Source organism: Ciconia boyciana, chromosome 2 (genome assembly GCF_034638445.1).
Source record: "Ciconia boyciana chromosome 2, ASM3463844v1, whole genome shotgun sequence".
In the NCBI taxonomy this organism is placed as follows: Eukaryota; Metazoa; Chordata; class Aves; order Ciconiiformes; family Ciconiidae; genus Ciconia; species Ciconia boyciana.
In genome coordinates, this window is record NC_132935.1 from 122,992,908 (window position 1) to 123,281,265 (window position 288,358).

Genomic DNA, 288,358 nt, shown 5'->3' on the forward strand with positions numbered 1-288,358 from the left:
TAAGGCCATTAGTACCTCTGAATACATAAATATGGTTCCTATACTCTGTGAAGAAAATTACTTGAGTGCAAGGAATGTGTCAAAAGTGTTATGCATAACATTTGTGTAGATAGAAGGGTATTTTCCCTCAAAAGTACTAAACTAAAGAAAAATAATCTTAAAACCTATGGCATCAGGGCATCAGTTTACTTTCATGCAGAGAAAGCTTTTTTTTTTTCCTTAAACCCTTCTTTTTTCTTGTGCGATGGCTTGGGTTGGCTTGCTTAGATCTGTTTCCCTTTGTAATATTTTCCTAAGATTCAAATTACCCTGAAACGCTTGGTTATCTCTGTCTGTGGTTGATGACCTCTGGCTTATTTCTGGTGCACTGCATCATCAAACAACATCAGTTTTCCTTCTGAAGCTCTATGAGAGTGAGAAAATCCTGTGGTTATGTCAGGAGACTTGTCTTCTATTTCTCCCTGGGTTATAAACTTCCTGGCAGTTAACCGCCAGGATTTTGACACGTGTGGTTTATGTGCAGTCTCTGAAGACTGCATCTAACCTAGCCTTTTTTGGCAAACTCCCCATTACACTCGTAGGCTGACACTGGAGCAGCTCCACCTCCACTGGGAATTCTAAAGTAGACCAGCAGCTTGTGTTGCTATCAAAGTGTTGTCTAAACTTGGTTAGAACAGATCTTGCTGGCAAAATAAGGCGATAGCAACTGCCAAAGACCTTGCTGGTGTTCTGAATGTGGTGTGACAGTCCTCATTGTTCTTAGCAAAGAAAAAATCTAAAACTCTTTCAAAGTGACTGATTCTTGTCTTTGTTTCTGCCTATAAGCCCCATTTTCCCCTGTCAGCAATAGAATTCTATGCTCTTCTCTACTAAAAGCAACATTAATTTGATTTCTGACATGAAGGAATCTGGGATCAGATTAAATTAGTATATGGGCTGTGTTTTCCAATAATAAGACCTTATTCCAGTTTATGAAGCACTTGCTGTGTATGAGTTTATTTATAGCTTTTAGATGATGATTTTCTTCAAGCAGTCTTCTAAAAAAAAAAGGAGGTTCATGATCTTTTGAAGACCTTTCCTATTCCATTTGATATTTATACTAAAACCTCAGATCCTTTCTATTTGTTTTTCATGAATTGTTTTGAAAATTATGTGGAGAACTTACAGAATTTTTAAATCTGACATCAGATTAAATGAAACCTAATTTGGATGGGGAAAGTTCTTATTGAGACCCTTCAAAGCTTTGTTATACTGTTTGTTTAAATTTTTATTTCTGATGACAGTTTCAAATATTTGTGAGAAGATTTTTTTTTTTGAGATCCAATGCCTGTCTTGTCAGTTAGGAGTTGACCTCTCCTGATCAGGATTTCAAGGTCCCCCAGAATTGGTGCCTATTTTTCCCCAATAGGATAGTAAGATTAGACATTCCTTCTTCATTTCACACAAACAGAATGTCAGAAAAATTAGAACAAATTTCTGCAGTCTCCTGTGTATCTTACAAAGAAGGAAGAAAATCATCTGGGTGTGCAAACCACTAGATTATTCCTCTTATTGTCATTTCAGGTTGTTAGGGTCTGGAATCTGTTTCATCAACTTTCATAACTTTAATACTATCTCATTTTCTGAAAGCGTAGCCCTATTTTTAGGCTGTAACACAGTATCACCATAGTAGGGGGAAGTTTATGATTGATTGAAGCTGGCAGAACTCAGAGTTTAGAATGTCTGGATTTGTGAAACTGCAGCTAAGGAGTGCCTGTTCCAGGCATCCTCTATGGAAAAGACCAAGGTCAGGAAAGGTTAAACTGAAAAATGGCAGCTTCCTGAACTTGTAGTTTGCTTATTCTAAAAAATTAACATTTGTTTCTACCTTTGAAATTACGGCAAATACTCTCATATCAAGCCATGTATGAATGCACATTCAGTTTTGCAGAATAGGCTCTCAAAAGTCAAAGATCAAAGCTGACAGCTGAGTTTTAGAAACCAGAGAGTCAGAATCATAATTCAGCTTTTTGCATATTTGAGGTTATCTCCGCTGGATACTCCTGTCAAGGCTGAGTGTGATATGAGAGAGCAAGCATTACAAGCAAATTCACTGGAGAAGAGGGAGAAAAAAAGATGGCTGTCTTTTTCTGTCCAGCAACCAGAAGACGATTAGATAAATGACCTTGTCAGGCTTTTATAAACCTCAGTTTCTACTGTCCTTCAGAATCAGTGAAGATAATAGTCAATTCTGTGCTGCAGGGTCCTGCTGAACATAATGTTGCCTATCTGTTATATCAGCATGAAACCTGCAGACCACAAAAGAATTAGTCCAGCATTTGCATGAATTAGGCAATATGCAGCACACTCCTTTTATGTTTTTTGTTAAACTAATCTTATTTATTGTAATATGTAAGAAATTTTTGGTTCATGTGTTTTTCACAAGCTATTATAATTTGTCTCTTATCAGCCAAATTAAAATCACTCAGTGGTGAACCCTGGCAAACAAAATGTCATCCTTAGCATGGGATAATTGCACACATCACACATTCTAGAGTTAATCAAAGTATAACCCCCGAGACTATAAACTCCCAAACTGTAAAAAACCACCAAGTTTTACTGCCTTTTACATGCTTATTGACTGGTTTTATTGGTGAGAGCTAAAATTTAGAACTGAATGGCAAAATATATTTCAGTAGTTTATTGAATTTATAAGAGATTTATTTTGATAGTAAAAAGCAGTTAAAATATAGGTGTCATGATTTGCTCTAAGGTTCTTGCATTTTGTGTTAACATTATTCATAAAAACCTAGGAAATCTCTATAATCTGCCCAGCTTCTAAAACATTGTCATGAAAAAGGGAGTGAACATTATGCTTGTTTTAATACGAGGTTGTGCAGTTTCAGAAAATGTTTCAAACATACTCTGTCTTTTGTCATGTCTATATATTTCAACCACACATATTGAAGTACCTAGCAGTATTTTTAATGCAGATTTGTAGGTAAAAAAGGAGTCAGTCATGTTGCATTAGAAACTTGTATTTGTATCAATTAAGTTTCTGTAGATGAAACTGCTTGCAGAATGGAGTCTGAAATTAGTAATCTAAAGTACTTTCTCCATAAGTAGTTATTAGAAAGTTTTATTAACTGATTTTTTCTCCCTTTCTCAGTGCCAAAAAATCTAAAATGTTTGTGTTTTGTAATTTCTAGTGCATAGTTCTTTCCTTTGTTTTTTAAACAGTCATCCCATTGTGTGGTGGATTCTAACACTACCTAAAGAGTATTTTTAAAGGTGATGTGAGTAAAACACAGCTCTGCTGTGGGTGAATAAGGGGATTAGAGACTGGTCCAATTTGAATGAGACTGGTTGTTAAGCTGTAAGATACTGCATGCTATTATCAAACAACTATACAAATTGCTGTTGGTGGAGTATGAGATCAGAGCCCAAGTGGCATAAGCTAGCATTATATGATCAATACATATACACTCGGCAGTATAAGTGCTCTATAGCAATACTTTTAGGATGTAAAAATGGTTTTGCAAATTAGGCATAAGATTACAAGGGCATAGATATTTCATTTAGAAAGTGGATGGACACTAAGCTGGGTGTTTTTACAGTGATATACAGCCTCATGCCTTATAAATAATAAATGTTGAAATCTGACAGATTCCACTAGAACCACTCAGCTCTCCAAAAAAGGGGGATAAAAGAGAGCTTGAGCACTGGTTTGAGATACGATATAAGAGAGTGGCACTGAGTAAACTCAGCCTGGTCTTGAGTCTGAATTTGACCCTTAGTGGGCTAGTGTACTTTTCAAATCTCTAAATGTTTAACTATAGAGCTAGAAAAACAGCAGGTAAAAATGCCTGCATGCTGTTAAGATTTGGTATATTGACATTTATCTGTAATTCCACATCAAACCAAAAAGGGTTTTTGTTATCCAGCAGGTTATGCTAGATAATCTCAGCGTTTTCTTCTGGCCTCAGTGTATGAATGAATCTGTTTTAAAGAACTGTATTTGCGACTACCTGTAACAAGTGTTCAAACATTAGCTGGCACAGAATAAGGCTGTTCCCACTAGCTAGAATACACAATATATTGTGTCAGTGATATTTATGCTCACTTAGTTTCTTATGCTCACTTAGTTTCTTTATGCACTGGTTTCCTATTTGTTTCCAGTTGCAGTTCAAAGGGTTGATTCTAGCTATGCGGAAAAAATACTTTTTGTCATGGTTGTCATAAACATCACTTCCTCATGCACATTTAATGACATCCAATGCAAATATATATAATGTGCATAATATAAACTAGAATTCTCTCCAGCTAACCATCCCAAAGTTTGTATTCCAGAGGCTCAGACATTTTGATCAAGTTTTGTTTCAACTGGTCTGACCTGCAAATTACAGAGCAGTGCACAGCAGATGAGTAAACAAGCTATGAGAGTCTAGCTGTGGCAGCACAAACCTCAGTCCAAATGAATTACTCTACTCGTGGTAAATTACCCTGCATGCAAGTCTCTGTTTCCTGGACTCGATTGTTTCTGGCAGCAAAGGTAGTTTGGGTACTTTTGCCGTATGCTGTGTCTCTCTTGACTGTTTCCCTGTCACCAGCTTTAAGTTAAGTGAGGTTTAAGAGGATGGTTATGCTGGTGGATGAGGAACCTGGATGAGAAGCTGCTGACAACAGGATGAAGTGTGGCAAAGAAGCATGTTTAGCATACGTTGCAGGCTTACAGGCACCAGGGAGGGAGGATAAGATGCATACTGATTCAGCAAAGCTAATGCTAAAGTTGGCAGACTACAAAGTTAATGGTAGCTCCTCTATGTTCTTGAAATCCTCAGGTTAGAAGTGTTTTACTCATGGATGAACATGCTGGTTAAATCTAAGTGAAATCATTATATGAGAAAACATAGTAAATGTATTACAATTCTTGTACTGTGTTATAAAAAAGGCCAGTTAAGAGGGGTCACTGTGTCTTTTAGACATTCAAGTCCAGGAATCTATGGAACTGGATCTGAGGAAGGACCGGAGGACATGCTGCTGCTGTGCACTGTTCCACCTGCTGCATTCACTCGCTGGCAGTTGCTGCAGACAACTGGGGAAGCATTAGTGCGAGCAGGCTTGGTGCAGATGTGTCTGTGGCATGAACTGAACTTTAGGGATCATGTCTGACTCATTCCAGTGCTGATGTCTATAGACAGTGGTGATAGAGGTGCACAATGTTTTTGGCCTAAGTATTGCTTGCAATTTAGTGACAGGTGGCTTTAGTCTCCAAAGCTTATGCGAAATGAAGCAGTGTCTCAGGAGAACTCTGTAGGGCAAGAAGGAGGAGATGGTAAAACTGAGCAAGCTTTGGGGCATTTCCATGGAATAGGTTCAATGCTTGAATGTAGACCAGGCAGAAGTAGCTTTTGTAGACCGTATAGTTAAATTCCTCCATGTGATTATGATGGTAAGAAGTTGTATGGAAATCTGGTGGCGGGAGGAGGTGGAAAAAGAAATTGGAAAGTAATTCTAGAAAACTGTTTGCTAGGGGAGCGTTAAAAAGGTATAGAAACCCAAACCAAGATGACCAGGAAACAGAAATTGGCAAATGGACTATGAGCTGACCTTGTTCTAGAAGCTAAAACTGTATAGCTTAACAAAGGATAGAGAAACGTCTCTGCTTCCTGACAAGGGCAAACAGTATTGAATTTGTTATCTTACCAGATGTTTTGCTTTCTAAAAGGTGGGATAAATAATGAGTTATTTTGATTCTTTTGAGTACTTAATGATAGAGGCAAAATTTTGGTTTGGTCAGAGAGTGAAAGTAACATTCTAGAGGAGAACTGTAAAATAGCAGCTGTGTTACCTTGGAAACAGTGAGAACCTTCATTAGGCAGGTTGCTGTTAATAAACAGCTAATTAAGGATACTTGTAACAAAGCATACATCATACAGTATTGCATCAGACTAAGTCAGTGTGTATTACCCTGAAGTCTAGCTCTACTGGGACAGACCATTAGCTAGTAAAAAAAATGAACACAGGTTCACTCATTTTGAAGAACATTAATAACTTAAAATAAATGAGGATAGGGGCTCACTATTAATCAAGATTGCCATGAAAGTTTGTCCAGCTCTGTTAGACTGCAACAGTATGTATGTACTGGGAATGGAAAAGGGATGGGAAGAATTACATATTATTTTGCTTAAATACAATCTAAAAGCTGCATAGAGTGCCAATGTTTGACTCAAAAGGACCTTTGGTTAACCACGGGGAAGGAATCCTTAGTATATGAAAATCTGCACTATGGGTTAAACCAAAGGTCCATCTAGTCCAGCACTTTATTCCTTCCACTAGTAGGTGCTTAGAGAAAGACTCAAGAACCGTGCAGGGATTATTTCATCAATAAAGTAAACAGTATTCAAGAAGGCAGAAGTTTAGGGCCTTTCTGAACTTTGAGTACGTCCAAAGCACTTTGGTCAACCTTGTTTAAAGGTTCTTCAAAAACAATTGCTTTTTTAATCTTTCTAGATGTTTGGCATCCAAAATCATCTCATAACAATGAGTTTTACAAGTACAAAGGATTTTCTTGTGCTTGTTTTAAATCAGCTGCCCCACAGATCTTGTTTCATGAGAATCAGTGAAGAATCATTCCTATTAACCTGAATACCATTTTGTACGCTGGTGGTCTCTTTTCCAACTGAAAACCCTGTTCAGTTAGCTCTCTCCTCATAGAAAAGCTGGGGTTTATACCTTTTCTCTTTTTGAAGGAATATTATAAATGCAGAGTATACAGACACTGGCTGTACTATAGATTTATATAGCAGCATGCTGTTACTTCTGTTTTCCTAATGAGCTCATCACAGCTGTTTGCTTGATTACCCTTGAACACTGAGATGGGGTTTTCAAAGGACTATTTAAAATGACTCCAAGATCTCTTTCCTGAGAGGCTATAGCTAATTTATAGATCATCATTATGCATGCATAGTAAAAGCTATTTTCTCCCCATGTGCTTTACTTCGTTTTTTAGCAACATTAGATTTCGGTTGCCATTTTATCAGTGATTTAGTCACTACTGTGAGATCCTTCTCCTATTTTTTGCACTTGATTCTAGTTTTAACTATGAGCAAATGAAGGGATTCTGATTTAAGAAGATACTGAGTAACATAGATCTCAACCCAGAGTAGTGGTTTCCCTCTATTTAAAAAGTGGCTATTTATTCCTGTGCTTTGTTTCCCATCTACTAACTAGTTTATAACCTGTAAGAGGACTTCTTATGTTATCACATCACAGTAATCCTTCTAGCAGCAGTGAAGAATGTTTTGGGATTTTGTGAAATTCTCCTGGGGACATAATATACTTACAGCCTGTTGTCCCTTTCATTTCAGAAACTCCCTGATGTGCGCACAATTGTTACTTGAGTTTTATTGTATAGAAAGGTATGGAGAGCCTTCTCTATACCTGTGTAAGGCAGCTTCTTTTCCTGACATAATTCTCTTCCAGTAAATTCTGTGGAAGGCAGAAAAAATTACATTAATTACCTATAATGTAGAACATATTTAGGTAATGTGTTGCAGTGCCTGGTGTGAGGACATTGTTCTTTCATTAATGCATTTTGTTCCACCGTTCTGGGCTGTCAATGTAGCTGATTAGGAGGAGAAATGAAGGGGTCACATCCTTATCTCCAGCGAGCAGGTCTGAGCTTCCTGAAGGAGCATGCCTTGTGCATTCCAGTGTCTTCTGAAAACTGTGGTCATCAGAAGTAGTGGAGTTGAGCTTAACAATGAGGACTTTCAGATGGTGGTCGGTCATGGAGTTTCTTTCCATAGTAAACAACGATTGGGGAATTTTACATGAACATCTTAAGTAATAGCTCTGACTTGGAAAAGTAGTTACTCTAAAATATTTTGTTTTAAAAAATAACTGAGTTCATAATCTTTGTACTGCAAGAGACTTGCTTTAAATGTTCCACCAATGAAATACTAAATTAAAATTCAAGTTTCCAGACTGCAGCGCCTCAGTATTTATCCACAATATGAGAAGTTTAACCACCCAAAATTCAGGATCAGGTTGCCCAACATTTCAGCTACCCAACCACAACACATATGGTAGGATTTTCCAGAGAGAAAACTGGGATAATCTAAGTTAGGAGCTCTGCTGATTTATATGGGGAATATAGACCTCTAACTGTATGTGGATTTGGATGGTTTGAGTATCTTCTGAGGCACAGAACACAGGGGCCACATGATACTCAGTACACTCAGAAAATCTCTAGTACACAGGACTGTAAAACTTTCCACAGGGTTAAAGCACAGGAGCTAAGCTCAGTTCATATTTTGTCATAGACTCTCTGAGCTTCTGTATATTTCAGGTCTCCAATTATAAAATGACAACAAGAATAACTACGTCATCTCTGGTATGCTGCGAAGTTATGTATCGTAACAGAACTGGGGCACTTGGCTAAATGCAGCAAGGATGGCCACAGAAGTGATTTGAGTGTATGTAACCACATAGCTTTGTACCAAGCTGACTGTACAAGGATCTGCTTAGCTTTTTACAGTGATCTTGAGGTTACATCCTCTCTTTTCAGGAGATGTGACTTAACCCACAATAATATTTTTTGCAAACTCTGAATGAATGATATGACTGATCTGGTACATTGATACACATTATGTGTAGCAGTATATGCTGAGTGTTGGGCAAGACTGTTGTGTTCCTGACTGCTGGGCACACCACCTACCTCTCGATTTTTCACTGTGTGCGGGCACTGCTCTGTGCTGCTGGTGTACATAGTATGGACAGTCATCTCCGTGGTGTCACGCTCTGTGGTAATGGGCAGTGATGTGCATCAGGCGGTACCAAGAAATCACCTCTCCGGTGCTGGGCTTTGTGCTCTGGTGGGCACAGCTTTTGTGAGTGTCAGTCATATGGTTTATAGCCTGGGCATCCTCCTCTGTGGCGGTGTTTCTGTGTGTACACCCTGCGTGGAGCCACTGCTTTCCTTGCTCCTCACGTGCGTGTGTCGCGGTATGCGTGTGAGCCCTGTCAGGGATGGAGACGGTGTTTGCCCGGCCCTGCATGCTGGGCTCTCCTCTCTCCCTGCCGCACACGCGAGGCACCCTCTCCCAGTGCCATCAGCCTGCGTGCCTATGGGTCTGCTCGTCCGCCCCACAGCCTGCATGCTGGGCACCCTTTCCTTTGGGGTCACCTCTCTGTGTCACACGGCATGTGCGTGCGCGTCACTGCTCGGGGCGCGTGGGCACTCCCGTGTGCCATTTCGCTGCACCATGCAGTCTGTGTGTATGGCATGCCTTTCCCCCTTCGCTGTGTGTCTCCGTGTCCGTGTGCGTGGCACCCGCCCACGCGCAGGGCCCTGCGCGGCTCCCGCGGCCCGCGGCGGCCGGCCGGCTCCCGCCGCCAGGGCAGCGCCCTGCCCCTGGCTCGGGCAGGCGGGGCGGCCGAGGGGGCGGCCGGCGGGAGCCCGCCGAGCCGCGGGGCACCAACCGCCGCCCAACTCCCCTCAGCAACTCGGGAGGAGGCGGCGCGGCGGTTCCCTCGCCCGGCGCGGCCCGGCCCCTTCTCCCTCGGGCGCCGCCCCTCTCCGCGCCGCCTGTGAGTCAGGGCTTTGCCGGGCACGGGCGGCAGCCGCGTCCGGAGCGGACTCGCAGTCTCCGCCGCGGGGCTCCATGGAGAAGGCGGCAGCGGTGAGCGAGGGCGGCGGCAGCAACAGCAGCAGCCGCAGCAGCAGCCGCCCCACGTCGGCAGGCTCGTCTCCCTCGTCCTCCTCCGCCAGCCGCGGGCTGCCGGGCCGGGCGGCGGCCGCGGGGAGGCTGGATGGAAGCGGGGGGGCCGGCGGCGGCAGCAGCCCCGGCTCGGCGGCTGCCAGCCCCGGGGGCGCGCAGGCGCCCGGTGGCGGCGGCGGAGGCAGGCGGCGGGAGCCGGTACTGGAAGGGACGCTCAGCAAATACACCAACCTCCTGCAGGGCTGGCAGAGCAGGTAAACCGCCGGGCCGGCCCCCGGCGGCGCTGTGGGGCCGCGTCCTCCCCCAGTGGGCGCCGCTCCTCACCCCCAGCCGCCCCCAAGATGGTGTCCGGGCAGCTGGTGCCGCCGCCCCGCCTCGACCCCTCCCTGGCCGCCGCGGGCAGGTAGGCCGGGCTGTGCCGCCAGCCCTGCCTGTGGCTAGGCTCCCTTCCCCTCCGCGCCCGCTTACCTTCATTTTGTTTGACTTGTTCGTTTTCCCAACCCAAGGAGCAGTTGGGCATAAGGACGGGGCGGGGGGGGGCGGCCCGGTGGTTGGGTCGGCGGGCGCAGGGCAGCGCGGCCGGAGCGGTGGCCCCCAGAGCTGCTGCCGCAGGTGCGGGCGGGGGCAGGCGAGGAATAACGCTGCACATGCTGTTCTCCCGGCAGTGTTCCGTTTTTAAGCTCCTTTTCTATCACGTTAGTTTCCTTCTTCTGTGAAGTTATCTTGGATAACTAAAGAATGAAAAGCTGGGTGAGAGCCTCCCAAAATAAATGGGAAAAATGCCACGCTTGTGATTATTGCTGTTATTTTTTTGCTACGGGGTGGGAAAGTGGAAACAGTTACCTGTGTGTTTATGAAGATCTTTTCTGTTGCTATGTCCTTCCTGTTTGACGAGTCCTAGTTTATGTTGATAGGGTGAAAGGCCCTGGTCCTGCAATTTGTTGGGTGTGGACAGGCTGATGTGCATCTGTGGAAGTCCCGGGGAAGGTCTTGTTTTGAATCTGGTGTCTCCGTGCAAAATTTTTTACAGAGTTGAAGCCAGACTGTGGAATTAATAATGCTGTGTTGGGATCTGTTGAAACCAAGAGAGGAGATTTCTTATTAGTGTTTTACTTCTCATTGTTAAACTTTGTCCTCTTAGTGGATGGATGAGGATGGGTATCTAAAACTTGACTTTTTAATGCAAGGCATCACAGTGATGGTTTTGAAGAGAAGCGAATGCTATGGAGAGAACATTTATAGGACTTACAAACCTTTAAAAAACAAAACAACCCCAAACCTACCAAAACTTGCTGTTGCATATATTAAGTGATCCCAAGCAGTAAGAACATGGAAGTGGTTGGGTCCTTGGTGTTCTGACAGTAATTTTAAAGTATTTATAAGTGACAGAGTTAAATTGAAGAAATTCTGATGATGCTGACTCCTGTGGGGCTAAATCAGTGGTAGAAGTATTGTGGCAGTACTTTCTGAAAAGTTTCAGGAGCTGGTCTAATTCCATACACTGGAGGACATGCATAGGTACGCCAGCTATGAGTGGTAATGAATATGTCTGGTATGATTTGGATACACACTCATCTCCATAAACTAGACTGCTTCAGTGTAGACGTAGAGAAGGCCCTTTACTGTCATTTGGTTACTGCACTTCTGTGCTAGATTTACATTAGACTTGTATCTGTTTGTTGATTTGTGCAGTCCTCCTGTAGTTTTGCTTAAAAACCAATTAAACACATTTGATACCTAAAATGTAGGACTAAAATTCATGACTAAAAATAAAAAGCCCACCCCTCCCCTTTTTTTCCCCCCCGACACCTCCATCTCTTTTTGTAGAAATGGCAACTCTTTTTACTGTGAGTGATTTTAAGGGTCACTTTCATGTAGTCTGATGAAATTACAAAACAGAGGTTTTTGCTTATAAATCTTTGGGTCTAGAACTGCCTGTTTGTTGTATTTCAGAACAGATTAAATAAGGCCGACAGCTTGAAATAGCATGTATAATCTTTGCCTGTCCAAGAAACTTTTATCTGAAAACATCAGGGGAAAAAAGATAAACTCACTTAAACAATTCTACCATAGCATTTGGAAATTATTGTCCGTTTATTTTTAGCAGTCTTTTTTAATGCTGCTTTATCATGCTTTGTCAATTGCCAATTTTATTTTCTGTAAATCTGGCTATTTGAGCAAATGGTTTATGGTGACACAGAGCTCTTTTGCTAAGTAACTTTAGTTTGTTCGGTTATTCTGTTCTGTCAATGTATGTATTGGTTGTTTGGGATGGGGAATCTGATACAACTTCTAAACAGAACAGTTGAAGCTTGAGGCTTACAGAAGTAGGTCGTCTTGTAACGTCCAATAAATGAGTAGTGATCTGTGGATTCGAGTGTGGTTGTCTGTTTGGCCTTCTGAATATTTGCCATGGAGTATGTTTTCTGTGAATTGGAGCTCAGTCTGTAAGTTTTGGCAAGTGACTTCATAGCTGGCACCTGCAAATCAATCAAGAGTGTATGTGCTACTGAATGATCATACAAATTAGTTTTGAATTTACTTCATCTGAAAAAACACAAGATTGTTTAACCTCATGATCAATACAGACAGATGGCGTGAATATAAATAAAATGGAATAAAGCGAGAAGTAACAGTTCAGTGATCATAGATTTGGAATGTTCTTCTTTAAAGCTCTTTATCCATTAGCCTAAATAATTTAAATGTATTTAATGTTAGCTTATGCCATGTGGTATTGAAGTTGAAAGGCTTTCCTAGGTTATCCAACACTTACTGTGCAGAGTAGCCTCTACAAGTCTAAAGAAATTACTGTCATTTGAATTATTATAAATTAGTGACACTTTTTTATCAATTGTCCTTTAACAGGTGTATGCAAGACAGTCTTACTTTGGATGAGGCAACTGAATATGAATACTGAAGCATAACACTGCATTTATAAGCATTAACCAAAGGCCTCAAATTCAGTCAGTCAGGAGAGCTGCATTGCTTCTTATTTGAAGAATTTCTGAGGGTTTGTTGTTTATTACTAAAGAAATCTATTCTGCTGTAGCAGGTTCAGGAACAACTGATTTGGAATGTGTGAGGTTCTTGTTCACCTTTATAACAAGCAGAAGGAAACACTGCTTTTTTTAATTGTTTTGAGACAGTTTGTTGTGTGATGAAGATGTTAAGGGGTCTGGGCATCTAGAGGTCTCCACTAAAGTCTGTAACTTTCTCTGGATTTATACAGGTATGAGAGCAGAGAGCGGAACTTAATCTAAAATGCAGACACTTTGACATAAGAACACTTGTGTCTGGCCTGAGACATCCGGGCATCTGACTGTTTTTACTATGAAATTACAAATAATTATGTTCTCAGAATTGAAGGATTGTTACAAAGCATTTCTATTGGGATTTACTTGTTCTACATGTATGGGAGAGTAGTAGCTTGTATTTTAAATGGGAGTTGTGTGGGTTTGATGGACAAATATGTCTCTCATGTTATGCAAAACCTATTTTGCATGAGTTAATTTGATATTAATGAAATACTTATTGTCTGTGGCATTATTATCCTGTTTTTGAATAGATCAGTAAAATGTTGTAAAAGGTCTTAAAACTCCATTTGCCCAAGGTGGTGTGAAATTCACATGTGGTCTGCGTCCCCCTCCCCACTTTTTCCTTGAAAATGTTTTTAGTACTTGTGCTTGTAGGGTTTTGTCTTGCAGGCATGTATAAGCCCCTGGATCATCTGCATTTGGGCTGGGGCTTAAATTTGGATTTGTAACAACAACAAGTGGAGCCCCAGCTGATGGATGTTGTTGTTACTTTTCTGAGCTGAACTGCTCTGTGTAAATTATTCTATAGCCCAGGTGTTTTCTAAAGCATTACTTTGGCCTATTCCTGTTTCCTCTCTCAGTTGAGAAATATATCGTGTTAACAAGTCTGCATGAATTGTGCCCGATGAACTTATTGTGCTTGGGCACCACCAGACTTCTTTTGGGGGTTGGCTGCATTCCTTGGATGTCAACAAAAAGTGTACTTTGGGGCAATTTGGGGATTTTTTGTGCTCAGTCTCTTACTGGGCTTCACAATGCTGTGGTGTGGTCTCTTTGCTTGTGTAGTTGCAGAGAGCAGTTGCAATCTGACTGCTGCCACCACAGAAAGGCCCTTCCTTTTTTCCAGTGTCCCCAGCAGCAGCTAGGGGATACTGCCAGAAGAACCAGCAGACTTTAGTGCTGCTTTAGGGGCTGCTGCCTTTGGCTCCCAGAGGTTATGCTGCTCTGACCGCAGCTGTTATGGGAGGGTTGTTTTTTAAGTTTGTCAACAAAATGTGTCAACACTTTTTTGTGCTATAGCACCTACAAAAATCTACATGGAATGTTTTTTTATTATTGTTTTTAAAAATTTTATATATATTCTGGTGAAAGAGGTTGTGACCTCTTAGCAGGGGAATCGATGAAGATACTTCAAACATGGTAATAATCCCCCTCTGCCTCCTTCTGAATTAGCTAGTCCATCTTTTGCAGAATTTTGGGATTGACACATCTGCTTGTGGAGCTTTGGGGTAGTTAACACCTCTAGTAGTTGCTAATTCTTCAATGGTACCAGTCAAGCTGTTCTAGCAATGAATTGTGGCCTTTTTCCAGTGTAAAAAATGAGTAGATGGTTACTGAACAAACTATGACTATAGTTATATAGGTATACCAATGTAGCTGCTGGGAGGGAAGTGTGTCCTAGAGAAAGAAACTGTTTTTTTTAATATAGAAAAAACCATACTGTCAGGATTCTAACAGTAGACAGTATCTGAGAAGGAGAAAATAACCATGTGCTTATTTAATGTTTGTGAATTTTGCTGAAATGGGAATTTTTTGTGTTCTCACTAGAATCAGAATAACACCAACCCCTCCACTGCATATCTTTTTGCCTTCGTGTGTTTCTGGCGTATCTATATGGGGCTTTGTGTAGTGTTGTAATACCTTGCAGGATTTATTTGTAGAGTTTGGGAAGAGGGAGACTATTTTAAGGAGCTGGAGATGCAGCCTTCTCTCTTTCTTCTGTTGTTGGAAATTGCTCCTTAAATTTTGGAGCCTTGATTATAATTTATTAGGAATTGTGGCAACTTTAAATTTTCAAGGCGTTTTGATAATATTGGGCTAACATTCTATTAAGGATTTTACTTGCAAAATAGATTTTACTAGAAACTGTGTTGTCCATTCACATGTAGATTCTGTTTGTAGTAGGAGGCAATGTGGAAAATAAAAAAACTACTTAAAACCAACATGTTTCAGTTCTTTCAAACAAACGAACAGGATATTCTCTGTGCTGAACACTCAGGAGTCGCGTATCTTGCGTTATTGAAATTAAGATATATGTCATTAGTTTCAGATAAACTTGGAATTTAAAATGTCAAAAATCAGTTATTAATAAGTTCTGTTTTGGATTAAGACACTAATCTTTTTTTCTTAATCCTAAAATCTGTGTAGCAAAAATAATCACATTCTAATGTAAGCTTTCTTTTTTTTTCCCTCCTCTCCTTCCTTCACTTTTTGCTGTTGAAACTTTTTCCCTGTAAGTATCATTAATGCACACTTAAAGAAAAGAAACAAACAAAAGTAAAAAAAAAAAAGTAATCTCTATAAATGTATATCCTTAATTTCTTTGTAGGAAAATTAGAACTTTCAGTTAAGATGCACTTTGTCTTTGTTTAGTTAGTGGTTGATTAAACCTAACTGGTTTAGTCACAAACTGGTTGATTTAGTTTGAATAGCTTTTGCTGTTGCCTCTAAACCAGCTCTGTTGGGAGAATGGAGAAGGCTGTTCAAACAGTGAAGTCAGAGAAAGAATTTTAACAAGGTAAGAAGGAGGCATCATTCTCTGCCCTTCAGTGATGCTTACAAGAAACACTTGGAAGAAGACAACTTTGAACCTCAGGTTGAAATTGAAAAGGATGGTCTTGTGATTAAGGAATTGGTTTGCACTGTGGAGACAGGATTCTGCTTGGAGAACTGCTATGGACATTTCTCTTGTACCCAGGCAGGTAACCCAAGTTCTTTGTTCTTCAGCTGCTTGTGTCACATGGTATCAGGGCTGTTTATGCCTATGCAGAGGATAAATTCATATAATGCATAATAATCTAATGCATAAGATGCTTGATGATAATGTAGGAAAAATCTGTTTAAAACAAATGAGACTTGGGCATTTTTACTCAGGCAGTATATTTGAGATTTACAAGTGCACTTCAGAGCTGAGCAGCAGTCTTGTACCAGAGGGAATGAAGTGACAGGCAAAATAGAGCGTGGTCTTCCTTTCACCCAGATGTCACACTTAGTTTTCAGACGGTGAAAATAAGTGGCAGTTGGCACTAACACTGAAGCATGCACTTACCCTTATCTGGGTTTTGTTATTACTAGCTCATTTTGCTGCTGGCTTTTTGAATGGTGATTTCTGTGCTTAGCAACGCAGTGATAAATGTGGTTAGAGGGAGCACACATGCACTTGCTGGCTCGTTTAAAAAAACCCACCAGTTTATGAATATGGATTTTATTCATGTAGGAGAAGTGACAGTAAGCTGTTAAACTAAGTAATGTCCCTGGAGCCTTTTCATGAGTATATAGGAAAAGTGTTCAAAAGATTTCCCCAGTCATTTTATATTTAAAAACAATTGTTTAATAAGAAGAATGTATTTGGGCTTTAGCTTCTCCTAATAGTCTTACTTTGTTCTTTATGATGTATTTAAAAGGCTGAACCTTCTAAGTGAAAAGGATGATAAAAATTGCCATAACTGTTGGTTTTTAATGTAAAATTGTATTTGTTAAATATGTATTATAATGAATGATGAAACAAAATGTATTGAATTTGGTTCAACTAAAAATGCTGAGTTTGTTTCTTTGGTCCTAATACACTTCCACAACTTTATTTTCAAGTATCTTGGCATTGTGCTTTAGATCTTGTAGGCTTTTGTGGATATCTTACTGAGATGTCTGATTACTTTTTGGAACCTAATCCAGGGAGGCAAAGTTTGCTTAGTATTTAACTGTTGCATATGAAAATATTTCAGTCAGTGCTGTCTGAATGCTACTGCACTTCTTTTTCCAAGATGGCATTTAATTAGTAGGTAATATAAAATTGAAGAATGTAGGTCCTTAACTACCCAGTTCTGTAGCACAAGCCATAGAATTTGTTGTGGTTTCTGTTCCACTTAGACTTGTGTTTCTCTTTGTATATATATGTGAGATTTTTTTTCCAGTGATAGAGGATTCTCCACCATAGCTATGGGAACAATTTGCCGAGCTTTAATCACCACTTAAAAAACTGCCTGTTGTCTTAATACATGTCAGCCTTTGACTTTTCACTGAATCTCATTATGCTAGTTGTGTATGAGACTGAAGATACCTCTTATCAGATTTAATTTCTATGTGCAGTCTTTTTGGGCAGGCTAGGTTATCCTTTGTCTGTATTTGAAGTATCCAGATCAATGGAGTTTTCTTGCTGCAAGTCAGATCTCCCAGTGATTTTACTAATTTATGATAGTTCTCATTATTGTTTGGTATTTCAATGTTTTTCTTCAGATGTGGACATCAGAACTGTGTACAGTTTCAGTTGTGGTTGCACTGGGGATCAAATACAGGGGTGATGCATCCCATTTCCTCCAACTCGATATTCCCTGCTTAAAAAGTTCAAAGACCATTAGTTTTTTAGGTCTCCCATCATTATTTTTTTAAAACTAGGTTGTTAATTTTGCCTCGTAAGTTTAACTGTTAGTCTAATTGCACACAACACTCAGACCTCATGTTCCCTGGTGCTGCCTGGGTTCTCCAGACAGGTATCTTCATACCCATGCTCTTGTTATTTCCTACTTGCTTTGTTTAAGCTGTCAGTGGCACAACACCCTGGTGCTTGTTACGCTGTTTTCTCCTGATATCCGGTATACTTCTTGATCCAGTAACATATGGTGTAGTACTACCAAAATGAGTGCCAGAAGCGTCAAAATGAAGGAGTAGCACTTAACTATCCTTTTTTGGATGGGAAGGCGATGAAAAGGAGTGCTGTGGGAGCTGTCTCCCTGCAGTATGCTCTCTCCACGGTTAGCATGTTTTTGCGTATCCCCAGTAATACTTCTTGGGCTTTCTTATGGTGTGTGCATGCCCTGTTTTTGAGGGGGTAAAAATAGTAGTTAATGATTTGTTTACAGAAGACAATTTTAAAATATAGTTGAGGAAACTGATTATTAGTTGGAAGAATTACTTGGACAAAATAATCAGTAGATTTTCCTTACCCTGAATTTCTGTGAGTCAGTGCTTTTCCAGGTAAATCCTCTATCTTGTAGTTATGACTTTTTTGTCATTAGATGTATGATTTTATTTTGACAGTGTTGGAATGCACGTTGTTTGCTGATGATGGCTTGTTTTCATGTCATCAGCAATCTTTATGGAAATTTTTTTTTTCCATCTAGGTCATTGCTAAGCAATCCAAAGCCAAGAACTGATTGCCAAGGAACCCTATTAGAAATACATTCACTCAAAGATCCTAATTGAGTTATATTTTGAGGCTGGCTCCATCTTTTAACTGTTTTTCAGTGCATTTAATGTGTCTTGTTCATTTTTTTATTGTACTTAAAAGTCAGTGCTGCCTGTATTAGAACATTGCTTCAATGCTGTTAATATTATGAAGCAAACTTGTGATATCAGAAACCTAGCAGGTTTTCTGGAGGAAATTTGTTTTTAGTAAATGCATACTGATTGGTGTTAATTATCTTGCTTTAAATATCTTTTGTTTGTTTAAAAATGTACTGTATCAGCTGTTGCGTTATTTTATTGAGCATTGGATAGTCTGAGAGGCCTAAGCAATTAACTAGGCTGTTGCATTTATACCTTTTAAAATGTTCGCACAGTGTAGTATCCTTCAGTTTGGGAACTTTCCCATTGGTTTTGGTGGAAAGGAGCTGGCTGCACCAAGTATTGATGAACCTTAGCATTTTGAATCATTCACTATATGCTTGGTGAAACCTAATAATTTTGTTGGTAGTGTCTTTCTGATAAAATTACGGTTTAAAATTTGGAGTACTATTCTTCAAAATGAAAGACTGGACTACACTGATATGTAGTATTAAGTGCTGTATGCTTGGTGCTTGTTTCAGGACCCTTCCACAGGCTAAATGTGGTTGCTATTGTGTATCTCTTAGTCCAGTGCACCCACTCAAGAGTGTTGTACAGCATTTGCAGGTGCCTTAAGGTAGTTGACTGGAAGGACCTTAGGCTATCAGTTGGATGGTTGTAAGTTGAAATCTAAATTAATGTTTTTCTGTGGTTTTGATTAAGTTACTGCTACAAGTTAATATATCAAGTACATATTTCTCAGTGACCTGGGAAATGGCTTTGCTTCAACTACACAGCCTTTTAGAGATTACCTGTTACAATATTAAGAGTCGCGCCTTATATAGTGTGCCTTTCATGAGGTTCCCAAGATGTTCTTATAAAATAAGTCAGTAATGATTATTTGATTTGCTTGGGAATGGACTTGGAGCACAGTTAAGAATTGTCAATGGACAACTTGTCTAGGGCATTCAACAGTATATTTAAAAGTTAGAGGAAGTGCATAAATATGAGTTGGGACTCTGTCGATAAAGCTTCTGTGTTTACCTTATGTACAGAATTGTTAACCACACTGCCACTTACAGCTGTATTGGTTGCTATGTCTTTAATTGACATAGGATGAGGCTTTTACGTAAGGGACACAGACACACTGTGGGAAGATATACGCACTGGAGTCAGAGTAATATGTTTAACCTCACCAGGAGAGGTGTGTGTGTTTTTCTGGCTTTGGAATATGGAGAAAACCTTCCTAGTAAAAGGAGAATAGTTTAAGCTAGTTCAGGCAAGACCAGGCATTCTGCTATTATTCTCCTTAAATTTATAAAATTAAAAAAAAAAAAAAAAAAGGGAGGGAGGGGAAGAGGGGAAATGGCCAATTTGTTGTCTGTTGCTGTTGTTTGGAGCTGGCAGGGAATTGAAGAAGAGTTGTATCAGGTTTTTCCATACTGCTTTTATCATGGTGATAGGAGGAAGATAATGAAATTGATCATGAAAAAGATACCGAAGTGGAGGCAAGATGGAGAAGCAAAAAATGTGTTATTCATTGCTGCAAGCATTTGGGCATTTTGCACTGGCACAAAAACCTCTCCTGAAGGTGGTTGGTGTTTTTTTTTTTTTTTTTTTTTTTTTGTGCCTTATCACAGTAAACTTTTCATAGAAACTCTTGAAAACTCTTTATTCTGCTCTTGAAAACAGAATAAAGAGATTTCTCTCTCTCTCTCTCTCTTTTTTTTCTTTTCTTTTTTTTTTTTTTGAGCTGGAATGTTTGCCTTCCACACCAGAAGGTGTAGTGTGGGTTTTGTGTTCTTTTTTCTTTTCCCCCTCCCTTCCCCCTCCCTTCCCCCTCCCTTCCCCCTCCCTTCCCCCTCCCTTCCCCCTCCCTTCCCCCTCCCTTCCCCCTCCCTTCCCCTCCCTTCCCCCTCCCTTCCCCTCCCTTCCCCTCCCTTCCCCCTCCCTTCCCCTCCCTTCCCCCTCCCTTCCCCCTCCCTTCCTCCCTTCCCCCTCCCTTCCCCCTCCTTCCCCCTCCTTCCCCTCCCTTCCCCCTCCCTTCCCCCTCCCTTCCCCCTCTTTTCTTTTTTCACCTGTCTTTTATCTTACCTGGTTAATACGCTTTGATTTTGTGACTGTTGGGTTCATGTGTCAAACTTGATCTTATTTTTATTATGCAAGTGCAAGGAAAGGGTAGTTTGGCAATAGAACAAGGGAGGAAAGAAGAGGTGTAGAATGGTGGGAGAGGTTTAGAGAAGGAGTTAAAGCCTCTGGAGGAGGACTGATGGAGGGAAAGGGAGCCATGGAAAGGAAAAAACAGAGGAGAGAAATAAGTATATATTGAGCTGAAGACAGCACAAGGATAGACCTTTACCACTTTAAAAAAAATATCTAGAAATCATGTAACATGAATTCAGAATGAAGTCTTGGAAACCCAAGTGAGATAATTTGCTCTTATTTATTAATTTTAATACTGCCATTAAGAATGGCACACAAGAAGTAGAGAGGAAATTATAATTTTCTAAATTGCAGAATGCGTAGTGCAATGAGGATTTTTCTGGTTTTGCTTTCTTTCCTCTGCCACCTTCTGTAGCAGAGCTCATTTCAGGCTAGTAGATGACTGATGTGAATAGCAGCCAGAGGAAGCTACTGACAGTGTCCACCTGGATATATATTAATGTGCCAGACTTACCTTTGGCCTTTTAAACACGATATTGTTTATGTGGGAATTCAAGAATATGTGATGATGAAACTGTTTTCCTGTTAAAGGTTATACGTATTGTTTCTTCATTTCTGATTAAAACAATAAGGATCTGGATTTTTGTAGAGCGACGCTTTTAGAAATATAAATATAAAGCAGCAACCTAATGCATAAAGGTCTTTGGAAGTAATTGTTGCTCGCAAATCTACATACGCTTTCCTCAGAAGGATCATGGCTAATGCACTGCATATCTCACAACATATTGATGAAACCACCCTCTCATGGACTCTTTGGACTCTATACATATGTTTCTAAGAAACAGTGTTGACAAGATACTCTGTTGTGAAGATGGCTGCATATCAACTGTCAGGATAAAGACCAAACATAGAAACTGAAACTTCTCATTTTAGTCAATGAATTGATAGTCCTAAGAGTAAAGGCAAGGCAAACACTATTGGACTGCAAAGTATTGGCACAGAAAGCCGAAAAGTTCCAACTGTCCTAAGGTGATGCAACATGTAAGAGAGGTCTGGTTTCTGCAAAGCTTTGTTTGAGCTAGCTGTGGTGGAGAAGAAATGGACATGAAGCCCACATGCTGATCGTGCAAGCAAGATCCTTACTTTGTGTATTGTATTTTCTTCCATATGATATGTAAAGAAATACTGCATGGTCTTGGATATGTTCATTCTTTCCAACCAGGAACATTTAGACTATAGATTAAAAAAAAAAAATAATTCAAAAGCTAGGAAGAACAAGCAGAAAGGAAGACATACATTTGAGAACTTTAAAAATTCCCAAAGCAAGACCTTAACTTGCCTTTTGCATTTTTTTCTTCTATGTAAATATATATTAAAAATATATGCAGCTCACAAAAAATGGCATTAGTGTAACATAGCTGAGTTCTCAGCCCCTAGTATATGAGAGTGTGAGTTCTCAGGTTCTTGTATATGAGAATGGAATGAATATTACTTGTTGAACAGGTTCTGTCAGTGAAATAATATTTTAAATGAAACTTGCAGTTGGGAGAAATGCCAACATTCATGTGGTTCAATTTTGAGAACCTAGATGATAAATTATCTGCATCTTGAAAGTGAAAAATAACAGCTGCTATAAACACTACAGTAAAAACACAGAATAAATTTAAAAACATATGTTTTTTTTCCATCAACTTGCACAAAAATTACTGTCCAAACAGATGTGTTCAGAAAGCATTTGTCTGCTAGAAAGTACCTGGTAGTCCATTTATTCACTTAGAATATATCATAATAATTTGTGTCTAGAACAGCTATAGAGAATATACCCTCAGTGAATTATATAAGAAGTACAGTGTAGAGTGAGGGAGGAATGAAGAATTGGTTTGAGGACTGCTGTCTCCTGGCATCATGCATATGTGTTTCTCTACCTGGAAATTACCTTTAAAATTTTTGTGTTGCTTTCACAGGTGGTAATCAGTTCTTGTTATTATGTGTTTCTTTCACATAAATTATATGAGTAATGTACATATGTCCACAAGCCAAAAATAGCTAGATGAACGTGAGGCAGTTATAAGAAAAAAATCAGGAAGCCAGATTCTTGAATACAGAAGCTTTGTATTGGCATTGTAACTCTGATGACCTAGATTGATGAAGATGAACACACTTTAGATGAAAAGGTGTTTCAAACTGTTTGACTTGTCTGTTTTGTTAGAAATATTGTTAATACTTCGAACACACCATAATATATTAAAGAAAAAAAACCCATCGGCTTGTGTCCTTGTCACTATTGCAATACATTACTCAGTAAAAATAAAATACTTACAAAAACTAAGTTGTAGCACAACTGTTCTCTTTTTTAAACTTCTAACACCATATTTTATGGTGATAGTGTTTTATTTAAAAAAAAAAGTTTTATTTTTCATCTGAGGATACCATAGGTACTTCACCAAATTTGAACAAGCCTCAGATGTGATGCTTACACTACTGAGGTTAGAGGAAGAGGTGCTTCCTCACTAAATCATTGCCAGGTGTAATACATATGTTTTTCTTTTCTTGGTGTAAAACTGAGATCCGCAAGTGGCTTTCATTGATTACAAGGTAGTTTTCAAGTCTAAACATTAATCTTTCAGTTTACAGGAAGGTTATTATATCTTGAGGTCTCTTATTCCTTGATGTTTTTACCTGCGGACTAGGAAGTATCACTGAAGAGTTGCTGGCTCCTGGCAATGATTCTTGCTGAGGACAGGGCATTGCAAAACAAGGATGAGCTATGAAGGTCTGGCAAAGAAGTCAGTGAACTGTGGTACAACCTCTATAAAACTTTGCTGACTCAAGGCAGCTAATTGAAAATTTATGCTATAATATCCATTGATGGGATGTGGTTATGCTTTGAACCTCATTGGATTGCATTATAGTAATACAGCACAGTCAGTGTCTTTCTCTTGATATGTTCTTGTTCTTAAAAAGCTGGCTTCAACAAAATAGCTTCTGAATATTGAAAAGATGTCAACTTGAAATCTAGTTGATCTAAAAATAAACTAGGAGTAATTTTGAATGTACTTGAAACTTTTTCTGCCATTTTTTAAACATATAATGATAATATGAACTACTTATACTTGCCAGTCCTTAATATAATGTGTACTGAGAAAAAAAAATTCATATGTAGTACGGTAATCTTTAATACAGTTACTTCCTATTGCAGAACATGTCTCTGTAAAAATTCCATGGATTTATTTTAAATTGACTGTGCAATCATGCTGTACTTCCCTTCCATCTCCACCCCTCCGTTGCCAGTGCCTCTATTCGCTTTGTTTATTCAACCTTTTTTGGTCATCCTAAGGCATTTCTGTAATTCCGTATTCTGTTTGTAAAAACTACAGGTATAATTGATGCAAGTCCTGTCCAGTTAAGTCTATGTGCACATTTTGTCAGTGCTTGCCAGGCTTCTTACAATATGTCTGCAATTGTTCCACACAGTAAGGAACGCAGTTTAGTGTGGCAAGTAAATTCATCATCAGGGAGATAGTGAAATGCAATCTGGAGGTTGCTGATAAAATGTGTGGTTCATATTTTTCTTTTCCTTTTCTTATTTTCTCTCTCCCTTTCTCTCTGGGAGGGCACTTTAATCTAAACATGCTTTTGAGGCTTATTTCAGAATATCCTCTTCTCCCAAGTCCCAAATTGCACTGCTTAGGGGAAGGCTGGTAATTTTCCCCAGAAGTGAAAGCTGGGGCACCTGACCTGGGGGTGGTTCTGTCTAGCTGGGTCTCTTTGCTCCTGGATGAGAAAAACACAACCAGAGACTGGAATACCACAGACTTCTAATTCCTTGGTTTTCTTCTGTCATTAAATAACTTGCTAACAGGACTGCTAGTTTTCCCCCCACTTGTTATATTTTGATAGTAAAAACCCTAGTGAAAATGTAATTATGCTGGGAAAATAATGACTTCACTGGTACTCTTATCCTTCTTTTTTAATTAAGATACTAATTTAGACTTGATAGTCATAAGGAGCTATGAGAACAGCCAGTATCTTGAAAGAAAGCTCTCAGATATGAGTACAAACATGAGAATCGGTTGCACACAGTAAGCAGTTGATAACCTGTCGGTTGTGACAGCGTTGTTCAGCTGCTCTGTCCTTCCCAGGGGGTCAGAGGTTCAAATTGCAAGTTTCATTCTGCAGCTTGCTGGTAATCCAGTGCTTTTCCAGCCTTTATGTCCTCGCGTGCCCTGTGCTGCTTACAGGGTGTAGGCAGGTGATACCCAGGTTTTGGGATGGTCTAGAGTGTTTTGTTGTGGTTTCTGACAGCTGGCATCGATGGCTGCCTGCAGCCTTGCTTTGGTGTGCTCAGTGCTACATGGCCTGGAGTTGCTCTGAGCCTGTGAGCTCAGACTGGTGTTAGTTGTTGTGCTATACTGAATTAATTCACAACCCCTAGGCCCAAAGGCAAAGGGTAGGTTGCAGGTATGGCATAGCTTACTTCATTCAGTGTGGTGATTTAAATGTTGTTGGCCAAAAGAAATCCTGTAATATATACTGTATTTTTGCTATGCTGCGGAGTAAAGGCTGGCAGATCATTCAAACCTAGACAGAGCTCAGGGCTCCTCGTTACTCCTCTCAGTGTGGGAAAAGTATTGGAAATATCTCCCTGTGCGTGACCTCTAGAGGGGTCAGATGACTGTGAAAGCTGGTAGGAGGCTTAGGTGGATGCTCCTTGGGCACAGGGGTTCTGGTGGGAGTCCCTGAGTTGAGGGATGAGCCGCGGGAAATACCTGGACCTTCTAAGCAGACTGTAGCAGCTTACATGAGTTAGCCTCATAACGTAGGTTCTTATCTTTTCTCTATGCTAGTTTTTAAATGGAAGAATTAAAGCCTTGAGGAAAAGGGCTGAACAGATCCAGATATAGTCTTGCTCCTTCTTGTGCTGAACAAACAGGTTGGCAGCTGAATATAAAGCTTTTCTGTAGGACCAGATAAATGGTTTGAATCCACCTGTCCTCCTTCCCATGTTCTAAAGATCTCTCTCCTTTCCCATTTATCTGATCTTGCTTTTGATACTGTGACAGCAAGTATAGGGGGAGTAGTGCTGCAGGAGATGGACTGAAGAGAAGGAAATATTTGAAAGTAAGGAGATCAGATATGAAAATGTTACATGTGCTAGAAATTAGAGATGGATGAGCTGTGACCTCAGGTTCTGGGGGGGAGGCTAATGACATGAAGCCTTTTTGGGTTTTGTTCCCCTTGAGCTTAAAAATTAATTTTTCAGAAGTGACATTTGAACAGATTGAACACAAGAGGCGTGGAATAGGTGTCTCAGCTGAGCGAGCTGGAAAGCTTAATGGAACTGTCAGCAGTAATAGAGAAAGCAGCTGGTATAGGAAAAAATATAGTGCAGTTTCTCACAGATTGGTTATTTGAGATGGTGTCGGGACATCAGGAACCAGATGTCTGAGAGACTGAAAATACCTACTCTATTCATGCTAAGTTTTAACTGTCATTAAATAATTCCCTCAACTGGATTTAATTATTGGAGTGCTGCATGCTTTTTTAAAGGAAAATATCAGAACTATGAAACTGTAACTTAGTTCTGGAAATGTGAAAACTACTGGATCTCTGCTCTGGCAATTTATTTATCTCCACTTGTTCTGTGTGTATGTTTTTTTAATTTTCCTAATAGCATTGTTACCTATTAGATACTTAGACTAATTGTGATGGGTCTCTTCTGTTTTAAAGACTATTTTACACTTATGGGTTGGTTTATCCCACCCCCTTTTCTGTATGCATTTGCCAGCACTGGGTTCAGAGGTTCAGTTAGGTTGTGGCATGTTTATACTGCTGAAGGAAAAAATGCCCACCTTATGTCTTTCCCTTCAGGGGAAAGAAGTTCTACTTCTTGAAATCCCTGCTACTGAATTTCTTCCTGAAATTATTTTTCTGCATTGTTTCCTGCTCTGTTGTTGTTTGTGTGGTTTTTTTTTCTTTTTTTTAACGGTCCTTTTATCTTTTTTTTTTTACGGTCCTTTCATCATACTGTCTGCTTGTCACTGCTCAGGATGAAATGAAAAGCAGAGAGTGTGCCTTGTCAAAATGCTGCAGTGCAGGACCAGTGTGAGTACTGAGGAGTGTGGTGAAGGCAGGTAGTAGGGTACCAAAAAGCACTGCAGAGCAAGTGTGACCTTCCAATGTCAAATCTCTGTTAGAAAACAGGACTTAGAGTTTGTGCTTGCTAAAGTGAGGGAGTAATACTTCTTTACAATGTTTTCTTTTGAGCAATAGTGAGTTTTTAGAAATGGCTGTTTAAAAAAATGCATCTCTCCATAGTTCCAGTTTTCAGTTGGGACTAACATTTCTTTTGGGATTTCCCCCCCGCCCCGTTTTTTTGCTTGAGCATTTCTGATTATAATTTGGGTGCCTCAGGTACAATGAGTGAGAGGAGTTATTTTATTGGGGAAGGGGGGGAATAATGATATACATTCTGAAGCCCTCAAATTGTATCTTGTCTGTTTGAGGTGCCAGATAACAGAAACTAACGGCTAAGGAGCAGCGTCTATTAAGACTGTTTGCAAACAGTTGATAACATTTGGGAATAAAGTAAAATAAAACTACAAACAAGTGGTTAAATAGAGAAGTTCTCAACACAGCATTGATTTTTATAATGATTAGGGACAAGGGAAAAAGCTAGAAGGAAGAGCTTTTTGAACTGCACTTGAAGGAAAGACATGAAAATAAATTCTAAGTCTTTACTGAAGAGAACTTAGTGCAGTAGAGTAATTTTGCTTGCTTCTGATTTTTAAAGCTGAAGACTTCTGGTAACTGAAGGAAGACACATTGCTTATAACTAGTGGTTGAGGAAATGGTTACGCTATAACAACTTGATCTTTCCTTCTTCCAAATCTCCCTGTAGCATTTCATTATCATGACTATGGAGGTTCATGAGGATGTTCATAATGTAGCCTAAATGTTCAGGCACTAAAAATAAGATTTGGGGTTCTAGCTGGTGCTAGGACCATTAAAATTCAAGTTTAATAGAAATCTCACAACTTGATGTTATTTCTCATCACATGGAAGAAAGCCTGCTGTTTTGCTATAATATATTTTATGCTGGTTTTACCAAAAAGAGGAGAGTACAAAACTGACCTGAGAGAATCAATAAAAATCTGAAGTTGAACTAGAGACAGACTCTAAAAAATGTTTGTCTCATTAAGTTAATTCATTGTTCCATGGTTTGATCTTCTATAGGCAGGTGATTCTGCTTTATACCATTGATAAGCAGTGACGTTGTCAGCATGTTTAAAAGAAATTGGTTTTGCTATCATATTTTCATTATTGGCATTATTTCTTTAACACTGATGTACTAGTTTATTGCAAAAGTGAAGAATTTAAACTTCTCTTTTGAAGCCGTTGGTTCATACTTGTTCACAGCTCAGAAGTTCATAATTTCAGTTATGGCAAAGGAGCTCTTTTTATTTGTGTGGGAGGGTTGATTAGATCAACAATTTCTGAATTGCTTTTATAACTAGCATGATTATAACTATAGGAATGACAACAGAAATTATGTTAAGCTCTTAAAAAGTTACTAGTGATTTTGTGTGTTTTTGTAGAGCAGACTGATTGCTTTTGTATTACGAATTATGTCAAATTTTATTTAAAAGTACCTACTTGCTAGCTGATCAGCCAATATGACTCTTCTCACTAATTCAGTAAGATATAACATGGGATTTGATGGAAACGTATGTAATGTAATGTAGGAGGCTCCTGAAAAATACCGTTTTTTGTAATTTTAAAATGGAAATCGATGTAGTACTGAGTACAGTGGAAAATAATTTCGCAGGACTGCTCGTGCTGAGTGGTGCGAATTGTTCTTACTATCTGTTTTCTTGGACTGTCTGTCTAAGATTCATATTAGTAAAGTAGTTGTTAGTGTGGGAGAGGCTGTGTTTTCAGCCTGGGAGAAAGCTGTTGCATGTAATTGCATAAAAGCTTACTTTCCAGGAGCTTGGAGTAGTTGAAAGTTGATAATGGGGCAGCAAGTGAGGTTCTCTGTGTGCTGGACAAGCTGTCAAGTCAGGACTGCTGTGTACAATGACTAATGCGTGTGACTGTGTTGTGGATGAGTGGAATGCACCTCACTCAAGAGGAGCAGCAATATGTTTTATTGAGGTAAAATAATAATTTGACAGAGTTCAATAAATTAAATGGAATTTAACAAAGTTTAACAGTGGTTTAACAAAGTTCAATAAGTTTGGTGGCAAGGTTCAACTTATCAATTACTGCATGGAAGAAACATACAAAGGAAAATTGGGTTAGAATGATTCACACAGAGACTGGAGACGCAAAGAGTAAGGAAGACCCTCCTGTTGGGTGACGAGGTTCAGAGTGGACCCCTTTGCTTTCTGATCTCCTTATGGAGCCTAGGTGCAGCTAGGTCCAGTCTTAGTCTTGGACTTGGACAATGGTTTATGTCTGATGGAATTCTCTATACAATGTTTATAATAATATTGAGTAGCTACATGGATTAGTAATGTTTCATTAGTATTAATTCTGCATGCTATCAGTCACTTACCGAGGATCTGTCATGGGTAAGGGATCTCTCCGCCTTGGGTAAGGAAGGATCTCTTAGTCACAGGTAAGGAATCTCAAACCTTGAGAGGTATCCCTGCTCAAGAGGAGAGTCACCTGGTGTGCAGTCCAGTTCAGGGAGAGCTCCAGTTGGGCCCATCCTGATGGTAATATTTATAGAGTGAAGTAGTTGGCTTCTAGTCAGTAGTAGAGACAAACAGATGTCTTTGTTTTAGCTCTGGTATCTTGTTCTGTACTTTGATTATCTTGCATTTTTGGGTTTTGAAACCACCTTTTGAAATATTTTCCCGAGGCACCTTCACTCCCTTGTATGTGAGCCAGGATCTTCCAGCTTGCAGGTTCACCACTGGGTGTGAGGCCTGTTGCTCCTTAGTCAGCCTGAACCAAAGTACGGCTGGGGGTCGAGTGTATCCGTCACAGACCTACATCTGAAAATACTGGCCACTGGTTTCCATGTAATGCTCGTAGCTGTGGAGGAAATGCGTCTCTTTCCCACTGGATGGATGACTCTGCAAAGTTCCTCTTCTACCCAAAGACTGATCTGGCTGTGTTATTCTTTAGCTAACTACAACTCTTATTGTATAGGCTATACTGGGATGCGGTGCTGAGTACCGCTACTGGCCAGTGATGGGAACAAAGAAATGAAGATGACAGAGCAGTAGTTCTGATGTGACACCAAATAAGGCAAGGCTAGTTCAGCTGAACTAAGTTTTTAAAGTGCAAATCAGAGTTCTTCCTTGAGGAGGGAGAGTGAGAAATTACAACTGATTTTCACTTGTGCTTTCTAAGGGCAGCTTTTTTCACTTTGCCCAATTATGTTGATGTAACAATTTACTAAGATTTTGGGGGAACAGTTGCTGTTTATTTTGCACCATTGCTGTGCACAGTGGTGTAAACATGCAAGACATTGCATTTCTATCTAAAAGTAAGTGATTTAGAGATTAAAGGACTCGTATCTAATGTTTAACTTTTTTTTCCCCCATTTTAATTTAGTGATCATAAAGGAACTGTATGTATTGAGAAATACTAGAGCTACTTTATGTATTTTCTTCAACAAAGTAGTTCTGGAATTGAATTGTTCACATAGAATGTAAACAATTATAAGAGGATGTCTGTGCTGATTTCCTAAGTCTTCATCCATGGAAATGCATCAAATGTAAATCAGGTTAAATATAATTTTTGGAAGGGTTTTAGCTTCCAGGGGAATGTCGTGTTCTTTAGAGTCTCATATCAGTAACTTGCACAGAATTAAATATCTCTGGCTTTCTTCCAAGTAACAATGTTGGAAAAGGAGATTAAGGAGAAGAAAATTTAAAAGTTACTGCATAGTTAAGAGGAAAAAATGAACATGGTTTATGTCTCTTTGCAGGCTTTTATAATGATTTATTAGTTACAAATTATTTTGCATATGCCAGTTGTTGTCTGCTGTTGTCTTCCAAACATTGGAACAGGCTTCCCAGAGAGGTGGTGGAGTCACCATCCCTGGAGGAGTTCAAAAAACGTGTAGACGTGGCACTTCAGGACACGGTTTAGTAGGCATGGAGGTGGTGGGTTGATGGTTGGACTAGATGATCTTAGAGGTCTTTTCCAACCTTAATGATTCTATGATATAATTAGCATGAATGTATTTTGTGGTTTGGGTTGACCTGGTAGATGATGTCTGAAACAACCTCCTTTGCTTTCGTGGTAGCTTGTACCAACTGCTTTCATGAGACCAGAAGATGAGACACTGTTTCACCTTCTTACTGCTGAATGGGGGAGACCCTCTCCCACCTGTCTGTTCCTTCTATATTTTTTCCCCTGGTTTAGCAAATTGAATTAGTTCCCACTGAGTTTGATGAGCACTAGAGAGGACCCAAGGGATGGGTTGTGACCATGCAGCAGGGGAGGAAGGAGGGAAGAGGAGTGGTGGTGAGCCCTAAGTTTGGATGAGGTTTTACAACCAGCTGCGCTGTAGACATGAGGTGAGGTTAACTGAGCAGTGTTTTGTGAAGAAAATCTAAGATATGTAAATGTAACCCACACTTGGCAGTAAGCCTAGCACACCAGTTTCTGAGGGAGAGGGAAGTGATCATTTGTCTCAGTTAAGTATTAACTGAGGCCTGTTTCTGATCACTTGTTTACCACTCATGCTTCTTCCTCACTCATTTAACCATTGTAGTAGAGGTTGTGAGTCAGTTCCATCAGCTGCTGTTGTTCGTAGTGGGGCATAGTGATACACTATCACCTGCCATCAGTCCATCAGTTTTAGTTGCACTGAGCACAGGACTTTGTTAGGGTTGGTTGGTTGCTGCTCTGCAGGGTTGATGATCGCTGGCAATGAAGTGGAGGGGAGCGGACAATGGGAAGACATAACATTTTCTCCTGCCACAGCATGCATTAGTGGCACTTGTGATTTGGAGCCTGCAGGTACTCAGTAATAAATGTTTTAATATTTTTAAATGGTACCTGTCGGAAGTTTTTCAAGATTTGGAATGCAAAAATATGTTCTGAGAAAGCACACACAGAAGATGGAATGCCTTTACAGACTCATTTAGATTCCTTTGTACTTTTGAATATTTCCCTGCTTGCTCTTCATGAATGGATTTTTGTTTATTTTTATTTATTATCTTGTGGTAGTGTTTCTGGCACATTACTCTTCCAGGAAGACTAGGGAAAGCTGGAACTAATATCTCAAGGCTGATATGACCAGAGGAGAGCATCCTAGGTGTGTCTCATACATCGCAAAGGACAAAGGTGGTGCTTTTTCTGCCTGCTGGTCACCTTTAAGCATAGCAGGAGTGATATAACTAAATCTGTACACAGCATGCCTGAGAGTGTTGAATGTACAGCATATAGTAGATTTGCATTTTCACTTGCAGGTTTACTTTTTCCATATACATAGGTTTTTATATTAGCAAGTGTAAGACAGGAGTCAAGAATATGGTATAAGAGAAATGAATAGGAAAAAATAGTACTATGGTTATTCCTCTGTAATTGAAAAATAAAACCCCAAACCTCAGACCATACACCGTCACTTACGATACTTAGTAGTGTTGGAAATAGAAAAGACCAAATGAGAATAGCAGAAGCATCAGAATTATTCTCTACAGTTTTATCCCTGCTGATAAATACAATAAAGCGCTATGTCATTTAAATAGCCCTCAGAGGGTATGGTTTAATGAGGTTTCTTGAACTGAATTAAGAGCATATTGTCAACAAAAGGGGGGCAAACTCCTTGCATGTTCCTCACTGCTCCTCACTCCCTCTTACTTTGCCATGACACTGATGTCCTGTTGATCACATAGTAATGGAATTCAGCTCACTAAAATGGCAGAAAATTAACTTGTCCAAAAGAGATGAAAAAAATCTTAAACTAAGTATATATTGGGTGTTGATATTTTTCTTGTTAAGTACTCTAGCTTCGAAGTACTCCAGTTACATCTTTGCTGCTTCCAGTATGTGCTTGCTTAGTCTATCGAAATGCTCTGTGTAGTGTAAGAGAATGATATGAATGTGGTGTCAAAGTGTGGTCTGATGTTGGCTTTTCTGTTGGTCACCTAATAAGCCTTGGAAGAAGTAACCAACTAATTATTTTCTTTAAGGATATATTCAAGATGTTGATGAATTAGTTTTGGTGAGAAGTAGGAAAAAACCACAATCTTCACTAACCTAATAATTAGCCTATAGTACATATAGTCCAGTGCAGGAGGGTGTTTTGCTCTGGTGGTTGGAAGTCTAGCTAGTAGAGTGCTTTATTCTTGACTGTAGTGTCATGATTCTTCAGATTTCTATTTACTTAGTTTTAGGTAAATTTACTGAAAACCTTTTGGCACGTCCTGCTGCCAAACTGTTCTGCTTGTCTACTCCTTCATCCCTCCACTTCATTTCCTCTGTAAATTGTCCCTCACTTGTTGGCAGCAAAGCGTTCATAATAAAACTGAGGTTCTGTCTCCATAAACCATGACATGTGTGACTGCTCTAATTAATTTTCAGCAACATCTTTCTATGGAAAACTTTTAGGTTGGTAACATCTTTTTATTGAGAGTTTATGAATCCTATCTAACCTTTTATATTTCATGTTTAAGAATTAAAAATGAGGGAAGAGCTAAGTAACAGTGAAGACAGTTCAGTGATTTAGCTATTTTGTTCAGTAATTACTATATACAAAATAGTGCAGATTTTATAGCATAGAATTTACAATTCAGTTGTATGACTTAAGATACCTTTCCTGTGACTTTGGGTCTGTCTTTACGGTCTGTCTTAAAGCAACCTTGGTTTCTGGTAAGCAGTAAAAATGAATTGGAAAGAACTCCAGCAGCCTATTTGCTTGCATTGACATTTACTCCTTTTTATTTGTATGCAGGTCAACTCCCTGAAGTTCCCTGACTTACCACTACAGACTGTTACTGTTGTGCATGGGACCATATTCACCTGTGAGGAACAGACTCCTTAGGGTTCACCTACATAGATAATTTCCCTGGCTTTTAACTTGGAGACATGCAGCCCAAATACTTCGGGCTGAGATAACAGACTCCTTTTGTCTGTGTAATTGGCTCAAGATATGACTTGAATGATATTTCTAATTTCCGTTCTCTCATTGTTAAATTGAGCAAAAAGCAGCACTTAAAGTAGCTGAACTACTCTACAGCTACTCTAATTGAAGCTAGAGTAGTCTTGTAATTTGAGCTACTTCTATTTGCAGTCTGTTTTGTGGTCTGATTTCCTGAATAGTTTGCCTAATATTCCCACCTGAAGGTGTTTGGGCCATCCCTTGGTTTATCATCCAGCAGTTGTCTCTTCCTCAGCTTCAGTGTTTGTGCTGTTGTTCAGGGTCACTCTCTGTGCCTTTGTTATTTGTTTCATTAATATTTCAGTCCCTGAAAATATTTTATGTCCAGGTGAAATCCTAACTAACATCAGTTCTGGCATAAAAACGCAGGCTCATATTGGTTGTCTCATAGCTGAATGTTTTTCTGTATACAGTCTGTAATTCTTGGCAGCAAGAGAGAGCTCTAAAAATCTGCACGTTTGATGTATGAAGGTGCCTCCCCTAGATGGGACATAATATCCAATGACAGTAGTGCTGGATTGAGTTAGGGTTAATTCTTACCAGTGAGGAATACAAGTTGTTAGAGAGGAGAGAGGAAGGATTGGGAGGCACAAGTCAGAGAAACGTAAACCAACTTTACCTCTGCAAGTAAGGTTTGATTCATCATTGGTACACCATAAGAGGGAAGTGATAGGAAAGTTTAGCATGGGGACAGTGGAAGATACTGTGTAGTAGACATAGGGCGTGTGTGTGTGAGGGTTTGCTGCTTCCTTCCTGTATTTTCTGTCCTTCTAGTAATAGTATCTGTCTCTTAATGTAGTTCAGAGGGCAGGCTCTAGTTGCCGAAGGTGAAGGAGAGGGGTGTGGGGGTATTTCAATTGAATAGATCTTTTTTGTTCAGCATCTTCTTTTGGGGTGTGTGTGTATGTTTGGGATTGCCAAAATTTAGTAGCTGCAAATTTTAGAGAATTTGGATTATGGATGATAGTATTTTGAGATAAAATTGTGATTTAGACGTGACTCACACAAATTCAATGGGATGTGGCTTCTTTAAACTCTCTTGCATGGTAGTGCTGATACAAAACCAGCAATTCCAGGCTCCCTGTGAGTGTGTGTTGTGGGGGCATTGTACTAGGTGACTGAATTTGCTGCGCTCTCATTATGTTGCATGAGAACCAGGCTGTCAAATGGATATATTTGATTCATTTATGGATGTTGTAACAGCAAGTACCAGGAAGACCAAGCTAAGGTCACATCTTCTCTTTTCAGTCTGTGAAGTCTCCTGCAGAATGTGGCAAGTAGCAGACAGAAATCTCTGTAAAATACTGCCCTTGGTCAAATCTCACTTCATTATTCATCTGTCTTCATATATGACCTTCCTGGAAATGTGTTCTGTGTGTGTATGTGCATGTCCCTATGTAAAGTAGAGACTGTTGAAAGAATAATATATAATAGTGTCAGTCACTCTTGGACTCATTAGTGCTATGAGCAGCTGTGTTCACAGTGGCTGCATGCAGTGCTGTCTTCTTTTTGATTACTTTCCTTCAGATAGGTCTGTGAGATGCTTACATTTTATTAGTGTGTTTAATGTATGTGGTAGAACCTTTGGTTCAGCATTTCAGGCTTCCTGAATTTGTTATTCGGCTTGTTGGAGAGTTGTATTTTTGGTATGTTGCGCCATCTTCTAAACTGTTTATTTCGTACGGTATTTTGTAAGTACTTTGTGAAAATGAGTTGATGCGAGGCACTAGGCAATTTTTGATGTGAAGTGTGCTTGCCAAACCTGTCAAATCTTGCAGAACTCGTTGCAGAAAGCGTCAAGCAAAAAAGTGACATGTTTTTATGGAAGGTCAAATATTTCTGTACCACTTACAATTTTGGTGTGTTTTTTTGTTACAGAAAAGAATAGGCAATAATATTCCTGGCATGGCTGGCATAGTTTTGGGAGATGTTTAAAACTTTGCGGTGATGCAGCTGTTTGCTCAGCAGCAGTTTTGACAACTGCTAATGTGAGTAGAGAGAATTACAAATATTAATATGGAAAAGCTGCTGTCACAAGCTAGATGTAATTGAATGTCTCATTTTATATGTGTATTTTCTTTGTTTTGGGGAAGAAACTTAGATTTTTTTTTCCAATTTTTAGTTATCCCCCCCCCCATGTTTAGTTATTTTTTTTGTAGGTGATTTGTTACGGTAATGAAAGCAAATGAGTCAGTTTTTTCTTATTTATTTACTACTTCTCACCTAGTTTGCTTATAGGTCCTCCTAACAGTTGTTTCTTTGGATAGACTTAAGGTACTTTCCAACTAGAATATTCCTTGACTAAGCAAAGTACTTGCATTCTACTCCTTTGCATCTTCTTGGGATGACTAGGTGAAATCTAAACATCTTAACGTAAAACCTACTTCAGCTAGATTTTGGGAAGACAGAAGAAAATTAAGAGCTTGATTTCCGAGAGCTGCCTTGTTTATTGGTGGGGGTTTTTTTGCTAGTTGGGACAGACCAATACTGCATAAAGACTTGGAGCAGAGAATCAGGCTCCAAAGTAGGTCTTTGTAATTTTACTTTCTCGAAGGAGCAAAGTCTTGCTCCTGGATAAGGTGGAAAGGTGGGATTGAGAGAGGATAAGCCAGTCGGCTTCCTTCATTTTGGTGCCCAAGTGACTGCAAATTGATTATCCTGCGGGCCTGGCTTCGGTGAGAACCAATTTAGCAGCAGAATCTTGTGTCATACAGAGCACTGCCTTTCCCTCAGATGGGGAATGGAGTTGGTGTGTTTAACTAGTTGTCTCTTGTACGTTTCCTGTATCTTGTTTTAGAATCACGTGGCAGTGTGTCTTTCTAAAGCTTAAGGTTTTTCATTACATGCAGATTATTAGAAGTTACATAGAAGTACTCTGTTCTTGTTTTGTTTTAGATCTTTGTTGTTTTTCTTGCGAAGGAAAATGTATTTTCCTATCTGGAAGCTCTGTTTTTAATCTGTGACCTGAATTGAGCTGGATAATAACGTTGTGAGAATTAAGATTGCACCAGCCCATTTATTCCCCCGATTATGTCACTGCTAGCCTTTTCTCTCTGATCCGCAATACAAAAATCAGAGTCTGCTTAATTATTAAGTAGTAGTGAATTTAGAGCAAATAAAAAGGAAGGTGGCAAGGACTACTAAATGACACAAAGTAGCTTTGGGCAGCCAGCCAGTTTGGTGGACTGTGAGTGATAAGTGCTGTTTATGGTTATCAACCTCAACTGTGTACCTTTTTTTTTATGTGTTTGCCCCTAAATTGCAATTGTTACCCCTCAATGTGGCCATGTTGTGCTAAAGCATAGATTAGTATGATGAGTGTACTTTTCCACAAATGTGTATGAATTCTAAGCCTGATGGGTAAAAATGGATGCATTATTTTTAAGCCTATTTTTCCTCCCTCAGTCCTAAAAAGCAACCTCTAAGCAACTCCATTTGAAATTAGAAAACTAATATTAATATTGATCCTTACCGTAGTCTCTTTTTACTTAAATAAAATTTGGGCAGCCTGTCTTTTGCTAACTAGATAGAATTTCAGACGGCAGGCAGAAGTTGATGAACTGATGAGCTGGTCAGTAGCAATTGTAACTTCTGCAGATGCTGAGAAAGAAGTGATGTTTTGGTTCAAAAAGCGGGCTTGCTTGTAAACTTAAAGATTGACTGGGACTTGACAAAACAGGAAAGGAGATTTCTCTTAAGATTTTATTTGTGTGAGAGTTCTGTGGATGTTAAAATCATGAAGGGCATGATGATCAGAAACAAGCAGTCCATCTATTAGCTGTGGATAATACTTCCTCTGTTTCTTATCTCCATTTTAGATGTGGAACACTTCTAAAAGTATTCAGCAAATTGTAGTTCAGCTTGACTGATATGCAATTATAATAATGCAGAGAAATTACTGTTTCAAAAATCCAGTTTTCATTCAGAGATGCTCAAAGTCAGTAAAGCTTTTAATGAGTACTGCGGTTCTTACGTTTTCTTATGTTAGAAAATGACAAACTGAGGAACCTCAATGCATAAAGGATGTTAAACAGTTACTGAAATGTAAGCATGTTCTCCCAACCACCTGTCTTTAAATGACAACTTTAGAGATTATTTTTAATAATAAAGTCCTTGACTGTCAAATGTGTATGCCATACTTTGTCTTTATTGGCATGAATAATTCCATTAATGTTATGGCTCAAGGTAAAAGGGGAAAAAAGAATTAAGCAGTTGCATAAATGTTGTCTCCAAGATTGCCTAATAAGATACAGTTTCCTAAAAATGAAATATTTTTATGTGACATCTTGTTCAGTTACTGGAACCATAAACTTTGCTTTTCTTTGACACACTCATTTACTTTCTATCCTATAATTCTTATCTAGTTTTTTTAACTACATTTAAAAAAAAAAAAAAGAGAATTATAGAATAGTTTGGTTCCTTGTTCTTGAAAATGTCCTCTTTTTGAGGATTATAGAATCACTGAAGAACATGCTCTGGCAGTGACTGGACGAAAATTGGAATGGAGTGAAAGGAAAACACGTGTTTGGAAACTCAGAAATGTTGAGAGCAAAGTGGTAGAAGGAGAAGGTACTGACATTCTTCTGTTGATGAGCTTCTGTTCTTGAGCTAATATGATGCTGAAACGTGGTGGAGTGTCATATTTGTTACATTGTCTGGAATAATAAATTCAGCAGTCTGAGGAGGGGAAATATATGAATTGTTACTTTTCTAATATGATAGGGAAGGTGACCTTGCCTATCAGGGTTTTAAATCAGAGTGAAGACTGTGCTGTTTCAAATCAATGTATTTTATCTGGACAATTTGCATTTTTATGGTTAAAGCAAAATAAAAAATAGATCATAAAGTATGTATTGTGAGACCAGTTTAGGAGAAAAGGTGTCTGTGGAAGAGCTAAAGTGTTTAGAGAGAAAAGCTCCTCTGTCCATCAATGACAAAATAACTGGGAAAAAAATCTCCAAAAAGCTGAAACCAAGGCTAGCCTGCTGTAGAAACCCAGCATGCCTCTCCATCCAGAAGTAGTTGCTGTGTTAGGTCATCCTATAATGAAAACCATTTTATTGTTTGGAGATTATGGAAGATTTTGTCCTTAGTCAAAGGATTTGTCTGTGCTGCTGTGCAGTATTCGGGCATCCATACCAATTTTAAACAGATGAGCTCTGGGATTAGACACAGTCCAACTATGAAGCATGGATTCCAATGTAGGCTAGTTTATGAACCCAAGGAAGTAATTAATACAATTCTGCTTTCCAAAAGAGGTGGCTTTTTTTTTAGCAGATTGAGTCTGTAATTGAAGATTTGACTGGGATAGCAGTTGTCCAGTTGCAAAAATCTTCATATAAAAAAACCTCTATCACATTATGAATTCAAACTGGAAGTTGTACAAAATCTGGTCCAGAAAACTGACTTAACTGGGGAAGAAGAAGGGTGTGGGGAGAATTCAAATAACTAGGAATACATTCAACAATGGAAAGATTTGGCAGTCCTACCTTGAAAACTTATTGGGATTACAGAGTAGTGAAAACTTATTTTCAGATGGTTGGTATCTGAGATGTGTTCAGAATAAGGGGAGAAAAGAAAAGTCATTTTAAGAGGTGTTTTTTCTGCTGGGAACATACCTTTGGGTGCATTGCAGACTTTCATCCAAGTGACAGCCTCAATGAGTGGTGCACCATGTTATGGATATGCAACTGAATGTTGAAATGCCTAGAAATATTTTGATTTGTTTTTTTTTTTTTTGAAAGTATGCATTTCCACTGGAGAATATGGAAATGCTTAATTTGACTGGAAATGGGAAAATGAAAATTCTTAAATTCAGTGAGGTGAGCAAATTACATGGGAAATGTTCCTATCATGTGCTTCTGATATTTTTGGGTGTCTTTTTAAAATTTTTTACATTATTTTTTTTTATTGCCTCAAACTGGGATAGTGTTGGAAATGTCAAGTTTTCTCATGGAAGACCTGTATAGCTGCTATTCCCTGTTGACAGGCTCTGATTGTAGACCATTTTCATCTCCTACTATACCACCAGCCTTTTATCACTTTTTAAACCATAGTCATTGCTTTTTCTTAAATTCTTCTTGAGTGGGGAACTAATAATAAATTACTATAATATTATATAATTATAATATTAATATATTATAATTATTACTATAATGAATGCTCATATCAGTGAATGCAAAATCCAGTTGAAATAGGTTATTGCTACAGTGTTTGAGTCTCTCTCTTCCCCTCGAAAAATTCGCAAGGCAATATAGTTATGCTTTCTAAAATGTCATACTTGTTCTGTTTTACTTTTTTTTTTTTTTTTTAAATGGCTGTCAAGGTGAGTGGATAAAGGGGATAGGAATGAAACATGATGAGTGTTTAATTAAGATAGAGAGTTACAGAATTTATGAGACTTTGGATTTATTCTGAGAGCACGCTGATTTTGAAAAATAGCAAGTAAAATAGAAATAAAGTGTCATCAGGCCATATTGACAAACTCATTAATAACTTTAAAAAAATTCTGATAGTGTTAGACTGTTTTGTGGTTTGTTTTTTTTTGTTTTGTTTAAAACTTGATAGAACAGCAATAAAATTTTAGTTTGCTGATTGTGGCTGAATGTTTTGTCTTGTAATTGATATCAGTTGGTAATGTATCTGCATTTGGTTGCAATGGCAGAGGGGAGTATCCTGGTAAATTCCAGGAGCTTGAGGAGGCTGGGCCAGAGGTGCAGGAAGCCTGTATTCTCTGGACCGATTTGACTTTAAAGTGAGAAATCTATTGGCCAAGTCTTTTCTTTTGTGAAATGGCCTGCTTTTTCTTGCCTGTAATTTTATGTGTCTACTTTGGACAGTGCTTAAGCAGTTAATACTGCTTAAAATGTGTTCAAGCGGTAGTTTTCTAGCTTACCATTAGATGGACTCTTTTAATGAATATTAATTAAAAAATCCCCCAAAATGATGATTTTTGTCCAATCTTGGAATAACAGAAGAATTTAGCTGTCTTTTGGAAATGTCTGTCAGTAACAGTTATTTCATTGTTTCTGTATAGCATTAATTGTTTGTATGTCTAGTACGACATAACTTGACTCTGCTACCTCCTACCTGACCGTTCTCTAAAGAGTATGTTAGTTTTCATCAATGCTAATCTGTAAATTACGGAAATACAACATCATGGGTAAATGCGTGCTCTGTGAGCAAGGCCAGTGGAGAAATACAGGATAAGGTGGCAAGATTAATCAGTTCTAGAGAGGTTAGAGCTGTTATTTCCCTGGTGTGCGGAACAAATGACTTCTTTTAAAAGTTAACATTTAAAAGATATCCCTGTCCTTTTGATACAGTTACATGGGGCTTCTAAAATGGGACACGTACTATTCTCTTACTTCTGTTCTGCTTTATATATATAATGCTTTTCCATTCTCAGTTAATGAAAGAATCTGGTCTCCATTTCTTCTGCGTTTTTGTGGTGGTCTGAACTGGGTCATCACTTGATCTGTGATGCAAGAAAATGTTTTTGAAAGCTGCTTCTGTTTCTTCTATCTCTTTCTATTCCTCCCTCGCCCCCTGCCTCCTTTGTATGAAGTCTTGCTCTGCTTGATTTGGCACTGAATTCCTTATTCCTTCTCCTGGCTTTTCCTATCCTTTTAGCAGTTTTCAAAGTGCATTATCCCCCTGCTTCTCTTGTGAGATTATAGTTGCCTGTGCAGTTTACTCCTGTCTATCTTTTTCTGTGATACCACTGTGTGAAAGGTGAAGAGGGGAGTTGCTCATCAAACCATAACTCTTGAAAAGCAAATACTTGGTTCTGTGTGAGATGAACAGTGTCATGGTCAGGATGACTGTGAAAAGTTCTTGAGCTCTCCAAAGTCACAGGAAAGCTATTTTGTTGACCCGACCAGTTTTTATTGGCCACTTGGGACTTAGGTTTCTGTAGATAATTATCTTTTCTCTTATGACTTTCAAAGTTGGCAGAGATAAAAACTGATTGATCTGGGACAACAAAGAAGGCAGCATACTTGAACCGGGTGATGTGGAGGCTTGTGAGAACTGGTTACTTTTTTCTTTCTTAAAGATTACTGCTTGAGTTGTACTGGAAACATGCTGCATGCTTTTACAGGCAGCTAAGACGTCATCACAAGTACTGAAAACTGAAGGTACAAGGCCAATGATAACGTTCTGTTTTTCTGAGACTGTACATAAAATAGATCATGGTTGGCTAGAAGGTCAAGTTAACACCACTGCTGTAGCTGTGATGACAAGGATGTGGAAGGATGCTTTCTCTGCATATGTGGATTTGCAGAAGTTGCTGCTCTCGGATGTTATTATGCTGATAAAGGTGTATTCTGTACTCGAATGGCTGGTTTCCGTCCCTGGGGTAGCTTTATGGCAATGCAAAGCACATCTTTATGGAGCTTACAGTCATTCTGGGAGTGCTTTGCTGGTCTAGCATGCAAAAGTTTCTGAGTTGAAGTGCTCATAGTGTTTATGTAACTTAATAGATTCTGTTTTAGTAGACTCAGAAGAACTTTTTTTCCCCAAATCCTTTGGTCTTGATAGAAGGAAAGATAATTTTTCTTGCCTTTTTTTTTTTCCTGTTGTTCCTCCTTTTCTTAATTGTAGAGCTGTACTGCAGTAACCACAATGATGACTTCCAAGGTAGTAATCGATAAAAGATGGCCTGATAACAAAAGCTGAAATAAGTGATTTGTACCTGAACAATAAAAGGACCATGAAATTATAATAAGTATGGCACAGGCTCAGAATGGACATTGCTACATATAAAGCCTAGACTTGTTTGCTAAACCCAAAGAGATTGCTGAAAACTTGTCAGTTGGATGGAGAGAAACACCTGCTCTAGGGTCAAACTACTCTATAATTTTCTCAGGGGCACGGCATGACTTCTGTCTAGTGCTCTGCTTTTTCTCCGGAATATGTTACAGATATTCCTAAAATGGACAAGGAAGACTGAGCAAAATGAAAATTTACTATGGAATGTGCAGGTCTCACTTTTTTTTTAATGTTTTCCAATTTTGCTCTTTTCACTTGCAGTTAAGTGCATCATCTCTCCTCACTAAGCAACCTGAAGAGAAAAAATGTTTTGTAGATGGGAGAGCAGTATTGTAAAATCATTTAAAAGTCAAACAAATAGGAAGGTTATGGACTGGTGTAATACAAGTCAGTAAGGTAATCTTCTGAAATTTTGGCACTTTCCATTTAGGGCCTTCTTATTTTTAACACTGCTATTGAAAACATTGTGGTGGTTGGCATTCAGCTTGCCATCTCTAGTCTTTTTTTTGTGGTGAAGGTAAACTCTGTAGAGAGGTGATGAAGAGATGCATTCCATGATTACAAAAGGGAGGCTTTCCATTTGTTTAGTGAGGGAAGGAATGCAGAGGCACTTAATGGGAGATGAGAGATGGAGTCAGGGCAGAAGTAAGGGTTAGTGATGCACTAGCTTAAAATTATTTGGGACAGGGGATGTTAATCTGTGAATAATTTAAAAAGAATTTGATCTTTGTTCTGGTGTGGAGGCGGTGGCAGTAGAGTTATGCATAAATGTGGCAAAGGAAGGTTGCCCAAGCAAAATGTCTGGAGTTCTGTAAATCTTAGGCAGTGATTCCTTGCATCATGTCCAGGCATATGTAGCTTGAATAAAGAGATCAGTGCAAGAACACCAAGAACCTCAACAAGCTGTGAAGACAATCCTGGAAGTGTTCTGTGATGGGAAAAGTTAAAGGTGTTCTGCATATGGAGGTACTGAAAAAGGGCTAAGACAAAATGTCACTTTCAAAACAGACTAGTAACTTGAGCAAATTTGGGCTATACAAAGCTACAGAAGTCTGAATAATCACAGTTTCTGAAATATTGTACACAAATTCATATGACCTATGCTAATCATATCTAGAGGAACAATAGGAAATAATATGCATTCCAAATGCCCATGTTAGTGATATTAGCCAGTTTGTTAGGGCTGTTTTTTTAGTAGAAACTGAGCAGGTAACCTGCATTTGTGTCATCTTCACTCTAGTCTGTTGCGAGTCATAGCAAACTGTCCTTCATGTGAGCCAAGAAGTTGATATCTTCTCTTGGCAAAGAGTTAAAGTGTTAAATAGTTGTTTTGTGTAATAGCGTACATTATTTCCACAGGGAAATGGAATTTAAGATCTGTGCTGTTGTGAAAGAGGTTGGGGGGGGGGGAAGTTTGTTTCCTACTCTTGAGACTGACACACTAAGTTCGAAACATCTTCACTTTCATTTAGTGCACTTGAACAATGCAGTTAGTTTATTTTTGTTTGTATGATCTTGCAGTCCTAGCAGTTGGTTTATTGTGGAATGGCTTGTGTTCATCCAAACTGAGTGAATGAAGGCTGAAGTAGGGAAGGGAAGGTTGTTTTGTCTTTAGTGAGAGGAGCCCATTGCCCCTTTCTGGCCCCACAGAGCTATACTGGAGCAAAATTTTAGTGTCCTGCAAACAAGAAATGTTACTTGGCTTAGTAAGTTTAAATATCAGTAAGAACTCTGCTTTATTTTGAATCCATTTATTTCTAAATGTATTCTGGTTTTATTATATAAAGCATTTTCTTTCTCTGTTTCAACTTCCTGAGGCTTTCCTCAGAATCCTGCAAAACCAATCCAAGAATAACCAATTTAGGAATTAGATCATCATCAAACTCAGTACCTTCCATTTATGATTTATTTCTTTAGTCCATCTGTTCTGTCACTTACATGTGAAAATAAAGTCCTGGAAAAGTTTTCAGGCAGACTTACTACTCTCGCTCTTCCTTTCCTCTCCACCCATCTATGTTTCCCTTCCTCTTTTTCCTCAATGTACTATGCTTCTGAATAACTTTTTTTTTTTTTTTTAAATCTTTGTGTTTACTGGATTTTCACTGACTGAGTATTTCCTGATCCTAAATATATGATCAGCAGTAAAAATGTTTTTTTCCTTGTTAGAATTTGTTAGCAGAATGACCAAATAGAATTTCAATTTTACTTCTTTCTCCTCCTAATTTTTTTCTCATGCGTGGGTGTGCATACTTCCTACCTAGTACTTACCGGGAACTGAATGTTCAATTCCCTTGGCCAGTTTTCAAAATTACACCTAACATCTGTATGTGAAATATTATCACAAAGATGAAAATACCATGGTATCTTTAATTGTGCTCATCCCTCTGCAAAAACAGTGTCACCTTTTCAAAAGACTAGTTGTGGGGAATTAGCATGTCTTTCAAGGTTATAAATGGAAAAAAAGGGGAGGGGCCAAAAAAACCCAAAAGAAGCAGTCTCATACTTCTTCAGTGGAACCTCTTCAATTAAAAACTCCTTTCCTTGCTTTTATGTCTTGTATGTGAACCTCACCATTAATCTGAAGGAACCATGAATAAAATAATAGCTCACACATGCCCTTGGAAAACCAAACCTAATGATCAAAATAACAGTACCTGACAAAACGGAGTTATTACAAAAATGACTTTAACCGTATTTGTTTGTTTATGATCTTGATTTAAGATCAATCTGTGCTCTTTTTGAGTAAATGTGTGAAAAACTCTTTAACAGAAATACTATACGATTGCAATTTCTTTGAACAGGTACTTTGTGCTGGACTTTGAGACGGGGATTCTGCAGTATTTTGTGAATGAACAAAGTAAAAACCAGAAGCCACGAGGAACCTTGTCTTTAGCTGGAGCTATAATATCGCCCAGTGATGAAGCGCCACACATGTTGGTGGTCTACTCTGCTAATGGAGAGATGTATAAGTTGAGAGGTACAGTGCTGCTTGAAGTGCCAGCCGAGTTGTTCTTTCCCGTTCCTGCTTCTGTGCCTCTTCTCTCATATCTCATTTCTCTTTTACTTTCCTATACTGTCAGAAAGTAGTGGTTATACAGCTATATTGTTACATACTATATTATAAAATACAGTGGAACGGTAATCTGGAGTTAAATATGTGTGAATTTACAACATATAGACTTTCAGGGCTGGAAGATACCTTAAGATGCCTTCTATAAGCTGTTATTGTGGCATTTTGGTTGTGTAGTATATCTTGTTTGCTTCCGAAGGAAGAAAAAGCTGCTTTCATTGCTGTCCACAGCATAGCATTTCGTTTCTAATATTGTTCTCCCCTGCCACCATCCTGCAGACAATGTGCAGTAATGAATTTGCTGATGGGTCGGAGAAGGGAAAAATGCTAGTGAAAGGCTGTTAAGATACTCTGTTCTTGTCAGCCTTGGAATAATTAAATGTACCTTTAACATAAAATTTTGCCTTCACTGCTCCAAAATGTAAGAAAGACAGTATAGGGTATGTAAGAGTTAATTTTGAATATTTTTTTTTTCTTTTTAAAATAAAAGCAATATTCTGATTCTAAGGTACTTTCAGTATAGTTGATTAATCTGGATACTTTACTATCAAACTAGTTTATAAGAAAATAAACGGATATAAAAAAAAAGTGACATTTAATACAGTGTGTCAAAAGTTTAAAATTATGTTGGTTTTATTCTGACCACGGTTTATCAGTTGGCTAGCAGGACAGAGCATGCGGGACTGCCCCGTGGTAGAGTGTGTTGCTGTTTTATATGTAGAACTGAAACCCAAGAACAACCAGGGAGAGTTTCTGTTAAAATATTTTGGAATATGCACAGCTAGAAATCATGAACACTTGTGGTTTCATTATCATGCTTTGCCAATCACTTGAGATTATCAAATACTTACAATATGCTGCTTTTAATGAAATCTATGAATTTGATTCAAATCAGTAAATTATTTTTAAACTGAGTCAATAACCATTGAGATACTTAATAGCAGAGGAAGCAAGAGAAAATATTTACTGAAATTATCCACTCTGTATCGGTATTCTTAATTAGGATTACTGTAGTAGTGGTTTGTTTAAAAAAACCCCAAACAAAACAAAAAACCAAACCAAAACCAAACCTCTCTCCTAAATATACTTATTAATATTACACAGGAGCCACCTGATGTAGACTGCAGACAATCTTTTCAATAATTTTTAAAGCTGTTTTTTAAAGATGTATGGGGGAAATTGTGGTTTTCATTCTTGTGTCTTTAAGTTGCATGCGAATGCAGGTTTAAAGAGAGATTTAGTTGAACTACATTAAAACAGAAGTACTTAAGTATCTGGGGAACTGATAGCTTGTCTGGTAGCTGATTGACAGCCTGAGTGTAGAGGTTTTACTGTTTTAAATGCTACAGTGTGGCCCTTGTCCTTCACAAAGAGAGACAAGTAAAACAAAAGTGGATTAAAAATTAAAAAAAAAAAAAGTAATCTTGAGGTAATTCTGCTTTTAATAACACTTGTAGGAGATAACCATGAAAAAGACTCATAAGCTTATCTCTTGCAACTGGCCACAGCATCTTAAGGTTTAGATGTGTTGTACTGAAGAAGTTACACATACTTAAAGTAGCATAAATTAGAATTTATAGTACACCCTAACGAATAAGTAATCCTCCCCCCCTCCTACCCTGTCACCTTCTCTTATACAAAAAAAGAATATAAGTTTATGTGTGATTCCCTGCATTTTCTTGTTTCTTTTCTAGCTGCTGATGCGAAGGAGAAACAATACTGGATAACTCAGCTTCGATCCTGCGCCAAACATCACAAGGAAGGTAATTCAAAGGTAAATAATTAAGAGGGAGAAGTAACTGTTATGTTTTAAGTGGCATAGGTGAAGAACAGCATGATCTGGATGATAGACTGGCTGCTTTAGTTAGTGGGTTGATGTTTAGAGGTTTATGAATAAAAGCAGCAAGTTGTCATTCTTCACTAACTGGAGCAGACTTAAGTCAATTGGTCAATCTTAATAAATAAACATTGTCCTATTTGTGAGAAATTCATGAATTGCATTTTGGATGCTGTCAATACATGGTTAATTGAGTGGCTGGATCAACAGTTTATTAATAAATACCTGTGTGATGTCCTGATTAGTATTTAAAAGTGTTAACTGGTATTAGTTTTATTTCATTTTGTAAGATTTAATGGCTCTTACTATAGAAGCTTCAGGTAGGTGTTAGCAGTGGTCAGTCTTCAACTTTACCAAATCTGAAAGAAGTAATCATATGAAGATTTATATTATTTATTTATCTTTGGAAGTGATGTCAGAATTTTTGTCCTCAAACAGATAAATATTTTGGACAGGTCCAAAAACATTTAGACTTCAAAAATAGTAGAATGATGGGTTGAGGGTGTCCCCAGCCTCCAAATAGAAATTACATGAATCTGTTTAAATTAGAATGTACTTTGAAAGTGGGAGGTATGAAAAACAAACAAACAACCCTATTAGAAATAAATGATTATTGTGTTTATTTTATGTATGCTTTTGGTGTACTAAGTCACTAAAAAAAAAAAAAAGTCCTGCTCTTATTTTCAGTCTTTTAAGCACTTCTGTTGATATCTTTACAAGAATGAAACAGATTGCTTTCCTCATGACTAATTGTTTGCTATATTAAAAAAAAAAAGCATATAGCTGCAAGCAGAAAGAATTCCTCCGTGTCTCAAGATGTTGAAAATATCAGTCTTACGTTAACTGCAGTCAAAGTCATGATCCTGAGTATCTTTGAAAATTGGACTTTGAAAAGATGGATGGTATTTTGAGGAGACTGGCATTCACTGAAATGTGTGAAGTAAAATAAAACCAAATTTTTTTTCTTCTTTTTTGAGTGATGTGGACTTGTCAGGAAGCAATTATGGTGTAATTAAAACCCTTTTTGAAGGAGAATAAGTAACTTCAGTGTTTTGGTACTCTTTCAATTCTTATGCATGACAGTTAAATATGGTTTTTATATAGCTGTGGCCCAGTACTATTCAGAAGGGTGCAACTCTGCTTGGTCAGAATACTCTTACAGTTGCTGTTGATTTGCAGCTCAGGGACTTCCTGTGCTAGATAGAGATGGTAACTTTTTATACTCAATTGCCATCAATGAATTACTCCTCAATAGCTTTTCTGGTCACTTCTTGAAGTCATTTAAATGTTTAGCATCTACAATGTATTGTGACGAGGTAATAGAACTGTTGTTCAGTATATATGATATCAGAGACTTGTGCAATGGAAAATTGATTCTTATACTTCTCTCTATTTGTTTGCTAATATTTCTTAATACTGGATTTGTTTTTCTCCTTTTGCCTGCTCCTGATAAATAATTCTCTAGAGGTGTCTATTTTAATATCCAAACCTAATTCCAGAGTGGCAGTAATTGAATTGAAGCTGATCTTTGTGTAAGTGAAGTTTGGATCATTTTTCCTCGTTAGACAAAAACTGTTGCACTTAGTAATAAATTATGTTCAGAATTTTTCATACTGCCTCTCCATGTTGAGCTCCTGCAGTAGTAGTATCTACATATTTTGATAGGCTCTGAATTAATTAGTATGCCAAGAGAAAAATCGTGGCGTTATAACAGTGAAAATGTCCAGCAACTAGTAGTGGTCAAAAAAAAAAAGGCAAATAGAATTTTAGGAATTATCAGGAAAGGAGCAGAGAACAAAAGGGAAAATATTTAGACTGCTCTAACTCTGTCAAATACTTATCTTGAATACTTTTATCAGTCCCCTTCCATTTCTGAAGCAGAAACATTGGAGTGGGGGAAAGTACTTTTCATCACTTTTGTTATTCTTCTGTACAGAATGAACTCTGTGTGATGAAACTTGACTACACTGGAGTCTTTTTTCTGATGATGGGAAGGGAAAGGGCAAATCAGGGAAGTATAGTGTTAATTAGTGTCCTGGAGTGGCTGAGTAGGAAGTATTTGCTAGCTGTTAATATTGGTATGGGGGAGCCTCAAAGAAAATGAGCTGAAAACAGGTTGAAGATAAAAGGTGGTGAATGAAGACTGGGATGCTTTGGATGCCAAAAGTGTATACAGATTTGAAAAGTATTTGAAAGGCAAAACATTATTAGAAAGTCTTGACTAAGTGAGTGGGAGGCTATTAAATACAAAGACAGTGTCTGTCCCAGAAGATCTAACGTGCAACTTTTAGAAATAGAAGGACTTAGAATGGGGAGCATCTCTATAGACTTGCTCTTGTACTCTTGCATAGTGACTTACCACTGCTGTGGCTTTCTTCTGGTTCCTAGGCTCATCATGCAAGAAAATAAAAGGATTTCCTTGACTGAGGGGTTGTGGGCATACGTAACTGAGGAACCAAATGAAAGATTATTTCAAATAGCAGGAGGAGGGTTCTTGCATTTTTCTTGGAAGACTGATCAGTTACAGAAACTTGGCATAGGATGCTGGAGTATAGATGCATTCTGGTTGGTACAGCCAGTCATACATTTTAATTAGCTTGGATCCATTTAGTATAAAATAGAAATGCTGAAGAAAACTAGAATACATTTCTTAGTTCTGTGTTACAAGTCTACATCTAAAATCAGATTAGGTCACTTTTCTCTTGACATGTTTGTTGGTGAAGCACTCTTAATTCTCCACTTTTGTGAGCCACAGAGCAAGCAGAGAATTTATATCTTCTGTATTTTTAAGCTTAACAGTCCAGAAAATAAAATTTTGGGAATTTATGTGCTTCAGATGAGACCACTGATGACTCTGCTTCTCACTCCAGAAGTGTACTGTACTTGAAGCAATGTTATGCTTACCTGTTCCTAGGAACCTTTCTTTTGACAAAATTTGTCTCTTGTTTTTCAATATACCTTTTTCCTTTTTCCCCTCCTGTCTTCTCAGGGTTAGAGTATTATCTGAGAGGCAGATTTTCCCTGACTGTAGCATTGCATATAGTGCTAACTTGGATTTCACCTACAAGTAGGTTTTAAAGCTTCTCACTGCTTTTCTCTATACAAGCAAGTGATCAAAAGCTTTAATGCTACAATGATTGGACTTTGGAGATCAGATATGGGTTACAAGGGAGTGATGCTTCACAGAGATTCCAGAAACTAGAAAAAAAATGCATTTCTAAACTTTTTTTTCTTTTCCTCAAAGTTTCTTACTTCAAAACCACTGCCTGGTAGGAGGTAAGGGAAGCAAGAACTGCTGCATTTCTTTGTGATTTTTTTTCTTTCTCTTGTAGATGAAGGTACTTTAATATAGTAATTATTAACATGGGAATGGAAACATGCTGTTTAAAATAATTTAAATTTACATAAAATAGCATACTGCTATTTTAGCCAACTTACGGTTTGTTTTGTTTTGGGGTTAGGGGCTGGAATTACATAGGAAGATCTGTAATGACACAGAGAAGGGTACATGTTTGACTTCCTTTTGCATAATTGAGGACTTGACGAAAATCTGTGTTTTTGGATTTTGTTAAAATAGTCCTACCATTGATAGGACTGTCATGATGTGATTTGTTATTCTGCTGGCAGCAGGGCTGGATGTCTCTCTTCCCCCCCCTCTCCCCATACTTCGAGGGTTGTAGTAAGTGATACCCGCAAATTGTCTGTCACTCATAGTGCTGTCATGAACAGGCACATAGATACTCATGTGTGTTAAGCTTCTGGAGTTTGAACAGAATCCAGTCTCTGTCTGTGCTGGGAACAGGCACATTTCTGCATCTGGGAAGCTGGAGCCTGAGTGTTTGCTCCCAGCTTCTTCTACAGCTTAAACTCACCTTTTTCACAGGAAGAATGAGAGGCAGAAATTTCTAGCTATTTTTTAGGAGTCGTACACTTGAGAAGGAGGTGGAACGGGAAGTGTGAAATATGCAGTGAGGGGTAGGTTTTATCTTATGCAAGTGGGATATAGGTTAACTGGGGGAAAATAATGGGATAACCAGGCAAGCAGTGGGAAGGTTCCCAAGAATACAGGTCTTTCATATTGGAGAGAGAACATCTTTTTGAAATCTTGAATAGATATTATTGGAAGGAGATTCATAGGAAAACATGAGAATTTGGAGAATGTTTTTCAAAGCTGAAGCTGTGTCACTGTTCCTGTGAAATGTTCATAGGAGAGCATTCCTTCTTCCTGCACTGAATCCAGATCAGCACTGGTTTCCTTTCTTTTTCAGAGCTACTGCCTGCTTCAAAATGCTACTGTATGACTTGCTGTCTTTAGAGCTTCAGTTGGGGACTGGAGTGGTGGAGGAAATTAAGCAGAGCAGTGATTTAAAAAAAAAAAAAAAAAAAGGTATATACTGATGACTAAATTTATTTGCGTCCTAATGAATGGTCCAAAGGTGAGCTATACAGCTAACAAGTGGATGTAATGCAAGCTAAGTCTGTCACTTCGTTTTAATTAAATTTTACATCTTAATGACAAAAAAGCAGTAAAAGGATAATGTTCTCTGGCAAATAATTCCCATGCTGTAAGATAGTCTTAATGTTCTTGGTATTCCCATACAAGTCTCATTTTGCTTAATTACAGATTGCTCAACCTCCACAGAGTGCCAAATCACACTGTATTGGAAGAAGTCTTCTATGTCTGGATTGGATTGCTGGTTTTTTAGACTAAGTGAATATTATTGTACAAATTTTAGTTTAAAGCATTGGAAAATTGGAATTCAGTGATATAAAATGCTTCCAAGAAGTAGGCTGATGCATAATTTTTGTGGTAACTTCCAAGAATAATTTTATATCCATAAATTGTCACAAGCTTGTTAGTTCTTCTGTTTCATACTCCTTTTTTCTTGACTGTTTAATGATGGTGGCTGTAAAAGCACTACTGAAAACAAACACATGGGTTTTTATACCAGCTCTTAATTCCAACGTGTGGATCAGTTGCTGGATTGGCATATAACCCTTGCATTTCTCAGTGCATATCAGGAACGTGGCAGGGAACAAAAACCTTTATCTTGTGAAGTAGCTTCTGTCTTAAATTGTACTCAGGTGATAACTTTCAGCTTAGGTTTGTGCTAGAATAAGGGGGTAGACTCCCCCTTGTTGCAGCTTCTGGTTTGGAGCTGCACAAGTGAGCTGCTAAAAACTGGATGATGTGGTTTCATGTTTTAGCTGAACTCATATGCTGATTCCCTGCAGCTGTAAATGGCAGTCCAGTTCCTTCCTTCTGCTGCCACCCTTTGTGCAGACTCTGTTGTACTTCTGCTCCTGTGGTAGCTTGGGCGTCAGAAACAGAAAAAACAGCATCCTACTAAAAAGGACTTAGTTATCTGACCAGCTCACTGAAGAATCAGATGAGCACTGATGTAGGGGAAGCTGGACTCTGCTTCCAGCAGCCCCTGGTGGTAAAGCCTTGGTCTCTTCTTTTTCCTGGATGGAGGATGGCTGAAATGAATCTGGCCAAAACCTAACCTTTCTCTGGTTTAGTCTGAGGCTTTGTATTTAAAACTGAGCCAACCTGATGACTGCATGCCTCTGTGAGGGACTGTCCTGCTCTCCCTTCAAGCAGTGCTGCTGGGTGCCTGTTACAACCATCATCCAGCCCTTTGGAAAGGCAGTTTGGGGAGCTAAATCAGCAGAAAATTCTGTATGTGTGTCTATGTCTCTGTTTCTCTTCTGGTTTAACTCCCTGGAGTGGGTCTCCATGAGGTCAAATGGGCCTCAGAACCAGCATGGAGAGATGGTGGAGAAAGAAGTCCAAACCTGCCCCTTTGTGGCAACTGCAGTAGCAGTTTAGCTGTAATGTGAAACAGCACCTGTAGTAATGCCTGAAAGTTTGAGATTAATACTTTTATCACATAATTATGAGGCAGATGTGTAATTTTTCTCCACAGCTGGAAGAATGGCTATCATAGACCTTTGGTGGCCCTTCTTCAGTTTTATCAGGTTTCTTCTTCCCTTATTAATGAATGACCACAGAGATACCTTTAAATTTCTAAATGGATTATTCACTGGGTATTTTTAACATCTGCATGATAACTGTTTCCATAAAGCCAGATTAGTGAAAGTTCAAGTCTTTGTGAGTGTTCTTTTGGTTCTTTTATGCACATCGTACCTCTTTTCCTTTTGAGCAAGCTCACTCTTCTCTCCTCTGGTATGCTTGTCTGCTTCCTGCTCTCGTCCCTGACCTATAGAAGTTAACTAAACAATGGTGCTTCTAATTAAAACATGCTTTCGAAATCCTTACAGTGGTGAGGCTGAGAAGGAAGCAGTGCTTGGCTGTAGATAAGTGTGTGTTTGACACCTTTTTTCCTCCCTTTGGAAGCTGCGTGAAGTTGCAGCTCACAGCTGTCTGCTTTCAAAATCCTTCTACAGAAAATGGAAAAAAATTCCATTTAGGACTGAACATGAGCTTGCTCAAATGATTCTTGCCAAAGATAAGATTTTTATGATGGAATGATTATCATAGTCTTTTGCTTAAAAAGCAGACACATGTATTGTCTTACTGAAGATGATGAAGCACTATAATACTCTGTCAGAAAAGTTAGTACCATAGATGGTGCTTTACACTAATGTGCAAAGCATATCATAAGCTGGTCCCTTTGCAATGCTGAAGTTTGGATGTTATGTAGATTCAGTCATTTGCATTTTAATATTTGTGAATGATAATAATGTAAATTAAACAGATCTCTGTCTGTATTTTTCTTTTTTCAGTGTTTTTTTTACTTAGGATGCATTGGAAAAGAAGTAGATGGGAATTAAAATACTGAATGGTGGTGTCTCAATTGTAATTACTTTCTGATAGCATATGATTTCTCATTGCTCTAAAGCTCCACACAGGGATTGGTTCTGTGCTACATATATACAGAGGAGTAAAGAAATGTCATTTCAGTATTTATTATTCTGTAGAAAACATCTGTGGCACAGTGCCTATGAAAATGATGATTATCAGCCATAAACAGATATGACAATTCACTTCAGAAATTAGTTTATTGATCTCTGGAACATGGCATTTACTTTCCAAAATAAACAAAACTGTTTGCTTCTGGTAAATGGTGAAAAACACTTCAGTTTCTTTGTGAACAGGAAGGGTAATCTCCAGGGAGAATGAGTCATGAAAACATTAGTATAGTTGGAACTTGCTGTTCTACAATTACATTATTTTAATTGTTAGGATTTTTGATATCCAAATGGAAGCATTCATTATACTGCTTTTTTATCTTGGAGATGGACAGTCTACTAAAATAAAAATCTTAACCCAAATCTATGTTAGCTAAGTGTACTTTAGCTAGCTTTAGGTCATAAAACCAAGATGAACACAAGTTACAAATTAATCTTTTATTAGCTTCTTTATTATTCTTTTATTAGTTTCATTTTATTAGCAGGCAAACTGTTGGAGCAATGGTAAAGTGTAGCCTCAGGAAAGAATATTTTTAATCCTTTTGGGATGCTTCAGCCTGTGGATTTCTTGACTCATTATTGGCACCATGCATTACTAATTGTTGAAGAGCTTATGTCTTTCTTTCATCAGGTTTTTCACCATCTTTCTATTTATTTATTTGCAAACCAGAAAGCAGTAGGACCAAAGAAAACAAGATATGATAATAGTCAGAGGGGCAGATCAGTCATACCATCAGTACTAGGGGGAAGAGCAGGGGATTAGGAGTAAACATCCATCAGTTACTGTCATTGCTTTGATTTCCTAGGAGAGTGACTTTAATGACTGTTGTAGTATGATGTGTAATTAGAGTGCTTTTAGCTGTGGAAAACATCACATAGGTTTTAACATTTCAACAAAATTGGAAAATTTTTATTTTTGCATAGCTGTGTATCAGTGCAAAAGAGATGCTTGTCATTCCCAGTGTTTAATCTGAAGAAGTTCTGCAAAAGAGGAGTCAAGTATTTGGCTGGCACATAGGTGTTGACAATGTGTTGTAAAATTCAAAAGTGTGTAAGGGGCTGAGTGTGTAGTTCCTGGAGAGGCCTCTTCTGGCAGTGGCAGGAAGAAGCTGTCAGAAGAAATTAGCTGCCGCCTCTGTCTCCTTGGATGGAGCAGGCACAGTGCTCTGCTGCTGTTCTCTGTGGCATTGAGGGGTGGAGCCCTGCTTCAAAAGGTTTTGAGTGGTTGTAGAAACTGCCTCCTGCAGACATTCCCCTGCATTTTGTGTGTGACTGCTTTTGCAAGTTGTAAGTTGGAATTTTTTACGTTTAGCATGGGGCCTTGCCTAGGGATGGCTTCATGGGTAGCCAGAGGTCCTGGTGCTGAGCTCATTTAGGGTTTGTGTGTTACAGACGTCCTCTAAAGAATAAGATAAGAATAAAGAAATCTCAAATTAGATGCTAGAGGGTTTTTGTGTGTGCTGCTGGAGTTTTCCAGCACATTGGTCAGAAACGTTGGGTCACTGGATGGATGAAGGGTATACAGGGACAGAAAATGAAGAGAAGAGGAAAACTTGCTTATAGACCTGTAGGAACTGTTGAAACCAATGTATTTGGCACAGACTGTGACCGTATGTGCTAATTCAAGACTGCCAATCTTCCTGACTCGGTGAGCTGCATAGGATTGATAACTATCTTGTGCTGAGAGGGGGAGGAGAAGACTCTAGGAGAGGCTCACTGGCAGAGGTGATCTCGCCCTGGAGATCACATAGCACTATTGCAGGGCAAGGCACGCAGCTGAATGTCAGGCACGCCAGGCAGTGTGGTATGGTCAGCCCTTGCCAGGCTGTGAACTTCTGTACGTAGAGATTTGGGGTTACCTAGTGTCCCTGTAGCAGGACAGCCACCCACTGCTGAAACTATATAGATGGGCCGTTCTTCCTGATTTTCTCTCCTGCTCCACTGATTCCCAAACTCCATGCCCTAAATGACTGTCCACCAACAACAGTTGCTGTGAGCTGCCACGTGCCTTTGCAAAATTTAATGAAAAGCCATCTTAAGTGCACTGTGGTCCCACAGAGTGTTTATTCTACCTCAAGTCACAGTTCAGGGGTCTAGTTGATGTAGCCCAGTGAGTTGTGATATGAACTAGAGCAAATCTTGCAGGAAAAAAATCTAATCTGGATTAAGAGGCTCCTGAAATGGTGGGCATATCTGTTTCTTGGAAATGTGTTCCAATTATTTGTGATACAAAGACAATTAAAAATAATGCAGCTAGCTAGCAGCTTTTCTACTAATAGTTCACTATCAAATTTATGACTCCCAAGCGTAAGTGGGGTTTGGTGAAAGGTGTATTGTGTTGGGTGACATGATGAGAGAAAATGTGAGGTGTGAGTTGCAGTCAGGGTGTCTGTTGTGATCCATGGGTCAGCTGCAGATAGTTGACTGCAGTTTGAAACACTGTCTTGAGGAAAAATAGCATTGAATTGCCAAATAATATTAGTGATATAGAAATGAACTTAGAATATACATGCATTTCAATTTATGAACATATCTCTCAAAGTGTGCAGGTTAAATGAGATTATTTTGGCAGCCTGTTTTTCTGAAAGCTAACTTTCTCCTAGAATTCCTTCCTGATTCTGTTTTTAAACAGAAACAGTGCATGGATTTTTCCATATTTGTCGTATGTTACTTTTGTTATTTGCAGATCTATAATTCCCCCCACTGCCCAAGAAAATCAAAACATAATAAAACTTCACTTCTCCCAGAATGTTGTTTTCTTTCAAGCAAAACTAATAGCTAAATTAACTGGTTGTTTTACATTGCTGCTGTTTATCTGAGTTTTAGGATCAGTTTAGCTAATATGTAGGTAGCAGTCGTGTATTTTTAATATTGTGGTTGCATGATACTGGAATGTCAGTGATTCTCAGAAGATTTCATTCTAAAAACAAAATAACTTTTATTAAACTGGAAGATAAGTTGATCTTATACTGAAAAAAATGAACTTTTTCTTCCTCTGCACCCTAAATTTAGTTTAGAAGTATTCTGATGCTAGTCAATTTAGAAAAGAAACATCAGTAAGTATATTCTGCTATTATATACTAGGGATAGCCTTTTTCTGTAAAACTTCTATTTAAAAAAGGAGACTCAATTGCACCCAGTTTTCCTCATCCCCTTCCTTCTCCCAAATACCTTTTCCTCTGGCTCTTATTTTAATTGTAGTTATGTCTAAGCCATGCTTTTGAAATGGAACATGAATTAAAAACCTGGCAACCTTCTGTGCCCTTCTGACAAATTCCACCCCCTGTGCTTTTTTTTTTTTGCCTTAGAGTCAAATCCAGTTTTAATGCAGTTGTGAATTATCAGCCAGGATGGATAGTTTTTGAATGTCTGATTCTACAGACGCTTATTATTATAATCTTAGTAGTCATGGTGGTAAAGAATATATTCGTTGCAAAAACAGAGTCAGACCATCATTCTTGGAAGTGTTTGTAAATGTAAGTCAAGACCAATGGAATAATACTTATTTCTATGAGTATAGCAGCTCTTTGCACTCTGGGAATGTAATAACCCATTTTTTTAAACCTTCAAATGCCTCAGAAGATCTGAAGACTAGTTTTATGTGGGGGTGGAAGAGGGATCATGTAATTTATTTCACTCTTCCTTCTTGGCAGTGCCAGATAATCTTAATTGTCATTTACAGTCAATGTAGTGGTAACATGATGCCTGATTTTAATTCCGGTCCTAGTTGGAACCTGTCCACCTTGGATTTAAAGTCTTTTAATGAAATTACCACAGAATTGCAAAGTTTGACCTGTAAGGGATAAGGAGAGAGATTGTACCCAAGTAATATTTTTGTGCACTTGCCAGCGGACTCAAGAGTAGTACCCCACATTGACAGTAACTGTCTTAGCAATGTTGAAGGCTGCCGTAATCACTTGTGCAGGGTTTGTAGGAGAGGTGAAATGGGATTTCACCCATAGGGCTGTATATTTACCTCACTTTAAGAAAGTGCAACTAAATGTCACTGTCTGAAGTGGTTTGTGTTTCATGAGGTAAGAGTTACTCTGTTTCAGTTTTAACCTTACAGATGCAATCAACAGTTCAAATAGAAGGGAAAAGCTTTTTCATGTTTTTATATATGATGTCCCACGGTGCTCTAGTGCGTACCTGAGCTTGATTCAGAATTGTTGTCCTAAAGGCCTCCAGGAAAGCTTGGGTTTGAGGGCTGTAGAAGGCAAGCCGAGATGGCAACACTGACAAACAGTTAGATAAGAACAGAGAAAGTTCTTGAATGTTCAGACTGATTTTATAGGTTGTATGTTAAGAGTATTCACACTGCAGATACTGTTGGAGATTTATTTCTGGCCTTTTTTATATTTAGGCTTTATCTCGAGCTTCCTCCAAAACATGTTGACTGTTCAAAGCCATGTTTTGTTTTAAATTTTAATGTTTAATTGGTGTGTGGATTGGTCTTGCCAAAATTGCAGCTCCTCTAATATTGAAAACAGCACTGCACTGTTTCAGAAGTTCATCAGGTGAAAGCATTAAGATTTTTTTTTTTTATTTCCTTGCTGTTCACACCAATTTGGTGAATTATAGGTCAGTGGCTTAATAAAAAATATTTGTGTTGGCATTGTTATTACTCTGCAAAATAATTCCTAATCTTTCCTACAAAGTATGGTTGTAAGAATTTAGCAGCATGTTAATATGTAAGAGTTTGTGAAGACTTTTGTGAAGGCCAATTTCAGACAATCCAAGAAACAAAGGCGATAGCCACAATGTTTCCAAGATCCCTGCTGAGCAATGCAGATGGTTCAGAAGGAATAAATCAGTCCTGAGCACAGTTACACCTCCAGCTTTAGGTTTGTGAGAAAAGTAGAACAGCACAAATTTATAGCCTGAATTGTAAATTATTTACTTGTGTAAAGGTACTAATATCAACATCCCATTGCTTGTTCTAGAGCATTTCATCCTCGCGAAGCAGAAGCTCATCTCTGCTGCCACCTGGGACAGTTAATTCTGCATCTCCTAGTGGCCAGAAACACGTGAATCAAAGTGGGCCAACTGTTGTAACCATCACACATCACAAATCACCTGCAGCTGCTCGAAGAGCAAAGAGCCAGCGTTCTGGTCAACTCCATGAAGTCAGAGAGGTAAGAGATAAAAATCTGCTGTTTTGCTATAACTTCTAAATGCTTATTTTTCTTTAGAATAAGCAATCAAGTCTGACAAATTAACAGTTCTCTTTGTTTCCTACTTTGTGTTTGACTGCTTTGTTTTGATCCCCTCACTGAGCAAAAGGTGGTCTTCAGTTCTAGCTCAGCTTAAAGTCTGGTGTATACAGGGTTTTTTATGCTGATGTTAAAATTAGTGTGTGCACATGCTTAAAACAGGAAGTAGGTTAGCCACAGCTCCCAGGCTTTGCAGTGGTGCTGCAGTCCTGGACGAACATCTCTTTAAAGCTGCATGCAGCAGAACCTTTCAGATTGGAAAGAGGGTCCTGAAGCATTTGAATACAACTAGAAAAAAAACAACTTGAATAAGTCTGGTGAATGAATATGGAAGAAGGCACAGCTCCCCACACTCAGCAGTTTGTTTCTATATGGCTATAGTCTTAACCTTGTTGTCAAGTTTCTGTTGCTGGCTTTGTGATGGAAGAATGCTTTGTCCGTATTAAACACACGAAAAGCAAACAAGAAAGCATGTTTCTTTCAAAGCGTGTTTACCAGGTATACCCATTTAAGTCTGTCTTCCAGACAGCAAAAACAGTACAGAGTTTTAAGCTTAAATAGTATGGCAGACTTTCACAGAACTCACTTTCATCTTTCTTTCATCCCTTACTATTTTTTCTTTGTCTGAATTTCTTGCTATTCTTTAATAGTGCCTTTGTAGGTCCTCCTCCCACCCCTCTACCAAAGAAACTGTTGGCAGCCTAGCTGCTTTCAAGCATTCTTTTATCACATGGGTTTAAAATATCTACCCCAATCCTCCAAGTTGCAATCTCAAGAGTCTGCTTTTAAGTTTGCACTCCCTAAATGTTTTATAAATGGAGACCTTTCATATTAAGAATTTGAATAAGTTCTTACTGTGTGCTCACAATGAAGACTCAAATTACACATCCTGATGAAGAATGCTTGTTTTTATTCTAGTAACATTAAAAGTGAAAACTTCCCTTGTGTCCTCTATTGTATTAACAATAGTCATTCCTTGCTCTGAAGAGCACTGTCTGAATGTCACCTACATTTTTCTTTACATTATAGAAAACACACATCTGTGTGTTTTTCATGCGAATATCTTGTCTTTGCCTACCAATCATCTCCCACAAGTTGTTTCTACCTTACTAAATGTATTTGCTCTCATAGGTTGAATTCAGAGTGCACCTTAAACCTATTAATAAAATAAACAGTAGGAGCTGTTGTAGCTTTGTCAAATGAAGCTGGGTAGGGCTGAAAGGAATTTAAAAGAGAGAATTAGTATATGTGCTGCTCATAATAAGTTGGGAAGGGAAAAAGTGAACAGATGCAAAGAACTACACTTGGGAAGGAAGAAATAAATACTAGCCTACAGTGAAACAGAATAAGTGGCTAGATATCATCCCTGCAGAAAAGGCCTGGGGGTTGCTGACTCATTTTTTTGCAGAGTATTGCAACGTGATGTCAGTCGATAAAGGTAAATATTACAGGACTTTAATCCGTAATCATGGAAGAACATTATTTTGCTGTGTTTCATGTGAGTGATACATCAGCTGCAGCACCAAATCCCGTGAGAACAACTTAGAGAGCTGCAGTAAAAAAATCTTAGACATTGAACATATGATAATGATTGAAGGTTAAAAGAAAAGAAATGAGTGTTTTTCAGGGAGGGAAAATGGTACTAAGATAAACTATGCATAAGAAAATTTTATAAGGAGGTATGTGAACTTTACCTTTTTGTGTATTGGATTTTCTTTTTTTTGTGTGCTTCTTAAAGCAAAGCGTATCAGTGGAAAAAATCAGTCCTTCTGCCCTCTTTCCCAGTCTCATGTAAAAAGTGGCTGCTTGACTGATCTTGTTTCCATCTTGTGAAAGGATAAGTCTGTTCTTCCAGATTAAGGAAGCAGGCAGATTTCATTTCTATGTCATGCTCTGTACATGTCCTTCTCCCCCCTTTTCCAGAGTGAATGCAATAGACTTGGGTATATGCTGCCTGTTTTTTCACGGAATATTCTTGTTCCCTATATGAGACAATGGTGACTGTTAGATCTACCCTCCCTTGTTAAATTTATGAATAAAGAGATGAGTCCAGAGACCTTCCAAAAAGTGCACTTAAATCTGTTCTAGTCCTTTTTCTTCATCTTGAAGCAAGGAGAAATAGGAACTAAAATACAGTAAGAGAGAGTTAATCCCCTCCTCAACACCCAAACCTTTGCTTTTTATTTGGAAGTTGGTTGCTATGATTTGGGTGAAGAGAAGAGACTGCAAAAGGATTATAGATCTGTGTTAGTGTTCCCATAATAGAATGAAGTAATTGAAGCTTTGACATGCAAATAAGCTTTTAAAAATTGTATTATAAATAAGACTACATTAACTAATTTTACATCTTGTAAAATACAGTAGTTGAATCAATGGAAAGAATTGATATGCTTCTGTAAAATTAGAAGCAGCATGTATTTTTTAAATTTTAAAACAATGCTATGGTAATACTACAATGTTATGTATGAGATCTGTGAAAAACAGGAATGCTGCACTTGGGACATACGGTCTTCACCAGCTTGGACAATATCCCTGGGAAGTGCTGAACTTGAAATTGCTACTCAATTCCGGACCACTTTTTCCTGATTTGGCCATGTTATTTGCAGACAGTGAAGTGTATCTCCGTGTTGCAAGTAGGACAAAATGTACTCTTGTATTTGACATAATGCAATGATATTTGGTAATTCTTTGTTGTTCTTTTCCCCCTTTTTTTCCTTTCGTAGTAAGAATAAACAATAAATTGTTTCCTTCTGTTGTTTGTTCTGATTTAATTTTTTTTTTCTAGACAGCATAGAGAATTTTAGTGTAAAACAAATTATAGCAGAGAGGTCTATTTAGAACCAAACTGATGTGCAAAATTCTGTAAAGGTAGTAAAAGCAACTGCGCAGGTCTCCAAAATGACACATGTAGTAAGTGTTTCTGTTGTGAAATTAGAACTTTACCTTTTTTCAAAAGTTTGGTAAGTTGAAATTGAGCATGAATATGGAGCTTTTGACTGCTGTAAAAACTTCACTTTTAATACTCAAGCTACTTTTGTATAGCATTGAATTGAAAAGAAGCTCAGGAGCGTTAGTTTTCATCATAATGTAGTTTTTTTGATTAAAATAATATTGTTCTCTTAAATCAGATTTTTGCTTATATTAACTTGATGTTAATAGTCCAGTCTGTACTGATTTATGGACCGTTATACCAAAACTAAAATTCACTATATATTAATTTGAGAGAGCTGATCTACTATGTTTTGCATTTTATGCAGAATCATTCAAGATCCTGCCTCTTTATGTGGGCCATAATTTATCATTAAAGGGGTGCTTTCAACTGATTTTTTCAGTAAGTGATTTTATGGTGACCTAAGTGTGTGTGGTCTTGAAAGTGAATTGTTTTTTAAACTATGCCTATTATTATCCTCTTAGCAGTTTGTGGTAAGAGTTATACTTGCAGAATTCTTTACTGTGGGAGGTTAAAATTAACTGGAACATAAAGCCAAGTGGCCAAATCACATTTCATATTAAATTTTAGCTGCCACTGAACTAAGTAATAGCAGCACACTTCGTCTTGGAATGGTGTTTATTTTGGCTGAGAATGTCTGACTATTGTACAACCTCTGCTGGTGTTACCATTGGTGTTAAAAGAACCAAGAATTGCAGTAGGTGAACATTTTGTAGTAACTTATTTACAGAAGTTTAGAGAAATTAAATGGGGTTAGCCAAAAGAAGTCTAGAGAAATATTTTTTCCCCCTAATTTTAAAAAGTCGATAGAAGAATTTCTGTTCCCTTTGAAATGTGGTGTTTGTTACAACTTGTGATACTCTACAGTGGACTAGTCATCAGCGTGTGTTTCTGAACAGCTGGTACAGTGAGATCCAGATTTCACGGGGCCTCCACCAGTGTGACATCCATTTTATGTGCCAGTGGGCAGTTCCAGAATTTGGAAAGGACTGCTTTTTGGTAAGATGGCAGTCCTGCTGCTTCTTGCATGTCCTTTGCCATGTATAAATATGGTTACCTTTTGATTCCAGCAGAAATTATGCAACTAGCTGGTAGTTCTTTGCTTCTTCCCTTACAGTATAGGAAAATCTAGGACTTGCAGCTAGGGCTTCACAGAGTGAGGTTTTACCTGCAATTTTCTGGGGCCACAATTGTGCAGGTTTATGTGAGTATTTGGAGAAAGAGATACTTCTAAAACACTTCGGGAATTTTCAATATTTGCATAGCAAAATTAGGAACTGTGACTAGCTATTGATAGAGAAGGATGTTGTCCATGGAGAACTGTTTTTTCTGTTACAGAATTATAGCACTGCACAGGCAGCATTGTAGGTGAGCAAAACAGATGCAGTATTTAAACCACACGGGGAGACATTCAGACTGGCAGGACTTTCGTGTATGTAAACACACGAAGGACATAAACTAAGCTGTATGTTGGTGGTAAAAATTTCTAAATAGGTAGTAGTTTAGCTGGTACTACTACTAAGCTGGTAGTAGGGGAAAAAATAATGATTTTTTATTTCATGTCAAATTTTACTTTTCAACTTCAAAATAGTAATGTTTTGCTTTTTATTTCTTTTTTTTTTTTTATCCTCCTTTTGTTTCTCTGGAAGTATGTACATAAAAAGGTCAATGGATAAGAAGAGAAGCAATCTAATGGCAGTTCTAGCAAAAAGAATGCTGTAGCTCTTGATGTTTGGCATAGCATTGAGGTTACGCGATAAGTAAGGGTGCATGTAAAAAAATAATTGATTCAGATCTTTGAGCAGGACATCATGCATAAACAGTGTGAAGTATGCACAAGGAACATTTAAAAAAAATCCTGCTAATAATTGAAGTATTTTTGAAAGTAGGTGTATAATTGTGATTAATTTGATAAACTTCTGTGTAAGTAGAGAGAAGTGCTATGTATTAGATCTAGTGCTTTCACTGACAGTTTTCATCTTGATTTTAGAGTGTGGGAAGATGAGAGCTAGCTTTGTGACAAAGATGGCTTTCAGGACTGCATCGCTAATAAATCAAATATTTCCTTTTAGAAGATGAAAATGCTGTCATCATACTCGCCTAACTAAAAGGTGTGGAAGTAGGTAGACTGGTAGACTATGCTAACTTCAGTCTTTCTGGCCTAGGAATGTACGTGCTCTCTCAGAGAGGGGCTCAATAACTGTGGGCTGTGGCTGCTATAGCACTGCTGAAGTCTGTGCTGCTGTGGTTTTGCTAGGCAAATTTAAAGCTAATTACCTAAAATCATATCCATTTTTCCTTCTAGACATGTTTTAGTATAAAAAGTAGCTTTGTGCTGCTGTAACAGTAACAGTATAAACCTGTAACAGTATAAATTAGTTTCAAACCTAACATGAGGGCTAAAATGGGCAGATGCAGATGTTATCATTGCACTTTCTTCTGAATTGATATTGGCCCCAGTTCTAGAAATGTGTGTTCCTTGTATAGTATGAAAATACCAGGGCAAGCATGCAGAAATCTTCTTCTGGCTGTTCAGCAATGTTAGTGTGATTGGCTGCTATCCATATCCTTATAGACAAAAAGCAAATTTAGAGCATATAGGAATAGATGAAGTTATTTGGTATCTTCTGTGCAAGTTTCTGTGGAGGCTATTTGACTTGTCTGTAGAAGTCTCCTACGTCTGTTTATTCTACCTTAAGTTAGTACTGCAAAGATCAATAAAAATATGTCTCCTCAGGGGATAAATGGGATGCTTAAATCTCTGGGAGCGTCAGCCTAGTACCTTCCTAAGTAGTGAATGTGCATGTGCTTATAAAAATTATTCAGTAACTAGCATTAACTGTCTCACTTTGGGGATGAGGAGATGTAAATTATTCTGATACTATAAACCAATACTTATTAAATCACATAAACATGAGCTGAATACTCTTGTGCTCTCTGAGTCTTTACCTTGCCTTTGCAGTATCTTTGAGGTTGCTAAGAGTGCATGTAAGTTACACCTTCCTAAACTACACCTTGTTCTGTGCATTTGATTTTGTATTCATGCAAAGGTTGAGTCATCCTGGATTCCATACACCCAGGCAAGGAGAATTAAGGTTGCTATGGGAATTGTAGAGCAAATGTTCTACTAAAATTACACTGTTTGTCCATGCGGGTTAAGTCAAGAGTGAACCTCGTTCATTATTTCTGGTTTTTTTTTTTTTTTCCCCCCCTCCAAATCTGAAAAATATAAATGATGCAAACATGGCTTCTTTTCATTAAATTTTTTTCAGCCTATAGTTTAGTAGTAATTGAGCATGTGCAAAGACTATCATTTTCAACCATTTAATAAATGGCAATTTATAAATTAGGGATAATACAGCGTGTATGGTAGCTACTATTCAGAGACTGCTGCAGCATTCATTTTCTTAAGCAATTGCAGACAAGCTAAGATTACTCTTTACAGTTATTAAAATATTTCATTAAATTTTAAGTAAATGGTAGGTTCCTAAAGGAGCTTGAGAGGAGTCAGATTTGAAGGGAATTCAGTCTCCAGCTTTTGTATGCCTTCAAAACTGTCACTTAATTTTGTAAGTAAACAAAATTCAACTGTTCTGTTTTATATACATATATAAAACTGCATAGCATATCATACTCTTACCTGCATTTTTGGAAAGCTACAAGGCTGTTTTCTTTCACAATTAAAGCACAAATACTGCAGTAGTTTCAATTTAGAGTTGACAGTTTGAAAATGAAAATGAACCTTTAAAGAAAACATACTTCAGTAAATCTCTTCTCAGATTAGGGTATCACATTTCATGGCTGCTTGTTTAGTGGCCTTGCTTTCAGTGCGGATTTCTGGGTGGCTGGCTGGTGCAGCAGTGATCATCTTAGCAAACCCTGAACGCAACCAGGTGCATTTACCTTCTGCAACTGTGTTTACAATGCAAATTACTGCTTCCAAGATACACGGGCTATTTTGTTAAGACACACTTAAATGCTGTTTTTATTAAATTAAGTAGAAGATATTTTTGAGTGTTCTCAGTGGTAATAGATGACAATGTAGTATTAGGTGCCTAGCCAAGTTTCAGATATTAAGTACAGAAAGTACTTATGTAAATGCCCTCCAGGAGAAAGTAACCATAGAAATGGCTCATATATTTTAAGCATACCATTCAGTTTACATTATTATACATGTTTATCGAGGGACTTACTATAATCTTCAACTCCCTGTGTAACACCCAAAGTGCTGCATGCTGCACTAAGAAATACGGGAAACATTTTAATTTCACAACAAATGGGAACAGTAAACACTATAGCTCTCATTTGTTACTTAACAAAGACCTGATCTCTAGCAGCTTTTGCTACATGTTCTTATTGTGATCTCATCTCTAATGCTTGGCTTGCAGGTTTTGAATGCTTTACAAACTTTGTGTGTGTTACACAGATGCTTAAAAAAGCAGCTGCTTACCTGCATCTTGGTTGCAATTCTGATTTCTGACAATATGCTTTTAAAGTATGGCTAATAACATGATGGCTAGCAACATTTCCTCCAACAAGCTAAACTGAACTATAGCTGCCTGAATTTGCCATATAATTTTAAGTAGCTTTGTGTAGGTACTAGATGTATACCTGTAATTGATTAATTATTTTAAATTTTTATTATGGTTCCTGTATTTGTCTCAGGAAACATAGTCTTATGTTCTTGCACATACTGCTTAGCATGTTCTTCTGATGATACCTACTGTGTTCTGGGATGACTGCTTGCAGTTTTTCTCACAGAGATCCCCAGTTACCCAGTTACAGTTTTATTGGTAGGTCTAGGCTGGCAGACACAAACCACAAGAATTTGTGGAAAAGTTGCTGTAGAAATGCCATTTAGCCATATTACAGTATGTCATAAATTGGTTACTCAAAATCATGATAGTGTATGTTGAATCACTTCAGTGCTGTGAAGTTAACGATGTCAGCTTAAACCAGTTAACAGTCAGCTTTGGGACATGGGGAGAAGTCAAAGGGGTGGATTTGGAATGCTTTGTCACAAGTCATAGAGGAATGCTTTATTCAAGGCTCAGGAATAGCAAGGTTAGACAGTCTTGATAGTGACAGTTCACTTTTCAGAAAACATGAGGTGAATAGACTGTAAGATGGGGAAGTAATATCTACTTTGATTAAAATTGAAGGTCATTCCAGTGTATACTGCACACCTGAGAGTTGTATAAATCATAGAATCATAGAATGCTTTGGATTGAAAGGGACCTTTACAGGTCATCTAGTCCAACCCCCCTGCAAGAGCAGGGACATCTTTAATTTGACCAGGTTGTTCAGAGCCCCATCCAACCTGACATTGAATGTTTCCAGGGATGGGGCCTCCACTACCTCTCTGGGCAACCTGTTCCAGTTTACCACCCTCATTGTAAAAAACTTATTTCTTAAATCAGAAATAAAATGACAGAAATAAAATTTTATTTTACCCTTGGATGCTACAAGTTAGGTGGCTAACTGGGAGGGGGGTGAAAGGAAATATAAGCATTGTTGGGAAAGGGAGGAAGCACTGGAAGTGTCCATCAGAAATTTGGATAAGTACTATATGGGATATTGGACTACTCTGAATGGCTGTATGTGTGTTGATATATTCCCAGGTGGGATGGAATAATTAAAAAAAAAAAAATTTATTATGGCAGCCAGCTCTTACTGAAAAGCTTTAACTTCTCATCTAAGGACTTGTGGAGTCGCTCCATGAAACACTCTTAAGATAGTTGACACTATCAGAGGAATTTTATTTTCTTCCAGTGTTTTACTACTTTGGTTTGTTTGTAAATCTTCCTCTTCCATAGGGAAAAGAACCTGAAGTTTATGTTGGTTTGGAAGGGAGAAATGTTCTCCTCTTCAGATCTTAAGCAGCAAGAAGGGATTCTCAGAATAACCAGCAAATTTTGGGAGGAAGACAGGAAAAGCTTTTTGTTTGTCGGGTTTTTTTGGTTGTTTTTTTTTTTTTTTTTCAGCCATAAAATATGAAGCAATTCAAGGGAAGCTGAATATCTCAGGGTATTGATTAAGATTAAAAGCATTCTCTAGTTTAGAAAATCCAAGATTGTCTGTCTGCTAAAACATTCTCTGGCAAGATTTGAACTTTTCGTCCGAGTCCATCTCCAAGGACACAAGGTCTTTTCTGTCATTTCTTCCCCTCCCCTGCCCCAGTTTCCTTTCTGTCCTTCACTAACTCATTTCTCAGGTGAGGAGAAGGACAGATTGAATACAGAAAGCATGCATTTAACTTTAAGTCTGGAATTGTGGTCATAAAGAAGTGTGGTAGGGAGTCTGCCTGAGGTAGCAAAGGGAAGCATCTGATTTGTTTTGGCCTGAAGTAGGTGAGCTGTTTTGCTGAGATTTCTGGAGGTGTTCTCAGGGATCCTGCCAGAACTGCTAGATCCTCTCTACTAACTAGCATATGTGTTGCAAGGGCTATGAACCTCTCTCTGGTGTCTCTCTAGTTGCCCAATATGAGAAGCAGAATTCCATAGAAACTCACAGTAGACAGCCAGGTTGTCCTTGGTAGTGTTTTGCATCCAAATGAAGTGTCTGCATAAAGTCCCAGAGAATGTTGACAATTACAGATGTCATACGCTTTTTGGTATTTGAAGATAGATCTGTTAAGTATATCCTGTCTTTTGTTCTTCTGAAACAGATGCTTTTGTGAAACAGGTAGTTAGGTCAGCTCCTTTTCTTGCTGACCTTCTGCCTGTTTTAAAGCATTGAAGGAAAGGAGGAGCTTCCTCCCGTATACCTGATTTGCAACAGACTGAGGATTTATTGGGAAGGTAGATTACTTTTCCTCCTCTGGTACTGGAAAGAATGTTTAAGGCTTCCAGACCCATCAACAAGAAAGACCCTTCTCCCCTTTTTCCTCCCTCACCCAAATCCAACAACCTTATGGGCTAAAGCAATAGTATGCAGATCTACAAAATACAAGGTCTGATTATTGTAGCTGTGCAACTAACAGCAAGGGAGCTTGGAGGTGTGACTAATAAGCTACTGGATAGTAGACCAATGAGTAAGAAGTCTGTAGTCCATCAAATGATTAGTGAATGTTGTCTTCACAAAATAGTGTGATACTATGTTGTAAGGATATGCAGCAAGTGTCCAAGTTACAGAATTTAAAGCTGTAAGATAGGAATTGAATGTGTGAAGAATGAAGCATAGGATCATGTCTAGTATATGAATAAATTAACTAGCTAATTTAAAAAGTACATGACAGGAGTTGGTAAATAACAGCTGCTCCCTGGAGTGTAAATCCTGTGCTGAGGTCCCTGGAGAGCTCATAGCCCATGGAGGTGCTGATGGCATCAATGGAAGCAGCAGATTGGAAAAAGTAGCTGAGAACAGGAAACAATTGAGCCAGACTGCCTCCTCCACACCTTGTTTTCTCCTGGTTGTCTTAGGCTTGGCTTTTAGAATCAGTCCTAATGACATTTGCTCTCTGTTCTATAAGGTTTTCCTCACAAGGAGCCACCCTGCGGAGCGCACGATGAGAAGGCTGAGCAAAAAAAGCCAAAACAAAACCCCAAAAGAAATAATGTTTTGTGAGCTGAGGCAATGAAGATATGTAGCAACTGGCTTTTCAGTTGTTCCCTTAACAGAGATTACATGGGTTCCTGGTTAGGGAAAAGAGAACAAAATAGCGGATGGGGGTGGGGGGAGCTTGTTTTCATTCTCCTCTGAGGGAAGAAATAGAATTGTGAAAGCAGAGGCAAGAACTGAAAAGAAAATGAAATGTGCCCTGGTGATTAGCTGCCATCCTGATTGTCAGAGGTATAGTTCTGTTTGTTCCGTTACTTTTTGTGTCTCTGTCTGCAAATTACATGCCAAGTGAAAATTAACTTGCTCCTTTGAAGCTTCATTGGTAGGATGTATGCGTCTAAGCCTTAATAACTATTATATAGCAAGTCACTCCAATTTTACTGTTCATTGTTTGCTTCTTTATAATAATTGAGGTCAAGCCAGCTGCTACCCTGAGGTGACAATAATGGAGAATTACGTGCCTATTCTCTGTAATGTGAGGGAAGCAGTAATCAAGAAAGGACAATTGGTATGGATGTCATTATCTCGTTCCCTCTTTCCAAGATGCTTTCAGAATATCTCACTTGGTGTTCTAGGATCCTTTCTTCAAGTATTTTTTCTCATTAGCATAGTAATGTTTACAGAGGCTACTGTGGGTCTTCATTCAGATTGAAGCTTTGTGGATAGAATTCCCTTCTGTTTGCAGCTCAAGGAGGTTCTTTTTGGTCAAAAGCTCAGGTTTTATTGTAAGCAAAGTGTACAGATATGTTACTTGTGGAACTTAAGCATGTTTACGGTCTGGTCTTGTACATGTTTCTATACTAGACACTTTTAAAGCTGAAATGCAAAATTCTCTTTATAAGAGATTTGCATTATATATTGCAGTACTTCTAGTAGCAACCTCTGTGTCTAGCTCTTTCACTTTAGTTATATATTAAGTTGTAATTTTGCCTTCCTAGCTTGCATGCTATTGATGGAATCCCATTAAAAGATCTATGGACATGACTTACTGAAGAATAGAGAGAAGTCTATAAATCCTTACCAGAAAATTTCCTTTGCCAAGTAGTAAGATGCACATAGCAAGTGACATTGAGTAGTTTGAGAACGCTTTTCAGAAGTTAAGCCAAGGCAAGAGTTCTCTTGCTCTGCAGCGGTTAGGTATAAATGCTTAACTCAAAACAAAAATGCATTAAATTGGAAAAAAAAAATCACTTTTACTGCGGTTGTAGAAGTTACCTTAAATGGTCAGACTTCTCAGTTGGAGAGGTATACCTTTTGAGCTGGTGATTAACAGTATTTACAATAGTCTTTTGAATGTGTGTTTATGCTCTTTCCTTTTTCAGAATAAATAGTTGAAAGTGGGAAAGCTTCATGGAAATACTAAGTGGGAATTGTGAGCTTGATTTGAATTGGTAGCTAGTGTGTCAAATTCATGACTGGTATGATTGCTTTAGTGATATTGGAGTTCCATGTATCTGTATCTTACATTTTGATATATATGTGGTACGTGTATATATATATTATACTTTTACATATATTGGTTGTCTGTTTTAACTTTTAATTTTTACAATTTGATGGTTTGTATTGTTGTTGATGAAATACAGGTCAAGATTGCAAGAGGAGTCCTTGCTCAAGGTCAGAATTGATGACTATATTAGGTTTACATGGCAACCCAATGTATTGGGTTTACAATGACTAGAAGGTTTTTATTTTTTGTGTGTGGACTTTTTTCTCTTCTGTCACTCATCTGCTTTTGCATTTAAGAAAAGCAGTGTTTTATATTAAAGGAAAGAAAAAACCAAACCCCTGTGGTATATGCTTGTTTAACAATGAGAACCAAGGTCCTGGCTCATCACTTAGGACTTATTCTAGGGTGATTTGAAAAGCTGGTCTGTCCTCGTGTCCTTTCCCGATGTCTTCTGAAATGTTTTTCTTTTGGTACTATTGTCTAAAAGCAAGAAACTAATATTTCCAGAAAGTGTATATGTGAGTGTGATAGAGAGAGAAATCATGTTTTCGTATGACACTTCATTTATTTAAAAAAAAAACCCAAACAAACCGACCAACCAACCAAAAAAACCCCCAAAAAGTGAAGAAGCAAACTGGCTATTTCCCAGCCTTTGAAGGCAGTAAACTTCTCACAAGGGCAACTTGACTTAGAGTTGGTAAGAAAGTGATCCGTGTGGCATTTCTGTTACTATTTAAATGTCTAAAGCTTTTCCCACACAACTGTTTATTTTTGCAGATACTCTGTTTTTCATATAAGCAGTGTTGTTTATTTTCCCATGTTTTTAATAATTGTTTTCAACTTGCATGCAGTCAGTAATGGAAAGGATTTAAAAAATAAAAATCACTGCATTAAATCTTTCAGAGGAATTGCCTAGAGAAGTAGGCAGACAATGTGCTGTGCAGAGAATACTACAGTAGAGGAAGAGTTATTAACTGATGGAGCCAAATGTCTCCTTGATGAATGATTTCTAGCACGTCACAGGGGAGCTTGACGATATAGAATTTCTGTGGGTTCAGCACTAAAAGAATATTTTCATTTTTTCTCTGGAGTGTTTTGGATTTTTTCATACACATGGGTATATGTATCTTAATACCTACTATAAAAGAATTCAATATGTGTGAAGATCAATACCAAAAAAGGAAAATGCCATACGTTAAAATTTAAATTGCTCATGTGTGTATCAGATTGTAGCTGCGGAGGTCTGAAGAATCTTCCTCAGGTTTTATATTCCAAAAGAAGGGTAGGAAGATCTGAAGTATTTAAATAGTTACATAGAAAGACAGGATTGGTGACACTACTTATTTTCTTAGCCAGCTCCACATGGCCTGTATGACAAAGGGAGAGTGTCTGCTTGCCCTTTGAGGTAATATGGCTGATGTCATTCATCCTTTGCTTCAGGGAGCTTGAAATCACGGTGTCTTGGGAGATGCCCCCGAGACAGCTGTGGATTGGGTAGTTTTGTAGATGGCTTAAAGCTGGTGTTTGCTTTAGGTTGTTGTGATGTGCTGTGTTAGTTAACTGAAATCCTGTAGGACCAGTAATTCTAGAAAGAAGGATGTTCTGATTATCATAATACCCACCTGGGCTGGACAAACAGACTTAGGCCTGTTAGTCCTGGAGTCTGGATAACAAGAGCATTTCCACTGTAAATAAAATCATGTCAAAAGCAGTCATATGCTCTTCCCTTTAGGTGTAGCTATTTATTTTTCTTCCTTTGAAGTTTCTATTTATCTTTATTTTAGGATGGGAGGAAAAATCTTTAACAGAGTTTATTATTATAGTTAATAATTGGAAATCTCTCTCTCTTTCTAGTTCCGGAAACAAATTGAAGCCTTAAATAAAAAATGACATTCAGGTTTTGTAAGGTGATTTCTCTGCATGGGAAAGATTAATATATCATCTAGTATTTTTAACAAAATATTGAATTACTGTAACTTTATCTTTTAGCACAGAAAATAGCACCTCAATTTTTCATTATCATTTCTTGAATTAATTTTTAGCAGCTAATTTTAGCTTATTTACTGTGTGAAAGAATGTTCTTTCTTATTATGCCTGAAATACATTTCTTTGCAATCCCAGGGTATCTCATAGCTTTTCCTGCCTATCTTTCACATACTGTGGGAGTGACCCCGAGAACAGAGTCATTTCTACTTACCCATTTGTTTGGGATCTTGTCACATAACCCATACATCATGGTTGGCAGTGCATTCACAACAGGAAGATCCAGGAGGTGCAATTCCAGCTGCGAAGGAGTAGTTAGCAGTTGCTGTGGCTGGGGTAGGTAGGGAAAACAATCACAGGATTTTAAGATCAGCCAGGAAGAGGAGGAAGCAGGCAGCAATAGAAGCTGTGAATTGGCTGTTTTGGAGCAAGCGGTAGAGAGCAGATGACCTACTGAGGAAAACATCAGGGATGATTTTCATTGCATTCAGTCTTCTGTGGGGGTGTCATTGGGTAGCAGGTTTCTTTGAGGGTAGTGTTATTCAGAAGAATTGTATTGGGTTTGCTTGGCAAGGTTTTGGTAGCAGGGGGGGCCACAGGGGAGGCTTCTGTGAGAAGCTGCTAGAAGCTTCCCCCATGTCTGATAGAGCCAATGCCAGCTGGCTCCAAGATGGACCTGCAGCTGGCCAAGGCTGAGCCCATCAGTGATGGTGGTAGTGCCTCTGTGATAATGTATTTAAGAATGGGGAAAAAAAAAACCCCACACTACAGCAACAGCAGCCAGAGGAGAGGAGTGAGAATATGTGAGAGAAACAACTCTGCAGACACCGAGGTCAGTGAAGAAGGAGGGGGAGGAGGTGCTCCAGGCACTGGAGCAGAGATTCCCCTGCAGCCTGTGGTGAAGACCATGGTGAGGCAGGCTGTCCCCCTGCAGCCCATGGACGTCCACAGTAGAGCAGATACACACCTGCAGCCTGTGGAGGACCCCATGCCTGGAGCAGGTGGATGCACGCAAAGGAGGCTGGGACTCCATGGGAAGCCTGCACTGGAGCAGGCTCCTGGCAGGACCTGTGGAGGGAGAGGAGCCCACGCTGGAGCAGGTTTGCTGGCAGGGCTTGTTGACCCCATAGGGGACCCATGCTAGAGCAGTCTTTTCCTGAAGGACTGCGCCCTGTGGAAAGGACCTACTCCAGAGCAGTTCATGAAGAACTGTAGCCCATGGGAAGGACTCACGTTGGAGAAGTTCGTGGAGGACTGTCTCCTGTGGGAGGGACCCTACACTGGATCAGGGGAAGAGTGTGAGGAGTCCTCCCCGTGAGGAGGAAGGAGCGGCAGAGACAATGTGTGATGAACTGACCCCAACCCCCATTCCCCGTGCCCCTGCGCCACTTGGGGGGAGGGGGTAGAGAAATCGGGAGTGAAGTTGATCCCGGGAAGAAGGGAGGGGTGAGGGGAAGGTGTTTTTAAGATTTGGTTTTATTTCTCATTATCCTAATCTGATTTGACTGGTAATAAATTAAACTGGTTTCCCCAGGTCGAGTCTGTTTTGCCCATGATGGTGATTGGTGAGTGATCTCTCCCTGTCTTTATCTCGACCCACGAGCCTGTTGTCTCCCCTGTCCAGTTGAGGAGGGGAGTGATAGAGCGGCTTTGGTGGGCACCTGGCATCCAGCCAGGGTCACCCCACTACAAGAATACAGACAATACCTGAGAATTTCTGGCAGGCTAAAAGGTCTGAATCTCCTTCAAGCTTCAGGAGCAGCTGTGAATAGAGAACACATAATGTGGTTTGCTTGTTCTCCTGCTGCAGGCCGCAGATGGAGAAAGGAACAAACTATGCATATGAGCTGGTCTCTTCCTAGCCCAAGGCTTCCTCTTACTGAACGTTTTGCAGTTAGGTAAATGCAGGCCTATTAATGTTAGATATATGCATGCATATAATTCCTTTTAATACATGTAATCCTGATAGTTCTTTCAGTTTTTCTATTTTATATCTAGCACAGAGTTTTATTTCTGAAGTTTGAGTGCATTTGTGGGAATATGCGGTTTCTTTTCCATGTTATGAGAAGCTATTTATAGGTGAAGAGGGGGTGCCAAAGCTGAAAAAAGAGTGGAAAGAGAAGTGGGTTGAGACTAGGTGAGGAGACAGGGGCAAATAGTCTTTGCTGTTGTGAAAAGTAGAGAACTACTTACTTTGAGCTGTCTGTATTTCCAAATGGGGAGGATGGACAGCTGTAAGGTACTGAAATAACCCTGTGTAAGAGCAAAGTCATTCAAAATTAAGCAAGTTATTTCACTTTGGAAAATGAAAGTAACAATTTAACTTTCTCAAAATCAAAGCTTTTCATTCTGGTTTTGAAACCAGCTTAGAGTGATGATAAATCAAGCACTCTGCCTCCCCTTCCCCTGAGACAGCAAAAAGCAGACCCACAAGTAAGAGGATAATGCTATAGCTGCATGGCCTAGTGCCTATCCTGATAGGGGTTAATGTGTTTAATGAGTTTTGTCTAGCATGGTTTGGTGTTTTTGTATTAGCTCCTCTTTGATTTACTCTTTTTAGAACAACCACACTTCAACTCTTTTAAAATCTGTTGTCAGTGACTTTTTTAAAAAAAAAATTGGCAAGCATGTAAAAAAAGTTCACTTATTTCAATAATATATGTTATTTCCTTCCCCTTTTGCTACAGAGTTCTATGACTCTCTAGAATAGGGGAGGTTCTTCCTTTTTGTTCTGTTCATTCAGCACCTTAAACAGAGTGGTTTTGATCAGTGCTTGAGCAGTAAATGTCCAGCAAGTTCTAATACTTTGAATCCTACACAGAAGTTGCTGTTCCTGGTCTCTTCTGCTGTGTCAGGTCTGTAGAACAGCTGCTGGTATCAATACTATAACATGAAGCTAGATAGCACAGAAAGGATGAATCAAAGAGGCTTCTTTAAAACTATCTTAGGTCAGCTAGAGAATAGAAAGACTCAGAGCAATACCTTGTTTTGGATAAAGGGAGAATAAACCATTGATGTTATTTAAATTTCTCCTAATCTAGGAAGAATATAGTTGATAAAAGCCTGTTGATAAAAAATAATATAGTTGATAAAATATAGTTGATAAAAGCTTTGGGCTAGGTGATAACTGCAAATAATCAGTTAATTTTCCAAATGTTTCCTAAGCTCTCTGGTCAGTTTATCTTATGCTCCTGTCTTAGCTGCAGAAGAATATAGTTGTCCTTTATTAAGGGAGAGGGGAAAATGGAAATGTTTGAAGTTTTCAAAGTTTTATTTTGGATTTTATTTCCTATGGAAGCAAATCTTTGGAAATGTAAGCTGTTCCTCACCCAAAAAAAAAAAAAAAGGTAGAAAAAGTAATCACTTAGAAATGAAAATAGAACATTTCTGTCGCTGCGAAGCATGAGAATGTCAGGTTTTCAACTTCATGCTCTTATTCAGGATGGGAAAAGGAGGGAAGCAGTTTTCCACACAGTCATATTGTGCAGTGTTCCAGGGAGAAGACGATCTTTTTTCTCCTAGTCATTCCTTCATTTGCTTCCTTGAGCTCTTTTCCTGAGGGAGGAGTGTTTGCATGGGTGCGTGTCTCGTGGTGCTCTTGTTTTTGTTTTAGCTTTGAAGCAACCCTCTGTCTGTGCTGTGGAGCTCAGTTACATGGTGTGTGAATTCTCAAAGCAGAGCACTGCCTGGGGTTCTAGCAGTTCCCTAAAGCTGTGTATTGTGGGGGTCTGTGTCACCTTTTGACTGATCTTGTTTTCTGTCAGAGGGAATTAAAATTGACTGTGGCTTCTACTGAAGCTTTGGCCTCTGTTTTAAATGTTGACTATTAAAATGTCATTATTGTAACCTTCAGCAAGGCATTTAGCTAAATTTCCTTACAAACCTTGCAACAACAGCTTTTTGCTTAATTCTACTCTAACTTGTTTGCAAGGATGGTTATTTGCGTCTTTTGAGTTCAGTTTCCTTTCTTGCTTTTCAGTGCATTCAACGTATACTTTTTTGATCAGTTTATTTACCACAGTGTAGGGAGGCTACAGGAAGCACACCATACTTTGAAAATAATAATAATGAGAATAAAAAAGTCATGAAGTTCATAATAATACCTTTTTACAGTATAGTAGCTTGGACAAATGGAGCTTGAATCTTTGTTGCTTATGAAGTCTTCAGATATTTTTTCTGAAAGCTTTGGATACCTCTGCTTATGGATACTTATAAGTTTTTGCAATAAGTTTTTTGCAAGGTAAGTGTAAGAAAAGAGGCTTGTCACGTGCATGTATAATTTCCTACAGGCTGTAAAAACAGAGAGAGAAGTTTTAAACATCTCCATTTTCTTTTGGCTTTAGGAAGGATTTTGGAAGCTTGCCAATTTGTTTAAAGAACAGCCTGCTCAAATAACGTTGTTTTTATCTGCTGTACAAGCATGCATTTCATCTTCATCTGGATGGTCCAAATCTAGAAACAGATTAACTTTCTCTCTGACAGCTGGTGTTCATATCTGATAGTAAATAAGTACTCTAAGTTGCATCCTATGCTAATGTCTGTAAACTTGCAAGTTACCTTATTTTGTAAAAATAATTCCTTACTGATGCTTGAGAAATAAAAAATGTCCGTTCTTAAACTGTCATTAGATATTTTATGTAGGAAAGAAGGAGGAGGGACAGTGTAGCTTCCTTGAGTGTCTCAGATCACATATAAAGGAAAGAAAATCTAAGCCTAAATTAATAATGGAGAAGGAAGTAGATAGAATTTTCATACTTTTCCTTATGAAGACTTTCAGAAAGTATGAGTCACTATTAAACCTACTATGAACCTACTATTTTAAGAGACGATTTTCTCTAACATAGTCTTGACATTTTTACAGGCCTTTGGTAGTCTCAAGCCCTTCGTTTTTGTAGGTAAGTATATGGTATGTTTGGATCAGAACATTAACATCCATTTGTGGTAGTTCTTCACATTTAGTCACTATTTCAACCCATAAGAATTTAACAGCTACATAGTGATATTTCCTATGACAGCAGATGTTTTTGGACCTTTACAGATGATGAGCCAAGTTGAGGGACAACAAAAGAATCTTGTACAAGCCATTGAAGCTCTCCCAAGTTCTGGGCCCCTTTCTGCCTTGGATCAGGACTTGCTGCTTTTAAAAGCTACCTCTGCTGCCACCCTGAGCTGCCTTGGAGAATGCCTGACTCTGTTACAGCAAAGCATGCATCAAGTGGGTCAGCATCATAACAGGACACTGTCATCAGGTGAGCACAAGCTCTCTTGGGTATTATTTTCTGTGCCTTGGGGTTTTTTATTATGATACTAAGCAGGCGAAATTAACCGTTCCTCAGAGAGGCAAGTTGGGGTGAGCAGCTTGTAAGCTTCTACAGCCTCAAGTATCATAATTTTTTTCTTTGCCTAAAAAAAGATGCAAAATCTATTGACATCAGAATAGAGGAGGAAAAGAGGTTGTCCTAAGTCTTCTCAGGGAAGTCAGGTTCTGAAGACAAGATTACAAAAAAAAAAAGGGGGAGTGGAGAACAGGTAGATAAGCCTGTATTCTTAATTATAGTGCAGAACCTGCTTGGTTGTTTTGTTTTGCCTTTTTTTTTTTTTCTTTTTCTTTAAGAGTGAAATCACAATACAGATTTGTTTGATAAAAGTACATGTAATATGACACAATGCTACCATGAAAATCATATTTCTAATTTTCTACATGGAAGGATGCTGCTAAGGCAGATTTATTCCAGTCTCTGGTTTTCTTTAAATCTGGAAAGAGTTCTCCATGCTGCTACTTAAAAAAAAAAACCTGTGGCAAATTTTTATGAGCCTAAAATGTCAAACAGTGTGATTCTGCATTGAACTCTGCAGGCATGAACCCCTCAGTCCCCATGTAGCTCAATTTTTTTTCAGTTCACCCAGTTCTATGTCTCTGTCCATAGTGTCGGAAGTGGGACCTTTAGCTTTCTGAAGGGGTGGTCAGTGTTTTTCCGTACACAAACTGCACTGCCTACTCTAAGAGCAGGAGCAGCAGAACTCTGGGTGGATTTTTATGTTTTCTTCAGGTGCTTCAACAACATCTCCCCCAACCTGTCCTTACTTAGAGTAGGTTTACTACAGGGCAGGATATGCCCTCAGGGCTGCTGAGACAGCTAAGTAGGAAGCCCTCTGAAGAATTCCCATTGTGGGGAGCATAGAAATGCGAGAGAGTCAGCTGAGAAGTAGACAAATGATGTAAAAAGGGTTCTTGGAAAAAACAGCGTAAAAACTTTGACATCTATACTATGGTATATCATGACTTTCCTGCATCCAGATTCTGATATATTTCATAAAGGAACATAAATAAACAAAAAATTTTCTTATTTTCTGTATTCTGGTTTTCTTGTAAAAAATGTAAAAAAACCTTGCACATATTTAAATAGTAATGATAAAGTGCATTTAATTGAATTCTTTGATATAATTTTATTTCAAAAGAGAATGGTTTGGAACAAAGATGAAAAGCATCCTTGAAAGAAAAGTCACCTTCTAGTTTCAAAGTCCCTGAAGGTTGTTTTTCATGTCCATATGATCTAAGTGAACTGTCAGAGAGAGACGACTTGAGTTGTACATGTCCTTGAATCTGTGTCCAAATAATTTTCTGTTAAATCAGTGTCTGTGTTTTGACTTGATAATGATTTTTGAGGATCTGTGCACAAGAACAGAGAAAAGGCAGCATAACATTAGTAATTGCTGAAAGGGAATCCCATATTTTTTTGAAAAAAGTGGAAAGCCACAACTATAAAGTACTTAATAAAATTTAATAAGTGTTTTTGTTTGTTCCTCCTCAGACTTTAAACTTGTACAAGAATCCTTTCAGGAATTAAAGTTCTGTAGCACTGGCTCACACCAGCATCTTTGGTGTAACTGTGAGAACCTGAATGCAAACAGTTAATTCTTCCGTGTGTACATGTGCTTAGTCTTTGGTATGTAATTTAAAAAAAAAAAAAAAGAAAAGAAAACAAAAGAAAAAAGAACTAAAAGCTGCTGAAATATTTAGTCTCCTCTCCCTGACTGAAAGAGCCTGTGAAATGTTTTTGGTTTTGTTTTCTTTTTTTTTCCATTTTCTTTTCCCCAGGCCTTGTTACGCGATACAGTTGCCTGAAAGAACCTGGCCTACAAGTCTTGATTACTGTTTTTCCTACACACTTAATCTTGTCCAGGCTTACTTTGATAGACTTAACATTTCTGCTGAGTTGGTAGAGTTTCAGAGTCATCAAAGCTGCATAAACTCATACCTAATCAGACTAATGCCTTTAAGTAATCCTCTAGCAAACTCTAATTCTGAGAGATGATACATTTTATTTCGATTCTGTGTCCTCCAGGTGCATTTTTTAAATTTTATACCTAGAAGGTGCAACCAAAGGGTGACCTTTACTGCCACCTGTTGATACTGTTGGGTGAAAATGACTCTTGCTAGTTTAAAAGCCGTATGTTCCTGTAATAGGAAGTCTCAAATGCCTTTCCCATGAGATGTGATGGCCCTGTGCAATTTATTGCCAAGTGTTTCCATCCCAGTGCTGTCTCCTTATCTGCTGCATAGTGTCCAGGATACTAGTGGGCATTGTGGGGCAGGATCCACAGAATTTTGTAGAGAGAGACAAGATAGGAATTTGATAATTTATTTTCTTGCTTCTAGCCCACGGTTCATTAAAGCAGTCCAGTCCAGCAAAGCAGCACAGTCCTGCTCATGTGGAGTGTGAGAAATGATCAATGGCTTAGCTTTGGTGGTTTGAACTTACCCTTGAGTTTACCTTCCTTCAGCATCAAAAGCTCTCACTATTATGCCATAAACAGAGAACTGCCTGAAAAGTAGATGATATATCTGCTTTCTCTGCTTTCTCTGTACCTTTGCTCTGCTTGTGTCCTTGAAGTCTTTATGGCCAATTACGCAAGGATTGCTGACTTCTCTGTCCACCATAGGCCTTGCAATCTTACTGCTTCTAAAGCAAGGACTTAAAGTAGCTGAGAGTTTCTGACCTAGTACTTACAGAATGCACTCATGAAGATTATAATTAAATAGTAGCTATTTTAAAAAGATTTACAGACCTTTATTGTTTTAAACAGAAAAAAAATCCCCTTTCTTTTGATGTAAATATTTTTATTGCTTTGTTTTCCAGTAATACCAGTAGAAAGAAAGCAGCTTGGCAGTCACTTTACTGGAAACTTACCCAGAATCTAGGATTGTGTATATCTTGACTTTAAATATTTTTATGGCATCCTTTGTCATGGAATAGTTTAAGGATGATATGATTTTTCCTCTTCATTTTCATGCTTCTCATGAGTTGTCAGTCTTAGACCTCAAGCCTACAAGCAGACATGAAGATTAAACTGAAATCTTCAATCTTGTCTTGAAGGGTAGTCAATACATGTTTTATTTCCACTCTAAAGCTTCAAGGAAGGGTTTTTGTGATTGTCTTTTTTTGTTAGTGCTTGATTTTGGAAGTGCATCAACAATAACAGTGAAGGAAAACCCTGTCTGTGTTTGTACTTTTGAGTCAAAATAATGTCAAATTAATTTCTAGCTGTTGTTATTAAAGGTATGTGCATTGATCACTGGATAAATTCTTTGGGTTTTTTTTTTCTTTCTTTGAAAAATATGCTGGAGAAGGATATTATTAGCTGAAAGTGTTGGTTACATATAGCGTGAGTTGAGAATCAGGGATTGCATCTATGCAAGCTTCTTTGGGTTTGGGAATTTTGCTCTTTTTTGTAGGAGGGAGAAAAATGTCAAAGATTTTCTTATTGGCCAATGTCACCACTTAGGTACATCTAAAGTGTTTGCTAAGCTGCATTAAGTGCCTTGTGACAAGCTTGAGTTCATTTAGCATGCAGACAGGAAACAGGTGCCTTTTTAAAATAAAAATGTAGAGAAGAAACTTTTGTCTTCACTTCAAACTTTAAAACTTTTAGTGTTATTTTTCTGCCTGTGTAGCCTTTGGTGGAAGAGTATCTCTAGAGCCTATTGACTGCTATGGTTAACATCCTTCCCTCCCAAACGGCGAACAGAGCAAACTTGAATGTTTGTTTTAAAGTAGCTTTACCAGCTTATGTTGTGTTTTAAGTCTGTTTTTTTATTTTAGTGTTTTGGCAGACAGAATCCTGTCTTGTAGTAGCAGCCTGCAGAGATAAATCCCTTCTTTTAGTCTGCATTTCACATTAGCCATTAATTTACTGAATAAAGCAGCTCCCTGATAGGAATTCCCTCCTATATTTTTCTGTTTCTCACTTGCCCAGTTTTCCAGTGTAAAATAGAATGTTTCTTTTTTCTGAGAATTTTTTAAAAAACAAAACCCAAACCCTTCCTCACTATGGATTTTCTGAAGTTTATCTGAACATGCAAATGCTGCTTATTTTGGCTCCCATGGCAGCAAATGGATTGAAGATGATTCTGGAGTTGGGGGGAGGGGGGGTGTCTTTGAACTTTATTTTAGCAGATTCCCTGTTGCCTCCTTTTTGGAGAAAATAAATGGACAGAAAAGACAAAATGTAGATGCTTTCAATTTGGTAACAAATGACAAATTATTCTCCTGCAGCTGAGATGGTAGGAGGAGAGAAAAATGAGCAGAGCAGTCCTCTTTCTTGCTTAAACTCCCCCCTGTCCCACCCCTAATGCTTGTGGGCCGGGAAGGGTGAGGAAAGAAGACAGAGGAGAACGTATTCTTTGTTACTGTTGTAATTTACTAAATTTGGCATGGTCAGTCAGGTCTCTCTTAAATGCATCATCGCTAGACTTGCTTCTGTCAAGAATAACCAAAACAATTTGCTGTTCTATCTAAATGCTAATACATTATTCCTTACATGTTCTTCTTTCTTTGGAAGATAACGTTATTTTTTAGTCCCCGCACAGCATTAGCAAATACAACATTGTCTTTCTAATCTGAAAAGCAGATGTGCAGCTGCTATTTGCTGTTGCTGGGTCAACCTGCTGTGGGATTCAGCACAGAGACAAAGCTGTCGTATCCATCCCTGGCAGGAGAAGGAGTCCAGATCTAATCTTGGTCTCTCCTTGAGGCCTACTGTTGCATTGTTAAGGGGATATTTGTTAGAGTATAGTTACAGTATATTGTAAGAGTTTTATCAATAGATGTTAGCTTACAATTGTGCTAGGAAAAAATGTAAGTTTGTTGTGGGTTTTTTTTTTTTAATTTAGTCTATAAACCAAGACCAGAGGACTTAAGACCAGAGGACTTAAAAATAGAAAGATTTTTGTTATAGAATTGAGGCAGGTGTTAAGCGTATTTCATCCATCAATTATCATGCAAAAATGTAGTTTGAAGATACATAAGGTAGCTAGGAAATCAGGACCAACAAAAGAAAATTATCAAAATTGCCTAACTGAAAAATCTCCCGTAAACCTTCTCTTTTGGGGGGGAATTTCCCTCCCTTCTGCTGTGTGCACTTGTGAAAGGGAGACACGTTTCTCCTGAGGGCATTTGTGTGGGATACAGCCTATTGTGCCATCTGAAATAGATGGGTTTTTGTGAACTATAGCATTGCTATAGGGAAAGGAGAGTAGATTGTGTCTGGATGCTGTACTTCTCTTATGTTAGAAACATTCTCCTGTGCCTTGGTGGATTTGTCTGCTGTGCGTTCATCACAGTGGAAATTGGTGTTGAAGGGAAGCGGGGAAGAAGCTCACTTTTGGGTATTTTCTATAAGAACTCTCATTGTGTACATATGCACTGAACTTCCAGAGGAATCAAGCATGGGTTTTCTCTTCTGGAACCGCAGAACCAACACCGTGCAGGTAGAAGAGATCTGGCTGATTTTACTAGTTGTGTATCTGGTACATCCTTTCTAATTTTTGCATAGTTTACTGCAGAAACAGATATTTTGTTTTAATTAGGGTAGTGCTTTGCATAGTCTTAAAGCAAATAGTAAAGTAGCTGTGTAGCTCTGAATGCTTTTATATAATTTGTGACTGCTTTTCTGGAGAATTTCTTTAGAATTATGAAATGTATCAAAATAAGAAATGAACTTACCTTTCTGTCAGCTGTCTTTGGCTATGACTGAGAGCAGAGCAAAAATCTGGCTTAAAAACAAAACAGTGACAGCGGTTTCTTCCTATTCTTATCCAACTCTGAAGATAAACTTTATTTCTCATAATATGTTTAGTTTTTATATCTTTTTTTTTCTTCTCGAAGTCTTTCAAAGAACAGGAATTGAACTAGTGATACAAAATTTTGAGTGCCGTAAAGTGGCAAAGATGGCAACTCCATTAGAGTGGATCGGGTTATTTACAGATGGCAGCTTAGTCTGTGGAGAGTAAATTCCAATAAAATAATTTTAATTTGATATGGACAGAACAACTACCTGTAGTATTTTGTGGTAAGATTAATTTCTACTAGTGCAGATGAGAATGTTTTGGATGTACAACTGGTAATGTGAGTGAGGTAGGAGCCATGTTGTGTCCTTTCACTTTCTATATAGAGATTGTATTCTGATCTTAGTTGATTTTAAGATCATTTCTGATGAGTTCTCTCTTACTTTGCTTTTGCCTGAAAAGTAGGCTACTGTATTAGGTATATGGCAACTCCCTTGGGATGATACAAGAATGCTGATATCTCAGAGTAAGATTTGTAGATTAAAGATCATCAGAGGTTCCCTGATGGCACTTTGAAACTGGGCATGGAATTTTTTCAACTTGTTCAGAGAGCTGACTTCTTATTTTTTTAGATTTCTGTGGCGTATGACTAATATCTTTTACTGTATATGTCTCTTCTGCAAAGTAGTCAAGTTCCAGGCAGACAGAATTTAACAAAACAATTTTTCTCATATGCAGAGGTGTTGAGGAAACAGATGTTCTTTATCCTTTGAACATTAACTCTTGGCATCCTACTGGTGTTGGCGAGGTTATAATGTGTTGTTAAGATCTGTTTAAAAATTGATTAAGCTGACAAGATTTGTTGTTTTGTGAGGGTAGCATTGCTCTTGGGACAGGTGGAAAAACATGCTTGCATAGTTGTAACAGTTTCTGTTTCTGTAAGAGAGTCTCTAAAATGTGTGGAGAAAGACGAAGTAGATAGTCTTCTTACAGTGTGTTTGTACTGAAGAGGAAAACTAGTATAGTGTTTTTAAAAATATGTAAGTGATGGTGAAGTAAATGTTCACACTTATTTCCCCCAAAGCGAGGTATTTATTCAAGTGGGAGCTTTTTATTGTACTTATTTACAGAAATCAGATTTTTAAAAAAATATATTAAAAAAATAATTGTTTACAGTCAAGGCCAAATAGATTGTGTGTCAGAGAGAAAATGGATAGCCCAAGGAAATGATTGGATGACTTATTTTCAAAGATAGGCATAAAGAGAAATCAGTTGAATTTTTTTTTTTTAGTCTCTCTGTAATAAGAAAATAGCAGCAATAATCCAATATTCAGCTGTTTGACAGGGAGAAACTGAAAAAAATTGAAAAAATTGTGGTGGGAGTCTGTTAGAGACCACCCAACCAGGATGATGAGGCAGATGAACTATTCTATAAGCAGCTGGGAGAAGTCTCACAATCGCGAGCCCTTGTTCTTGTGGGGAACTTCAACCTACCATATGTCTGCTGGAAATACAATTCAGCAGAGAGGAAACAGTCTAGGAGGTTCCTGGAGTGTGTGGAAGATAACTTCCTGACACAGCTGGTGAGTGAGCCAACTAGGGAAGGTGCCCCGCTGGACCTCTTGTTCACGAACAGAGAAGGACTTGGGAGTGATGTGATGGTTGGAGGCAGTCTTGGGCATAGTGATCATGAAATGATAGAGTTTTTGATTGTTGGAGAAGTAAGAAGGGCGGTCAGCAGAACTGCCACCTTAGACTTCCGGAGGGCAGACTTTGGCCTGTTCAGGAGACTGGTCGACAGAGTCCCCTGGGAGGCAGCCCTAAAGGGCAAAGGAGTCCAGGAAGGCTGGACATTCTTCAAGGAGGAAGTCCTAAAGGCACAAGAGCAGACTGTCCCCAGGTGCCGAAAGATGAGCTGGTGGGGAAGACGACCGGCCTGTCTGAATAGAGAGCTTTGGCTAGAACTCTGGAAAAAGAGGAGACTACGACCTCTGGAAGAAGGGGCAGGCAAGTCAGGAGGACTACAAAGGTGTAGCGAGGTTGTACAGGTAGAAAATTAGAAGGACCAAAGCTGAGCTAGGGCTCAATCTGGCTACTGCCATAAAAGACAATAAAAAATACTTCTTCAAATACATTAGCAGCAAAAGGAGAGCTAAGGAGAATCTCCAGCCTCTATTAGATGGGGGAGGGAATGTAGTGACCAAGGATGAGGAAAAGGCTGAGGTACTTAATGCCTTATTTGCCTCAGTCTTTAATAGTAAGACCAATTGTTCTCTGGTTATCCAGCCCCTGGAGTCAGAAGATAGGGATGGGGACCAGAATGGAGCCCCATAATCCAGGGGGAAATAGTTAGTGACCTGCTACGCTATTTAGACATTCACAAATCTATGAGGCCTGATGAGATCCACCCAAGAGTACTGAAGGAACTGGCAGAAGTGCTCACCAAGCTGCTTTCTTAGCATTTACCAGCATAACTGGGGAGGTCCCAGTTAACTGGAGATTAGCGAATGTGACACCCATCTTCAAGAAGGGCCAGAAGGAGGATCTGGGGAACTGCAGGCCTGTCAGCCTGACCTCAATACCAGGAAAGCTGATGGAGTAGATCATCTTGAGTGCCATCATATGGCATGTAGAGGATAACCAAGGGATCAAGCCCAGCCGGCACGGGTTCAGGAAGGGCAGGTCCTGCTTGACCAACCTGATCTCCTTCTATGACCAGGTGACCTGCCTAGTGCATGAGGGAAAGGCTGTGGATGTTGTCTATCTAGACTTCAGTAAAGCCTTTGACACTGCTTCCCACAGCATTCTCCTGGAGAAACTGGCTGCTCATGGCTTGGACGGGTGTACTCTTCGCTGGGTAAAGAAGTGGCTGGATGGCTGGGCCCAAAGAGTGGTGGTGAATGGAGTTTACTCCAGTTGGCAGCCAGTCAGAAGTGGTGTCCCCGAGGGCTCAGTTTTGGGGCCAGTTCTTTTTAATATCTTTATCAATGGTCTGGACAAAGGGATCGAGTACACCCTCAGTAAGTTTGCAGACGACACCAAGTTGGGTGGGAGTGTTGATCTGCTTGAGGGTAGGAAGGCTCTGCAGAGGGATCTGGACAGGCTGGATCAATGGGCCGAGGTCAATTGTATGAGATTTAAGGCTAAGTGCCAGGTCCTGCACTTGGGCCACAGCAACCCCATGCAACGCTGCAGGCTTGGGGAAGAGTGGCTGGAAAGCTGCCTGGTAGAAAAGGACCTGGGGGTGTTGGTCAACAGCCAGCTGAATATGAGCCAGCAGTGTGCCCAGGTGGCCAAGAAGGCCAACAGCATCCTGGCTTGTATCAGGAATAGTGTGGCCAGCAGGACTAGGGAAGTGATTGTCCCCCTGCACTCGGCACTGGTGAGGCCGCACCTCGAATACTGTGTTCAGTTTTGGGTCCCTCACTACAAGAGAGACATTGAGGTGCTGGGGCGTGCCCAGAGCAGGGCAACGAAGCTGGTGAAGGGTCTGGAGCACAAGTCCTGTGAGGAGTGTCTGAGGGAACTGGGGTTGTTTAGCCTGGAGAAAAGGAGGCTGAGGGGAGACCTTATCGCTCTCTGCAACTACCTGAAAGGAGGTTGTAGCGAGGTGGGTTGTTGGTCTCTTCTCCCAGGTAACAAGTGATAGGACAAGAGGAAATGGCCTCAAGTTGCTCCAGGGGAGATTTAGACTGGATATTAGGAAATTTTACCTCACTGAAAGAGTTATCAAGCATTGGAACAGGCTGCCCAGGGAAGTGGTTGAGTCGCCATCCCTGGAGGTATTTAAAAGATGTTTGGATGAGGTGCTTAGGGACATGGTGTAGTGGTGGTCTTGGTAGTGTTAGGTTTACGGTTGGACTTGATGATCTTAAAGGTCTTTTCCAACCTATACGATTCTGTGATTCTGTGAAATTTGTTACTGCAAAGTAATGAAAAGCGAGAAGCATAGGCATGCTTCATAAAACTCTTTGTGGCTATTCAAAAGTGAAACAAGTTTATTTTAACTTCTTGCTTTTCTTTCTCTTCAAAATCTGTACTAATTAACATCAAAAAGAGTAGAAATTTTTTAATGGTTTACAGACATATGAATTCCCTCCAAGGAACCAACATTTTTATTTGAAATTTTCCAATTTAGTTTTATTTTTCATGCTGATGGTATGCTTCCTACCTCCCATGCAGCAAGAGTCCATTGTGGATCTGCCAAAACAATCTTCAGATTATCTTCTGAATCAGAGCTTGTTTTGAGGGATCTGGGGTTATCCTTTGTTCCTAGCAGCAAATTGCTCAAGACCTGAGGAGCAAGCAAAAAGATACTATGACTGCAATCACTGTGCTGTTCACTCCTTGCCATGTATAACAACATCATGTGTTGATTTAACTCCATCTTTGGGATGGGGGCAGATGTTAGCTTCCTGATGTGTAAAACCAATGTGTAGAGCCAATCCAAGAAAATGACCATTTGTTTGATACTTGCATTTTCTCTCACATGATTCACATAACTTGACTGGGACTTATAACATCTACTGGCATAGTTCTCAGTCATTGAAATGCAAAAAGCTTTGCAGGATGTGGCCTGATAGCAGAGCCACAGAGCTGTTCTTCCTTTGGCAATGGGAAATTTGAGTCATTGTGTGAAATATTCATAAAAAAAAAAAAACTGGATTTTTTTTTTTTTTTCCTGTTGGTTACTCAGATCTTTGAAAATCATTCTATACTTATTTGCTTCTGCTTTCTTCAGCAAAAGATGGTGCCACAAAATCACACTAAGGAAGGGGACCTGAAGTTTTGTCATGTCGTCATAACTTCGTGCCATTTTAGATGAGAGGAATGTTCTATAATTATTTTATATTTAGAATTTGGTAAGAGGTCAGCTATAGGATTTGTGGCCCATTTTTTAATAATATGTGTTAATATAATAGTACACAGCATTACCTCACCAGATCAAACCATTTACTTTAATTAGGAGGCAACCTCTGGTGACCCCTGGTGATACTGAGAGGAGAAATTGCATGTTTTTTAATGTACTTTGTGTTGATTTGGGTCATCTTAAAAAGTTGTCAGTGATGAGAGGAGGAGATCCTTCCTGTGGCACTAATTGTATTTTCATATACAAATTATGGTAATGACCGAAGAGCTGCGTTTTTCTTATCTCTGTCTCTGCATTTTATAGCAGTGTGGAATTAATAGCTGAAATTTAAGCCTTATGCTGAGGGCTACTGATCTGAATTTTGATACTATGTTTTAGAGCAGTAAGGGAGGAACAGCTGTGCCGTCGCCTTAGCTGATGGTTCTTTCTGTCTTGACATCCTTAAATATTGGCCCATCCTGGAAATCAGGTGCCCCCAGAAATAAGGGTTTTTCTGATGTCTACTTCTGTTTAATTCATATTTAATGTGTATCATTCTAATGAGACCTCTTCTAAACTGTGGTCTTGGGACCAGTAAAATGTATTAGCACTTAGTCTAGAAAGAGTTTTTAATAGTACAGACAGAAATAAAATACAGCTGCTAAGCTTAAAACTCTGATTTCAGGCAGAAGAAATGCAGAGTTTACTTGGATAACTTAATAACTATGAAAATAGTGGATAGAGAATACTTGCTTAATTACCAAGGTGTGCCAGATTGTACGATCTTTATGTATAATCCTATCTGGTGGTAGGAGTAACATTTTAAAATCTTCCTTTGTTGACTTTTAAAAAAAAATATTTATCACAGATGAATTGGCATAGAAGATGCTAGAGTATTTTTGTTACTAAAGTAAAACTGTGCATGGAAGCAGAGAAGACATAGCAGTTCGTTTATATTAATAGAATGATGAGATGAATGGAAGAAATCTGTAGTCTGTCTCTTGTAAGTTGAAGCCTATTTTCTGCTTCAGAAGGTATCCTGGGATGGCCTGGGCCCAAGTCGCACTCCACAGAGCAACTGAAAAATGGTGCCCTCAGCTCCTTATCATCTGCTAGTGCTAACATTACATGGGCAATAGTACCATCTGCAGCCCAGGATGGACAGGCACTACAACCAAATACAGAGGTAAGCACGCTAGGTCTCTACAAACCATTTCTGTTGTATTTGAGACTTGACATTGGTTAGATGCAAACCATGTGTGATGGTGGATGCTTTTATTAATTACTTATTGTACTTTTTTCTTTATAGTATCCTCTTGGTTGAAATTAGTTGTGAAAATGCTAAGTTTCATGCAAAAGTGCACTCTTAAAAACTAGAAAAATACGTTGACAATATTGCTGTGTGCTTTTGCTTCTCTGAGGTACTTTGGACAGCGGACTATGACGAGTGTACAGTCTTTTCTAGTCGTAAAAGCAATTAACAGACTGTCAGTACACATTTCTATCTTCTGGTGACAGAAAAAGCTGTTTATTTTTTATGTTGGTTTGATATAGACAGGAGACACTAGGACCACAACATTTGCTTGCTACTTGTTCCTCCATGCTGCTGTTTGCTCTTGGGTGTCTCTTGAGTATAGCTGACTATTCTTTTGAGTTGAAAAACTATATTGTTTTCTGACCCCTTTTCCTGTTAAGTGGTTATGGGCAGAACTTGTCCACATCATCCTGCACCCGCCTGTTGATTTGTGCTTTTGTGGCATTTACTTGGTAAAGGGCAGTTCTGAAGCATCGACTCTTTGAGGAGGCTCACAGCTGCGTATCAGGCATCTCATGCACTGAAAGTCTCCCACCATGCCAAACTTCTCCAGCTTCTACTGGCTGCTTCGGTTACAAGTGCTGCCCACCAGGAAAACACTTCACTCTGAGACCCCAGAGATTGTAGGGCACCTGGAGCACGTGAGACCTGGAGAACTGGGAAGAAGTTTTTGAGGAGCTGAAGAAACCCTTTTCTACTAGTGAATGCTCTTTGGCAATTGGAATGGCTTAAATTAAATTATATCACCTTTAACAAAATGTGTAATGGCTGGGGACATCAATAAAGCTGTTTGTTTTTTCCAGTTCTTTCGTAGTATCTTGAATTGAATATAGTTCAAAAAATCCAAGGATAAGCCAGATTTTTTTTTTTTTTAATATTACATGTTACTTTGGTCCTCTTCCAGATCTGTTCTTAGAAAGTAATTTCAATTTCTGTTACTCCTAGTGTCCATTAATCACAATGTTTAAATTACCTGTAATTGCTTTTTATTAGGAAGTTGTGTAATTTCCTTTTCAGATAAAACAACTGCAGTTCTTATAGTGTGTTTTTAAGACAAGAGGCTATTTAAGAGTATTGTTTTGGGAGTTACTACTTTACTCACTGATACACTGCAATTTGTTTCATTAGTTCTTTTTGGATATTTTTATTCTTCACCACCTGGTAAAGCCAAATGGGATGTGGAAGCATGGGCTTTGCAGCAAGAACATAAAGAGCAGCAGCTGATTTAACTCATCTCGGGGTATCATTTTGCAGTTGAGTTGAGCCATTTATGACTTGTTTTAAATGACAGGTTTTTTTAAAGTCCAACCTCCTCCCCTTCACTTGCTGATGAGAGATATTGAGTTGCGCATGTGGCTTGAGGTACTGCTTTGCTTGTGGAACTCATGATTTATTGAGAAGGGAGTACCCTTGAAGAGATGGATATAAACAAGGGAGCAGAGCACTGTTTGTAGTACAGAATCCTGTGTGCTTTGTGGGCAATCTTCTTGAAATCAGGAGCCTGCATTTGGACACCCAGGGGCGCCAGCCCTTAAAAAAGAAGAAAAAATGGGGGGGGGGGGGAAGGGAAGGGAATAAGTAAGATTTTTAAGTTATAAAAAGCTCAGCTGAAGATTATGTTTTTGGCAGAAGCAGTAAGTGGAAGTTCATGGATTGGTGGAGCAACAAGAAGCAGCTGGACTCATGCGTGTAATTTTTGTTATGGTAGTACAGTTTATTAAGCAGAAATTTGATTTTTTCCCCGAGAAAGTGGCCTGAATCAGGATTAATTCCTGGAAGCTCTTTCCAAACCTGCATCTTCCCTTCCAGTGAGTCCTTGTGTGCTTCATGTTGTCTGAGATTGATACTGTTGGCTTGCAATTTGAAGTGCTCTTTTAGATGTAGCTGATATATTTTTCAGTTTTGATCATTTTGATCAAGATCTCAGTGACCTATTGGAAGGCTGAAGCACAAAACCTGAATTGTGGAAGAGGTGAACAGTTGCATCTAACATAAGTTGGAGCTTTTGTGTTTTCATATTCATCTTCAGATCAAGCAAGTTGTCATGCCCTGTTACAGAGGCTACACCTCTTGGCTGCTATGGTCAGATCCTTTTCTGGGAGAGGAGGTGAAGTTTTCCTAGAGTGCTGCAGGTTCTGCCCAGCTGTCCAAGCTGAGCGAAGTGTCGAACAGGAAGCTGGAGCTTCTTCTTGTTGTGACTAGAGAAAGGAGCGTGAGAGAACAGGCTTTGAAGAAGAGACGAATCTTTTGAGCAACGTAACTGTTTACCCTGCTAAGGATGCTGTCTGAGCCAGATAGTCACCAAGGAGATGATGTCTGACACCCCCCAAAGTTATCAAACGTGTTTGACTTAACACACTTTAACAATTCTGTGCGCAGGATTTAAGCATATTTTTAAATATATTCTGGCCTGTTGTGTGTCCAAGGCAGGAGCCTAGGTTGGGCACTGAGTAGCCAGTTCATTTTCAAAGGTATAAAAGCACTGACTGTGCTAATTACTTAGTATGTGTAATTATATATAAAAGCAACTGCAAATCATCACACTCCACTTGTCATAGTCCAGATACATTGTTGTTAATAACTGTGGTGGCATCAGCAGAGAATGAGAAAATGCGTCTAGGTCTCATTAACAAATTTTTGATATTGAAGACCCTGATTTCTTTTTTTATTTATCTGGTAACTTCTTTTAGATGTAGAAGAAAAGAGGAATCCACAAGTGTCATTCAAATGAAGCTTATTTCTCTTAATGATTTTCTTTTAAAAAAACCCAAACTAGGCACTGGATGATTCTCATTTCTGTAGAGGTTGGTAGTATATTAATGGGGCTCAACTTTCAAAATATACCTGCCAAAAGAAGTGAACCTTCCTTTTACAGAAGTTAAGAGAAGAGAGTGGTGGTTCCTCTATCAGTGCTATCAAAATTAATTCCAATTTCTTCTTTGAGTGGGCCTAGATTTTTATTTTTAAAAATCTCTACTTTTTATGATATAACCTCTGTCTCTTAGAAGCTATACCCCAAAGGAATGGGAGAGAGTTTTTTGGCTAATGCTCAGCATAATACAGTAGATGTACCAACCAAACAAATTGTGAATTGACCTGTAGTCTAAAATAGAAAAAGCCATTAAATTACTACCCTTGAGGAACAACCGACTCAGCTGCTTATATTGTAGAATGTTATTTGTAAGGAAAAGATAATTTTAGATATGTGGATCAGCAGTGATTTTAAAAAGAAAACAGAGATGTTTGTTATGTTGGGGCGGGGACGGCCACTGCTGAGGAATCTTTCCCATACAGCAGGCTGCCAGTGGCAGCAGTTTCCGGGCAACATGACCAAGTGGCTGAATGTGTTTAGTGATAGCAGTGTTAATTCTCAGCACAGCGTGTAGACACTTTGCAGCAGTGCATTAAGCAACATCATTAATGAACCAATGACTTGTTCTCTGCTGTGGTTTTTTTATATGTTTATGAAGAAGCATGGATCTTTATAATTCTCCTCTGGAATAACAAGGCTCATCTGATGCAATTTGCTTTGAATACTTAAGTATTCTTGAGGGACATAGTAAGTTCTGGAGCTGAGTTTTGATGTCATAGTTAACTAAAGTGAAACCTTTCTTTTTGGTCTGTCACACTGTCAGGATTTCAGGAATGTAGAGTTTCTCCCTGGTGAAATAATGTAGCAGCTAAAGATTCTTCTCTTTAGATAATGTGTTGGTGTTTACTTGCTTTTGCTATTTAGGGTGTTTCTTGCTTCCAAATGCAGGGGTATCATTGGAGATATTACTTAAACTAGTTCAGAAAATACAAGATTTTGTGGCAGAGATTCTTTTCTTGCGTATTCCTTGCCTATTTTAGCATGTCATTTCTTGATGTTGCTGTTTCATCTTCCCAGATGAGTTTTCTTGTAGGGTTGTGATATAGGAACAGCGTGAAGTTAAAGCCTGTTATTGTCACTGAAAGAAGTAACCCCTGACAGTGAAATGCCGGATCAAGCACCTTTGTCTTTTATTTTTCATACTTTTTTTTTTTTGTAAGCCTCCAAGTTTTAGTTAGTTTCCTTTTTTGGATTTTTTTGGTCTGTCCACCTGAAATATCAGGTGGAAGCAGGGATGAGGGCTGAGCTGAACAGAACTATTCTCTGTCTGATGTGAGTTGATGTAAAATACTTTTGTGCATCCTCTAGTGAACCAATTTGGACTTTTTGGCGTAAGCTATGTTATAATTTCAAGGTATTATTTAGGGTTTTTCCCTTAAAGGAGAACAGGACAAATCTGATACGGAATAGGCCAGAGTACGCTTTTCAGAGCTGTGACATGAACTTGGTCTGTGTCCAGTCTGCAGTAAAGGGGACCCTTGCTTCCTTCATTTAAGGGTTTATAATTTTGAAATTCCTTTCAAGAAATACTGAAATTTATTAGCTTTAAAATATTGAGTCTCATAGTAAATTCAGTTGTAATAGACTTGGTGCCTAAGTAGAATAAAGGTGTGAATCACTTCCATGTGTGAGCTACTGTTCCAGTTCAACCAATTGTCATTTTGGGTGTCAGAATTCCCCTTCTGAGCAGACAAAATGTAACTGCAGGCCAAATGCTTCCCCTTGCAGCCAAATACAAATGGGAAACAGCCTGTTCTTACATGGGACCCAAGAGGGAAGGAATAATTTTATTTTCATCTAACAGTTTAGTTAAGAATTATTACAAAAATCATGCTGTAGCAACATCTGCGATTTAGCTCTCTTCATGTGATTTTTATGCCATAAAATGCCATGCCAGCTGATTTTTTCCATCCTGTGGATCTGGTATCTATGCAGTCTCTCTGCTTTCCTGTCCCTAACTTTCCCCTGCTTGTGCGCATGAGAAACAGTACACATGCTCCATATTGAAGTGTCTTTTTAATAGGATTGAAGTTTTAGCTCTGTAGGATTGAGGCTTTAGCTCTGATTATCTAACTGCTAAACCAGGTTTTAATTGTGATAGTGATTGCAAGGGCAGTCAAGTCCAGGTTATTAAAGATATTTTGTTCCCTGAGATGATCTGAACCTTGATGTTTTCAACTGTAAGAAGGAACTGTGCTATTTAGAGGAGGTACTGAATTGTTTAGTTCTTAATTTTAAAAGATGTGGTTTTGTCCAATCTCTTCAGTTGATTGTTGCTTTCAAGCTGAAGTTGTTTTCTATCTGTAGGTTAGTATACACCCTAATATGATGATACTTAATCCTTTACAGAGGGTGTAATAGTCTTTAGAGCTATTACAGAATGCATTAGAGATGCTAAGAAATAATTTTACAAGTGCTCCTGCAATTTAGAAACTAAGCTAGATACAAGAAATTATTTCTAATTCAATATTACCTTTTCTTTATGTATCTGTGTCTCAGCAGACTTGCCCAGACTGTGGATTGTTTCCTAGTGTAAATTGTTCCTAGTGTTTCCTAGTTCCTTTTTGTACTTGACATAAATCTGTGTAATTGATGTTGGGAGATCAGCTTAGCCATGAACATGCAGTGCTAGCCACAAGTGCAGTAATGGAAAGAGAACAGATCAGGGTGGGAAGGTAACAGTTGCAGTATTACAGAGAGTTCTTTTTCACTGTTTAGTACAGACATTACAGAATTTCTGAATGTGCTCTGCTTTTTGCCTTCTGCATGATTAAGTACTTTTTGGGCCAAAGAGCACAGTAAATGGCCTGTAATGACCTGGATAGATAAATTAATCTCTAGGCAAAGATGGTACCAGTTAATCCATTCACTAGCAGACCATCTAAAAAATGAAATCTGAGATAATCAATTGAAGGTATATTTAAGGATAATCAAGGGAAGGTATACTTAAGGATTAAATGTACCATTACACTAAAAGTAGAATTAAATGACCCTAAACCTGCTACAAGAACACTGACAATTACTAAGATCATCTAGCTAATTTTGATTTTATTTTTTTGCTAGCTTTCTGGAATAGTTACTGTGTCAGCAAACAATCTCTAGTAAAACTGTTTATGCAAATAATTAATAAAAATTTAACTCCAGCCAAAGCCATTGCATTTTGTTGAGTCACTTCTACCTCCAAAATGCATGTATTCCAGCTGCTATCTATATAATATATTTGAGAGTAATAGTCTACTTAAAAATATGAAGTTTTAATACAAAATTTGCATCTAATTTGAATAAACATGAGGCTCTGATTCATGTGACATTCTGCAATTACTAGTGAAATTCAGTGAAAACTAATCATTGGAATATAAAGAACTCAGGTTCCCTTGCAGTAAGGCTTAAAAATTGAGTTAAAATGGATCAATTGCTTACTCTGTTCATTATAAAACCTGTGCCCTCTGCAAAATGAACTCTGAAGCCAATGTTAATTTTATTCCAGGATTGTGCGCTAATTGATTTGTTGTGTGCCAATTGATTTGCTTTGTGCTGTCAGAAAAAAATAGGGTTTTCTGCTTGTGGTGATGAATTCTAGTAATTCTTTATTTGAAAAGCCCTGAATATGGAAACAGCTGGGATGAAAGTATTTAATGATAAAACTTTGTCTCAGAGGAGGAGTTGGAAGGAGAACATGAAAGAGGTGGGACTCTTCTACATTATACTGTAGAGAGACTGCACAGTTGTCTGCACAGTCTGAGATGGACCAAGTGATTCATGAGGCTGAGAACAAATCTTAAAGCTTTTCAAGTAGAGAGTTCCACCGGCCTCAAGAAGTTAGCTGTATAAAATATGACAATCTTCTAGGCTCAATTTGTTTCACATATATATTGAAAGGTCTCCTGGTATGATTTATAATGATTTATTTTTCTTTTGAAAGATGTGAGTCTGTCTTTTTTTTTAATTTAATTTTATTTTATTTTGTGTGTGTGTGTCAGCAATGAGAATGTGTATAGTGGATGGGACAAGAAATTCCAGGAAGAGTCAGGATGGTTTAATAAGTGTGTTGCCTTGAGGAAAGATTGTTGATACTGCTTGTATTAACATGTCTTTACCATTTCTCTCCTCTTATAAATATGCTGGGATATGATATTGCATATAAGAAATAGCACTGCAAGAACCGGATTTACATATAGATTAGTATTGCAAGACCAGATGATTGTAAAGGTTAAATTTGTAGTTGTCCATCATTTTGTGCCCTCTTTGTGTATGTGAATGGTATATTATTGACTAGCGTGGTAGCATTTTTCTGCCATAAATTTGCTTAGCTAGCATACAAAGCAACCTAAAAGAGAAGAAAGTTACAGCTGGCTGAACGACTTCAGTTCTGTTACTTCCTAACTTTTCAGTTACTGGGTTTTGCAAGCAGAATCATTATGGAATCACAGAGTACTCCAGGTTGGAAGGGACCTGCGGAGGTCCTGCAACTCAACACTCTGCTCAAAGCAGAGGTAATCAGGTCAGCTTGCTCAGGGTCATGTCCAGTCAAGTCTTGAACACCTCCAACAGTGGAAGTCCCACAACCTCTGCACAAACTGCTGTGGTTTCTCTAGGGATTTTATCAATGGGAGCAAAGGTTCGTTTGAGTATGATGCTTTTCCTTATCAGTGTGCCGTACTGCCTGGTGGGTGACTAAAGTTGCCTGCTGGGTCCCTTACCAAAAAGTGTTTGTCTTTCCTTTTTTTGGGGAAGTATAAGGCAAGGTGCTCCTAGTTCTTCAGCTTTCTCCCGAAGGATGTCATTCTAGAGAGGATCCCTTTTAATACAGGGGGATGTCTAGATAGTATAGCTTTCTGCCATACTTACCTCTATGTTAGTCTCCCTCACCAACCGGTGGTTCAGTGCAGTCTTTTGTCTTTAGCTCCCCAAAAGTTATGAGCATGTGACTTTCAGACCCCTCATGATCTCTGAAGTCCTGCCTGGCCAGTGCTGGGAATCTGTCCTGCTGCACTGTGTAGTTTGTAAGCTTGTAAGTTCTGAGTAACTTCTTTCGGATAGTGTCAGATGCTGTATTTATAGCCCTCTTGCTTCTGAAAAATTTGATTCTCAAAACAAAACTGAGTATCTTTCAGGAAATTGTTCTTCTCTAGTATCTGTATTGCATTAGGAATAGGTTTTGTTAAAATTGTTTATGATGTGATACTGTATTTCTTGTGGTTTTAGTTTAGCATAAAATTTACTGTTATGATTTATGCTAGCCTTCAAGGTTTTTGCTTCGATTTAGGACAAGTCCGTGGGGCTTTTCTCTTTGCGCATTTTTTTGTAGTCTCATGTTGCTGTTCCTTTCTGATGATACCAGTGATGAAAAATATTTATTCCCATTTCTTACTGAATTTATGCAATACTGCAAAGTCGTCTTGTGTTTTAGGATTCAGATTAAACAGTGCTGTACTTCAGTAGCCCTCATTTCATGAAAGATGCTCACAAGATGTGTGGACTGGTGCTGATACTTAATCTTTTCCTGTGGAGTCTGTGCTTGGGAATTAGCTGCTTTTCAGCTGCTTTTCAGTACTGACTACCTTAGGTTTATGAAAATCACAATTTGCAAAAGGAATTGTCTTATGAAGAAGATACGAACATGTAGGGAAAAAGTTGTCCAACAAACATTATTTAGTGCATAACAGGATTACAATGCTGTAGGTAACCCAAATGAGGATCTCTGTTTAAAAGGATGTTAAGTCACTGATTGATTCTTTATCCTTAAACATAATTACTTTCATGGTTAGTTTCTAATACTTTTTCTGAAGGCTTACACAGACTATACTGCAATGTAAACATAGATGCCCTTTGTTTCATGTTACATGCATTTTTTCCTATTCTTTAAACAACAAACCAACCCTTTGTCTTCTTAAATCTCTTATGTTATCTGCTCCTCATCACTACTATATTGTTATGTTTACCCCTAAATATGGTCACAGGTCAGAGTTAAACACATCTGCAGTGCAGGAAAAGGAAGTTTTCTGAGCTTGTTCTTTAAGGATGAAAAGACTTCTGTTCCCAGAGATACTACTGCAAAACTTTAACAAAAAAGCATTAGTAAAGCTCTCAAAATAGTGACTATCTGGATAAAGTGCTTGCCTTCAGATGCCTGGCAGATTGGTTATGTTGGGAAGGAAAAAGATTGCAGGCCTATTTGTCACCTAAGATACAGGTTTCGTGATTATTTTCTTTGCTTGCATCATGTATGTGTCAGCCTGTCTATATTTACGAAGTATTAGTATCACGATGCATTTCTACTTTGCTTGCTTGCTTCACCGTGAAGGAAGGAGCTAGGTATTACTTGGTTCAGTAGATGACTCTGCTATTATGTGTTGTATCCAATTAATCTTGTGCAATAGACAGATTGCTCACATTGCCATATTTTGATCCTTGCACTTGTCCCTAGCTGGAGAGATTTTTCTGAACATCCAGTGTGTTTAGCATATTCAATTAAAAAAACCCAAACAACAAACCACAAAATGTATATAAATGATCCCTACACCAAAAAAAAGAGATGTTTTAATTGTTGATATTCCTAGTTTGAAGAATTTTATTTTCTCTGGAGACATGAATTACCAAACACAAATAACAAATTTGGTAAGAAATTAATTTCTGGACACTTTGTAGACATTCTTTCCTGATGCAAGCTTTTTCCACCAAATATTCTATGGTTTGACCTATCAGTGATGAATGATGTATCCAGGATTACATATAAGCTTTGACCCCACTCTCTCACACCCCAAACTCAGATGCAGCAGTTACTTATTTATCCAGATAGATATGCCTGGATTATTTTTCTTGTTATACATAGTTTAAGGTAAGTCGAAAATCTGCCTATTATGTCGTTTTTCCTTCATCCAGTTGTGTGAAGGAGAAACTAACTGTCTTGCCAGTTGGATCTGTATGTAGATGACAGTAGCAAAGCAAAAAGAAAGTGATATTTTTGCTTGCCATAGCGTTGTTGTGTATAAGTTATAGTGTGCTCACTTTTTAATTGTAAAATCCTTCTCATTTCATTGTCATCCTCTGTTGCTTGCTTTGATATTTTAAAAGTTATCTTAACTTTAATTTTGGTTCATGATTGCTATATCTAAGCTATAATGATTGAAATCTAGGAAAACTGTGACTGGGTTTGTGTGTTTTGGGGTTTGGGGGTGTGTGGGTTCCCCCTTGAGGTGGTAGACTTTTCGCATATTAATACTATGGCAAAAATTTTCCCAGCAGTTAAAGCAAAAGCTATTGACAAAGGCAGTAAAGGAGACAGCTCCTATGGAATATTCAGAGTAAATGAAGAAAATCAGCTGAGCTGAGCTGAGCCACCTATTTTGCTACCTTTAAGAGACCTTTTTCAGGACGAAATTGAGATGTACGGGCTGTAGTAAGTTTTGCTTTTCCAATTCTCCAATTAAGCTCTGCTTTGGTTCTGAGCTTGTTAAGTCTCTTTTAAAAAAAAGAATCAAACCTTGAACACTGGGGAGCCTTAAATCTCTTTGAAAGTCACTGGAACTTTGTTATCCAGGTGCCCACATTACAATGGGTGTATGGGATGTCTGTGTGTTTGAGGTTTTATCTTTGATTTATTCTTTCTTTGCAATAATCAGTCACAGGGCTACCGGGAGCAAAGCATAAATAAGACTACAGTAAGATGGAGGCCAGGGCTCAAGCAATGACCTGAGTTCACTCTATCACTGCTTTTCCAACCCTCTTTTTTTCCTTCCTCTGCTTACATTGTGTAATGGTGTGGTGGTAAATGTTGAGAAGAGTATTTTCTATTTTGTTTTATTGGAACTGTTCTTGAAGAGTAGAAAAGCTTGTATAAAGAGATACAGGAGCTTGTTGGATATATTAAAAAAAAAAAGTGTTGCTACCTTATAGTTAAGCTTAAAGTTGCTAATCTGTAAATGATAATGCATTTGGAACTTAGAGAAGTGCATGGATGGTGATGATGATTTCAGTCTTTACAGTGGGTTTGAAGTAAATGTGTTTGAGTTTTTGTTTGTTTTGTTTCAAGATTTAGGTTGAAGTAAATTGAAATTTTCTATTTCATTTCTGTTCATTTCAGTTTTCTACATGGGAATTACTCCTCCTTTCACAGCTGTATTGGGTTTGCTTGGCAAGGTTTTGGTGGGGGGGGGCTACATGGGAGGCTTCTGTGAGAAGCTGCTAGAAGCTTCCCCCATGTCTGATAGAGCCAATGCCAGCTGGCTCCAGGATGGACGTGCTGCTGGCCAAGGCTGAGCCCATCAGTGATGGTGGTAGCGCCTCTGTGATAAAATATTTAAGAAGGGGAAAAAGTTGCTGCGCAACTGGGCAACTGCAGCTGGAGAGACAAGTGAGAATATGTGAGAGAAACAACTCTGCAGACACCGAGGTCAGTGAAGAAGGAGAGGGAGGAGGTGCTCCAGGCACCGGAGCAGGGATTCCCCTGCAGCCTGTGGTGAAGACCATGGTGAGGCAGGCTGTCCCCCTGCAGCCCGTGGAGGTCCACGGTGGAGCGGATACTCACCTGCAGCCCGTGGAGGACCCCATGCCGGAGCAGGTGGATGCACCCAAAGGAGGCTGGGACTCCATGGGAAGCCTGCACTGGAGCAGGCTCCTGGCAGGACCCATGGGAGGGATCCCACGCTGGATCAGGGGAAGAGTGTGAGGAGTCCTCCCTGTGAGAAGGAAGGAGCGGCAGAGACAATGTGTGATGAACTGACCCCAACCCCCATTCCCCGTGCCCCTGCGCCACTTGGGGGGAGGGGGTAGAGAAATCGGGAGTGAAGTTGATCCCGGAAAGAAGGGAGGGGTGAGGGGAAGGTGTTTTGAAGATTTGGTTTTATTTCTCATTATCCTAATCTGATTTGATTGGTAATAAATTAAACTAAATTTCCCTAGGTCGAGTCTGTTTTGCCCATGACAGTAATTGGTGAGTGATCTCTCCCTGTCTTTATCTCGACCCATGAGCCTTTCATTATGTTTTTCTCTCCCCTGTCCAGTTGAGGAGGGGAGTGATAGAGCGGCTTTGGTGGGCACCTGGCATCCAGCCAGGGTCAACCCTCAGAACAGCATGCTAATATGCTAGTCTGTATATAAAATAGTTTAATAAGTAGAACTTACTGGACAGGCTACATTTGAGATTCAAATCACTGCTAATGAGGGATGGGTGCAGTAAGCTTGTGTGTTTTTTCTATCAGGTGCATGCCGCAGCTGGCAGTAAATGCAATTAAATATTTTGAAGGTGTCCATACTGGAAGAAGACAAGTGATGCATGCAAGCTAGTGCAGTTTTGTCAATTCTGATACAGTGACGAGCTCTGCAAGAACCTAACGGCTCATTATATATTACTACTTTTGCCGTATTTTTACTGTATCTGCTTTTACAAAGAGAGTTCTAACTTTGGTATTGAGACTGGTGAGAATCTTACGGGACCAATTTGTCACATTAGTGTAAATGTGCTAAAGCTCTCTGACCTTACAGAGTTATATTTAATCTTACACCCACAGAAAACCTGTTTGCAAGCTCTCAAGTTACACAAGTGCAAGTGTAAATGATGCTTGCAAACCTGTATCATTAATGAAGGGAATCTGAAAACCAAAATGAGGCCTTTGACTTTTATGTGCACTGTTAGAACTAATTGTAATTAGATGACTCTACAGAAAATATGGTAATCCTTACCTAATCTGAAAATGCTAATTCTGTTTCATGTTGCTTCTGAACAAGCCCTGCAAGTAATTTATTCCATCTTTCTCTCAATGCAGAAATGTTTCATACAGTGTTATTTTTTTAGTATCTTTTGCAATTTTTTTGAATGTAGAAAGACTTAAGGACTACTTCCCTTGGAATATTATTAAATTATGTCTTTTTATCTGATGTTTTAAGTTCCTAAGATTCATCCTCTTGCTCCTGACTACAGTCCTTTTTGTACTACATAAAAACTTTTTCATGCCTTAATGAAAATTCTTAGAATATTTTGGTGTAATTATATGAAGAATTGCCTTATGAGTCCTATACAAGTCCTGAGTGTGTCCCTGTCAGGATACATATGGTCTCTGCTTATTACTGTGATGGAGAAAAGGCTGAGTTATGCAATGCCTTCTCTGCCTCAGTCTTTACTGGTGACATCAGCCTTCAGGAATCCCGGGCCTCTGAGCTCAGAGGGAAAGTCTGGACAAAGAGTTACGCTTGGTGGAAGAGGAACAGGTTAGGCAGCACTTAAGCTGCACATACTTAACTCCATGGGGCCTGATGGGATGCACCTATGAGCATGGAGGGTGTTGGCCAATGTCATTGCAAGGCCACCATCTATTGTCTTTAAAGGGTTATGGTGTTTGTGAGAGTTTAATGAAGACTGGAAGAAAGCAAATGTCACTCCTATCTTCAAGAAGGCCAAGAAAGAACATCTGGGGATGTTCTAGTAACATCTGGGGAGCTGCAGGTTGGTCAGCCTCTCCTCAATCCCTGGGAAAGTAGTGGAGCAATTAACCCTGGAAAGCATTTCCAAACACAGGAAGAACAAGATGATGATCAGGAGTAGTCAGCATGGATTTACAAAGGGGAAATTGTGCTTAACCAACATGATAGCCCTCTACGATGAAGTGACTAGCTTGGTGCATGTGGGGAGAGCAGTGGATGTTGTTTGCTTTGACCTTGGTAAGGTTTTTGACCCTGTCTTCTGTAACGTCCTCATAGACAAGCTGACAGAGTATGGATTAGATAAGTGGACAGTGATGTGGATTAAAAACTGTCTGAATGGCCAAGCCCAGTGGAACGTGATCAGTGGTACAAGGTCTGGTTGGAGGCCGTTTGCTAGTGGCGTACCCCAGGGGTCAATACTGGGGCCGGTACTGTTCAACATCTTCATTAGTGACCTGGACAATGGGGCAGAGTGCACCCTCAACAAGTTTGTTGATGATAAAAACCTGGGAGGAGTGGCTGATGAACCAGAGGGTTGTGCTGTCATTGAGAGGGACCTTGATGGGCTGGACAGAGAGGGATCTCATCAAGTTCAGCACAGGGAAATGCAAAGTGCTGCGTCTGGGGATATCTGAGGGTAAGCCCCTGCACCAGTACAGGCTGGAGGCCAACTGGCTGGAAAGTAGTTCTGCAGAGAAGACCTTGGGATCTTGGTGGACAGCAAGCTGAGCATGAGCCGGCAATGCACTCTTGTAGCAAAGAAGGCCAACAGCATCCTGGGCTGCATGAGGAAGAGTGTTGCCAGCAGGTGGAGGGAGGTGATCCTTCCCCTCTACTTGACACAGGTGAGACCACATCTGTAGTGGTGTGTGCAGTTCTTGGCTCCCCAGTGCAAGAGAGACATGGACTTACTGGAGTGAGTCCAGCACAGGTCCACAAAGATGATGAAGGTTCTGGAGCATCCTTGACGTGAGGAGAAGCTGAGTGAGCTGGGACTGTTCAGCCTGGAGAAGAGAAGGCTCGAGGGGATCTTATCGATGTATATAAATACCTGATGGGAGGGAGTGAAGAACAGGGAGATGGAGTCTTCTCAATAGTGCCCAGTGACAGGACAAGAGGCAATGGGCACATGAAACTCAATCTGAACATCAGAAAATGCTTTTTTGCTGTGAAGATAGTCGCACACTGCACAGGTTGCCCAGAGAGGTGGTGGAGCCTGCATCCTTGGAGACACTCAAAGCCGAGCTGGCCATCATCCTTGGCAACTCGTTTTAGGTGTCCCTGCTTGAGCCGGATGTGGGACAAGATGACCTCAAGAGGTCCATTCCAGCCTAAATGATACTGTGATTCTGTATATTCCTTTCTCCCCCCCCCCCCCCCCCAAATAAACAAGATGAGATCCATGTCATGCTTGACAGTACTCTTGCATGATACAGTTTGAAATATGTTGGAAAACCAAGCTCTGAGCCTTATAACTGAACTAATTATCTAAAAATTAATTTCCAGCACAGCAGTTAATTTGAAAAATTAACTTGTGGAAGAGGCTTTGGAAGGACAGAGGCAGGTTTGCCCTTTGACAGAAACGTGGCTTTTAACTCTGATTTTATCCCAGGCTTGTCAAAGTGCCCTTTTCCTGAAGACATTTTTTTAAAATGCAGAATGTTTCCTTCAGAAACAATTTTTTTCCCTTACAGGTTTCATCTGTTAAAAAAGAATCAGCATGTTTTCTGATGAAGACTGCTGACTAGAATATCTGGTTTGTATCCTAGCAGATGATCTCTCTAAATTAATCGATCCCAGTTCTAATGAAGTGACCTGTTTAAAATAGATCTCTGCCAGCGTGTGTTTTCATGTCTTCGGCCTTTAAACTTTGAAGTGAATCCCTTCATGGGATTTCTAGAAATGATCTGTTGTTTTCCATTCAGATTTTTCTGAAAAAATCCTGGTGCTTCAGCCCAGTGTTGGAAACTCATTTTTATTAAAATGATTTTAAATATAAGCCCCTTTTTGGTGCTTGTTTGTAACTGGTTCTCAGGGTTAGCACCCAAGCCTAGCTGTGCTGTTCGTTGCCAGGCTGAGCTGCGCACAACTCAACAGCTTTTACATTATGCTCTGACCAGACAGGAATGGAGCAAATCACTGCTTTCCTAGATCAGCTTTGCAATTTTATTTTATGGGGGAGGGGGGGGGAAAATGTGTCTGATAATTCAGAAAAGCTGCCATTAAAGGATAATCACTCAACATAATCTTTTGCATGCTACTGCATGCTTACGCATCGGTTACTGCTAAACTGCATACTATTTCTGTGGAAAGAAAAAGAATTAAAAACCTGATCGGACTTTTATGACCCTTTAAAGATACAGTAGCTTTGTATTTTGTGGCTCTGTGTCCACACTCCCTATGTTGTGCTTAGGTGGTTGTTTTTTTAAAGAAAATATACATGACTTAAAAAAGGAATGTCTTATTTTCTGTGCTCTTAAAAAGTAATTCAGTAATTACCTGTAACAGCTAATGAGAAGAGGGGAAAGTAAGGAAAGGATATTGCTTACTGAAGATGACCGCTGTTCAGTTTCTGTGACATAAAATGTAAACTGCTACTTAAGTTCTTATTTTCTTGGAAAGTGAGAAGAGATGCAGACAGCTGATGTCATTCTACATGCACTGAAGGTCACTAGTATGTTGATAAATAATAGTGGAGTTGTGGGATTTTTGGTGCCCTTGCACATGTTCTTAAAATAGGGGATAGTTAAGATAATTAAAATTATAGTCCTTATTGCAGAATGGTCATTAAACATGCTTGATCCGAATGTTACATTGTAGTTATCCTCCCTGAGGAGCAGAAAGTCTTTCATTTAAATAAATGCAAATACTACTTTCCTGAGCACCTAAACTGTTTATGGGGTTGCTTGCCCTCACCGTGCATGTTTTATAGAGTAGCAATGAGAGGCAGTTGCTGTGTGGTTAGTAACACTTTGAAAGGCATGGAAGACCTAATACCTATTTTAGCACAAAAGAAATAAGGATTTCTGTCCCTGGCTGAATGTGCAATCTTCAGGAGAAAAAAGAAAATTCTTTATATATGGTTTAGTCTGTGAACTTGTCGATGTGTAATTTGTTTATTTTCTGATGCTGTTAACAACTAAAGGTTATGCAGCTGTTACATGTTCACTTGAAAGCTTGTTACCTGCTAGCATGTTCTCTTTCTCTCTCTCACACTTGTGCACACTCATGCCCCCCCACCTGGAGAACAGCCCACCAGGATATCCTTTGGGAAACAGCAGCACCCTTTCCTAGTTGGGGCTGTGTGTAGTTAAACTTGCTGATGTCAATGCCATGTGACTAGAAACGCAAGGAGCAGATTGACATCCGGCACACGCTCTCCAACTTGTCGGATAGCCAAAAAGAAAAAAAAAAAAAAGAGGGGGTGGGAGTGAGGAGGGGAGGTTCCCTTGCTTTTTTTCTAGCGCTATTAATTCCTGCTGGAGCTTGTTTGCTGCGAGCTTGGTTCATGGCAGTAACAGAAGCAGCAGTGCTTATTCGGTAGCTCAGTGCTCTCAATGAGGTCAAGCTGGATCAAAGGGAAACCTCCTGTGGAAGCATCTACTGTAAGTTCTAATACTGCTTTTTCCATGCTACCTCCAAATGCATCGTAGCCTGTACAACTGAGCCAGGCTTCGGTGTTTTATGTCTCCCCAAATGATAATTTTGTATGAGGTTGTCAGGTTTTATGTTAATTGAACTTGTCAGTAAGGTGTCAGTTGGATAATAATGCTGTGCATTTTGGAAGGAAAGGGCTTATTGTTCTATCCTTTTATTTTCTGAGGGAGTGGGAAGAAGAAAGTGTGATTTTGTCCTTTTGAAAAGCTCCGAGCTGTTGAGGTTACAGCTCACGAGATTCTGTTTTATGTAATCTACATATTCTACTTTCTAAATAAAGTAATTGTAAAGTGTCTTTCAAATGTCCTTGGATTTCACCAAATAGCTATTATTTTGGGAATAGTTACCTAAACATTTATTTAATTTTTTTTAAAAAAAAGAAAAAAGGAAAAAGAGAAAGAGAAAACACTTTGTTCAAATCTTGGAAACATCTGTAGTAACTAAATTTCAGAGACACTCTCCTTACACAAGCTGCTGTTCACCTGAGCGGTCTCTAATGTGATCATTCAGAAATATTTCTTTGAAACCTAATTCTGAATATCAGCTGGTTTTAATTAAACTTTTCAGTTGCAAAGACTTTCACAGTGAGATGAAAAATTTCTCATTTTATGTAATGAAGTAGCTGTTTCTGCAAAAATGTTATTTAGCATGAAGGAATGCTAACTTTTGCGGGTAGTGTTGTCTTATTTACAGCATGGAAACCTTGGGGAGTAATGAAATGCTGTGCTGTAAATTTTTTTTTTTCAGCTATATAACCCAACTTTTTTTTTAAAGGACAAAAAACTTACCTGAATATATATCCAGAAGGCTTGCAGAGTGGTTTCAATGGACTGAACAAAAGAACTACCACCTGTTTGGATTATTGTTAGTAATATATTGTAAACCTTGAGAGGAAATACAGTATCACAAATCATTATCCCTTCCTGCTGTAAAGTTCCTCTTGAAAGGAGCTGGCATGATGTCTGTCTCTTGATCTTCAGCTAGTATGTCTGGAAAATGGGCAGTGTTGGCATTACTGTGCTGTGAAGCAGCTTAATGTTGCAAATGTCATAAAGACTTATGGCATTGTCTTACCCCCCAAAATCTAATGTTTTTGGCTTTTTTTGAAAGGTGTGTACTTTAATTATAGTTGTCTTTTTGTCTCCTTTCAGTTAATAGTCTTGACTTTCTTAGATATATAAGTTGGATAGAGGAAAGGAGAAAAAAATAGTGTGAAATCAGGTCATGCAGCATCTAGGTATGAAGTATGAATATTTGCTGGAGAGATTTATGAAACAAACTCTTGAAAACTCATTTTCAACTGTGTACTATTTAATAAATAGAAGATCTGTTACTTTAATATGCTGTGATTTTCGTCTGGCATCACTGCAATATAAATGTGAGAAGATAATGTGTAAATTAGCATCTGATACTTAACGCTCTTGTTCTGAGGGTAGGATCAAAATGTTCTATGAACCCATCACTGGGTTTTTTTATTTTAAATTTGTATCTTTCCTTGGTTTTAACAGAGGCTGTCTTTGGTTCAGTTGAGACAGCTCCATTTTTAAACATATAGTGGAAAAAACTGTACTGTATCTTTTTGTCCAGATGGTGATGTTTCTTTTCATTTCAGCATTCAGCTTCTGAATTGATCCTAGTTGAAGATGAAATGACAGATACTGAAGATAACGAAGAGGAGGATTTAGGAGTCATGGATGATCAGCGTAGTGTAATTCTCCATCTCATCTCTCAGCTCAAACTTGGCATGGACCTTACCAGGGTACGGACACTGTATCTCTTTTATAATTGTTCATTCTTTTTTCTTCTTCTCATCCTTCTGTGTGTGTGCACACGCGTGTGATTCCTGTGAGCATGTTTTGCCCCCATGGACAATGAAGTTTGCCTCTTCATAAAGGTGTGGTTCCAGAGAGCTATGCAGTGCTGTCTTCTGCTAGGCAGGCTTTCACATGAAGTGACCACATCAGATATTTTAGGGATGGGGGAACAGGGTCGGGGGAAGGGAAAGAAAAGAAGAAGAAAAAAATCTCCAAAACTCTTCCTTATTTTTTTTATAAGTCTTTCAAAGCAACCATATGTTGTCTATGTATCCCACGTGTATGTTAAGTCAGGGTGCACTGAGTGTTTGAGGAACCATAATATCAGTTTTATGGATGAAGGAGATATGTGCTCAAGTTACTGCTTTGTGGATTGGATTCCATATAATTACTTGGCAGCTTCAAAAAACCCATGGTGGTAAAGAAATCAGAGTCTTCAGTGTATACTGTTCTTGTCTGTGCTAAGCAGCTCACCAGTTTAACCTTCTGTGCTTCCTTCTGGTCCTGGAACCAGTATTGTTATGAGCTTATACATACTGATAGGATCAGAGAAGTTATGGTGTCTGAGAAATTTCCCATAAGTCCTTAGAGTTTTGGAAATGAGGCAGATGTTCTGGAAGCAGGGAATGCGTCTTTTCAAATAGTCCTACATTCCAGTGAAACCTTCTCATGGGACTTAATAATCAAGTGGATTTTTGTAAAGATATGGAATACCCTTTCCTTCCACAAAGGTTTTCTACTTAAAAAAAAGGCAAATAAAACCCCTATAACCCACTTCCACAAATAAGATGAGCTCATTCTGACTTACTCCCTCCACAAATAAAAACAAGTTTGGAATGATCAGAGAATTACCCTTGTGCATGAAGTAGCTATGCAGGAGATCCTTCTCATGGGCATTTTGATATTCTGAAGAGTTCATCTGCTTTCCTTTTGATCTTACATACTAATAAAAGTCTATTTTTACTCTCACTTTCTTACAAAATAAGGCTTTCTCAATATAGTCTTTTCTGCTTCCTCTGGAATAATTGACAGTATTTAAAGATACTTACATTTTTTTAAGACTGAGCAATCCCGTGATCTGTTGCTAAGTATAGATATTGAATAGCTGCATGGAAATTAATGTTTTGTTCTAAATAGAACAAAAGTTTCGTAATTTCATTTGTGAATAATTTATACCTGTCACTTCTTAGTATGGGGTTATGTACAGTTCATTTTTGGTTTTGTTTTTCTTACATTCTTCAATTTTTCATAGCTCTTCCTCTTTCCTATGTTGGTTTGCTAAGGCTGTCTCAGTCCATAATGTTTAAACTAGACTAAGATTCCTTATCTGTTGTTCTCGTGTCTTCAAAACATTTTGTCTTTGGTAATGAACAAGATTTTTCTTCCCTGATTTCCAGTATCATCTTTTTGCCACGGCAGAGGAGGCAAAAACCCCAAAGACACACAGTTAATTTAAATAAGAGAAATTCCTGTAAATAAGACAAATGTAGACACTTGGAGGGTAAATATATATGATAACCCATTTCTTACGTAGTGTTCTTAGAGAACAGTTTTTGAGGATAGTGATGAATATTATCAGATATATAGTATGGCAAAATATTGGCATGCACAAATGTGTATATATAATACCTGCAGCCTGAAAAGAGGAACAGGCATATGGCAGAGTTAGATCTGTCTCTAGTCTGTGTGATGCATGAATACACGTATGATGAGTATTAATGAGACATGCCACATGTGCACATCACTTCTCTGACCATTTTGAGGATTAAAAAAAAAATAAATCACAAGACAGCTGGCTGCTTTTTTTATTAACTTTGCTTCCTGTCATGAGGCCCTTAGGGCCACAGACGTGTGATGATAAAGCTTGGTTTGTTGGCTGCACCTCTTCTCATTTTTTATTATTCCTCTGAAAGTCGGATTCAGATAGCCTTGATGGTAGTCAGCTTCTGCTGGAAGTGGTTGTGGCACAGTAGTTGCTAACAGCAGAGGATGTTTTATATGTTTCCATTTTCCTGTGCCTTCTTCCCTAGGGTTGTTTATTTGGTTCATTTTGTGAGCTATGGATTGTAACATGATACACACATGAACAAACTGCTCTTCTGAGCCCTTGGTGGCTTTTGGTTCTGGATGCATAATCAATTACCTTCATGTACCCTATCAGAGGAAACGGCATCTTTTCCTTTTCGTTTTCCTACAGAGTGCTTTCTTATGTTACTGTTGGCCTTGCCTGTGCTGACATGAATTTCCCACAGTGATGATAGCCACATTTAATGTTGCAGAGGTGCTTCACTTTTGAAATGTGTCATGCTGCCGTGCCTTTTAATGAGGAGTTAAACAGTAAAAATCTACTGTGAAGGAAAACACCTGCAATGAACTGTTAAATCTGCATGGGGATTTGCTAGAACAGGCTAGGCTCTGTGGTGGCCAAATAGACTTGAATAGCTGCTAGAGAGACTTGGGTGGGGTAGCAGTTTGCAGCAGCAGAACATAGTACAAAACTGATGCCTTGGACTGGGCTAGGACTTGAAACCTCATTTACAATTGGAATTGCTGGGAAAAAATAAGTTTCTAAATTGTTTGTTCTTCGGACTTTTAAAAAATGAAAAATAGTGCCAAAAATCACTGGCAGCCTGATGAATGTGTTGGCAAATGGCATCTAATGGATTGAAATTAATGCTAACAGTTTGTACAGATGGGTGATGACTCCCCCGCGTTCCCTTACCTTCCCTACGCAGTTAATATGTGCTAAAAATAAAGGGCTGCCATTCTATGTAAAAGGACTGCCAGTAATTCTGCAGAATATCAGCCTGTTGTAAATTAACATTGTGGTATATTCATGATGTCGTAAGCTTTTATTTTGCTTGTCAATATAGTTTTACCTTGTAATTTTAAAATATAAGTAGGATGAAAATAGCCTGTTTTATTCCCACAGTGACACAGATGACAGTGGAAAGCTATTGTACCTCTAAGAGAAGGACATCTCAGCACGGGGTTCCTTGGTCAGATTTATGAAAAAAGTAGGGAGTGCTGCTGACAACCATGTTTTGCCTCACAGTAAAATAGTAGGGGGGATAAATATCTGTGTTCTTAAGAAGTCATGCTCTTACATCTCTCAGTTGCATTCAGATCTAGTTAAGTATAGGTGAATTCAAACCTAGGAGGTTATGATCAAGCTTTGAACCAATATCCTCTTTTGAACTGCAATGAAGAGGGAAGAATGCCTGTTAAACTGTTTCCTTTTGCATGAAGCCTGAGAGAGAATAAGAACAGAGATTATTCTAACATTTTAGAATGCAATCAGGAGATTTTTAGCTTCAGACTTCGGCAACTTGGTATTTATTCTAGAGAGATTCTTTTGTCCATTTGGTTGTCATGCTGGCTTTTTCCCAGAGGAAAAAATTAGTCCGTTTTCACTTTTTATGCAAATAGGAAAAAAAAATTGTTGTAGTCTAAAACCAATATAAAGAACACAGGTCCTAAGTGTATTTTTCTGGACAGTGCATTCTGCTTGGCTGCAGAAGAGTTGAAAACCTTATTCCTTTGGAAGCTAGAGTACTAGCACAAGTGCATGACAGTCCAATGCTGGCAAGAAGAATGCTGTATGCTTCCAGATTTGTTTCTTTCTATTTTGCTTATTTCTGCAGAAATCAAGATAGGGCCAATTAAAAAAAAAAAAAAAGTGTGGTTTTTTTGGGGGGGGACGGGACGGGGACACAACTATGTTAGTGTGTGGTGATGTTGCATATTGAAACTTTCAGGCAATGAGATTATTTAGTAAAAGACAATGTTTTCTAGACATATTTTGTAATACTGGAGTTGTGTAAGATTAAAAACTCAAATATTTTTTATATGTAGTTCTGCCTCCTTTTGAGGAAACAGTTCAATTATTCTATGTTTTGCCGTGGATCCTCTCCTGATACAATTGAGGTTGTAGTTTCCATTTTAGTTGGACTTTTAAAGCAAGAACATTTGAGCTGGAGTTCAAGCTTTATTCAGATTTTAAATTGATTCTTGAAACTGAGTGAGTGTCCAGTGGTTCATAACATCTCATTTAGTGGCTATGTTGGCATAGCTGTGTTAAGTATGTAGCTGCGAAGCACAGAACTAGTACTTGAGAGAGTAAATATGACAGCTAGGTGATCAAGTCAACAGGATGAAACCACAGCAGTCTCAATGTTGTACCATAAAATTTGCATCATCTTAAGTATGGTCCATAGTGGTTTTTTTTCCCCTTCTCCTCCATTTGTGCTAATAAATGTCACTGTCTTTACAGGTAGCCACTTGGACATAACGAGGTGCAGAGTGCTGTTTATTCAAATGAGTTTCCCTGCTCTTTCAAGTCTGTGCAGTGAACTCATGATAGTCACTACTAGTATTTTGAGACACAAGTGATGCGTTTTTTCTGTTTTGCTGTCAGCAAACATCACCCTTGCTGACCTGGTCTTTGAGTGTACAATTTATATTAAGATGAGATCCTGTATTGAGGTTCAGTAATGCTGAATTGCATTTATTTTTTTAAGATTATATCAGATAATGAATATTTGGTCAGAATGAGAATGCTGCAAGTAAGACAGAACTGTTTAAAGAGCTAAAAATACCGTAAGAAAATCTACTGCCTTTCCACTTTGCCTTCCAAAATTTTAGATTTCACTTTTAAAAACCAATCTCCTCAGCCCCTCGCTATCACACCACCATGGGGACTATAGGCTGTCTTTAACACTCAGTAGTTTGCCACTCATAGTGTAAAAGTAAGGTCCTACATCTTTTGGGGCCTCATTAGGTTGGTAACAGAGACCACGTAGAGTGCTCAAGGCTTACAGAGTAGCGTCAGAGGAATATTACAGATGGAACTTTGCTTGATTTATATCTAAACTTGTAAAAATTATTAGCCTATAAAAGACTATATGTGTGTAAATAATATACAGAAGAGAGAGTGAATAAGCATGTATGTTACCAGAGTGGTGATCTGGTTTTTTTTGCAGTTGACTGTGTAGGTGTTAAGACTGCGTTTGAGCCGTTGTGACTGGAATTTTTTTCATGTTTACAAGTTTTCTTTGAAAAGAACTAAACGATGAATAAAAGTTTGACAGCTTCTATTTCATTATCCATGGGATCCAAAAGGACTGGACTGTGCTTTGGTCCCACTTAGAATAGCAAGCTGGGGCGGCAGAGGGGAAAGCAAATGTGTGTGTTTGAAGGGTGGCTCCCTGCCTGCTGTAAATAACCCTTGCTTTTGGGAAAGGGCAAAAGTAAATGCAATGAAGAATTAAAGAGAAAAGCAGAACAACTGCGTTAATAGGGGACAGCTGTTGGTCTGCATCTGGCATTATTGAGCCACTTTGGCTCCAGACAGATTTGTGTGTGCCAGAAGTTCCTTGTTGGTCCTGCAGGAGCAACCTCTGAGCTCCCCTGGGATGGTTCCGCACAAGGTGTGGAGGATGAGGGAGAAGGAATGGAGAGAAATAAATTATTTTAGGTCCTGTAGCCCTTGTCTGTCTTGTAGTGCACTCCAGGATGTTTCACTGAAAACTTTTAACAAAGTGTTATTCCTAAGTGGGTGACTTTAGCAACATCTGTGTTGCTAGATGAGCCACTTGAGACTGCATCCAAATCACTCGGGGCTGGCTTCCTCCAGTGCAGACTGCCTAGTGCTCAGTCTCAGATTTTTTCTGGGCCCCTGGAGCATCTGTAGTCCCAGGATATTAAAGTAACAGTTTGTGCAGTTTTTGTTTGTTTCAGCTTGTCTGAAATAAGGTGAAGGCATGTAAGGGCCCACCACAGTAGTATGGTACGATCTCAAACTGAAGGGATGTGCTGTGTGTCTGGAGGCGACATGAGAGCCTAGAGGTGGCAAGGGATTTGGCCTGGGAGATGGGAGGGGATATGACACGTACAGTGACAGTGTAGGGCAGAGGGAGTCAAACCTGGAGTGGTGTCCTGCCTCTTGGGAGGAGATCATGGCATGGTTTTATCCTTGGAAACACACCTGAGGTTTGGTTTTGGTTGGATCTAGTTGGCTTGGTTTGTTAAGAGGCTGGAAGGGACCCCCACGTGGCTTGACAACCACGTATGCAGTGGGTGGTCAAGGGCCCAGGAGTGAAACTGGGAGCCCAGATGCCTGACAGAATGGGTAGATGCACACCTTACACTCTCCACCACTTACATGTTGGTGATGTATATGTTTATATAAAATAGTAATCTTCTAGTGGTTTGGGAGGGTGTGTCCCTCCCTTTTTGGAGGGTTATGATCAGTTGGGTTTGTTGATATTTGATGTAAATTAATTTACATCAAAGTATGTTTTTATGTCCTGTAAACAAGGAGAACAATGGTTGGTTTGTTAACTCAGGGGAGAGGAAAAGGTAGATTTCCACGTGAGTGGAACAGCCCATCCCTGTTGTGTGAGCTGCTGTTGAGAATCATAAGGAAATAGGAAGCAGCCTGCATGGCTATCAAGGCCGCTGCTTTTTCCTTTGCTCATTATTTACATTGCAAAGAAAATGAAATTGCTGTGTCAGGGAAGGAAAATACGCTGTCCCAAAACTTGGCAGGGTCAGAATTGCAGCTGTCTTAACTGTTCTCCCCCCTCTTCCACCGTGGTAGTATGATCATGGGGAAATCATATCTGCCTTTGTCTGCTTTGCATACAGGTAGTGCTTCCAACATTTATTTTGGAGAAAAGATCCCTGCTGGAGATGTATGCAAATTTCATGGCCCATCCAGACCTGTTTTTGTCAATTGCAGCTGGAGCCACTCCTGAGGAAAGAATTATCTGCTTTGTGGAGTATTATCTAACAGCTTTTCATGAAGGCCGAAAGGGAGCGGTTGCCAAGAAGCCCTATAACCCTATAATTGGTGAAACGTTTCATTGCTCGTGGGATGTGCCTAAAGATAAAGTGAAAGCATTCAGAACTAACGGTGCCTCCATGGTTTCTAAGGACCCAACCAAGGAATTTGGCCAGGACCAGTCCACCTGCTACAAGCTGAGGTTTGTAGCTGAACAAGTATCCCATCATCCACCAGTATCTTGCTTTTACTGTGAATGCAAAGAGAAGAAAATGTGTGTGAACGCTCACGTATGGACCAAAAGCAAGTTTATGGGCATGTCAATAGGTGTTTCTATGGTAGGTGAAGGTAAGAAATGTGCTTTTATCTTGGTTTTTTGGGGTAATGTTGTGGGTGTCAACACAACAGAAATCCTGATATTTTCCTGCTTGCTCTCCCTCTGACCTTTCATTTGAACCTTGTGTCTATTTGCTTTTATGAAGTTTGGAATTAAAACTGTAGGGTTCATATAACTTTTTTCCTGTCCAGACAGAACGCGAGAGACACATTATGTATATAAATGTGTGCTTATATTTATGTGAGGCTATTAATTATAGCTGAAGTACAATCAAATGTTAAATTGTAGAAGCAAATGGCTATTGACAGTATATTCTGTAAGAACATTTTTGTCTTGCTCACTTTTAAAGTAATAGGTGATTCAGTATGGGACAGTTTCACAACTGGAGCAAAGCAATAGGAAAAAAAACATGTTTTTACTTAAGCCTAACATTCTTTTTTCATAGTTTCTGCAAAGAATCATGGTTTCTGTAGTGTTTACAAAGTTAGTGTATTATCTCAAGCTTTATAGCGAGTCATGTAGTCAACGTGTAAATCCTGATTTGCTATATCATACATATACAGTCTGCTTTGTGGTAAGTCATTGCTCAACATTAATTCAGAAATACAGGGAATCATAACAAATTCTTAATGGATGAGCTGAACAGATAAACACACCTGTACCAGTATCGTTACTGACTGCTAATGTATCGATTTAATGTTTCTAAGCAATTTAGTCAGTCCCATTTGCCATTTGAGGGTAATTTCCTGTGTATGGTTTTTAGTGTTTTGTCTTAACTGATTTTTAGACTGTGGTCTCAGAAGCACCAGGACAACTTACAGTAAATGCTGCTTTTTGTCATCATTATGTTAAATACTATGATATTAAAGTAGTAAAAAAGTAGAGTGGGAAATGTAGTGATTTGGTTTTGTTTATTAATAACAACAAAACAATTATGGTGAAAACATACAGATATGTTCTGCTATTTCTACTAACTAGATCTAAAGAAAAAACTCAAACAGACGAAAGGGCTACAGTAGCTTCTTTCCTGATAGCAATATATTCTCTTTTTTGTAGGAGAGCCATGAAACTTCCTTACTACTGGATTTGATATTGTTGTGATAGTTAAAGTCTGTAACAGCACGGCTGTTTCCTTCTTCCTATGATTTAGGTATTTTGCTTTTAATACGGAGTTAAGGAAGTTGGGAAGGGAGTGTCAGAAGGGAAGTCGGTCCTTCTGTCTGTCTCCTGACTGTACTACTGCCAGCCTGAGTCATTGGTTTCACTTGCTGCATTTTTCCAGTACATATTTGTTTCTAGTACTGTTTTTCTCAGTGAAGGGAGCTATTTAATGGAAACAAAATTAAACACAAAGTCACTTATGATTATGTAGGAGTAGGGAAATTTCTTTTTGTTGCTGTTAGCGCACACAGTTCCCTGGGATTGGGGCTGTCTACTGTGAGGATTGTTTAAGACTTCAAAATCCTGATGTGTTCCAGTTTTGAGAGAGAAAGGGTCTAGGAATTAACCACTTCCCTACCCTAAGGATTGTTTAATGTTTGTGAGAATAAGTTCTCCCCTAACCTCCCCCCCCCCCCCCCCCCCCTTTTTTTTTTTTTTCCCCCTTCATGATCCTGGACATATCCCAGGAGTGGAGGCAGGCTTTGGGGAACATCTGCAGTGGTGAACCCTTTTATTGCAAGGTTTGCTGTTGTCTTTGTGATGGGCATTTTGGGAGGAAGTTTGGGTTTACCAGTTTATAGTTATCATTTGTCTTTTTTGTTCATGTAAGCAGTGCAGAAGTATGCAGCTTCATGGTGACAACATTTCTGGGAAGTGACAGAGAAACTCCAGTGCAGCCCAAGCATTTCTGTGCGTGTTGAGGACTGGTAATAGGCAGCAAGAAGTTGTACCACTGAAGCTTTTCTACCATCTGAAAACAGCCAGCCTAAACCTGACAGCCTCAGTTTAAAATGTTTGCTTTGCAGTGCGGTTTCTTCACTTGAAACTACACTTTCTTCATTTTTCTTAAATTTATTTTAGTCACAGGAAAGTCTTCCTAATGAAGTTGGTGTGTAGATTTGTCAAGCTGTGCAAAAATTAGAATCTACTGCAGACGTTTCTTTCTCATGTGCTGCATAAGTATAAATTCCGTATTAGATTGAGGTCAGTGTGAGTAGTGGGGAATAGATTGCTGAACCAAGAAAAACTAGCCGCTGGACTTACAATGTGGAAAAACTATGCCTGTATTTGTATGTCTGGTAATGCAGAGCCTAATAATCTTTTAGTGTGAAATATAATTTGGAGAATTTTCGTGGTATTCAAGGACATTTTATGCATTGCAGCATTTCAGATCGGGTGAGTTAGTCTAGCAAAGAGTAGACTGAGGTAAGACACGCTGTTAGTCAGAAGGTATATGAAGGTAGTTAAGATAGCTAACTTTAGTTTCTACGTACTTAGGAGAAGCTTTCTGACAACAAGGTTGGCTGGTAAAGTTGTAGAATCTTATTTTAAACTGTTAAAACCAGATTAAGCGGGCTTCTCAGAAATGACTGAAGCATGACTGATCCTGCTTTTGATAAGAGACAAAGTGACGTCTCGTGAATCATAGAAATCCCTGGATTTTGTTTGTTTCTTTTTTTTGCTACCATGCACTGGATGACCAAAGTAATCATGTATTATTGTTGATTTTTTTTTGTCTTGTCCCTTCCTCATTTTTTTTTTTCCTATTATGAGCAGTCGTACCTTTTTTTTTGGCTGTTGCTGGAGTTTGCTTACGTACATGTGGGTGCCTTTTGACTTTTTGTTAGATCAGATTTTAGATTCTGCATGATGCCACTTGAAAGGCAGTTTCCTTGATATTTCTAATATACCTTTGTCCATTCTGAGACTTCATTTAAATCATCCCGATATTGGTACAGAGTTTTCATTATACTGTGCATTCATTCAGTACTATTTGATGTATGTGGGAAAAAAAAATTTCTTCCAAACAGAGCATGAGAGCTGCAATTAATGTTTTGGATAATTCAGTGGTAGGAAGTGACCATCTTGTTGTAGTTCAGATATTTATTGGAACAGTTTTGTTTGCCCTGTAACTTAGTTGTGACCTTAGTGTTGAATACAAAAACCTATGATTTGTTTTGAAATTTGCTCTCTACTGAATAGTTTTGTGGGTGGCCTTCAAACAATTCAATGAAGCTTTTTCTACTGCAGTTGGCTATTTACAGAAATACAGTAGTACTGAATTTTTGGACCTACATTGTGTAAGGAATATGCCAATAATGTTTCTGTGGTGCTTTTGAAGCATATTTTTTTCACTTGTCACAATGTCTTTAGATGTATAGAGCATGTTGCTTTTTATGCTTTGTTGTTAGAAGCAGCGGTGGATATGCTGAAATAGGATGTCATGGAAGTACAAAGACTTCTATAAGAATTAGGGGATTTGAGGACAGTATGGTCCTGTCATACAAAGGCTACAGCTCAGTGTCTTAATTGTACAATTTTTAGTGTATGTTGCATCTCAGAGTTGCATCTCAAGGACTAAGGTAGGTTTTTTTTTTCTGTCTGTGAATTTTGTTTGTTGATTCAAAGTAAGTATCAGTTGCAGAGATGCAGAACGAGTAGGAAAGCACTGCTGGAAATCTGTGTGAGAAGCTGTTTTACGTGCTAGCCCTTCATCTGTGATTATGAGGGGTCTAAATCTGGTTTAGCTAATGAAATGTCTCAACTTCACTATATAACAAAACCCCCATTCTTCAGAACAGTCAGCATTGAGTTTCCTCATGAGAAAGCTACCCTGAATAGAAGAGAGGGTATTTTGCATAAAAGAATTCATGTTGCGTGCATAGTCCCCAATTCTGGTTAATGTTAATTATTTACTAATGAGAGAGTGAGGGAGGAGTGTAAAGAATAGGATCACATTAAGATTTAAATTAGCAAGGGATGGGAGAGTCAATATAAATATTTAATGTTTTTTATGTGGTCCAAAAAATCTTCAAAAAGATACTGGTTGTAGGATAAGGATGCTTTAGTGGAAAAGGCTGTGGTGAGCACACCTCAGTGTGGGCTGTGCGTGTTCCTTTTCTGCTCTTGGGTTTTGTTCTAAAGCAGCAAAATCCAACAAAAAGCATCACCTTTGATTCACGGGATAATTTTGCAGAGAGCATAAAGTAAGTTTAAGTGGATTGCTCTGTATTGTCAAGTGGCTAGTTATGTCTTGTGTTTTCACTCCTGCTGTTTTAAATGTTTTAAAAACTAGTGAGGTATAGGCTTCCAAAAATTATTTTTTAAATTGAAATCAACCTTGAAAAGATTTGATAGGTCGGGAAATGGTTCAGTGCTCTTTCCAGGGTAAATCTAAATGAAAGCAATGAATATTTTTTCTCTTTTTTTTTTTTTTTTGTTCAAATATATGTATGTGTATGTGTTTATAGATGTACAGGTCTATAATTTCTATTCCTGAGGCATTAGCGACTTTTTAATTTACCAGTCCCAAAGATTGACTACTCCATGCAACTAGAGCTACCTAAATGGTTCCCTACTACTAATTTTTGTATTAATATTTTTTAGCCCAGTGGTTTCAGAACAGTTTCCATATGGCATGGCACTCATTACTTAATTTAGCAAATGGCTCCAGTCTTTGGAGAATGAGCAGTGCAGCACAGCTTGCTGGAACGTTTATGAGACGATAAGAGCCTGGTTCTGGCATCTCACGTTTTCCCGTGTGAATCTGTGTGGCTGGTGATGCACTACACCCGTGTGGGGTTCATCCCATATGTAACTTACTCCTGTTTGTGCCGTGTTAAGAATAATGCAGACAGGATGAAGAGCCTGTTAAATTAGGAAACTGCCCTAGGCCGTTTGTGTCCCAAGTCCCATTTGTTCAGATTGATCTCCATACAATCGGTGGGAAACATTAAATTTCATATGCCTCTTCTGCAGCTTATTGATCCAGAGTCTCCTCTGGGTATTTCATCAATATGTGTTACTGGAAAATCAATTCACAAAGCTGCAGCATCAGTGAGGGACATGTCATAGTCAAACAGGGAAAATTATATGCCGCGAACATCGCTTCCTTTAATGCAGGCTGAGGAGTTGTGGAAAGGAGCATGACTGTGAATACGTTGCCTTAGTCAAAAGCAGGAGTGAATGGTGTTGAGGACATTTCAAGGGGGAATTTCAAAATTCCGCACTTGTTTATAAAAAATTCAGCCTTCTCCTCTGTGGGATTTTTTTCTAATAAACTAGATTACTAAATCCACTGTTCCTCCCAGAGTACTTATCTGGTGCATTCTTCCATGCATAATAGCTGCCTATAAATAGTTAAGATTTTTTTTAAAGGAATTTGCAGTTTCCAAAAGAATTCTTTGATGCGAGAGGAAGAAACGTTACTGAAAATAGGAGAATCTTCTGCAACTTTTCCTGTATATTTATTTATAGCCATTTTTAAACTAAAAATTAATAAACCCTTACAGTGGGGAAGCAAGGGAAGAAAAATAGCCTGTGTATTTTCCAGCAGATATTTTTAAAGATCAGTCAAAATGTAATGATACTTATAAAGCAGATGTTAAGAGTACACAATGCTTTTAAAAATAACTGTTAGATTTTAGTTTTTCTGCCTTTAATTTCTCAAGATTTATACTCGGCAGGGTAGGGCATGAATTCAAATTGTGGTAGAGGTTACAAACATTGACTTTTAGTGTCATTTTGGCTTCCTTTTCCCTAAGAGAGCATGGGTCTCAGTTCAGACATGGTGGTGCAGCTACAGTCTTCATGGTGCTTCAGTTAAACGATGTTTTGCATGTGGACTCTGCAAACAATGGAATGCAAAACTAACAGTCACCTTAATACTGAAAGTAGTATCAAGTTGTGGATATTTCAAATCTTCCCTTTATTCTTTTTTAGATTATAATTATTGAGCTGGAGTAATATTTCAAGTGAGATAGCACTTCATTAAAAATGTATTTATTCAGGTGTTTAAGGAATTAAAAAATATGCTACCAGGTGCTAAAAGTACTGCCAAGAGAGCTGGGTTCAGTTTTTAATATCGAATGTGCTATGGTGGTTAAATATTTACACTGAAGGTCACTGCCGTTATTTGCTGTTCACTTTTCAGTGTGCTTGGCAGTGTTCATTAGAGCTCTGCATCCCTTCCACTCGAGTATAGAGGAAAAAAGCTATCGATCCCACCAGAGAGACAAAAGCAAACCTATACTAACCCAGAAGGAAATTGTGTTTATCATGGTAGTTTCCTCTCACGTGGGGACATGAAGTGACTGTCAGAGGAGGGTGGCTGGGCCCAGGGAAGTAGGAGGCTCTGGAGAAGAAGCTCATGTGAAGGCATGGTTCATAAATACAGTGAGAGTGAGGTTCTCCCTCAGTAGTGAGCACCACACCTGCCCACTGTACTGCTATTAGACCTTTTGTCTTTTAAGAAAAAAAAACAAAAAAAAACAACACAAAAACCTCACAACAACAAAACCCCAAAACTGTCATGTTGGAGGCTGATGCTTTCAGGTGGACTGTGCTTTTTGACTGCGTGAGGATTGTGTCTGTGCTTAGACCATTAAGACTGGGGAAACGTGATCTCGTGGTAGCACCACAGGCCATTTCCTGCAGCTGGTTGCTGCTACATGTCTGTTGCCCGTGCCTATAATGAAGAAGGTGGAGAATAAATGGGAAGAGAAGGAGAAAGGAAAGCTGACTGACTTGAGTCTAAAACCTGTTGTAGTTCTCTGTGTGGAAAATGCCCAACTGCAGACTGTCAGGTTTTCTTTCTGTGTTTGATCAGTACCCATTAGCTTTCTTGGATCCTTTTTGAATATCATCATCTAGTTAAAAAGCTTCTTGATTGCTCTTTATTAATTTAATGTTATTATAGCATCCATTTCATGATTTTGATAAGCAGAGTCATCTTTTTGAGTAAAAGTTCTTCCTGGCTGTGTGTCCCGGGTGAGTTGGGTAGTTCAGCCTTCCTGCAGTGTGTCCAGCTTGGTTTTACCTGCAGGTATGGAGCCGAGAAAGCTTGAGGCAAAATGTGTGTGTGTTCCAGCTATGTCCTGGCTGTTCCAGGCTGGTGAGGGTTCAGCACGTGACACGAAGAACTTGTGACTGGCCAAGGCGCTGGCTGTGTCGTTGTTGGCAGGCTGAGGTTGCAGAAGTCTTGAGAACAACTGCATAAAACTATTCTGGTTTGCAAAAGATGTTTTCCTGTGGAACAGTTTCAGATGGCAGAAGTGACAAGCTGCAGAGCTTCCTGTACCTGCATTTAGTTCTATTAATCGGAGCCAATATTTAAGATGATGATTTTGTTAGAGCTCTGTGCTTTTACATTTTGAATGTTTTTTAGGTTTGTGTTTTCATACAATGTTAAGGGCATATTTTTATGTTGGCGGTAGTAGTGCCTTGTTCCTGTTTAGTGCTTTTTCATCATTACATGTCAGATCACTTTGCAAAATTAGTGTCGTTATTCCCTTAAACAGATAGACAAACTAATCAATACCCCTGCCAATGTGTTCTTCCCCTATCTGCCCCAGGGTGAAGGCAAATGGGCTCAGGCTCATCTTGTTTCTAAACAGATACTATTACTATGTCAAGATCATTTTCCTGATCCCCCCCCCAATATTTCTGGGTTCTAAGGGCTTCCTGTGATGAGTTATTTTCAATCCCTGTTGTGAAAAATTATTTTCAAAGCTGTAATTTTTGCCTTTAGGCAGTTATTAAATGGGACACAAAAGAGTGTAAAACTCTAATCAAAAATATACTACCGATACTTGGCATGATCTAATTCTGTGTGCAAGGTTTAAGGTGATTTTTACCTGGTCTTATGTTCTGTTCTTTATCATTCTGAAGACCAAACTACAGCTGTGGTAGGGATAGAGCTGTATCCTTAACCCCAGAGGAAGTGAAGATCTGATGAGACATGCAACTTTCTTTGTAGTTCCAAGTAATCTTGAAAAATTACTGCTGCTGCATGTTGGTGTTTTTAGTTACAACCCCATAATGCTGAGGGTGGAGGAACCTTTACAGAATGAAGTAGAATTGCCAGTAATTTTCTCCGCATGGTGGAGACATTGGTCTTGGTGGTTATAGAGCAGTGGCCCCCTGTTGATTATGCAAGACTTTGTAAAGGCTGTGTGGGAAACCAGGCATTTGGAAATGAAGGAGCAAACTTAGAGGAAATTTCTAGATGGCTTCCTTAAGCATGTTTCCTAGTTGCACCCAGGCAGACCTAGAGAGCCTTTCACTCCCACCAGCAAAAATAAATTAGCAGAGAGGACCTGATTGTGTCTGATTGAATGGAGAACTGAAGAGTCCTTTGGCCATGCCCATATTTTTTCTGGAGAGAGATTATGTTATGACACTGAGTGAACATCTGAATATTCAGTATGGCTTGGCTTTTTGCAAGCAAATGTTTGTTTGGTTGGGTTTTTTTCCAGCTTTAACAGTTTATTGCTTGTCAGTAACAGAAAATAAGTAATCCAGTCAGATTTTCTGATAAGCCGTTTGGTACCATGGAGGACCCCAGGGTACATATTCAAGTTGTGTGCTTTTGAAAATGTTTGTTTGAAGAAATTTGTTCCAGAGTGCAGACTTTTTTTCTTAGCAGACGGTACCCTCCTTCAAGGCGAGCTGCACGTTGTGCTCTCTGTGGAAGTACATTTTGATGACAGTAATTGGTCAGTGACTGTCAGGTCTTATCAATGAACTTTTATCATTTCACTTCCAACCTTCTTCCTACATAGGTGTTCTTTACTTGATGGAACATGAAGAAGAGTATGTTTTCACCCTGCCTAGTGCCTATGCTCGCTCGATACTTACTGTCCCATGGGTGGAGCTTGGAGGGAAAGTCAACATCAATTGTGCCAGAACGGGCTATTCTGCTACGGTCACGTTCCACACCAAGCCGTTCTACGGAGGGAAGGTCCATAGGTACGGGAATGACTGTCTTATTCTTGTTTACCTGCTACTGGATTTCAGTGGAAAGACTCTTGGGCATCTGTTCGGTTCTTCTGTTGGAATATTTTATAGACAGCTATCTGAATTTCTTTTCCTATTAGTGTCTGAGATGACTTACAGCTTTAGAGCACAGTTTATTGTAGTTATACATTTTTTTATTGTTTAACTGAATTGGATGTATTTCTCTCATTAAACTAAAGTGAATGTATTCTTCCAGGCTTTGTTGCTTGTAAAAATTGCTGTAAGTGCATGATCAGAAAAATGTTATGCAGAAAAGGCAGTATTTCTGCTACACCAGCTCCTGGTGCTGTGCGAGTCTTGTAGATGAACTGGTATTCCTGGTGAAGCTCCTGTAAGGAGGAGAGAAGTGAAAGTGTCGCTGCCCATAGCAGTAGCTCCCTATTGGGGACTTGCACTTCTGCACTGGAATTCCAGATGATGAAAATATTATTTATGTGTCTTTGGTTCGCCTTTATTAAGGGTGTGAAGAGACACTGTGCAAGACAGCTTCCTGTCTTACTTCCATGCTCAAGTTGATGACCCAATCGTTAACATACATAGACCTCTTTCTTGTTCTGCTGCGGACTGTAGCAGTGTCCATGAGAAGGCTGTGCTTTTGCATGGTTACCTCTGGTTTATTTCAGTTGGTCCAATTATTCTTCCATATGTGTGTCAACCATTATCAATATTGTGTTCAGGCAAATGTCAAGACGGGCTGTTTTGACAGGGGTTTTTCGAAAAGGTGTAGATTAATAATCGATGCCATCAGGGTGGGTGAAAATTGGGGAAGATTGTGCTGTATTAGTTTAATAATGTAAAAACTTAATTGGGTTTACAGATTACTTGACATGGCTTGCTGAAGCACATGTGTGCATGTTCAGACACACACACACGAAACTTCTCCCTGCATTTCAGTTTTCCAGTCCTACCTATCTACTTTGCTCACTCTCAGACCAGTTCTTGGACCACTGAGGTAGCTTTAATCGTTGCCTCTCAGCAGCTGAGAAGTAAACTTGCAGAGCTAAAGAAGAAAATAAAGGTACCTGAAGTCTTTGACATAGGTATCTGACAGCATTATGTTCAGGTGTGAAAATAACATGTACTGAAAATGTCACATGAATGTCAGGAGTTGTTTTTCAGGTTGATGAGGTAAACAGTTCTGTGTTAGAGCTGAGTATCAGAGTTTTAAATTGGGTTACTGCTGTACTTTGGGAGAATGTCGTCCAAAAGCTATTGCTGTGTTAGCAGAGCTTTCTTGAGTTGAGGCTTTCTTTTTGGAGAGAGCGTCACTACTTTGCTTGAAAAATTACTTTGTATCTGTAGAAAGCTGCTTGTAGCCTTAGCTGTGGTAGTGCTCCCATATGCTGATAATAAATGGTATCAGTTATTTTTGTGGTCTTTTTTTCTTCCCTCTTGAATTAGGGTTACAGCTGAAGTGAAACACAATCCCACTAACACCATTGTATGCAAGGCACAGGGAGAATGGAATGGTACACTGGAATTTACTTACAGCAACGGAGAAACCAAAGTGATTGACACTAACAAACTGCCTGTTATCAGGAAAAAGATTAGGCCGATAGCAAAGCAAGGCCCACTGGAATCAAGGTAAGGGCAGAGGCATTAGTGTTCTGCTTCTGAACCTCGGATGGGAACAGAACAGGGAAGAAAACTGCAGTTATAAATGGTGTGGTTCAAAAATGCCTCGCTTCCTACAGCATGTTAATCTAGGCACAAATAGTTGAAGCTGTGTATTGGTTCTTTGGAACATAAATTACATTATAGCGATGTATACATCAGTTTTTTAGAGGGGGAAAATGCTTGTATGCGTTTTAATGAGCATTTGGAAAATGGTAATGCAGTGCTTTCACCTGCTTTTTTGAGTGATTGTAACATGGTAGTCACATTAGTCAGTTTGTTGCAAGTAATGTTGCATCTTATAATTTACACTGGAATTTCATGTTTTATATAGTTTAGAAAAAATATATATATATGTATAAAAATATGTAAAATGTGATGCAATGTGAGATATAAATACACACACACACATGGTTTTAAGGCTCTCAGCACCCACATCACATGCCTAACTCTGACTAGGTACATTAGAAAAAAAACTTGTTCTGTTATTTCCTGTCAATAACTGTTGACGCTTATCTTCAGAAAAATCAATATTTTTATTGAATTTAGGAACATTTTATTGGAGGATGAGTTAAGCTTCATTTTATTATCTGTAAATATGTTCTCTTTATTGTACAAAGGTGTGTCTTGAGTCATTGTGCAGGGTCAGATATAATTTTCCTACTTTCTAGACATGCTTGCTTGTCACAAACTCATTTTTCCCCTGTAGTTTAGGAACTGAAAACTTGGAGTAAATAAGGAAACCAGTAGCTCTGCAGCGTATTTATTGTATTTTTTGGATACTAGTAAGCAAATTACAAATATCCAGTGTTTCTGCAGGATATGCAGTTTATCAGATTGCAAACAGAAACTCATTTAAACACCCCTGGAAATATGTGAAAGCTGCAGTCTATTTCTTCTCAGTATTTTTCTGGGCAAAGTTTCTGCTAGGCTCATATAGTGTGAGAAGGCATTGCATCTGAATGTGGTCAGTTGTGTGAAAAACAAGTTTGGTTATATACTGATAATTATTGTTAACTGGAAATATAGAGCACAGACACAGAAGGGCTCCCTAGAATCGGTGCATCAATTCCTCTGTTAGTAACCTGGTGGGAACAGTCAGAGTCCCAGTTTAATGTACTCTTGGCTTTTGGCTAACATTCCCTTATAATTCAAAAATTTACCTGCAAATGAATGCGGAATAAACGCATCTCATTTGGGGGTGGATCATCAGTAAAGAATGTGAAGAGCAAATGATAAAAAGAAATCCATCTGCTTTGAGAAAAAAGCTCAGGTTGTGAAGAGTCAGGAGCATGAACAAAAGCTATTGAGAAAGTTAACTTGCATGGCAAAATACTGGGAGTTAGACAAATCCGAAAGTCTGGTCCACAAATGCAATTAATATCCTAGGAGAGTGATGGTTGACAAGCTATGTGGCTTGCAAAAATGGCACGGAGAACATGGCATCAGTCTGCCTCTCACCGTACTGTTGTCTAGCCAGGCACTCAGCTGCGGCAGAAGTGTTCTCACTCTGTCGCTTGTGCTCCTTCTCCATCATGCAGGCACCTTTGGCAACATGTCACCAATTCTCTGAAAGAAGGTAATATTGATGCAGCAACAGAACACAAGCACCGCCTTGAAGAGAGACAGCGAGCAGAGGAGAGGCAACGCGTGGCTCTTACAACGCTGTGGAAACCAAAATATTTTGCCAAAGAGGTGCTTTCATTGTCTTGTTTTAAAGACCCTATAGCGTGTTTCTGCATACAAGAGGATGCTAGTACAAATGAATTGGTCTGTGGTTTTTACCATGGGCTAGTGGTGTTGTATACCACTGATTGTTTTAAATTCTATTTTTGCCAGAGTCTGGCGCTTAAAGAAGAGCAATGGATTTTTCCATGTCCATATTGTGAACTTGTTCACTTTCCTTCGGTTAGATTTATTTTAACCTGAATTTTTGGTACCTAATGTTAGGCACTTAAAGCTATGGTTTTTTTACCTTAAAATCCACACCTTAATTTGCAAATGCAAATTTGCAAATATACTCGCATCCCCTACTAATCTTGATCTCAGCACACTAAAGTGAACACGATCTAGGGATATTTGTCCGATGTAAGTAAGCATGGACATCTTAAACGCAGTCTTGGGTTTCATCTGCTTGAAATTAAACAGATTTTACTAAGTTCATCTTTGCCCTTTCTTAGAGGAAAGGGGGAAGGGAAATAAGACTGACTGAGGGACTTACTGTGTGACTGTGTTGTTACGTTAGCTGGTATATGCAGCTATTTAAACCAGCAGTTCATCTGTTGCATCTTCCCATTGCTTCTCTTCCCCCTTGTAATTTTTTCCCTTCCGCCCAGATTACCTGTAAATTCATTAAGCACAGAATTTTCAGATGACAGCGATGGTTTCTTGTGTTGATTAGTATTATTTTAGCTTTTATGCAGACATACACAGATCCAGTGTGTATAAATCTAGTTTGTAAACTCTCCCTAATTTTCTTGCAGGGCGACGGTTGGCTATACTTGAATCCTCTCTGGAAGACCCATTGATAGGATAGAGCAGTTGCCTCATAACTTTACCTTAAAGGAATTAAAATGATACAGTATGTAACTTCAAGATGTCATTGAATAGGTCCTGTCATCAGAAGATACAAACGAGAAGCTATATACTGTGAATGATGCATCTCAAAATAACCACAAGCTCAAGTTTATTCTGGAGCCATTTTGTGTGTATGGATACACAAACACACCCGCACACATCCATATATACACACATATATACACGCAGTGTGTATGTGTTTGTGTGTGTATTATTTACACTACATGTAAACAAGTATAAACACTAACAGTGATTTAAAGACCTTTTCCTTTAAGTGTTAGGGCATAGAACTCTGGCTGGACTCAGCTGGGGTTCCCCGAGTTGTGTGCTTGCAGGATCAGGCCCTATGATAGTATTTAAGAAAATACTTTTTTATTAGTACTGGTTAAGGTTTTTCTATTTTTCACTTTTGCCAAAAATGTTTTGCACTTAAAATGTGACGTGTCACTTAATGGCAGTCATTCTGTCTAAACAGTCATTGAGTAACTCACTTTGACATAAGAATGATACACTGACAGCGCGCTCGCTCTTTGGGATGCTGATTTAAGAGCATGTTTCCTGTCACTTACGAGTGTGAATTTTCTGCCATCTTATAAGAAGTAGCAATACCTTCTCAAGAACATTTGTTCGCACTAACCCGTTGTGTCCTCACTTTTTTGTTTGTTCATACTTCCAGCTGTTTAATAGATTTCTGGTCACCAGTGAGCCAGCTGCTCTGGTAATTTTGATCTTGCTGTGTAATGTTCTCTGGCTACTGTCATGCCAATGCTTTTGGGTTACATGTTCTGCTAAATCCCTCTGGCAGAGGTAGCTGTGGTGTTCCAGCTCACTCTTGCCTCAGCGTTCCACCCCCACGTAAGAGAGGCATAGCACGTCATTGGGCTGTGCCTGAGACACCCCAGTTCACAGCCTTGCCTTTTAAGTTAAACCACTGCTGATGTGTTCACACTAAAATGTCGGGATGTGCATTGAGGCGGGTGAGGCTGGGTAGGAGTCCTGTCCTGCTGTGTTGCTGTGACGGGCGTCAGCCTTCCCCACCAGCCGAGAGGTGGGTTCTGTACGCTGCTCTAGGAAATTAGACAGAGTTCATCTGGTCAGAGCCCTTATTTCTGTATTAAGGCTCCAAGCAGACCTGTATTTTGATTTCTTTTGCTTTTGCCCTGGTCAATCCTGTAGCTTGGTCCTGCTTTGTAAGGTAACCACTGTGACACTAAGAAAGTGGATCCTAGAAGTGTGTTAAAGCTTCGTTGCTTTTTAGTTCGTACTTGTTGAAAGTGAAGGGGTTTGAGAGAAGCGACAACAAAAGGCACATGTAAAATGTGCTGACTTCTGCTCAGTGCTGCTTTCAGTGCCCCATAAAGAAACCACTATATTTCTAACATACAGTAGCATGGATGCCTACCTTTCTGTAGTACTGATTAATTTTGTGCCTTTTGTCTGCTTTCTTAATAAAATAGCTTATGCTTTATAGATATTACACAAATATATTTAGGTCAAAGCACTGCTTATATCTGTTCTTGTGCGTCCTGCGTTTTGTAATTATTTTTTCGGTAGATTTTAGAATCTCTTGAGCAATTCAAAAGGCTAAACAGAGGTGTGTACACAAGGAAACGTGCCATTAGTTGTTCATTTGGACATAATATTTAATAGATCTTTACATTTGAACTTCAGATCCCTATTTAATTAAGGTGTGGCTCCTTTTCCTCCTAAATGCTATTTTGTCTGCTTGTATGTACTTTTTTTGCACATCAGAAAGATTCATGTTATAAATGATTTAAATCCTATTTTTTAAAAAAATGTGGACTGTATGAGCTTGGTTTTGTAACTGACACTTTTTTTTTTAAAGGAAAACAATCTTATTTTTAGGAATAGTTGATGTTTTTCTGTAAAAAAGCCAAAATGATGCTGTCATAGTAATCACTGAACTACTACCAAGTATCATCAGGAAAATGTGTACTTTATCACCTGCAAGAATTAACTTTAATGGATCCACTCTTGTTCTAGAGGTTAGTCTGATAAGTAACTAGAACTAGAAGTATTCATACAGTTTGTAGTATCGTCACAGAGAACAATCGAAAATGGAGAACTAAACACGTGGAACATTCTCCCAGAACTTTGACTTTCACACACCAAAGAACAAGCCACATACTCACTAAAAATAGCCATTGAAAACCTCTCTGTCAGGCATGCAGGCCTGTGCTCCTGAAAGAGTAGACCTCTTTCAGCTTTGATGGTGTGACCGTCGAGGCTACAAAGATGCTGTAGCTGTTCTTTTAAGGAGAAATTAGAATAATTTTACGCTTGTAATTTATTGAAGATTTTTTTCTGTCTGCATGTTTGGTTGTTTCTGCATGCCGAGAACATTCCACTTGTGCTCTGATAAATGGTTTTGTTCTGATGCTGTGAAGAATCCCCTGATGCCATTACTGCTGTTTATTTTCCAAAGTAACTTGGGAGAGGCAAACATACAAAGTCCTTTCTGAAAAGATCCCATCAGCGAGAGATTCCAGAACAAGATTCACAAATGTCATTTCATTTTTCTGATAGTTATGTGTTCAGTATATTTTACAGGACTGAAAAGTAAATATTCATAAGCCTTATTCTGTAGGTTGTTCCAATAGCTGTCTTGGACTTGCAAGTAAATATTTTCCTTTTCGAGTAGCCAATGTACACTCTGAATTGTAATGTAAAAACCTCCATGTACTTCGATTTTTTTTTTTTTGTGCACACCTGTAGAAAGCCTATGCAACCTTTTCCTTTCTTAAATTATAAATGTTCAGAAAGAAAATTTATACCTTTATCATTTAAAAGATGCTCTGGCAGTCTCTTCTGATTTGCCTTCCTTTCATAATTTGTGAATTTAAAAATGACAATGCTCATGAATAAAAGATTTGTTTCATTTAGTAGTGGGATGCCCTTTCTCTTTCCATTGAAGCATTAGTTAACTGGTACCAGTTACTCAGATGTCCAGGAGCGGTGTACAACACTCAGGGTACCTGTGAGCTGTTTGCACGGTCCTGATAGAAGCGACTTACCAGCTGAATCCTGGTTTGTTGGGGGGGTTTTCCGCCCTGTTCATATTGCCAGATGCTGTATAGGTAAGTTTTTGTTGAAATTGGACAGCACTACACAGGGAAAACAGGGCTGGGCAGCATCACAGCTTTAGGAAAGGCTGGGGAACGTATGCCTTATTTTGACAAATAAAAAGGACATAGGTTAAGGTGTTCCTTTGTTTCTGAAATCATATTTCATTTAATCTTTGTCATTAACAGAAATCCTTGATTAGATACCTCTTAAAATACAACTCTAAATTATTGCAGCATTGGACACTTGCAGGGGGGGGAAAATGTGCTTAGAGGCTTTGTGAATGCTGGTCAACATTTTTCAAGTGTTAGATAATGCAGTTCTGGTTTATTTTAAACATTAATCCACAGTGTTGGAAACTACCCTGCCAGAACGCTTTGGTTTTTATGCAAAACAGAAAGCAACACTGGCTGTAAATAGGAGAAGAAACACTACCCAGTCGTGTTCCTTGACTTTCGTTGCATTTCTTCAAGGCGATGTCTTGGACCAGTTTATACATTCGGTTTAAAGACATTAAAGACGTTTATAGTCATAGCCAAACATGATTTATTCTCAGTTTTTACTCCTAGTGGGATCAGTATGTACAGAGGGTTGAGTCAAAGCATTTAACTGGTTTTTCGAGAGTAAATCTGTCAAGATATTTAACTAATGACTTTTCTCCCCCTCTGTTATGGAATTACTTCCACAAGTCAAAATATTTCTTCTGGGATTACCAATAGTACTGTCTGCCCTCGCTGCTTTCAACAGTAATGATTAAGTGATACAGAACTTGGGCAATACTGGCTTCTAGACACTTGCAGTTTGAGTTCCTTAGCAACTGAAGACCAGAGCCTGGCTTAAACATTTTTTTTACTTCAGATTTTACTGTTTTGTGGCAGTTATGCTTCAACATCTTCCACATTTGACCTAGTAGAACAACAAAAGGATGGCTGTAGCTAAGGAAATAAACCAGTATGGAAGATATGTTTGATAATTATGCAAGATGCTAGTATTCTTTGCTGGTACAAGTATGGTTCAGTTTTCAGGGAGAAGAGGTAGAAGTTGGTTTAGCTGAGTAATTCCAGGATGCAGGTGGAGAACCAGGTAACCTACGAGGTGTGCAGATTCCTGAGGAACCAAGGAAGGTGATACAGTGCCTGCCAGTTCTTCTTTGTAACTTTGGTTTTTCTAAGTGGCTGCCTTAATGACTGCAACTTTTCATTCCATTTAAATGCAGAACATTGGCAGAAGCCTTGAAGTCAAGTTAGATTTAAGAAAGCTCAGGTAAGTGGTAGGCAACTTTAGGCCCAGGCTGGCTAAGATCCCTGGAGTTAGCTTATTTTTCTTTCACGTAGCTTTAAAAATGCTATAAAAGTTGACAGGATTCACTTATTTCTGCGCTGTTAAAGAGAACACTGTCAGCCAAGATGGAAAACAAACTGACAGAACTGTAAAGATACCTAAAGAGGGGAGGGGAACCTTTTATTTCCTGTCTTAAACCAAGGCTGAGTTACTGCCAAACCACAGACTGACCAGCAGCATCTGCTCTGCTCCCTTTCAGATGTTCTTCCAAATGTTAGATGGCTTATTTCTTACCAGTGGTGAGTGGGCAGGACGCAGATTTGCTTGGAAGAAGCAAGATATTACAAATCGTGCATCACAATCACCCCTTCCGCTTGTGGTAAGCAACTGTAACAGCTTGAGCCTCTCCAGCTGCTGGAAGGATTCACTGCAACGTGTTTGGGAAAGATGGCTGCTGTTCTCTGAACATATTACAGCCACCTGAATTTCATCACAGCCAAGGCCCTACATGTGGCTTAATAAATTTAACCTGGAAGGATGTTAAGTAGCTGCTAAGTAGCTGCTGTGGCTTCATTACAGCAACTTCATGAGGTCGGCAGATTTGCATTATGGTGTTTGCATGATTTAATTTATCACTAGGACTATAAGCAACACATTATCAAGTTAATCACAACAAAACTGACACAACACCCTTAACACAAAACTTGATTTAACTTTATTTTCCCCTACAGTCAACAACTGGTCTGCATTGAGCTTTAAAGCAACAAAATAAAATGAAATCTCCAAACGACAGGGGCCAGAAATCCAGATTTAATTACCTTTGTGAAAATGTTGCAGCTGTAGTATTGGTCTGTGTAAACCATTGGAGTCAAAAATGAGTTCATAAATCAAAAAAATATTCTACACCTTGGGAAAGAAGTCAGCAGTAACATTCTCACAGAACACTGTAAATTTACATTTTCTTCATGAAAGGTACATACTATTCTGCATTTTACATCAAAGTATTGATGCAAGTTTTGTTTCTATAAAAAGTTACAACCTGTGGCAGGAAAACAAACTGCAAAACCCTTTCATTTTAATTAAAGAAAATTTTCAAGTCTGTATAAAGTTTTCCTATAGCTGGAAAGTGAACATGTTCAGTCTCCATTTATATTTTAGTGCATTTAATCTGACGGTTTTCACCACTTTAAAAAAAAAAAAACAGTATAAAAGACAGACAAAGCAAATAGCACTATAGCAGTAATTTCTTCAATTCATTTAAGCACTCTAAATAAAAATGCAGAGAAACAGATTTCCAGAAAAACTTTTACCCTCACAAGAAAGGCAGTGAGGGGGGGGAAGAGGTTTGCAAATCCTCTGCCTCCAACAGCCACAGAAAAGGGGTTTTGTATACCTGTCAACCTTTTTTTCCCCCCCCATTAAACAGGCTATACTTGTTTTACCAATGTAAACATTTATCTAAAATAGTTTAATTTCTGTTCCGAAGCACCAGCTGCAACATGGTGCTCAGTTGTATGTTACTATAGCATTCATCACTGTCGTTTCAGATTTTTCAGGAGGATACAAATTTAGCCCTTGTGTCTACAGTGTGCAAGATTTGCCTTGTCTACCTTATGAAATGACAGTGTAAGGCAGCAATACTGCAACCCCATGTTAAACAAAAGCAGCTGGTCCAAGCTAAACTAGCATCCAATTGATCTGTCCTCCTGTCATCTCCTGTGAAAACTGCAGCTTTGCTTCTTGCACTCCAGATCAAAACCAGCCTGCAGCAAGAGGTAAAGGACACCGAAAGAAACCATTGAAAAATAATCACGGGAGTAACTTATTTTGAAAGTTTAATTTCAGAGAGCTCTGCTTCCTCCTAGTTGTTGAAAACAAGTCATTTTTAGATTTCACCATTCCAGTTTACATACTGCTGCTATTCAGCTGAACAGTGTTTTCCAAAAAAGATTGACAAGTATGCATGTGCCAAGGACCAAATTACAGGGTTCTTTGGTGCAGTCAGTCCAAATTCTCAACAGATTTGAAGGATAATATGTACCAATAAAAAAAATGCTGCTAGACTTGGATAGCAGCTCTGTCTTGCTTCACATTACAAATCTAAAACAGCTGTTCTCAATAAGCCAATATTTTTAATCAGACATTGCCTGAAAATTTTGTACAATAATCTGGACCAATGATGGTTCTGTACCCTCATGTTGCTGTGAAACATGACTTGAGCTAAAGGCAAAGACTGGTTATCTCAAGGACAACTGCTTCGTATTAGCAATCGGAACAGTGTATTTAAACTGTCTTCCTGTTGGGTCTCTTGCCTTTCTTTAAAATTAGTTTATTCTTAATGTAGCCACGCTTCCTTTTGGAGGTCTAAAAAGAAAAACAGAATAAAATGTATTAGTTAATGATTTAGTCTTGACCGCGGTTTAATGATGTGCATTTCAATGCCTGATCTTTAGATTGATTTTAAAGAGCTTAAATGGTAAACCCTCAACTAGGTATTATCCAGTTATTATTTTTAAAGTTGGGATTGTTAATTCACACCCAACATTTGCTTTTGCACAAGATGTACTTTTGCAAGCCCCGTCTACCAGCTCTGTAGAATTGTTTTCAAAGCTTGTGCTGAGGCAGAATTAATAATTAACCAACATGATAAAGCGATAAAGCTCTACTAATATGCCTGAAGAGCAGAAGTGGTGTAGAGTGTTAGTTTTGTTTGGAAATACCTTCTTGCATCTTTGGCACTATTTGATTCTCTTAGAAGTTAGCAAGATGATAGATAGAAATATTTGCTCAAAGCAGCATTTTTCAAAAGTAAGAGAAAAACCAAATAATCACATTTTAGTCTTTAGTCCTCTGCTATTGGTCTGTAGCCTAGTTAGCGCTTTCTGCTCATGTGTCTTTATCAGCATATTTTAGATTTTTTTTTTAAGGCAGTAATGGGGGGAAGCATTAATGTTAGTCTTAGGAAATATTAATTTCAAAGTTGCATAAATACAGTTAGCCTGTGGCAGGTAGAATTGTACATTCAACATGCCTGCCACAACAAATCAGACAGTAGGCAGCTCCCACATGTGCTGCACTTTGCCATGGTTACCAGCAGGCTCTACTATGTCCATTAAATATAACTTTTCTCTTTTTAATAACAACAACAATATTATTATAAAATGAGATAGATACAAACTAATATGTAATACTCAGACATGTTGCATCTCTGAGCTTGAGCAATGTCATTCCTAACATGGAAGAGTGATAGGAGATGGACTCAATTTCCAGTGAGGAAGCAACTGCTAAAAACCTGGGGCTAGGAAGGAATCCTCAGAATGCATCCAAGACATCCTAGTTTAGACATTCACCCCATGCTCTTTTGCTGGTTCTGTGATTTCTTAATGGGAAGTAGAGCCTGTTTGTACTGCAAGAGTTGGGGATGGATCAGAATTTGCATCAACTTTTATCCTGTCTTTAGACAGAGAACCGACACATCCACAGCTTAAGTGGGGTCAATACACATCATTAATAAATATGGCCTTGTTTGTCACTTAAGATCAAAAGTTACACTAAGTGTATGACAGGCATGGTAAAGCTTATAATTTCCTTTTAAGGTAAGTCTAGCTTCAGTGACAACTCCCAAATGCCTTATTTTATGAACTTACATCAATTCAGAAAGATAAGCATCTTTACCTTCTGACATTCTTTACTTGTATTTCCATGACGCAGTGTACGTTTACTGCCTATACCAATTTAGTTTGTTACACATTTGTTTCTGGCAGGATTCTGGAATTTCTTTTGCAACACATATTTGCATATATAGGAAACAGATGTTGTGAAGGAGAGGGCTGCCAAGAGTCTCCCCAACTCCCCTGGTAACACATCTTTCATAATAGGCTGAAGTAGCACACCACAGCTAACACTTTTAAAACCGTGAAGATGACTTCAAACAGTAAGCAGCCAGACACTAAAGTTCCGTCAACAAAAGTTTCATATTTAATTTATTTATACAAAATTGCCATTTTTAAACTTCTAGGCATCACTACTTTCAAACAAAGTCAGAAAGCAACTTCCACATGATTTACTTAGTGAGCCATAGTTACTGAAACATGAATTGATGTACTTTAGAGATTACACTTCCAGTTACATGAATACTTAAGAGCTGCAACAGCCAGTGACACACTCTATTTCCAGTTAGCATTCTGCCTAAAAAAAAAAATCTAGCCTTGTGTCTTCACATGCTTTTAAGTTAAGCAGACAGTAAATGAACAATTATTACCAGCAGGCAGGCCTGATATTGGACACTAACATGAACAGTATCCATAACATTCTGGCTAGTGGAAATACATAATTCACCAGCTATGTGATTCACTGTTAAAAATAAACTGCCATCTCCTGACCCCTTTCAGTTACTTCACTGGGAACCCACCTTCTTTGACAAATACTTCTGTTTCGGTACAATGTTGGTTACTCTAGGTTTATGATCCAATGTCTCTCTGTTGTCTAGTTGTTTCACCTTGTATATTCTAACAAGCCAGTGCTCTGAGGTAAAGGCTTCCTCCAGATGTTTAAATTTAATGTCTTTGTTGCCTATCTCAGCATTGCGCGTACGATCGAATCCTGGGGGTGTCCGAAAATCCAGCTATAAAAATTGAAGTTGCGTATTAGTTCGAGACAAAACCCAAAACACCCATCACTGCAAACTGTGCAATTAGTTCATACCACAAGGCAACGCTTTCAACTGGTCTAGTCAAAGGACACCGCTGCTCTTGCACTGGTTACTACTACACAGAAACAACTCTCAGTTCCTTTTTACAACTGAGACACAAATTCATTCTTACTCCTACAGATGTCCCAGGAGACGGCACTTCATGTCTCAAAAGAAATATCATGTCTGCATTCATAGATGAAACTACTCAAGTGAAAGTCTGAGGTGCGGTAGCCTGTGGTAGCTTTTTAGCATAGCTCCTCCCTTGTACTCTCTCTTCTATAGTGCAGTAACTTGCGCTTTCATGGTTTTCCATACAAGTCTGAAATAGTTCACGTTTATGTTTATCAGTTAAATTTGACCCCCCCACATTACAAATGAGATCCACTGGCATCAATTTTGGCTGAATAAAGGATTCTTATGCTAACACATCAGAATGAAGGGCCCTTGGCAGCATGGGGAAGAACAGGAAAGAGAAAAGCAAACAAGGCAGATTTAGCTACATACATATGCTTGATGATCCCAAAGGGGAGTGACAACTCTCTCCGAGAATTATGCCCTTATGATATAAGTGCCATGTTGTTTAATACACTGATGTGACTTGGATAGAAATCAGGTAGTTTCTGACAGATATTAAATAGTCAATTAACAGTTCCACTTCTGTGTTGCTATTAAAAAACCACATCTAAAGCTCTCCACAACATAACAGTTAATGCTTCAGCAAGCGCACTACATAATGGAATTAAGATGCTCGTCTGGGGCAATGTGAAGGACAGCAAAAAGCTAAGTACAAGTGCAGGTTAGCAGCAGAAATGCTTTTTTCTAAAGGTTATATACAGTAGACCATGCCTGGATGTGTTTTAATTTGTAAAGCTGACTCTTACCTCCGATTCTGCTACTACAAGCAACACTCAATCTAAAAGATGGAAAATACATCAAAACAACATTTGTTTTCTCACATTTCAATTAAGATTCAGTAGAAGTTGTAGCACTAACCTGCATCTCTCCAAATCTGTAATAGGACATTTTATACATGAGGCAGTTCAGCAAAGTTGGAGAACCTGCCTTGTCTACCCGGAATTCTCCCTGAGGGGTAAAGTAATCACTTTCCTTTAAAAACAAAAGAAGATACAAAGAGTCAATATAAACTAAACCCCTATTTAAGGTCACTTCTCATTCCCTTCTCCACAAAGAAAAAGCTTCATAAAGAATCTAAACTGACTTTTACAGTTTAAAAGCTGATTTAAGCTAGTCTTTAAACAGAAAATGACGGTGCTCATTAAAGGTAAAATAGATACAAACTACCTGCTTGTAACCCAGACCCCAATGGACCAATCTTCTTAAATCCATATTATTGTACTGGTACAAGTTTTGTCACTTCACAGTAAGCAGTTACTGGAAAACTGATCTCAAAATGTAAAAGTTAGTTGGGCATCTATCAAAATTATTCTTCAGAAAGGTGAAAAGCACTGTATTGTTAATATACAAGGTCTGCAATGTTACCATAAACTTCATATGCACCCAGTGTTTAAACAAATAATTTCTGCCATTTTCATCTCCAGTACAAGATGAAACTATGCACGCAGGCTACTCCCTTAAGCCTGTGCTCAATATCTAGAAGTTTTTGTTAGGCTTAAGCAAATATTACTCCAGACTCCTGCAATCTCTGAGATGTTTGAATAACTTAAACTCTACATAAATCAATATTAACACTTTAACTTGTCTTCTACTATTACAGAGTTTGAAGAAATTTGTAATGCCAACTGTTTAAACAGTCTGAACATTCCTTTTTAAAAGTACAATGGTGCATAGTGAGACACACACAAGAATTACAAAAGATAGCCTGTACTTTTAGTATCATGCAAAAAAAAGTGAAAAGCTTTTGAGGTTACTGACCTTTCAAACCCATAAATATTGAAAGAAACTGGGCTACAGGCCTCTGCACTCCTACTGTTCTAGGAAAACAACCCATAACACATTTTTCAAATAAAAATGCAATGAGGAGTAGAAATTTCCCTCCACTGTAATGAGCACTACCAGAAAAGCAACAACATAAATAAAAGTTTAAAAAAACCAAACCAGTAGAGATAAACATACAGAAATACAGTGTTCGGCCAAGAACACTTCAGTTTTCCTGTGTACGTTTCCACTTACCCGAATATCTTTGGGATGTTCCCCCTCTGCTATTCTCACCATCCACAAGAACTTATTAATATCATCACCAGAGTAACCAATCACACCACCAAAAATAATCAAAACATAATCCACATCCAGGCTTCTCATGATCTCGTATGCTGCCGACTCATTTGATGACATTGCTTTTCCCACCTGTATCATAGCAAAAAAATCTTGAGTATCTTCATGGCTGCCTATCGAACAGATCCGCAGATCAATAACCTGCCAGACCAAAGCCCAAGAATACATACTTGCCAACCACAGCCCACATTTTCATTCTAGATAAAAGAAAACTCGTTGTGTCTAGTTAGAAACTCAAAAGCCCAACCTAAATTGAAATATTTCCTCCTCTCCGAGAGAAGTGCTGCCTGTTGAAATGAGTGTTTTGAGTATAAAATGTAGCAATAAGCAATGTTTTCCTTTTGTGGCACCTACAGGTTTTTCAAGTCATGGCTGTATTGCCAAAAACTTAGTGTTGCAAGAAAATACCTAATTACAAATTATTTACAAAGCTTTAGACACAGCCCAAAGTGAATAAATTATTTGAAATGTTGGTAATTTCTTTGTTGTGGTTTTTTTTTTTTCTTTTTCTTTTTTTTTTTTCCTTGAGCTCTGTCCTTCACTAATGAAGCAGCCATGCTGCACTGCACTCAGTAGCATACAGGCACCCTCAGCGTTGAATTTCAGGTAAGTTTACACAGAGAAAATGTCAGAATAGAGACATCCTTGAGTTAAAAGCATAACATAGTTTTGGTCTTGAAAAACTTTTTAAAGCTGTATCCAGAACCTCTTCCATACTGGTCACTTCCCACACTCGAAGAATTCACTTAGGTCAGTAACTGGCATTCAGTTCAGTAGTTCTGTTTGCTATGGAAGCTCTTGCACTTAAGGCATAATAATGTATTGCTGTAGTAAAAGGGAGTAACTACAATATAAATAATATTGCATCCAAATGGGTGACATTCAGTTAAGAACGTAATTAGAAAACACTAAGCTTAGGCTGCAATCTGTCGAAAAGACTGAGAACCTCAGCTTCTTGGCCGTGGTCCTAATCAACGTGAAGTTATTTGGCAGGTTTCCATTTTTGTGCAGAAGGAAGTCACCTGGCACCTGTCTCAGGGGCATTTAGAGGCCTCATTTAGAGCACACGTATTCAGGTATTCGCCACAACACACATTTATTGCTTGGGTCCCCCTTTATGGAGTATTCATTCTGAAATGGAACCTGACAGCGCCAGCACTCATACTGGAGAGAATTCTTTATTAAAACCCATCATTGCTAATTGCTGTCATGTATGGTTACTGTGCTTATGCAATACAGAGGACTTCCACAGTCTCTCTGTTCACCTGATGTGCCTTGTCCTGCAGGGATCTGTTGGTTTAGATATGGTATCTGCACTTCTACCTCTTGTAGAAGAGGGAGGCACATAGAGCTATCGGGGTTGAATGTCCATCTAAAACACACTAATGCTGTCAGGTCAACAACCAAAATAAGAGAAAAGTGTCTTAGTACATGGGAAGGCTTGTTGACTGAGATTAGCACCAGCAGTACAATTTCCCAAGCTTGCTTTCAGCTGACATGAGTTCCCCGCTCCTGTCAAAAGCACATACATATAATCCCCCCCCCCTGCTTCCCCAATCCATGTTTTTTCAGGACTTTGTATGCTCAAAGCACAGCTTGATTAATTTGTTGATTTTGAACACTGCTTGTCTGCAGATCTGGTCCAACTGCTGTAGTAGGTACTGACACAAGACAAGAAACTATCCTAATACATTCCTCGAGCCCTTCCCCCATTCTGCCCACGTAGCATGTCATAGGTCTTCTGGGAAGAAACGGCCGCTGAGTGATGACTGGTGTCATCACTGAGTGACGATGACTCATTACACAGCACCTAGTAAGACTGCAACCCAGCTACAATATAGAGCATTCCTTTGTTTCTGAAAAAAGTTGAAGTTGCCCAAAGTGGTGCCCCTGTAACCACAGGCAATGCCAACACCCTGCTTTTAAGCACATGCACAAAGCTTAAACTTACTCTTTAGAAGTTAAAGAAATTAAATGTACAGATGTTTTGTCTAACTTCAAATTTGAGAAGTCAGAATCACATCAAATCTGTAACACTTCCATCGCTATTCATAAACTTTCTCTAATTTCCAAGAAAATTTGTTAGAAATTTTGTTGGAAATTTGACTGAAAATTTGTTGTTTCATGTGGGCAGTTTTCATAGTGCTATCCAAAATCCAGTCAGCAAAAACACTGCTGAACTGAAACGATCCCTATTTGGATAGTTACATTACATTTTGTCTATCCTCCCACAAAGAAGAGAAAAGAAACTGAAGTAGAGGTGAAGTTTTTGAAACTCCAAGTAAACAAACCAGAAACTCCAAAAGCAAAATGGATCCCTTCTAGCCCCAAAACTCTTTATACCTGAGTTCTAGTATATGCAAACAATATGTTCCTTCCACCTCTGTGTTGCCCGCTCTATGGAATTTTTCCTTAATATCATACTACCTATCAACAGACATTTACAATTTCATACTTGACTGCAATGTAAACACTTTGGTGTTTCTACTCCATCGAAAATTGCCACCCTTACCAGGGCTATGTGGCTGTTGTTCCAAGTATTGTTATCAACCAAGGTTGTCCGGTTAGCCATTCCTGCTATCTGATAACCATAGTCCCACCATGACATCACTCTGGCATGCTCATCTGTGTTTTGTCTCAGCCAGTAGTAGGCTTCTCTGAAGTCATCTAGGATATTCCGAGTGCTGGAAAACAGAGTTCATTTTATTCACATTGGTACAAATACTAGCAACAAATTAACTGCACCATGATAAATCTGAGCTCACAAATAAGGGTGTTCTTAATGCGTTCAACTCTCTTTGAGGGATTCGGTCACGAGCAGTTGCAAATTTGAACCTGCTGACAGCTGAACTGCTTTTGAAGATGTGACTAAATGCATTTCCAGTTGAATATATATTCATAAACTTGTTTTCCCAATTGACTCAAAAACCTTCTTTGTTTTTAACCATCATCTTGAATGGCTTTGGATAGGATTATTTTTATGTATTTACATTAAATATTTCATAAAATGTTGTATTTTTTTTAAAATTAGAGTATTAAGAATTTTTTATTCAGGTGACAATTCTGCCTTAATATAATTAGAAGTGATTAAAAGAAGGTAAAGCCAATTGCTAATGCAAAAGAAGCAGAAAGGTTTTTTTGCCCTTTAATTATTTTCAGACCTGTAGACCTTACTTACCCATCATGGTTATAGGAAGCGAGAACAACGCTGGGGCTGGAGTATGCATTGCTGGTTACCCAGGTACAGTGGACAGCAAACATCATCAACAACATCAGCATCAGCATAGTAACAATGTTTTTGATATTGGGACCTAGTCCTTCTTCTGTCTTTTCCTGTTCAGATACATGTTTTCTCACTTTGCCTGCCTAAACAAACGCAAATACATCTGTTATGGCAACTTTTATTGCCCTTGACAATGGAACCCATGCCTTTTTCTTCACCACATGCTCCCAATAAATGCTATGGGATACTATAAAGCTAGACCAAGTTGTAGCATAAATTAACTAAATATGCACAAGAATATTTTGACAATCCAGCAACTTGTAAAAATGGATGATTCCTTGAAAGCCTCTTTCAGAAGAAAAAATCTATTATGTGAGAGTCACTGCATGACTTCCTTGGTTTGGCTTAGTATGATGATGCCCTTTTATAAGGCAGGGTAGAAAAAGAGAAAGCCGGAATTTACTGTGATGTAAAGGGGAAAAACCCAAGGCTCAGGCATTGTCAGGGTCAGTATAATAAAGCCTAAGAGATAAAAAAATATTAGTACCTAACAGCATCTTCTTCATGATTAAGAGAGTATGCAAGTTTATGTATAGAAATACTTTTCTATAAAATGTATTATTCTTTAATTTCACCATGTCTTAGAGGACATACAAGAGGGAAACATGGAGACATTCAGTGACACAGAACTGGTATAAGTAGTTAAGGAGAGTGAGCAACTGTGCCATCACTCCTGTAGAAAGCTGGGTCAACGCTGTACACTTCCTTTAGGTTAAAGACTCATCACCGATCAAGCTACAAGGAACCACTTCTACACTGACACTGATATTCTTTCAGGACATCAGTTACACCTTATTGGAGAACATCAATACTTGTTCTAAATTTCAATGTTAGTGATTCAGACATCTAGTGGCATTTAAAATATTCTGACCAAAAGAAAAAACAAAACAAAACAAAAAAAAACCCAAACAGTAAAAATAAGCTGTTTTCTGACTTCTAACTTTTGCTCCGTCCCCTTACTTTATCATACAGATTGCCAGGGTTCCTTTTGTCATCCTCATCACTGCTGTCCTCTATTGGTGGATTTTCCCTCTTCATATCATCGCCCAAATAACGCTCAAAGACATTGGAGAAAGCAATTGCAGACAGCATACAGACCACTGGAGTCAAAGTGAGCATCAGACGAACCATCACACCAGCAAAGTAAACAGCGCTGATTGCATACAGAGCAACTGCAAAGAAACAAATCTACTGATGACATTTAGAAAATAACATTCGCTCTGACTGCACACGTACATGCACTCCATAAAACTGCTTCTGGAAGTGGGTTGAGCATCTGTGTGTATAAAGACTTGAGTATGCATCTTGCATTTAATTGCTTTTTAATTTACAGAGATGCAGGTCAATTAATGTTTATCCCTTTTAAGCCTTAAACCCTTCCTGAAGTTCATCCTGACAACTGTTAACAACAACACAACCCCATTTTCATATTCATTAATAATGTGTCAGAAGATACATTAGTGACATTTAATATCACACACCAAAAATACTGCTGGAATAATAGGTAGTTTCATTTGATTAAAAAGGCCAAACAGCCCTAGACCAAACAAGTTATTGAAAATGAAAAAGCAAAAGGAAGTGTTAGAATTTCATGTAAATATCACATTTTAAGTTAGAGACATCTGTGGACAAATTGGGGGCTTGTCTACATTATAATTCCATACAGACAAATAATATGATATTGCGAACCCTATTCTGAAGCAAGTTTTCCTGAACAGCATTATCTCCACCCCCCTCCACCCCCCCCCCCCAACCAACAAAATTTTCAGAATAGTAAGGAATATTCAGAACACTTTTCTTAGAAGGAAAAGAAAACAAACCAACCTGTATACACTGGTTAGGCACATCTATTGTTCAAGTAATAGTGGTTATTCCTTGTCTGCTACAGTTTAGCAATACACTTTTGTGAAAGATTTGCCACAGAAATCATGAGGGGACACTGATTTATCAGATTACATTACAGAAACATTTTCTACTTTGTAGCGAAGTAGTATGGCTCTCCATTCTCGCTCATAGGTCTCTTTAATGCTGACTTAAATGGATGATGCAGCAGTAGGAGGCTGAAAGCCAGTTGCCCAGCACTGGTCTTGATAAGGACTTATTGTAAGCCACAGAGCACAGAATACCCCCGAGTCACTGGATTTAACACAGTGAATGTTCCCACTGCCCACACACCTGTTAGGTAATCCTAAGAGGCAGCTATATTGGCCTGGAGCCTCCTGTCCCGGTAAAAGCCCAAGACCTGAGTGATCTTCACTCCTCCATATGGGCCACAACTTCAAATTACATCCTTACAAGCCTCATTCATAATCTTAAAAGTCTGCTTTCACAGTACAGCTTCATACAAATAAATAATTTGTTGTCACTGACACAGGGAGACCTCACACCTCCGCTTAGGCTTGTGTCTTATCTAGCACTTGTTCCACAGCAAGTGATTCCGTTCACTAAAATAGCAGAAAATCTGGAAAGAAAAGGCATTTGAATCATCATCTGTGATGGGATGAGTGCCAGACACCCAGGGAAGGGTCGGTTGCCTCGCAGCCTGTGTGGGGCCTTCCCTTTGCACTGAGTGGTTCATCTGCCTGAACTGTGCTGTGGAACTGCACCCCAACGCATGGTTTGCAAGATCAGCATGTGGAAGAGCATGCCACTCCAGCCACAGAACAGAACCATAGCAACAAATATTTCGATCCCACCTCTTGGGATGACACTCCATCACCATTTCACTAATCTCTGCATTTTTATAAATGGTTTTAAATACTGCTGAGTGCAGGCAACTTTTAATAATACTCTTTAAACACATCACTTAAACCTTTTTTAGAACAAGCCATATACCAGCTTTGAGCAAACAAAACCAAAACAGAATCAAGTTGAAGACAAGATTTTTCAAAACAATTTTAAAATATTTTCTCTTACCAAAGACTCTTTCATCATTGATGTTTTTGATACAGAACCACAGCCCTGCTGGGAAAGTACACACGAGAATATGCAGATCAAAAAAGAAGGAAACCCATGTTGTAGGCTGATGCTCAGACACAGAGGCAATGATCGGGATGTGAATTTTCGCATACCTTTTTTAAAAAAAATTCAGTTCAAATTATTTTGGAAAAGATAAAATTATTAAAACTTGTAAACATTAGGAATTCTGAAATTCATTTCAAAGGAAGCATTTCAATTTAAAATGGCAACTGCTCTATTCAGCAGATATCTGATGAAACTTTTATACCAAAAAAGTCCAAGTCTTACTGTATTTAGGAAGTATTTGGTGTATAGAGTTATTTAAAACACCAATATAAAGGATTATTTCCATACTAATTAAAAGAATGAAAATTATGGATTTTTTTAAAATTATGGCTAAATATGAAGCCAAATTCACCAAAATGAAAAACACGCAGCTATGGAAGCCCCCATCATTACATTTTGAAGAGATAATCATCCATGCCAGTAAGTCTCCTGGATTTTCAACATTGTATTTCAAAAACTCTCCTCTACACAGAATACCTTCATTTTCTTAGTACAGAAAGTTACAGTATTAAATACCAGACCAGTTACTGATGCCCCCATATTCTTTTAGATGCTGAAAAAAATCAGGCCTTGTCTACACTTGGAAATACATGTCAACCAAACAACATGTCAAACACTCAGTGCAGGCAAGGACAAAACTATGTTCTATATTAAAGACAGCTATACATACGGACCTAATCTGGGGTGCTACATGACCAAATGGTGAGGTATCAAACATATGTCCTTTTCTTCACTGAGATCTAGTTCTCACTCAAAACTGCATTGTGTGTTTTAACACAATATGATTTTCTAATGTAGACAAGCCCTCAAAAGTTTAATGCTTTGTATATATATAGACCTTTTCATTTACAGGCAAAGAACAACATCTATACGTTCTTCAAATAAACATGAGGTTTCTTTACTGACATCTATTCTACTACATTTATTACAGAGTTGGTACAGAATCCTGTATGAGCTGGACTTTGGAGCCGGAAAAAATCCAAACTGCAAAAGTCTGAAGTTCTCCTATCCCTGCTTTTAATCTCAAAAAAATCTACCACTGGAATTTTGCCTTAAAAACATTTACCTGAGAAAAATGTCTTCAGTTTTATTCCTATTCTCCTGGCTGGCTAAATAATCCAACACTGGATTTTTAAAGGTTAACTAAAACAAAAGATTAACTAACATGGGTTTTTACCTGTGAAAACACACATGAGTAAACCAGAATTGTTCAGAGTAGACATCTGTATACACAAAACAGATGTATGAACATAATAAACAGGCAACATGCAAGATCATATGTGCAACATCTTCATGATTTCGTGCAATGTTGCGCAATGAAGATAATGTAAGTTTAAGGCTCTTAGTAATTTTTAAATATGTCCTCAAGTGTTGGTACAGCTTTTGGTTATTTTATGCTGAGAAGCACTACAATTTCATATAGAAAAACATACCATTACATATTCAGAGACTTCCAAAGAAGCCAGAAATTTAACAGACAAATAAGTGAAATGGTTGCAAAGATCATTAAACAGTTACTACAAATGCTCTCTTTAGATAACTGATTAAAGCCCACTATATTCTCCTTGACAGAAATACTAAATGGCTTTGAGGATGAGGAGAACAAAAGATTATTAGTTTTCAGTAGAATGCTATTGATATCTAAATCCTTATATCCTTTATCCTTACTTACCCAGTGTCCCACAATGAATAAAATCTGCCACTCCAAGGAGCAATATAACCTGAAAAAGAGAAGGGGAGAAAAAACCCTTTTGCTGCTTAGGTATTTAAATGCAATAATTTTTCTACTCCCTCAAATTACAGCACAAAACCGAAGACATTTCACTGAACTTGTAATATATGTGAACCAGACCTACTGCATTAGGCAGGCTATAAAATCTACCAACCATGAAGCTACTTTTGGAAGAACACACTCTTACAGGATCACACTCTCACAGGATCATATTGTACTCGTTGAGTATCAAAACACACACGCCTCCAAAAGTCAAAGCAATGCAATAATAAATAAAATACTTCTCAAAGAATATGACAGATTGCAACCTATACTCCATAAAGAAGTATAAGAAAATTAAAACATAATTGATAAGAAAGTATTTAATTTTTCTGAAATGCCTGAGCAGGAAACCGGGAACAATCTACAGCCAAAACACTAATACTCAATGAAACACTGGTTTCCTATTGTTTCTCTACTGATGGATCTACACGTGGCATGGAATATAAAAGCTGCTACTAGTCACGCTGATAAGCTTTACATATAATTTTTTTTAAACAAAGCCTTTAGATACTTGATATCATCAGATGAAAAGAAACAGTATCATTATCAGATGAAAGATAAAAATTATTAAAAGTTACTAGTAAGATTCTTCTTAAATTTTATTTCCACTTTCCTTGCAACCGTTTCAGCTCCCTCTGAAGACAGATACAGACAAGTTGAAATAAGAGAAAGTTAAATCTTTTCATTTATTACCCAAGTCTTTGTGCATGACACAGTAAGTCTTCCCCCTATTTGATATTTAAAATGAGTATAATCTGACTGAAGGTTTTAGTTTAATATCTATTTTAGACACTTAAATATTGTGGTTAAAGTTCTATGACAAAACATTTTTTTCCCTTCAGTCTTCGGATGCAAAGCTTGCTCCCAAACCACTGCAAGCACGAGAAGGAGCTGCCAGCAGATGGGGAACTGGGGTTATGGTCTTCTCTGGATGTATCCAAAACACGAGATTAGATGCATTCACCTGAGGGTGCTGAAAGAGTTGGCCAGTATGATAACTACCCACCGTCTTCATCAGGGTAATAAGGGAGGCCCCTGCTGCCTGGAAAATGGCTAATGCTACACCTCTAGGAAAGGCAAGAAGGAATACGCAGGAAACTACAGGCCAGTAACCTCAGTCCCTGAAAAGATCATGGAGCACAGCCTCCTGAAATACATTATTGAATGCTTTTTGAACCATTTTCCACATTTCTCATTTATAAGCTGAAGAAGAATGGGCTGGACAAACAGACCTTTGATGGGTTGAAAACTGGCTGTCCTGACAAGCTCAAAGTAGTATTCAGTGGATCAGGGTCCAGCTGGTGGCTAGGTAAAAGTAAATACATCCCAGAGGCCAAAACAGTGAACAGTGCTAAATTGAAGAGTGGCCAACACGCCTTATGGCCGGCAGGACTTCAATCCAGAACCTCAAACCCCTTCTTCCAGGTGCTGCACCTGGGATACAGGGTCCAGATGTGGGCACCCTTCTGCAAGAGGATTATTAAAAAAATACAGAGGGATCAGAGTGCTGCGAGATGGTCAGGAGCCCAGATCGCACAGCATACCAGGAAAAGCTGAGGCAATGAGGTTTGTTCCATCTGGTGAACCAGTGATACTGATCAGTGAATTTCAGAAGTTGAAACCAACACTTCCTAAGGACTGCAACAGAAGACATATTTTGCTGCACGCCGAGATTAGAGCCAAATTTTGTTTTGATGTGCCAGTCTGAAAATTTTTACTAAGTATTAGTAGGACCTGCTCATACATACTGAAAAGCAAATCATAAACCATCAAGTTTTAGAAGACTTTCAAATAAAGAGATGCTAAGTATTCTTTTGGAATAATGGTATCATAATTAACAAAAATAAAACTGCTATTAAACACTCCAAAATGTTAACCAACTGATACAAAAAAAATTTACGCCAGAAACATTGCTAAAAAGAAGTACAAGACAGAAGTCAGTCAAAATAAAAAAAAAAGTTAAGTCTCAGGAAAGTGGGTTTTTTTCCAAAATAAAACCGAAAACAAAATTGTATTTGAGGTATCATATTAAGATCATGCAATTTAAACCAAGCAGAAGTCAATTTTTGTATGGGTGACACATATTTTAGCTAGGAAAGTAAGATTGCTTTTTCTTCATTGGGGGAAGCAAGTATGGTGTTAGATCACCAAGGAAGTATATCATGGAATCAGAAGATGGCAGTGAGGCATCTGGGGATGGCAACCAAGCAAAGATAAGCTTGTTTTTGTGAGATTGGGTAGAACTGCCTTGAACACTGGAGGCTGAACCACAGAAGTAAAGTAGAACTTACAGATTAATTACAGTCATATAGAAATCAGATTCAAGTATTTCAGAAAGTAAGCAATCTGACCTTGACCTATCAATACTATTCAGAATAGATTAGCTATATGTATCTTCATAATATGCTTTGGCTGTAATTATGTTCCTCATCCAGCCTGATTTCTTGTATCATCACGTGGATTGTAGATAAACCTGAAATACTGGAATGATGCTACAAAGTTTTTTTTTCTGCAGCCCAGAAAGCACAGTGAATTCCAACGCACAGAAATAGAGAGTAACACAGGCACTGGTTTGCTGTGGCATTGGCAACAACTACTTTAGACTAAACCAAATGTTGATCATCTGGTTTAGCTGTTCCAAAGGTAAACTAGTTTCACATTTATTTACCTGTGTATGTCAAATAGATGACACTCAGGAATACAATACCAGCAGCTAGTGAGACACCCAAGAAGAACAATGTCTGAAATTCTTGCTTTGTTAACCTGTCTCTCAGATACTGCAAAAATGCATACGCCTGCAGCAGTGCAAAAACACCTAAGGAAAGAGGAAAATTTTTGTTTAAATGCTCAAAAGCAGTAACAGCTGTTAAAGCAATTGGCATACTTTGGTTACACCTGAAGTAGAAAAAGAAATGTAAGGTACATCCTTACATCTAAAAACTAGTATAAAATCACTTTCGGACAAGTAGCCTTTAACATTTAACAGGGATGATACTTTCTTGCAATGACAGAAATTTGCAATGAGAGGAAATACTCTCCAAAACGTTATTTGCTTATTACATCAAGAGGTCCGATACCCACCAACTCTTTGCTCGCAAATTAAATTGGCTAAGGTAGAGAACCACCTGAAAACTAGATTGCATTGATTATGACAAAAACACAGGCTAACATACCTAGACCTGGTGAAAAATTAAGACACAGACCTCAGGCAACACAAAAACAAGGCTATAGAAATATATGGAAATATATGGATATATAGAAATATATGGAAATTAAGCTACTGAACAAAACAGAAGGATTTAATGAAAGAAAAAAACCCCAAGCATTAAGCGATACAGACAACTGAATTATATAAAGCTAGTGTTGAAACACCAGAATTCACTGGATAAGCAGCCCACACCCTCAAAAAGGCTGTTCAGAGTTTAACATTAAACCAGAACTTGGACACGCTTTTCATTTCAATGTATATAATCAGATCAATCCAATGATTAGTCCATTCAAAAGTGAAAATTCACTGGTAGCTGGCAGAAGAAAAAAAATAGAACTCAAGTGTATGGTCTTTCTTCAATTTAACAATAAATTTGAGGTGCATGATGTTGAAATTCACTGGTTCTGAACTCCTAGAGAAAGACACAAACTCTATTCACTAAATTAATGCAAAATTCTTCAGATGCAAAATGTGGTTTGATAATCTTTAGTCTTCCCATTATATTCAGATTGTTGAAAAAAAATCTTAATTTTTAAAAGTATTTTTCTGATAAATTTTAATGATATTCCAATTGCTGTCCCAAATACATTTTGATAAGTGATTACACATCATAAAAAACCTGAGGAATCGAACAAACTACACTATATCACACAAACAGTGTATGCAGTTAAACATAAACCTACCAGTCTTAGCAGAGGTTATTGCTGTCAAGAAATCAAGATGTCTGACTGTTAACTATTGAAAAATCAACTTAAAGAAATAAAAAGAATCAAACAAGACTGAAATCAGTTATTTAAAAATCAGCCTCCTGGTAAGTAATTTAAGTCATTTGTATTTAACCCACTTTGAACAATTACAGAAGACCATCAACTCTAAAACCAAAATGCTCAGTAAAAACTGTGTTTACCAATAAGGAATGTTCCAATTGTACAACGCTTGAAGGCAACATTATATTGCAAAACAGTAGAGATTATCAATGTGTAAAATAAGTGTTTGTCAGAATAGTACCTGATCCAGTGTTATGGAGGCATTTTACCTCCACTAGCTCACACAAAGAAGGATAATGTGTCAATTGCAAAGAAAACTTCCCTACAGACACTAAATTGTACCTCTCTTTCTTTAACAATTTGGTTTGTTAGTATGTGTTCTTTCTAATACAAGGAAACAAAGCCGCAAGGCTTTGAGGTTTTCTTGTGCTAAGCAGGCTGTTTGGAAGCAGACATCTAATTTTCTTACCTGCAGCTGCCATGTGTTCACTTGTTCTAATTGGCTGAAATCCCACAAAAGGTATCTGCATCGATAATATTAACCCCACAATGTAGAAAGTGCTATATGCTAGGAAAAAAAAGAGTGAGGAGAGAGAAGGAAGAGAAATGAATACACACATTTCAAAAAGCATTGGTTCCATAGTAGAGTCCACCGTCCCCCCAGCTTCAGTGACACTGAAACAGAATCATATCATTCTAAATATTTCAGCCGTCCTAATTACTTTTTCCTCCTTTGACTAGAATAAACCTGCCTATTGCATCCAATTTTAGAGGAAGTAGCAAAGTATTGTTGTTCCTAATTGCACTGTTTTTTCTCCTCCTAGGGAAATAAACCATCTACCTAAGATGCTCTAGCTGGGAAATAGTCTTGTCTTCCCATCTTGTTTTCACGAGGCATGGGTGGGGGAAGAGCTCTCAGATAACAAGTGACAAAAGCAGCTTTCTATATGAGGAGAAATTGAAGTGACCAGACCTCAAAGAAGCAAAACATTTAAGAGTCCACTACCTTTGCAGAAAATGCAAAGAGGTATGCTTGTTCTTTTTTTAACACAAGAGCAGAGTCATGCCAAGAAAATGAAAAGCAATAGAATTAAAAATTAATATGAAGCACATGTATTAATAGATCTGTATCAACCATGGGGATATAGATAATAATAACTCCCTAGAAAGCAGATGCCAAGAACGTCATTAATATTAATATTAGTATTAAAAATATGAATTGTTATTACGTATGCACTAAGATTCATATATTTTATTTTGACAGGGTTTTGGTCCTCAGCATTCCAGGCTGAAGAAGAGAGGGGAGGGAAAGACAAAAATACCAACTCTGAACAGCCATGAGTCTGATTACATTTGAAGTAACCAGCCAACAAGTCCAAATGAAGTTTTTGTTCCTTCAGTGGCAAACAGCAATAATCCACTTCCCAGATTTTTAAACACTCCTACAAATCATAAACCACTGTCTTTGTTACGGCCTCAATCTTACAAAGAGATCCCTGTTCTCATACAATCCTTTACTAACCTCCATGAGAACAGGCTTGGGGAGCACATCATTTACTAGTGGTATTGTTTCCACAGCACCTATGTGGTTTCCCTGGGGGATTATGCTCCCAGGGTACTGTATGCTTTCCAAAAGTCACAGAGGTGACTGTGATGATACTTCCAATCACTTGTTGTCTTTTCTGGTGTATTCTTTCAAGCATCTGTATTGCACTACTTGGCCTAGCTACTGATCTATTCCCTCTTAAGTCACTGAAATACATTTTTGCTGTAGGAAGCTCAACTTTTTTAAGAATTCACTACAACGTAAATCATTTACTGTATCATGAAAGTGCTACAACACTGCCATCCTGTGGAAGTTCAATGATTGGCATAAATCACTACATTTCACATTTGTTAGACAATTGTAAATCATCATTTTTAAGCCTAGTCCTGCAACTGTTATACTTTCTTTGTATAGTCCCGCTTAGTCCCACCTCTTTCAAACAGCTATCACATATTTCTACCTGGTATTGAAAAAAAACTGGCAATTTACACAGCAACACAATTTTTCTAGGAACTTAGATACATCAAGGTGATATATCATCACAAACTTTCCATGCTCCTTTACATTCTACTGTTTGCACAGTCTTTGCAAAAACAAGAAGTTAATTTTGATTCCTGCAAGCTACTCTCATGGTTATAACTTTGACTAGGTCATGAACAAAAACATTCTGACCTACTGTGGATAAACTCATTTTACAAACAATTTTAGTTGCTGTACACTGCACAAACACAGGAAGAACCTATTGAAAAACTCCTCCAGAGAGTATGATTAAATACTTGACCACATACTTTCAATTAATGGATTATAATCACCAGAAATAAAACACTCATCATCTGAAGTTTTAGAATGCTGATGTAGTTGATATAAATATATGCCTGCTCACTACTTAAATGATAAAATCCAATACATAGGGCAAGGAATTATGGAAATTAAGTTTTAAATTCTGGAAGATCCTTAAGTATTTTGTTATTAAATATTCTGAAAAGTATACAGAACTTAAAAAAAATTGTACAGAAAAAAAATCAGATTGAAGTGAAAATTACCAAGTCTCTTAAGTGTGCAAGCATAACTTAAATCTATACTGGTACCTTTCTGAATATAAAACCATTTATTTTTTAAACATATGATAAACTACAGGAGAAACTACAAATACAATAATAGAAAATAATATAAATGGTTCCTGTAACTGAATAAAGATGTTATTTACCTATATAAGTGCTGCTATACACTGGAATTGTAAGCACTTGTTTTTAATTATTAAACTAGTAAGATCTGAATGGAAGAGGGTACTGACTACTGTCAAGACAAAAAAAAAGAAAAAAAGCACAGCTTAAGCTTTCAAATGTAGGTAGCATGATCACCACTGATGCCAAGGGGGTCAGAAATTATCTGGCTGATAAATTCACTTGCCTGCAAGTCATAAAATATTTTAAAATTGGCAAAAAGTTCACATTCTGGGAAATTTTTACTCATTAAATGATTCTGAATACACTGCCAGGCATATCAGATCATGTCTCATTAACCTTTTCTTTGGTGTATGAACATCCGTATGAAAAATATATACCAGGACACGATCACAAATTTTTAAAAAATGGTGCTACCAAATAGTGTTCTCTACATTTATGCTATTATATTGGATTAAACATTCATCAGTTACAAAAGTTAGGCTCGTGCTAGTTTAAAATAAAATTAAGCAACTGATCTAGAGATTAAAACCCCCCAAATTCTCAGTAATAGTAAAATGGATGCAGATTTTACTAGCTACTGTCAGCTGACAATAGTTTACAAAAATTTTAGCTGCACATTGGCAGTTTTTTGAGAATTATAGCTGGCAATTGCATAGCACGGAAACTCCAAAAGTTTCTTTATTCTCCCTACTTCAATGAGCTTTTGTAAACTCTTCTCCCGATCTGAATAGTTTGGAAGTGAAGCACACTTTAATTTTCTCCTAGAAGTGCTTGAACATTCTTACCTGTTTCACAAAAACATCCTGTTAAACAAACGTAGAAATCACATACTAATGCGAAACGTACAGACTTCTCTGTGTGTAAGGCTTCACATGAAAGCTTAAATTAAGCCAGCAGTTGCAATGAAACAGCAGAGTAGCAATTACATTTTCATTCTGACAACTCTGCTGAAGTACATCTCCCTCACAGCTGAAGGGCAATAACATCTCAAAACACTGTAGCTATTTGCAAAACAAACATCTGCCAAAACCTTTAATTCATATGAACCTGCAGTAGTATTTTCCCCAGACGAATTCAAAGCCTAGTTCATTGAAAGCTGAAAAAGCACAAGTACTTATTCTGTATTGTTTCTGGTTACCACATCGCTTCAGGATTTTGTAATTAGTAGATTTAATTTTCTCTTGCCTAACTCATAGAAATGGGAAAACAAAAATATTCAATAAAACAATTTTAAAAGCAAAATAAGATAAATTACTTTCCCCTTAAGTTATGAAGTAGTAGTTAATGAAGAAGTTAAGTAATACTAACATGAAAAATTAAAGGTGAGTTAGAGCTTTTTTTCTTTCTTTCTTTTTTAAAAAGAATTTTCATTTCTGAATTACATAAACAGATTAACAAAGAAGCATGAAACCAATATTTATAGTTTTGGTAACAAAAATACAAAACTGAGCTTGAGTAACTATTATAGTATATAATGGTTCCAATACATATGTAAACATAGTAATTTATCTAGCAGGCACTAAAAAAAGCATTTAAATAATTAAAAATACAAAGATAAAACAGTATTAAAATGGGTAACAAAAAATATATTTACAAATATGAAACATCCTGTGATATTACACTTCAACTCATACTATGTTCTCAACCATCCATTGTAGTTTTCACATTATGGAGTCAAAAATGTTCTAGCTAACTTATAAACCTTTGAATACCTGAATTGCTTATTATTTATTTCATTCACACACCTACACCATGGCCAACTGATTTAACTTGTAAATCCTCTATAAAAAAAGTTTACAGAGTATTTAAATGTCAGGCAAATCAATTAAAAAGTTAGTCTCCTAAGATCACTATACACACATTCCTGAAACTGGAAGGAAGGCCGACCCATTAACCCAATAGAATCTTAAGGATTCACGTGGAGTGCACAGACTTTTACACTACTTTTTAGTCCAGGTTATATAAAACATACATGGCTGCTTAAAATTCCCTATGTCTTTTCTGACATATGTCACAATATACCATATGTTTGCACAATTTCTGCTGCACAACTTTTTAAAAATAGCAATTGTTTAACATACTAGGAAAAGACAAAAATATGAAACATTATTACAGACACACACAATATATATACATAAAATATATTAAAATGATTCTACAAATATCAAACCATCCAATTAATTTTTTTTCAGTGCACTAGAAAGAAGAAAATTAATTAGCAGCCACATATATGAAATTTTGGAAGTACGAGTATGTTTTAACTCCTTATTTCCATGTTGTAGAAAATAACTAGCTATAATGAGTAATCAAATTTAAAAAATGCAGCCATATGCAATTACTCAATTCCCACTTGATACAAAACACATCAGTATAATTAATTTCATATCTCATGATTCAGCATTTGGGAATGACTGTTCAATGAACAAAACTTACCAATGTAGACCCTCCTGCTGTACCTTTGCATCAGCAACAGAACAAACACATGCAGTGGGATAAGGTTGATGATGAAAACATAACCACCCCATGCAGAGACCTATGAGAAATGGAATTTGGAAATTAGATTTGAAAATATCTGCAAATTCTTAGGATAGCCAATGCTGGATTTGTACATCCTGATGGTCTAACGAGAAAACAGAAACCCCACCTAGACAAGCAGTCAGAACTACTAGTAATACCATGAGAATCTTCCTCAATATTTATTATCAAAAAAGAAAAAAAACCCCAAAAATCAACAAAACCCCCACATATCAAAGTATTAAAGACTTTTGAAATGGGCTGGTGGATTTTCAAGGCTATCCTTCCTGTATCTCCTCCTCCTCCCAAGCTAATCTGGTCATGCTGGCAACCAAGAATGTGATGCTGGGGGCTTTTCCCCATGGTGAAGGCTGCAGCACAAGGCAGTGGCAGAAGTCCCATGTAGGATCCAAAATTTTCCTTTGACATACAAATTTAGCACCATGCTCTGCTCTTTTTGGTGGGGACAGGGAACAGTATCTCCAGCCAGAGAGGAGAAACGGAACAAGGTACACCTTTGGGAGCAGAACTCCTGGAGCAGAGCAGCCAATGCAGGTTGCAGTGTAAGGAAACAAAAGAAAGGGGGTGGATGAACAGGGAAGCAGGGCGGAAGCAGGAGCACTGTGGAATGGCGTACAACAACATCATGGATATTGCGAACCTGCAGTAACAGCAGCACTTGAGAAGCACTGGTATGATGTACTTAGAACTGAAACATGACAATGGTATCAATATATCACTGATTGCTGGTTTAGATAAAGATTTAATGAGCTATCATTACAATGTTTTATCTAAATTTCTAACATATTTAGAAGAGCTAACGTTGACTAGACAATCTGTATTTTAACACATGTCCTCTTGTCAAATTACAGTCTAGACTTCTCCCATATGTACCATGCCTACCCTAGATCTTCATTTTTAGAGTGCACTAGCTAATGTGGTTTTCACTTCTATTGTACTTTAGGGCTTAAGATTCATGTAGATATTTTTAAAGCCCTAGAATCCAAAAAGAAACCCAAATGACTATGCTCTATAGAACAGATTCCAAAATAAGGACGAGGTCAAGTACTGGTTTTTGATACTAATACTACAAAACCCAGCGTTTCAAGATTTGGATTAACCAATTCAGACAATGTGAAACAAACAGAATAGAAATCTTCTAAATTTTCTACAAACTCATTTCAGATTATCATGATCCTATTGCCAAATTACTAGCATGAAGTATCATGGTTTACACAGGCAACTTTATTTATTGAGAGAAAATATTATATGAAGATAGGTAAGACAGAACAGAATGAGAACAAATGTGCAATTAGGACACTGTCATACTTAGGGAAAGGTTTGAATGAAGCAGGTAGCAGACAGTTTGTATGGACCAAAGACCTGCATCTTTAATTATCAAAATATTAAATCAAATCTAAGCTCTGAAGATTGTACTGAACTGAAGATGCACTTTGAAACTTTTCAAACAAAACTGAGGCATCCTCATAGATTGACAAAAAGAGTGGAAACATGCTATTACTCCTACAAAGATTGCTTCAATGTAAAGCTTTGTTTTATTTTACCTCCTCATCATAAAAAGCTATCCGAAGCAGAAGTTGCTGAAGTCAAATAAACTCTAAAAATATAAATGCAAGAAAAAACCCTTCTCCTTATGGAATGCAATGCAGTAAGTCAAATCACCGCAGTGAGTTAGGTATATATTTCAGACAGATTCACGTACCAAAAAAGATTTCTGTCAGTCCATGCAATATCCATTTCTCTTTCAAGGAGCTGTTCCCCAAGCTCCCCATACAAGAACCGACTCTTACTACCTCAAAATTGTGATTTGATTTAATTTTCAACTTACACTGAAAACATAACTAATACCATCAGAGAAAGACAAATGAATACTATATAATGAATAGTACAATTATGCTTTGTCCTAAAAATTTACCTAAGCAAAACATCTAGAAGGGCATCTTAACAAAACTCTTTCCCAAAGGGAAACACAATATATGGAAAACCACCACCGGGGATGAAGTAGGAACACTCTGTAAGCAATAAAATTCTATCATCTAATCACTGAGGCTAAGCTATGGACAAATCATAACCTTGAGAGGAAAACAAAAGAAAAACCCATTAATTTACATTCAAGGATTGAATGTCATGATGACGACATTGATTCTGTATGTTCTATCACCATGCACGCTCTAGATCACATCCCCTCCCTCTCGTACAATCCCACAGACCAAGACACTAGTGAGACTAAGATGGGAAGAACTTGGTATTGTGTGATTTTTTTTCAGCACTAAAATTGTAGAAGTATCATATTTGTCATCTGCATATTTATGAACAGCACTTTTAGAGGATCTTGCCAATAAACTGGCACAATATAAAAAAAGACTATGGTATATAAATATAACAATTCAAAAACTTACTTGCCTGATTTTGTACTGCACAGAAGTCTGTACCAAGTCTGTACCTCTTCACTGTAATGCTATATAAACAGCAATGCTATGTGCAAAGAAGTGGCTGTTTATTTAATGACTTGGCAAAAAGGAGGAGAAATGGGGGAGGAAATAAATGTACTCTTAACAGGAGATAGCTATTCTCTTTGGCGACATATACAGACCTATTATTTGCTGTATTAACAGCAAAAAATCTCCCAGAAAACCCAATGAACATTAAAGCTAGAGGAAAACTAGGCAGCGTCCAGATAACCTCCGAATTAACCTTGTACTTTAAATTAAGACATGCAAAACAGTTCATAAGTTCCTTTTTCTTGCAAGCCTAGTTACCTGACTGTAGAAAAGCAGTATTTGAGACCTCAATCTTAACCGACACCAGGTAATTAGCCTGACTGTCCCACCACTGGCTATTTTGAGGCTAATTTATTTTTCATATAGCCACAAAAAAAAGTTCATCAGTTAGGGGAAAAAAGGACCTTTGGCTGATTCATACAGGAAAATTCCTCAAGTCTAAGGTTTCAGAAGATGGAGGAGGGGGGAAACCAATTCCCTCCATTTTGCTATTAGTTTTATCTCCTCAATTTTACTGCTGTTTTTCCCCTCTGTCAGCCCTTAGGAACATCTGTACAACAGCGTCCATTTTCATAGATCAAGAATGAAAATTGACTTTATGATCGTTTAATCTGACATTGAATTCATTCAGCAGTTCTGGTGGTAAGCTTTACTTTATGGCATAATTATACCCCAAAAAATAGCTTTCAAAGTTATATAAGTGTAACTTTGTCCATACATTTTAAAAATTATTATTGCATTTTACTAATAATGACACACGGACACATGAATATCAAAATTCCACCTTAATTCACCTGCATCAAAATAAAAATCCCACCGAATCAGAGTACCTATTCACAGCATAGGATAAATTTGTAAGTAAAGTTATTATACTTAAAAGAGTTTTTCCAAAAGTTGTTTTGTGTTTATTTAAATACTTTAAATTTCAAAATATTTGTTCTGTCTTTTTACTAGTTTAAGGTTTTAATAGTAATATGAAGCAACAATTTTATATTATGGCTCCAACAAAGATTAAAATCTCCTTCTTCTTCATATGTTCTTCTTCATATGTTCTTCATCAACATATGGATTATGTAAGCCCTACTCAAATAGTTTAGCTATTATGTATATAAAAGTCTTACCATGTAAAAGTAGGATAGACAGCAGCAGATTGTCCAAAAGACCGACCCAGTTTTCACAGACTTCACCTTTAAAAATAACCAAGTATTTCTGAATGACAAACAAATACTGGACAATATTCCAAAATTTCATTGCAAAACAACTGTCAAGAGAACTTCTTTAGCACATATCAAGTTATATTTGTATGCTTCTGAACTGATGGCCATAAAACTAAACCACAAGTGCAATTCATTCACACACAAAACAGCTTATATCTATTTCTCTAGTTAAAGCAGAGGCAGGATGCCATGCAACTCTCTGCTTCATGATCCGAGGTAGAAAAGTAGTTGCTAAACCTCTATGCTCTTTCTCCGAGACATTAGACCACTTTATAATTCTAAGTGTAGACTCTCCTTGGCTTACTTCGGCTGGCATCAGACCCAACTCTGCAATTATAGATAAAAGAGCTATTCTGTAATTTTGAAAAACTCACTTAAGGTTAATGAGAGCATCCAGATACTACTAAAGGTTTAGCAGGATCCATAAACTGGCCCAGGAGTATGATTTTGTCCAAAAATGATGGTGGCGATTGTGGTGTGGGAAAATAGGAATGAAAAACCATCATTAAATAAAGCTAGAAAGTTATCTATAAAATATATTTGATTCACAAGTAATTCCACAAGAGTTCAGGCAAACATTATTGCACTATGCAGTTTAGTTAAATATGAGTTCCATAAGAACAGATAACTGCTATCATGTCTCAGTTATTATAAAAACAACGTAGGTTGATTATATTATTGTTATCAAACACAGTACACCTTTACAGCTACAGTTTATTCTAAGTCCAGATTTAAAAAACCTACATTTAAGTAACACCAGTCACTCAGTCATGAAAAACTTGAATTCCCTTCCATTATACTCCTACCAACAATATTCCAAGCTTGAAATATTCTAAAGCTAAAAAACTTGTGAGTATGCAACTGCTTATGAAAAGTAGAACTCTTGACAAAATCATGGGAAAACCTGTAATGACCTTGTACATACATGGAGACACTCAAAATGAAAAGTATATGCATTCAAGGAAAGCACAAGAGACAGTACCATACTGTGTCTATGCTGAATTAACAATATAGTTATGCTATTTGTGATATTTCCAAAATAGATGCAACAGTCCAGAAAAACTCCATCTAAATTCCTTCATACAAAACCACATTACAGATGCAATTCCACATACAGATTAAGGAGTGACACACAAGCTGCACTAGCAAGTAGGCTAAGTAAAAGACAGACTATTTTTTTAAGCATGCAAGAAATATTAATATCTTGCTTTGGACAGCTTTGGGTATTTAATTTGGATGCTTAAGTCAAAGACTAGACCCTTCATACAGTCAACAGCTTCTCCAGAAGACAACTCAAAGCACTTTATATTCAGAGTCTACTGCTTTTCACCAGCTAAATAAGGAGGCTAAAGTTTAATGCGCACATAACACTAATACCTCCAAACTGAAAAACAGAAGCAACCTCTCTGTTTGCTTTAAATTTATAGACTTATTATTATTATTATTACTACTACTACTACTACAGGACACACATACTTCAGTTGAACGGTACTTTTACATAGCAAACTAAAGAGCATGATTATGGAGTGGTTCAGATCATGTGACTTCTCAGTACTCGCCTGTTCAAGAGCCAAGGGGAAGAGGAATGAGAGGGAGGAAAAGAAGAATTCAATGGATTCTAAGAAAAATCAGTCATTTGGTTGGAGGAGGAACCAAAAAACCTTTCCAAAGCAAAAGACTCAGCAATTACTTACCCATAAATAGTACGTGAACTGCAGTGCAAAAATAGCTATGCCTTCATTGTCAAATGATCCTGCTACTGATCGGGATATGTAACCTGGAACTATGGCAATAAAACAGGCAGCTAAAAGCCCTGCTCCCTGGTTCCACAGTTCTCTGGTGAGCAGGAAAGTAGAAATAGCTGTAAGGCCGCTAAAAACCGGTGCTAGGAACACACATACATCTCTTATATGGACTGTCACGTTAAGCATATTTAAAATCCAATGTATAAGACCTGCTGTCACCATCAGTCCTGGGTATACCTAAAAGGAGGGAAAAATAAAACCACTAAGTTATTGCAGAAAATGATCATGGTAAGGTTATTTGCATATAATTTGCAACAAAATAGTCATTTCTTAAGCTGATACAAGCAGTGAGCAGGTAAAGCTAAGGGAATTATTTTAATACTACTTTAATCATGTTTTGACAACACTGCTGAATACCAGAGGCTCTTTAAATTTTATCCAAATGCTAACAATTACATATAATCTATTTTGTAAAGGAATAAGCAGCATACAGATAATATGCTATCTTGCATGACATTTATCATATAATGAGAAGAATTTGTTGTTAAGGTATGGAAGCAGAAGCTAAAGTTTGCAAGAGAAATTCAAGCCAGCTAACAGCTTTAAGAAAAAAACAAACCCCAAAACCCTAAGACAACAAGAAGAAACCCAGAAACATTTCCCAGCCCTATCCATTTTCCTCCAAAATATACCATGCCACTCTTTCACTTCTTGTTACTCATGGAGAAAGAAAATGTGCATCAACAAGATTTTTTTTTTCAGCTGAAAAGCTGACAGTCAGTTGAGTATTATATATTTGCAAGACATCTGTAGACATCGTTGGATATGAATGATTAAAATAAAGTCCTATAAAATTGAATTGAGATGTCCTCCAGGAAAGGTAGCATAGGCTTACAAAGATCTATTGAACCCATCATAGAATATTGGAGAACATTAAAATATTCTTAATAGGAATTCTACCCTCCCACATTTATCAACATTAGAAAAATCAATATGTAGTAGAAAAGCTAATATGGACTTCACCTGCTTTAGTTTCTTTCAAAAGCTAAGAAGGGCATTGCACTAAATTAAATTAACAGATGACAGAATGTTCCCCTGCATATATCCTTGAGAGCTGGTGTAGCTCTTGCATAGTTTATTTCAAGATAAACTATTAAAACATAATATGCCATGTGACTTGCAAAATAATGTATGCAATCAACATTTCAATTCTATTTCCTAAGGGTTTTTACTTCATATAATACAGGTATGGAAAAAACACATGCATGTTACATAAAAAGAGTCTCAAGTATCTCTAAGATACTAAAACAAATGGTGATCTAATTGTTACAAAAAACTTCGTAAATGCATGTAAATTGTATGTACTATAATTAAAAAGTTTTCATGCATTTTCACACATTAAGTAACACATGGCTGTGTTAGTGTTACTAAAGCTATTCTACTAATGAACGATATTTGTATTCTGATTTGATAATAGTTTTGGACACCTTTCCTGTCTTGTAACTTGCATCAACACCACTGTTACCTACTCCTGATGCTTCATACAGGTGTCCCACTGATTTAATTTCAAAAGGTCTTTTCCCAGTGAAATCCTAACCTTTTCCATACACACATGAAGTCCAATCAAAATATACCATTGGATTAAAACTTGTGCTTTAAGAGATTTAGGTAACTGTTGTTAAAAAAAATTTTTTTTTTTGCTTTTTTCATTTCATGTACCAGAATTTCAAGAGTTGTAATACCCTTATTTATTACTATTAGAGGTTCATATGCAAGGAAGTAAAACTCAGTTCTCTGTATTTCTTGTTCACAGTACGCTGTTGGATAAAGACTAAAGCAGGCTGACTTCCTGTCTTAGTTCCTGCAGCTAAAAATTAAAAACATCTTGCTATTTCCTCTGCAGCAACTGGACAATTAAAAGCATATTTTATTAAGATTCTCCTTTTATCAATGTCAAATTAGTATTGGAAGTTAAAAAAACAACAACAACAACAAAACTTACTGAAAAGTCATCTTTAAGTTACCATTACAATACTTACAGTTCCACCTACTATTCTTCCCAGTGGATACCATGCTCTTTCATCAAACCAATTTAAAAATTCATAAAACCCATGGGATGCAAGATGATGTGTTGATCTATAGTTAAACCTAGAAAGAAACAGAGGAAAAGAAGGGAGGAGGAGATAAAAACCAAGAACCTAAGTTTTAAGCATACCTTAAGTCATCTCTTTTCTAAGACCTAGAATGTAATTAAACTTTAGCATCTCATTTAGTATATAAGTACAATGATCCTCTTTAAATCTATAGTTTTAAAGTAAATTCCTAAGCTCTCAGTTACTGACCACTATATTTTACTGACCACTATAGTTTTGGGGGTTTTTTTTTGGTAAACGTTAAAAAGTTTTCTATCACTCTGACAAATACTCCTGCCATTTTCTGCATTCCTTTTTAAAGCTAGTTTTCAAACGTAGTCTATCAGCCAATTATTTACCACATCCAGAATACCACTTAAGCAGAATTAAGATCATGGAAGAATCAATGCAAGAATCCCATTCTGAGACAGAATAGCTACCCAGTACTTCTGCTCTATTTCATGTAACATTGAGAGGTGATGTAATGTAATAATATGCTATCAGTCTATTTGTTCACACTATCAAACTAGTGGCATTGGCATATTCCCTTCTTTCAATCAGTAAGAATCTACACAATGTAAAATCTATGTAGATGAAGTTTCATCTTCAAAGTTTGTACATTCTCTGCTGCAGAAAATTCCTTGTAGAACAAAAGCCCTCCCATGCATACCTTCAGTTCAGTCTTCCACATTGCCCATGTACCATTAAAAAAAACATTGAAGGATTGCCATCAAGGCATTAATATTCCACTTTTCTGGCACATAATTCTTCCAACTTCTCAAACTTCAGATAGCAAAACCTTTCAACTATTACAAAGTCCATTAATTCTTCAAATTAGGTATCAGACTGCTGTGAGAACTGCAGCGCACATTACCCCAAACCACAACTCTCTCATGATCATTCAAAAGCCAAACTAACAAGACTACAGGTATGGATGCTGTAGAGTTTTGTAAAGAAAGTTCAGGCTTAGAAAAGCCTGGGTGAACACCACTTCTGAAACAAACAACATCCACAAACCTAACCCTCCTAACAGATATTCTAATTGGAATTTACATAACAATGTGAAATTCATTAGTTAAAGAAGTATTAAAGATCATATTCATTAGTTAAGTAGAAGTTCAGATGACTAAGTGCAATACCATAAGAGATAACAGGTTAGATGAGCAAACCACCGTGAAAGACTTCCAAAGACAGTTAATAGTCAAGGATAGAAAAGCTTATGTGTATTTTTCATTTTGTCTATTTTATGAAAGCATCCACTTATATCACTAACATGCATCACTTCTAACACAAATTTTAAAACTACCTCAAATTATTTCGTATATCTAGGATTCCCAAAATATCACAGGTTTATTTTGAACTAATTCAGTTCAACAGAATAAAGCTAATGTCATTCAAGGCTGTAAGACCCATCAAGTTCCTACTTGTTTAATCAGCACAAGTCTAATATCTGAAGTACAACCACACAGAGGTCATGTGCAGATTTCTTCATCTACACAGTGAAAGAACAAAAAGAATTGAAAATCAAGTCTGGGTATCAGCAAACTTGCATGTTTCCACTGACTGAACTATCACAGCATCAGTCAAGTGACATTAAAATTAAGTAAATAAAAAATACAGTGCAGTATTTTCAGGAACGCTCTCTTTACATGTTAAAAAAGCAGTTATACAGGATACATTAACTGATAAAACTGCGGACTTTCAGAAGTAATTAGTCCTGTTTATATAAGAAAATTCACACAAACATCAGTCATTCTGATCTAGAAATCTTTGTATCAAACAGCAATGTGACATTTGTTTCTAATAAGCCTGCAACTATTCCCATTTGACTAGATTTCTAAATATTAATTCTCCAGTTCTGAACTGTCAACTACAATGTGATTTATGAAATGCTGCACCTGTAAAATTAGCCTCTTATCTTAGTATAGCAAGGTCTATTGTTAATTTGTTTAGTGCCAAGTGCCTGCAATACGGTACAAGACAAAGCAGGAGTTCCGTGTTGCACAGGACGCATACAATCCAGCCAGCTATGGACCGGACTTAAAACGCACTGAAAACCCAGCCAATGTTGTTATCCTAGAACTTTAAAAAGGAAACAAGAAAGGTATTTACTAACATGGATTACTTTCAAATGTTTAAATCATGTCTCAAACTCACAGAGGCTACAAAAGTATGACTAATGTTTATTTTTAGAGCATTAAAAGATTAGTTAAACAAATTAAATAGGCAAGAATACATATTGACATTCTCCTCATGTTTCAAACTAGTAAAGCTTCATAACTGACTTCAGAAGGATGCGAACAACTGTCTTGTACTTTGGCAGCATCCCATTAAGTCTTTAATGAGAATGAATTACCACCTAAAATTGAAATGCAACAGCATTCTACTTCCACCACTTAAGAGGTAAGAATTTAATCTTCCCTCCTAACGTACTTTTGGATAGATACAAATCTATTAACCCCTTCTTTCAAAAAGCGATTGATTCTTTTGCCACAAATGAAAGCATGCAGAGACAGCTGGGCATGCCTTTACAGCAGAAATTATTAGCAATACTATAGGTACATTAATTTTTCACTGTGAGAAGACCTATAGGTGAGAACAATAGCCTTCTGACCACAGAAACCTAAAAAAAGTATTTAGAAGCTTAACCACAGCACCTCACTGACTTTAAAAAAAAAAAAAAAAAAGAAAAAAAAAGTGCTCACTTCACCTCCCACTAGGTAACCTGCAAACAAAAATAAGTTAAAAAGTCAATATAAACATATGCATATATAAGGAGAAGCTTGATGAGTAATGCTGCATATCAAAGCCTGCTTCAGGCATTGACAAAGTGGCAGCAATGGGCAGGGCACCAGACAACAGTATGGTCTAGCAATCATATGATGCCAGTATTATGCTCTGGTGCCACTTACCCACTTCACAGCACTCTACTCCTTTAGGGACAAGCCTGAACCTTGAAAAACTGTTTCCCTTTTGGCCATAATGGAGAGCACCACTAACAAACAGTGAGTATCGCAAACCATAGTCACACAACCTTCTTACTATCTTGGTGCTTTTCAAACTGTGTTTGAAACACAGCATGGTGGTATTGTATTTCTATAGCAGTACTGTCCAAGTATCTACAACTATCTATAGGATTCATGGGGGTGTAAAACAACCCTGGGAAATACCAGAAAAACTGTTGCCTATGCCCGCATCCTGGAGATTTAGGGACTGCAACTGAGGAAGGAATCAGAAGACAAGAACAGCCAGTGCTGGGTAGGGGTTGCATTTCAGGCTTGAGTGTCACTGCCTTCTTCAGTTCTTCCATCTCCAGCAGCAGCAAGAATAGGTGATATTTGGGGTTTGTATCCAACCTTCCTTCTGACTGGCTAGACTTTAGCCAAGGAGACAAAGGAACACATTATTATTGTTCCACAGTGTAATCACAGTACACTGCTGCTTACAGCGACTAAATAGGATGCAGTACTACGTGACAGGACCAGACTGAAGGAAAGGATCCCTTTTCTCCCACCCTCAACCCTCATACCCATCTGATCTTGAGGTGTGGGAACTGTTCACCCATTTCCCAAGATCCCCTCTCATCCTTCCTCATCCCTTTGAGGCAAGTCACTCTGAAACAGATCTGAGAAAGAACAAAATTATGTGAAGCACATGCCTAATTAAGAACTTAGCTTGAAAGACTGAGAAGAATATTCAAGTTCTCAGTCCATGTTGTCAAGAAGATAAACACTTGCTAACATTCAGCAGAGAAGAGCTCTTAAGGACCTGACTGACTAACACCAGTAAGCGTTGACTTTTCTTATTTTAGCTGACGTTCTAGGAGGAAAAGTGATGCTCTGCTGTTCTCCTTGCCTCTTTCTGTCAGGTCTGTAGTTTGAACTGTCTCTTCCTCTGAGTTAAGCTTTAAAGGAATCATCAAACAATCCTAAGTCTTTGTACATTTCAGAATTCAAAGTCCCAACCACCAAATTAGGCTGATATTGTAGTTTGAACCTTTTGGGGGATGCTCTGATGATCACAAAAGTGCTCTATGCATGGTACCATTAATTTTGTAGCACTATTAGAGATAACTATATTGGTTGGTTCAGTAGAAAACTGAAGATGAGTTAAGATATGGTTCTCATTTTCAAAGCATATTTCGATTTCAGCATAGAACAGAGCTCAAGCAGCAACAGCAAAGTAACCGAGCATAGGCATATATTTTTTTTTTTTTAGTAGCAACATTAATTTGGTAAGCTTAACTAGGCAACTTGCAAAATAAAGCCTGAAAAGTTTTCAGTTATATGTTATGTACTGTTAATACTTAATCTTAACTATCTGTTCATGCTTGGGTTTGAATGAACTGGTTTTTCGATGACAAAAGGTAAAGCTGTTAAGATGATTAGTTAATGCTATTCACAGCGGTCACTTGCTCTGTCCAGGAGCTACAGAATTCTCCAGCACTTCCCAGCAACAATTACTGCTATATTTATAAGGAGATATCTCTGACTTTGACATTCCTAAGTTTAGTATTTTCTTGACAAAAGTACTATTTAAGATGAACATTCAAAAAAAATTCAGCCTACTGAGAAAGTAAGAACATATAGGAAAAGAGCACACGTACAGCAATGCAGTTACTTTGTTCAGATCTTAACAACATTTAAGGCAAATTACACTGATGGCGATGGAATTCATTTGACCCTCCCATTACAACAGGGCGCAAGATTGGAGTGTTGCTTCTTGTGGGAATGTCGTTGACTGTCTAAAACCCTATCAATTGCATGCTACTATTGCTCCATCATCTAGATTTTTTATCTGGCATTTTATAGCCATCTGAGAATATATAATCTCCTTACTAACAGAATCTGTTGAAAATTTTCTAAGCCTGCAATTATAAAGGCTTCTGTGCTCTAAAAGTGTTCAGCTGCAGATGCACAAAAATTTCACATCTGCAAATTCAGAAAAATTACATGATACAAACTAACTGTGAACATTACAAGCTATCTGAGCAATTCTAGGAGTCAGTTTTTAATGCAAATGTAGATTACAGAATAAATTCTGCCATACAGCATCTAATTAGAGATGGGAAGTCTAGATTCTTGAAAAAGACAGTCGGAGATTGACTCCATATCCGACATATTCTTTGCATCCAAAGGAAGAATTTATTCAGTGCAACGCTTTTATGTAAAACCTAACGAGAAAGTTCAGTAACTTGCAATGAAACAAAGAAACACATATACAGTATTCCATATTAAATTTTAGAACACCTGCTTGCCTACATATTATACTAGCACACCATCCTGAAAGACTTATTCTGAAGTCTGTATCTACAAATAAGTAATTACCACAATGAGTTTTGCATATGGTTTTTAAAATGGAAGTACAGTAATCAATCACATAATGAATTCAATGCACTACGACAGTATTTCTCATCATGAAAATGCTTACTTGTGTTGAGTTTATAACCTTGGATGGACATTTAAGCCAGTTTCAACTAAACAAGACCAGAATTTTGCACCAGCAATACCTGTAGGCAAAAGTACTTATGATAGGTAAAGAGCCTTTCCTACCGCCCACAACCCAAAACCAAGGTGTTACAGACTTCCCAATAAGAATGGAGAAAACATACACTGAGGTCTACATGTGTAAGAACCAGCAAGACAGAGGGTGGTCCTCCATTTACCCGAGCTAAACCTGACATAACTCTGCAAAATGGAAGAGCAACCAGGCAATTTTATTTCAGAAAAATCTCATGTTCCTTTCTTCTTAACTTAAGCTGATGCCAGCAGAATGATTTTATTAGGTCTTAAATCTAATACAAACATAAAGATACACTGCATGAATTGTCCCTAATTAGAACTTTTATATATAATCAAGTACTTGTGTGTCCACAAATCTTTTTTCTGGAATTTCTCTAGATGCACACCTAGCACAGTTTTACGTGGAACATGTTATCACTTTGCACACTCAACTGGAGCTTCTGCACCTCACTGGACAGCAAACACCCAGGAGTCATGAACACATTAACTCTACCCTGTTTTTTCACAAGAGACATAGAACATGTTTGCACAGTCCTTACTAAAGTTGATTGAAAGAGACAATTATTAAATCAAGTCCATCAGAAAGAAGAAATAAAAGCTTTGGCTGATGTAGAATTTAATATTGTCCTAATTCTGTCATTTTTAGGGGGTTAAATATGGAATTTTTTATGGTTTAGTCTTTATGATTTTATCTCAAAATACATGGATATTTAATTACTCTTTGTATTCTGAGATAAGCCTCAACTAATATCATATCAAGTATTTGGTGAAAGCTCCCAAGAGTGACCTACATTTAGAGAGACCCAACTGATCTTTAGGGGTTTTGTTGCAAGTAGGGCCATTTGAAAAGATAAATACACATCCTGCAAGTTGACTGTCAACCAGAAGTCTAATGTTTGATAAGAGAATTGGCAGCAGTACTATCATTCTGAGTTTCCTCAGGTTCAAAAGTGGTCATGATCTTGCTTTTGAGTTCAGATTTCTTAATTCTGAACAAACACACTCACTCAGAAAAATGTGGCAAAGACTCCTTTGTTATATGAAGGATAGTTAGTATGCTAAAGTAATAAAATGGCAGGAAGTTCTGCAGTGATGTGGCCACCTAACTTCAGAAAAGATGGAAATTCTGAGTCAAAGGAGGAAGAAGTTTCTGCTCCTGGAATCCAGCTGAGCAACAAAACTCCTCCTCTTTGTAATACCATTAGAATAATCCCTGATGGGAAAAGACCAGTAGGAAGCCCAGGCAGGAAGAAAAAGCTGGATGGCACAACCAGAAGGGCACCTATTTTTTCAGGTCCAACATTCAACCATGCTCAATGGAAATCCTGAAGAATACCAGAATGGTTATAGAATAACCATTAAGAATAGCCATTAAGAATATCAGAATGTCCCCAATGTGTTTAAGAAGGATTACAGCATTCCTACTGCCACTACTTGGCATGGTATTTTCACTGCCTGCAATATCATGCTTAGCAAGTGCTAAAATCAAGAACTGCATGCCACCAGTAGCTTAATGATATGAAATTCTACAGGGAGCATACAGTCACTCTAACTTCTTCAGAGAGCCCAGGGCATCTTCAATATTTTTGCTAAAGAGCTGCAAGCTTTTAAAGCATTCCATGACCACAGCTTATACTTTTCACACAATATACCACATCTGAAGCCACGATATGCTTCCCATCATCACTGTAGTGTGCATGTATCTGCCTACAGTTTCAGACACTTCCTCCGATGCCTATTAGGCTTTTTCATTACTTTTTTCTCTCTTGCTTCTGAATTATTCCATGTCTCAAGGCAAATTATTAAGAAAAGAGTTAGTTTTATCAGTACTAAAAGACATAGTTTGCCAGTGAAGCCTGCCATTCATAACATTTAACAACGTTTTAGACCTAAGAAGAAAGTGATGATGCCATTTTTTCTTGGGACAGTCAAAATTCCCAAGAGGTTTCAATGATAAGATGCAAACAGAATAATGTGAAATTCCTACGGGGAAAAATTGAATGCTTGTTTTCTTCTCTACTGGACATACACTTCACTGCAGATACTACACTATGACTCGCATCAATACTAATGGCAATATTGGTTCCATACCTTTTGACAGCATCAGCTTCTTGAGAGGCATCACTTCTCTGCTCAATCCAGTATTAACTATCACAAATTCAAAAGGCCCTACAGTGTTACGTCTGGTTTCTTCTGAGTGCTACTGGGCTACTCTGTGGCGCATTAGCCTTACATCTTGCAACTCTGAAGGCTTTGCACTGAATTCAAGAATATGTTCAAGAAGGATGTTTCTTCTGGATGAAACAGATTCATGCTGTACTTGTTTTTAACAGGATGGAGGCAGCTTAACTTCAGGACCTTCTAAGTTAAAGGCTGGTACATGAGGATCTGGTCAGCAGAAAGGAATTCAAAAGGCAATTACCTGAATAATATATTTTAAGCAGCAAAATATTCTTTCTGTGAGAAATGTGATACTAGAAATCAATGGGCTGAACATGTCTGTTTCACAAGAATTGACTGGGAACCGTGTACGGCTAGCTCCCAAGCCACTTTTTTCATGGTCTTCTACTATAGAACAAAGCAACCTACAACACCTAAACAAATATAGTGGACTCTTATTAAACTAATCTCAAACATACTACCTGCTATATTGTAGCAAGACCTAATATGTACCCAGAAAAGAATACTAATTTCTGTAATAGTCTGAAATACAGAGTGAAATAAAGGGTATTTCTTATTCATTGCGGGTATTTTAATTATATTTTAACTATTTGGGAGTATGCGGCACAGTCATCATCTCTATTACATAATAAAGTCATCTGTATGCTACAATGCAGTGGCAACTATGGAAGTACCAGCTACACTAAAATGCAGTTGAACCAACTTCACAATTATTTCCCATTAAGTGAAATTTAAGGAATCAGTCTGGATGCAAGGTGGCCTGGCAGACCATTTCTACCCTGTAAAATACAAGACATGGTAAAAAGTAAACAGGACCCTCAGAAAGGCTCTAGATCCCCAACTTCCCATACAATCATTTAAGCAACGACAATCTTATTTCTGGCACAACATTTACACAGTTATAGCACTGTAGAAGAGCTTTAGCAGAAACTATTGTGTTCACTCCTCAATAATCAACAGCCTGTTGCTTGAACTTCCATGTAACATCAGAAAGAGTACGTCCAGCCAGAATCGGACATTAGATATCAAACCACTCTGTACAGATTATGTCAACAAAGTTTTTTGTTAGCTCACAGACATTAAAAGAATCTACAGTGCTGTGGTTGCATGTCAGCAGTGTAAGTCAGTTTAGCAAGTTAAAATAATGTAGTGTTTAATCCAATACTCCGTAAATATTTGCTCTTTAGTATCTCTCTTAATACACTTGCTATTCTTCCTCTTGCAACTAGCTCTCAGTTACCTGAATTCTCTGACTATGCTTTCTTCCAATTGTCCTTTCTGTACGTAGATTATGTTTAGTCCAGGAAGCTGGACCTCTCATAGAGCACCTGTTCAGCTCCATCTGTTGCAATATTGACTTACTGACTTTTTACTACAATGAATGCTGAAAAATTAGAAATTAATGTTTCAGAGTGAATAATACAAAGCATCATCAGAGCAGAAACAGACAGTCTATCTAACTCGAACAATTTCGGTCCAATGATTGAGGCTGGGTTAAAGACCTAATTTTATCTAACTTAAATATGTCTGCTCAAATTCTGCTTAACCTTTCGGTAACCTGGCAGAAATAGACATAAATATTGCATTAATCAGGCAATTTACTGCTGTGGGTATGTATGTTTATAGAGATACATATATAGCCACCTGCAGAACAAACCAAACAATATGCCCAGGGTTTGCAGAAACCTAGAGATAGATCTAATCAAATAAATCTGAATCAAATAAACCCTAATCAAATAAAGCTGAAAAGAAAAAGGCTTGAATATAGCCCAAAGTGCAAAAGGATGGGGTGGGGGATAAAAATTTACAACTCCAGGATGCCTTGTACTGAATTACACACCCAAATTTAACTGTGGCAGTTATCCTTCAACTGACCTTTGCTACTTAAAAGGAGTGCAGAAGCACTCCTAATCTACTTCTGTGCCCAAATCAGAAAAATTAGCTTGAATAGCAGCTAAAAAGCAAACCACTCTAAAGATGATCTAACCTATTTCACCTGATTTTTCTCCGAAGCAGATTAGGAGTACTCACATGATCTATTAATACAGTCTAGCAGAAGGGATGGTGGCCTCCAGCTGAAGGCAGAAAGACTTCCAGCTGTTTGCAAAGTGACTGCATATTCTCACACTGGAGGAAACTAATGTGGGAATAGGATAAATAAAATAAAATATCACCAATAAAATAAACAAAGACCAGGAAAGTAGATGACAACAGAAAGTGGTCTTCATCCTTCCCTACAACACACAGACTGGAGTTTATCTTTTTAACCATATTTTGCATTCTTGATGAACTTTCAATGTCTGATTTATTCTGAAATAAGTATGGCAAGCAGAATTTAAAATTAGTTATTCACTACATTTATTTTATATCTTCATACTGTTTCAAGTGAGTCTAAATAAAAAAAAAACAAGTTTTCACTGAATTTAATTCAGCCTGTTAAGAATTGTATTTAATGGTTACCAATGTTTCTTTAATGACTATGCACAAGAGACACAAAAGTCTAATAACAAAACATTATTTGCTTTTTATTAGGTATCCTCACTGAAACAGCACAGGTTAAGTGTACTGCAGTGACTACAGTGCTCAGCATTTAAGACAGTATTTATAATTGATATTAAATTCCTGCCATGTACAATGTGAAATTAAAGTTACATGTTTGTTTTCTCATTACGTGATGGAATTTCTAGCATTGCTTAGTCTTACTATATTGTAGCTATCAAACTATTTCACTGTGCTCCTGTCACTTTAGTAAAATCCAATTCATGTTTAGAAGTGACCTTAAAAGGGCTTTTAAAAAACCAAAAATACAATAAAAATGTGGAGGTGGGGGAACACTGTTAAGATGAACTAGGCTTAATATTATACACATATGCTTTGAAGATGTGATGCCTTTCTGCCACAAGTGCTGTTACAGAAATATTCACAGACTACGCTCACCATTGCCTCAACTATCATATGTCCAGGAGCATGTTCTTTCCAAAACACATCACCTCCTTGACCAGCTGGCTACATTAGTATACAGTTTGGTAGCTATAGCCCTTCTGTCTTATATTAATGAACATTAAAAGGGATGAGTTTAATTTCTAATGCCGTTTTATTAAATAAAAAGTACTGACTTGAGGTACCATGCTTCCCCTTCTCCCCCATTGCCACATGAAATGGGGTAAGGTAAAATGAACGTCTGGTTGCTCATGAAAAGGAATGGGAAAAGGAGGATACTAAAGCAAGAGGATCAGTTGCAGTTCAGGTGGGGTTGAAAAGAGGGGTATTGCAGGGAATACGTGAGAGTTGTTGGGAAGGACCTAGCAGTTGTTCTCAAGGGATAGTTCTTAGGTCACATAATCCTAAATCTTCTCTCTACTTGCTCTCCAGACATGAATTAAATTGGCCTATTCCAGGACCTTTCACACTTCAATCCCCACCAGACTGTATGCCCTCTCAACTCTCTCTCCACAAATGTGCATTTAAATTAGAAAACTAGAGTTAGTCTTCCTGATTCAGAAGAGGGATTCATCTCTAGATTCCCAACATCCCATATAACCATTTAAGCAATGACAACCTGATTTCTGGCAGAACTTTTAAACAGTTACAGCACAGCAAAAGAGCTTTAGCAGAAACTATTGATATGTTCACCCCTCAATAACCCACAGCCTGTTGGTTGGAGAACTCATAGATACTTGAGATTGGATCAGGGTACAAGATGTGCTAATATAGTAGCTCACTGCTGCTGGAAAAGGGGAGTTTCCCTCTCCCTGCATCCAGCTGCAGATCCTGACACCTGTGCTTATCAGATTTCTGCGAGTTGCCTTAAGTTGTTAACACAGCAGAAAACTATCCCAGGAAATGTCCAACAGATGATAGGAAATTTGGGAGAACCGCTCCACTTGATTAGATGCAAATAAGGTCAATTAATAGTGATGAAGAGAAGCTTAACAGCACCTTGTCATATTGTAGATATTCACAGTCAGGTTTTACTCAAAAGACTCTAAACCGCCATCAGCAGCTTCCTGGAGGTTCTCAAAGGAACCTTTGGAATTGCCTTCCATGTGTTTTCCAATGTGCAAATGATATCCACGGGTACTCTAGCACAGCATATTAGACACTGAGATAGAAGACAACACTGCTTAACTTCCCAGGTAAAAGTACCATTCAACTAACATTTAAACCTGTTCTGTGGCTTTTTCTTCTTGAAGATAGCTCTGAAAGAAGACAGCAGATGGCACTGTATAGAACATACTATCACAAAGCAAAACCACGATGTGCATAGGTAAGAATGTTGTGTTGAACCTGGAGTATAATGGAAGCATAAGGAAAAAGGGACCCTTAAGTTAATTTACTAAAGCAAAAGCTAGAAAATAAAATTCAGTGATGAAACAATTAAAAGCATGACGCATTTGACACAAAACACATCATCCAGTCTTGTCCCAAGCAAAAATTGGGCTTTACTGTGGCAGGGTGGGGGGAGTGTTGGTGAAGTAGCAGTGGATTACAAAATCAAAGCACTAAAAAGTCCTTGGCTCCTGAACATGTTTAGCCATAGGAGAAAAATTACATTTGTCATTACTAGCTGACCTGAGACATCACAAATTAAGATACTGTTGCAAATGTTTAAGGTACTCTCTCCAGTGTCAAAATCCATTCTCTCTTTGGCAAATGAAAGATTAAACTGTTACAGAGTAAAATGAATTATGAGACATATGCAACAGTTTTTCAACTATTACTTGAGACATTTGACATTAGATAAATCATTCTAGTCACCTGTATAAGATAAAACAGGCAAAACACAGTAGCATTACACAACTTCCTGGAAAACTCAAACGCTGCATTGGCTTTCATTACTCTTGTTCTGCAGTAAAGCAAGCCAAAGAGACACCCATTTACTTCCATTGTTAACATCAATATAATAACGCCAAAGCTCCAATTTTGTTTCATTGACTTTCTAAATTAGAAGAACTGCAACTTTCAGGCATTTTATCTATTGCCAGAGAAATAATTAAAGGCATTTTAAAGGCCTTTAATACCCAAATGACAAACTTTAAATATTTCAGCCATGAAGATGAAAATGCCTTTTTCAACATACACATTCCCAACAATATTTATGAAATTCTAAGTTATTCAACTGAACTTCCAAATGCTGCTTGGGATAAGTTTAGTATAGGAAGGAAATATATTCGACATATGCAATAGACTACAGGGAAAAAAAAAGCTGGATAAACATAGACATAAAGAAAAGTATTCAGGACAAGTAGGCTTGTTTTGTTATGTTTTGCTTCTGCATCAAGAAAACACATTGCTGATTTTCAAATCCTCTGGCTATAGCACACAAGCACAGTTCAACATGTGGTCTTCCCAGTCAGCTGCATCCTCAAACAGGTGCTTCCATACCTAGATTTCCTTAAAATATCCATCTATTGAGAAGATCAGAATAAAAATAAATAAAATCACACTCTTTGGAGTTAAAAAAGTTAGCTACCATTTATAGTATAACAATTGCAAAAAATGAACACAGAGACTGAAAAAAATAGAGCAAAGAACTCACAAAATGTAGGCTGCTCAGCCACGTGTGCCAGAACAGTTTAAAATTACATAATTACATGCTATTTTTCCCTTCTGCAAAATCCATTTACCATTCAACAAACAGGATAGATGGTGCCCATGCATAGTGAGCCACTCTTTCTAAATAGATGTGAATAATACTGTGTAAAACACTCTAGAAGATAACAGCAATCCCATTAAGAACACCACTAAAAATCAATTATCAAGCCAAACTTGCATCCTCAGTTGCAATGTAGTTTCCCGAGATTTTTGTTTGTTTCAAGTGAGGGGAGTTTTCAGAAGGTGTTTTGCAATTCTGCCTTCATGGATTATCAGCTGAACAGAACTCCAACATGCTCTTTGACTAACAAACTAACATAACCCATATAAATCAACTGCCACAGAAAATGACACAATAAGCCTTGTAACACCTGGAAGTAATTATCATTACAGTCCATATACCCCAGTCATTTATATTGGACAGGCTCTTTAAAAAGTAGCACATGGTACCGGACTTGGGTCTCCCATAGCAGGCAGACATTTTAAATGCTGTTTCCTGCTCTTACAAACACTCACGGACAAACACTCAGTTATTCCTTTTTAAAAATAGACCATTTCTCTTTCTAAAGCACAGGGATATTGCCTCACTTAATAGCAAGAACTTTTGAAGTATAGGAAGCATTTAATTCCCATATGCCAAAGGAGCTTTTACCCTGGGAAAGCAGCAGTAAATTGAGAAATAGAGAAGCTGATCTATTTTGTTTGTATCTATGTCCTTAAAGTCATTCCTAGGGCTGCTTCAACTTACGTAAGGTGCAGTGCAGCATTAGGGTCAATTTCATGGTACCTCTCAAGCCCAGACCTACCGGCTACCCACATTAAAAATACCTCAGCTTGATTCTCAGCAACAGCTCAGATAAAGATCACAAGCTCTGCTCAGCTACAGGGCCGGAAATGAAGTCTGTCCGTTGGACATAGTACAAAATTTACTGCAGACGTAAAGCACAGAAAGAGGATAGCAATACTTGTCCTAAGTTCACTTTGTTCTCCAAGCAAGTGGTAAGACTGATGGTTAGAAGAAGTTTTGCTGAAGGAGTTAATAACAACATCTCCACATGCCCTGCTACAGGGTGCAAGATCCACAGGCTCCGAAAGCAGCAGCTTTAATGGCTCTGCTAAGTAGAAAGCAGCCCTCAGGATTAGCCCTAAATGTCAGTACAAATGTACCTCAAAGGGCTTTCAAGAATGGAATTTTCAAAAATTAAGGAGGAAACTCTGCAGCATGTGCACAGACAGACATTAAATGGGAAATAACCTGACTGAATCAGAAGAGATCCTGGTGGAACAGCAAAGACACCTCCCTAAACCCAACCTACCCCAACCCATTTAAAAAACTATTAGTACCTATACGATTTTGAATTTTCCTGCTAGCTTTACTGTCCAAAATTTTTATTCTCCCCTTCCCCCACCAGTTCAACATGAGACAGATTTAAAAACATGAGTATTAGGATTATAGGCTGCCAAAACCAGAGACTATTAGAGAGAGAATTATGATAGGAAGCAAAAGGTAACCTTTATAAACCACCCTAACCCTATGTAATCAAATCAAATTTCTGTTTAAAAAACAGAACATATTAAGCTGCTCAAATAATAGGATATCTGCCAAGAGAAGTCCATTCAAGGATTTTCATCATAGCATTTGCTCTAGCTAGTCAAGTGCTTGTATTTGTTGAAGACTGGGGAAAAAAAAAAAAAAAATCATGGCATTAAAAGCTAAACTTGCCGGTTGGGTTCGACCCAGCCTACATAAAACATTCAGATACATTTTCCTTCTCAAGTTTCACTCTGCTATCCACAAATCAATAAAAGGGTCAACACTTCGCAAGCATTCTGTCTCACCTCCTATGTTTTCTAAAAGAAGACTGTAGTAGTAGTCTCTCTACTGAACCATACTCTGCATGTGCTTCATGAACACTGCCCCTCCTACCCTCTCGTGCATTACTGCACCCACATGAAGTCTGATAAGGCTTTCAGCCCAATTAAAAGTTGTGCAAGTGAGGAAAGAAACACTTCCTGCTAAGTAAAGATGGTAGGAAACAATAGTAGAGATGGAGCAGAGGTTTGATTCTTACATGAATGTTATTTTATGAGGCCACATGGTGAACCACTTTTCAGCTGCACCAGTCTAACTGATCAAATCTAGTCTGAGGTCTCCCCACTCACTCCCCGCTATGCCTTCAACTCTGTCCAATCTTCTTTTTCCAGATTGTCCTCCTTCCATTAGATTTCTAATATTTACCTATTTCTGCAATTTCCTAAGCAGTAGAGAAGTTCATCACAGTCAACTGCACATCTTCTTGACTATTAACACCGTATCAACCTTCTAGAAATGTTTACTTAGCTTCAAAACAGCACCCTCCAAGTACCTAAACAAGGAAAGGCTGTTCAAGTCCCTGGACATACAGGATTTATTATCTTACTATCTAGAAAGCCCCAAAAGCCAGAGACTGACCTGTGCTAACAGAGTTTCTCAACACATCTCATATTGGAACAGAAGTGATCAAAAAAGATGCCTGATCTGGATCTTCCTCATTAGAAAGGGGGGAAGGGGAAGATACCTGGCAGGCTATTCTCCAAGAACACAGAAATCTCTAAACTTGCCCTTCATGAACACACAGGCCCCGCTAAATCAGATTTGGAGACTACACTAGAGTATTTTTCCTGCTATAATAAAATGGCAGAAATGAGTTTGAGCTACCTGAAATCCTGCTAAAATTATTAGTATTACTATAGTATAAACAACTTTCATCATTCAAATGTAATATGTCTGTATCTTAAATTTAGAAAAAAGTCACAAAATACTTAATCCAACTGTTCACCGACAGTAAGCACACAATCTTTTAAAATACATTCCTATAAAATAGAAATAGAGTAATTCTCATTTCATAAAATCAAAAAGCTTGTCAATGAAGATACTGTAGTAAGTTTTTAATATGAATCTCATGACATTTGCAACATCTCGGAATCAATCCGAAGTGATTATATTCAAACTGGATTGGAATCAAATGCTTTCCCAAGGTCTGGAAGTTGTCGAAGATTATAAACAAAAGGAAGTGTTTGGGAAAAGAATCCTAAAGTGGGTGGGAAATGTTTTCTAAACAGATCCACATTCATGTACTCACCTGCAACAAGACCATATGATGGGGTGAAAGCCTCCAGAAAGGGAGCAGTTGGGAGATGACAGTGGCTGCCACCCCTCAAGAACACATTTACTATGCAATCTGCTGTCTGTTTGCCCAGCAAGAAGAGTCGCTAGCAGGTAAGCAATGGCTAGATGAATTATCTGGGTGGGCCACATCTGCCTGTAGCCTACAGATTGAGCACTGTTAGTTGAGATTATCAACATTATCATCCTCTTTATATGAATTTTTTTCCCCTTATGAACACCAGCTTAAGGTCCTTTCATTCACTGCTATATACCCCTTCTTTTGTCACTCCTGTTGCTCCAGTGTCTTAACACACTCTGTTTTTATATGTATACATGTCTCCACTCAATCCCAGTTTACCCTCTAAAATCAGTTGCTATTTACATTCCCTCCCAGCACTCGTATTCTTCCTCAAAAATAAGAAACTAAACTGCAATATAAAAATTGATGGTGGGCAGGCTCAGGGAACTAAAATGTTACAGTATTTTGACAATTTACCTCAGTGAATCAACTTACCATGAGTGCTTTAGAGCAAGCACAAAGAAAAAAGCAGGACTGCACAGTGGGTGACAGAAGAGGCAACTCCAAAAGGCAACCATCGGATCAGCTAACTACAACACAAACCCACAACCTTACTCTCTCCCAATGAAATCAATACATTTACACAACCTCCAGTGTTCAATCAATTCTGTACACCACTTCTAATGTTCATTTGAGTCACACTTCATATTTTAATGAAGCTTTCATATCATATTTATAGGTGTTAATTTAAATTTTCATTAATGAAAAAAGTTCAGAACAGCCCAAGAATCCATCTAGCAAACATGATTTGAGCCTAGCAAAATCTGCCTTTTCAGCTGTGCCCAAGATAAAATCCTAACTTCCTTTAACCTGTCTGCCTCTGAAATGCAAGCAATGACCCCAACCTTATGTTTAGTTTCACCAGTTCATCCCCATTCACCAAAGTCCACTAATGGTAGATGATGGTATCAGTGATGAGAAAGTGGATTGCTATCATATATATAAACCATACTTCCCACCAGCACAATTATGTTACCTCAGTGAGGTATGATAAACAATGGTCACCCTGATGACAGTTAAAAAGCTGGTGGTTTGAGCGATCAATGATGTTGGTTTGGAAGAGACGAAGATGTACATGAGATTGTGATAGTGCTGTTCAGTACCGGGAACTGGCAGGACAGTAGGAGACAACATTCCTGGCAGTAGTAGGTAGGCAATGTAACAGACAAAGATCGCACTACTGCTCCATCCTGCATGTGCAAACTGGTACGGAGAGGGTCTCATGCGCAGACACACGAGCTTCTGCATTCCAGCTTAAGCCAGCTCTTCCACTCCTAAGGTAATTGGTGTTAATCTGGTGTTTAGCAAGCTGTTAAAATTCTCAGGGAAAGACAAAAGTTTGATCTAATGTCATGGGATATGATTAATGATTCAGATACAGTTCTCACACGTGTGACTTAATGGCAAGAACTGTGCAAACAGAATGAATGTTACTATTTTGATAGCACTCCCTGAAGACTCCTGATGTACCAAGGTTGTTACCAGTTTAGTTAGTAGCAGTATCAGCACGCAATGGTCTTGCTAGATATATCTATCTTATACGTATCCATACATATACACACACACACATATACATTATTATTTATATATATGATACAAGCAGCCAAACGAAATAGCATATGGGCATGCTGGAGCTGTACTTTAGACAAACCGGTGCATAGAAAGTAGTCCCTGTTCAAGTACTCCGTATGTTTGGTTGCCTTGGTTCAGCAGCCATGCTGGCATTTAAGGCAACATCTAACAGAAAGAATGACCTTGCTTGACAACTGAGTTAAACACGCTGTTGTACTTTCATGAAAAGCTTTCACTGTGCACTTCTGCGTATGTAGCACAGAAATTATGCTCTTGGTCCACCCAGCTGCCAAACCAGCCAACAGATAAACCAAATTTCAGTCATGAAACCTGTCCATCCCAAAGTACCATCACTATCCATGTTTCAATTTCTTGGCCCGATAATGAGATCCTGAAGTTAAATGCTGGAGGCCTGTCAACAGCAGAGCTTAAAGTCAATGCCAACTGACTTCATGTATCAGCTCACCTGACCTAGGAGCTGCCAAAAATAACATGCATTTTTCAAAGTCTCTGGACCAGCTCAAGTATGGAAAGTAAACAAGACATGAGAAATAAATCAAAATAAAGTGTCAATACTATACAAAAGAGGTATTCAGTGTGGAAAAAAAAAAGTAATCTTAGTAATGATGGATAGGTTACAAGTTTGTAAGTGACAGTATGGTGACCTCAAAATACCAGTTTGTTTTTGCCTCATACTTGCATTGTATTATAATGGAGACCAAAAGCAAAAGCTGTCCTCTCTCTACTGCCTTGGCCTATTGTACTACATTTGGGTCATTTCTGGAAGAAATGCCAACTGGAGTAAGTCTCAGAGGCTAATTTTACAAAACAATCAAACCTCCTGTCCCCGAATCAAAACCTAAATTTACTGTCAGAAATGCAGCTTGAAAGGGATGTTAGAAAAAAAGTAGTATTTGATTCAATTAATATGCAGAAAACCCAAGGCAAATCTCCCTTTCTTCCCACCCCAGATCTCCTACGTTTCTTATGTCCATACCAGAAAACTGGATTCCTAAGTAAATGAGAAAGCTTTCTACACCTCTGAGGCAAAAATCTTCTTCCATTCAAAAGAATAACAGATTTGCCTAGTGCTCCTCATTTTATCAAATATACCTCTTGATGACAAATGAATACTAGAGAATAGGTGACATATGAACATTGCAAGATATCCTATGCAAGCTTGACAGAAAAAGCCAAAGGAATGGAGAAAACTACGGAACTGTTCCACCAGCAAAGACTGTGGCTAGTGTCTGGGGCGGGGGGGGGGGGGGAAATCCAGTTTACCTGGACAAGCTGCTAAAGAAGTGGCTAAAAAAAATAAAAATAGAGCACTGCTTCCAATCTCTTTTCATAAGCTCCTTTTCCACACTAGATTCAGAGTTGTAAGACCCTTACAACTGTGAAAAACCATTCCTATCTAGCTACTCAACAGTATTTAGGAGCGACATCATTTTTCACTCTATCCACCAATATTGCTGCTGCAATAGAGAAAGCCCTTTGTTTTTCCTCAGTTTCTACCATTTTAGGTTCTCATTCCTACTAATTAACTTAAGTGCATTTGCCTCTACCATTTCTGGCATGCAGCAACATGACATTGGCATGATTCTTGACATTTCAACTGCTTCTCACAGACCTACATTAAAATCAATGAGTTTTGTCAACTTCATCTATTCTCTAATTAGCAAAGGTACATACAGTAGCATAGGCAGCAATGCCTTCCGTTTGTATACTCAGGAAGATGACTTTGCATCAACTTACACAGTGCTTAAACCAGAAGTTTAATCTTTACAACCATATTACAGCTATGAACTTAACTCCCATAGCACCTTTTTTAATGTCCTTCAAGGCTTAATAACACAAGTTATGCAACTCAACACTGTAATATTTCCATTTAGCCAACAAGGATGAGCCTTGATTATAAAAATCAGATAAAGTTGTAAAAAAATGTAGGTTGTATGCTTCATAAAAAAAGTTTCCTCCATGATAGAAAGGAAAAGTTTTTTTGCTTAAATTTAGATTAGAAGAACCTGAGAACTACTCCATAGGATACAACCCTGGGTTCATAGCCTCACTGCAATGTGTTTAACTGTGCTCCCCCCGTTGTTAACTTTATTAAGAGTTTGCATTCCTTCCATTCGTGTTTGCAGAAAAACACTTAAATTACGGGCAATTACTTGATGTTTTGAAGATATTTTGAGATATTTGGCTTTCACATCACAAAGCGTGTATTACTTCAGACAGCATTTAAAAACAAAGCAATTCCTTGTTCTCTATCCACTATTCTGAGCCATGATTTCTGAATGGATTACATTGGGGGGGGTGGGGGGGTGGGGAGCAGGAGCGAGGGGGGAAAAACCAACCAGAAAAGAGGAAGTTGTGCTTTTGAAACTATCAAAGTGGAGTGCATGCTTTGCAGATACGTACAATTTCAGTAACAATTTTAGATTAGGTTTAATACAGAGTATCTACCGTGCATTTCAAAAGGAAGCATCTCCTTCCTTCATGCGATTAACAATAAGACTTGAGACATAAAATTTTAAATTAAAAACAAAATTTAAATTAAAAATCTAAAGTCATCTGCCACTTACCCTACTTAAAGTTCTCAAAAAAACACGGATTCCTAGGATGAAGTAGCCACTAATATAAAAATTCATTGTCACGTTTTTGCATTAAAAAAACTGCCCCACAAGTCCCATCATCTTTCACTTCGCCTTGCTGCAAGGAATGAGAGCAGCATTTCTTGATCTTATACACAACATGATTTCAGTCCCCTCCAACAGGGAAAAGAACAGACAGCTTCTACAGGAGGGAAAGCAATCTTTAGAAAAATCAAGATGCGTGGGAAACAGCAAAAGTCCTTGGGCTCAGAAACGCAGCTTTGAAACACCTGGCAGTAAATCAATGTCACCCATTTCACTGTAATCCCTCAAGTCACTTTTATGAAGATTACTTCCTGCAGTGCATTCCTCACCCTCCTCCCTCCCCGGCCGACAAGGGATCTAGGAACCACCACTCCGAGAAACCGCACCGCACATCTGGAGACCAACGCCGGACCCGGGCGTCGGTCACGTTTGGTACAACTGTTTCATTAAGACGGCGGTCGCCGGAGCCCCCGATTCCTGCCTGGCACTCCGCCTCCCTGCCAGCGCCACAACTTTCCCCGTGCCCCCTGGCAGCGCGGCGGAGCGTCCTGCCGCAACTCCACCGCGTCCTGCCCGCGCAACTCCGCCGGATCCGGGAGAACAGCCGCCTCCCCGTCCCCGAGGTCTCCGCCGTCGCCGCGTTCCCTCCCGCCCTGCGGGGACACCAAAGTGCCCGGCACCGCCGCTCGCTCCCAGCCTTCCCTTCCCCCGCCCGCCCGCCGGCCCCGGCCCCGCGGCGGCCCCTCACGCCTGTCCCCGCGCACCGCGACCCCTCGGGCTCCCTCCGACCTGCCACAGCGTGTCCCGTCCGCACCGCCTGCCTCCCTCCCTCCCCCCTTCCCTCCCAGGGCGGCCGCGGCTCTCGGCTCCCTCCGCCCGGCGGCCCGGGGAACAGGCAGGGCGCAACTTCGCGAAGTGGCGGAGCAAGGGGCAGGCGGCGGGGGCCTCTCGCCGTCCCCGCGGCCGCGGCGGGGGAAGCCTGCGGGGCGCCCCCCCGCCTCCGCCACCGGGGCTCACGGCGCGGCGCCCGCCTGAGGCGCGCCCCGTGAGGGGGCGGCTTTCCCGCCTCCCCGTCCCGTCCCGTCCGGCAGCGGCGGGGACTCACCAGGGGTCGAACTCGTGGATGATGCTCTCGAAGCGGATGACGGCGAAGAGCCGGGAGCTGAAGCCGGCCAGCCAGGCCAGGAAGAGGATGGTGAAGGAGAGGAGCGACTGCCAGCCCGCCGGCTGCGACAGGCCCCCCGACAGGCCGCCTCCGCCCGCCGGGGGGCCGCCGGCAGCCGCCGCCGCCGCGCCGCCGCCGCCCGCCCCGGCGCGGCTGTTGAGCAGCGCCACGGAGTTGGCAGGGGGTTTGTGCTTGTTGTCGGGGGCCGAGTGCTCCGCCATGTTGTACCCGGGGCTCCCTCGCAGCCTCTCCGCCTGGCGCGTGCGGGGAGGAGGCGGAGGAGGGGTGGGGGAGGGAGCGGGAGGAAGGGCAGGGGGAGGGAGGCTCGGCAGGGGAGGGGCGGAGCCCGCCCGCTCCCTCAGCGATCCTCACTGACTCCCCGCCGCCACCGCCGCCGCCGCCTCCTCGCTCAGCCGGGCTCTGCCTCCCGCCGCCGCCGTCACCATGCCAGTGCGGCGCGGGGCGGGCGGGCGGAGCGGAGGGGGGCCGCCGCGGCGCGCGAGCCCCGGGGCGGGGCCAGTGACGGAGAGGGGGAGGAGCCGAGAAGCCGGGGGCGGGGCTCGAGGCGGGGGGAGGGCCCGACGGCCGCGCGCGCGCAGGGTGAGGGCAGAGCGGAGGAGCCGCAGGCGCGCGGCCGGCGCCAGGGGGCTGAGGCTGCCCCGCGCGCGCGCACGAGGACTCAGGCGGGAGGGGCGAGGGGGCGGGCGGGCACGAGGGCTCGCGGATCGGATCCTGGCGAGCGAGCGGTTTGACATTGCCGCCCTCCAGCGCGGGAGGAGCTACGGGGGGGGCGGGGCTCCGAGGAGAAGGCGAGGATGGCGGGGGGGAGGGACCAATCCCCGCGGTAGGCCTTCTAGCAGGAACTCCGTGACGACCTGTCACAGAGCGACAGGTATTTGAAAGGGGCGGGGCGAGCCCAGGCAGCCAATCGGAGGGGCGGGGGTGAAGGCGTGGCAGCGCGTAGGGGAGGTTGCGCTCACCGCCAGCCATTGGGGGGATAAAAAAAAAGGGGCAGCGGTGACTGGCGGTGGTCTGCGCTAATCAGAGCGAGGCGTGCGAGTCACGTGGGCGCCCTCCGGGGGGGCCATGGCCCCCGGCGCCGTGCCAAGGGTGCTGCAGTGCGTGTGGGCTGAACACCGCTCCCGGCGTGCTCTGCGCGGGGGCGCCCGAGGCTCGCGGCGTGGAGCGGAGCGGAGCCTGCCGGGAGTCGTAGTCCGCGGGGTGGGGGCGTGCCCCAGCCCCGAAGCGCGCGAGCGGCTGCTCTAACGGTTGTAACGGCTCCGACGCCCATTGCTTGTCAGGGGAGCTCTGTGCGTGTGTGGCAGGAGGCAGCAGCAGCACCAGCCGTCCCTAGGGAGGCTCACCTCTCTCCCCTGAGGGGGGCCGTGGGCTGGCGTTAAGCGCTGGTCACCTGCCTCTCAGCCCTGGAGCCTGCTTTTCTTTGTCTTTCATGGTATGAGCTTACTCTTCGATGCTGTGCCTCCTTGGGGCTCACGTACCTTTGATCCGTTTGTTTCAAATGCTTAATTACCCCAGTAGAAATCACGTTGGCCGCAGCAAGCGTTGTGCCGGCGCTTGACCTTCAGGCAGCTAGGAGAGGAGTAGCTGGAGGCAAGGCCTGGCCGAGGTCCGGGTGAGCTTGCTACCCTCACCCCGTTGCAGCCACCTGCCTCTGCTGGGAGCACTTCCAGTCTGGTACAGAGACCGGCAAATGGAAACCTTGCCTTTTTTTTTTTTTTTTTTCAAAGTGACTTCTGTTTTAGGAGTTTTCATAATGAAATGCTATTTGGGAGTCTTGTAACTTCCTTAATTTTTTTGTGAAACCTGCAGTTAAAATGAGAATGTGAAGAAAACTGAAAGCTAGTGAAGTTTTGCGGTCATGCTTTTTGAATGGTCTTGCCGACCTTCATTCTACTCAGATATGCCAGGAGACTGCCTGCTTTTAGAAGAAGTATGATACTAAGCACAGGCAAAAAATATGTGGTTGTTTGCACTGTTTACACCAACAACTCATTTTGTGACTTTTATGTGGGGCTGTATTTTTGAAATTAAATAGCTTGGGTTTTGTTGTCTGATCTCCAGGTGTTCCCTTTGATACACAAACATGGCTCTTCAAAGGTCCTGAAGATTTGCAGTTCAATTTCACTAATGTCAAAGGGGACTACACTGGGCCTTAGCTAACTAATATCATTCTAATTAGTCCCTGCTATTGTCTCTGTTTTATTTGCCAGAGGAAGAAAACTGTATGTTTCACTGTAAGCAAAGTGGAAGCCTTTCTATTAAAGTTGTTCTTTTAGTGGAAAGCTCTGTTTAACAATTTGTAGAGAATGTGACTATTTTTCCTCCATTCTTGCATTAGTCAGCAGCTGTGACTTGGTCACCAGGTTTGGAAGCAGAGTTACTGTATTGTAAGGTGTGTGCACGTTTTAAGATGAGCACTTCGATATACTGTTGCTCCTAAAAGGCTCCATTTTACATACTCTTTTAGAATAAGGCTTAGGAGAACTTCCAGAAAATTTTGAGGTTCAGTTTTGCTGAATCTGACTCTTAAAAGGCTATGCTTTTTGTTTGGTGTAGTTTTGTTTGTTTGCTTGCTTTTTAATACTGTGTTCTTTCTTACTCTTGTTAAAAGAGGCCAATAATATGCTCAAGATAAACTGAGTTAGACATATGCCCCTTTTCTAGTGTTGTCAGTGAGGCTTTTTTAATGAGCTGACCAACTGGCATTTCAAGTGAAGGATTTTTTTTTTAATTGGCTCATGAACAAAGAGCAAATGTGACTAGAAGTGTGCAACTATAAAATGTTTTCTAAAATCCATTGACTGATTTTACAACAGGCTCAGTCCTGGTCTACTTTTCTGAAATGACAATGCGGTCTTTCCATTCTCACGGTTGGGATCCTGTCTTTTGGTAACAGCAGTTCAAGCTTAACGATGCAGTAGAGGAGCTGCTTTAAATGGTAGTGTTGTATGTAGAATACCTTTGTCTTTTCTTCTCTTGCCTCCCCCCGACCATTTTTCTAGATGTTAAGGAGCCAAAAAGGACTGATGATGCATATCAGCTGGAAAAAAAATGTGTATATCAGAACTCCTTTTTATGTAAAATTTAGTATCAGTGTTAACTTTCCTTGATAGGGAATCTGGCTTATTTAAAAATTATTGCAGATCATGGTGTGGATAAAGTTATATGGTGTTTACTTTAAATTTCAGTGCTATAACTTTTACATCCAACGGGGAGGTTATATCGTTCTGACTACACTAACAGTGTTAAATCAGACAATTTTTTGAGCATAAACAAGCCCAGACAGAATGTGATTTATTTGAATGCTGACTAATGGTAAAGTGTTTCTTTGTCGTTGGTAACAAATGATATTGTTGCCTATTCATTTTCAAACCATTCGAAAGTCTGTACTGTTGAATACCTCAGAGCTTGGGCAATGAAATCTGGTGGCAGCAAAAGCACAGTTCTAGTAACAGCTTTTATTAATGTTTCTGTAAATGTATTGTTTAAATTTTTGTATGAAATAAGGTTTAGTAGTCTTACAATAAAATTGATCAAACAAATGCACACAGATGGAAACTCATAGACTCCTATAGTTGGAAGGATTGAGTTATTTTGGTACTATACTGTCATGACAGCAATGGAAAGTACATTTCTGTAGAGGAGGTACGAAACATATCTACTGAAAACTGCATTCAACCCATACTAATATATTGATGGGAAAGAGGTTTTTCATCTCTCTTTTTTTTTTCTCCTTTTTTTCCCCCTCCTATCCTCTTGTGTTCTTGCATTTGTTTTAAGGTAATTTGGTTTGATTTATTCCACTGTGTGTGGTGGTGTTTTCTTTGAACACAAAAAACCACAAAAATGTCCACATTAGTGGCTGAGGAGTTGACTTTGTGTAGTGATTATGAACCATTTTGCATATAGAAAATCAGTTTCCTATTCTGAGCATGCAAAATAATAGCCACATGCCTTAAGGAAAAAAAATCTTATTTCATTTTCAAGCTTCCTTAATAATGGAATTAATTCAGGGGATAATGCCAAGTGCAGAATTCATGTTATGGTTATACAAACCAGAGCATCTTGAAAGTTGTGGAGCTGCATACAGGAAAATGTCAGATGAGAGCTCCTTGTGCCTTAACACAGCTACTGTGTATCACTGATGTTCAGTCTACTCTTGAAAGAATGGCAAACAAAATTTGTGCAGAAAAAAACTGCACATGGACACATCCAGGTAATAAATTATTAATCAGAAGTACAAAGTCATGGTTGTTGGGAACAATTCATACTTTTCACCAAGCTTTATTGGCAACAGTTGAGCAGCGTTTATTAACAGGAGTAGGTACCTTAGTTTGGAAAGCCATTTGAAGAGCAGTTCAGGCTTGAGGTAAATAAACAAGTCTCTTAAACAGTCCTTCCAACTTTGTGGTCCTGCAGATGAACAAGTTAATAAGTTGGGTGTTAAGATTTTTTGAGGATGGCTTTAGAAATTAACGATACAATACTTCCTGAACTAAAGGATATTACAATGTAAGTAGCACAGTTGAGCATAACTTGATGTGGTGGAGGATGCTTGATTTCAGCTATGTGCTCAGATGATCATTGTTTAAAAATATATGACGGTGTTTAAATGAGGGAAAACATAATACTATTGCACATAATTATTCTTGAGAAGCTGAAGTTTAATGCATTTTAAAAGTAACCATCTATTAGTCTCCATATAGACAAAATGGCATGAGTTTAAAATAATTTTAAAATCAGTTTAATTAAGCAGGTGCAACCCTTTGTGGATACGTGTAAATCACTTAAGCCAGTTGTCAACTGATACAAGATTGTCTGCAAAGAGCTTTGCACCTGTGTAACTATAATGAGGTTTTTAACTGATGTGAATTAAAATGGCGCAACTGTTGTGTTTAGACAAGGCCTTCATCTAGCATTTTAGTCAGTAACAGTAGAAACTTGACTTACTCCTAACAGTGTTCTACTGGTGATTTCTCCTCTTCCTCTCCAATAATTTAAACACGTGTTGATTGATGTTCCTCCTCTGCTTCTCCTGTCTTAATTATCCTGCTTAGTTTCCCTTTCCCATGACCTGCACAGTGGTAAAAATCACTCTGGTTTGCACGCACAGACCTGCCAGGCATCACAAAGCTTTTTGCTCTCCCTAGCCAACCTCTGGCATATTCTGCTGCCGGCGCCTTTTGTATCAACCTCGTCTTCACTTCTTGTGAAGAAATGGGGCTTTTCCTTCTGGTGGGCTGGTAGCAGCTCTGCAAAGTCCCCCTCCCTTGTTAGAAGAACTGAGGCAGAGGCACACACTGGGTCTTTCTTTAAATAAAATAATACCATACTGAACATTATGCATGTATATATTTTTACCCACATACGTAAGTGCTGTGCAACATTTAAAACCTGTGGACCTCTGAATTACCTTTCTTGAAGTGTTGTGTTTTGTCATCTCTAGTGTTTGCAAGCGCCTTAACCAGAACTTGTTTGTTCTTGGCAAATGCTGCAGCCAAGCATTTTTGCAAAACTTTTTCATTTTATTCCTTCTGATAAGAAGGAATGTGCTGCCTTGGGGATGATCAGCAAAAAATAAAATTTAAAAAAAGGCCATTTTCTTCAGGGACATCACTAAATGGCCCATCAAATACCTGAAGAGTGATGTTTAGCATGTAAATGCTAAGTCCCCAGAAGTTCTAGATACTGGGTCTTATTAAAATATTATGTTGGAACAGCAAAGCTGCTAAGGGAACCAGCTGGAGGGTAAAACTAACCTCTGGGGAGTGGAGTGAGAGATATATCAATTTTAAATATATGGGATCTGTTACTGCTTAGTTGCAATTATGGTGAATTTTGTCACTAGATTGAAATGAGAGGGGAGAGCAGAATACAGGAAAGAGGCATTCTGCTGTTAGCTGTAACACCAGCTGCATGTTACGGCATCAGAGTAAGACGTGTGGAAACAGCAAAGACCAGAGGGACAGAGAGGAAAGAAAATTATTTTTATGTTGTTGTTTAAAGCCTGTTGAAATCAGTGGGAGTTTTTTGTTGGTAGGATTTTGATCATCCTTGAGTTGCATTTTTCTTCATTGCCTCCCTCACCAGAACATTCCACACAGTTCCTGGTAGCAACTGAATATAGGGGAAGGGGGTATTGTTTGCACATTGTCTGTAAACTATTACCATAGTTCATCAAAGTTTAACTCTTCTGATTTTAGTTTGTCTGATAAATTTGAGCAAATTGTTTAAGTTGGAAAGTTCTCCTACAGTATCAAAGATACTTCAGTGCATTAATTAATTCAGTAGGAAAAAATTTGAAGATCGCGTAATGCAGTATCAGCAAAGAATTCCCCATGCCTGAAAATTTCTCTGTAAGTATTGTTCAGTGTTTTTCCATAATTGGGTTTGTAGTCTAAATGTGCATAGCCTTGAGGAAAGAGAAGTTTACAAAGAATTGTTTCTAGTGCTTTTCTGTTGCTAGCAATTCAGACTAATTGTCTCCTTGCTGTCTAGACTACTTGTAGATATACTTCTAGTCAACTGCTGCATTAATAACTGCATCAGAGTTGCAAAAGAATTTAAGTCATTTTGTTGTGGAATGAGCGGTGCCAAAATGCACAATGCAATACAAAACAGGAGCTTATGGGTGCTTTGGGATAGTGTAATTTCAACCCATCCTCACATAGAGATCTGAAGTGAGGACTCCATCATTGTTGAGAAGAGAATTCAGCAATGACTACTTTATGACTTTATATGACTTGAATTTTTTTGGTTGCTGCAGTAGCATCAAATGATTAGAGGCTTCAGAAGTGGAAAAACTGCTGTATTGCAGAAAAGTTACTAGAAGGCTTTTAATGACTTCTGTCCACATGTGAACTGAGACACTATTTTCTGTGATATCTAATCTTTAAGTCTTCAGTTCTTACCACAGGATTCTCTTTTTGTAAATGACTGTAGCACTCGAATCCCAGATTTATTGTTATCCAGTTGAATTTCTGGCATGTGTTTCTGATTCTTTTTTTATCATAGATGTAACTGGAACAATTAATCTTAATGTTTAAAATCCTATCCTGAGGAAACTGATCCCACAATAATTAATCCTTACTGCTAAACTCTCTTTTTATGCATCCCTCCTTTAAATATTTGTTCCACTTTTATAGGTCTTAGGACACTGAAATCCCTATTGATACTTTATGCCAGTTACTGACACATGCTCCCAGACTTAAAAACCCAGCTAGTATTTCAAATTAATTTCCTAAAAGAGAATTTCTAATTGCTAAAGGCAAGCAGCCACATAAATCTGAGGCAAAAATAACGATCCTTTTCTTATTTGACTATATAAGAAGGGCTGCTGCAAAAACAGGACCAGAGGATAGACTCTCCTGCCAAAGCACCTGAGCCACTGTTCAAGGCAGACACTTGCAGGCCATATTGCGTAGGTTATGCGACTATTACGTGCCCCATTTTCCTTCCTTGATGTGGCAATCAGCCAGAGTAATATACCCTAACGTAACAAGCCAACTTTAAAAAGCCCCATTGTTGTTTTCTGGTGTGAATTCTGTCCTTTAGAACTTGTTCTTGTTTTTTCCTCTAATGCCCTCTGTACTTCTGCATTTAAAAACACTTTGGGGGGTTGCATGAAATTATCTTTAACATGAAGATACAAAAGTGCCTTACAGATGCTGACTTAGTAACTACTCCCCGGCACATGCATACAGCCTGCCTGCCCGCTCCCTTCTCCCCCCTTGTTGATATTGTGCCTCATTTTTGCGTGGAGCCAGTGTTGCTGGAGACCAGCCAAAGTTGCCGAGACCTGTGTGGTAACTCTAATCTCCATATTGCTCTTTTCTGAGCTAGAACAGATGCACATTGATTTTGCACAAAGGACTATGTTCAGTGTTGCTTTAGCTTCTTTGTACCGTGGAGATCACACAGTAAGAATAGCCAAACTGTTGACCTTCAAAATTGTATGGGTGAGAGTGGACAAATCTTCCAACTGTTCCCTGAACTGTTACCTAAAGTGTGGACCCTTATGTACCGTATTTAAGATTCATCCTGAGAGCCTTTTCTGTCCCATAACCTACTGTGTCAGACATGCATTGTTAATGGGGGGTGGGGTGGGGCGGGGTGGACACACCAGGATAGCACTGGCATCCAAACTGTATGGCAGCTTCCATGCCTGCTCTTGTCCTCTGTCATCTAACAGACACACTATGTCATAAAGAGCTTATCAACATTAATTTGAGAGAGATGTATTCTGTGAGTGTAGTTGCAGTCTTTCAAGTGCATAGTATAAATTTAGTGTCTCACGGGCTGCAGGGAGTATCTGTCATGGAGCACTTCCTCCCCATCCTCCTCCTCCTCCTCTGACCTTGGTGTTCCCTCTGTTTCTAACTCTTTTTGTTCCCTCCTCCTCTCTCTAGCTGGTGGTTTCTTTTCTTTCTTAGATACATTTTCATAAAAGTACCACTAACCTGGCTGGTGGGCTCAGTTTTGACCTGTGGTGGGTCTGTTGTGGAGCCGTCTGGAGCCATTTGTGTCCAGCATAGGGCAGCCTCTGACCTCTTCCCACAGAGGCTGCCCCTGCAGTTTCCCCACTACCAAAATCTTGGAAACCCAACACAGATTTCCGAGTCCACACAGGCAAGCTGGATAGGGAATGTGACCAAGCTATCTGCACCATATCTTTTTGCTCGTTACCAGGAGTGTTTTACTTTACTCAAAGACCTTTTTATTATGTACTATTCTTGTTTATACAACATCAGACATTGAATATTATGCTCGGAGGCTGTATGTATTTATGGAGTCACACAACTTTTTCTTCTGAGAGGATCTTATTTATTAATATCAAGAATAAATTCAGGAATTTAAGATAATGGGCTTTTTTTAGAGAAAATACCCCATTATCTTGACATACAAGGTTCTTTAATTGCTGAATCAGTTCTACTTACATCTCCTTCATGTGACTTCCACTTGAAGCAGAGATACACTCCATGGTTTTTATTGCAGGCAGATGGTAAGATTTGTGTGGAAATCCTAGGCAATTTTTATTGGGCTGTTAATTACTGGCATTTGAATTATTAGGCATGGTAATATTTTCTTATTTCTGCAACAATTATCCTTCTTCTGGAGAGAAAAGTGACTTGTATTAGTCTGTGACTTTCTTGTTTTCTTCATTCAGTCATTGTGCTAGGTAACAATGAAGAGAAGACAGTGTTCAAATGCTCTTTTAACAGCATTAGCGTCATTTTGTCAGGCCTGGGAAAAATGCAGTGTCATTTCATTGTAGTCCCTCCATGCTACTGTGGCCTGTAGCTTAGTGTGCACTGTCCTAACCTGAACTGTCAAGTAAAAGTTTTATGCGGTTTCTTCTAACGTGATAGGAGAAAATTTTTATTAATACAGTCACCACTGGTTCTCACAGCCAGAAACTAGGAAAGCTGTGAATATTAAGCATAAAGACTGGCCATCTTTTACTTAATTCTCTGTTTCAGTTGAGATAGAGATATGCTTCTGAAGATCAGCCAGATCCTCCAGAGTATTATAAGCACTGTCTGTCAGCATAATACAATTATGTTTTGGAGTACTATAGAGACTCCTAAAAATTTGGAAATGCAAGGTCAAACCCTGAGTGCTTTTAGGTGTGTAATCCTGGATCATATTAATTTATGATGGCAAGGAGTTTTCTCTGTCTGTCACATATTAGAACAATCTGAAGAATGACAGATCCCCAGTAGGATTAAAAAATGAAATATCAATATTTTAGTCCAGTGGCTCCATGTGGTATTACTATACTTTTACTCATACAGCCAACATCATGTCACCTAGTTTCTTGAAGCAGAAGCATTCAGCTTCCTAAGCACTAGTGCAAGGTCGGTCTATAAGAAATGTATACAGCAAGCGTTCCTTTCCTTCAGGATGAGAGATATAATCATATTTTGTTCCACCTACCCTTGCTTGAGAAATGAATACCTCTCAATACAGGTTTTTAATTTGGTAATTAGACATTCTTGTGCTTTACCTTAAGTTCATTTTGGAAGCAGTACTCATCATTCCTAACAATTGCTTTTTATTAACTGTTGGGAAGCCACCCTTTTGTATATTGGGAGATTAACTGTAATTAGATTCCATCTCACTAAAGCACTGCTATGTAAACCACTTCACCTCTTGTTTAACTGAGAAACTGAACGTGGAGAGGCTTTATGTTAAAAAGGAAAGAATGAATATTTAAATTGGCCAGAACAGTATTATGGCTCTTCTGAGCCTCTTAGTACATAGTTATTGGCATTGCCTCCTTTCCTATGCTTATGTAGTCCTTATTTTCAGGCATCTGCAAGGCTTGAGAAATGCTCTGGAGTTATAAATAATACACTGGTAGCAGAGTTGAGATGTTAAGTGTTTAAAACAAGCTCATGAGTGTATATATGCCATGAGCAAACAAACACTGTGTGTTTCTACCTATGTATCTAGTCAACTCTGAATTTTTGGAAAAATACAGTTTCTTAGGCCTAACTTACATGTGACAGAGCTTTTTCCTACTGGAGGAATAGAGTCACGGGGGCCAGTTCTTTTGTTAACAATGCTGTTGATTTCAAAGCGTGGTCAGTGGATCGCCATCATGGCTACCTATAAGGTGTTTGCAAAAGGCAGCCCAATACCAATGACCTTAGATTGACTATTGAAAAATACATCTTAATTGGAAAACTTTTTTGGGCATACAAATTGAAAAGGACTGAAAACAGCTATTCTGTTGCAATGTTTATGCTCTTGGTCTAGTGCAGGGTCTCCTACTGTGAGCAAGGAGCTTCCCCAGTCCTGTCTGCTGATGAACAGAGTTTACACATAGAGTAAAAGAACTGTAAGGATGTTATAGTGTATTTTACTTTTTAGACAGTTTTGAATATCTGTCCCTAAAACTAATAAAATCTAGGTTTCTTAGGGCTCTGAAGAAGAGTATTGCAGATTGACGGATGTCTTGGTTTGATGGGAGATGAACTTCTATCCTTAAAACATTAGTACTAAATAGTCCTAAATTTCCTGCACTTCAGCTGTGTTGCAAGTGATGACTGACTGTGATACCTGAAGCAGAAAGTAAGAAAACTATGATGATAGTTGTGGAAGACTCTACTTCAGTTGTAGAGAAATGTAAGAGGTATTTTAAAACCTAAACTTTTATCCTGTGACTGTGGTGGAGAGAAAAGAAAAATGCCTGTGCCTTAAGGAGCACATATGAAATCCTAATCAGCAGGAGCATTCTTGGTGCTTAGCTACCTGGTCAATCTAAGCAACTTGCCTACAGTAATAGAGTTAAGCATTTCTTGCTGTGAGTTTTCAAATTCTTTTGAGGATAGAGTTGCTTGGATTCTGACTGGGCTGAATCCATGACAGAAGAACGGGGACTATGAGGGGAGAAGTATCTGTAGATTTTCCTGTGAAGGTTTCCTTTTAGGTGAGGTGAAGTGCTGCCAGAGCACACTTATGGTGATGTATGTGTTGTTAGACTCGTGTCTTTTATGTCATGTCCTTCCTAGAAGCCAGGAAGATGCTGCTGCTGCTGCTGACTATTAATCAGGATCAGAGCGATATCTTCTTGCAGAAGCACTTTGGCTTAGGTATTAGGTCAAGAAAGCATCTCTCTTGACAGTTTTCTAGGCATATTGTTTAAAATCTCATTTTTTCTAGGAAAATTAACAAGAGTTGTCATTAAAAAAAAAAATGCCTTGGACATTTTTAGTTTGATTATATGTCTAGATATAACAAAGGAGAGAGATTTGAGGATTCTCTCTAGGAATGGATGAGGTGAGGACATCCCTGCAGATTCTGGATGATGGGAGAAAAGTTGCTTGCAAGTTGGGAATATTTTTATAAGATCCATTTTTATAAAATCTATTTTGGCATGTTTTATTTGAAGACTGTAATTTTAAAATTGTTGAAATGTCTAAGCCTTAAGTTGAGCACTTAAGCTAGTATTTCTCTGTAAGCATGTGAATAGCCCCATTAAAGTGCATACAGCTAATCTTATGCTGAAGTGTTTTGCTGAATTGAGTCCCTAGAGAATTTAATGTGCGCAAAGAAAAATATATCTAAATATATGAGCATTGTTCCCAGGTTTGGTGGAAATATTTTTGCTTTCTATATGTACTTTTTCGTATACATTTCCCTTGAATGCAGTTCTAATATAATTCTGCTGTTCAGCAACCCAGATGCAAGAAGCATGCCATAAATATCTTTCTCTTCCTTCCTTCCCTCCCTCCTCTGAAGTTGCGTTTGGTAAGTGTATCACACTATATATTGATGTTACTATTTTATTAAGAATTTATAAAATGCTGGACAGTAATAAGATACTTTTTCTTTTCAACAGCCTAAGGGCTGGATTTGTGCACTGTTCCGTACTACAGAGAAAGTGCAAGACATCACCTGCCCTCCTACTCCAATCCAGGATAATAATAGTCATTGTGCTCAAGAAACTCTATTATCACTCTGCAAACAGGATTAAGCCACTGTTGTCAGTAAGAATTATTCATAATTTGTTTTGGAAGAATCAGCCCACAGAAGTGGATCTCAGATTTTTATTTTTGGTGACAGGGGTGTATACGCTTTCAAGAAGGTGCATGGGACGTATCCTGAGGGAGGTGAGCGTGTGAGGAACCCAAAGTCACTCAAGGCTCACCCACCTGTAATAAAGAGTAGCTGACAGGCATAGCCAGTGCACAGCCCAGTTACTACTCTTTCTGTCCTATAGAAAACTCTGTATGGTTCCAGTATGTGACCATTCTATTCCCTGTGGAGAGGAGAAAGCAATAGCTGGGGCTGCGTATCACTATGGGGTCAGCTGCAACTCTCTGCTGTAATAAGTGAGTTAGTTGGCGTCATGCAGAACATTATCTGCTAATGTTTCCAAGGAAGGATTTGCAATTGGGCTCCAAGGAGTGTCTCAGACTGCACTCCCTGTTGGGGCAGGGATCAATAACTGAGGCTCCCTGTTCTGTCTCTTTTTTTTCTCTTGGATTGTAGATGGCCTGAATTGCATGGCAGAGCAGCTTTCTCCTAAGTGGCTGTAGGTGGAGCTCAAGGTGACAATGTTAATTTTAGGCATTTTGGTAAATATCCCAAGTTAGGCTGGGAAGACTCCAGGCCACTGTGACGTTTCAGGAATTCTCACTGATGTGATTGATCATGTATTGCTCTAACTTGACTAGTAGATTTACAGCTCAAATTGGGCTTAAATACATGTTGCATACCCTTTGTTCACCTGTATGACTTTGCTGTTTCACTTTGTTCTGGGCATACAGCAAGTTGTGTTGGACCACAATCAAATGTAAACATGTCAGAAAGTGTAATATTTTAGAAGCGTAAGTATGATACAGTACTTGTGAAATAGTACTTAAATCTAAATAATTGATTTTATTTTGTTGCAATTTCAGAAGCATTAGTGGACTTGTCAGACTTCTCAACCTTATTATCTCCCAGAACAATGAAGGACAGAATTTTCATAAGATGCTGTGGTTGTCAAGAAATACTGGTTTTATTCTTTAAAAAAAAAAGTCATTGGTCATCTTCATGTACTGTATGAATCACGGAATTTAGAGATAGGAAAGGTTACATAGTCCATCGCCTTGCCAGTGTAAAATGGTTCTCTACCATAAACTTTTCAAGTGCTTTATGCAATTTAGTTTTAAATTTCTCTGCAAATAACAGGATTTTGACCACTTCCCTAAGGAAGTTATTGAACAACTTATTGAAAACTATTACATTATATTTTACTTTATATTTAGCATACATATATAGCTAGGTAGATGGATATAGATATATTTTAAGGACAGAAATTTGTTATCTGATCTTTTCTGCGCTAGGTAGAGAGAAAAGAATTAAAAGTGTTTTCCAGTCCAATGCTATATATACCCAGGTGCCTTAGCAAATGTTGGGGTTTTGCAATTACCTTTTCATATATATTTTGTTGCAGTAGGGGCCCCCCTGAAGAGTGAGAGAGGATACACTATTGAAACAAATTCTTTCAAATACATCCTGACTAAAAAAAAAAAAAGCTTCTCCTATCACCATGACTTCTTATCACAGCCATTTAATGTACTGCTAATTGCAATGACAGGTAAACAAAAGAGTAAGCAAAATGAGATTTGTAAATTATATATCTTTATTTTAAATTCATGACTACATGTCTTTGCTACTGTCCTTAATAATTCTTGCTGCCAAGCACTGCAGATCTTTATAGGCATTCCTTCTGAACTAACAATGTTATAATTGAAACAAATTGCACAGGTCTTGTTCTTTTAATCTCTCTAAAAGATTAAAGATCAAGTAAAGAAGAACATTATAGAGGCACAAAAAGCTAATATTCACTTTCATTTTGTTTCACCGTTTAATGAAACTGTACTGTTGCTGCTAGAAGATGCAATAGGAATAATTTCTAGTGTCTTAAAACATTGTAGCACATGTATTTGCCCATAAATACAATGATTCGTCACCTCTTTGGGACAACTTATGTGATAACAATGACTTGCTGTGTAAGAGTGTACAATGAGAGGATGATTAATAGGAATCTCAGAACTGGAAACAGGTCAGTTTAAGTAAATAAGCCTAAAAATATGGCTTGCTAAAGCAGTTCATATCAAATTAAAGATATTATTCTCTCTAATTTAAAAATTATATATATCTTTAATATTTAAAGTTTTAAAATAAAACTTTTATTAATTTTCTGAATAGCTAGGTTCCCAATAGATAAAGGACTTACACTATTTCTAGTCTTGGTAATAGAATCATTCATGGTTACAATTTGGCAGGCTTAAGTGCCTTAATGAATTGTATCTTAATGGAATAACATGGTTGCCTACATAGCTGATCTACATAGATCAGTTCATGTCCAAAAAAGGGATTTAAAACTCCTGTGGCCTTCATCCCTCAATTACACACAGCAAGTTCCTGATGTTTTCCCTCTATAACAATAAAGGCCTTAAGAAACAGACTTCTCCCCTCCCCTCCCCTCCCAAAAATATTGATGGGACTTATTCCCATGCCAAAATGTTTTAAGTACTTAATGACTTTTAAAATAAGTTGGATTGGACATTTGTCTACATTCTTTTCTAAGGACTTTAGTTTTATGCGCAGGATGCCCTGTGGGGAGATTTTGCTTAAAGAAAGTAAAAACATGAAGTGAGGTAAAAAAGAATCCGTAAGAAAGTAGTGCTTCCATCTGAGGAGGCTTTTACTACTTTTGCTTGTTGAAGTTGCTGAGGAAAATAAGCAAATGAGCAAGCTTGTTGCCCAGGAAGCTAAAAATAGAAGTCTTCAAAATTTGTGTGGCATTCCTGAGAAGAACCTCTTGGACTGGGATCAGTTTCTTGTGAGAAATCTTCCCACCAAAGCTTCAGATGACTGAGGAAATGCCATGTATTTCACTGGTTAGGAATTTACTGGATAACCAGCATGTGTGGGAGCCAAAACCACTCTGAGCAAATGTGATTAGATGCTAAAAACATTACTAAATTGTCATTAATCAGGCTTTATGTCCAAATCGCAATTTCCAGAAAGTAAAATCTTATTTCCTTTAAAAATTTGTCTTTGTCTCTTTCCTGCTCTCATCCTGAGCATTTTTTAATTTTTAAAGCTGATGAATATCTATGGTCATCTCTCATATCATACATCTACACTGCAATCTAGCAATGCAGCTATAGCTCCTCATGATACACCTGAGCTGGCTTTAAAACAGCTAGCTTGGGTACCAAGCATAGCATAGCCAGGCAGGGGCCTGAAGCTCCATTTAGGCTGTTTGATGTATTTAGGCTTTAACAGTCTTTATTGAGACTCATCCTGCTTTGGGATGGACTTCTGTCAGTCACCAAACAGGTTAGTTAAGTCAGCTTGGATATGTACACACAAGCTATGCTGCCTAGTGGCAAACTAGCATATTCTGTATTCCACTCAAAGTTGCATAGGGTAAGGAAAGGTCAGTGTGTCCAGACTCCTGTGGAGGGAATAAAGAGATTTGCAACATCTAAGTGGTCTGTGGTGGCTTCAAACTGAAAAAATTACAATACAGGAGTTACATCACTGCCTTGAGAGTTTATAATATTTGATTTCTCTCCCCAACAGATGCATAAATGGCCAAATTCTGACAGAGCAATGGATTTAGACAAATCAACCTTAACCGAGAATCTTATGACAGTCCAGAGTATTCAGCCCAATTCCCGAGTCATTTAGCATAAAAGCAATCAGGCAAACCAATGCCAATTTCTTGTATCGCTCACACCCTCCTTAGATCACTTATCTGAGACTTATTTTTACAAGTTTCAATTTTTATAGTTTATTTTTATTACCATTGACAGAAAAAGATATTTTTTTCAAGCAGGATGTAACAATATTACAGTGTGCTGCCCTTTGGTCAGTACTATATTTTATTGTTTTTTCTTAGTAGTAGTAACAATAATAATGTTTAACACTATTATAGTACCCCACGTATTGAAAAGAGCTTTGCTGCCAACAACTTGGTATCTTCTGTAGGCTAGCTAGGTATTGTATCTCCATTTTAGAGATAACCTGAGACAGAAGATCTGTAACAGCCAGCCTTTGGAAAGTATCCATAATTGATGGTCTTTGAATTATTTGTTGTCCAGCTCTAATTTCCAAAGGTTCCTGGCACACCTGCCTCCCCTGTTACCTTCAACAAGGGGAATCAATAGAATTCCTGTTCCAAAATAGGAAATGAGGAGAATAATGTCTGCATTTGAGTAAGATGGCATTTCCTCATATGTGCGTTCTGTTCTTCGGTCTCCAGCTGTTTCATACCATACCCAGCGTATGCTCCACCCATCTTGCAGCCACAGTCCCACTGCTGCAGAGCTCAGCAGGCCAACCTCAGTCTCTAGAGACTCTAGAGAGTCTCCAGCTATTCTACTCTTCCTTCCTTCTCACTTTTTGTCCATCAATCATCTCTATATTCCTGCTTGTTACCTGCTGATTTATCCATGCATTCTCTCTAATTGTACTCCCTTCCTACCATTCTTCTATTCTTAGATTCCTATGCTTGCTTGCAAATGGCTGAAGAATCTTAATGGTGTAAGTGCAATGAATTTACGAGTCCAAAAGAATGTTAAAATTAAGAGCAGTGTTCCATCATATGTTACACCCCCCACTTGCTACCACCGTCTTTTGTATGCAGGAGTTCACATTTGATTCTGCTTTCCTTCCCTCCTACACTTACATTTCCTCCATACACACATCTGTGTTACTTTCTCCAATCAATGGTAAGAATTAGCAAATGGGTATACATTACTGCTTAAATGAAATCACAGTAAAAATCTACTGGTGTATTTGTGGGTGTGTAGATGTAACATTCATAGTGTAAATATCATCAATTTTATCTGTTTATGATAAGTTTTGTAAAATAACCTATCATGAGAGTATTTCTAGTGCAGGAAAAGAACAGAAGGCAGCATGAAAGACTGTCTTGTGGGACTTTGTGGTACCTGTACTTGTATTATTTCACAGTGGAAGGCTGATGAGCTTGGTGTGTGATATTAAATATGCATTGAAAGATGCTTGTATTTTTAGGATTTCTGCAGATGCTGCTTATATATCAATTTATTACATAGGATAGCATATGAAGGTTTTTATCACTGAGTTTTAATCAAAACTGGGTAGAAAATAAAATTGGATAATCGTCTTTTTCATTTGGTGGGATTTTTTTTTAAAATAGTTCATCTCTTCCAATGTTGGTTTAAGCAAAAAAAAAAATCTGATCTAAAATGGGGTTTTGAACAAAGGTCTAATTTAAATATAGATAGAAAAGAGCAACATTTTTTCTTTACTGCATTGTAGTGCATTGCAGCAAAGTCTGCCAGTACATGTTGATAATTATTTGCAGAAAAATCCAGAAAAATTTCGGTACCTCTCTGTGCTGGTTTTGGCTGGGGTAGAGTTAATTTTCTTCATAGCAGCTAGTATGGGGCTATGGTTTCGATTTGTGCTGGAAATAGTGTTGATAACACAGGGACGTTTTCGTTACTGCTGAGCAGTGCTTACACAGAGTCAAGGCCTTTTCTGCTTCTCACCCCACCCCACCAGCGAGTAGGCTGGGGGTGCACAAGAGGTTGGGAGGGGACACAGCTGGGACAGCTGACCCCAACTGACCAAAGGGATATCCCACACCATATGACGTCATGCTCAGCATGTAAAGCTGGGGGAAGGAGGAGGAGTGGGGGAGATGTTTGGATTGATGGTATTCTGCCTTTCCAAGTAATGGTTACGAGTGATGGAGCCCTGCTTTCCTGGAGATAGCTGAACACCTGCCTGCCCATGGGAAGTAGTGAATGAATTCCTTATTTTGCTTTGCTTGCATGCGTGGCTTTTGCTTTACCTGTTAAACTGCCTTTATCTCAACCCACAAGTTTTCTCACTTTTACTCTTCTGATTCTCTCCCCCATCCCACTGAGGGGGAGTGAGTGAGCGGCTGTGTGGGGCTTAGTTGCCGGCTGGAGTTAAACCACGACACTTTGTCCCCAAATATTTTGCAGTGCATCTTGAGAATATAGTCTTCTGATAGCAGTCTCATGGTTAAAGTTGTAAAATGTTTTTTATTAAAAGCTTTTAATGTTGACTTTCGTAGAGGAGAACTTTTCTCTTTTAAATTTTGGAGCATAATGTGTAGTCAGAAGAAGGTGCTTGGAAAGGACTCAAGTTCAACTGCATGAATTGTTTTTTGAGAGGATGGAAACTGAAAAGAAATTGTTTTCATTTTTACAGAAAAAGACTTTTCTTTTTGAAAAGCCTTATAAAAATGTCTTGTCTGGAGACTTAATACTCTTGACTAGCATGAGAAAGCATCAGGGTTATTATTAAGTAGGTAGGACTTTTCCTATAAGACTGTGTTCAATGCACTGGAGCTACTACAAATACTTGAACATCAGTTAAAAAAAATTTTTTTTGCTAAATCTTGCAAGATTGAACAGGTCTTTTTACACATTTAGCAGAACTGTGCCCCTGGGAAGCAAGGGAAGACAAAAAGGCAGAGAGGCTTGCCTATTTTCAGACATCATAATTGGGTCTGTAAACCTGCAAAGAGATGAGATCTCTGAGCCCATTTAACAGTGTGCTACTGCTGAAAGGAGGATTTCAAGTTCTGTTCTCCCCTGCTTCCTCTTCTGCCCTCCCTTACTTCTGCCCCATGGTCCAACCTCTTTTTTTACAGGCACTGTTACTTGTTCAACGACTCATGAGCTGATTCAGCTCATTAAGTCAGCAGAAAGCAGGGTGGTTTTTTTGCTGAACCAGGCATGCTTTTGCAATTTTATTTGTTTTATTTGTCATGGAAGAGTCTGCACAAACACAACAAAAAGACAATCACAGTCCTGAAAAATATACGGTGTTTTAGAAATCGGAAGGATTTAGATATGTGCTTAAGCTATTACTAGTTCAGGGCCCAAAAAAGAAATAATTGATTTTATTTTTCCCAGTGGAAAATAAGATTAGGATATTCTGATGGGCAACAGTGTACCAGAATCTTGGAACCATGCTCTCTGAAGTTCTGCAGTCCATGTCACCCCAGAATAATTGAGAAGCAGGGTTGTTTTTTTCATTTAAAGGTCTGCTTGGATGTTAACATTTCACAAACACTGGGGAAGTCCAGGTTAAATTGGCTTCCTCTTCAGTTTTAAAGCCAGCACACTTTCCTCCCCTTAACCTCTCTGGTTTTAGCCCCTTGTGTTTTCCAGAAAGTTCAGAGACAGATTGCATTCTCTACCTTGTTCATAAATGCAACCCCACCACCACTTTTGTTGGTTTGTTCAGTGCAGGTTGAACAGGCAGGTTGAATAGGCAGGTTGTGTTTCCTTTCTGTTGAAAACAATGATATAATGGGTAAAACATCAGGAATTATTAATCAAAATGCTGAAGTCTTAATTCTGTAATGGAAAAAGATAAAGGTGTTAAGCTAAGCATTGCTACAACTCCATTACAACTTTTTAGTTTTTCTGCTCCTTTAACAGCTCTGGTAGCATGAATGTTGTTTCAAACCATATTAATGACAATAACGAAATGGCTGTGTTTTTTGGTATAAAGTAGCTTTTTCTTTTATTCTTTCAAGTGAGGAGAAAATACCATATCAATCTTGATTTTTTGAAACGTGGTTGCTACTGAATCAACATGTTGTATTTTATTTCTGCAACTGTACTAAGACATTAGTAAAATATGATCAGAAAATAGTAAGCCTCCCAAAAGGCCTAAATTAGACATAACATCCTTGTAGGTGCTTGTGTTCAAAAGTAGAGTATTTTAAGACCTACATTTTAATCTAAACATGTGTTTGCTATTAGCAACAGAGGTCAGGCCTTCACAGATTATCCTGTGCACAAGGGAAATCTTTGAGTTTGCCTCTTTTGAGGCATAGTATGGATGCTTTTACCATTAGCTACTGAAAGTGGTGAAGACAAAAGGATTTGAACCAATGACTGAGCATCTTTTGGACTGGTTCCAGCCTTTTTTTTAACCTGTAAGTATAGAGATACTGTCTGAACAGCAATAACTACAACCCATCTGCAGTGATATGACGCTCGTTACTGCACATGTCATGAGAGGGACTTGAGGTACTATCTCTTTGTAAGGAAAACCTATTTATAATGCCTGGTATTAAAAATTAAATGCATATTCTTATATTACACCTCCTAAGGAAAAGGAAACCTTGTATGAGGGAATGAAGTCTTATGTACACCCCAAATATGACTATCTGTAATAGCATTTGTTCTATAGATGGTAAAAGCACAGAAGGAACTCTAGATGCACAATAGAAGGTTGACAATGGTAAATTAGCTGAATTTACAACAAACTAACTGGTGCATAATTTGACTCAAATATCCATAATATTATAAAGCCATGTAGTTCCTTCCCCTCTGGAAACAGGATATTGAACATCCATAAAGCAGAAAGGTCAGTAATGCCATTTGTCCCATTGGCTTTCTAATACCGTACAAGAAATAGATTGGGTAGAAGTTGTCAACCATGGATTACGTAGATTACAGAAACGGAAAAAAAAGAAAAGAGAGTTTTGAGTTTTGGTTTGTTCTTTTTGCCTCCAGCAGTTGAACTTGGAATGAAAAAAAAATAGAAAAGAAAGCTGCTTTCTTGACATGTCAATAGTTTACAGCTCTTTAATTATAAATCTTAGCCTTGGTCTAAATGCCTTCCAAAATGGCTGGAGTTTCCTAAAATCTTGGTGTAAGACTAGCTAAACAACAATTACAGAGCAAGCAATTTTCAATGTGAGAATTATAGAAGAAGCCTCACTTGGGCTTTGTCAGAAGAAGACTTATTTGAGAGCCTGTTACTAAATCTTGTCCTTCAGTATGCAGATGCAGAGTCATTGTGATTACTTACTGTTGCCTTTGCAGATGAACAAGCTGTGTTGCAACTGTTTTTAGAAATGTTTTGTTGCCATTAATTTAGCAGTCACTTTTCTTTTTTGTGGGATTTCCTCATTTCAGGACTTGAGACTTATCTACACAGGGCAATTCATGAAAATTAATGTGAGTCAACTGAAGATGTGACTTAGAAATAGATCAGTTAAACGTCATTAAAACCCCCAAGGACCTTCTTATCCAGAATTCAAGTGGTCCTAATTTAATTTAATTTACTTCTACAGTGAAGTTAGATCATTCAAATGTAATTCTAAAGGAGAATATCCACATTAGGGTTTAATGCAGTTTTACAGCTTCTCTTTAAAGTAACATTTTTAGTTAATTCACTTTCCTGATTGTCCCGCTATAAATAAATCCCTAATCCCACAAGTGTTTTTAGTTCTTGCTAATCCTTGACACTTCTTAATAAGGGACTGCATAATCCAGATAGTGTCTATACCAATTGCTGAGCTGGAAAACATCCAATTTCCAGTCTCTGCTGCATCTGGTAAGATTCGGTCTCTGACTATTCAGCTTTACCAGCAAACTATAGGGCAGTTGTAGGACGGGCTACACCTAAGGCAATACGTTTTGTTCCCCAAATCAACTAGCTGATACTAATACAATCAGACTCTCATCTATTAACCAAGCTAAAAAGCTTTTAAGCTGATCTGCAGGGGATATCTTTAGCATCTTCATCCAAACTTTCCCTGAGGGGTGAACCATTTTCAGTTAAATGTCATGCGTGAGAGGATGCTTGAACCTTGCTGTAATGCCGAGGTGTAATTATTGGATGGAGAGCTTGAAGTCTGGTAAGGGGAGATTTAAATTCCATACTGGGTGTCTTAGGTGTCAGTCAGCAAAGGCTGCCTAGAGGATGTATAGGATCAGTATATGTTTCAGCAGGCAGCTCAGTACCTCAGGCATTTAGGTGATTTTAGGTGCTTTGCCATTATATATTTCTCCAAGAGGACTTAATGCTGATAGGAAATTATACCATTTCAGCTGTGGTGTTAAACCAAATCTGAACTGTTATGCTTCTGTTTTGTTTGCTTTTAAGTGGAGCTTTGAAGTAAAGACACAGAGAGGAAGTACAGATACAGATAGTGATGACACTGTGGAAGTAGAGTGGCCCTTGTGGTATCCAGAGACGTGAATTTCAGCCTTGTGACAAAACTGTATGATTGATCCTGCTATGTGTGGGTCCTTGGTCATTTGGGTTCAGGATTCGAAAGTAATGAAGTGGGTTGACAGTTACATCATTCATTTGCATAAAATTGGCCACAGAAACAGTGCTCTTAACCATGCTGGCCTTATGAGCTGCTAAATTCAGAACAGACTTTTGAGCTGAATTGCTTTTGGATTCTATCAACTATATTGATCAGATCTCCACTAACTACAGCGGGAGTGAAGACATCTAGCTCACATGTAGAACCCTATGTTTAGATGTTTTAATCTAGAGGTAAGTCCCATCCACATAAATTTTTACTGAGCATCAAATGGTTTTTTTTGGTCTTTGGATCTGTGTACAAGCTATAATAAGACGATACAGTTAATCTAACATTAGAGCTCTGAGTCTTGGGTGGAAACCACCGTGGCCACAGGACAAAACAACCCCACTCACATGACTAGGTTAGACTTCTCTGAAAATTTTTGGTGGTCTAGCTTTGCTCCTGCTGACTTTATGCCAGTTGGGTATGGATGATCTGTATCATACCAATTTTGTGGGGAAGCAGGTGTTTCTGTAGTGACATACAGTTATCACAAAAGCATGAAACCAATATAAGCCCCAAGTTGTCATCTACTAAAGTCAGTAGAACTATGGTTACATGCCCACAGTTAAGCGAGAAGAAAGGTTTACTGCTACGTGTCCTGGCAGTACGCAGAACTACAGCCTCATATCCCACTGAAATAGGAGTGTAGGCGTTTCCTCTTGTGAGGGAAAAAAAAAATCTTTTGAAAAGCTTCTGTTAATTACACTTCTATTTTAGATCTCAGTCAAAAGAAGGCAATTTCAGTGGCTAGGTACCTACTACCCTTGTTCTGAGTTTATAGTAGTGCAATAGTATCATTATAACTTCTTCCTGCAACACCAAGTTTTCCAAAAAGGTTTCCTATCCACGTATTTAAAAAGGCCCTCAAACCTTAGCTTCTGAGCTCTGATAAATCATAGCCTGAGGTGGTCTAGTTGGAAAATGAGAAGCCACTGAATAAAGAAAATGCTGAAATTTCACTCTCCATAGGGATTACCAGTTTCATTAGCCTCAGTGAAAACCACATTTCACTAAATTTAGAGCTGCAGCAGAGCTCAATACAGATAATGCATTTAATGTATGCTCTGGGCAGTGAAGTTGAAACTATTTTCAAGTAATTTTCTTCAGTGTTGGATGCAGCCATCCTGTAAGTTTCCTGATAACTTAGAATTTTTCTTTCTTAGAACAGCAAGTGATGCTCTTCCAAAGCAGCCAAAATTCTCCATGGCAAAGGTGTATCATCATTTCATGTGGTGTCACGTTTTATCACCACCTGGTAATATAATGTCACAGTATGATAGCACATGCACTTCAAAGATATGTTTTTTCCCAGTTATCTACTCATGTCAAACACTGTTGAATAATGTAGAGGCTTTTCATTTTTTTTTCCACATGTGTCTTAACTCTACCAAACTAAAGACAGTTCAAACTTGATGGGAAGGCAAAAACCCCAGATGTATTCTCCTTGGAAAAATGAAGATGTAGTTATTGTGTATTTATACAAGGCAATAGAAGTGTGCAAAGAAGACAGGAAGTGAAGATATGGGATACAAAGCAAAATTCTATGGCAAATATGGTTTGTTTTCTTCATGGTATTGTTAACTGCAGAAGTATGGCACTGCATAACACTGTATTATGGGCAGACACCAGACATTCATCTCACTTTTGATGACATCAAGTGTTCAGTTTTCTGCCCTGAAACCTTTGACAATTACCTTTGACAATGTACAAGTAAGCTCAATTACATAGTAAATATTAATTTTTCAATAGTTAAGGAGATGTGACTTCATGGTCCATGACTATGGCTCTTGGTGACAACAGTGATCAAACAATAGTAAAAGTAAACAGAAGTTTACTTGAATGTTTGTGTCTGCTCTGGAAAGATTATTTTTAGCAATGTGTTTTAGACTTCTTCCAGATTAAATCTACAGTTTGCTAGGACAAAAATACTTGTCTCTAAGTAGATTTTTGGCTATACATTTTAATCAGTTTGTCTATCTGGTAGAATACCAATATTTAAGAATCTGGATATTTTAAAAAATTCTTTAATGCAGAACATCTTGTGCTATGTTACATGTCCCATCATCAGATGGGGCATATAAGCGGATGTTATATGTACCATCAGTACTGGATGGCCACCTTACTTAATCTTTATTTTAAATTAGAATACGCGTAAATGATTGCACAGGGATAAGACATAGGGGAGTCTGGCCAGATAGAGGTAAATATCTGGTGATATAATTAATAGGAGGTGATAGAATTAATGTCTGGTGAAAAGATGACTGTTTTCAATGTTATGTGCTACGTTCTACATGGCTAGGTAGTAACTAAACACTTCAAGCCTTTTGCACACTGTTTTTCTAAAGGTCATATTTGTTACAGGGATTTTTAGCAGAGACTTGTGTTTCTTAGCAGGGACTTGGGTTCCTTGGGATTGATACAACAGGGAATTGCAGTCCTTCCCACATTAATAAACAGGTGGGAGCATTGCACAGAATAGAGATCTACTATAGAAAAGATGAACTGATCTACTGTATTTTGCTTTCTTTCTAGGGTGCAATTGATTTTGCAAGGCTTAAGGGTGACTACAATTAAAGATCTTAGAAATAAATGTTTTTGGCATTGTTGTTCATTTAAACAGTGGGATTATCTGGAAATTGCACTGCTGAGGTCCCTACCAGTTTTTTCAGCTTTTTCCTTTTTTTTTTTTTTTCTTTGATGTGAAGGAATTGATAGCCAAGAAATTCAATGATACTAGAAGGGTTCCCATAAAACATATCATAGGAGCAGTATGGAAGTCTGTGGTCAACCTAGGAATCAGATGATACAGGTAACAGTTCTGTCTCAAACCCTGTCATTTATGGTTCACAGGAATTCTGGTCCAAATAAGTAACAACTGGGGCACTGTTCCATCTTGCCTAAATTCAGAGGGACGAATTTTAAGTGTGGAGTCTGACTCTAGGGATGGTGAAGAGCTGTCTAAGAGAGAGTAGCTCTTTTGGCGTGACAGATGCAATCACCGTTTCCGTGGGGCCTAAACACTGAGGAGTGCAGTGGCTCACTGCTGGGGATGATTTGGTTTTGTAAGTTGATTAAAACTGTAGATTTAGTGGCCAAAACACTGTTTTTCAGATGATTGCTGGAACTGAGCCAATGCAGTGTCTACTGTGAGCTCCATATGGTAGATTATAGATTCTAGTAGCGATGGATACAAAGCGAAGGTGTTGCTTAAAGGATTTTGGAAAAGAAACTGTATTCTGCTCTAGTGAATTGCACAGCAGAGTTTTTCTTGCATCCCTTGACCTTTGTAGAAGAATAATGACATAAGGGAGAGAAATACACTTCTTAATATAGACAGGTGCACCTCAACTATCTTCCACTAGCTGGGAGCTAAGTAGAGCCTTTTCTCATTTAGCAGTTGTGGGAAAAGCAAACCTCAGTCTGTAGTGTAGAGAATCACCTGTTGTCTGCTAAATTTCCTAGTAGCTTCAGTTAGATGCTTCTTTATTTTTTCCTCTAGATTGTGGTGAAATGTTACTCATTCTGCAACAGATGCCACATTCCCCCCTAGAACTAACTTCGTAGTGCAGTGCAGAGTTGTCATATCTGTGGTCTACTTCCCAAGGTGGTTGATAATCTACATAAACGTTAACAAACCATCTTTACCTCTGGGTCTTGGCCCTCCCAAGTGTGTGAGCTTTCCACGTTCTGTTCTATAAAACTGTACTTCCTCCAAGGTTTTCCTGTCCCTTATTTTCCCCTCACTGCTTCCTTCCAGTCAGCCTGCTTACCTTTACCGCTTCCCTCTGTAACTCTGATATGCAGCCTCCTCCAGGTGTGAACTTGCAAGGATGAGGACACAGGAGATGAATGTTCTTGGCAGCAACAGAAACAGTTTGAGCATGTTTTTTCCTCCTTTGCTGTTTCCTCAGAGGCACCCCCACTTTGATAATGCTTTGCTTTTGAATTCCCTGGCTGAAAGGGACTATAAACCAGAACTTTTGCAAAGTGCTGTGAGATGCAGGTGAGTTGGAAAACTTTATATGAAGAGCCAAGTGTTATTAGTATTAGTAGAAATAGTTAACTACCCTTTTTCAAAAATAGCACTCATTCATTCTTCTCTAATGCACATGGTTGTGTCTATCAGGAAAGAGAGGCAGTAAGCTAATATCCTACCATCTTTCTCAGGAAGCCAGTTTAAGGAGTTGTTTTCAGTAGCTCTCCACCATGTGGAGTTGACTAAAAATTAGTACATTTACTCCCTGAAACAGATGTATTTTCTATTATTATTCTGTCACATCAGAGCCTGTCTGTTACTTGCTGTGATACTGCTAATATTGTGGCACCTTCATTCCACTGCTCTCTGGAAGCAGATACCTCTTGTTTACAGCGTTAAGGTGAATATAGGAGAAAGCCTTTAAAACAGTGTCTTAGGATAATACCAGAATACTTTTGCTTCAAAGGCTTTTTCTTTTGCTAGCTTTGCCAGCAGTCTTTATTCAATCCTATTTTTATTTATGAATAAAAAACATTAGTTTACAAAAATAAAGACACCTGAAGATGATAATAGTTGCAAGGGTATGGTGGCAACATAAAAGTATTGTTTCCAGAATGCAAACAAGAAATGGAAATGAGATTGATGAGGGTTTGCAAGTAAGTTTGCTCTCTCTTGAAATGTTACATTCTTTCCTTTGCCAATAGTGCTGACTTTGTTGGTTGATTCTGAAGTGAAGATGTGGTTAAAGTGGGCAAGAGCCCATTTCTGGGTACCTTTCCAAGTCCAGAGAAGAGAACAGAAAAAAGGAGAAGAATGGGAGTCAGAGGAATACTTTCTACAGACCAGCTAATTCCAAGTAATCTCACTAGGTTAATGTGTGGAAGAAATCTTTTGGAGAGAATGTAACCTTCTACTGTTTTTGTGTTGCTTTGTGTTTGCTTTTTTGTTGTTTTTGTTTTGGTTTTTTTGTTTGTCTTTTGTGTGTTGTTGGGTTTTTTTAATTACAGCAAACTCAAATACATTATACAGACCTATATCACAAGACAGTCTCTGTTCCAAAGAGATGTGAATGCAAGGACTTCAGTCTTTAATACCATCCTCCTGATAAGGCCCTGGAACTCTTTGCAAAACTGAGGCCTAAATGAAGAAAACCAACAAGCTAGGAAGGAGAAATGTGTGGGTAACAGTCATCAGAACATGTAGAGTGATATTTGGCCATGTGATCTACTTGTTATATAAATAACTTAGCAGGTAGGTACAAAGATACCACAACTGTTATTAACCTCTGGCTGTACCTACACATTGTATGTGAGCTGGGTGGCCCCAAAATGCTTTGAAATCTTGAAATTTTATGCCTCTGTTACAAGCAGTTTTCCTTGAGCTGGAGCTTGAGCTCACACTTCCTATTTGGCTTTGCAGTAGGACTCAGTGGGGCCTTCCTGGAAGAACCTTCAGCCATCTTATTTTGCTGTCCTCCATAACATGATACCATCCTGAGGGCAAATAAGTCACAGTATCCTGCAGTGCATCCATGTAGCAAGTAAGCATAACCTTACCTGCTTTCAAAAGTACATGGGGTTTCTGTACTAGGTGTACTAGTTGGGTTGCTGTAGAGCTGAGCCTTGAATAGGTTTTTGCAGGAAAACACTGTTGAGAAGTGACAAATTCACGTTTGGGCTTTAGGCTATTTCTACACAGTTGCCTATATACAGCTAGTAAACTCAGCTAGCCACTTGTTTAGATGATACCAGTTAGCTGACAACTTATTATCAGCACCAAGCTATAAGTGAAAGAATAATTTTAAAGCTGATGGTAGTTTCTTAAATCTTCTGACTCCTTACACCATATATTTTTTGGCATTCCATTTTATCTGTTCTGTTCAGTAATGTCCTCTTCTATGTTATTGTTCTGTACTTTTCTTGTCCTGTTTGCTCTAGCTGTGCTCAACGAACCCCTTGCAATGACAGTTCATATTAATGTTAGAAACTGACTTCCAAAAACCTGATCTTTTAAAAACCACTATTTACTATAAATGACCCTGCCTTCTTTATAATTTAGAAATCAATTTCCCAATAGTATTATGAACATTCCAGAAGACAAAAAGAAGATCTATCCATAAAGTTGATGGAAGCCACTATCAATGAGAAAAAAATTACCTGTCCAATTGAATATATATGGATGTTGATAATAACTACGTGATATGGCCTGCTTAAAACTGGTCGTACTCCATCACTCTCATGACAAAAGAAAACCACTATTATCAGCGTCAGAGATGATGGAGTTCTATTTCAAAACATTTATTTTTGAAGAATAGGTATTCATTTTTTTATATAAACTTGTGTGAACAGCACACAGTTTAGTATTACTCTAAACAAACAACCCCAAGTTCTCCATGAATTTTAATTTTTCCTTCAGTTATTCACAGATCGAATGTTCATTCATTCACTGAGTCTGGGTGGGTGACTAGGAAGGTATTTTTCCCTGTCTTCCATTCACTGCCCAGTGAAGGGCTAAATGCAGTCAGTGTGTGACATGCCTATTCAGCGTGGAGCATCCCGTCACGTAGTGTCCCTATGAAAAATATATATGTTCTGTACAGGGCTGTACCCAGTTCAAATGAGGTGTACTGCAAGCTACGGAGCTGCTGAATATGATGCATCATAGATCATTCTTTAAGAAGACACAATTTGAACTATGTTCCAAAGCTTTATGCTTTTTATTATATTTCTAATTGGCTCTTGCTATCTCAAAACCTAAATCTCTTAAATTTCCCTTTTACTGTTTAGACGATTTGGCTGCCTGCTGTTAGGTGTCTATAATTGAAAGAGTTGACACTTATATGCTTGCTGTGGATGCACAAGTGAAAGAAATCCAACGTTTTAAAACCATTCAGCAGTGATAAAATCAGACAGATCCACAATAACTTATGATGTGCATAGATTTCATGTTCCAGACTTCATGCTGGTGTTCTTTTATTGTTAAGTTGTTTGTACCTATATAGCTATCATTTTAGCAAACGCCTCTTCAATTGTATAAGCTATTGGGCAGGAAAGTTAATCTGGCAGAAAACATGGAAGCATTTGCATCAATAACCATCTTTATAAAAATGTTTATCATTGGAGCTGAGAAGCTTTCCCATTTGTCTATGGTTGAGAGTTGTAAAAAGCTTCTCTCTCCTGAGAGAGGGAAATGGTACCAGGTCAGTACTGCTCTTCACAGAAACACTGTGGGGAAATACTTGCTCTTAATATTTCTTGACACAAGCTCTAGAAGTAGTTTTATAGAAATAAGTATTCTGGTCATGTATCTCCAGTAAATTAAAATCCCAGAAAAATGCTAGAAAATAGAAACTGCAAGTGTGCAATGTGCAGTGCACACTTCAGTGTGTCCTTAGTTATCATTTTTTATGACCTGAGGTAATCTGAGTGAATTTCGGATCAGGGTATATGAAATGAGATGAATAAAGGTCTGTTCTTGGAAGCTGTTATTCATCAATCAATTAACTCAGGAAATTTTTTAAAATTCTAATCTTCCTGCTTCAGCTATATTGAATTAAACTGTGACACCCAGGCAGTTAAATTTTCTCCTTGAAATATATATTTTGATACAGTATTTGAACATCCATCTGCTTTCTGAAGTGAGCAGATGTGGCCACTTCTACTGCAGTGTGAAGTAAGAAAACATACTATGTCTCTCTTCCTGGAAAAATGCAATATGCCTCTCTTTATATATTAATTTTTAAGTAAGACTGAACGTATTTGTATGAAAATTAGCTGGATTTTCTTAAAAGTAATGTGATCTTCATTTTGTAATTGTTGCCATATCTTGTATTTATAGCTGTTTGTTTAATTTTAAAATGTGAAATGAATCTTTCATTGCTGGTTTACACTAAAGAACACAATGCTTTAAGCACAAGGTCTGAACTGCCATTTCTTTCTCAGATTTGCCTGAATTATTACATGATGTTTCTAGATTAACACAGGAGTTATTGATGAAAGACTGTCCACAGTAGATACCACATTTTAATGGTCATGTTTTAATGTCCTATCAAAATATTGTGATATATATTCCATGTTAACTGCTTGAGTCAAAAACTATAGGAAGAGCTTGGAGTTTTAGTAGCTCATATGTTTTAGCATATCTCTATATACATTTGAATTTAGAAATAGTAATGTTTAAATATTTAAGCTAAAAAAATTTTAAATGTGCCTTTATCCTTATCTTGGCTATACCAAGTCTATGATCAAAGAGCAAATTTGAATATGTTAAAGGTTTTTGTATCAGCATAATACACTGCTTCACTAGGCACAGACTTTTTGGACATCCTGTATGGGTGACACAGTCCAAGTGAAATAAGGTGTACAAGACCAGTGATGGATTTAAGAAAAGCTCATCAATACTCAAAATCGGTAATTTTACCCGCACATGCCAGTATTATATGTGCAACATGAGCACAAAGTTTTGAAAATTTGCTTTCCTAGTAAATACATAAAGTTGCCAGAGCTAATACTTAAAAGTCCCTTTTTTGAGAGGAATTCTGTTTAACATAGATTCAGTGAGTACCTAAATATAAAGCCAAGCTGGAAAAGACAGATTTATGGGAATAACAGCTGCCACTGCTACTGATAAGTGCTCAGCATCTGACTTCTCTAGCTGCTGTTAAATCACGTACAGTTCCTTAGGCTGGGAAAGTAAATAAAGATAACTGAGTACAGCAATCTGTTTGAAACCAGGGAGAAGAACGTAGGTTGCAGGAAGATCTGAAAGACCACACGTAAGCTAATCTGCACGCACGTGGCTTTGGTGTTAATTGCAGTCTCAGCATCTGTGTAAATAGTTTGCTTATTAAAAAGCCAGGTTAGTGTTATAAACATGGAGTCTTCTTGTATTATTGTCCAGTACATGATGCAGAAACATGTCAGCAGCAGTAATTCCAGAGAGACACACCTCCCCCTTCGAATATGATTAACTAGAAAATAAAGCTAGGAGTAAAGTAAACAGATGGCCTGCAGGGACTTTTAAAAATGTGATGGTGGATTTCCAGACAAAATAACCTACACAAACAAGGAAGTGGTTAAAAAAGTAATTGAGTGTGTGCACAAAGGAATAAAGATGCGAAATTGACAGTAAAGGTTTTTTTTACTGTCCTTTTGGGAAAAGGTGGAAGAGAGAAGCAAATAAGAGGCTGTTGTGCCTGAAACTTTGGAAAGACTGATAAAAGTACTTAATGAGTAACTTAAGAGATCATGGACAGGAGGCTGTTGTGCTGTTTTTGTTATTTTCTACTTAAAGCCAAGCAGAAGAGGAGATAATTATACTGCGAGCTGAGAACTCTTGTAGCTTCGTGAAACTCTGGAAAAATTAAAGATTCTTTGTTAATGACATATTTGTATGTGGGAGACAAGTTTCTCACAGGATAGACTGTCAAGAGACATACATCCAGCGCAACAGCATAGCTTCCAATAACCAAGACTGTTGCAATATGCAGGGAAACTATCAAAGCAATAGTGGATACTAGAAAAAAACCACAATCTACTGGCTTAAATTAAAGAAAGCCAGGAAGTAGGAGACATTGAGGCTGATACTGTGATCTAGGGCAGACATCAGAAAGCGGCATGAAAAGCAGAAAAAAAAAAAAAAGAAAAGCCCAGTCTGTGGGCAGGGATGAGGACTAGAACTTCTTATCCCAAAACTGGAACTACCATAGGAGCTGTAAGCAGCAGCGTGGGTAATGAAGGCAGTCTATAGAAGAGATCTGCCACGTGTGAGCAATCCCAAAACTAATATACATATATTCATGTCAAATAATGTTTGAAGCTATGTTATTGGACTGGCAATCAGTTAAATTCCAGCTGCATTATAATACTAGCTGATAAGTGGTTAGATTTAAGAAAACTAATATACATCTATTCATGTCAAATAATGTTTGAAGCTACGTTATTGGACTGGCAATCAGTTGAATTCCAGCTGCATTATAATACTAGCTGATAAGTGGTTAGATTTAAGAAGGGTGTCTACTGAATGATGAAAGATAGTAAAACCTTTCTGAAGTCAGCGGAGTGGATACATACTGTCCATAAGAACCCCTCCTCCCCAAATGATATGTTATTTGTTCGAATTTCCAGTAGTCCAAATGCAGGTGTACCTCCCACTGTTGAACAGCAATGAAGTCCCTAATGGAAAAGAGAAATGAAAACTGTCTAGCAGCATCCAAATAGGAGAGTGATAATATTTTTCACGGAAAAGGACACCTACAGTGCAGGGTTATTTTAGAGGTGTATTCCCACGTTTACTATGTGAGACAATGAAATGTTTTTAAACTCCCCATAGAAGGGAACTGGTAAACATACCAATAAACTACCATACTGTGTACAATAATTACTTACAGCAGACTACAGTGGTAATCTAGCTCCACAAGAAATGAGGGACTCTTCAGGTAATATCAGAACCTGTACTGAAATCACACAGAAAATAAGTCATTAGCCTTATGCAGAGACTGAGGATGTAAGATCTGCTTTAGGATAAAAATACCATTTTAGGTGAAGTCAAGTACAAGTTTTGGTATAAGGCAATGCAACTACCTTTACTGTTATAATTGGGCTAGCACTGCTGGCCATGAGTAGCTTTAAGTATCTGTCCATCTGCAAAGGAGTTCTAATGTCAATTGAAACACCCTCTAGAAAAAGTCCTAGGAACAGTACTGATGACATTCTTGAAGGTAAATGAGGCATCAAGGAGCAAGAAGTGTGGCTCCATAATATACTGTGAAGAGTATATTAGCGAAAACATGGGCAAGGAGAAGGTGACGGGAACCGAACTCTGTAGACTTCTAGGAAATAATGGTCAGGCCTTGAGACGCTATTAAGAATATATAAGACTGAAGTATGTGTGGGGAGCCAATGATCTATAAGGATGAATAACTGTCTTCCTAGATACTGCATGCTCTTACAAATAGCCTTTGAGACAGGTTTTAAAACATAGTGATGCAGCATAAGAAGAGTCATGGGTCCAAGAACAGGCATTTGAAGAACAAAAATATAGCTGAAGTATTTGCCGAAAGTATTTGTCCTGCTGTAAACGAAGGATGCTGTGGCTGCTAAGGCAGCAGCTTGCAGAAGTTGTTAGCAAGCATCAAGAGACAAAAGTTGGCTATTAGGAAAAGAATCACAGGCTGACATTCTCACCAGCTCATCTCTAGGTACCAGCATTGTGAGCAGTCTCATCAGAGAAGCTGCATGCTGAGTACACTCAGGTGACTGAGTGTTGTGAAGACTCCAGAACTACAACATGGAGCAAGAGTCACTACTAGTAGCAGATACTGAACTGCCTTTCCCGATCACAATGCACGCATCTCTGTGAGATGGATTCCAGCAATGGACTACGTTATTATATTTGCTTCTTTTCTTGAGACGCATATGCACGCTCTCTCTCAATGCAACACTGTACTGAAAGTGGGGATTAATGAGAGTAAAAAAGTTTATAGTCTGGCATTGACCACATTGTGAGGAGTAACTACCACATGAAGCTATCTCTTATATGAGATGATGGATGAGCTGTATGGTTGAGACATTTTGTTTACGGAGAATTGAACCATAATCTTAAGAGTCGATATGAAATGGACAACATCTCACATATGAAATGACAGACATTGCTAAGATCGGTTAGAGAGCCTGCCTGTTTGGCAGACATAAATATCTAATTGAGGGCATATATGTAACTGGATGGTGAATTCAAAGACAGTATGCAATACAGCCTTTACACATCTCAATTCTGGCAGAAAGTGAGAATAGACTTTACTTCTGGTAACAGGCACCTATAAGACACCACACACATTTCTGGGAAGTGCCTGTCTGAAGGACACATAGGCAAGAGCTCTGACTAGGGAGCCCCAGGTGTGTTTTGCAAAGTATGTGTTTGGCCTGAGATTACTGTACTCAGACAATGGTCCATACTGCACTGCAGCTGGATTTAACCAAGTCAGCATTGACACGACTTTGAGCACACAGGCACCTTCTCATGGGTAACGCAAAATGATGGCATGGCACAGCTGGCAATCAAGACGGTCAGCAGACTGTTATTTTAAAGCAAAACAGAAAAGAAGGCAAACAGGCAGGAAAAGATCCCAACAGATAAGCAAGAGAGTTCATGGGAGCAAATAAGGGAATGCCAAGCTAAACAGACAGACCAGTGTAATAGATGAGTGAAGGTCGTCTCGTGCCCAGATGATCGGGTTTGGGTTCATGCAAAACAATGGCATAAGGCAGCAGTACAAGATACGGTGGGATACTAATTATTTGAGTAACAGAAATAAAATTGAAGAAAACCCATGATTTTTCAGCAAAGCTCAGGAAACAGCTGTGCTGACACAGGAGAGACAGAAGAAATTAAATGAGAGCAAACCAGAGAGACACCAGGGTGCAGGATGCAGGGAGCTACAGTTTGGAAGCCTGTACTCCAACAGCAGCTGATAAAGTAAGAAAACATTAATGGATATTGGAAAAAAAAATATTAGAACTGCTTGCATGCCCTGAGAAGTCCTAAATGAACAGCAGCTATATTCAGAGGAAAGACTATGCTGTTACTGTGGCCTTCTATTGAAAACATCTACACACACAAGGGAAAAAAAGAAAGAGAGGATCCTGAAGTTTAGAAATAAATCAAATGTATTATCAACAGCTTACATAAAGCAACAGTAACTTTCCATTTTGAACATGCATTCAGTTTGGTCACTTTATTTCACTTAGGCTATAAGTGAAATAGGAAATTCAGAGAATAGTAATGAGAATGATTAGAGGCATGGAAAGACTTCCATACATGCAGAGATTAAAAAGATTAGGGTATTTACGTAAGAGCAGAGATGAATAAGAGGTGAAATGAAAGAGGTGTATAAATTATTAATGGTTTAGAGAAAGTCAAGAAGGTGCACCTATTTAACTCTCTCAAGAACACGAGAACAAAGGGTTCACAATGAAATCATAGCCTTTCAGTTTAAAACTGATAGCAGGAAATCCTTTTTACATAAATGTGGCCTCACTGCCTCAAGATTTGAGGCAATGAACTTCATGGGATTAATAAAAGGATCTGACATTTCTTGCTACCTTGGGTAATCATCCAATAACATATGATCTGAATGTTTAAGAATTCTTAATGTATTGATCCTTACAACAGGCTTCTGAGGTAGGAAAGTATTATCATGCCCCTAATCTAGCGAACAGAATTGACACCGAGGGAACACAAGATGATTTGCCCCGGACCACAGACATAATGTCTTGTAAAGCAAACCTGAATTTTAATGACCTGAATGCTAGACTGGTACCTTAATATATGGACAATCTTTTTTGCCATTATTTATTTATGTTGGTGATGCCCAGTCTTTCTGATATGGCTGGCCAGGCAGCTTCTTATAAAAGCACTTGAGTCATGTGCCATGGCTCTTCCATGGTCACATGGCCAGCACTTAATGGACTGACCGGAGGATTTGCACTTGCACAGTGAATTAGATTAATCCTTATGGCACTGGATTTACTGCACATGTCCAAATCAATGAGATTGAGTATGCTTGCTAGATCTGATGCTTCCCTGAAGCAATGGAAATATTGCTGATGCACGATGCAGCATATGTCTGTCCATATCTATCAAGGAAAACTTTAGTTATTCTTCACTGCCACCACCAGAATCATTGATCTATGCCAGTCCCCGCTGCTCTCTTTCACAAGAGCCCTTCACTGCCATTTTCCCATTTTTCTGTGACTGCTACATGCTGGGCTGCTGGAAAAGAAGACTGGGCATAGAACTATTTAGGTGGCTGGCAGCTCCCTCCTCACTTGTGCCTCAGGAATAATAAGACAAGAGAGCAGCCAGACTCGATCAATTGTTTTGACAAGTCATATATGGCCCATGGTTCTAGATGGGCCTTCCACTTTACAGGGGTGTTTAGTACACAAGCAACAGTAACGCTAGCTTGTATTAGAAATATTCAAAGGAATGGCTATCATCCAGGATGTAAGTTTTCAGGATGTAATCTAACTGGTACCTGCCAGAGGTGAGGAAGGAACTTTATGCATCAATATGATATCAAACAGTTCCTTATCAAGGAAGAAAGTTTAAACTGTTGCATAAATTATCTGCCTGTGGCTACTGTGGAAGACAGGATAACAGAGTGAAAAGACTATTACTTTGATTTAATGCAAAAATTCATAAGTAAGATATAAACCAGGAAAAATGCAACAGTGAGCTATTTGGAGGCTATTTGGAGGAATGAATGAAAACCCAGGCTTTACTGTTTGGTCCTTCTGTTTGCTAATCCTGGTTATGAAAAGATGTTACACAAATGCACATTCTTTGCCCTAACGGTCAGAACACTTTTTTAATAAAACGTTATTTCTTTTTTGGATGTTTGTTTGTTTGTTTTTTGTTTAACCCTGGAAATTTTAGAATATGAGGCTATAAAAGGTCTTTGAAGGCATTATGTTTCTGCGTGTTGGCTCAGGGTGAGAGAATCTTTCTTTATGGGACTGTGTTATGACGTGGTGATGATAATTGCCCTCCTTGCAGAACACAATAAATATATCACTCTATGGTTGAGTTACTGATTCTTTCTTTGAGTGTGCAGTGGTACAATGCACTCTTCTGCAATGGCATGAAAGATAAACCATGCAGTTGTTATTTTTTTAATATCTCTTCCATCTCTGTAATCTTGGATCTGCATAAAGCTGTAAATATAAATCTAAAGCTTTGTTAAAAAAGCCTGTTAAGATACCTGTGCTGTTGTGAGACTTTTTATAAAAAAAAAACCAACCCTTTTTGCTTCTAGTTCAGGACTGTCACTTTGCTTACAATAGAGACAGGCTAACAAAGACTGCCGATTTCAACCCAAGAAAAAAGGATTGGCCAAGACTTCCTGCAACTTCAGCTTCAGAGTTCTGCTATTACATCAACCATAACTCTTGTGCTTTTCCTAGTAGCCTCTCTCCACTTGTTCCTGTTTGTGTCTTCCTTTTTTTTAATGGGTGACTGGAATTGTCACTGGTTACCAATGCCTTCTATAATGGCACAAATGGTTCTCTGTATCCACGGAAAATACCTCAAATAATACATCCTGATTTTGTCTTTGTTCTTGTCACAGCTGCATTGCTCATAGTTGTTCTGTGATCAGCCCTTAAGCATACCGTGATCTGACTGGAGGTCTAGGCAGCTGAACAACTAAAATTGCACCACATGCAGTGGCAGTATTTGTGCTGTACTTGCTCTCAGATAAATGCTGGTGCAAGAGAGTAAGGACATTCTAGTTTCCTGGTAAATCTGTGCCTCATAGCCAAGATAGGTCCTTTTCTTCAGTCATTTTCCACTAGTGATTTCCTACATTTACTGCAGAAAGATTTGCAATTAGGTCCTCAAGTAAACAGTGTTGCAGTCCACACTCTTTTTTCCATTACTCCTGTCCTCAGATCATTCCAATTTTTCTCTGCAGTAACTTGATTTTGTTTTGTATTGACAATGCTTCTTCGCTTCGTGTCATCATACCACTCATTTTTATGCCATGATCATGCAAGAAAATTTCAAAAGAATTGGCCCCAGAACTGATCCTCGAGTAACTACCATTAAGCTCCCTCCGGTGTCAAATTGCCCCTTTCAACACTGTCAACTATCCAACACTCTATTTCCATTTTTCCTTTAGCAATACCCATCTAACAGTTCCTCTTTTACCTCTTTCTTCTCTAGAATTATTTATTAATTTCCCACATAACGCTCTATCAGCTATTTTACTGAAGTCCAGACAGAGGACATCTAAGGATTTTCTTTTAAAGCCAGCTCTCTTTAAAAAAGAATGCTGTCAAGTTCAGTCTGGACTTATCTGCCTTTGAATCCATTTTGTATTTATTTCTGTCTACCAGCGTCATCTGTTTGAAAGCACTGTGTTCCACTGAGGTCCAAATAGTGCGGTAACTGTCTGGATCATTTTTTCTGTCCCCACTGCTTCATAAACACAAGCTCAATAATTGCTGCTACCTGTTCATATGGCAACTTGAGACATTTATTTCATGTGAATGCGTGTTCTAAGTCTTTCAGAATACCAGCCTGGAAATTGGCAGATACCCTATAGTTCATGAAGCCCCCTGAGTTTTATTTCTACCTCCTCTGTGGTTATTACCATCTCACACTTGTATTCCCAATATCCAGCTTTTCTTTGACACCAGGTCAAAATCATTGCCCTTTCTGTAGCCTGATGAAGTATTAATTTAGTTTTGGACCTATTAATCTTGTTTTTCACCCTTGACACAAATCAGGGAAACTGCCTTTGAGACTTTCAAGGCTGTTCCAAAGGATCCACCCCACTGAGCATTCTCTCATAATCTGGTAGCTCTGAGAGCATTTCAGCCAGTTCCTTTGTAACTGAAGACCCAGAAGAAAATCCTTGCCCCAAGAATAATTTCCAATTATTCTAGCCAACACAACTTTAGCTTTTAGTAAAAGCCTCTTAGGCGCTCAGTGCATATATATGTATATACATATATAAATAAAATTAATTCCTCAATTCCTGTAAGTCTCAGCCTGAGGCCTCCTGATCCTTTTTTTATCACTTGTTATCACTGGAATTTAAATGGTAGGTAAGCTTTTCAAAGGCACGCCTAACCTAGCTTTTCTTTCACTGGCTGCTGTCTTGAGCTAGGTTTTTAGCTGTTAGCACACCTAAGCACTTCTGCTCATCCTGCTCTTTGCCCCTTCCTCTGAGCTCTGAGTCAAACTTTCCTCCATGTTGTTTTCTATTGTATTCTAATGCTGAGGTGTTGTCTGTGGTTTCTTGTGCTTTTTTGATGTTTAATTTCTGTCTTGAAAGTTCTCTTTGGTCTGAAATTGATGTGTTGGTAAGAGCAGCTTCCTGTGTTGCTAAAAGGACTGAGCTGGGGGACTGGCTTATCATGGCAGGATTTTGGCTCATCAGGCTCAGACTTTGCCTTTACAAACCCTGATCTATTTTTATGAGTTCAATATCCCCATTAAAATAAGCATCTCAAAGTAAGGTAAACCACCAGACTCATAATTGTCTTGGCCTCCTTTGCATTAGCTCTCCAGCACTGTTAGTACCTTGAACGTTGCACCCTTGTGCCACCAGTTTTGATGCACAGACTTCTTCCTAGCTCCTGTGATATACATTCACTTCCCTTGTTCATCTTAGCAGGAGAAACTGGACGGTTTTATTGGCCTCAGTAACCTGGAGTTCATGTCCCCCAAAGAAACATCATTCTTCACTGTGATTTAGCACTTCTGTGTGTTGGTATGGTAAGTGATACAAGATCTCTGTTGATGCACTGGCACATCATTTGACATGGCAACATGATCAGCTGTGTATGTGTGACTAAAATAACAATATTGCAGGAAAAAAATACAAGGCTACAGAGCATGGAGTATTAAGTGCAAAGGGTACCTTGTGGATCTGGGGAATCCCACAGTAGAGGCACAGCATAAAAATGCAGATAAGATCTCCACCAAAATGACTGAATTTCTTCTGTACTGTGAGGGACTGATAGTTGTGAAAAAGACCAGGCCTTAGATGGTCAAATAGACATCAATAACATGTGTAAAAGCCTCGTATTTGCCAACTAAAAATCATGATATGTAGGCATTTATCCAGAAACAAACATTTATTTTGGATCTGACCAATTACTACTGGATTTGAAGTGAGTTTGGGGTTGTATTGAGTATGAAGTGAGTATAAACTCAGCATCTCCTGTAAGATTTGCAATAAGATCCTTTGGATTTTGCTTTAGAAGAGCACTGACCACTGATCATGAGCAAAGATAAACACCCGAACTACATTTCAAAGGTTTTTTTCAAAAAAAATCATAACCCTGTAACGACTGCTCACTTGATAAATTTCCTATTTAATTCTGGAAACAAATACGGTGTTAACTGAGAGCATCTACATGTTTTAATTTTGGTTCAGATGAAGCTGGTTTTTTTTCATTTACAGGTAGAGGGGGGAAAAAGAAAGAAATGTGGCTTTTACACTGTAAATGTTATTTTCAATTTGGGGCCAATCCTGCATCTTTATTGATGTGACTCATTAGCAGGATTCCTTTCACAAGTCAGGATTATTCACTCAAGTAAATGAAGTAAAATTAAGGCATTATCTTTTAAGGGTAAATGATAAAACCTGAGAATTAGACACTTATAATAGAACCATTAACAATTTTTAATTACAGTACAGCTACCAGCCACAGCAGTAGTATATGGTAATACATACTCATTTTTTTGCCTGCTGTTTCAGTGTGACATATCATTATGGAAGGAATATTTAAGTCCTATTTTTAGATTTAAAATTTTGCAGACAGAGAACAACCAAAGCTGGAAGAGCCATATGAACATCTCTCATGTTATTTCAGGCAGTTTGAACTGAAAAGAAAACACAGTAAAAAATAATTATGTCTTGTGGTCAGAGGGGTAATTCATGGGGCCCAGAGGGACTCAAGGTCAAATGCTATGTGGTGTGCATCTGCCACATGGCCTTAGAGCCAGAGAACAGTCTCTGGACTCCTTTATTAACATTATAGACTTAGCCATTCTGATTAGGTGCCAAAAAAGGATTTGGAGGCATGTTGTGGACCTCTAACAATGAGAAAGTTATGACAAATTCAGTGTATACTGTCCAAGACTGCCGGATCTGTTTCTCTGTACAGCCTACTGGGAAAACTAAGAACTTTGTTTTGGGACCACAGCTGACCAAATTAAGTAGTGCTCCTAACTCTCCATTTACAGCCAAGTCTTACAGACTGTGGATAATACATTCTGTGAATAACTGATTGCTCCTGAATATAGGTTCCTTAGTAGGCTCTTAAGTCCTCTTTGTGCACTGTAATAGGCAGTTTTAATATTCCTTAAAGTGTCTGTCTTTCTGTCTGTCTTGGATGACTGTTTTATTAAGAACATACTATAATCTCTGTGTAGAAGGAAACTAATGAAAAATGGTATCAGAAAAATATATTCATTGCCATGAGGATGCTCAAGAATTCAGATAATGAATTTTCTGATGAAACATTCTTTTGCAAAAAAATGGTCACTTAGTAAAACTAAAACTTTCTGCAGAAATATACTCATTTTCATGAAATATCTGCTGGGTGAAAGCTTTCCAGGTGCAGAGACAGAGAGAAAGACTCAGCCCTTCTATTGTGATGCAGTTGATGGCACTTATCTGATATATGAAAGCCTGACAAATCAGGGGCATAAGTTGGTTTAGTTATCAGCTCTATAGAGTTGTAAGCTATAGTAAAATATGTATTACCTTCATTGGCAGGATGTTGACTTGGAAGTGCTTGCTCTTGCGTGCTTCTCTTTCAGAATTCTGGCTTTTGAATATTGTGTAAATTAATGATCTTGTAACTTGCTCAGAAAATAAATCCACTTCCATGAGATCTTAAGTAAAACACCTAGTTTGTTCTAGTTTCTGAAGATCACCTATTTTAGCTCCCTGTCTAATACAGAAGTTGTTTCCTATTTTCCATTTTCTCATATGATTTTTCTCTAGTAGAGTGTGTGGTTTTTGAGTCCCAGATGATGTAAATTATTTTTCATTTGTAATGAAATGAGAATATTCTTGCTTTAGCATTATGGCCTGCTAATAAAAAGGAATACAGTGAGATATCCTTTTAAGGTTTTACACAAAAGATGAGGGAGGCTTTGCTGTGACAAGACGGAAAGCTGCTGGATTTTTTAAAATAAATTGCAATTAAGTGTGCAAAAAGTGGAAAAAAACCTACCACTGCCTTGTATAAATCAAGGTTATAAAATTTATTAATGTCTTCTTAATATACACGGTCATTTTTTTCTGTGGAGGTGCCTTGATATGATTTGCCTTGACAGTGTTCTGCTGAGGAATAAAGAAGAGAACTGAGAAAATACAGGATGAGTAGGAGTCTGTACAGCATTTAGAGCACACTAAGGAAAATCTTTCATGTATTGGACTTTTAAAAATGCACCTTGAATCAGTGTTCATATTTTAAGATAAAACATTTCCTCTTCTAAAATGGGCAAATTAAAAAAAAACTTTAAAAAATCACATAGCTCCAGATAAAGCTTTAACGAAACCTCTCCATTTGCAAATTTCTACATCAATAGCCTTTATAGCTCCATTTCCTAATTCCTTATTACCTGGCCATCAAAATGTGCTTCTGGATTTGTTAAGATCCATAGATTTCCAACTACAGCACACTTCAGGATCTGTCCTTTTGGTTAGGTGAATGGCTAAAATGATAGCAAAGGAATGTATGTGGGTGTGTTGCTTAAATGAAGAATTGATATAAAGATTAACAGACTGACACTAGTGCAAATGAAAATTTGATATAGATTCTATAAATACAGACCCTTTTGGCTTTGGTGTATGAGTTTGATAAAAACTTTAGATTACCATTAAAACAAATCAAAACATTTTCCATGGAATCATTCTGGTATTATATAGCCCTGTTGCAATACAAAATAGCAGGATGCTTGATACATAAGGCTGGAAAGAACTGTGTGTTCATTGTTGATGGTAGGTAAAACACATTCGTATTATATGATCTGAATTGTCCTGGGATATTCAATGTTCAGGTTGTCCAAAGCATCTCTTATCTTTCCCACCGTGTTTTGGTCTTGTAACTGGGGAAAGTTGTACAATCACGTGGAGTTGGTGTTCTTCTTGGTACTTAGAAATAGATGACATTTTGGAAATAACAGAATTGTAAATTTAAAACTACTTCCACATAAATGTTACCTGAACAAGCAGTGCTTCTTCAGCAACAGACTGGACTCATACAAGTGCCATGTTAGGTTTAGGAGTCACGTTCAAATGAAATTAAAATCCTCTGATTGTTAAATAGACCACTAAATTCAGTATAATGGTAACAAACAGGATATTAACCAACTGTGGTGGGTTGACCCTGGCCAATGCCAGGTGCCCACCAAGCTGCTCTATCACTCACCTCCTCAGCTGGACAGGGGAGAGAAAATATAACGAAAGGCTCATGGGTCGAGATAAGGACAGGGAGAGATCACTCACCAATTACAGTCATGAGCAAAACAGACTCGACCTAGGGAAATTAGTTTAATTTATTACCAATCAAATCAGATTAGGATAATGAGAAATAAAAACTAAATCTTAAAACACCTTCCTCCCACCCCTCCCTTCTTCCTGGGCTCAACTTTACTCCCGAATTCTCTACCTCCTCCCCCTGAGTGGCGCAGGGGGACAGGGAATGGGGGTTGCAGTCAGTTCATCACACGTTGTCTCTGCCGCTCCTTCCCCCTCACACTCTTCCCCTGATCCAGCGTGGGGTCCCTCCCACGGGAGACAGTCCTCCACCAACTTCTCAACATGAGTCCTTCCCATGAGCTACAGTTCTTCATGAACTGCTTTGGAGTGGGTCCCTTCAGGACCTTCAAGATCTTTCAGGAACAGACTGCTCTAGCATGGGTCCCCCATGGGGTCACAAGCCCTGCCAGCAAATCTGCTCCAGCATGGGCTCCTCTCTCTCCACAGGTCCTGCCAGGACCCTGCTCCAGCACGGGTTCTCCATGGGGTCACAGCCTCCTTCGGGCACACGCACTGGCTGCAGGTGGGTATCTGCTCCATCATGGACCTCCATGGGCTGCAGGGGGACAGCCTGCCTCACCATGGTCTTCACCACAGGCTGCAGGGGAATCTCTGCTCCAGTGCCTGGAGCACCTCCTCCCTCTCCTTCACTGACCTCAGTGTCTGCAGAGTTGTTCCTCTCACATATTCTCACTCATCTCTCTGGCTGCAGTTGCTGTAGTGTGGGGGTTTTTTTTCCCCCTTCTTAAATACATTATCACAGAGGTGCTACCACTGTCGCTGATGGGCTCAGCCTTGGCCAGCGGCGGGTCCATCTTGGAGCCAGCTGGCATTGGCTCTATCAGACATGGGGCAAGCTTCTAGCAGCTTCTCACAGAAGCCTCCCCTGTAGCCCCCCCGCTACAAAAACCTTGCCACGCAAACCCAGCCTACCAACATTAGGTATGCTTCATCCCTTATCACCTATTTTAAAGACAGTGGCTAATACCATATCAAGGAAGAGTTTCACCTTTCATTTTTTATTTGATTTCTCTTGTGTCTCTATTGAAATATCTCAGTATAATGCCAGTGAATTACACTCTTTATACTTCCCCTTTAGAGAAGGCAGTCTAGGATGTTGCTGATTGTGTTGCAGTATTGCCCTGTGTATACATTACCACATTTTTAGAGGAAATAGATGTGGGATAGAATCTGATTATTTCTCACCTTGGTATGTAATGCTGTAGAATAGATTCAGTCCTGCACTGACAAAAAATGAGTGCATGTAAGCATGCACCTTCTTCCTCCCACTTCATTATCAGTCACATTTTTATACTAGAATTTCATTTTATCCAGGTGATTCTGTTTTGCATTTCTTCTAATCATTTAGTCTTTCCACACAATCCTATTCTCATTTGTCTGCAGTAATAAAAGCAGGTAAGAAAATTACAAAACATGTTCAGAACTTTGCCTTTTCATTTGTTCCATACTGTATGTTATATGTGTTTCATTACTGAGGTACTATATTGGCAGATTTGTAACTTCTTTTGTTTGCCAATGTAAGGCACAAGGTTATCTATTTTCTGGATAGATAGTACTCCTGAATGGAATGCAATCTAGGAAGCAGGCATGTGACAGTTTTCGGAGCAGTTTTCAGTTACATATTTAAAACAGCGGCCAAGCGCAGCTGTTCTGCATCCCCCTTTTTGATTCCATGATATAACTGAGTGATTCTGAGCTAATTAGTTAACCTTTGTGTGCCTTTGTTTATCTCTGAAATGAAACCAAAACTATTTCCTAATTTCCAGAGAAATTATAATGCTTACATCTACATCAATATTTGTACAGCTTTCCAAGATCTTTAGAAAGAAGTTGCCAGTGTTATTACTATTTTATTACTCTACCTTTTTAATTATGTAACTGTACTACTTTTTACCCTTTGAAAGATGGATTTTACTTTGAGATTGCATAATTGTCTCCTATGACACCTCTGAGAATTAGCATCTTAAAAAAAAAGAAGGAATTTTACTCTTATTTTTAAGGAAGATTATTTAAAAGATTTTGGATGTTGCATGTAAAAAGGTGAATCATTTGGAAACATATCTGAATTTGAATATGATGCTTGTTTGAAAGAAAGAAACTGCACTGGGGTAAAATGTGTAAGGAATCTACAGTATTAAGCTGTTCTTAATGACTTCTCATTGGGTATATGATTTCCATTAGTTTTAAATCAGTTCTGTGCCATGAAGAGTTTCCCATTTTTTCCAAAGGACCCCTTGGTTCATTCAGTACACAAGATGAGCCTGCTCTGGGGTTTAATCAAAGCTGAGGAGCAATGGAGACTGTTGCCTCTGAATAGTCTTTTATTGTGTCACCACTCCTTCTTTTGTTCTATTAGCGATTCCGGCTTTTCATGTCCCGCTCTTCTGTTTCTTTTTTTTAAGGACTGCTGGGTATAGGATATTCTTCCATACCAATTACCAGCCCATCATTCTCTGTTCTTTCAGACATCTCATAGAGAAGACCTCAAGGATGCTGCAAAGAAGTGAATTTATAAAGAAAAAAGGATAAAAAAATATAAAAGAAAACATGAACTTGGTTGCTCCTCTGTTTTTCTTGCTCTCCCTTCCCAGTATTAAAGGCTGATTCCTGGTCTAATGGGGAAGCAGCAATGTATCACTGATTTCAGGGGCAATGAACCATGCTGAATGTTCTGACCTACTCTCTTTTAAAAATGTTAACTGTAGCGCATCAGGAATATTGATGTATTAATGAACAATAAAAGAATATGAGAGGAAGTCATGGTTCTGGTAAACTTAACAGCAGTGGATATTGTATACCTTGACTTCAGTGAGGCATTTGACACTGCCTCCCAAAAGATGCTCACAGAGAAGCTGAAGTATGGGCTAGAGGAACAGGCAGTGAGGGCGATTGAAAACTGAGTGAACAGCTGAGCCCAGAGGGTTGTGATCAGTGGCACAAAGTCTGGTTGGAGGCCAGTAGCTAGTGAGGTACCCCAGGGGTCAATACTGGATCCAATACCCTCCCTTCAGGTACCCCATACCTCCCTCGACCTGTTGGCAACACTCTTCCTAATTCAGCCCAAGATACTGTTAGCCTTTTTTGCTGCAAGAGCACATTGCTGGGTCATGTTGAACCTGGGGACGAACAACCCGCTGCACCAGTAAATGCTGGGGGCCACCCAGCTGGAAAGCAGCCTGTCAGAAAAAGACCTGGGGGTCCTGGTGGACACCAAGTGGAACATGAGCCAGCAATGTGTCCTTGCAGCAAAAAAGGCTAGTGTATTGTTGGGCTGCATTAGGCAAAGCACTGCCAGCAGGTCAAGGGAGGTGACCCTTCCGCTCTACTCGGCACTGGTGAGGCCACACCTGGAGTACTGTGTCCAGTTCTGGGCTCCCCAGTACATGAGAGACATTGACATACCGGAGAGAGTCCAGTGAAGGGCCATGAAAACTATTAAGGGACTGGAGCATCTCTCCTATGAGGAAAGGCTGAGAGAGCTGGGACTGTTCAGCCTAGAGAAGAGAAGGCTCAGGGGGGATCTTATCAATGTATAGAAATACTTGAATGGAGGGTGCAAAGAGGACAGAGCCATGCTCTTTCCACTGGTGCCCAGTGACAGTACAAGAGGCAATGGCCACCAACTGAAACACAGGAGGTTCCCTCTGAACATCAGGAAACACTCTTCACTGTGAGGGTGACCGAGCACCAGCACAGGTTGCCCAGGGAGGTTGTGGAGTCTCCATCCTTGGAGATATTCAAAAGCCACCTGGACAGGGTCCTGGGCAACTGGCTCTAGGTGTCCCTGCTTGAGCAGGGTGCTTGGGAAAGATGAGCTCCAGAGGTCCCTTCCAACTTCAACTCTGATCAACTTTGATTAAGTGTTTTAGATGCAAAATAACATGCAGATTCAAAGTACCTTGAAAAACATCGTATCTATGATTTAGGGCAAATTTTGAACATAGTATAGGAGATTTTTAGGATTTTTCGTTAGTGTGCATGAGAAAATGCTGTTATATCTTGAAATGTCACAGAGTAAGTTTACCTCTAAATATGCTGTGACAAATATAATACAAGAGGTTTCCAGACAGCGTACCAGATGGATGTCAGAATTAGATGTATTCTTGTGTGTAAAATGAGACTGCCCCCATATAAACATTTTTGTGGAGAAAGTGATAATAGAAATGTGAAAATAATTGAAAACTGAAATACAAATGCAATATACATTACTGGTATTATTGGAACTTCATGCCCTTTAACTCAAAAAGAAGCTTTATAAAATATTATGCTGAACTGTGACAAGACTGAAGTTATTAAAAAGGACCACAGTGGAAGTACTTCTGCATTAAGAATTGAATATTTTTGTGGGAAATATGGAATGAGACTCTCTAATGATAAGAATAGAGTGGACATGTAAAAGGGCATTTGGACACCCCTGATATCTGAGCACAGTTATACAGAAATCTGTGGTTAATTCAAGCAGCACTGTTCTTATATTATTACTAAAGTAGAGCACTAAAAAAATTCTAACATTGCAGATAACAGAATTTATTCCTAAAGTACTCTTTGATGTATAATTAGGTAGATACCATTATATTTTTTTCTTTGAAGGTTCTTAAGATATGTTATCTTGCACTTCAACTGACTTCATAATGATTCATTGTAGCAAATGAAATTATATAGTGTAGAAAGATTCTTACTGTGCTAAAAAGGTGGACTAAAACTAGTCTCCTGTGCTATCCACAGTTTTCAGTGGATTAAAAAAAGTGAGAAATACAGGAATAAGTTGTTAATGTACTCAAGAGAAGTCAAATGAACAGTCCTGGGAACAAATCTTGCATCTGTTTTAAGAGGAACAGTAGAAGCACAATTTGCCTCCATAAAGGATAGCCACAGTCACTTGGAATATCACTTTAGAGGATTCTTTCTGTTCTTGTAGGCTTTGTTTTCCCTGAGCCTGCCTGTGCCATAGGCGTTTGTCTGCTAGCAAAGTGTATCCAGTAAACCAGCTTGCTTCCCACAAGTTACACTTGCATTGGTGAGTCATAATTGTCCAGACCCGGCTCGATGAGGTGTTGGAAGTTAGAAATGAAAATCTGATTCAGTCTCCTCTCTTACTTTCTGGTTTTACAATAGGATTGAGAGTTTATTCTTTGTGATGAATGCATTTCTATGCACCTCCTAACAATTCTGCTTACCTCTGTTGAATTTATACACTAGATGAAGGTGTGCTAAGCAATCCACTGGTCCTTTCCCACCCATGTCACCACTTGGCATGGCCTTTATACTTCCTGGTCACATGGCAGGGTACCGGCTGCCTGACTGTGCTGCCCACTCCATATTTTCTTAAGAGGAAGAGTATGTGCAATGGAATTTAAGGTTAGAATAGATACTATTCCTACTGTTGTATGTTAATGCTAGAAGAAGAGAAGGTGAGAGAAAGTCAACCTGTACTTGTGTGGTGAGGTTTGGACTGCTTCCATAGTGCAGGCTTGGGCCATGGGATTATGTTTATCATAATGTGCATTTTGGAGGTTTTGTTGATCTTTTAGACACCCTGCCATCTGGTAGAACTAGAAATTTATTTGTTGCCTGTTGAGAAGCCACTTTCAAGTGAGGAGAATAGATTTGATGCACTCACAGCGGCATGTGTTTCTGAGGGCACACGCTGCTCTGCTCTGTGCCAGGTGGAATTTTCAAAGTGTTAGAGGCTTTCTGTTGAAGTATATGGCAATTGTACACAAGTCAAGAAAGGGCAAAGACAGAAATAAATGTGGCCGAGGTCCTCTTTTGCCAGAATGGGCTGGTGTTTCTTAGCCAAGCAGATATAGTAAAAATCATTACTCACCCGTCTGCCCTAAAACTGGGGAAAGATCTGGGGAGCAGTTCCAGTTCTAAATAAACAGTTCTGCCTGTATATCTTTGACAAAAAGAGACTGTGCTCTGATTTCAAACTCTTCAAAGCACTTCCCTATGCCTACCAGCACAGTTTCCTTCTTCAAATAGCACTACTTTGTCACATTCAAGAGTGGATCATCCTCTCGGTAGTGGTAAAGTCATGTGGTGAGAGATAGATGGTGTTACTGATTTCAGCAGAAGGTGCCAGGCTCTGAGTGTTTTAAAAATCTAATAATTATGTCTATTTTGGTATATTAACGTAGACTTAGCAAAGTAACTTTATGGGCCAGTGTTAAAAAAAATCTTTGGTCCTTTGTTTCCTAATGCTGTTATGTTTGAAGAAAGTTAGTTTAAAATAATCCCTTGAGAAATCAAGTTTTAATACAAAACCAGAGAGACACAAGCAACCTAGCTTTGGTTTGCTCTTTTGTACAGCTTGTTCATTTTGATTGTATCTTGGTATAAATCCTTGTCATTAAGTGCTCATGTACCTTACAGGCAGCATTTGATGTTTTCTTCTGAATGGATTGGATCAGTTCCAGTAGCAGATACTGTAATATTTATAATTGACTTTGACAGTGGATTATGTGGAACTGAATGTCCTAAGGCATGAAAGTAAATCACATCAGCCTCAGGTTCTCAGCCATTGTGGCTTTTGCTGCTTTGATATTGGTGCTATAGATTCCTTTGCTTGTTTGGTTTGACATTTACCTGCTTGTTTGCCTTCTCTTCCCCCTTCTTTCCTTTATACTCCTACCCACTCGCTGACTAAATTCTTCCTTGAGTTTTAGAATTCAAGGCAGAAATGACTGACTACAGGAAAAAAATCCAGGAAGAGAGGTCCGCTTGTTGTGTTTGCAGGCAGTGCAGTTGCAGTGTTGAGATGAGAACTAGAAAGTGAAACTGTAAGGAAACAGGTGGTTCTTCTTTATTGTTTTTTATCGCCTCACTACTGAAGACTTAATAACAGTTCTCCTTTTCTTCCGTGGCATAGCACAACTTGACTGCACTTGGCTGAAGAAATCACGTGGGACTCTTTATCCGGACATCTGTGCTTTTCCCTCTCTTTTTAATTTAGCATCAGGGCTTCTCCATTCCTTGGGCCCTGTGGGAAATTCACTTCTTTCACACTTGACAAGTATGCCCCTGCTGTGTCTCCTCATGTTCTCATTCATGAATATAAAGATGGAGTGGCTACATCCCTTCATTAAATTCCTTCCAACTTCTTCAGAAATCCTTTGAATGACTTGGTTTTTGACAGCCGTGATCATATTGATCCATTTTCACCTACTGTTGGTGAACATGCTCCTCTGCATGAGCCTACCTGTGTTGTCATGCTGGTCATGATTACATCAGTTGCTAAACAGGTTGAGAAAGGGTAGCATCTGTCTTCAAAGGCCTTCAAGTGTGTTAATATACACCCTAATCCAGGCTCCAGTTGTGTCAGTGATGCAGGAAAGTTCAAATTGAAGGAAGCACACTATCAAAGTTACAGGTCAAATGACAGAGGAAGAGGAGACAGTAAAGTTTTGCCTACATTTGCCTGAAGCCAACTGCTAGTCCCAATTGTGCTGGAGCTATAGTACAGACAAATGTCTTTACAAGTGTCCTAGTTTCAAAGATCTGCATAGGTGCGAAGTGAAGGAACCCTCTGATTTCTGTAAAAAACTGTTCTGTAGTTATGCCTGCCTGATCAGGTGCTAGGGTTTTATCAGTCCTCCAGTCATTTTTGGACGGATAGTCCTGGAACACCTCACACCTGTCTTTCAGGAAAGAGTCTGATGGCCAGTCACTCAGAATGGTGTCTGCACCAGCATGTACTGGAGGGAGAATAGCTGTCTTTTCAGATTTTTTCACTACGCCATGACATAGCTGCCACTCCTGCTGTCAGACTCCCCAAGTGCCATGATCTGAAGGAGCTGAGCGTCCTTATATCAGCCTTGTCTTCACATATAAACACAAGGAGTTGCAACGCGTGTGAAGTGCCCTGGCAGAGAGCGCTGCACAAAACTGTGACATTTTGTTTTCTCAGGATTCAGCTGCAACTGCAGCAGGGACCAGAGTTGACCACAGAGACCACAGTTTAACCAGTAATGACTGAAGCAAAACTCCCAGGTGTCTACTTTGGTAGACAGGCATTCAACAAACACAAGTTAGAGGAAGCCCGTTGCAGTGGTGACTAGATGAAACGTAATGGATTATGATGTACCTGAAGCGAATGGGATGATCTGATGGTCTCCTTTGATTTAAAACTTTATAAAGCCATGAAATATCTCAGTGCTATTCCCTGCTGGGATAAGTGTCTGCCTCTTGCATTTCACTTAATGCAGTGAAAATAGGAAAAGCATACAAGCTCTATGGTGAATCAGATTTTTTTTGGAATAAATTCAGTTTTATTAAGCTAATGGATTGAAACTGTAGATATACCATCCATATTTAAGCACAGTGGGACCCTTCTCAATTTTCTCTGCAAATTTTCCAAGGTTAGTATGAATTGCTGAGAATAACTAACACTGTACATCAGTAATAGTTTCAATAGCAGCAAAACAAGAAGTGTTGGAGGATGAGCCTTTATCATAGCACTGAGAATGTTGCTTTATTTTAGAACCTGTGCCAGCACTTGAATCACAACAGCTCAGAATGACCTTTCTCCGTAACCACCAATTTACACCAACTATACCCACAAGGACAAGCTGAGAAACTTTTTAATGAAAATTAAAAGTATCTGGAAGTTTGCCTCTGAGAGAGAAAAGGAATTTCTGGGCTGACTTTTGGGGAACACCTCCCCCTAAAATTTCTGAGCCCTTTAGAAACATTTTGGCCACCCATGAAGTCATCACTGAGTATTAGTAGTACATGTGAAATTATTTATTTTAAATGTTTTCTTAAATTGATAATATCCCTTTTTACTAATGAACAACGTTAAGAATAAACTAAACCTTGGCCTTCCTAATATCTTACAAGAAGATATAGAAGGAACAACAAAAAAATGGAAAATTGAAAAAATGCAGAAGGGGCTTTTTGTTGCAGCAAGAGCAATTTCTGTTAAAGTTTTCTTTTAGATTTTTGGCCTCAGTCTTGCAAATTGCTCCGAATAAGCCATGTCCCATGTCAATCCTGAGCCTAATTGATGTCAAGTAGTCTCAGCAGGGAGCAGTTTCCTGGATCAAGGCCTTGTTTATTCCTGTGTGCGCTGAGTTGTTTTGCTCTGTTGTTTTAGCGTGAGTGATTCCCAAACCATTGGGATTCCTGTAATAGATGAAACTCAGGCTATTACTTCTTTTATTTAGAAATCAGACTGGACATCTTGCACAGCAATATTTTTTCTGTATATTTTGGAAATTCCAACCAAAGCAATATACCTCTCATATCTATACCTCTGGTAAATCTATTTTGAGATGTTCCTGTTCCTGATGTTAAAAGAGGATGACAGTAAACCCTTTGATACTGATTTGCAGAATCATGAAGAATTTGCTAATTTCATTACTTTTTCTTTATGTTGTTTTTTTCTAGTCTTTTAAATACGCTTCTTTTAATATGTATTGGTTTTAAGGGAACGTTATGATTCCGTCTAATTAGCTGTAGTCCTTGAGTCTGAGGAGCAAAAGGTTTTACATTTTTAATTTGGATTGCTAAAGCTGTAGAAATACTTCATTTCTTCCAAGGATAATAATTAACTCTTTCTGGGTTACCTGACAGTATTTCCCCAGGTAGGATTAAACTTCAGCCAGGAGTAAATCAGATATTTATAATAACCTTGCATATGCAAATATTTCCACCTTTGGGTCATTTGCAGGTGCAAAAGACTACCGCAACTGAGAGCTTCTTGGCAACAAATGGAGGTCGTAATTGGACTTTCTACTACCTTTACCAGTATTAATTTTGGCCTGTCTGATGAGAAGGTTAGAAAGCACTTTTAAACAACTTTACAGGTGAAAAAGTTTGCATAGTTGTGGTATTCTGATCCAGCATTCTGATTTAAGAATACATTAGTTTAATTTAAACCCATTCCTAATTAATTTAAGGCAAATTAGAATAAACCTACTTTAAACATAGTGGTTTGAACTGAGTTACATTTAGTCATTTCAAGTGCACCCTTAGTTAAACTAGTGCTACATTTTGTAGATGGCTCTGTAGGTTTCCATCTAGGTAAAGAAAATTGGCACCAGTACCAGTTAGTTTAGGCCGACATAGGACCCTGAAAAACGCAGCAACTGGAACAAAATACAGTTTATCCCTTTTTAGTTTGGTCATTTAGTTATTTTTCTTGTGCAGAAGTCAGACCAATTTTACTCTGTTCTCACATTCCTCATCCAGTGCAGTGCCTTGACAAGATATTGCATATCAACGGATCTGCAGTGACTGCGCATCTGTCAAGACAGATGAGAAATTATTTGAATTAATTTAGGTTTCATGGAAAGATGGCTAAGCTAACTTTGGTTATCTCACTATTTGTAACAGACTAAGAAAATGGACATGGGCTGTGGGCATGGATCAGCTGATACACAGTAGCCTGTTACCTTATTATAATTTGTCTGTGTGGCAATTTCTGAGAGTTTCCAGACACCTTATTTTGTGTACCTGAGTAAATCCCTTTAAAATGTTAGCGTAAATTAAATAGAAGCTGTTTTCTTCTGTTGACATGCACATACCCAAGTTAAGCTACACTGTTTTAATCCTTCTATCAGTCTACTATATCTTTAAATACATACCTTGCTTTACATCACAGTAATTTGTGTGTGTGCACATACCTCTAGGAGTTTGCACTGATGTAACTAATTTGATAGTTACTATTAAACTTGCGTTTTGACAGTTTTTAAAACCTAGATGGGCAAATAAAATAAATGGGTAATTTGATCCTGATACTGTCATAGCTAGCAACAATAACACTTGTGTCACCATTGTGTAAAACCCAACAGTAGATAGAATTAGAACCTGTAGATGTAAAGAAAGAGGAAATTAAGTCTTCTGGTTCATGTTTATGCTGTAGCCCTGCATGCAAGGCGACTAATAATTAAATCAGGGAATTAATAATTGTTAGATCAAAACCAACATTGCCACTAAACTGCAAGCTTACATGGTATGCTTGTCTGTTTTTTTACACAACCAATGTTAATAACTTATCTTATTGCTAAAAATGGATCTTTATACACATCCTTTTGTACCTAACTAAATAGCTTGGTTCTCATCTTGTTTTCTTTCCTTTGGTATTTCCAAATATAAAACTCAAGTAAAACCTTTCATTTTCCCCTGCTATTATTTCCAGCTTGAATGCCACAAATATGCAGACATCATGTGGTTTCCCTAGCAAGTGGCTATGATGAGCTTGGAACTGTGTGAATAGCAGTGATAAACAGTTGTTGACTTCTTTGTTTTTTTGTGTCAGAATTGAGATGTACCCCATAGTATGGCTCCAAGGTTTTGTTGCAAAGGAAAAAAAGCTGAGACAGTGCTGCATTTTTAATGGCTGAGTCACCTGCCTCTGTCCTGACACCAGAATCTCATTTTAGGACTCCTCTGAAATTCAAGTTTGTTTACATTGATAGGCCTGCAGCCTGTGTTAATGTAATTTATATTATTATAGTGGCTGATAACAGTGATTTTGCATGTAATAGTATTTGAAATTGCATGGTGCTTTTGATTGAAGGATTTCAAAGTGTCTTAGAACAAAATATTTAATTAACTGTTACCTCAGCATTACCAGCAGCTTTGCTTGGAATAGATGATGATGTACACACCTAGAGAATGATTAGACAGTAGGTCATGAGAAATGTCACCTTCTGAAAACATTGCTTGGTTACAGTTCTTCTCTTCAGCCCAAATATTTACATTTCTAATGAGGGGAGTGGTATATCACTTCTAGCTCAGAAGAAAAAATACCTCAGGTTTGTCATTGTTATGGCACACAAGGGAGTGATTGCTCTGCATGTATAAAAAAGGTGAATCTGAAGAGACTTCCTTGTATCCTCATAAAGGACAATTATACAATTAACATTTGAAATTTATGGAACAACTACAAATTTTGGTACAAAAGAAATAAAATTATAATGTAAGATATTATGAAGTGTTGTTCAATGCCAAGAAGGAGATGTCAATGCATCATAAAAAAAGATTCTCTGCACTCCTAAGTTGCAAAACACTGTTACTCATGACATCCCAAGGTATATAAATGTGATTCATTTTTAAGCTTCTGTTTATTACAGAACCATCTATTAGCATTTAATGAGAGTATTGTCAAGACTATGTAGGAAATAGTTTATATTTAAAGGGATGTTGCAATTTTAAACATTTTAAAATTAATAATTCAGCATGCTATTATATCCTGATCCTATAACTTGTCCTGTGCATGCGGCTTTTCTGCCTGATGGGAATCCCACTCAGTTCAGAGCAATCCGTTGGGGGCAGTTGGATTTGTTTGTCTGGGATGCCATCTGAAACCAGGCCAAGAAGTGTGGTCTTAGCACTCCAGGCTGCTTATTGATCTGGTGACTGTGTTGGCTATAAGAAGGGAAGAAATACATGCATATTTTTCTGTAGGCTTCAAGTGTCTGTCTCCCTTGCTGGCTGCACCTCTGAAAAGTCAGGCCTTTATCATTGTCCAAGAACAACTGTCTCCTTTTTCTCCTGGGAAGCTCGTGACTAGACTAGATGAGGATTTAAGAGAAGAGGATTCTATTTTTAGGTTTAATAGTAGCTTGTCAAGTCTTGATGAAGGTACCTCACAGCTTTTTGCCTCAATTTCCTTATCTGTAAAATGGGCATAATGATACCAGCCTCTTTCATGTGGTGCTTTGAGGTGTGCTGATGAAAAATGCTGCTATGACCTATTCTGTAGCTACTATCTCCTTGTAAAAGGCCTGATTCTGTTAGATGTTACCTGAATGGTAATGAGACGTCTTAATACTTAGTAATGCTTAATGCTTAATGTTCAGCAGGTGCTCAGTACTGTGCAGAAGTAGGTCCAAATAATTACGCTTTTTTTTCCCACCAGGTTTTTCTTTATTTTGTCCTATTACAGGACTGTGTTATATTTTCTATTTAATATTTTGGAAATCTTCAACTAGACTAACAGGAGGGCATTCTGCATGGGGTTAGTTTTGCATTCTATTCAAAAGAATTAAAAGTGCTGCTGAGCTGATGCCACCATTACTTCTAATGTTAAAATACATATGCTTTCTCATTGTTTGGGGCTAAATTATCCTTGAGTCCTGTGCATAATAGTTAATTCTGACTGCAGCAATGCTCAGTAATACTAATGAGTGTGGGTCTGATGCATGACAGGATGCCTTTCTGCCAAAAAGACACTCATACCTCCTGCAGCTGCTGTTTTTGCTGTTTTTGCTGTTCAGCCTGGAAGGAATTTTATAGGCCTGTTCTTCCTATTCCTCAGAAACAACCCAGTGCTTCAGGAGAGAGATGAGGCTGAAACTCATTCCAAGTCAAAATGTTGACATGTTAACAGGATCCTATCAACAGCTTCTTGAGATGAAAAGATATTAATACATAAATATATGTAATTTCTCTCTGACACCTCCTATGCCTCATCTCCCAGATTGAAGTACTTGACATATTAGTGTACTTACTTGGTAGCCTGTTAACGTCATAGATAATACAAGGAAACTGCTTAATAAGTTTGTACTCCATTTGAGCAAATTGCAAACTGCCCTTTAGCACTCAGCTAACAAAGCTTCTCAGATAGCTGAAGTAATTTACTAATTCTAGTATGGAGAAGGTAGCGTGAGATTTCTCCTGTCCGAAGGTGAAGAACGTTTATTCCCAGATAATATTGCTTTGTTGATTGCATATGAAAATAATGCTGTCTTATTCTTTCTGAAGTTGTGGGATAACGTGACCATAGTAAGGAATCCAGTATTCCGTCAACTCCTTATATTTGCATAGATAAAGAAAGATTAAGACTGAAAAAGGCAGCAATCTGATTAGTTAGAAGTGGTTATAATTTGTTTTGCTGTAGGTCAACAGTTGTCTAGAAACATCATGTCTAGAAACATCAAAAAACCTGTTCTACTTTGCTTTTTTTGGTCTTGTGCTGAAATGGATTTTTTGCTACTTGGCCCTTTTCCCAGGGATTCTTGGGAATTTAGCTCAAATGATTTGGTATGCTTTTTTCCCAACTGAAGAGTGAATTGGTCTAGGTGTACAAATTATACTTGCTTTATTAATGATTCCTTTACATGACAGCATAGTGCCTAAAGGCATCGAATCAAGACTCAAGTAATTCTGTTTAGAACTTGGCTGCTTGATGAAGCTGCATCCTTTATTGTAGAAGTGCCTAATTTTATGCACTGAGCAAGTGAGTTATTTCAGAAGGTTTCCAGAATGATTTCTTTAGGCAACAAATTCATGGCAAGTGTCATGAGAGTCAGCAGCAAGGAATGGAGGCAATCGGTGCAAATATTGAGCAATCTGAAAGAAGCTAATGACAAGGTATGGCTCAGAAGATAATACATGGAAGATGCAAAAATTTTCTATGTAACTCATAAAGAAAGATGCAATTCTCAATCTTAAGAAACTGGTTTGTTAGTAGGGAGGGAAAAAAAATTATGATGTTAAGATTACAGGTTTCCTGATTCATGGTGCGATCAATCTTTCAGAATTTTATTCTCAGACCTCCTGTGTGGCCACCTCTGAGCATGCACAAAATCTTCCTTAATTGTTTCTGACTTGCTCTTTGGTTTATGTCTTGTAAGCTGATCTATTAGGTGGTAACTGATGAGAAGAGGAAGAAAGGGTTATTTTAATTTCACTGGATCTCTTTGTGTCAGCAGGGTTTGGCTGAGTAGATCTATTTATTATTAGGACCAACAGGTCAGGTGGCTAAGAGAGTTTCAGTGTTGTTTTATTTAAAATTCACTTTAAAATACACACAGCCTGAAATCCTGACTTCATGATTGATTGCATAGCTGGGGGCTTGCATGTTCGGTGAGTTGACCTCACTACCTGATCTGGAGAACTCAGCTTGAGACAAGGTTCAGTTTACGAGATGTTTCAAAATTAGACTGGACCCACATCAGAGCTACACAGGGATTTGTGAAGAAAATTGACAAATGAAGAGCCTAGGGATAAGTATTGAATTCTTGTTATAAGAAGGAGTATCTCTGTTCTCTAGCCTGAAAACCCCTAACAATATCTTGTGAAGTTACCTGTTTCATGGACCATTACATTAGAGAGGCTCCTTATTCCTTAATTTCATGTTTATATTTTTGTACTGATGAGTTATTATATTGAACAATGCCCTTTGTAAGGAAATATTAGCACAAAATTATTGTTTTAAATTGCAAGCCCATAGGTAGAGATGCTTCTTTAATTGCATCCAAAGCACATTCTGCTCCCATAAATGCCGATTAGCAGAAGCAAAGAGGAGTAGTAGTCTGATGGTCAGAAGCCACTAGGGCAGCACCACCCAGGTGTACCACAGGTAGCTGAGATGGGGATTGGAGGCTGCCTAGCCATGTTAGTATAACACATGGCCTGGTCTCTGCTTAGGGAGGCTATTTATACCCTGCTACAGTAGCTCTCCTTCAACAGAGTCTGTTGATTTTCTGGTACATAAAGGTAGGAGCAATAGTGTGACAGTGTGGGGAATATGCCCCTGGTCAGGGCAAGAATTATTCTTTGTTTTATGAGCATCATTTATGATTGCAACCTTCAATGTAGAGAAGAATATCTGTTTTATATTAGTGCTGAATGCATCTGGGAAGCAGAAAGAGGGCAATCAAGGTCTCAGCAAACGTTTCCACTGTGGTAGAATAAAAGGGTTTCTACTAGCAGAATCACCAATTTTCACGTGTTCCCTGCTCAGCTGCTGATAAAGAAGGGGAGGCAGGGGGCAGAGACAGGAAAATTTCAAGTAGAGGAGGAAGAAAAAGAATAGTGTTCCGATACCATACAGGAGACATGTCCATAAACGAAAAGGAGGTATGTCCAACCTACTTCTGGAAAAAGAAGACAGCTAAAGGAGCTGCGGGGCAAGTGGAGTGTTGTCCTTCCTCAAGGACACAGACCAAATCCAAATGCTCCAAAGGGAGTAATTTTTCAAGTATTTGTGTTTTTTTACAAATATTGCAATGCTCTAGCGGTAGCTAAAATTAAAGTACGTATTTGTAGGAAATTCCTTTGAATGTCTGTTTTATTTTTTTGAACATGAACCACAACAGCTACAGCTAGGTGTAATTCTGTGAGAATGTGCCTAACAGCAGAGTTGAGTTGGGTTTTACCACTGGTCCCAGGCCCTGGGCAGTTGGACTAAAGGATGCCTTGCAGAGGGCTTCAGACAGTATTTCTGTATCCAGAAATTTGCTGGAGACACCCAGAGTAAAGACAGTATTTGGAATCTTGCCAGATCCAGCTGGCTTGGAAATGTGTAGGATGCAACTGTTGGGTCCAATTACAGCAGATTGATGATTGTCTGTGAAAGGGACTCAGCCAGGACTATGACAAATAGTAATTTGTCTTTCCATTACATTTTTCTAAAATCTTTAATGGGAAAAAAATATATATGCAAATATTTTTTGTCTCAATAAAGAGCTGAGGCCATAAATAAAAAAGATAGTATGTTTGTGCATTTATTTTTTTTCTTGGGGAAAGGAGATGTTTCCCTTCCTCTGATATTTTCCTCCACTTCTCAGCTTTTAACAGTTTCAGAATGGAAAGAGAAGGGAATCCTAAAGTGATGTTAGAGATGATCAGTTCAGAATTCTCACTATCTGCCTGTCATCCGTCTGTCCTGGTCCCCAGAGCATGCTGTTTCTTATTGAGGGAAATGGGTATGTTTCCTGCAAGCAGTTCAATTAAGACAACATGTTTTGTTTTTATTTGCATTTTTCTCTTTGAGAACTCAGCACTGTAAATTAATGTTTAACATGTACTAGGAGTTAGCCTTTAAGGAGGATTCATTTAGTTGATATGTTTGTGAAGCATATTTTTAAAGAAAAAGTATCCTTAAATAGTTTTTGACCAGCATTTCCTAAAGTTTCTATTTTTTTTTCCTTATTCCCTGGCGTCTTTGAAATAAAGTGGCCCGTTGCTCCTTCAGTGATCTACATTTAATGTCTTTGAGTCCTAAAAGAGAATGGTGGGTTTTGCATTCATTTATTTAGGAAACTCAGAGATTTCTACCTTCATGAAAGGCCCTTTTATTCTCCTAGAGAGCTCAAAATCTCTGCTAAACCTGATCTGTTTAAAAGCTTAAAGCCCTGAAGTTGGTGTCTCTGCTCAGAAGAACAATATCTCTGCCCTTTCTATGATCCTTTATTGACTGTAGTACATTATACCAGCTGGTGAGTTCTCACTGATAAATATGGTCATAAGTAGTAATATTTTGTATTTTCAATTGGTGGCTGTTGGCAAGCAGATTCCATTATGTGTTCTTAGCTTTTTGGCTATTGTCAAGCTAGCTTGGATTCTGATGATTTATTACTTTGTAGGATCTATCACTTGCTTTTATAAGCTTTGTAGACAAAAAATGATATACTGTAAAATCTATGGTGAAGAAGCACTTGGAAGGAAAAAGAAAACATTCAATTTTTTAAATAAGTATATGTTTTGAGTTTCTCAAAGCGTGATTCTGTCAGCCTTCTTGGGGCAGGAGACATTTAAGTGTGTTTTGTACAACTCCACACACATCACTTAGGCAAGCAATGTATGGATTCTTATTCACACCCGAAGTGTAATGTCTGTCATTAGACACTCATTTGTATTATAATGGCACTAGTAGATCAAATTGGTTCCTGGGCTGCTGTTTTATTTTCAAGGCTTGTTTCTGTCTTTGTTTTTGTGTAATACTGATGACACATCCCTTAAGGATAAAGGCATTTTAATAAAACTCTTTTAGCAGGAAGGAGTTTTGGCACCTGCATCAATGCTGATAGCAGAGAGCATCTGCACTGTTTGCTGTGATCATGCAGAGAAAGAGTTGACTTCATTTCTACACCAGTTATGACTATAATTTCCCTCGACTGCAGTCTACTTTCATTTAATTTGTGCTCAAGGGCCCTTCACATAGAATGATTTCTGCTGGATGAAAGATCTTGCTACAGCTGAGAGGTCACAATATAATACAGTCTATTGATTGTAATGAATACTTGGTGTTTGCTGTATTCAGGATGCATGAAGGAATCCATTTTAAGTCCTGAAATAAAAGTAAAAAGTAGGTTGATTGTAGCTACAGCTTGCAATTGTATTCATGGAGGCTCACGATCAGGTATGAGAGGTTTGTCACCAGCTTGACTATGCAAACTCATTGTTTTTCAAGTTTACCTTTGTATAACAGCCTTTTTGTGGTGTTATCGCCTGATGTAAATATAATCAAAACTCTGCAGAGGGAATGGTTGTGTGACCATTAGTGCTTTGTTAAATTCTGTAAAAAAGATTATTTAATGCAATGTGAGAAACAGGATTGTAGTTCCCATGGAGGAAAAAAAGTATTTGCTAATTCTAACATGAACACAACCTTTTCTAGCAGGCGATGAGTAAAAATAAATCACTTCTCAATGGGAAAGAAATCAAATAGTCTACAGGTGTCTTCCCAAAAGACAGAGAACAGGAGGATGAGGACAAGACTATTCATTCCTCTCATTTCTCCCTTTGTTCCCAGGACCTATCAGTCCATCTGTGGGCACAGGTCACAAGTCCTCAAATTGTTTCCAGGTAAAAATCACTGCTTCTGATTTAAATTAAATTCTGTATGCATTTATGAAGGAAGGAAAAGAACTGACTGTCAGGGCAGGCTGCAGGTGGTCAAAAGCATTCTTATTGATGAAGTGTTCCTTACGTTGAGTAATACAGCTGGAAACAATATGATCAGTTTTGTTTGTAGGACCTGGCAGCACTTGGTGAAGAAGCAACAACTGTACTGTTAGATCTAGAGAGTAAGCACTTGCATATATAAGATCACTGCCTATTGTACTGCATCGTACTTCTTGACATGACTAATGTGACCATCTCAGGAAACAGGGGATTTTTTTCCCTATTTGAATTCAGTAGCCTTGCAGAAAACCCATTACTATATCCAGGAGTTAATATGCTAAAGAAGACACAATTTTGTGTGTATTTATTTGTTAAAATCCAATAAAGTCCTACTTAAAAAGGGGAAAAAGCACAGCAACAAAACCTCAAAACCCAGACCCAACCAACCTGGGACAAATCTATAATGATATAAATTATGCACCATTGTTGATTTCAGAGTCATGGTACATCTGCACACTACGGTGGAATTTGTCCCAGAGGATTTGCCATACCAAATTAGACTTCATATCAATCTACTCTACAAACTTGTCTCTGAATGTAGCCAGCACCAGGTGTTTCCGAGGGAAGACAGAAGAAACCACCTGCTTCATATAGAAATGAGGCTAATGTGTTCTTTACATGAGCTGCCGTCCTGAGCAGTGGTTAGATATAGGTTTAAGTCTGAAAGCAGAAAATGTATTACTTCAAAAAGTTTATGGCAACTAGCTATTTTTGCTATTTTTATAAATGCAAGTTTGTGTATAGTTTTTGAGCAAAATTAATTTTTTTAAAGCTGTTTCCATATCAATAAATCTTTCATCTCTGGCAAGAAGATAAACCTGTATGTCCAGAGAAACCAAATTTGTGACACCAGCCCCATGACAATACTAGAAGAGGAAGTGGTGACTTTTGGAGCACTTTTTAATGGGATCTCATATGTAGGAAGAATGTTTGCATTTATTGATGTAATGTTTTACAATAGCTGTAACAAGTAATGAAACCCCTCCTAGACTTTCTGAACCTTCTGTCAGTAGTCCTGCTTATTTTCATGCTCATCAGAATTAATGCAAATTCAGTGAGACTATTGAATTTCAAAGTACATATCCTATGATTGTGGTTTAGGTCAGGACGGACTGAACTCACGCATCAAATACTATGCGATAATTAGATTATGTGTGAAGAAGTTTGGATATTTATTGTCTCTGTGAAAGAGTGATTATCAATGCATAGAAGAGTACAAAGTTACAGAAATGGGATTGTCTTTACTTCTACTTTAGCTGCTCACCTGAGCAGCAGTTGTCAATAGTTTAGAGGAGTAGGGCCTTAAGTGTGCTGGTTTGGGCTGCATGACCTTGGTCCCAGACACCCCTGGAGACCCTCCAAGGTCAGGTATTCCCAGAGGCAGAGTTGTGCTGCTCCCTCTTTGGGCTGAGGCGAATGAGTTTTGTGAGGTGGAAAGCATCTTCCAGATTGTTTGAACTTTGCTGGCTGGAGGACTGTTGTGAGCTTTTGCTCTTTCCGTGTTTTAGCGAGTCACTGGGTAAATACTCTTGTGGAAGTTAGTTCTGCTATTTCTGTCAGTTATGATTTTTTTCATAACAACTGTCTAACTGTGCTTTATCTAACGAAACTTACATCCTTAAGAACTACATAGCAACACACAGAAGGTCAAACTGTGGGCTTCCAACATCAACCTAATTACTGAAGTGATGTCAGCTCAATAGGCCAAGACATCTATTCTTTTGCATTTACAGAGCAGGAAAAAAAAAAGCATCATATAATTTGAGTAAGTAAAAGAACTGCCGTATAAGATGTACAGTATTTAAACTGGGGAAAAAAAAAGCCAGAGACTATCAGGTAGAGTGGCAGAGCTGAGACTCATTCTTTTCCCTCTCTTTGCCCATGCATTAAGTGCAAACTGGTAACTGCAAAAAACACATAGCCCATTGGATTTTCTCTTATGTCACCAAAGGCAGGCTGGCTGCTAGCACTGATTGGGTTTCATGGTTGATGACCTTGCCAGTCACAGTGTGGGCCGCCAGTGCTGAGGAATGATAGTTCATCAAATTCAAGAGATGGTGCCATCTCAGGACTTATGGCCTGATCTGAAACCATTGGAAAGACTTGTATTGGCTTTGGTGGCTTTAGACCAGGTCCTAACAACATGAGGATAAGATTTCTTATCTTGTTTCTTAATGACTCTCAAAGAGAGAATTCATAGTATTAGCTAGGGAGGTCCTGAGAGGGTTCCCTGTCATTCAGGTGATTTGCACATTGCATCTCTGAGTTCATAAATTGGTATGTATGCCAGCCTTCAACGATTAAAGAAAAAATGTCTCACTAGTACCTAGTTTAAACTTGGTTTTGGCTCTTAGTGATTCCTAAGGCAGTTAAACTGAGAGGTGTAGAACAAAATTCCTCTGAAACTTCAACAACAAATAATATTTAAATTAATCTTTAAAAAACAGGACAAAATCATTGTACTGAGGCTTTTTCCCCTTAATGTTTATACTGCCATTTCTTAAGTTGCTTTTTGACTGTCGGATATATTTATATCCAACTCTCATAAAACTAAGAACAGAAAGGCTGGTTCTCCTTTTAAAAGGCTTTTCATGCTTCTTTTTTATATGTGCTTGTAAACATGAGGAAAGTCAAGCCTGGTTTTCAGTTGTTTTATTGGAAGATATGGTTTAGGTCAAACTTCATGATGCCCTTGTGATTAGGCAGGGATCACATCCTCCATTACATTTAGTCTGATTTTTTAAACTCACAATTTCTGCTTTTCTCCTGTGCTGGCCCTGATGATTAGAAAACCCTTCCCTATAAATATCAGAAAAGTTGCCTCCTGTTTCTCCCTCAGATCTCTCCTTAAAACTGGCTGGTTTTAAGTGATATCCCCAAGAACTCTAGCAACATACTGGCCACTGAGATTGCTAGTGCACAGAAAAATAAATGTTTGGGACCCTCATTGTATGATTAGCAAACATTCTTGTACATATTCTTGTCTCACAGACTATAAGCAAGGAGGCAACTGGCAAACAAAGATGAGATGGTGCAGGGAAATGGTGTTGCTGATGTAAAATGAAGGCAGAATATGGGTTGCTTCAAAGTAAAACATTTTTGAGACATGTAAGAGAAGTATTGAGTTTTGACTTTTTGGATATTTGTCACATGTCAAGTTCTTCATTGTAATATTCCTCTATAAGTAGAGGAAGATGAACTGTTATGTGTTGGTGAAGATTGAGAGTTGTTTTTCTTTCAAGTTCATATTGTAGTTTGCATAAAGAAATCCACTCAAAGTACTATAGGCTTGAATGATTACCTATGAAATCATAATAGTCCATCACAGAACAGAATAATCTTACTCATATTCTTCTAGAACAGAAAATTGGTCCTTGAACATGCTAAAGGTCTACACTACCAAAGTCTTTGAAGGAAGAGACCTCTTCCAACTCACAACTAATGAAAAGCACATGGGCTAGTTGGTTGAAGGCTTGATCTTCCATTAGTGTGACCTGTGATCCAAGCTGTTCACATGAACACTTACCAATGGAGACCTGCCAGGCAGCAGGTAGCCTGGTGGGAGCTGATTGATTCACAATAAAAAGTCAAAGCTTTTCAGGCTGCAATATCTGATGCATTAGCCTAAGCCTAAAAGAGGTGGATCTTTCTTATCTCATACAATAGAGCTGAAATTCAGACAATAAATACAACTTCAAACCTCCCCACCCCCCTTCTGCAAAGTAAATTTCATTTTTAGACAGAAATGAGGGAAGTCATTTACTGCTGGCTTGGGTACAGCGCTCTTGTTATCAGACTAGAGTCATAGCTGCTATAGCAGAGTGTAGCAGAAATGCGTGGAAATATTATCACTTCCAAATTAAGCACAGTATTTGTAAGTTGCAATTGGGAGTAGAGGATTTTTAATTAGGAATCTTGACAAGGCTTAAATGAATTGTTTTTGTCCCAGTAAAAACTGTGGCCTTGATAAATTTCTGTTACTGAAAAGCAAGTTAATTTCCCCTGTTCAATTCTTCTTTCAGTGGCTGTTATACATCATAGAAACTAATTTATGGGGGAAGCACTGAGCGGGAATTGATGATTATTTTAAGAATAGCTCAGAACAAAATTACTCACATGAGTAAAGGAGGCTGGGATTTGGTTCCCCATTCAGACTCCACAAATACTATTATCAGATGCTTCAGAGGCTGGAATCACTTTTCCTCCATCTTCGTGGCATACAAGAATGTAACATAACCTGGGAGTTTGCACTTCATTCTAATACCACTGGCTCACAGGAGCACCAGAATCAGTTTTGTGCTCTGACATTTCACATTAAAAAAAAAAATCATTATGACTGGCTTTCCTGTTCTAAACAGGTTAGCTCTTAAGCCTATAGAGAGATGTTGTGTTCTGCTTGCAGTAGGAAGCAGATACCACCAGTAGCTCGTGCCACAACTGCTTATCACCACCCTTTGTGGTGTGAGAAGCTATCACTCATTCAGGGCTACCAGCAGTGCCTAACCCTCTTCTATCAGAATGAATCTAGATACTCTACATTTATGATGTAAACTGTTTATGTTCAGGTGGTTATTGTGGCTAAAGCAGGTTAGGGAGTGCATAAACCAGTAGATACATGGCACCCTGCACATACAAGGCACAATCTGCTTGTTTCTTCCCTTCTGTTGGATTCTGTTACCATAACCACATTACTATCCTTTCCTAATAAAAGCTGATGGTTTCCCACCTAGTTTTCCCACCTGGTCTTCCCACCTCAGTAAAGCAACTCCAGAAAAAGTCCATCCAGGTGGAACTATCCCAAGGCATCCACCTTTTTCTGCACAAAAATCTTCCAGGCTGATACCTGTTAAAGCCACCTGGCTGGATGGTCAGAAGGAAATTTTCAGTGATCTTTGTTGAAACTATCATGATCACAGCCCATGGCAGAGTTTCTCCAATGTGGTTGGTAGGGATTTGGAAATGGCACTGCCACAGGAAAGACAGAGGGATCAAGAAATTCTGCTAGTTTGCAATGGAACACCTGCCCTACAATAATTCATTGGCACTCACTCCAAACTACAGAGAAGTGCTGGGGAAAGCCCAGCACAGATATCTGGAGAAGAATGGACCATTCCTGTTAAGGATTTTTTTTCAAGTGGTGTATATGTTGAAGGTTTTATCAACAGTCCCTGGGCAGGTGTAATTCTGATGGCCAACTCCAAAAGGCCAGACCAGGCTGCTACAATTATGCAGACTTTGCAGATTCAGCCTCTGCAAAAGCCTGTGGTCTTCTGAATACACACAATTCCCAGAGAAGTCAATGATTTCAAGGGCAGCATTTGGCCTCATGCTGTCATCTTCAGTAATTATGCAATTCAATTAAATTAAAGGGGGAAAGTCACTTAGGCAATTTTGAAAAATCACACCTTAAATGAGTAAAAAGGAGAAAACAAACATACATATGTATATAAAATATATGGTGTACATACCCATAGTATATGTCAAAAGATAACTTTCACAGTTATGCTATGAAGGATAATTCCATTTTCCCTAGACTGTTAGACTACATTCATCCCTGTGGCATGTGAGAGCCTTCCTTTAGTGCATTAAGCTATATATCTTACACATCTGTTACATACTTATTCTCAGATTCTCCTTCTAGGAGGAAAACCTTGTCCAATTACATCTCTTATTTGGGTGGACCTGAGGGATTTTATTTATTTGTTTGCTCTTTCAGTCTACATGCTTCTACATAAATATGGTAGATAAGGAAAGGTCAAAGGACTTTGCCTTGCACTTGAGACAGAAGGTACAAAGGTTTGCCAAAGGCTCATTAATCCATCACTGATGCTGAGGTTTCCAACTTATCCTCTGTTGCTTTGTCATATGAAGCCTCACTCAGGGCACTTGGAGTGCAGAAGGAGCGTGCCCTGGATGCCAGCCAAATGAAAGGGGACAGCTGAGGGGTAAGTGCTAATGCGGCTGAGGGCTGTGGGGTCTGAAAATAGAAGGAAAATAATTGCTGCTGATGTGAATTTCCCAGCATACATGCGAGAATATGGGGATAAAGCCAAATAGGTTCAGAAAGGGTCTTCACTAACACCTACCTAAAATGCAGCCTCTGTCAGGCACAGAGGATCTGTCTTTGTTTAGATCATCCTTTCACATACTTTAATGTAGCCAGGTCTCCTTCATAACCCTGTTGAGCTTGGGACTGATTCTCTCTCTCTCTCTCTCTCTTTCTCAGTGTTATTCTTTGGCTCCTTCATAGCAAAAATATTCTGACTTTCATCTCTGACTCATCAAAGTCCTGGTTCTGGTATCTTCAGTGTCTCGGTGTTTTCCATAATGTCCAACCCTGAGTAAGGATGAGGACTTGCATAATTATTAGAAGACCTCTTTCTCTCCTGTGCTGTTTAAAAAGTTACACCTCTTTTTGACATTACCTAAGATGTGTTCTAGGCAACTGCCCTGTCCTACCTTTATTTACGTGTAGTTCATAGCTCTTCGTGCTACAGTGACAGCTTTTAAAGGAGAATAATTTCTTCTATCAGGTGTCAGAGAAATCTGGGATCTCTGCTTAGTGCTAGGCAGTTTTGCTTGATTGCTATGATTGCTATGATGCTGAGGAGGATAATCAGATTTTAGGAGTGTGTGACCACCAGTGGAGTGCACTGAGTTGCATGCCAACTTTTAAAAGCAGTGAGTTAGCAGCTGGGCAGCTTGACTCTGATGCACTACAGGGCAGGTAGGTGATCTGACAGACTGGTCACGGTGCGAGACAGCAAAGTGTAGGACAGCAGTGGGAAGACTGCCAAAGTCTAAAAAAGGACACCTGACATACAGATGCAACCGTATGAACTTTTCTTTCCCCTGCTTTAACTCATCATGAAATGAATGTAACGCACTTTTGGAAGAGTTTCTCCAGTTGGCAGAAGCTTGCTAGTTCCCTTGGGTGAACTCCATCATGAGGCTGCAGGGATTTCAACCTGAAAACAAAATACCAGAACATCCCACATATTCACTCTTTTCCCTCCCATCTGAGGTAGACTAGCCCTTAGCCATACCAAAATATGCTACACAGAATGATTGGGTGAACAATTGAGTTGTGCTGATTTGATCTAGTTCCCTCATCTTACAAGCCAACTAGCTTGAGTTGGAAGCCTTTGTCATATATATGGTAAAAGGGAGGTTTGGGTTGTATACAGGAAAGGGAGATTTTGGAGCCACAACTTAATTCTGGTGTAAAGACAAATCCTTTCTTGCACTGTATGCAGCCTGAAAGAGACTTACACAGAAGTCCATCTCTTACCACTGTGATCCCTATTATGGAAGAAGGAGCTTTGGCTGGCAAGGAGTGAGGACCCCTGGCCACCTTGCATTACACAGGTTCTGGACCAGGCTTCTAAAAAGAACAAAAGTTCAAGGTTTTATCAGCAGCAATTTTCCTGGCATGTTTTGTCAGATGTGAGTTATTTCTGTTGTTGCTCTGAGCTGGTGGGAACTGATCTATGAAAGAAGTATAGCCACATTTAAGTAGTACTAGACTCAAACAAGTATACACTGACTTTCATACAGTTTATGAGATGAGCTTAGTGCTGCACTAACTTGGTAAATGCAGATTTAGTTCACATCTAATTCACATCTTCCCAGGACCTCACTCTCATTCCTGCCCATCCTTAGTAAATCAGTATCTTATATGTACATATATAACAGGTAAATGCTATCTGCCTGTGTTAGATGTGAGATGCTTGTCTTCCCCAAAAATTGTTTTAATGAGATATATTTACCCTCAATGTAACAATTCATCATCTTAAAAGGCCAGCAAATTATATCACAGGCACTATGACATATCCTAACGATATCATTTAATGCAATTTAATCAACATCACATAGTTTTTGAATATAATAATTTATTTTCAAGCAGTCAATAAGTAAAATCTATTAAAGAACACATTTAGATTTGTTTTAGTACTTATTTCACTTCCACATTCCACGAAAGATTTAAAACATTCAAGTATCTCATTTCAACTCCATTGTATTTGTGCTGCTTGTTTGACAGAAAATGCACTTTTCCTAAACACATTTTTCTTTTATCAACACTTATGATTGACTGAGAATCAACAGAACAGAACTGGCTGCCAAAGCCTTGTGTCCTGTTGTGAGCCACAACTCTGACAGTTTGTGCTTTGAAAGTGTATCAGCTCTCCTTCAGAATCAGCGGTCTCACTAGCATCCTCAACGTGGTAACACAGGGTCATGTACTGTCTTTTACCTCTTCTGAACGTGTTAGGACATGTTAGAATGCAAATCAAATTACACCTCCTGAGGGATGTAACGGTCAGAGGATACATGCCCAAATAGGCTCCCAGGCACTCAACAGCCACAGCTGGTACTGCAGCCTTTTCCTTGCTATGGGGCGGAAGGAACATTGTCTGCTGGCAACAGTGGCCTAAAGGATGTCCTTGGGACATCCCCCAAAATGTATTTCTTATTACAAGCTTGGTTGCTACCTGCATAAAGTCTTTTTGGTGTCTGGGATCAGAACCTTCCTTCTAATCGACTTAGATGGGCTCTCTGTGTGCTCCTGGAAGTACAGGCAGTCTGTGTTCCTACAAAAATACTAGATTTGCACAGTTAACAGGAGACCTCAAAAGAGAGATTGTTAGGTCTTTTTTTTCTTGAACCCTGAATAGGTAGAAAAAAAAAGGAAAAGGAAAAAGTTGTTCCACTCTACTGAGTTGAAACACATATGGCCATGAATTTCATGAGCTTACTAATGTGGCTGTCATGTCTCTTACACAAAAATCATCATTCGATTTTCCATTTAAGAACTTGATATTCTTTATAAACTTACTTGAATTCTGTAAAGAGAGCTGACAGTTCCTAAAGAGAAAAAAAGCCACGTTATTATTATGTCACTTCTAGAAATGCTAATGGCAGGATATGAAGGACAGCATAATTATAGTGTTGCTCTAGTGATTCTTTGGTTAAGGTTTTCTCAGTACTTTAATTATAAACTACTTATTTCAGCAGTTTAACTTTCTAAATTCTCAGTCAAACACCCTTTGGGTTTGATTCACACTTTGCAGTGCTTGTTGGTGTAAAAAGAGCCTCCTTTAGTCAAAGTCGAAGTCCCGTGCAGTCAGGAGCACCCACCTCTATGGAGGACAGCTGGACTGAAGAGAAGGACCAAAGAAAGATCTGGCTTTTTCTGCATAAGATCCAAACTGTTGTTGAGAAGTAGGTGCACTGAAGTAAACAGGAGTGATAAAACCCTCGGAAGAGAAGTCTGGAAGAGAGTTAGGCACATATCAAGCAAATTTGACAGGCCAAGCTGAAAAGCTGCAGAATATGTAAATCAGACAAGGTCAAAGCACAGCAAGAAAAAGAGAATTCTGTAATTCTCTAGCCAGCATCTTAGAGACCTGCTACCTCAGCATGTCTGAACTCGGGGGAGGAAACTTAACACAAGGAAAGAACAAAACCTTTGAAAGAGCTTCTTCTTAGATGCTTGTCCAGCAGGCACAGTTCTCCATGTTCTACAAAATGATTTTCCTGTTATTGAATCCATTCTCAAAGCTTTGGTCAGGGAAATTTACTTTTCAGGTAATGTATACTTAAACTCCATTGGGATTTATGTGCAATGCTTTTAAACTCATGCCTAGGTGAATTTATGAATAAAAGCTGACTTACTATGTGACCAAATAATTTCCTGACGTGAGGCCAAGAGAAGGGACAGATAGTTCTGTTAAGCTCCTTAAGAAAGAAATGTAAAAGCAGATCACATCATTTGAACAGCACTGGAAACTTCTCAAAACTGTAAAGCACAAATCCAATGATTAGTTAGACTCCTTTGTTCAGGGAACAGCAATTTGAGAAGCCTGATCTGTAAAGCTTCAAAGACCTCATTAGGAGCTTGCAATTCTTAGTTTGTTTATTTACTGTTATGAGTGTACACTGACAGTTTTGCCTCGAAAGCTACTGCTGCTTGTCCTTGGTGGGGAAGAACACGAAGGACAGAGTTTTAACTTCTGTAATAAGACAGTGTGTTGTGATTCATTTCAAAAGTGGTGGCATGAAAGCTGGGGAGTGGAATTGAGGGAGGAGAGCAAACACACACAGTTCTGGAATAGTTTGCAATAGTTTGTGAAAAAGAGTTGCTGTTACCTTGATTTCCTCTCATCACTGTCTGTTGACAAGTCCTTCCTTCCCTCCTCCCTTGCTCACCCATCCTTCTCAAGCAAAGGCTTTTGGGAAGTGGAAGCTCTCTGAACAGTTCCAAATATCTCCTTTCCTTAAAACCCATTCTCCCTGCTCCTCCAAGGGAGGTAGAGTTGGGTTCATCCTGAGAAACCACAAAGTTCAAGGGAAGGTTGAATCTGTATCAGCTTTGGTAACATTCATTTTTGCAGGACTGTGCTACAGCTGGTTTTTGTTTGTTGGGGTTTTTTTTCCCTTCATTCTCCTGCTGTGATATGCGGTGCTCTGCTGTGGCATTGGGATTGCATTTGCGTGCCTGTGTGTGGGGAAGTAGCCAGCATTCAAAAAATCTTAACAAAGATTTATGAGGCAAATTATGTTGTTTGTTAAATACCCAGATGGAAAATCAGAAACTCTAGACATGGTGAGTAGTGAGGGTATCAGCAAAAAGCTGTGATTCAGACAAATAGAAAGCCTCATGATTTAATTTAAAATGAAATAGTGTTCCCTTTCATGAATAACAAAAGGGTGTTTTGTGTTGTGTATGTCCCTCCCGCCGACACCCTTCCTGAAGCCGAGTCCTGTATTCTCCATTTTTGTTCCTTTGCTACTGGTATAGGAGGTACATAGATGGCTTAGTGAGGGGCAATACCTAGTGAATCTATAATGATACTGATAATAAAAAAAATACGCTGCCATAAATTATTGCGATAGAGTTGATTTCAGACTAGGAATTAGTTGGCTTGGGGAGAAAGACTGGGTAGCTGGGACTTGTCAATATAGAGCTTCACACCCTAGTAGGAGCCCGCAGTACAGGGTGCAAAAGTGTAAGATCCCTCCCTCCTCTCCTTTCTTCCCCAGACCTTTAGTCCTCACAGGCTCGTAAGGGTGGCAGAGCTGGTGTTCATCCTGGGCAGAGGAAGGAGAGCTGCTAGCTAACAGGAAGGCAGAGCCATCCCAGTTCCTCCAGCTGCCTGCTGCTAGGGCAGGGGAGCTGATCTGCTAGCGCTGCCCCAGGCTCACATGGGCAGGAAACAGGGGCAGAGACACAGGTGGCACTGAGTAGAGACACCATGGTAGTATTAGCACCTATTAATTTTCTAATTATGTGATACTGCGTATTTTTTGAATCATGATACCGCTGTGTCAGCAGAGTGTTGCCTATCACTAAGGTTGTCATGCTGTGATTCACTGTTGTCTCATAAAGCATAGGGGAGCTGAAAGGCAGTGTTATCTGAAAATGTTTCATTTCCAACATTTCATTTTCAGCAACATTGTCAGTGTTTCTGAAAATGATGTTATCCTCAGTTCAAAGGTTTTCCTTTTAAACACTGCTTGTTGCATTTCAAATAAAAATGACATTTACCAGCATGCAGGCCTTTAAACAACCGAGATGATTCTGGAAATGTTGACCTACCACTTTTGTGTACTAATAAAAACCAATAATGTTGTCTTTGCAGGAATTCCAGATGTTTAGGGGAATCATGCTGCAGAAGGACTGCTTATTTTTGAGCATTTCTATTCTAGTGGTGCAATGGCAAGTAAAACAGCAGGTAAACATCCGTATTTGGTAGTCTAGACCAGCAGTGAATGGTGGGTAAACTGCATTTATCATTGGCTTGTCTGCCCATGCTCTGCTCCCTGATATGGACAATGATGTTAGGACTGGGTGTACTACATCTCAAGTAAACAGAAAATTAAAAAAATAAAAAGCAAACAAGTAAGTGCCATTGCAGGTGGGAGGTGTTACTGGTCCAGACAGCTAGAGTCGGTGGCTTTTTTTGGCTCTGTTTCTCTGTGAATTGAATACAGGGTGCTTAACACATATGGAGTTACCCACAAGTTTACAGTATGTGGGCAGCAAATGAGAGCCTGCTTCTGTGTTTTATTACTGCTGTGTGCTATGTGTTTTCTCCATGGTATCTACTTTTACCTAATATTAGCTATTAAATCACACTACCATCAGTTAACAAGACCTTTTTAGAAGGCAGACTGGAATGGCAGTTTGGTATAATGCAGATGGCTCTTCTAAAGTTGTTTTGTTTTCTTTTCCTCTCTTGACTCCTCTGGGAAATGTCCAGGGTGAGTAGAAAAATTCAAAGTACTTTTCATTTGGTGAGTCCATGCTTATTGCCCAGTTGTTTCACTCTGCTGTACTTCAAAGTGAGAGATCTGAAATTCTTTAACAAAATAGTTTAATTAGAATTTTAAAGAAAAAACCCACACTTTTTTTTAAAGCTTGGGTATGCAGCATTAAGTACCCAAATCTACCTTTATATAACCTGATAAAGTTTCTTAATCTTCAGAGCTACAGTGGTATGAGGACATATGAGGACACTAATGGAGCAGATTCTCTGTTACTGACTAAGAGGAAAACAGGCTGAGAATTTTTCTCCTCGTGTGATGCAGGTGAAAGTGTTACAACACAAGCTGCGGTAAAGGACAAGAGTAGAGATAAATGCAGTATTTGAGAGAGAAGGAAAGGCATTATAAAAAAAGACCTGAATCACCTAGTGATGTGTTTGTTCAGCGGAGCTTTTAAAAAAGTGCACTAATGGCCTATTTTATCTATCACCCCAAGTCAATGAAAAACGCCCATTGACTTAAATAGACATTGGATCAAGTGCTGAGCTTTTAGGAATAATTATACTCAGGATGCTGAAGTTCCTACTATTTCTCTTCAGGCTGAATGCTGCTCCCTCTGTTATGTGCCCTGACTTCAAACAAACAAACAAGCAATCCCCTTTCCTGCCTACGCAAACTGAAGCTGTAGTGCTCCCGCTACTACTCCCAATTCAGCTTGCAGATGTTGAAGAAGCTATTTAGATCAAAGCAGTAGTCTAGACCCAGAAACACTGCTGGATGGGAAAACCACATGTAAAATGTGTCTTTGTTCCATATAGTCTTTGCTGGATGGCTGGAGCACAGCTGGTGGGTTTGGAAACCTTTTGACTTCTGAAGGTGTGTTTTCACTTCTTGCCCTCAGGCCACTATGCTACTTGGCCCAAGAAACGCCATAATCCACACTTCCCAAGGAATCTCTTTTAAGTACAGTGGCAAGAAGGGTGACCTCTCTTCAGTGCAGTGCACTACACCCTCACCTAGCTTTTTTGCTAAACTGAACCATTACTTGATTTTGTCCCTTTGTGGTAGGGCTACTGTTAATTTTCTTTGCTACTATTGCCCAGTTTGCTCTGTAAAAAAACTACATAGTATTGAAACCCTCAGGAATATGTTTCATCATCAGAAACCAATCCAAAAATCTGTAAAAGCCAATGAAGAATACATAAGATGGTGGCTGGGAACATAACTGGATTCCCTCCATCCTGCTCTAATAACAACAACAACAACAACAACATCAACAATAATAATAAATAGTAATAGCAGTAGTGGTAATAATAATAGTAATAATAGTAATAATAGTAATAATAATTAAAAAATCCTAGTGCAAATTCTTGCCATCCTCTTGTCTCAGCTAAATGCATGGATGAAATTAAAAAGCATAAGCTGACTCTGGATGGCACGAATTAAGGCACAGGGCACATCCCACAGTTTAGCATTCACTTTGTAAATTAGTAAAGGTACCACCTCACCTCATGTAGACAACAAAAAACTCACACTGAAGAGTATGTGACTCAGTAAGTTAGGGATAGCTTACTGAGGTAAAAAAGGAGCTTTCTAGACTCTGAGTGTTAGGAGGTTTGTGCGTTACCTGTGATGATCTCTGAGCAAAGTATTAGTACCCAGACTATACTGCCTTTTGGGAGCCTGAGTATTTTATCAGTTTTTATGTTTTTATCAGCTCAGGACTGGATAAGAACAGAAACTGAACTACTTATCCATCTTCTCTGTTTTGAACTCATCTCTTTCTTAGAAATACAACCCTTCTGTCATAAATAACCCAGAGAAGCAATCTAATAGGTGAATGAATTATAGAGTCACAGATTCATAGAATAATTTAGGTTGTAAGGGATCTCTGGAGCTCACCCGGTCCAGTACCATAGATTATCTGATTCAGAGCTGCTTCTTCTATCTCTTGGTAGGAAATAGAGTCCCATGGGTCACTAGGAATGTCTTTTTGGGCTCTCTACATACCTACATTTCAAATCCAGAAGGAAAAATAAGGTTTATGATTTAGGAAAATTAGTTTAGAGCCCCCATACAAAAATTTAAAATATTATTCTCTGTGCAAAATAGTGGGGGAAGTTTTCCTTATGCTTGCTAGGGAAAAAACAGCTGAGCATACCTTTTTTGTTCTTATTTTCAAGATGGAAAGCTTGATGCACAATAGGTTATTTATACTGACAGACTGGTACTTAAACAAATAAGCTGATCATAGATCCCTACCTTGGAGACGAGTTACTGCAAATAAGCAAAGAACTAAAAAGCATATAAGTGAAATATCTAAATACAGAAAATCCTTGTGAAGTACTCTACAAAGGTATGTGGTAACAAAAACTAGCACAGTTGTGTTCAGAGGTGAACCTCATAGCAAAGAGACTAAAATCACATTTTTTAATCAGTTTGAACCCAAGGACCTTAAAGCTCTTTGTTCTCAAATAAAAGATTAATAAAGCTTGGCCATCTTTCAAAAGCTGATCTGGAATGGGACAGTCATTTGCTGGCAACATTACACAGGATCATGAAATGAGGTGGTGACTATCATAATGAACTGAAAACAATGTCATATTAAGATAGGCAGGATATTATTATGTGCTATGTAATTTGGCCAGCACGTCCGGTTTACTTCAGCCAGTATTGTGATGGGTTCTTTGCAAACATTCAGAGCTCCTGTTTTACATGTCACCTGTGCGAGTGACTTTCCAGCCACCCTTAGTGCTCTACCCGTACTGCTCTGTTCCTGAGTCAGCCAGAAGGAGGTTTCTTGCATGACTTCCTGAAGCACAAAGATGGCACTTAAAAAGCCTTTGAATCAAAATAAAAGCATTTTTGCTGATTTCACCACCAAATACTGCATAACAAGGCTCTGATACTTGGCTCCCCTAAGCCATCAAAACTCCATTGAGCCTGACACAGGTGGCCAAGAGAGGCATGCAGCGATGTGGAGTGTCTTGAAATGACAAGAAGTTGCCCCGACTGTTGGCAATTCAGAAGAGAGCAGCCTGCTCTTCAAAATGTTACATACTGCAACAAGAGTTTAAAATCACTTTCTGTGAGTCTTCTCCAGTCCCTCCTCCCTTTCAGGCAGAGATATGCTGAGTTCTTAGGAACAAATAGAATTTTTTAACCTATTTTAGAAGAGCTTGCTTTGATGTTCCTCTTCATGCTCTGTTGCGTGAAATTAAAGAGAAACACTATTGTTACTTCACAAAAGAAGAAACAAATACATTCATATCTGAAGATAAAGCAAGCTGTCATTAACAGAAGAATTATATACAGGTATGTTAGAAATAAAAAATGATTAAGTGGTTTATAGGTGATTGTTGCAAAGGAGACGTCTGCACCTGCCTTCCCCATTTTATATGTTATTAGAGGGATTTAAAAAATGTTAACTGTGCAAGTCCAGTGGCAGCTTCGGAGGGGGTCTTTGCCACCATCTATTGGTGAACTAGAGGAAAAGGCAGAGTGAGCTGACCTTGCTAATGTTCCCTACTGTACCAGTGCAAGCTTTTGCTCCATTTTGAGTTTTTGGGTTAACAAAGGTTTTTTTCTTCTTGCTGTAGGACAAAGGGCAACAGGACTGTAGTTATGCCCTCTGAGTGAAGAGCCAGGCCTTAACAGCTGGCCTGTGATCCCACACACCTCTCAATGGAGAAGAAGGGAGACCTTAAGTCACGGAGAAGAATGTCTTTCTAATGTCAAGTTTCTTGTTAATTCATTTCTTCCTGGTTTCTGGCAAAGGAACTGGGCCTATTTTCTTTGCTGGTCTCAAGAAACATCACACTGATACTTGAATAAAGCCCTGTTGCTGCTGACAAAACGTGGAAGAGTGCGGTAGTTGCTAGCATTTCTGCACAGTCCAGTGAGAGGGGCATCTGTGAAAGGACATCCCTTACAAGTGAAATGTTTGGAGAATCAACCTACGCCCCTAAAAAGACAGGCAAGAAGACAAGTGAAGGGAGCCAATGTCAGCAACTGAGCCAAAAAAGTAAACCTTTAAAGATGTCTCTAGATATGAAATGAGTCTATTTTATTGGTTTCATCAACACTGCTTGCATATGCAAATTCCTCATGAATAAAGCTTTTGTAATGCAGGCTCCAAAATGAATTCAGGTAGAATCAGTGACAGCAGTGAATGAGCACAGAGACAGTTTAAAGAGATTGCTTAGTTTTCAAATCAACAAATTGCTGTGGTTCTACTTAATCCATCAAAAAAGGAAAAGAGAACAATCTGGCAGCCAGGCGGTAAGATATAATGGTAAAGGACATAATGTTCCAGCTATTTTAGGACCCATTTACACTATGAAACTGATGGCATTAGAGAACAGTTGTTGAACACATTTGGGGAACAGCTGTGTTATTGCTAAAGTGTAAAGACTAAAGTGTGTATAGACCTGTAGGGGTGCTCAAGAAGAGTAGTTTGCGGGGGGGGGGGCGACTTCTGTTCAGCTTAAAACCATGTTCTTACTCCATTTCACTATGAGTAAAGAAGGACTACCAGAGTCAATTGACTTCATGAACACTCTTTATTTCCATGAAAATGGCAGCAATTATATATGATAACTTTGATAGCTGTATCAATCTTTCTTAAATAAGACTAAATAACATGGATCAAAAATGTGCCTTCAGTGTTCATTCACAGATATTCTGGTCATTGTTTAGGTATCTCTGTTCCTTGAGTAAGACATTTACTTTCCCTCCATCCTTCCCTTTCTCTCGGTGGGGCTGCCGTTTTGCTTATGCTTCAGGCTGGACCTCCCGTAGAGAAATAAATTGAGAATAAAGAAAAGCATCTCATCACAAGATGATATGAGAAAGACTTTCAAAGTCATCATGAGGTAATGTTTATTCTCCTAGAAAGGATTTTGTTCATAGTTTCACTGACTTATCAAAGCCTCCCTGCCAAACCTGACCTGCATGATGTGTTCAAAGTCTGCAGGTATTAATTATTTTTGGATGAATAACTGAACCAGAAGGGTGAATTATTTTGCAGCAATTTTAGTATGTGTCTCATTAGCTTATCTATCTGTTTGCAACCATATACATGTGCAGATGTTGGAGAAGTATTTGCTGCAGCCAGAGAACAGGGAGTGGTCTGTGATGGTGAAGTGATGGCAGCTCAGGTCTGCTGGAGTGCAAGTGCTCTCGGAACTATTTTCAGGAATACCAAGTTAAACAATCTCTGCTTTTCTTCCTGTCTCAATACAAGAGATATGACTGCATCCCTCTATTGTTATTACACCTGAAAATTAATTTATTTCCCTTATTGGATTATTGGCAATTTCTGAAAATTACTGTTAAAGTAATGTCATTGACTGCATGCTGCTGAGGCATGGAAAGTGTAGCATTGACCTGGAAGTTACTTGGTAGCTGCTTCTTGTAATTAGGGTTTCTTTTGTGTATGTGGCTAGCACAGTTGCTTGCACTAGTTATGCGTAGGCATATTGCACATTTTCTACTCTGCTATGTGAATAAATGTCCAATTTACATAAACAATTGTGTCATTTGCATATGCAAATGGGGATTCAAAATCTACACAGGAGCTGAACTTCAATTTATGAAGATCAGAGCAGGCATTCCATCTCTGCTTAGTCCATATTAAGACAGACAAAATGCCAATAGTACAACTTAATCTTGAACCATATTTCTTGCATTTAGAACTATGCAGTCTAGGACAATTTATATCTGCTTTTTATTATTTGTAGTGATTTGAATGTCTTTACATTAGATTATGGCTTTAAATTCAATATGTTCTTACTATGCTACAAATTCAAAACACAACCACAGTTCTTGTTCCTTGAAAACCAACAGATGAAAGAGAAACAAAACAAGAGAAAGAAACTACCTGTCAAAGTGTGTGGGAAGAGGGAAACAAGCAGTATATATGTTAAGAAACACAACAGACGCAAAAATTGTATCTTTTAAAGAAGAGGTGTGGTAGTAGCACTAACACAGGCAAAGAATATTAGTAGGGTTATTATGACATTATTCCTTCAAATTTACCATTCTTCACCCTCTTTGCAGGATCGCACCTTTTCTCACTTTGAATACTGTGGTGAAGAAAGCATTTAGTGCCTTAACAACATGTGGGACAGACTTAGAGGGCTTGCTTGCTTTATACTGGAGAATCTCAGGCATGCGTTTCCTGTTTCTCACAGATCCTGTTTGCTCTCCTTCTGAGGTGGGCAAAGAGTTTAGCATTCCCTGGCTGCAGTGGCCCTCTGGATTGACTATGCTGAAAATTACCTAGTTTAGGTAAATACATTTGGTTTAGTAAAAGAAATCAGAATAAAGCAGGGGATACTTGTCTCTTTTTCCAACAGCCCCTCTCACAGATGTTCCTATGGGAAGAACAAATTCTGCCTGAATAAATTAAATTTGACCTACTATGATTTAAATTATAATAGTAATAATTTCAGTAGTATTATTGTCATTGCAGAAATACTCTGGGTTTATTATGCCTAAATTTGGGGATTTCTAGCTTTCCTGATCTTAGATAAGTCATTGTTATGGACAAACACTGTGGTGCCTCATGGTTTCCCATTGTTGGCAAAACTTTAAAATAAAGCTGTGTGGAGACTTGAGTTTGTTTTTGTTGTCTTGAAAAAAAATTACGTTTTTGGCAAAACAGTTGAAAATGGAACATATAATTAAATTCAGTTATATTTTGGATTTGAAAATATTTCCCTGTTGGCTCATAATTTCCTTCCTTCATAATGGGACTATGACAGCCTCATCCCATGTGAGAGAAGGTCTTTAATGATGGAAGAGAAAATGCAGCTGGGAAGCACAATGTGCAGGGGAGAATGGGAGCATTCAGCAACCAGTGTATGACTTCCATGAGGTATTGTAATACAACATCCAAATAAAATAGTTAGGTTTTCCTATATAAACCAAAAATAGAGACCTTTCCAGCTTTATGATATTTGTTTTTTTTATTTTGTACATGAAGTAAATATTTCCTAAGACAGGAAATAGTTTAGTAAAAATGCTATGTAGCTGCTAAAAAATAGATTAACATCACAAAAACTACATCTAGGAATTGGAAGAGATTTGGAATAAAAATTGAGAGAATCTTATCAAAACTTTATTTCTAATTTTATTCATTTTTATTTGGGTCTTTTAGTAGCAACAACACGTAAAATTCCTTTTCCTTGCAAGGGTCTAATGACTTTTCCTGGTGTTTCTACAGTCTTCGCAGGTTTCTTAGGAACTCCAAAACAGTATTGTTCATTCTTCAGTCTGTGGGATGTCCTCTCATCATCCACAGCTTCTCTAAGGACTTCAACTCAATCTGGATCTTCTCTTTGAAAAATTATGTTTATTTCTGGCTATATGAGGGATATATAATTATTGAGGCAATATTAAAACTATAGGAAGCTGAAAACTTATCAGCAGTCTGATCATTCATGAAAATTCACCTGACCTGAGACATTCAATTAGGAAAGGTGCTTGGGGAAATCATAGCAGGAAACTAAATAAAAATAATGTTCTAAAGTGGAGATGCTTTTCTGACCAGTGAGGGAAGGATTTGAAAACAAACTAGGGTTTTGATTTCATATAAGAAAGTTAAATTAATCAAACATTTTAAATTCAGAGTGTTTTCTTCTTGTTACATGCTGCCTTGTTCAATTGAGGCTCCCCCACACTGTAGCTCCTGACAGTTCTAGCCTTGACATTTCTAATAATGCTTTCAATACCTCCTGAAAATTCCTGTAAGAGGATTTATGTGATGAGTTAATCAAACCAGACTATACAGCAGTGTGTTTTCATCCCAGATAAATATCCATGTTTCATTACTGAAGTTGGTAAAATATTTGATGGACAGCAGTGACCTGCTCCCTACTGTTCTTATGCGACTGGATATTTATTTTTTTAATTCATAAATGTATGAGCAGGTTATATATCTGGATTTATTCCTAATCTTGCAGCTAATTGCCTAAAACCTCCCATCTGTGGCTTACACTGGTTGAGTGTAGAAGCACTTGCTTTGGTAAAATAGATGCTGCAGTGATTCGACGTAAATGAATTTTTCATGCAGACTGTTTCTGTGGGGCTGCTGGCACTAAGTTCCCATGAAAAGTACATGCCTGGCAGAACTGTCATAACCCAAAGAAACCAAGACTGTAGCTGATGAGGAACGACATACGATGAATAACAAAAGCTCATTTTAAGGTAAGGCTCACTTGGAGAACGGTGGCTCTCTATCCAAGCCAGGCAGCTGCAGACTGTGAGATACAAACCCAAATTACTTTCACAACCAGCTGGTCCAGGGTATCTCCCACTATATGAATGTTGCAACATTACACAGTGTAAATCAGGAAAGAGACTAGCACACTAAATCTACTGGCCTCTAAACTAGAAGCTGTTGCCCCTCTTCCTTCTTGCTACCCCAGCTGATTTATCTGCAGTACTCTCAAGTATTCACTATGAATTGGGATGCTGAGAATCAAAGGCATTTATCACCACTGAAGTGAAACAAGAGATTTCAGCAGTTGCCTTGATTAACAGAAAAGGACCAGTTTATAGTGTAACCAGTAAAGCAATATAACCATATGACTTTCAGAAATGCTACTTAGGTTATGGCAGTATTAGCCCAGCTTCTTTTATAACCTCTCCTTTAAATTATGGAAACAGGGAAAAGAAAGACAACTGAAAATTTCCCAAGTGTGATGCCTCAGGCTTTGCCTGGAGTCCCAGGGTACTGCTCGTCCATCTGCTCTTTGCAAGAGAAATGCTGGTTTGTGTTTGCCACAGGGAACTATTTTCCAAGGCTTTGCACCAGTGATACCAACTGCAAATAAGGGTCATTAGCAGTGTAGCAAGAACTACCCTTCAGCATTGGGTCTCCTAAAAATGCCTGCAGGTCCGCAAGGATCATTGTCACACTGAAAATTTTACTATCTGCTCAGTTCAGTGGTTTTTTCCCCCAAGCTACCTTGTAGCCAACTTCAAACTTAACTGGCCAAATAAGGCCAAGCAAGAGTTAAGGCCATACTGTTGCCTGCCAATATGGAAGGAAATGTTACAAACACACACAAAAAAATCCAGTTAGTCTTAATAAGTAGGTAACCACGCTTATCCTTTTTCCACCAGAGCCTAAATGTGTCTATGTTCTGGGCAGCCTCCCTCCAATGTAATTTCCCACTTATTTTCACTGCTTCAGCTTCAAAGTTTGCACTAAGTAGCCAATAGGACTCTCCCTCTTCTCTGTAGGAACTTAATCTCCCTCTCTTTCTTTTTTGAAAGCTTTAGTGTCTTCAATCACCCATGGTCCATGTCTTTGAGAATTGGGATTTGGAATAAAAATGTGAGGGCTTTATTGCTTCTTCTGGAGGCAGGCATTGAGGGCTAGCCTGCTGGCTAGCTACTCTTGTCCAGGGTGAGCTGAAGAATTTATACATTAATATCCTGCTGGACCTATTAATGTTGCATTTTTAATATTATAGAAGAGATTAATTACACATACATTCTCTAAGTTCATGGTCTTTAGTATATTACCAGCTTTCAAAGGAGATTACACAAGACACATCAATGATGACAGCTACTGTAGAAAGATAACTAGTCCAATATGCACCACCTATATTTGCCATTAGTGTTTGTGCCTTCAGTGTTACACAGTCCATCTTCCACTCACTAGTTAGAGTCTCTGATTACATTTCCTCAGGGCTGCCTTTGGAGAACAGCAGCTTCATCTAGCCAGGACCTTTTGCAGAGACCTATCAGTAGAGGCGCTCAATGGAATTAGTACACCATCTTTGCTCTCAGTTGGGTTACTCCCTTCTGCGGGAAGCGTCTCCCATTTATGAGACCCGACGGTTACTGCCCTCAACCCTGTACTGAACAGGGATTGGAATCACTTTTCACTACCAGCATCTCTATTTATTTAATCTTTGGATTTATTTGGACTACTATCACTGTTCCCCTGGACTTCTAGCCCTATATATATGTCACACAATGTTTCTTTAGGTCTTGTTTGTAGGGACTTTCCCTGTGCTACACAAATTACAAAACCTTTTAGCAGTAGTATTAGTTACCATCTTCCTTCATCCTTCTGTTCACTCTTTGCACTACCTTTTTAGGAGTTAAATTAATCAGGGAATTAATTTTGTGCCAATTTTGTATAGAAAGCCCTCAGTAATGAACTAACCAAATAATTAAAGTGTTAACATGTGTCTTTACAGTATTAGATCTAACAAAACAATTGAAATGTGGGAAGTATAGGTGATTTTAGCCTCTTGAGAAGTGCAGTATTCACTCAAGTATATGCTGATTTTAGAATCTTCTCTTATGAACTGGAAATTTAAATATTGCTTGACAAGACCTCCCACTGAATTTATTGACCTGTTGTTAGGAGTTTGACATGAGAGACATCACCTCCAATTAACTCGGAAATTAAAAGCTATTCCTAACATTTTAGATCATGAAACTTTATGCAACCTTCTTAAAACACACTGGAAGGGTTTAATTGCGTACCGCAAGCTGAGAAGTTGTATAAGTGTTTGCGAGATTGGATTTTTGGATAATAAATCCTTCAAAGCAGATATTTTATGTTTAAGGTATATACTTGTACATGAAAGCTGTTTCAAAAAAATCTAGAATGTGAATTTAAAGCATGCCAGGTATTTTCGCACAAACTCTTCATGTGGCCACTCTTAATCCAAACAGAGGATCTTTCTGAAATTGCCTCAAACTAGTTTGGAAGCAGATTAGTATAAAGGCATCCTTGGTGGGGAATTAGAGCGAGCCTAGAAGGGGAGAGACCGTGGAGCTGCTTTTGTGGAGGAACTCTCACCAGGCTGTTTTGCCACATCGATGCAGCTCATCGCAGCAGGGTCCTGATATTGACTGGAGCTTTCCTCTGCTCCTGCACCACATAAACATTTATGACTGACAGCACTGCAGACTATTGAGTTGTTTGAACTGTTTATAGTTGCACTCCTTTTTTGAAACATAACACATACCTCTTTTGGGTAGATTTCCTCCCAGTAGCAAGCTGTCACTTCCCAGGCTTTGTGCTGTGGTGAGATGAATGCTTAGAAAGCAGGATACACTCGATTTTATTCATAAAGTGTTGCACATGTGATAGAACATCCCGGCTCCATCTAATTAAGCAATAATTCACCATGGGTAGCAGTGTCTTTCAGAGTGGTTATTGACTGCCTCAGCTGGATTGCTGAAAGGCATAAGGCTGCAGGCCACACAACTGGAAGAGCAGTAATCCTCTGGGAATTTATTTTCCAGAATGCTTTACTAATATGAAGTAAGTAGTTTTGTCCTGTGTTAAGTTTTGCTTGCTTATGCAGTGTTTATACTATACACTGAGAGTAATGCCTGGCTTCATGGAGCGCAGCAATATCTCTGTGCTAATGATCTGAGATAGAGCCAAGACAGCTGAGCGCCGTCATTTACTGCTCCAGATATGTTACCTGAATGAGATTTATTGGCCCTCCTTAAACTGTTAGCAAGGCCACTAGAGCTAAACTTTGCTGGAAGACGTGTGGAGCTATGATCAGGGCTTTACTAGTGCTTTCTCTCTTTCCTGCTTTTTGTTTAGATTTTGTTGAACGTAGCTTCAAAATCAAATGTAAAAGTGAAAGAGTGGAGGGTAGGCTGAGTGGAGAACAGAAGCATATATAGCCTGTGGAAGAGGTGAGGAAAGGGCATACTGAACCATCTGTGAAGAGAAAGGAAAGAAACTGTAAGTACTAAAAAGAGCAGAGGAAGAAAAGGGAGAGGCAGGAAGCAGGCAGCATCACTAAAGGAACATGGAAAAGCTGAGGGTAAAGGAAATATGGTCATAAGAGATGCTGAAAAAGGATTGCTGGTAAGAAAAGTAGGCATGAGAAGGTGTACAAGCAGGATGATTTGTGATGGAAGGGAGGAGCCTGGAAAAGATCTGGTCAGAAGCAATATTGATAATTTTGCAAATTTGAGGACCTAGAAACATAATGGAAGAAAAGGCTCAGAAGCTCCAGTGAGTTACCCATAAGCACAGGCAGGAAGCAGGCTGGTGGCTGTGTGGATTAGGCACTTCAGGGAGCTGTTCTGTAGTCCTTAGATTACAGGAAAAGGTGGTAGGGCTGATCAAAGGAGGAAGAGAAAAGCTACTGTTAAGAAGGAAGAAGATGACTGGGAAAAGACCTTCACACAAAGTAGCTTCAATGTCATCCAGGACTTGAACTGAGATTTGATTCTTGTTCACATATCTCGCCAGCTGTGTTAAGGGTTCACAGCCATGCCAGAGTAGACTTTGGGGCAGTAGCTGAGTAGTTTGTGTTTCTGCCCTTCCCTTGAAACAGTGCAAGAACAATTTGGGTTAAGTTCTTTCTTTGCATTGCTAAGGCCAGTGCCTCCACAACCACAGGCTCTGTGGTTTTTCAGGCCTGGCACAGAGACAACCAACAAACAAATCATCTTCCCTTTGAGTCTATATTCTGTTAAAATTTGTGAAAAGTTGTAGTGTCTGAGTTGCTTAATGTAGCAATTTCCTGTATCTTTCTCTCTCTTGCTTAACTTGGTCTTATAAAACTTTGTGTAAAATCCCATGTTGCATTATGTTGTCTGGAAGTATCTTTTATATATATAAGAAAATAAAAGATTTGAAAACACACACAAATAACCATTGTGGGGGAGAACATGCATTGTGAATTATCTATCTGTATCAGCACTTCCGAGACGTTTCCCCCCTCACCCTTATTCTTTCTTTGTCTTGTGGAAAAGCTAAATACATGTAAAACAGAATACTTAGAAAATGTCATTAATCATGGATTTCTTCTCTTTTTCCTTCCATTCAAAAACCAAAGTAGATGAGCTGGAGAGTGGCAAGGCACAAGATGGTGATGGAGATATTCTGTTATCTATCACTTGCATATAAATATGGCAATATATTGCTGTAGTCCACTGTAGACTGTGAGTATTCTTTTTTTGTTGTCTGCTGTATCCGACAGTCAGGCAATATTATAATTAAGACATGAGATTTTATTTCTGTATTCATTATGGAGCTTGGCTTTTATGGTCAATATATTTTGCTTAGAGAGTGTGTGAGGTTTTTGTTTTGTTGCTTTAATGTCTGGCTAGTGGAAAATGCATCTGTTTCTAAATCAATAAAAACCCCCCAACAATAACACTTGCATGTGTGTGTGTAAGATAGCAGTTTTTGTTGTCATAAATATGCCTTAAAATATAAAGTCTTTTCAGTGCTAAATTGAGGGTTTTACCTGCTTTGCTGTTGTAGAAGTTTAACAGTCTTGGAGAAGGCTAACCACACAAAACTACTTCTTTTCCAGGCTTGTTACAACCTTCTAGGGTTAACTTCCTAGATAAATCTATTCAAACTCATAAGCAAGGTTACTCTCATCAGTTGGGACTAGGTCATCATGACTTTATTACTGTGGCAACTGGATTTAGTCAAAAGGGGTTAGTCAAAATGTGGATCAGCTGCATCAGTTCTGCTCTTTTAGCAAGCACCTAGGCAGAGTCTAATGTGAAAGAAAGCACCGTGCAGGCTCAGCTAACCAGTGATGAGGCATCCCCCAGGCCTCGTCGTGATGTAGGAGCTCACGGTAGGATTAGAGGCTTTCTCCCCTTCTGCCAGCCACAGCCACTGGCTGGTGATGTTTTTAACTGGCTGGAGAGTATGTGGTAACGTTCAGGTAGGACAGCTACTGTTCAGTCAGTGGTTGAGTGGGTCATATACCCCTCTGAGCTGTGAAACGTGTCATTAGTTGTGCTTTGGGCATCAGCTCATTGGCTTCATGACATGATAGACAGAGGAATGCAGGCTGGGACCAACATGCCATGAATGGATTTGAGAGAGTTTTCCTGCTAAGGGTAAGTCTAGTTTGGTGTAGGCAGAGTACAAATGCATTGAGGCACTGTGCTGGTGCTGTGTAGCAGAGTATGAGCTGGGGTCATATGCTGTTCAGATGCTATCTGAAACCTGGCAATTCCTGCTGTCGATTTTTCTAAGTACTTCAGTGAGATGGCAATTATAAGCAGAGCTATACTGAGTTACTTCTGCTCCTAGGGCAAAATGGCATCTGTACCATATCCCGATGTTTTTCTGAATTTCACTTTAGAGCCTGCAACTCCCAGTCCCTCTTCCTGGATGCCAGAAGGAACGTTAGCATGGATTCAGTGTATCCTGCCCCAAGCTGCTGTTCTCTACCTGGGTTAAAAAGTTCCTCTGGAAAGTGGCTGGCCCCAGTTACACTCAGTCCTGCCTGCTAGGGTCAGTGGGGACGTAAGGCAGGGAGAGTTGCAGCCCTTCCCCGAGAGAGCTGGGAGTGAGAAGTGTGGAGGCATGAGTTCTCCCTGAAGCATAAGCAGTTCTCTTTCCAAAACCACATTTGCAGGCGAGAACTGCAGGTAATATTTGGGCTGGGTTGGCAACAGTAGGGCTGTTTTCTACTTGTTCCCTGAAGCGAGGTTGTGATACATGGCTGACAAGTGTCACAAACCCCAAATGAATAACTGGAGCAGGCTTGACTTCAGCCTCTCTTTCCTGGTGTGAATTACCATTTGCGTTTGTGTCACTTCTTCAAATTTCCCCCTAATTTAATGGTGATTTCTGTCCTGAGAAGCCCTGCAAAATAATCAATATATTTGACCTCCCTTTAGGTGATAGATGGAAAAATCTTTGAAAATACTGAGGAAGGCTCATACTAGCATCATCTGCAGGTGATGGATCGGTGCCCCAGGGCCACCTGAAAGTTTCTACCTCAGAGCATCTACCCTGTTTGCATATCAACTGCTCTAGAAGGAACTCTTAAAAACCTGGGTAGGATACTAATGCTAATGTAAGGTCAGAGAGGAAAGTTCTATATTTTCTTCCTTTTGAAATCCATTTTCAGTATTTTCAATATACCCGTTCAGCCGATAAAACAAGCTGACCCATAAAACCTCCAACCATTATCAGCTAAAAGCCTCTTGAGCAACAGAGCATCTGGTGAGCTTGTCTTAAATTAGTCTATTGTATTTAGTGCACACATGGCCTACTCTGTAGACCACTGAAGGTGATTAATCTCTTTTGTTTTGCAATGGAACTGTATTAGGTAAGATCATAACATTTTTTAATGAGGTTTAGCCATGGAGATGCTAACCTATATCTGGAATGTGCTCCTTAAACTGTTCCATCTAGATCTGCAAGCTCAGACTCTGACAATTAAGATGAAAGTGGGTTTGTCTGCACTGGAAAACTCAAGAATCAGAAGCAATTAATGGACTTAAAGTGGATTAGTTAAATCAGATTTATTCCTGATCTTCTTCCAAAGCAAATTAAACTAAACCAAGTTAAGGCCACTTTCATTCTGAGTAAAAGCATCCACTTGCCAGCTTAATGCAGTTTAACTAATCTTCTTAAAAAGTGAATTTGGATTACTTTTCCTGAATATTCTCCCACACCTAGTTCCTTTGCATTAAAACAGAAATGGCTTCAGCAGTGCTTTCTTCAGGGCTTTAGGGCATGGTTGAACGTGACACTCAAGATTAGATCCTATGATTAATACTCAGGAAAAAGTGTCTGCATAACTGCTAGGAATAAAATGAATGGATCTTTATGCAGTTTTATGTGCTGAATTGAAACAGTTCAGGCTACGCATCTTCCATATTGTCAGTGTTTATACTGTGGATGCATACAAACAGGGTGACAAAGCCATCTAATTTTAGCAGCAAGCTGGATGGAAGAGTAGCATAAGGGCAGGCAGGTTGAATCAGCTGAATTTTTATTGTTCTAGGATCAGAGTACTCTAAAGTTGTTATGATCCTCCTCATGTAATCTGATTTCCTGCTATTTAAGGTTGGCAGGTGAGTTGTATCTTAAACCCTGCTGCGTGCTGAATGGGAAAGTTTTGAAGCTCCCCTCTGTTGTGCATGCAAACTTTGAGCTGGTGGCTGCCCAGGTGGAGAGACCACTCTGTGTGCCCAGCTCCATGGCTTATTTGTGAGAGTGGCAGAACCTTTGCCTCCCGCAGTTTCACTCTAAGGACTGTGGCTTTTTCCCTTCTTGCTGGTCTGATCCTGATGGAGACAAAGTACTAGGAACTTTTGATATGGCCAGCCTGTGGCAAATCTTACCTACCATGACTTTGCCTAGCTATGTTGTGGTTAAAAAAAACTACAGTGCTGTTTCCATTGCAATTTTGTTTTGTTTTCTCAGGTCAGTCATCTAAAGCTAGTTGTTTTACTTTAAAAAGGAGTCACATATATTGGGTATGAAGTTTAAAATTACACTATAAACTCTTTAGCACAGTCTATATGTATCTGTAGCATGCTTATTGTAGAAAACTTTTGTGTGATGCAGTTTACTGACTAGAGCTCAGGACTGCAGAATATCATAACCAGTATTTAAAAACCTAAGCAGATGAGTTATTTTTTGTCTCTGTGTGTTTGCCTCTATTTGAATATCCTACTACAAGACTGCAAAATGTACCTCAAATTCGGCAATTGGTAGCACCAGGGTAGAAAGGGGGATCTTCAACTATCTCTATCAATTTTTAGTGGGACGGTGTGTAGTCTCAGCAGTTTGTCTGTGTGCTGTCATTTGCAATATCAGCACCCACAGTCCTTGTGATCTTTCTGATTTTGATGGGACTTGTCGTGTGAAGAAGTCATGATTCATGTCAACTGAATTATATGCACAACTATGCTGCTGCTTTTCTAGATCTGCTAAGCCATGATTCACAAAAGCATCCTAAAGCTGTCCTTGCTTTATTGACTTCTATCTCTGTTGCTGGAAATGGATTACTTTTGATTGTAAGAGGGTTTGAATAGGGTAAGAAAGATGCCTGCCTTGTGAAAGTTTTTGACAGAACAGGTTATGTCAGGGGTATTCGAGCCAGTCAGGCTCAGAAGCAGGATGGGCACATTGTTCCGGTGTGGTGCCTGAGCTTATCAGAGCTTCTTGACCTGATCTAGTCATCACACACAGCTCTGTGTTGTGCCGTTTAGATTTACTGCCTAGACACTCTTGTGCGTTACTTCGTTGCATGGTGTAGGTAGGCCTGAAGGTGACACCTGAGCTACCAACTAGATGTCTAGAAGATGTTTGGGTAAAGGTTTTTGAAGGTGGGAAAATGGCCTTATCTTCAGTAACACCATGACCTCTTTACATCACTCAGGTAATGCAAAATAAACTTAGAATGGAGGTAAGTATAGCTCATACTTATGTAAATTCTCTTCTCTATTACTGGTAGTACAGGAGGACTTCGGTGTAGAATAATTTTTGGTTCCTTGGCAATAAAATATCTTCTTTGCAGTGCATGTTAAATAAATAAGAAATCATAATAACTCCCACTTAGCAGCCAGTCCAAACACTATTTTCTCATACATCTGCTTTTTTTATGTGACTTTGTTTGAAAGGACAAAGTGAGTATCAAAATATGAAAAGTTTTCTTCCTTGACAACAGGCCAGGTTTTACTCAAGAAAAAGGCAATGCACGTTAAATGTTGATCCATGGTAGTTTCCCCAGCCAATTTGATCTGATCCATCACTAAATCCCAACACTTTGTAATGTAATAAACTCCCAGTCTTTGATTGTATCTGACACTAACAGAGGAGCACTGATCAGAAAAACCTTCCTTTGATTTCTCTGGGTAGTGGATCAGATGCAGCAGTGAAAAGGAAGGAGCTGAAGAACAAATGAACAACATTAAAAAGTGAACTTTTTATCTCTGTCCACAAAGATGTTCTTTAGAACTACAGGCAACACAGTCCTTTTTTATTATTAGAGCGAGCAAAACCTTTCTATATACAGTACCTGCAAATCACAGAATAATACAACATGTCTTTTTTAAAAAAACTAAATCAGTGCATACATGGCAATGTGGGGTTTCCAGTGGGTCCTTCTGGTATATCATCCTCTACAACTATGCGTGTGCAGTCTCCTAGCCCTTTTTTAAAAAACAAATGCAAGTTTCAGATCTGTTCAAATACAAACACAGTATTTATCAGCCTTCTGTGTTTAAATCCTACTAGAGCTAGTTGAACTGAACCAAACTTTCGGACTCCTCTTGAATCTAAAAGTCCAGGCACTACTCATATCCATAAGCCTGAAGGAATACTCTTGGGAGGCAGATACTGTATCCTGTCTGGTATCTCTGTCCTGAGAACAGAGGTTTGCATAACATAAGAGCTCTCAGTCTCAGATTATTGCTGGTCCTTCATGCTACTGTTGTAACATGGACAAACTCCAAACTCTTCCTTTATCTTCAGCGGTGTGGGGGCTCTAGCTCTGGTATAGGCTTCTCAAGCACTCAGAATATTCTGGGTTTGTCCAGGATCCCACCCCACCTCAAGGTCTTCCTCTTCCAAAGTTGATGTTGTTGCCTGTGTATGTCCTGAACTCACAGCATACTCCTGTGTCAGTACAGGTGTAACAGGTTTTAGATGCCTCAACCACCTGCAAAGCTGAGCAAGGTTTGCATGCTCTTAGTCAATGGAAGTTTTAAGAACAACACAAAGTAATTTTGTATTCTTCTTAGCTGCATTTTTAAATAGAAATATGTCCTTGAGTCATGGATTTGAATGGTAATTTTTTGTGTTGCCTTCCATATCCACACTGTTCCTGTGACTAGGATAAGTGATGATTAGAGCTATTCTAAAGTAACTGTTTTCATATCAGTAGCAGGGCTGAAGTGAGAAAGGACAGACACATTAATTATACAGCACACTTTATTTCCAATGCCAGCTCCTGCTAGGGCAGGAAATTTTTCTGGTTACTCCAGAGCCTCAGGTTTGGCACATGCACCTTTGAAAGTGGAAGCCAAGGTATTTTAGGAAGCTTCTTGTTCATTTAAAATAAAACGTACAGTAATTAGACAAAGCAACCGGTGCCAAATGCAATGCACTACATATGAAATACTTAATTACAGAGGAAAGTTATGTGTTCCAATTGACAGAGTAATCTGTACTCTAATTTACTTGTCTTACAACTCCTTACATCTGAGATATTGATTTTCCAGTAGATGGCTTTATTGGATAAATAAGTGCGTTTTATCTCAGGGACCTTGGTTTGAGTCTGATCTGTGAACCTCTGTCAAATGAGCTTGGAAAGCTCAAACCTCTCTATTAGGTGATGTCTGTGGAAAAATCAAAGCAGACGTACTTCAATAGTGCTAGTAATTTGTAAATAAAGGGCAGACAGAAATGAGTCACTTAAAGTGGTGTTGCTTTTGAGACTTAAAAGATGATGTCCTAGCAGGTAGCTGAAGTGAACAGTGATTGGTTTTTAATTACATGTACCTTGACTATTAGGGTTTAATATCTCATTTATTTCAATTATACTGTGTGAAACTTTGTGCCATGAGCCAAAATGGGGGGGAAAAAAACCTGGAGTCATTAAACCTTGTCCTGATCTTTCATAAAAAGTTGAATACCTTCAGAGTGTACTTCACTTCTTGAAGTAGCAGCTCAATTATGGGTGAGATCAACTGCTAACCTTGGCTGGGGAAGCATGAGAAATGATTAGCCTTTGTAACATTTAGCTAAAGCACTGTAGTTGCAGAAGTTATTATAAATCATATTTTTTCAGAAGTTTTCAGCATTTGTAGCTCTTGAACAGATTGGCAAAAGTTATTTGTGCTAAACAATTCAGATCAACAAGACCTTCATTGACATGAATCATGCTCCTGATACTTTGTTTTTGGTTTGATTTGTTGTTGTTGTTGTTGTTGTTGTGTTATTTCCCTCTTTTACAAATAACTCCCTGGGATGTTATCTTTTGCATTTAACTTATTTTTTTCTGAAGTAAATGGTCAATTTGTTAAGTGTTTATTTACTAATTTCTTAGTGGAAACATTATGCTATTCACTTTCAAAAGGAAACAGGAGTTGCTGTAATTGATCAGACTCGAGATCCATCTAGAGCTGCATTTTCAGAGACCAGCAGTAGCCAATACCACATGTTTTAGAGAAAGATTAAAATCTAATCTTTCATGGACAATTTTGCAGTAATATCCCTATACACAATAATATCTGAAAGCAAGCAGGTTGGTGTTACTGAAATGTATTTATTTTAGGTAGCTTCAGATGGAAACTTTCTTATGCCTGCAGCAATACCTCCCCTTTTTTTAATCCTACTGAACTCTTTATTTCAATAGTATCTTGTGGAACTGAATTTCATGTGTTTTATCAGTTTTAAAAATCTCTTCTGTTCTAGTGTGTTTCATTATTAGCTAGGATCCCATTGTTGCATTTTTCTATATGTTATTTATTTTATAGATGTCATATTCCCAGGCTTTTTTGCTTTCCAAGCAAGAATTATAATCTTTCTTTTTCTTTGTTTGACCAATATGGAAATATTTCTGTGTCTCTAACTGTTTTTATTGCCATTCCCTGTCCCTTACTATTTCTGCTTTGTTTTTTGTGAAATTGGATGACCAGAACAGAAATGTGATTGTACCATTGATTTTATATAATGGCACTTTGATATTTTCCAGAGTGCTTGTTATTTGTTCCTTAATGAAGGCTAAAATGTTATTTGGGGTTTTTATACTGCCACAGCTTTTCAGAAAGATGTCTAATTCTTTTTCTAAATGGTTACGGGTACAAGCTGTCAGAGTATGCAAGGAGTTCATTTTGTTCCTTACATTATTCTGCATTCAACTCCATTTAAGATGCATTTGTTATTAGGTTATTCAGTTCCCTAATTACGTTAGGTTCCTTAGTCACTGATCATTCTTTAAACCATGTGAGTTGGCAAGAAAACAAACAGGCCCTCTCTCCCTTCCAAAAAGATATTTTGCTTTCACTGTATGATAAGTTTTGGATCACTTGCATTTTATGCTATTTCTTTTCAATCTTAAAGTCACATGGGAAGATGCCTGCCTTCGTGGAGTGCCATTTCTTTTCAAGGGATGTCCTCACTTAAAGGCTTGAGCTCAGGGAATAGAGTGCCGGCTCAAATTATTCCAGTCCTATTGATCATTCTTCAAGTATATGTAACTTCTTTCCTCCACCTGATGCTTGTGGCAGGTTTGAACTGGTTGTCTTTTCAACATTTTCTTTTTAGGAGGAGATCTTTTCTGAAGATGTTGTCTTGAGGCTGAGTGGCATCTGGATTTTAACTAATTTTTGCCTCTCTGTCTGTATCAATTGGAACATTGTTTAGTCCAGTGGCTGGTAATCTTTTTGGATGACTGCTGTATTCTGCCTGAGCACTGACTTGTCCCCACCGATATCTAGATCTTTACCCTGCTGTTTGGCAATGTGAACCATCTGGTATCTGAATTAGGTAATCCCAGCAGAAGCAAAGCTTCTCATTCATCAAAGGAAGCCTTGGCCATTTGAATAAGAAGGTATGGTAAGAGGACTACTGTACGCTTTCAGTTTCTGCTTTCCAGAACAACCCAAGTAGTGTAGTACAGCCCTGAGGCACAACAGCCTCAGTATTATTTAACTAATAGAATGGGCCAATACTGTAACAAGGTCACTAAGGATATAATAAGCATATGCCTACAGGGCCCACGAGTTACTAGGGCTACTGGAAGCAATATAGGCACCTCGGGGTGTAACCTTGCCAGAGCTGCTTAGCCTCGCTGATGTATCTAAACAGAAATAATTTGAGTGTTCCTGCACAGCCTTGCTTTGGGCTGCAAGTATGCATCTGCATAAACTGCAGCAAATCTCTGGATGGTCCCTAAACTTAGGAGCTCTAGTTCACCAGTTCAGATTTTTCTTTTCACATGGATACTTGTTTTCTGCTAGAGTATAGATTTATTAAAACTAAGAACTGGGAGCAGAGGAGTTTATATTTAGAGTATAGAAAAGTCTGGAGCTCATTTAAATGGTCTTGATCAGAAAAAGAAAAACATGGCTGCCTTTCAGCCAAACACTCTTAAATGATTATGGTTTTGATTTATAACTATTCTTTTTCATTTTTCACATGATCATGTAAAACTGACCTGTACACCTAGGTGCAATAGACCAGAAAGACTGACTGGAGTATTAATGAGAATAACAGAACTATAAAGCCTGTCATGCTGATATTTGTGTTCTCAGTGTCAATGCTACTTGGCATCATGACAATTCCATTTTTATCTGTTCATTTCTTAAATTGCCTAATTGCTAGGTTTCAGCAGTATGCAGAAATTTAATGCATCATTAAAAGATCACTTAAGAAAGATTTTCTTAAAGAGATTCTTTTTTTCCTTTTATGCTTCCAAGACTTTCAGGATCTTAAACTTTAAACTTGTATCTGCAACAGTTTCAACTGGTTTTGGATGGTAAAAAGCCACTAATTAAAAGTAAAGACAAAATAACAGGAAAAAATATTTGTTGCTACATCTTCACACCCTGCCCAGTAGGCTGGGATGCTTGAGCACTTCTTGTTCTTGTTTTTGTTGCATTCATGACCTCGGTTCTTGATTAGTCTGAACTTCCTTTTATGCAGTGTAAAATAGTTAATGATCTTCTTACTTGCACATGCCAAGATCTGGTACTTCATAAAGTTTTTGCTTTCTCTCTAGTCTTTACTCCTTCACTTTCCTCTCCAATCAATTTAATGCTATGAGATATATTTCAATCATCTGTATCAGTGGTGGAAGAAATATTATTGATTTCTGTGTGCAGTCATTTCAGTAGTTTTTTTATGAAACACTACGCTATCAGAAGCTGTGGTAATAGGGACCTTGCAATAAGAAAGTAAAATCTCAACAAGACACAAGTTCTGACCCTTTGTGCTGTTTCCTTAACAATAAGATGGAGCATGATCTTGACCTTGTCTGTTTTTGATCTTAGATTCTTGCTGGTTTTGATCTTAGATTCAAACAGTGAGCTAATAAGAAAGTAAGTAACATTCATCCCATGTTGAAGCCAAAGGATGACATACTGCTCTTTTTTTTGTCTCATTCCTTGAATCTTGAATGTGGGTTTTGTGGTTTGTTTTGGTTTTGGTTTTGTTTTTTTTTTTTTTAGATTATGTATGTGGGCTATCAACAAGACTCTAACCTGCATTTTTCAAATTTTTTTGGTCAACTTTTGTCTAGAGATTTGCTAAACAACTATCTAACTTGGCATGAGTAGATTAGTAGGAGTGGTACAAGATGGTAGATCTCTCAAACTGTACTCTATGGACCTGTTCTTGTCTAGACTGTGAATAATCTGTTGTCGTGATATTTCTCCTATTCCTAGTTCATACCTGACGTCTCTTAGAGCTTGCCTATATGAGAAGTTAGTGTGAAGGCTATGAGTATAAAGTGCAATAGGTATGCCATGCTGTATCTGTGAGACCCATTCAAGTATGCACTAACAGCACATCTAATATGAGTTGGCTTATGTGAGATGGAGAAGGCTACCTCCTGCTTTGTAAAGAGTGTCTGCAAAGGGAATTAAAATTGAGTGGCTACTGTGCTGAGAATTTGTACCCCTTGTACTACACGCACTCAGAAAAGCCTCACTTTCACTGACAAGCATTTTATTTGGTGTGAAGTCAGTCAGAAACCAAGTTGTCACTGGCACCAGTGCAAGACTAAACACCCAAGAAAACGGAGCTGAGAGTATATCTGTATTGCATGCTATATTTGTGTGTAAAATTAGAGTGACTGGAGTGAAGGGTTACTATGGGTTGCTTTAGTACCCTAGTTCCTTAGAATGCAGTGTTGCACAGGGCAGTGCAGATATTTGTTGAACAGCAAAATGATTTGAAGAGAGCAGGGACAGCAGGAACAGTAATACTTACCAAAAATGAAGCTGTACACTAGGTGTATAGTGGAAATAAATAGCACAGATACCTGGTAGAAAGACACAAAGAGATACATTTGCATAGTTTTATTGTGTTCCTAATATTCTCATAACACTTACACAGAATATTCATGTAAAAAGTTGAATGGGAGTGATTGTTAAATGACTCAAGCACATTGCATGTACTTGAAAGTTAATCAAGAGTATTTCTGAGTCTGGGTTAGCTGTGTAGTTATATAATCCAGAGCCTGCTTACTTTGAAAAGACGTGCCTAATGGTTTGTCAGGGATCTGATCAAGTCTTTGCAGTGCTGACATTCCGCAGACTGCTGTATTGGGCTCTATTCTATTGAGCTTGTATGCTTGAAATTTCTGTGTGTACCAATGGACTGCAGTGCTGTTTCTTCTCTTATGCCTCTGATGCCTTGAGCTTAGGTCTAAAACTGGCCCTAACATCTCCAAACATCTGAGTACCTTTAGCACCCTTTCTCACAATTTCAACTACTTGTGTACCTTGGGCTACAGCGTAACTCTTCAGGGAAGCTGGGGTAAATGCTATGGATCTGCCTTTCAGAAGTGTCAGTACTCTTAATTGCATGGGAAAAAACAGAGCTGGCAAAACAATAAATCCTGGATATGTTTCTATGTCTCAATTTTCTTACTACTCTGAAACATCCTTTGGGCTCTTGGATCAGTCCCTCTGGGATGGTCCAGAATTGCTTTCTTGTAGCTCATGACTGGTCTCCTGAGCCGCTGAATCTTTCCAGCTTAGCTCCTCTTTAACCCTGGTCATTCCTGGAGCTAGAATAGCATCCCTGCTATAAAAGAATGTTCCTCTCTTATCTCCTCCCCAAAGCTTCCTCCCCTCCCCAAGGGGCTTCATCTCCCCAAGGCTTCCTACATTACAAACCTCCTTTTTAACACTTGGTTTCTCTGGTAACTTTCCACTGCACAGAATTCCCATCTTACAGACGGATGCATTAAGCATCCTCCATTAGTTTTCTCAGTAGAGAGAGATACACAAAGACACAGAGGCCTTTCATGAGGCAGTGGTTGTCCTTGCATTCAGTTCAAAACACTGCACAGACTGTTGTTCTTGGATTCCTCAGATCCTCAATTTTTGGTGTGCAATCTTTCCTAGATGTTTCTGTGCATAGGATTATTAGCAGTCTTAACAAGTGTAGTGGTCAAAACAGGAATTCATGATACTTGTATGGACACTTTGAAATCCTGTCATCCTCATTTGTCTCATTTCCTTTACATAGAGAGTGCCCATATACACACTTTTACTGGTGTAATGTACTTATATACACCTGCCAATTTCAACCACTCTGTGTCTGTGTGCATGCAAGGTGAAAAGAGGAAGGGTCAGATCATGCAGAACACAAGTCACTAAGAACACAAGTAATTTTAATCCTTACCATTATTTTCCCAGGAAAGGTCTCTGGAGGGGGTCGCAGATCATATTTTATTGTAGTATTTCTACCAAGCCTGAAAATGAGATGTGACCTGTCAATGAAGCATCTGGTTATCAGCAAATTCACGTTCTTCTGTCTTCTGAACCCTTATGTTCAGCAATCCATGGATTTAGTAGTCTTGAGGTCCTGCCACATAGTTCATTTCACACGCCACTTTACAGCGACATTTTCAAGGCTGATGTGTCCAATATATAAACTGTCTTAAAACTCCTGTGACACTTAAAAAAAAAAACAAATCCCATAGCTCCTAAAAAACAAGTGAGCTGTATACACAAATGAAACAAGGCTATAACCCAGGTAACAACTTAGCTTCTCAGACAGACAACTCACCATCACCACTAACACACACACTCTCCACTGCCTTCTTCAGTGATCTTTTTTTTTCCACAGCATCTTTTCCTTGTGTTTCAGGAGGGCTCTGAAACACCTTTCAAAGGAATTAAATATGCAAGGATCCGGCTCTCTGCTGTACTTGTTTCTGACTTCACTCTTCTTCACCACCATAGAGCAGAGGGACAGTGTGGTGTTCAATCTTGCTTCCCCATATCCATATGTAGCTGGACGATCTAATTTTAGGCCTGTCAGCTTTCGCAGTGATAAGTTAACAATATAGATCACATATGAGCTGCATCACAATGATTTTTAAATGAGATTTATTCATTTAAAGTGGATGATAAATGGTTCTCTTTTATCAGACTCTTGCAAATAAGATTAAAGCAAGATTATTTTCCTGGAATAAGAGAACAGCTGCCACAAAGTTAATGCCTCTAGGTCATACT

At 38.7% G+C, this 288,358-nt stretch overlaps 2 protein-coding genes across 2 annotated transcripts; one reads left to right on the top strand and one right to left on the bottom strand.

Annotated features, from left to right (window-relative positions):
* Positions 1 to 9,534: 9,534 nt before the first annotated feature.
* On the top strand, positions 9,535 to 132,474 carry OSBPL10 (oxysterol binding protein like 10). The gene is made up of 12 exons (XM_072853923.1): positions 9,535 to 9,958; positions 45,143 to 45,318; positions 47,106 to 47,185; positions 59,128 to 59,319; positions 78,376 to 78,586; positions 90,286 to 90,440; positions 109,130 to 109,276; positions 115,980 to 116,463; positions 125,176 to 125,362; positions 126,812 to 126,994; positions 128,566 to 128,719; positions 129,508 to 132,474. The coding sequence occupies exons 1-12, from the start codon at positions 9,648 to 9,650 to the stop codon at positions 129,550 to 129,552; spliced, it is 2,325 nt and encodes a 774-aa protein (XP_072710024.1). The 5' UTR covers positions 9,535 to 9,647; the 3' UTR covers positions 129,553 to 132,474.
* Positions 132,475 to 134,658: 2,184 nt separating this feature from the next.
* STT3B (STT3 oligosaccharyltransferase complex catalytic subunit B) lies at positions 134,659 to 188,239 on the bottom strand. Its single transcript, XM_072853924.1, has 16 exons — positions 187,676 to 188,239; positions 165,739 to 165,847; positions 163,649 to 163,936; positions 161,859 to 161,924; positions 158,135 to 158,234; positions 153,438 to 153,536; positions 151,662 to 151,808; positions 148,892 to 148,940; positions 147,112 to 147,266; positions 145,156 to 145,367; positions 144,091 to 144,278; positions 143,425 to 143,596; positions 140,811 to 140,984; positions 139,653 to 139,766; positions 138,378 to 138,590; positions 134,659 to 136,330 (listed from the first exon to the last, which is right to left on the bottom strand). The coding sequence occupies exons 1-16, from the start codon at positions 187,954 to 187,956 to the stop codon at positions 136,250 to 136,252; spliced, it is 2,448 nt and encodes an 815-aa protein (XP_072710025.1). The 5' UTR covers positions 187,957 to 188,239; the 3' UTR covers positions 134,659 to 136,249.
* Positions 188,240 to 288,358: the final 100,119 nt, after the last annotated feature.

Coding starts and splice junctions, on each gene's coding strand:
- STT3B (XM_072853924.1), bottom strand. CDS start 187,956: ATGGCGGAGCACTCGGCCCCCGACAACAAGCACAAACCCCCTGCCAAC. Junction 143,597..144,090: donor GCTTCCTATAACCATGATGG/GTAAGTAAGGTC, acceptor TCTGTTTTCCAG/CACTCGGAATATCCTAGATG. Junction 139,767..140,810: donor AACATCCCAAAGATATTCGG/GTAAGTGGAAAC, acceptor TTGTTTTTAAAG/GAAAGTGATTACTTTACCCC.
- OSBPL10 (XM_072853923.1), top strand. CDS start 9,648: ATGGAGAAGGCGGCAGCGGTGAGCGAGGGCGGCGGCAGCAACAGCAGC. Junction 78,587..90,285: donor TAACAGGACACTGTCATCAG/GTGAGCACAAGC, acceptor TTTCTGCTTCAG/AAGGTATCCTGGGATGGCCT. Junction 109,277..115,979: donor TTGGCATGGACCTTACCAGG/GTACGGACACTG, acceptor CTTTGCATACAG/GTAGTGCTTCCAACATTTAT.